Source organism: Drepanopeziza brunnea, assembly GCF_022702325.1.
Source record: "Drepanopeziza brunnea f. sp. 'multigermtubi' strain 214-2 chromosome Unknown ctg17, whole genome shotgun sequence".
NCBI classification, from domain to species: Eukaryota; Fungi; Ascomycota; class Leotiomycetes; order Helotiales; family Drepanopezizaceae; genus Drepanopeziza; species Drepanopeziza brunnea.
Window position 1 is genome coordinate 814,779 of NW_027094080.1, and position 288,358 is coordinate 1,103,136.

Consider the following 288,358-nt stretch of genomic DNA (forward strand, 5'->3'; position numbering starts at 1 on the left):
TGTTTCGAAGCTGAAGCTGAAGCTGCTGGTGGTGGTGGTGGTGGAGTGTCCACCTCGTCTTCATCCCCATCCCAATTTCCATCCCCACCGTCCTCCTCTTCCTCCTTTTCTTCACCTCTCTCCTTCATCTTGCCTTTGCCTTTCATCTCTGGAATAAGCTGCGTAGAAGTGACAGTCTCGGCACGACCAGCTTCAGCTCCAGGTCCAGGTCCAACTTCACTACCACCATAGCCAGGGAAGAGATGATAAGGAAAGTCATCGGCTCCCTTGCTCTCCTCCTTCTTCCAAACGTGCGACGTGCTCGAAAGTGGATAGCCGGGATACATCATCTCGAAGTCCATGCTGCTTTCCTTGTTACCGCTACGGCCCGGCTCATCGACACTAGTCATGCTGCTGCGGCCACCTTGCTGATCCTCCTCCTTCTTGATGCGTGGCTGTGTGGCAGGTTTCGACGAGCTTATAAGCTGATCGATGTCGTCGACGCTGGTCTTCTTATCCGTTGCAAAGCTAGGAGGCATGAAGTTCAGCTTTGAAAGGGGTGAGAAATATCCAGCCGGACCGGCGGGCTCGCTGACGGAATGCATGAATCTCAACTTTGACGAGGAGGGACTGGGACCATGACCATGGCCGGCATTGGGATCGAGACTAGGATCGGGGCTAGCAGTGCTCTTGATACTGCGACGAAGCTGCTCGAGCAGTCCGCTGCCGCCGCTGCTATTGCCTTCGCCTTTGCTGCTGCTGCTGGTGCGTTGAGCAGGTTCTGCCATGCCTGTATTGACATTCGCATGTTTTGGAACTCTCGATGCACTCGGCTCTGATTTCATATCAACATCCGCACCCGGATTTTCATTCTCTCTTAAGCGCTCCAACAAAGCGCTCATCGCATCCCGGATCTTGTCCTTCACCATCTCGGCCACATTCTCGCCGCTGAAATTGGTGGTTTGCGAAGAAAGGGTCGCAAATCCCAGCTCCGAAAAGAGGCTGTCGGGAATGGGGAAGTGGGTAAAGGGCGAGGAGCCGTTGTTTGATTGCTGCTGCTCTTTTTGGAACTCAAACAAGTGCTGCTGGACGCGTGGCGTGAAGAAGAAGTGCGTGATGCGGGAGACTTGAGCGGGCGTCCATTGGATTGGGGTGGTGCGGGTGAAGGTTCCGAGGGGGTGGGAGAAGATGAGCTGAGAGAGGGGAGGAAATGTGTTAGTGTTAAGGTTTGAAATATGCGGATAGGGCATAGGAGGGGAGGGGGGGGGGGGGGGGGGACGACGACGGAGGGATAAGTGTTACCGGATTCTGTGGATTAGAGAAATCCATAATGCCGAACGAAAGTATAAGATGGGGTTAATGATGGATGGGAAATAATGGAGGGAGAAAGAATGGAGAGAAGAAGGAGGAAGAATAGAGGAAGGGGAATGGGCATATATGTATATGTATGTATGTAAGCGGGCTTCGGAAGTAGAAGGCGGTAAAGAGGCTTAACTTGAGCGTGAGCGTGAGCTTGAATGAGTACTTGAGCTTGAACTTGAGTATGAGCTTAAGCTTAATGTAAGCTTGATCAGTGTTGGTATCACATGGAGTGGCGATGCAGTATTGAATACGTATTCTTTAATACAATCCGGTTGGTTTTACATACTTCTATGTAAATGGAAAAGTAACTTTCTCTATGACTGCTGAGGTACGAACAGAAGTGCAAACGGAATGAGAACAGACAGCCGTTTGTACTGTGTAACCATCCGATCGGATATGCTGTTTTTCTGACCGCCACTCTCGCCTAGCTCTATTGGCTATCAAGCGTTTGCAATTCAAGATTACCAAAGTGACTGACGTTTCAGAAAGCTTTAATGGTTAATTACAATATTTAGGTTCAATACTTTAATCATAAGTATACGCATGAACATGGGCATAGGCATAAGTATGAGCACGATGGCGCGAAAGCACGACACAGCATAGTTATTTTCTCGCATGAGAACACAATATAATATAGCGCTAAAGTATAAGCACGATAAAAATGTTAGCATCCTTATTTTCATTCAAGCTCAGGCTCATGCACCCACTTAAGTTCAAGCCGTCAAACCCGCCCAGTTTCCAAGCACCTAGTTTTTTCTAAGCACCCACTTCTTTTTAAGCACTTATTGAGAATTGAGCTCGAGCGCCTACTCAAGTTCAAGCAGTTAAGCCCACTATATCTCTAAGCATTCAGGTACCTCTCTTTATTTACTCAACTCAACTCACCTAAATTCAAGCTCAAAGACCCATTGAAGTTCAAGCAGTAAAATCCATCCTCCTTCCAAGCACCCAACTCTTTCTAAGCACTTATTCAAGCATTCACTCAAGCACTCACCCAAGCTTGAGCTTGTATTCAGACTCAATCTCAATCACTCATCTAAGCTCAAGCTTATATCCAAGCTCCTGCTTATGCTCACGCTCACGCCCATGCCCATGCTCATCCTTATGCTCTGCCTATGCTTACGCTCATGCTTATGCTCGTGCTATATCGTATCTTAAATTATCGCTCCCGTGCATGTATTTTTTATTTTATGCTATATGAAAATAAAAAAAAATCGAAAAACGATGTTGTTGATTTACTTAGATCGCGCTCGCTTAATCTTGGCGAGCAAAACTCAGAGTACATTTTCGCGAATCCGGACTGCGGATCCGGACTGCGAATTCGGGTTGAGGATCGAAGTAGAAGCATCTACGAGATAATATTAATACTCGCTCTCTGTCAAGACTGTTACTTGATGCTTACTAGTTCATTGTATTATATTTCGGAAGTTGGGCGCCACGGGTGGATGGATTGGATAAGAATAATTTTGTCTTTTCCTTTCGTTCCTTCGGCTTTTTTCACTGATGTCATCCTTTTATTCCTTCGAAATTTTTGTTTGACAGGATATACTTCGTATTGTAAATGATGTACAATTTTAGTCTGTGCACACTAGATACTACGTCGCAGGCGTAAGTATTACCCCTCGAGGGTAGGGAAAACAGAGGGTTTAAAGTAGAAACTAAACTTTTAAGGCACCCTCGAGGGGTAATACTTAGGCCTGTACCTTGGTACGTATTCGTCGTGGCCTTAGGCCACAAGGCTACTACAGGTGGCACAGACCACTAGGAGAGGTATATAGCAGCCTCACGCTTGCTCTGAGCTTCAAAGAATAATAACCACCTTGCTCACACCACTATTATCCTTTCCTTATATTGTCTGTAGTAAATCATTAGTAGCACCCCTTGCACAAAAGCCTTGTCAACGGAAACCTTTAGAATCGCGCACAGACGGCGTTTGTACATTATTTCGGGCATGTACTAAGTCGGAAGGGTTAGATCGGATCATAGACCGGTATGTAGTTGTTGTTGTTGTTGTACTTATTTATTTTCGTCGGGCGGGTAGCCCTGGGACCTCCTATAGGGTACGGCGACGTGCTTAGCTAAGGAGTTACATACAAGAAGGCCCAGAACGCAATCCAAGGTGCTGCAGCGAGAGCTACTATCGTGTGCGCCATTCCCGTATAGATAGGATGGATCATAATAAAAGAAAATCTCTCGTCATACTATACTACGTAGATTGATACGTAGTAAATACCTAGGATGCATAGGATGCATGGGACGCATGGGACGCATGGGACGCATGGGACGGTTGGGACGAATGGCACGAATACTTAGAACACTCTGTTCCAGCTTCTGAATTCGACGGGCCGTTAAATAGGTACTATTCATTTACCGGTTGGAAAAAATAAAAAGACTTGAGGGGGAAGAAAACAACGCTCTTGAGATGGCGCCGCTACTCCCCCCCCCCCATGAGTAAATGTCGGACCCAGTTTAGGCCCATAAATCATAGAGCGGTGGTTTCTTAATGGCTCAAAGCCCTGTCAACTCCACTGTATAGACTAAATACAGGCTCAAAGATACTTTCCAAAGCTGAATCCTTATAATCGTCGGCTCGCTTAGGTGGGCCTCCTTTCAGCCTTTCAGTCTTAGTCGGTATAAGCGACTGCGGATCGGAAGCGAGTGCGGATTTTTCGAATGTATTAGAAATTCTTATATATTATAGCAATTACTATTATAATTAACTAAAGAATATTTATATAAATAATTAATTTACGAGCATATCTTTTTCCGAAACATTTAAAATCGTATTATTAATCGATAACAAGCTTGCTATTAAGCAGCAAAGTAAAGAAAATCTTGAATCTACTGCAAAATAACAACGCGTCGATAAGATTTAAAAAGAAGAAAAAGATACTAAATATCGTAAAAGAATCGCATAGTTGAGCGCGAGCGTAAAAGTATTATACGAAAACGCTTTGCTATAAGCTTAATTATTAAAGACGACAATACAATGCTCATTCTAATTCTCGATTCGAAAGAGATTTAATAGATGCAACAACTTCTTAAAGGTCAAATTTTGCGGCCTCGTAAAAAAGGTATTCCTCGACCAACTCTTTCTCAACTCGAACTTTCTTACGATAACGATGATCTGATAATTATAACCGATACTATTAGAGACCTTTTTTTAAAGCAAAATGTTTTTCCTTTTTCTAGTATTAATATCGATAGCGATAGTTTCAATTTTATAATAGTAGAGATTCAAACGATTCGTTGCGTAAAGTAAAAGACGAATCAGACTTTGAAAATAGCAATCGATAGTCAAATGTTTTATCAAATGATACGATTTCGGATGTTTCGAAAGAAGATATAATCGCAGATTAATTATTTATATAAATAATTTTAAGTTGTAGTAGTAATTAATTGCTATAGTATATAAAAATTTCTAACACATTCGAAAAATCCGCACTCGCTTCCGATCCGCAGTCGCTTATACCGACTAAAACTGAAAGGCTGAAAGGAGGCCCACATAAGCGAGCCGACGATTACCACGGTACAGGCCTAAGTATTACCCCTCGAGGGTGCCTTAAAAGTTTAGTTTTCACTTTAAACCCCCTGGTTGCCCTACCCTCGAGGGGTAATACTTGCGCCTGGGACGTAGTATATAGTTAGGCCTGTACCATGGTACCTCTCCCAACTGGTCTGTGCCACCTTGTAGTAGCCTGGTGGCCTAGGACCACGACAGTGGGTTTTTCGTTGTCGGATCTGACCTTGGACTTAGACCTGGATCTTACATGCCGAAAGCGAGTTGACGATAATAGCTTCTTAACGAAAACGTCGCGAACGGAACTCTTCTTTCTTCGTGATTCGGCGCTATTGCAATCGTAATCAGCGACAGGTCTTGCGAGAAGGAGAATGATGGATTATGCGTACATCACTCACCTCTCTGCCTTAAAGTCGCATCGGGAATCGGATTTATTATTATGATTTTTATCAACTTTATCAACGTCGAGCGAGTCGCAATGGAGGCCTGCCGCCCTAGGACCTCTTATAAGATACGGCGTATATAGAACGGCCTTAGAAAGCATTTCAAGGTGTAGCAGCGTGGCTGTTATCAACTGCGGCTTTTCTTTACGGATAAAATGGATCATAAAAGAAGTTACTTAGCAGGATAACAAACCCAAGGAGATAGGGCAGGGTGTGCTAACGCAAGCTTGGAAGCCTAGCAATTATGAGCCACAAAGCGACGAGAGTTGAGGCCGGACCAAGGCCAGCCAGGTATGGGTCTGAGGGCCAAAGGGTCGTCGTGTTCAGCGATGAGAAGGGAGAAATAATATAGTGCTTGCTTTCTTTAACTAAATTAAAAAGCAATTCACGTATAAAAATATTAAGATTCGATCAATTATACGAGATCTTATACTTAAGCTTTTCGATAGCGATCACCCGGAAGCTAAAAGCATCTTCAAAGAGCTATTGCTACTATACTCCTTTATTATCGATAGCATTTTAGCATACAAACGCTTTACCTTTAAGTTCTCGAATAAAAATAAATTTAAGTAAAGCAATAAGTGCTAAAAGCTAAGAAAGCTGCTCAAGTCAAACGAGATTCATTTGAACCGTGCTAGACGGATTAAACGGATTAAACGGATTAAACGGATTAAACGGATTAAACGGATTAAACGGATTAAACGGATCAGACGGATCAAACGGATCAGACGGATCAGACGGATCAGACGGATCAGACGGACTCAAAGGGGCCTAAAAGGCTAGGAAAGGCTAAAAGGGCTAGAAGGGCCGGAGGGGCCAGAAGGGCCAAAGGATCAAAGGACCACAAGGATCAGAGGGACCAGAGGAACCAGAAGGGCCAGAAGAGCCAGAAGAGCCAGAAGGGCCAGAAGAGCCAGAAGGGCTAAAAGAACCAGCAGGATTAAAGGACCAAAAGGATTAGAAGGGCCCGAAGGGCCAAAAAGGCCAAAGGGGCCAGAAGGACCAGAAGAAGCTAGAAGGGCTAGAAGGGCCAGACGGGCCGGAAGGGCCAGACGGATTAGACGGACCAGACAGATCAAACGGATTAAACGGACCAGACGGACCAGACGGGCCAAAAGGTCTAAGAAAGGCTAAAAGGGCTAAAAGGACTAGAGGATTAAGAAGGACCAGAGAAATCAGAACCAAATAGATAAGAAGGGCTAAGCAAGGCTAAAAAGAGCCAGGAAGGGCTAAAAGGGCCAGACGGACCAGACGGACCAGACGGACCAGACGGACCAGACGGACCAGACGGACTAGACGGACCAGACGGATCAGACGGATCGGACGGATCAGACGGATTAGACGGATTAAAAGAACTCGACGGGCCCGACGGATTAAACGGATCAGACGGATTAGACGGATTAAAAGAACTCGACGGGCCCGACGGATTAAACGGATCAGACGGATTAAACGGATCAGACGGATCAGACGGATCAGACAAACTAAAAGGATTAAACGAATAAAACGGATCAAACGGACTAAAAATACTAGAAAGATTAAAAAGACCAAAAGGATTAAAGGGATTGAAAGGACCAAATGGGCTAGAAAGGGCTAAAAGGACCAAAGGACTAAAAGGGACCAGCAGGGCTAGAAGGACAAAAAGGGGCCAAAGGGGCCAGGAAAAGGCTAAAAAGGGCCAAGAAGGGCCAGAAGGGCCAAAGGTGTGACGACCTTGGGCGATTACCTGAAGGAACTTACGGGAGAGCGGGGTTTACTTAAGAGCTCAGAAAGATCTCAAAGTACTAACTTAGAATCAACAACTACCGAGTATAAAGGTAGCTGAAGTCTATATACACGAAGGTAGAAGCGCCAAGGACTCGTGAACCATATTTCATAGGTCAAAGAAGGGAATGAGACATACGAAGAATACGAAAGAAAAGATGCAAGGTAGGAAAAAGGAAAGAGGTAGCTTAGCTTAGCGCATGTGGGGATACGTCTAGGAGACCTGGCGTGTCGTTACAAAAGGGCCCAGGGAGGGCTAGGAAAGGCTAGAAGGGCCAGCAGAAGGCCAGACGGATTGAAAGGATTAGACGGACTTGACGGACCAGACGGACCAGAAGGGCCAAGAAAGGCCAAGAAAGGCTAAAGGGGTCAAAGGGACCAAAGGATTAAGAAAGACCAAAAGGGCCAGATGGACTAAGAAGGACAAGAGGATAAAGAAGGACCAAAAAAATCAGAACCAAATAAACAAAAGGGGCTAGGAGGGGCCAGGAAAGGCTAGAAGGGCCAGGAGGAGGCCAAAAGGGCCAGGGGGGGTCAGGTAGGACAGAAGGAATAGACGTACCAGAAGGGCCAGACGGACTAGAAGGGCCGAAGGGACTAAAAAGGCCAGAAGGGCCAAAGGGGCCAAAGGGACTAGAAGATTGAGAAGGACCAGAACCACATAGACCAAAAAGATTAAAAAGGACCAAGATCAAAGGAATAGAGAAATAAAAACCAGACGGATAAAAAGGGCCAGACGAGCCAAAAGGGCCAGAAGGACCAAAGGGCCTTTAAGGGCCAGAAGAGCTAGGAAGGGCTAGAAAGGCTAAAAGAGCGAGAGGGACCAAAGGGGCCAGAAGGGCCAGGAGAAGGCAAGAAAAGGGCCAGAAAAGCCAAAAGAATCAAAGGGACCAAACGGACCAGACGGACCAGACGGACCAGACGGACCAGACGAACTAAACTAACCAAACGAACCAAACGGACCAAAAGAACAAAAGAAACCGAAGAACTCAAAGAGCTGTATTAAAAAAATAATCAGCATAAAAACAAACAAATAAATCGATCAAGAAATCTTCGCGCGGCTAATAAACACTCGTGCGGCCGGTACATATATTCCCTTATCGCAAATCATCTTAAATACCAAATCAAATTCTAGCGCGGCTAGCTGTATAAAGCGTTGCAGCCTTTTATTTGAATTGAAAAAGATCGGTACTTAAAAAGATACTTACTTATTAGCTGCACGAGTAAATGGATGTAAAGACGTAAAGCATTTGTGCAGCGCATTTACGCAGCGCATCCACGCAAAGCATCTACGCAAAGCTTTTACGCAGCGCATCCACGCAGCATTTACGCAGCGCATCCACGCAGCGCACTTACGCGACGCATACATCTTCCGACACCGATTAGTATATGAAATGAAAAGCTATAATAAAAGAATATAAAATCGATGCATATCATCAAATGTACTGCATCTATACTAGTACATTTTTTCCTTGTTTGAATTATGCTTACATAGCTCAGCTCTTCTTTATTATTACGGTGTCGATTTATTTGCTGTCGGAGCTTGAATTAAATAAAGCAAGGCAGGGCAGAGCAGAGCAGGGCGGGGCAGGGCGGGGCAGGGTAGGGCAGGGCAGGGCAGGGCAAGATAAGGCAAGATGAGGCAAGATGGTGCGGGGCAAAGCAAACCAAGGCAAGGCAAAAGTAATACGATCGATATAATACATAACGAAACAATCAAGTACTACGATCTAAGCTTAAGTATTATCTTTCGAAAGTTGCGCTTAAAACGTAATATAAAAGCTGGCTGGTTAATAATTAATTCGTCTAAAAGTTCCGAAGACATGTTGGGCGATGCAGCTTGTTGCGGAGCGTGCTCGGACTTAACGAATGCATTCGCCGTAAGTCCGAGTCTATTACGTAAGTCGAAGTCTGGTCGCGGTCCAATCCGAGTTCGAGTCTGAGTCCAAGCCCAAGTCCAGGTCCACGCCCACGCCCACGCCCACATCCATATCCACATCCACATCTACTACGTCGCAGGCGTAAATATTACCCCTCGAGGGTAAAGTAACTAGTAGGTTTAAAGTAAAAACTAAACTTTTAAAGCACCCTCGAAAGGTAATACTTAAGCCTATATCGTAGTATATCTACGCCCATGCCCACGCCTATGCCCACGTCCACGTCCAAGTTACATTCACATCCACGTCCACGCCCACGCTTACGTCCAAGTCCACATCCACATCTACTACGTCGCAGGCGTAAGTATTACCCCTCGAGGGTAGGGAAAACAGGGGGCTTAAAGTGGAAACTAAACTTTTAAGGCACCCTCGAGGGGTAATACTTAGGCCTGTACCGTGGTATATCCACGTCTACGCTTATGCCCAGCTCTAGCCCCAGCTCTAGCCCTAATCTAATTCAATCCACCTATCATTTATTACCCATCACCCACTTGCATCTCTCGTCTAATCTTTCTCGCCCGCATACCATATCCTCCTCTCGTCCAAGTGCATTCATTCCCGATTACATACATCTTCAAATCTCAGCCCGCCGGCGATATTAATCAATCATCTTTAACTTTTAAATGCGACCATAACTCATATAAATTCAATACCACGGCCCGCTGCGACCTTAAAATAATTATCCAATTCCGCCTTTATGCAGCGCCCTCGTCCCCGCTTTACTACGAGCAAATAAACAAATAGCTCTCGAGCTTTCGAATGTTTAACAAGCCTCGGCTGATTCCTTCGGCCGCACGACACGCGGCTACCACCGGCAAAATTACAATCGAAAGATCACATGCGAAAGCTGCCAGCCACATTTCTTTCTTCTGCCCGCACAAATCGAGTCGAGTAATATTACCACGAGCTTCTACTTTAAATAATATCCTTTTCGATCCCGTCCCAATTAAAAATGCATAAATACAACCAGCACCTTATCTTACATCTAAGCCCCGCACCACTACCCTTTTCTTAGCCGCACTTATCCCCGCCCAACGTATCAATGCGTTCAAATCCATATCATCCACATCGATCACAGCCGCTCGAGACCCGCTCGCTGATTCGCTGCCGCTATTAATACGTTAATACTAATCCGCACCAAAGAAAAAAAGCGATAAAGCAATCATAATCGCGCAAACTCGTATCCAGCATATTTATCTTCTTACCGAAATCATTATAAATATGAAGTCCAACTTATTAAACATAATCCTAAACGTGCAGCGCATTGCAACCTTCTTTAAAATACGATTAATATATTAATGCAAATATACTAGCCACACGAGTACCAGCCTTGCCCCGACCACGTCCACGCGATCAAGACGGTGCAGCACGAACTAAAACGCTTCTGCTTTTTTCAGACCTTTTCGCTACATTTAATCTTGAAAGCCATAACGAAAAGCGACGCTCTTTTTGCTAAAAGATAAGTATATTCCGTTAATAAATTGTATCAAATACGCTCCTATCAAGCATAAAAAAAAAAGAAAAGCTTTTCTTCTTTTCCGATCTTTTTTTATACATCTTCTTCCATTTTGCCTTGCTTTTCTTATATTTTTTTTTTTATTCTGCTTCTTTTATTCCTAACATATATCTATTCTTTTGTTTATATATTTCTTTATTTTTATTCCTGTTTTTCGATCTTTATATCTCTCGATTTAGTTACTTTATTTTCCTTCCTTTCTTTCTTTCACATCCCCTTTCTCTATCTCTCTTTATTATCCCCTTTCTCTCGTCATCCTCTTTCTCCATCTCCTCTCGGTATCCCTTTTCTTTCTTTCTCTTCTTTTACTGCTATTCTTTTTCTCCTTTCTCCTTCCCCTTTAATCAATCCATAAACATTTCTTTCTTCCTCTTCCTCCGCCTTTTTCTCTTCTACTTCACCCATCCTCTTCCTTCTTATATATAGCTATGCATCCACTCCTACTTTACTTTCCTTCTTTTCTTTTCCCAAGATCGAGCGAGAACCACCAAATCCAAAACCAATCGATCTCTCGACACCCATCCCAACCCATCCAATCCACCATCTCCACCTCTCAACCAACAACCAACAAACAATCCAATCCAAAAGCCAAAAGTAAAAACCAAAAAAAAAAAGCCGCACGACGCAATCAAGTAAAAACATAAAACTCCCATCTTATCCTCTCATCTCACTTCTTGCATCCCTTCCCACCCCCCCGCTCCTCCACCCTCCTACTCCCTTCCCCTTCTACCCTTCCTCTCGCTAACACTCTTCTACAGCCACCTCCAGCAAAGCCTTCTTAGCGTAACAAAGCTCCCCAGCTCAGCAAAACCACTCAAGCCACCCCCCAACTCATAAAACAAGTAATGCAAACCCTTTCGATCAGTCCGTCTATCCCGCATCCATTCCCATTTCCATCTTGATTTTTTTCCGTATCTCGCATCTATATCTTTCTTTTGATATTCTTATATATCCATCTTCATATCCAACTGCATTTTTTACGTTTAAACGATTTTTTAATTTTTTTTGGCGATTGTTTACTTGGCATTTATATCCCCATCTCTCCTTTTTCAATATCCTGCTCTTTAATTTTCTATTCCCCTATTTCTTGCTTCTTATTCGATTTTTTTTTATAAGCAAAAGTACTAATTGCTGTTATCATTTTAGATTCTTCAGACTTGATTTGCAATTTCGAAGACGAAAAAGCGTAGATACATCCACCGACACATCTACCCGTCTACTCGAACACCCCCATCCACCCACCCACCGATCCCCACCCAAAAATGCCCCTCTTACCCTCACCACCCTCATCCCAGCCCGCCTACTCACCTTTATCCAAAACCCCTTTCCAGCTCCAAAAGCCCAACCCCCTAAAACCCCCTACATGCCCGCATTGCAAACCGCCTTTAGCTCCATCTCTTCAAACCCCGAAGCCGCATCTGAAAGACGTACGTATATATCCCTTTCCTTCTCCCCCCTTTCCCTCCTCTTCTTCCCTTTTCCTTTATCTCTTCTATCTTTTCCTCTTTTATTTATCTATTTATCCACCCACTTACTAACCCCCTCCCAGCCTCCGCCTCCCCTCCCCCTCCTCCTCAACACCCACTCCCTCCTAAACCTCACCACCGCCTGCCGCCTGACCTTCCCCCCTTCCCGCCTCGCCCACCTCCGAACCTTCCTCTTTACGCAAAACATTACCTCTGCGTCTTCGTTTAACGAGTTTCTGCGATGCGTCAAGAGGGTCGAGGACGAAGACGAAGACGAAGACGAGGTCGAGGTCGAGGTTTCGGATTCGGATCAAGATCAAAGTTCGAGTCAGAATCAAAGCCGCGATCGAAATCGGAATCGGAATCGGAATCGGAATGGGGTTATACTTGCGGATAAGGATAAAGATGAGGATAAGAATAAGAATGGGGAAGGAAGTAGAGACAAAGACAAAGCCGCCGCCATCCAAACCCTTATGCAATCCATCCTTGAGATCCCCGCTGGAGATCCGAGGTGGGCGTGTACAGCGCGGGTAGCGGGTGCAGCGGGTGCAGCGGGGAAGAAAGATCTGGATGGAGATCTAGATGAAGATGCAGATGCAGATGCAGATGCAGATGCAAACGGATATACGAAGAAGAAAAAGAAAGGCATAATTACTTTGCAGGAGTGGGCTTGGGAGAAGTGCGTTCGAAGGATGAAGAAGGGGGGGTGGATTCGGGAGCAGTGGGAGGGGAGGGGGGGGGAAGGGGAGGAAAAGGAGGAAGGGGAAAAAGAAGAGGAAGAGGAAGAAGGAATCGAATCGCATACGCAACTCGGATATGAAAGCGAAGATGGGCGTGATGAAAGGGATGCCGAGGATGAGGATGGTGTGGATTATGCTGAAGGGGATAGGGATGAGGATGGGCGAAGAAACGACGACGACGACGACGACGACTACTATACTTTCCAATCAGCGCGGATCTTCAATCTTGAGACGGAGACGGAAACGGAGACAGATGTCAATTCGTCGCTGTCTAGGCTTGATCCTGGTCTCGATCTCGATTTACACGCCGACGCCGATACCGCCGCTTTTTCGCGCTCGAGTTCACCTTCACCTTCACCTTCACCTCTACCTTTTCATTCCAGCAACTCTAACGACTTCAATTCCAACCCCCCTTCCCTTCTTAACGATAACAACAACACCGCCCTCTTCACCGCCACCACCCTCCTCACAACCTGCAAAGCGCTTTCCAGCTTCAAACGCCGCCTCAGCGCCGAAACCAACACTCTCGCATCCCGTCTTTCGGAGTTAACATCTCAATCTTCTTCTCTCGCGCGAGAGATTAAAGCGCAAGAAGAGGAGTTGTGGAGTTTGCGAGAGGAGAAAAAGGAGTTATGCGGTTTGCGAAAGGAGAAGGAGGAGGTAATAAAAGAGGTGGAAGGATTAGAAAGGGAACTGGAAGAGGTGGAAAGGGAATTAGAAAGGAAGAGAGAGAAGGGGAGGGTTTTTTGGGGGCTGCTGAGGGCGAGGGCGAGAGAGGTGTATGCTGGTGTGGCGAGGGATGGGAGGGAGGTTTGGGAGGGGGTGGGGGGGGTTTTGAGGGGGGGGGTGGAAAGGGGGGCTGGGGATGAGGGGGGAGGGGGAGGGGGAGGGGGAGGGGATGGGGGTGAAGATGGGGGTGAAGATGAAGATGGAAAAGAAGGGAGGGATGAAAAAACCCGCCTCCTCGCCCTTTTCTCAGCCCGCGAGCTTCGCTTGAGGGAAGCGCTTGAGAGGATGGAAGAGATGGTTGCGGAGCTAGAAAAAGAGGAACAGAAAGAGAAGGAAGCTGAAAAGGAAAAGGCGAAAGCGAGCAAGAAGAGTGGATGGTGGCTTTTTCGTTGAGGGTTTAAGGCGGCCGCTAGTCTCGCTGATTTATCTCGTAACCAATCCTTAAAACTTCGTCCAAGCTTAAGGCCTGCCAGCACCGTATTGTAATAAGATTCGATCTTAAAGAAATCGTGCCCAGGCTTATACCGTTATATTTATTTTTGATATTGATCTTGGAGTATTTATGCAGAAACTTATGCTTATATCATTTTATTCTTTCATATTTGACCCCGAAGCAATCGCGCCGGCAAAGCTATTAAATCCAAGCTTAATATTTATGCTCGTGATATTCGTCTCGGCGAAGTCTATACTTATCGTAATACTTAAGCTTAATGTTTTATCGGCGCGAGCGTTTTGTTTACTTTCGATATTTATGCCGAAACCCATGCTGCCGAAACCCATGCTGCCAAATCCGAGCTCGATATTTACGCCGGCGGAGCCCATGCTTACATAATTCCACCCTTCCATATTCAGATCGGTAACGTTTTTTCCGAAATTTTATTCTTTAATTGTATTGCTCGAAAGTCGATATATCCAAGCTTTATATTCGTGCTCGTAACGTTCGTATTAAAATAATTCATTCCGAAAGTATTGCTAAGTAAAGTAGAAGAGAAGCAAGGTGCCAGTGGCACCAAGGCAATGCACGGACCTTATGCCTTGGCGCTGGATTTAATTTTAAAGCATCCGTGCCGAAGCTGCTATTCCATCCACGCTTCAATTTTATAATCGGTCCTATACTATAGCGTTCGTAACAGCCCTCAAGTCTATACTATTCTATCCGTTTACATTCGTCCGTTTACATTCGATCCCGAAGCATTTATTTACAAATTATTATTATTATTCGTACTAGCGAGGCTTAAACCGTTAAGCTTACGTTCGATTTTCGTGCCGGCGCTGCAATTTCATCTCCGCTTCATTTTTATAATCGAGCTCGCAGCGTTTATTTCGGCGTTACCGTTTTATTTACGCTTTAAATCCGATTCCGAAGCATTCGTACCGGCGGAGCAATTGAACTCAAGCCCGATGTTTATATTCGTAATATTCGAGCTAGCGAAACCTTTGCCGCTAGATTCAGATTTGATATTTATGCTCGTAGCGTTCGTGCTAGCGCTGCCGTTCCATTTACCCTCGATATTCGTGCCGATAATTCCTTTTTTCTTATTTACGCTTCTTAAGATTCGGACTCGTAAAATTCGAGCCAGCGCTGCCGTTCTATTTACCTTCGATATTCGTGCTAGCAAATCTTATACTATTATATCTTTCCTATCTACGCTTCTTAATATTCGATCTTAAAGCATTCGTGTCGGCGAAGCTTATATCGTTATATTACGTCCTAAGCGTAAGTATTGCTTTGCGAAAGTAAAGTAACCAAAGGGTTAAAAATAGAAACCAAACTTTTAAAGCACCTTCGAAAGGTAATACTTATGCTTGTACCGTAGTATTTATATCGGCGCTGTTTATGCTATTAAATCTACGCTTTTCTATATCCGAACGTCGACTTACCTTATAAGAGGTCTTAAAGCGGCAAGCTTCGCCTGCTACCAGCCCGACGTAAATAAATACAACTATAATAACAATAACAATAATAATAACAATTTATATCCGAACCCAAGGAATCAGTGCCAAAGTTTATATCGTTACATTTAAGCTTAATATTTATATCGGCGCTGCTTATGCCGTTAAATCTACGCATTTCTATATCCGAGCCCGAAGAATCCATGCTAAAGCTTATATCGTTGCATCCAGGTCCGATATTCTCGGCTGATTCCGGTCCGGCCTCGACCCCCGTCGCTACGCGATTTGAACAGCTGGCTTCTAGCTAGCTGTAGCAATCTGTACCTGCTTAACTCTCTTTTGTAGTTTTCCTTTGACGAAAGGTTTCTTTTTATGCGATTCATCCTAACTTATAAAGGAAGGGCGCATGCGATAATAGCCCTCGCTACAGCATTATGAATTGCTTTCTAAGGCCTTCTTGTATGTAACTATTAGCTTAGCACGTCGCCGTACCTTATAGGAGGTCCCAGGGCGGCAAGCTTCGCTTGCTATCCGCCCGACGTAAATAAATACAACAACAACAACAACAAAAGGTCCGATATTCGTACCAGCGCTGCTTATGCTTACGCCCTCTTATCCACGCTTCTTAATATTCGGTCTCGAAGTATTCGTGCCGTCGGAACTCATGCCGTTGAATCCAAGCCCTATATTCATGCCCGTAGCGCTCGTATTAGCGCTGCCGTTCCACTCGTCTTATCTACGCCTCGCCTCTCAACATTCGGTCTCGAAGTATTCGTGCCGTCGGAACTCATGCCGTTGAATCCAAGCCCGACATTCATGCCCGTAGCATTCGTATCGACGCTGCCGTTCCACTCTTCTTATCTACGCTTTTTGATATCCGGACTCGTCCGGTTCGTGCCGGCGGGGCTTGTATCGTTAAGTCCACGCTCTGCTACATCCGGTTCGTGCCGGCGGAACTCATATCGTTGGGTCTACGCTTTACCATATCCGAACCCGAGGAATTCGTATCAAGGCTCATATCGTTGCATTCAAGTCCGATATTCGTGCCGAAGCTACCATTCTACCTTTCTTATCCACGCTTCTTAGCATTCAATCCCGAAGCATTCGTGCCGGAGCTGCCGTTCTACTCCTTTTATCTACGCTTTTTAGCATTCAATCCCGAAGCATTCGTGCTAGCGCTGCCGTTCCATTCATCTACACTTCTTAGCATTCTGTCCCGTAGCGTTCGTGCCGGGCGGAGCTCAGTCCATTCCATCCTTTAACACCTTATCCGGAAGCATCCGCACTAGCGAAGCAATCAAATTCAAGCCCGGTATTAATGCTCATAGCGTTTGCGCCAACGCTGCTTATGCTTATACTATCCCACCTTTCAATATCCGATCCCAAAGCATTCGCACCGGCGCTGTCTTCTTATCCACGCTTCTTAGCATTCGGTCCCGTAGCGTTCGTGCCGGCGAAGCTTATGCCGTTAAATCCAAGCTCGATATTCGAAGCAACAACACTTATGCTCGTACTATTCCATCCTTTAACATCCGACCTTAAAGCATTCGTATCAGCGCTGCCGTTCCACCTACGCTATTCAGCATTCGGTCCCGTAGCGTTCGTGCCAGCGAAGCTCATGCCGTCAAATCCAAGCTCGATATTCGAAGCAACAATATTCATGCCCATATCATTCCATCTCTTAACATCCGACCTCGAAGCATTCGTATCAGCGCTGCCGTTCCACCCACGCCATTCAGCATTCGGCCCCGTAAAATTTGTGCCGGCGAAGCTTATGCCGTTAAATCCAAGCTCGATATTCGATCTCGAAGCATTGCCGTTGAATCCAGGCTCGATAATTATACTCGTAGCGTTCGTATCGGCGCTGCCGTTCCACCCCTCCTATTCACGCCATTCATTGTCGGACCCCAAAGCAGCACCGGCGCTGCCCATACCCACGCCGCCCCATCCTTCTATACCCCAGCCCGAAGCATCCGCACCGGCGCTGCCCATACCCACGCCGCCCCATCCTTCTATATCCAAGCCCGAAGCACCAATCTCGAAACCCGCATCCTCAACCTCGTTCTCCACCCCGAAACCCGTCTCCTCAGCTTTATCGTTAACCAGCTCACTACCCCTAGCAAGCCCCATTCCAAACCCGCCTCTTCCTCCCTTATCCTCACTACCACCACCTCCCCAACTCCTTCCATTAAACCCAACATCATCAACATCAAAATAAATCATCTCTTCGATAATATCGTCGCCGTCGTAAATATGCCCCGATCCATATCCAGATCCAAATCCAGATCCAGATCCAGATCCAGATCCAAACCTAGATCCAGATCTAAATCCAGATCCGAAATCCGCATCCACACTCATGCCCACACCCATATATCCTCCACCTCTAAAACCCATATCGTTCCTCGTATTCGTCCCCGTATTCGTATTCGTATTCGTATTTATCTTCGGAGCTCCATTTCGAAAGCCATCTCCACCTCGAAAGCCACTTCCAGCTCGAAAACACCCTATTCACCAACGCCAATTAGCCAAACTTCATCCTTATCTTAATCCTTATCCTTATCCCTATTCTAATCCAATTCTTATTCGAAAAAAAAAAAGAATTTTTTTTTTTTTTCTTACCTGCATCTGCACCTTCACCTGCATCTGCATCTGCACCTCCACCGATACCAGCATAAAATCTTATCTTATCATCCTTATAATCAAATCCAGCAACCTCTCGTCTCCTTCCGCTATCGAAAGCGTAAGCGTAAGGGTATCTTTCGGCTTGGGAATAATTGTTATTGCTATGGCTGTCTTTCGCAAGTTGGGATTGGCGTTGGGTCTGGATTTCGGCGTTGATGTGAGCGCTGGCGCTGGCGCCGGCGCCGATCCCAGCTTCAATTCCAGCTCCAGCTTTACCTCCACCACTTCCACCTCCAGCTTCATTTTCGAATCTCGCTATACAATCAATTATTAGCTGATTTCCTTTCTTTTCTTTCTTCTTTCCTCTTTGCCTTCCTTTTATTTAAGATCGTGTGAAAAAAAAAAAAAAAAATCTCACCTGCATCAACACCTCTACCAGCACCAGTATAAAACCCCATCTTATCATCCTTATGATCAAATCCAGCAACCTCTCGTCTCCTTCCGTTATCGAAAGCGTAAGCGTAAGGGGATATTTCGGCTTGGGAACAATTGTTATTGCTGTTGCTGTCTCTCGCAGGTTGGGATTGGCGTTGGGGTTGGATTTCGGCGTTAATTTCGGCGTTAATGTGAGCGCTGGCGCCGGCGCCGATCCCACCTCCACCATCACCTCCACCTCCACCTCTACTTCCACCTCCAGCTTCGAATCTCGCTATACAATCAATCATTAGCTGACCTTCTTTTCCTTCCTTTCCCTTCCTCTTTGCTCTTTGCTTTCCTTTTTTTTTTTGATCGTGAAAAAAAAAGAAATTCTCACCTGCATCTGCACCTCCACCGATACCAGCATAAAACCCCATCTCATCATCCTTATAATCACACCTGCCAACCTCTCGTCTCCTTCCGCTGTCGAAAGCGTAAGCGTAAGCGTATGTTTCGGCTTGAGGACCATTATTATTATTATTGTTGTCTTTCGCATGTTGAGGTGGGTTGTTGTCTTTCGCAGATTGGATTTGGATGTTGTTCTCGAGGGCGTTGATTTGAGCGCTGGCGCTGGCGCCGGCGCCGGCCCTGATCCCAGCTCCACCTCCAGCTCTACTTCCACTTCCACTTCCACCTCTACCTCCAGCATCATATTCGAATCTCGCTATACAATCAATTATTAGCTGACTTCCTTTCCCTCCTCCCTCCTCCTTGTTCCCATCCCTCCCCCTCTTCTTATCCCCCCCTCCAACCCCCCCCCCCCCCCCCTCCCAAAAAAAAAAAAAAAAAAAAAAAAAAAAAATTATGCAACTCACCTTTCTCCCTCCTCCTCTCCTCCTCCTTCTTCCCCTTCCTCCCCCACCCAGACTTCATCTTCCGCAGTTTATCCAAGAGCTTCGCCCGCGCGATAGCTCTGACGCTCCATGTTTGTGGTTTTTGGTTGGTTTCGCTGCCGAATCCCCTTTCCCCTATCCCTCCTTTATCCATGCCCCAACCTATACCCCAAGCCTCCCCTATCCCCATCCCTCTTATACCCATACCCCCCCCTTCCCCCTCTCCCTCTTCTACACCCCCCTCCCCCCCCGTCCAAACCCCCTTATAAACCCCCCAGCCCAACCTCTCTTCTAGCGCCTCGATATCCAGCATCCGCCACGGGAAGCGGCGTCGTTTAGCGAAGAGCGGGCTCGATACGTACGGGAGGAGGAAGTCGTGTAGGATAGCGAGGTCGAGGGCGGACCAGCGGATGGTGGTGTAAGGGGTGAGGGTTGTGAGGGGGTGGGAGAAGATGTGGGTCTGTATAAAGCGGGGGTTAGAGAGGGGGAGGAAGGAGGGGGAGGGGGGGAAGAAGGGGGGGAGGGGAGAGGAGGAGAGGGGAGGGAAGGGGGAAGGGGAAGGGGAGAAGGGGGGGAGGAGGAAAGGGGAAAGGGAGGGAAGAAGGAAAAGTAAGGAAGGATAAAAGAAGATGGAAAGGATGGAAAAGATAGAAAAGATGGAAAAGATGGAAAAGATGGAAAAGATAAAAGAAGTAAAAGAAATAAAAGAAACAGACGAGACGGACGAGACGGACGAGATGACCGAGACGGACGAGATGATCGAGATAATCGAAATAATCGAGATAATCGAGATGACCGTGATAATCGAGATAATCGTGATGACCGAGATGACCGTGATGACCGTGATGACCGTGATAACCGTGATGACCGAGATGACCGAGATGCACGAGAGGGCCGAAATAACCAAGATGACCAAGACGATCAAGATAAACGGACGAAATAAAAGCATCAAAAACACCAAACAAAAAAAAGGCAAGCTTACAGGTACAGCCATGCTCATCTTCATACCGATACCGATACCGATATCGATATCGCAAAAAGATGAATCCAACGTAAGCCTCTCGCGGCAAAGCGATAGATGAATGAATAAACAAACAAACGAATAAATATTTAAAATGAAATGAAAACTTAAGAAAGGATCTGAGTACCTTTTATAGAATCGTATTTGTATGTGTAGATAGATGCGTTTGCGTTTGCGTTTGCATATATATAAAATAAATAAAAATGAAAATATAGATATATATATAAAAATACATGTCTTACATCGAGACCGAGATCTGTCTAGCAGCAGGGCTACGTGTTCGTCGGGTCTGTTTTGGTATGGGTTTCTTGTTGTCTTGTATTGAGACTGAGGAGGGGGGAGGGGGGGGAGTAGCGAGGGGAAAGGGACGGGAGACGGGGGACGGAGGGGGGAAGATGGAGGGGAGGAGAGGGGAAAAGAGAGGAGGAGGAAGAAGAGGAGGAGGAGAAGGAGGAGTATGCAAGGTGGATACGGATAAGTACCGCGAACTGGTTCATGCTATGCTATGCTAGCTCTGCCATGCTATGGGTTCATGCCATGCTATGCTCTTACCCTATGCTATGCTCTTACCCGATGAACGGTTCGTTGAACTTGGGATGGCATATATAAAGACTAGCGTAGGGCTTAAAAGACTAGGGTAGGTGCGATGCAACGACTAGGATAGAATGCAAACGCTCGTTTGCTAGGAACGAAACGCAGGTACGTGATGCAAAGAGATGCAGAAGGATGCAGATGCCGAATAAGGAAGTGGTTCATGCATGTATGCGAGGCCGTGGATGCCATGCTCTGACTTGACTTGACTTGATCCGACTTGCTTTGGTTTAGCGTGTCTTGCTCTGACTTGACTTGCTCTGCCCTAGCTTGCCTTGCTTTGATTTGACCTGCCTTACCTTGACTTGCCCGAGCCTGACTTGACCTGATCGGATCGGCCTTGCCCTGCCTGCCTGCTTGCTCTGCCCTGCCCGCCTGCCTGCCTGCCTGACTGCTTGCATGCGTGCGTGCGTGCCTCAAGGCCACGAACGGTTCGTAGATCAAATCAAAGAGCAAGCATAAGACAACGGCTTAATCATTCTAGCTTTAGCAAGTAGATAAGTAAAAGAAGGGTCCTGCAAGCGGTTCAAGTGATCGTGAAAGATAGACGCCGGTCTAAAGACCCGATTCCTGCTTTCTCGAGACGACGAGACGAGGACGGGACGAAGACCGACGACGAGCAAGCTCGTGGCTTTAGACCCGCAAACGAACGCAAGTCTTTTTGTCCTATTAAAAAAGCACCGAAGTAGTAAAGACGTAAAATCGAGACACGAAGTCAAGACATCGAGCCATATCGAGCTCGAGAACAAACGAACGAGGATCAAGACCGGTTCATGCTCTTTTGACACGCTGACACGCTCCGTCCGGAAAGGTACATTTGCTTGTTTTTTTTTCTATTTTGAGGTTATAGTCAAGATCAAGCTAGGCTGAAGCTGAATTGAAGCTAGAGCTACGAACCGTTCGCTCCATCGATCGGAGCACCTTGCTGGCTAAGAGAAAGGCGTGCAAACGCTCCAAGGGCACTTGATTGGGCCTAGCTAGTACTCGCATACGTGCATACATGTGCACATGCGTGCATGAACCACTTCTAATTCGGACGACGACGATAGGATTTGTCATCTGGAGTTGGAGGGCGGGCGATAAGTAAGTCATCAACTCGATGTCGATCTTTACGTGACGATAGTGCAGTCTTTCTCTTCCATTTCCTCCGTCGGGTTTACCGCTCTGCCGGCTGTTATGCAGCATCGCGTGGAGGGGTAGAAGGAGGGGGTAAGGAGGAAGGGGAGGAAAAAAGGCTCGCTGGCTTGATAGGTTTTGGCTATAAAAAAAGCTAGACAGACAAACGGCGAGCAGAAACACGAAAGCAAACGGAGATGGATCAGTGTAAGGCTCGCTTGCTTACTTTACTATTGACTTACTCGCTCGAGTAGTAAAGCAGAAGCAGAATGAATGAAGCAAGAAGCTCGAATAATGAAATGATGCGGAATGTAGTATCGAAGATCTATGCATGCGTATATATATATATATATATATATATGCTTGCATATATACATATAATATATAGCTGCAGCAACGCATCGCCCGCCGTCGTGCAAACGAGCGAAACCCGCCGGGCAGACGTGCTGCAGCGGGCTGACGGGCATGATGTGGGGAACGGGCGACGACCCGGGGAGAGATGTGGAGAGCGCGCAGATGTCAAAACCTGCATCGGGGTAAGAGATGGTTGGAGAAAAAAGATGAAAAAGGAAGAGAAGGAGTTGCAAACGGATGTTGAGCGACGGATGTCAAACGGTTATGTGGGGCTTTGGCCGTGACAGCATCGTCGTCATCGTGGTCGGGTATCTTCTAGTGTTATTATTATCACTACCCTTTGCTTTTCGTCGATAAATCCATTTGCGCGAAAATACATTAATCGTGATCGGAATTTAAAGATTTATTGCTTGTATTTAAATAGCGCGAAGTCAAAGTCGGGATGCTGCTGCTGCTGCTGCTGCTGCTGCTGCTGACGGTCGGCGATATTGAAAATCTGGGGATCGTAATTATCTTGGCACGAACTGGTAGGGAAAAAAGGAGAAAGTCAGAGAAACCGGACGAGCATAGTAAAATCGGTTAGGCGGCGAAAGTGAGACGGGTCACGAGATCTTTGGCGTTGAGAGCAATGATTGGCTGCTTGAATGCCGTGCTGTGCCGTGCTTCGCCGGGATTTATATATATAAGTGGATATGCATGTGCATGCATTAATCTTGGCTTTGTTTATGCATATTTAATAGCTGCATATATAGGACCGTATTATTAATACGTATCATAATAGATAGGTGCACGCCGGAATCGACCGAGCTATTAATGCAGATTTAATAGCTGCATGTATACCGATAATACGAAAAATAGGTACAACTTGAAGGTGGGGGGGGAGCCAGGTTGTGTGGAGAGGATGATATTTCTCAGTTCTCCTTGGTGGGAGAAATCTATGTACTCTTTTCGCGTGCACGTGCTCTTAACAGGCCTGGCAGCCTCGAGCTATCACAGTGCACGCCGAACCCGACCGAGCTATTAGTATAGACTTGACAGCTATATGCATAATACGAAAGATAGATGTAAGCCGGGACCGACCGACCGAGCTATTGATACAGATTTAACAGCTGCATATATACTAAGAATAATAAATGCACGCCGAAACCGACCGAGCTGTTAATGCAGACTTGACAGCTATATGCATAGTATAAGAGATAGATGCACGCCGAAACCGACCAAGCTATTAATGCAAACTTGATAGCTGCATATATACTAGGAATAATAAATGCACGCCGAAACCGACCGAGCTGTTAATGCAGACTTGACAGCTATATGCATAGTACGAGAGATACGTAATAGATGTACGCCGGGACCGACCGACCGAGCTATTAATACAGATTTAATAGCTGCATATATACTAAGAATAATAAATGCACGCCGAAACCGACCGAGCTGTCAATGCAGACTTGACAGCTATATGCATAGTACAAGAAATAGATGCACGCCGAGACTAACCGATCGAGCTGTTAATGCAAGTTTGACAGCTGCATATATATTACGAATAATAAATGCACGCCGGAACCGACCGAGCTGTTAATGCAGACTTAATAACTGCATGCATATAATAGTACGAAAGATAAGTGTACGCCGGGACCGACCGAATTATTAATGCAGATTTGATAGCTACATATATAATAATAATGGGCCTTGACGTCGCAACTTTTGGGGCCCTTCTTTAAAGTGGGCGAAAAAATTATGTCCCGAAAAAATTATGTCCCGCTTCAACGCCGGAAACAGCGAGGAACATAAACACTTATATTGCTTATAACATTGCTTAAAACATTGCAATTGTTAGAATAAGAAATTCTTACTTTATGAGGTCTATGCTGTTGCTGCTAAGGAACGCTTGAAAAGATGGATAGTGACTGCTAATTAAAAGAAAGAATAGCTAGCTAGCGTAAAAGGAGAACTATATACAATTCTTTTTCTTTTTATAAGGATTCCTTTTTTTTTAAATAACCGAAATCAATACTTTTAGAACTACCTTTTGCTTCCTTATTATAAAGAAGAATTATCTTTTTATAAGTTATAAGCCTTTGATGCTTAAAAAGTGACGGAACACGCAACTCGCAATACGCAACTCGCAAACTCGTCGATCGGCTTGACTTCCCGCCTTATACGAAGTACTATTTAATAATAATAGAACCCTCCCCCCCTCTTCCCCTTACTTTATTATCAACTATCGACCATCGCTTTACATCAATTATTTATTAATTTATCGATATAGCTATTACCCGAGAAAAATTCGTTAAGATAAGATAATAGAAAAGCGTAAAGACCTTTACCAAATCGAATTCAAACGAATGGTTCGAAACTATCGAGACGATCGCTTAAAGCGAGGATGTCGCTTATCTATTAGATTATTCGGAATCCGAACATTGCTATATAATTATTACTAAAGCACCTTTATAAAGACACGATATCGCTAATAGCATTTAGAAAATCTTAAAAAGGCTTGATAAAAATAAATACGATAAATTGATTTACGAGAATAAAAGTCTTTTAAAAGCGTTTCGAGTCGAGATAGCGAAATTCAAATTCAATCTCTTTCGAAAGCTTAGCGAATTCGATCGCTAAAAGATTAAAAACCTTTTTAATATTAAGTCTATGATTTAAAAGCTAAAAACTATTTATACCGCTATTATATTCCGATCTATATAAATCAAGCTTTAAGCCTTTATTAATTTTCGTATAGACCTTAAAATTTCCTTTAGCAATAACTTAAAACGCGTCTTAATATGCCGCCGAAAAGCTTATAAAAGCTTAAAAAAAAATCAATTCGACGATGATTACTACTAATTGATCTTTTGCATTAATCTTGTTCTTTTAAAAGCATATACACTATTATGCGATAGCTTTATCTCTTTTATAATAATAAATTAAAAGCTAAAACGTTTAAATAAGAAATAAAAGTCCATCACCAATTTAAACCTTTAAGTAAAAGCATTCGCGGCCTATTACTCGAGTAACGAAAGAGCTTATATAGCTAGCCGATAAGCACTTTACAAACGAGCTTTTTTAAATCAATAATCACGCAGTCGTCGCCGATCTCAATCTCTTAACTTTAAAGCTAAATATTTCAAGTGCGGTTTTAGCAAGCATATTAATCTTATATATTAGTTCGCTAAGATTGGTTTTAAAGCCGCTCAAGCTGCTCGTATCTTTTTTTAATAAGTAAAAGGTTTTAAATGTTTTCGTTTTTACGAGTTAAACTATTTTAATAATAGCTTAAACAAAGTAGCAGCTGTTATAATAGCGTATAATATCTCGTAATCTTTATTATTTTCGCGCACGAGTTCGCTATTAGCTTAAAAAATCGATACAAAATCTAAAACGCGCGAATAGCAATTCGAATCGGCGCGAAAGTTGTTTAAGAAAAGCTTATTAACATTTACGTATATTTTCGCGCGTTTTTTAATGCGGCTATTAATAAGTAAGTGCTTTTTATTTAAGTCGGAATTTTGTTTAGAATGCTTATAATTTAATCTCTTATTATTAATGCTCGCTTTAAAAGGGTCTAAAAGCTTTTCTTTGATTATTCGGTTTAAATCTTCGCTAGTTATTAACGTAAAAGCTTCCGTTAGTCGGCTTATAGCTTGGATTTTTAAGCCTCGGCTTTAAATAACAATCTAAAGGTATAATTTGCGCGCTCTTTTATTAAAGCTAAGTTTTTGCCCGCTTACGGTTCTCTTCTTTGCTTTTAACAGTTTTAAAGCACCTTCGCTCTTGCTTTTAGCTAAAGAGCTAGCGAGACTTTTAACGATATAATTCGAATCGTTAAGATTTATTAAATCGTTTCGTAAAGCAATTGCTTTTAATAAAGACGTATTTATAAAGTCTTTAATTAAAGTTAAAGCTTTTTACGCTTATGCATCGCTCGGATTAAATAAAGTCGCATTTTTTAAGTTTTAATTAAATCTTTTTAGTTTAACTTTTATAAGGTTTAACGGCTGCTCACTTTTTATATCAACTGCATTCGTTTCTTCTAAGCGATTCTTTGCAACGTTCTTTATATTAAATAAAGCGTCTTTTATTTAACTAGAGTTTTTAATATCTTTTAGTTTAATAACGATGCTTTTAATCTCGTTAATCGATTAGCCGATCGATTTTTTTTCGTTTTTAAAATAGAATCGAGTCTTATCGAACGTTACGTTGCGTATAATAATCACTTTATAAAGCATAAGAACATAGACTTTATATATATTAAAAGCTATATATCCAATTAAGTAGCTTATATATCTTTTCGGTTTAACTTTAAAAGCTCTTTTATTGCGAAAATAGGCTGCTCCATAGGGCCCCATGGGGCCCCACGGAGTTTTGAGTCCTCCCTACGGGGGAACCCACGGAAGGTATAAAATTCTGCCCTTCTTATAAGGAAACCTTATAGGGTTTATATATATAAAAATATGCATATGCATAATAATTAATCAAGTTTATTAATCACATTTACTAATCATATTTATTAATCACATTTACTAATTATATTTATTAATTAGAGACTTAAAGTATTAGTTAAATTTACTAGTTACAAAGGCCTAAGGGTTAGTAAAGACCCGTTCTTTAGCTTAAGTCTATTAGTTATAAAGAGTTGATAAAGACTCGTCCTTTTGCAGTTACGTAAAATACGTTTAATTCGGTCTCCGCCTTTGGCTTAATTTTTTGTTTGTAAGCATAATTCAAATTGTCGGTATATCCATATCGACCTTAGCTAGCTAATAGTAGTAGTTGGGGAAGCTCACCCGTGAACTATGGTTCACGGGCCACTTAGCATGCTTCGCTTAGCATGTTAGCAGTCAAGGGACCTTTAACTTGACAAGTAGGCTTATTAGTTAGCTAGTGCACGTGATTCCTTCTAACCTTATAGAAGGAATCAGCTCTTTTGAGTCTTAAAGAGCAGATAGAATTCAGATACTTTATCAATCGAGTGTTTTATAATTGCAAGTACTTTGACGACCGTTACGACCTTACGAATATATATTCTTAATCGCTTAGAAGCAATCTAATATTGATTAGTGGTTGATTTACTATTAAATAATCAATCATAAAGAAGCTAGGACTTTATAACGAAGATATCTTTCATTACGATACTTTCTTCTTTTTATAACGGAAAAGCGATTTCGTATTAAGTCGCTTGCTTATATTATCGAGTTCTTTATTCTTACGGAAGAATGATTCCGAATTAAATCACTTTTATACAACTTTCAATGCTATAAGAGCCGCGCTTGCTATATATAGCAACTTAATTAATTTAAATCGATTTATATATAAACAAACAACAATTATAGCCGATCGAATAACTAGACTTTTAAGTAAAAAGTCTAGCCGATAAAAAGCAATAAAGTATTATACTTTTCGAGTCTTATTATCACTTACGGAACTTTTAGCTATTCAATTAAAAGAACTATTATACTTAAGACTTTTAAGCCTTTCGTAAGGACTAAACGACGAGATGTCGAGCATTTTATTTAACTTAAATAAGCTATTATACGCAAAGCTCGATAGTGAAATTACGGTTCGAGCAATAGTAAAAGACTTCTTAAATGCGAAGTGTAAAAGGCTAAAAGATTACGACTTATAAAGCTTATTCCGGCACGCTTTTTTACGTTAAGATTAAACGAGTTTTACGATAATAAAAGATAATACGAAACGAAGCTTTAAGTTTATTACTTTTATTAGCTTTAAAGAACACTTGCTATTTAAAAGCGTATAGTGCTTTTTAAAGTAAAAAGGCTACGCTAATAAGATAGTCAAGCTTTTAAACGACGAGCAGCAGCATTAATAAACTTTCGAGAAAATAAAAAAGCAATAAGCAATACTCTTAAGCTTCGATTCAAAGTAGACCGCCGAAAACTTTACGAACGACGAAGATATTATACTTTAATTACTTTTACTTTCGCGTAGTTTAAAAAGAAAGGAAAAAAAGACTTTAAGCAAGAAAAAAGAAAAGAAAAAGATTCGAAAGTTACGCGAAAAGTTTGCGAAAGAAAAGAAAGATATAAAGCAAAATATAAAAGTGATAGCAAAGCAAATAACGGAATTACGGACTTACGCTATATAATCTAACGAAAGGTTACGACGAAACGCTTTAGCGTACTCGACGTTTTTAATTTATTAATTTTATTAATCGCTACGCGATACGCTAATTATATAAAAAGAATTAAAATCACTTTAGCGGCTTTTAAATCTACTTCTTAAAAGCTATAATCGAGTTTTTTAAAAGCCAAGATCGAGTAACAATAATAACGGCTTCGAAAACATAATCGAGCTTAATAATACGCGAAGCAATAGCAGTTATACGTTAAAAGAAAACTCGCTAAAACTTAAAAGCATTCCGAATAAAATCAGCTTTTATTAAAGATAGCGTGCAGATTTCCGTGCTTAACTTTAACAATTCGAAAAAAAGATCTAGCACTTTCGAACGTACCGATAAGCTATTTACATCTCTTAAAAAGCTACGTATTAGCAAAAGAGAAATTAAAAGTATAAAAATCGTTAAAAGCGCGCTTAAAAGTACGGATATCATTAAGCTAAAGCTTTAGCTAGTGACTCGAATGACCTTAACGATTTTAACGATAACCGACGAAAAAGAAACGAAAAAGATTAGCAAAAAGATCGAAAACACGAATATAAAAAAAGTAAGAACGGTCTTTTTAAATTATTAAAAAGATTCGGAAACGGACTTTTAAAAGACTTCGGATTCGAAAATAAGCTTTTTAAAGATTTTAAAAAAAGACGGACTACTAGCAATTATATCAGTAACTCTTTACCGATCCGATTATTAGCTAAGCACGGCACGCTTGCGTACGGCATTTTAAGCGCTTTTAACGATAATAAAAACGATTTCTTTAAGCTAAAAGCAACGGACCTTTATTTAAAAGCAAAAGAATTAGTTTTGTTTATAAAAAGCTTTCTTAAAAAGCTAAAGTATTCGAAGCTCGACGATAATTTTAAAACTTAATTAAGGATTTTTATTAATTAAGCAAGTCGATACGGTTTAACTTCCGCCGATTACTTAACGGCATTCTTTATTATGCTTACGAAAAAAGCTATTACTTTTTATTATAATTACGTTATCAAAGCTAAGCTTCCGATATTTAAAGCTAATGCTATTGCGATAAAAGACTACTTCGAAACTGACTACTAGCGGCAAGCAAAATACGATCGCTAAAAAGAAATTTCGTTAAATTTAATTAAGAAAAAGAATTTAAAAACCTCGCTTAACGAATGCTTTAAGAAGCTTGTTAAAGAGCTTAAAAGCATTCAAGGCTTATTACGACTAAGTCTAAGAGACGATAAAAGTCTTGCCGACAAGTTGTATTCGGCTTATAAAAACGTATTAAAGATTACTATTATACGAATAAACCTTGCGTTTACTTTTACCGCCGCAATTGCCGATATTCGCAAAGCTATTGCGTTTGCAACTAAAGCCTTTCGACCTTTCGCTAAAGCTAGAGCTTACGCGAGCTTTAACGAGCTATACGATCATACTTGCTCTTAATATAATACTTTAAAAGCTGACTTCGATTTAAATAAAAAATACGAATGCTTTATTCAAGACCGTTAATACTTCGAAAATAAGAAAGCTGCTAAAGCTATTAAAAGTAAGAAAAAGTGTTTTGTTTATAAAAAGCTAAGTTGCTAAAGTACTAATCATACCTTCGACGAAAAGAAAGCATCCGTCGCTAAGTTTTAAAGCTTTAAAAACGCAAAAAAGGTAACGAAAAGCAAATTCTTTTAATACGTAGCATCGATTAAAAGCTTATTATTCGTATTTACGAAAGAATTCGATTAGTTTATCGCAAGCTTACTAGACGAGCCGCTCGAATCGAGCAATTACGCTAATATATCGAAAGGTTTTATGATTACTTACGGCACTTTTAACGCTAACGAAGTATATAAACAATTAGAAATTCAAACGGCATTTTACGCTTTTATTAATTAAGTAAAGATTTAAAAAATACTCGAGCAAGATTCGCGTATGCTCGCGAATAAAGCAGAGACTTATATAACATTTAAGTACTTTAAAAACGTATTTATAAGCTTTATAATTAACAGCGGAACAGCTAATTTTTTTACCGCTAGCTTGCTTTAGTTACGAGCACTTTAAAAGAAGTACTTCGAGATTTAATTAAATACATCTCGAGCAAAAGAAAAGTCCGTTAAATACGGCATCGGCTTTGCTACTTCTATTAAAGCAGTTACTTTAAATACTTTTTTAAGTTAAATGGAATTCTACGTTATAAAAAGCGACGTACCTTTCTTATTCTTATTAGCTGATATAAATAAATATAAGGTGATCTTAAATAACTTACGGAACGTATTAGTTTAAAAGAAAAAAGAAATACTAATAATAAAGATGTTTAAACACGTATAAATGCTATTAAATAAAAAGCACGCTGCTACTTATTATAGCATCGAAAGCGAGACCGTTTATTACTACTTTACGGAAGAGCAATTAAAGACTATCTATAAGCGTTTTGGCCACCTTTTAGCAAGTCGATTTGCTGTTGTTCTTAAAAGGGCCGGGCACGAATTTAAGCGAGATTTGCTTTATAATATTTAAAAGTTTTGCTATTATTGCTAAGTATTCGGACGCTTTTCGAAAAGGTTTAGTATTAGACTTAAGGACGATATTAACTTTAATAATACGGTATACGTAGACGTAATATACTTTAACGGCAAAAACGTATTGCACGTCGTTTGCGACTTTATTAATTTTCAAGCCGCTATCTTTCTTAAAAGCATATCCGCATAGCACTTACTTAAAAGATTTAATCGATATTAAATCAATACTTACGTCGGACTTTTTATAAACGTCGTGCACGATTTCGGAACCAATTTTAATTTAGTAGCGTTTCGAAGCTACTTTAAAAGTATTAGCAGCACTTTAAAGCAGATGCTTATAAAAGCTTATTATAGCGTCGGGCTAATGAAACGCTATTACGTTCTTATGCGACGCGCTTTTAAGATCGTCATAAAAGAGCTTTTAAAAGTCTTAAAGGAAGACCGGCTTCAAATAGCTATTAAAGCTATTAACGATACGGCGAGACTTAATAGCTTAGTCCTTACGCTTTTCGTTTTTAAGACTTTATTAAAGCTAACGGAATAAGATCGACTTGCCGCGTTTACTTAAGAGCGTGCTGCTGTTATTAACAAGGCTATAAAAGAAGTACGAAAATGCTACGCGGCGAAGCAAGTTAAAGACGCGCTTAAAAGAAGGAATAGACCAATTACGAAGCATACCCTAGACCTTTTTATTAGTTTACGAATATTCGTGTGGCGGGAAAACCAAAGGTAGAAAGGCCCTTTTCAGCTGCTTAACAAACAAGAGCACACGTGCATAATAGCATGTCCGAGACCTACGGAATTTAAGTCGACTTTAGTAAAACCTTACTACTTTGAAGTTGAAAAGCTGCTAAAAGAGTTGCAAGTACTTAAAGTAAAAGTAAAAGAAGATTAAAGCGAAAGCGAAAAAGAGCTAGAACCGCGAAATTCGCTTAAACCTTAACATTCGCTTAATTTAAGAAGCTCGCCAAGATTAACAAACAGCCTTCTTAACCTTTAACTTGCTAATCCTTAAAGGTCAATAATACTAATGGTTTAGATACTTTATTAAAAGTACGATTTTAATATCCCGACCGTGCTCGACGAAAAAGAGGACGATTTTTACGCTTTATTTACTAAAGACTCCGAGATGTTTGTTACCGATAAAGAACGCCGAGATTATAAGCTTTTAGCTAAGCTACGAGCCGAAGGAATCATTAAGAGCTTCGAAGCACCGTTTTAAAAGTTTAAAGCAAAAGAATTAATAAGATTAATAGCATAAAGCATCTTTTAAGTGATCTCGAGCACCGATCTACGTGCTAAGAGCGCTAAAATCTTCGAATTTAAGTTTATTAATAAGATTAAAAGCAAAAGAACACTTACGTTATACGAAAAATCTCATATAATAATTTAAGCTTTTTAAGATAAAGGCAAGACGAAAGTACTTATCGAGTTACTTACGGTGTAGCGAGCGGGCTAAAGACTTTATTATGCTCTAGCTCTTTTTCTAATAAAGGATTACGAGTATTAAGTTTATAATAAAGATATTACGCAAGCTTATACTTAATTAAGCACGAAGCTTATTCGAATAATCGTCGTGCGATCACTTAAAAAGATCATTTATCGATTCTTTTTTAACACTTTGTTCTTTATGACTAGCCTTTTATACGGCATCCTCAAAGCAAGGACGCACTAGTATAAGCGTTTTTCTAAGCACTTTACGGATAACTTCGGCATAAAGCAATCGAGCTTTAACTTTTGCTTCTTTGTATTAACTAATAAGAATTAGTTAAGAATAGCTGCCTTACAAACGGAAGATGTTCTTATAGTTATCAATCGAGCTATAAGAGCAAAAGAAAAAAAAGAGTTGATTAAATTTAAGCTAAAGAGCAAAGAAATAAAGACTTTTATATACGCCGAACCGATGATTTTCAATAGATGCAAGCTATCCTTAGATAAAAACGGGTTCGGACTATTAGTCGAGCAGAAAGAACAAGGTGAGAGGCTTGCCGTAATTAAGCTCGATTCAGCTATACAAGCTAAAAAGTACTTAAAGCAACGTGCTCGAAAGGCGTATTTAACTATCATTTGCTACCTAAAAGCATTTTATACTTTATCGATAGCTGCTTAGCACTAAGAACCGAAGGACGAAGATTACAAGGCTTTTAATAAAGTGATTTAATAGCTGATCGATCACTTAACACGAAGGATCTATTACGTGCTTTTAGACTTAAAGATTGCGAAGCTTTTTATATTCGTAGATAAAGCGTTTGCTAATAACGCTGACCTTAGCTTTTAAATCGGTTTCGTAGCTATCTTTAGCAATAAGGCTTACGTAAGTAAAAACGAGTTTATTTTAACGGGTAACATCTTTTATTAAGTGTTATAGAAGTGTAAAAAGGTGATAAAAGCAATACTAGCTTTTAAGCTATACGTTATATCTTTAAGTATCGATATAACTATTGCTATATCGACTACTTTTGCTTAAATCATAACTTAATTAAGAATCCTTAATTTCTTCGTAGTTGTGTGCATTAACTCTTATTCGCTTTACGAATATATAATAAAGCTAGGAACTATTAAAAAGAAGCGCTTTATAATCGATATTATAGCTATTCGGGAGTTATACGAGAGGCGGGAGCTCTTTAAGGTACGCTAGATCGGAGGAAAATCTAACCTTGCTAACGCTATGACTAAAGTCGAAGCTAATACTTTTTTGCAAGAGCTAGTTTTGACCAATACCTTAAAAGTGCAAGTAGACGGGTAAGTAGAAAGGCCGTTATAAGAAAAGGAAAGATAAGATTGTTTTTCTTTTGTTTAATTACTTTCTTTCTTTTTTCGGTCGATATAATAGTTAGCAAAGCACTGCTTGCTAAAAAGAGAGTTGCCGGTATCGGTATATCTATATCGACTTTAGCTAGCTAATAGTAATAGTTAGGGAAGCTCACTCGTAAACTATGGTTTACGGGCCACTTGGCATGCCTCGCTTAGCATGTCAGCAATCAAGAGACCCTCAACTTAACAAGTAAGCTTATTAGTTAGCTAGTGCACGTGATTCCTTCTAACCTTATAAAAGGAATCAGCTCCTTTGAGTCTTAAGGAGCAGACAGAATTTAGATACCTTATCAACCGAGTGTTTTGCAATTGCAAGTACTTTGACGACCGTTACGACCTTACGAATATATATTCTTAATCGCTTAGTGTGACGACCTTAAGCGATTACCTGAAGGAACTCACGGGAGCGCGGGGTTCATATAAGAGCTCAGGAGAATCTTAAAGTAATGACTTAGAATTAATAACTATCGAGTATAAAGATCGAAGGTAGCTAAGGTTTATATATACGAAGGTAGAAGCGCTAAAGACTCGTAAACTATAGTTTATAAATTAAAAGCGAAGAATAAGAGAATACGAAAAATACGAAAGAAAAAAAGAAAGAAGTAGCTTAGCGTATGTAAAGTGCGTCTAAGAGACTTAGCGTGTCGTTATACTACTTTTTCGTCCGAAAAAAGCTCGTCTTCGAACGTTTATCTATTGCTTTATTACTACTTAAGTGATCGTAGTTATTAATACCGTTTGAATAAGCCTTGATTTATTCGAAGAGCTTCGCGAGAAGGCCGGAGAGCTCTTTATGTTTTAAGTAAAAGTCACGTACTTTAAAAAGAGCGTATATGAAGTCGAAAGCGAAGTACTAAATAAAGTTAATATCGCGGCCGAGTTAAGAAGCGCGGTACTTAAAGTGCTTCTTAGTTTAGCGTACGGCTAAGATGTTTTTTATTTCGTATTTAAGTTCGCTAATAATATTAATCGAGTCAAGTTTAAGAATGATTTGCTTAAAAGTAAAGTCATTAAGTGCTTTTTATAGCCGTCTTAGATAAAAGACTAAATGAACTTTTATTAACTCGAAGAGCTTAAGTTTAAAGCTGCTATAAACGTTGTCGATAATTTCGAATAGTCCGTTCGTCGGGTTATCGAGCTTCTTTAACGGTCGAAAGGTAAGGAACGAGCGCATATTTAATTAAACTTTATTATTAACGTCGAAGTCAATCGAGCGCTTTAATTTATTAGCTTATTTAGTTATACGGTCTTAAGCGCGCTAAAAGTGCTTTTTAGCGAAGTTTTAAGCTTTAAAGTAGCGGTTAGCGTAAGCGCGAGCTTCGTTTTAATTAAGCTTGCGAAAAGGGGTTTGGTCGTTAAATCGTTTTAAGCTTTAATTTTAAGTGGTCCGAAAAGCGTAGCCGTAAATTACTTTAAAAAAAAAAAAGATCGCCGAAAGAGTCGTGAAGAAGCGTTAATTAAGCGAAGTCTATTATAAGAAGGAACTTACTTCAATCGTCTTAATAATAGCTTACGAAAGGACGGAAGCGCTTTTGCAAGTATTAGTTATAGATTTCGGTTTGACCGTTAGTCTTAAAGTGTGCGGCGGTGCTAAAGGTCAGTTTAATGCCGAGGATTTTATTAAATTCTTTTTAAAACTCGAACTAATATTAAAGTCTTTTATTAAAAGTTAATATCAAAAGAGCTTTAAAATACTTATAGATATAATAGATATAGAGCTTGGCGAAGCTTTTAGCGTCGATAAACTTATAATAAAAGATCGAGATTGCTTGCTTAAAAAAGCGGTCAATTATTATAAAGACGTTATCGTAGCCGTATTTGTTTTTATTAAAGCTATAAAAATTTATAGTAACGTGCTTTTAAAAGCGCGAAAGGATCGAAAAAGGTTAAAGCAAACTAAGTTTTTTATCGCGAAGTATTAAAGCTCGTTTGCAAGCGTAGCAGTTGCGGTAATACTAGTTAACGAATCTAGTTATACCGTACTAATAGTATTATACTGCAAAGAGCTTGTAGGTTTTGCGAAAGCTAAAGTGTGCCGTAAATATTTAGTCGTAAACTTCTTAAACGAATAACGAGCGCAAGTTTTAAACGTCGAGAATTAATAAGCGGCTGTTATAAAGCAGTAAGTCGCTTTTTATAATAAGTTTAGCTCGTAAACCGTAGTTTACGAGTAAAGACTCAGTTTTAAAAGCTTGAATTCGAAGTGCTATGAAACTAAAAGCGGTTCGATTAGCTTTTAAGACTTAGTTAATAACTCGGAATATTAATAAAAGCTCCGCGATCTTTTCGATAATAACGGCGGTCTTCGAAAGCGTAAGTTAGCGTAGCTTTTCGATTAAGAGTCGTAAGTTAACGTTATTAGCGCGGAGCAGCGTTTGCAAGCGTTAAATGCGCTTAAAGTTGTTTTAAAAAAAGAGCTCTTCGATACGACGTATTAGCGCGTTAGCTAGCGAGTTGTTTTTACTTGGTTTATACGTGATAATAAAGTTGTAATCGGAGAAGAGCTTTGCTTAGCGTGCTTGACGAGCGTTAAAAGTCTTAAAAGTTATAAAGTACTTTAAAGCTTTATAATCGGTGATTACTTGAATCTAGTAAAAAAAGCCGGCGAGTTCGGCGCGAAAGTTATTAAAAAAGCGTATAATAGCTAGCATTTTTTTATCGTAAACGACGTAATTAAGCTTAGCGAAAGCTATGGTTTTAAAGTAGTAAGCGATTAGTAGCTAATCGGAACTATGCTTTTAAGAAAGGATTAAAGCGACTACGCTATTTAAAGCGTTAGTCTTTAGCATATAAAGGAAGTCTTAATTATAATGCTATAAGATTAACGCAATAATTAAAGCGAGCTTTAAAAGGTCGAAGCTTTTTTAATATTAAGAATTAAATAAAAAAAGAACGTTAGCTTTAATCAAGTGTATTAAAAGCTTCGCGATCACGCCGTAGTTTCGAATAAATCGGCGGTAAAAGTTATAAAATCTAAAGAAGCTTTAAACGCTTTTAACGGTTGTAAAAAGCGTTTAATGCTTTATTATCGACGTCTTGTCCGGATCTACTTTTAAGCTTTCGATAAAGATGATAAAGCTTAAATATTTTACTTTAATAATACTGAATTCGCATTTTTTAATATTAGCTTAAAAGCTAGCGTCGTCGAGTCGTTAAAAAACTTAGCGGACGTAGTAAGCGTGCTTTAAAAGGTCGGAGGAGTAGATCAAGATATCGTTTAAATATGCCGTACAAAAGATATTTAAAAAGTCGAAAAAGAAGTCATTTATATAGCGTTAATAAGTAGCGAGTCTATTAGTTAATCCGAATAAAAAGACTTTGCATTTGTAAGCATCGTAACGTATTTTAAATGTAATAAGCTTTTTTAAAGCTAAGTCTATTTGTATTTTATAAAAAGCTTGCCGAATATCGAGTTTCGTAAAGATTTTAGCTCTTAAAAGACGTGCGAAGGTCTTATCGATTAAAAAAAAAAAGTATCGATCTTTACGAGTAAAGTTATTTAGCGCGCGGAAGTCAATATAAAAGCGGAAAGAACCGTTTTGCTTTTTAGCAAATAAGATTAAAGCTGTAAATAGCGCTATTAAAAGTTCGATAAAACCTTTGTTAAGATTATCGATAAAGTAAGCTTTAGTAAGCTTTAGCTTAAAGATCGATATCTTGTATAATAATAAGTATCGAAGCGCTTTTTCTTTTTTTTCGAAAAGCTCGATTTTATAATCGTAAAACTTATATAATGCTAGTACGTTGCTAACGGCTTTAGAAAATACGTATGTATAATCGGAATATTTAAAAGAGATAAGAAAGTCGTTAATAAGCTTTAATAGTTCCGTTGCAAAGTTAATAGCAAAAATGAAGCCGTTAGTAAAGCGTATTAGCGCTGCTTAATAATCAGCTTAAGTAAAAGCAATCGTTTAACGCTCGAAGATCAAGCAATCGAGCTCGTAAAAAGACGTAAAGAATAGTTTTACGTCTTTTTAACGAGCGATCATATAGAAAGCGTGTTCGGAAACGCCGTTAATTTTAAAGTTTCTATTAATTTTATACTTAAATATTTAACGGAAGCGTTTAATGAGTAAAAGAGGTTTTACGAAAGCGATATCGGTTAACATAAGCTTACGATTCATTTAAGACATTAATTTAGCGTAGTCTTTAGAAAAAGTGTTTTTCGTAAAGCGAAGGAATAACGGCTTTACGAAAAAGTAAATAAAAGAAAAAGGTTTAACGATCTTAAAAAAAGAAACGAAAAGAAAACGATTCCGAAGAAAAAGAAGTGATTTAACGATTATCGTTGCTGCTTAATCCGCTCGTGAATTATAATTTACAAGTGAATTAGCGTCGTAAGCTTTTTAAAAGCGGTCTAAAGCTCGATCACGCTTATTAGCGTCGTATTGATAACGAGCGTTTATTTTACGCTAATTAAAGTATATAATTTTAATAGGTTTAGCGTAAATAGCGGTTAAAAAGTTAAAACGAAGCTAATAGAGCTTGCGGCGAGCGCAGTTAAAAAGAATCTAATGCTTAACTAGCTATGTTCGTCCGAAGATCACGCTATGATTTCCAAAGTTAATAATAAGAAAAAAAGTAAAAGATTAAACGCGCTTGTTAACCGTAAGGTTAAGAAGTGCAAAATATAAAATAATAGCTTTACGAGCTTTATTATATGATTTAATAAAGAATAAAGCTAGAAAAAGTTGAATTAAAGGTTTAAAAAAAAAGAAAGTGATTTAAGTAGCGCTAAGTCAATCAGCGCGTACTTATTAGCTTCGGAGTCGAGCAAAGCAGATACTTTATACGAAAAGCTATTTTTAGTAAAGATAACGGGTATAATCATAGCTTTATTATTAAAAAGCTTCGTAAGGTCGAAGTATCGCATATCTCGAAGCTAGCTTAAGAAAGAGGCTTTGCTTAAGCCTCGACGTTTCTTTTATTATCAAGAGCGTCGAAGTTAATAAGAAAAAGCTCTTGATGATCTTTAAAAGCGTCGGAGTAAAGTCTATCGTCCGAATCATTCGAATAAAAGCTGTATTCGAGTTTAACGTTGTATTTTATTTCGTTGATTAAGTAGTAGCGGAAAAGCTTCGGCGTATTCGAGTCTTTGCGAGACGATCTAAAAGTCTTGATCGCTAACTTAAGAGCGTTTCCGAAAAAAGAGAATTTATTAGACCGATTAAATCGATTTGTATTAGCGCTAAAGCTATTAAAGGTTTAGCGTTAAAAAGTAAGGAAAGAGACGAAAGCTAAGCTACTTTAGCGGTTCTCGTAATAAGTGATTTGCTTAACCGCTACTTTTTAAGCCGAGCGGGATTCGTTACGAGCTTTATTATAAAAGCTCTTCGCGAATTAAGTATTATACTTAGCTTATAAAGCATCGTAAAGCTTTGTAAACGCGTATTAGCTAGCAGTTAATTGTTAAACGGCGGTTTGAAAGTCTTTAAAAGTTATAGTTTTAGCAAATTCTAAATAGAGCTGGTCGCGTAGCGTCTTAATGATTTTAAAACGCAAGGCTTTACGTAATCGGTCTTTGTCTTTGATTTTAACGGTAGCGGCAAGCTCCGAAAAAACAAAGTAAAAGTCTTAAAATTGCTAGTTAAGCTTTATATAAAGTTTTTCGAACTTAATTAACGCTTTAGCTTTTTTAACAAAGTCGTTTAAGAACTCGAAAGCGATTTAAACGAGTTTTAAAGCGATTACGAGGTTGCTATAATTTATAACTAAAAAGGTTAAAAACAAATGAGCTGTTCTTTCGGTTTAGTTAAAGACGTAGTTCTTGCGTTAGCGTTTTGTAAAGAAGTATTTTTCAAAAGCTTTTAAATTATCGAAGACGCGGGCTTGTTAATAGCGTGCTCGATAGCTTACACCGTTTAAAAGCTTTTGTTTAAAGTTAAAAATCCGCTCGATACGAGCGCGACCTTAAGAAGCTAAAAAAAAAGCTTTAAAAGTATTAAACTTAACTAAAATGCAAAGGTTAATTAGCTTGTAAAGAAAAGGTAGTTTATCGTCGTCGGCGAAAAGGCGGCGAAAGTTAGCGGTTCTATAAATAAAGAAAGTAGTTTAAAAGACCGAAGGCTTATATAGCTCTTTGCTTTTAGAATTATTTTCGAAAGACACTTAAAAAGGCTTTAACGAGCGTTCCGTAATTAACAAGACCGCTTAAAGCTGGTTTAGTTTTTTTCGAGCTCGACGAGCTTCTTTTTCAGCCTTTTCAGCGAAAGTTTTTTATTCGCTAGCGTTTTTATCGAGCTTTTCGTTACGGGTTTTTATATCTACGAAAAGCTTTTTAAGCTTAGCGGCCTTTCGTTAAGACTAGAAAAGAGCTTAGTATTAAGCTAAGGCTTCTTCGAAGTTAATAAAAGCCGAAAGGTCATTTTCATCGTCTTGCTTACTAATAGCTTTTTCTTAAGTAAAAGGAACTGCTGATTAGGCCGTAAAAGAAAAGGAAGGAGCTGCTAAAGCAGCTTTAAGAGGTGTGCGAAGGATTTTGCTCGCGGAGCGAAAGTTGCTATATTGTATAGATATTATCTTTTAAGTTGTACTTGGAATAAGCTTTTTCGTGACCGTTAAAGTCGTTTAAATGTTTTTTAACGTTTAACTACTAAAGAATTCTAAAAAGAAAGAATATTATTAAAGCCGTTCCCGGCGGAATGAGGTAGTTGTTAATAATGTGACGACTTTAAGCGATTACTTAAAAGAACTTACGAAAGCGCGGAGTTTATATAAAAGCTTAAGAGAATCTTAAAGTAATAACTTAGAATTAACAACTATCGAGTGTAAAAGTCGAAGGTAATTAAGGTCTATATACACGAAGGTAAAAGCGCTAAAGACTCGTAAACTATAGTTCATAAGTTAAAAGCGAGGAATGAAAGAATACGAAAAATACAAAAGAAAAAAGGAGGGAAGTAGCTTGGCGCATGTAAAGTGCGTCCAAAAGACCTGGCGTGTCGTCACACTTAAAAGCAATCCAACACAAATAAATCTCGTTTAACTTAAGCAGCTCTTTTAGCTTTTAGCACTTATTGCTTTACTTAAACTTATTCTTATCCGAGAACTTGAAGGTGAAGCGTTTGTATGCTAAAGTGCTATCGATAATGAAAGGGTACAGCAGCAATAGCTCTTTTAAAATGCTTTTAACTTCGGCATAATCGCTATCGAAAAGCTTAAAAGTAAAATCACTTAAGATTAATCGAACCTTAATATCTTTATAAGTGAATTGCTTTTTAATTTAATTAAGGAAAGCGATAAAGTGGTCGAAGAGATAAAAGACTTAAGCGCTTTTTTTTTAAATAAAAAATCAATTAGTAATTATAGTATATAAATATTATTATTAACTTTGTTAACACCGTAATGCTTAATGCCGAACTCGTCGATAAAACTTTTGCGACTTTTTTATTCGTAATCGAGGCCGATTAGTCTTAGAGACAAAGCCGTATCTTCTTCGTTATAGCAAGTAAACATTGAATTAATAACGTTATTATTAGCATAAACGATTACGAAATCTTTATAACGATCAAGTATCTCGTTGATTGGCTAGTTGCTATCGGTGCTAAAAGAGTTGACTTCGATTATAGCGTTATAAAAGAAGGGAATCGATATTATTAAATAAAGAAAATAATTAGCTTAAAATAAAGAATTAAAAAGCAAAGAATCAAAAAAGTAAAATAATTACTTAAGTTGAATGTAGTTGTAATTAAATGTGGTTATAATTAAGTATTAAGGTTGGATAAGAAGTTGAGTATTAAAGTTAAGAAGTTAGGTGTTAAGGTTAAGAAGTTGAATAGAATGTAATTGTGGTGATAATAAAAAAATGAAAAGGAAAAGGAAAAGGAGCGAATACTTATATGAAAATAAAAATGTAGCTTAATCGTAATCGAAGCATTGCTTCGATTTATTAAAAGTGAATTATAATATTTGAAATAATAAATCGACGCGGAATAAAGAAAATAACGAGTCGCTTAATAATAATCGATATAATGCTTCGATTTAATAAAAGTGAATTATAATATTTGAAATACAAACTCGACGCGGAATAAAGAAAATAACGCGTCGCTTAATGATAATCGATGCAATGCTTCGATTTAATAAAAGTGAATTATAATATTTAAAACACGAACTCGACGCGGAACAAAGAAAATAACGCGTCGCTTAATAATAATCGATATAATGCTTCGATTTAATAAAAGTGAATTATAATATTTAAAACACGAACTAGACGCGGAATAAAGAAAATAACGCGTCGCTTAATAATAATCGATGCAATGCTTCGATTTAATAAAAGTGAATTACAATATTTTAAGCTGCTCCATGGGGTGAGGGCCCCATAGGGTTTTCCTCCTCATTCCTTTTATAAGGTCTTGGCCGATAAAAGACTTTTTTTTTAAACCTTATAGAAAGGATTTTTTTAAGTCAAATTCCTTACGAAGGATAAGGAAACCTTATAGATTTAAAGTAGGATAGCTAAAAATAATATATATAAGGCCGCTAAAAATAAAACAAATTTACGAATATTTATTAATTTTATTTAATTATTATATTTATTTATTATATTTATTAATCATATATGTTGTACTTTATAATTACATTGCATTATATTATAATAAATTAAAATTACTAAACAAAACTTTTAATTATGATTTCCCGCAATTTCTTAATCAACGTTATATCTTTGTTTTAAATCGTTACTCGTTTAACGTAAATAGCATATAAGTTCGTTATTAAAAGTAATTAGTAAATCGATTAATAAATCGATTAATAAATCGATTAATAAATAAATATATAAGTACTTACTTTCAAACTTTCTTACGAAGAATGCTTTTAAAGCTTTTTATAAACATTTTAAAGCACCGCTTTAAAATTTAAAGTCTTATTTAAAATCGTAAGTGATCTTTCGAATAAGACGTTAGAAAAGAGTCTTTTTAATAGGAAGCTCGATGCTTTTTTAATATCGTCGGATCTTTTTTAACGCAATAGTTATATAAATTAATAATTATACTTAAGAATTAATTTATTAATTGATTAAACTTACTTTTTAGCTTATAGTGATAGCGCTTTCGTTAACTTAAACTTTCTTTTTTCGTAATAATTGCAAACTTCTTAAGATACTTGCCCTTTTTAAATTTTTAACGAAAAGAAGTTTTAATTGCCGAAAGTAATTTGCTAGCTAATAAAACGGAGCGAGCAGCTTTAGCCGTCGAAAGTGATTTTTTAGCTCTTTTATATTAAAAAAAAAGAATATTATTTTCACTTAAGTTTTTTTTATTATCGCTTTGCTTTTTTTTATTTGTATTATTATAAAGTATCGTCTTCGTCGCGGTTTTTATAGCTATAATTAAGCCCGGGATAATAAAAGACTTTTTAAAAGCTTTTTACGCGAAAGCTTTTTTAATGCGATTGCTAATAAAAGCAAAAGAAAGTTTAGCAGCTGCAAAAGAATTGTTTTTAATACTTAAGTCGTAAAACGGATCTTCGTTTTAAAGTTAAGCTGATGCACTCGCTTAGCTCGTCGATTGTTATATTGCTTTTAAAACAGTTTTAAAACAATTCACGAACGAAAGAAAAAAGTTTAAAAAAATTAAACTTATTAAAAGCTGTTAGTATTTATGCTAGTATTATTAAAAACGATGCTTTTATTCATTTCGGATTGAATAGTCGAAGTAAATCTAATTGCGTTTGCTAAAGAAAAATTTAATTAATAAATATTTATTAATTATAAATCAAAAACATTACCGGATCGAAGTTTAAGAAATAATAAATGCTAGTTTATATTTGCGCGAAAGTTTATTAGTATTTAAAAAGCGTCACTTAAAATAATAGAAATTAGCAATTATTAATTAATAAAGTAATTAATACTTATTAGCTTAAGCTTAAGAAATTCGGCGAGAAAAGGACGGAGATAAATCGGTTCTTTATTATAAACTTGCAATACTGCGCAAAGTTTTAAGAATTTCTATAAATGCTTATTAGCTATTTACAATTGATTTATTAATTAATTTATTAATTAAATACTAATCGGATAGTTATCGAGTTGTAATAGCGCAGCGCTTAGCAAAAGTAAGGTTAAGAATTTTTGTAAATGCTTATTAGCTATTTGCAATTAATTTACTAATCAATTTATTAATTAAATACTAATCGGATAGCTATCGAATTATAATAGCGCGGCGCTTAGCAAAAGTAAGGTCTAGCGCATTCGTAGCTAATTAAGCTTTATTAAACTAAAGATAAGGATTTGCGTTAAGCAAAGTAATTAAAAAAGTATTAATAATATTCCGATTAATTAAATATAAACTTATTTTGTTTACTTTGCAAATTTAAGTTTTCTTTTTTTACGCTTTCGCCGCGTATTATATCTGCTTCACTTTCTTATGCTTCGTCTTTATCTGCTTGACCTTTAGCCGCTTGACTTTTAGCCGCTTGACTTTTAGCCGCTTGACTTTTAGCCGCTTGACTTTTAATCGCTTAATTCTTAATTGCTTTATTAATTAATTTATTTTAATTTGCGTTATTTCTTTTAGCCGTAATTTTTGATATATCGGTAAAAAGAAGTCGGTCCGAAAGCAAAGGTTCGTTTAATAAAGAAGCTATTTAAAAGTATTAATAAAAGAACTTGATCGCGATAATTTAATTTACGATTAATAAATTAATAATTTTAAATAAGAAAAAGACGACCTTATAAAGCAATGAATAGCGTTATATTTAAAAGCGTAGCAAATAAGAAAGCGATAATTATAATTGATTATTAAGTAATAATAAAAAGAAATCAGACTTTACTTTGTAAAATAAAAATTACGCAAAGCGGCCGCCTTATTTTAGCTGCGGCCGCTTTATTTTAGCTGCGGTTGCTTTATCACTTCGTGAATTTATTAACAGCCGCGTTAAAATGTTTTAAAAATAAAATATACGAATTCACTTTTAATCTTAATACTTTTATTCTATTACTTTTGATTTTACTTTAAACAATTACTCTTAACGTTTAGCTTTTTTATAATACTATTTAATATAGCCGCTTATTAGCTTGATTCGATAAAAGGTATTATTGCAAATACAAATTAGCTTGATTTAATAAAAAAGATTAAAAAATTTATAATAAGAATTATTTTCTTATTTATTAATTTATTTATTAATTAAAAACGTCTTTTTTAAAATTGCGCCGATACGACGGCAATCGTAGCGGCAAGCAATCCGGTGCTAAAAAACCTTAGCAAGCGCAAAGTAAGTATTTTTTTTACGTAATATTTTAACTTTTATTAATTTATTAATTTTTCTTAAAAAAGAAGGCTAAAGAGAAGCTAATTATTAATCAATCTTTATACGATAAAAGTTAATATTCGTATAGCAAAGCTGAAACAAGATCTTTAAGCAAATAAGCTTCGAAAAGTTAAAAGACGAAATTAAGCGGCCGTTAATCAGCTTTTTGCAATTTAAAAACAAACCTTAGAATATTCTTAAGCATTAAAAGCTGAAAAGAAAACTCGATAAGCCGAAATACAAAAAAATCTTATAAATAAACGGTACTTTTTCTTTTCTTTAATTTATTAAGTAATTTATTAATCGATTTTAAAAAGAATCGAAGCATTTACGCAAATAATCTTGCTATGCAAGCCGCTTCTTTTATAGCTAGATTCAATAATAGAAAATACTTAAATAGCGATTAAGTTGATAAAGCATTCAATTTAAACGAAAAAGTTTATAAAGAATTTAATTTACGAAAAGACGAAAAAGAAAATAATAATATACTTCGCGATAAATACGGCTCGATTACTAATAAAAAGATAAAGAAAGTCATTCGGCAATTAGCACGTTAGCACGCATAAGTAAGCTTTTATTTCATTTAAATATTTATATTTTATTAATAATATAAAGTTACGCTATATAATGACCGTTTAACAATTTCGTCGCTATTAGCAAAGTGTAGCGCGGTCTTTGTTAATAAAGTGCCGAGCTGCTAATTTAAAAAATAAAAAAGCTTTCCTTAAATTAATAGCTTAAGACTTAACAAGCACGGTTTTAAAACGAATTAAATAAGAATTTATTTTATTATGCTTTTAATCAATTGAATTAATATTATAACTTTTAATCTTTATTTAATCAAGCCTTTTTACGTCTACTTTTCTTTTAATAAAAAAAAGTATTAACGAGCTAAAATTAAAGCAAATACCGATAAAATTGAATACGAATTGCCGGGTCTAGCCGCTTAATAGAATATAAAAAGATTCGAAAAGAATACTAAATTTAAAAAAGCTAATTACGATCTTATTTTATTTTAACGCGTTATATAATTAATTTAGAAAAAAGACGAGCTAGCTCCGGAGTTGTTTTATAGCGTTAAAGATAGCGATACGGAATTAAGATTATTCTTAAACTTAATGCTTAAGTTTATATAAGATAGAATTCACGATTAATTATAAATTTTATATTTTATAAAAATACTTTTATTTATCTTATTTATTAATTATATTTATTAATAATACTTATTAATTATATTTACTTATTATATTTACTAATTATATTTACTAATTATATTTATTAATTATATTTACTAATTATTGTCACCTACGGTGACCCAAGATAAATTCCAATAGTGGTGGTGATTAGTCATCTAATCACGTGAGACTATTCTATACGGATCTGGCAAGATTTCTGAGCGTGCCAAGACTTTTATTCCATGTCAATCTATTGAACTTTTTCCGGAAGAATTAAAGAAAGAAGGGGGATTAAAGTAATTCCGCCGGCACCGGAATTTTTTTTTTCCGTAATCTGTATCGAAGGATATCGACGCGTAAACGCGTTATATAAATACGCGTGCACGGACCACTTTATTTTATTTTTTTATAATGACGCGTCATTTGTATAGAAGTGCACGGGCCACTTTTTTTTTTTTGAATTGAGCTATTATTAAGGCTAATAAAGCCGTATAAAAAAAAATTACGATATGCAACAAAACCAAAAAAATACGTATCGCGGCGCGTCGACGCGTCGACGCGTTATATAGATACGCGTATATAGGATTTTTTTTTATAAAGACGCGTCATTTGTATAGAAGTGCACGGGCCACTTTTTTTTTTTAATTAAGCTATTATTAAGGCTAATAAAGCCGTATATAAAAAATTGCGATATGCAACAAAACCAAAAAAATACGTATCGCGGCGTGTCGACGCGTTGACGCGTTATATAGATACGCGTATATAAACTATTATTTTTATAAAGACGCGTCATTTTTATATAAGTGCACGGGCCTCTTTTTTTTTCAATTAAGCTATTATTAAGACTTATAAAAGCGCATATCGAATATTGCGATATATAATAAAACTAAGAAAAAATCGACCTTATCGAAAAATTCAAGCTTAATATATATATACTAGTATTATTAGTAAGTCATTCAATAATAAAATAAAAAGAACCTTGGTAGTCTAATGGTTATAGTCTAAGAAGTATAATAGCTATATTCTTGAAATATACGTATACTTTTTTTTCTTCTTAAAACGATTGAAAAAAGTAAATAATTTATAACGATACGCTAGATTATTTGAACTTAATCTTACGTACGCTAAGCTACTTCTTTCCTTTCCTTTTTATATTCTTTTATATTTTCTTACTTTTCTCGTTCTTTTATTTTCACTCGTAACCTTATTTATAAGTCTTGAGCGCTTTTTACTACTACTATTACTAATAATAATAATAATAATAATAATAATAGTAAGAATAATAATAATAATAATAATAATAATAATAATAATAATAATAATAATAATAATAATAATAATAATAATAATAATAATAATAATAATAATAATAATAATAATAATAATAATAATAATAATAATAATAATAATAATAATAATAATAATAATAATAATAATAATAATAATAATAATAATAATAATAATAATTATAATAATAATAATTATTCGATTGCTTCCAAGCGATTAAGGAATATATTCGTAACTTCGTAAAGGTCGTGAAAGTACTTGCAATTGCAAAACACTCGATTGTAAAGGTATCTGAATTATAACTGCTCTTTAAGGTTCAAGGGGGCTGATTCCTTTTATATGATTAAAAGGAATCACGTAAACTAGCTAACTAATAAGTTTTACAATCAAGTTACTAGTTGGAAATCCTTTAACTAGTATAATATGCTAGCAGCTAAGCGAGGCATGCTAAGTGGCCCGTGAACCATGGTTAACTTCACGGGTAAACTCCCCCAATTACTACTAGCTAGCTCAGGTCGATATAAACGTACCGAAAATAATAATAATAATAATAATAATAATAATAATAATAATAATAATAATAATAATAATAATAATAATAATAATAATAATAATAATAACAACAATATCATTCGCGAAGAGGTCCCGAGCCTTTTTGGTTAAAAGGGGGGTTTTAATAGAGTCTCCTCTTTATAATAAATTATTAAATATAAGTAATTCGCGAAAGGGTCTAAGGTTCCCTTAGTAAAAAGGGGGGTTTAAGGGGGTCCCCCCCTTATATTAAATTATTAAGTATAAGTAATTCGCAAAAAGGTCTGAAGTTTGCTTAGTAAAAAGGGGAGGTTAAGGGGGTCCCCCCCTTATATTAAATTATTAAGTATAAGTAATTCGCAAAAAGGTCTGAAATTTCCTTAGTAAAAAGGGGGGTTTAAGGGGGTCCCCCCCTTATATTAAATTATTAAGTATAAGTAATTTGCAAAGGGGTCTGAGATTTCTTTAATAAAGAGGAGGGTTTTGAAGGATACCTCTTTTAAAATAAATTATCGAAATATAAGTAATTCGCAATAAGATCTTAAGTCTTTACGGAAAAAAAAAAAGATTTCAAAAGGCTTCTTTTTATAATAATATATTAAATCATTTCTCGTACAATAATACTTTTATATTTATTTCATTTTTATTATTATTCATTTTATAATTTTGATTTAAATATATTAAGATTCTTATAAATCGAGTAATTAGCTCGTTGGTGACACTACAAAGAACTTGGTCCTTTGCCCTGGTATTTATTAATCACATTTACTAATCACATTTATTAATCGTCGGTTTTTTGTGTAACGATACGCTAAGTCTCTTAAACGCACTTTACATGCGCTAAGCTACTTCTTTCCTTTTTTCTTTCGTATTCTTCGTATTCTTTTATTCTCCGCTTTTAACTTATAAACTATAATTCACGAGTCTTTAGCGCTTTTACTTTCGTATATATAAACCTTAGCTACCTTCGACCTTTATACTCGATAATTATTGATTTTAAATCATTACTTTAAGATTTTCTTAAGCTTTTATATAAACCTTCGCGCTTTCGTAAATTCTTTTAAATAATCGCTTAAAGTCGTCACATCTTAAAGTTTTAAATCAAAAAAATTAACCGACTTACTATATTTAAAATCGATATAAATATATTAATAAATTATTTTAATATTTACATTTATAAATTATATTTATAATTAATTATATATATATTTTATTTAATATAATAACGATTTTAAAATTATCTATATAAACTCATCTATTAATTTATAATAATAAAATTTAAAAAGCCTTCGCAAGCTATCGAATTTATTACTTTCTTTTCTTACGATACCTCTCTTTTATATATAAAAAGTCTTTTGCTCGCTAACAATACTAATTTTATAATATCCGTCGTTATATTCGTTTTTACTAATCTATTTAATAAATAGCTTAATTTTATAACCGTTATTTAAAAATCGCTTAACTCGATATTCGTTTATTCTAATTAACTAGCTACGATTACGCCCTCTTTCGTCTAGCATTTCTATTGCATACCAAGCGTTTCGACCGTTCGTTCGTCTAATAAAAAAGGAATAATAAATTTTATTATCTATTTTAGTAAAGATCGAGTTTAATTGGTTTGCAATCTTTAATAAATTAATAACTTAATTAATATATAAATAATAAAACAGCACTTATAAATAAATCGATAAGCGTCCGTTAAAATATGAATTTCTTTTATTTATTCTTCAGTTATAATAGATATTCGAGCTTATAGATATAATTATAAGCTAATACGATTATAAAGTGTTCTATCGTTTTATATAATAAATTTTTAATTAAATGCTTTTATTTTTAATATTTATCAGATTATATTAATTTTATTTACCGCATAACAGCAGCCGAAAAAAAAGCTGCAAAGATTATATTTAAATTAAGATTTCTATAAGCACCTTATCTTTATATACTAATTAAACCTTAATAAATTTAAGTAAGTACTTGTTATAACGACCTTAAGCGATTATTTAAAGAATTTATAAAAAAGCGAAAGGATTATATAAAGCTTAAGAAGATTATAAAATCATTATTTGAATTTAAAATTAATAATTATCGAAAGTAAAAATTAAAAAAAACTAAGTGTTAAATTCTTTTTAAGCGATTAAAAAATATATTCGTAACTTCGTAACAGTCGTCAAAGTACTTGCAATTGCAAAACACTCGGTTATAAAAGTATTTAAATTCTAATTGCTCCTTAAAATTTAAAAGAGCTGATTCCTTTTATATAATTAAAAGGAATCACGCGCACTAGCTAATTAATAAGTTTATTAATTAAGTTGAAAGTCCTTTGACTAATGTAATATGCTAAGCGAAGCATGTTAAATAGCCCGTAAACTCTTTCAAATACTACTAGCTAGCTAAGGTCGATATAAATATACCGACATTAAAATCTATATATAAAAAGGTTATTCGTAATAATCAACTTAAGTAAAAAGAGCTTAAAAGCGTTAAAAGATATAATTATAATTAAGCTTTAATAAAAAGGAAATAAAAAAAAATGAAAAGATAAAAAAAAAACCGTTAATTAAAACTTAACGCTCGCAAGAATGCTATTTAAAAAAAATTAAGCGTAAGCAAAACCTTTTTTAAAAATAAACTAACTTAATAAAATATATTTGAATCATAAAATAATATTATATAATATTCAAGTATATAAGACGTTGATATATAAGTTTAAATTAACAATTTAATAGCAAATTCGCTAAAATCTAAATATATCTTCTTAAGCTATTGATTCGTTTTCATTTTAAATTACTTTAATCATTTACGAAGATACCGATCTATTTCAAAGTCAAAAGTTGGAAAGCTTTATAATTAGTTTCTTTAGCTTAATACTATTAGCAATTATTAAATGTTCTAATTAATATTATATTTAGAACGTCAAAGAAATTAAGACTTTTAATACTTAATAATCACAGACCTTATAGTATTCTTAATAACAAAAGGCTAATTAAAATCTTTTGCGAATCGATTAAAATAAAAAGAAAACTTCTTTTATATAGATTAGATTCGTTCAAGCAGCTGAAAAATCAATAAGAAAGCTTATAATATATTATAAAAAGTACGACCGAGCTTTAAAGCATCCGAAGCTAAAAGCTTTTAAAACGAAAGCATTAGCCGATCATTAAAAAACGGACGTTTGCAAACGCGTCGTAAATAAGCTAAGACAAAAGCTTCGGCAAACTTAATTAAGATTTAAATCTCTTTAACGCAATTTAATACGTTTGTTTTTATTTATAAATTCGGTTAATAAATCTAATAAATCTGATTAGTAAATCTAATTAATAAATCTGATTAGTAAATCTAATTAATAAATCTAATTAGTAAATTTAATTAATAAATTTAATTAATAAATCTGATTAGTAAATCAGATTAATAAATCTAATTAATAAATAATAAAACTAATATCAAATAAACATATCTATCACGAAGAACGCTTTCGCATTAAAATTTAAAATTAGCATTTCGAAAAAGTGTTTTAAATATTATATTATCTACGCGAAGCTCGTTTCGAATAATTAATAACTTAAATTAAAAATCTTTTTGCGAATTACAAAACCTATATCTTAAGCTTTTTAATGCTTTAACTATTAAGCGAAACTTCGACGATAAGATTTTAAAAATTGATCGCTATTTATTAGACAATTTACTAGCTAATTAAAAACTTAGCATTTTATTAAACTATTAATCTAGCATTAAGCGCTATTCTTTTATATATATAATCGGAACTGCAATTACAAAAGATTAGCATATGATTTAGCTTATACTTAAATTTATATACGTTAAGTTCAATTATATAAAAAAAGAATTAGCAAGAATTATTTACGAACGCTTTATTAAATTAAGCTTAATAAAAAAGATAATCGCGATTACAACGAATAACGCATCTTCGAATAATATAATAATAAAAGAATTGCTTAAATGCGTCGAAAATGCGTTTAAGAAAAAGCTTTTTATAAGCTAAAAGATTCTATACGTTCCGTATATAGCTTACGTCTTGCAATTATCTTTTAAAGCGTTGCTTAAACCGCGATTATCGCTAACGAACGAAAGCTTAAAAAAGCATTAAAAAGAAGATTTTAATATAAACGAGTTAAAAAGAATAAGAAAACGCGATAAACGAAAGATTGCATATACACTTGCGATTATAAGTTTTTTTTTTTTTAAAAAAAATATTTACTAATTATATTTACTAATTATTAATCAACGTACTTAAGTTCGGAAGTTTATTAAGTGTATTACAATTAGCTAACTTCGAAAATCGCGATTTAATAAAACGATAAAAGCTTTTATTAACGATTTAAAGTATCTTTTAATAAAAAGCTTAAAGCTTATTTTAAATATTATTATAAGATAAGATTTTATATTCTATATGCTTAATCGATTTATAATTCTTAAAGATATTATTTAAAAATATTATATAAAGATCGATAAAATAAGTATTTTTAAATTATTTAATACTTAATAAAAGCAAATCTTATAGCTAATCGATATCTTTCGACCGTTTCACTTTTTAATTATGCACTTAAATAAAAAGCTTAGTCTTACTATTTAATACGGATTTTTAATATTCGATAAAATATTTAAACGTTTAAATAAAGCATAAGTACGATTAAAGTCTGAATATATAAAAATTTCGAAAAAAGATCGCAATAATTTTAAATAAATCTTACAATTAAAAGAAAGCGTTATTAATGCTATCGAGAAATTAAATAAGTATTGTAAGAAAACGCAAAAGCCGCTAAAAGATATTTTTGCTTTCGCGATAATCTTATATCTTGCTATTAAGCTAAAGACTTTCGACTTAAATTTTTCTTAGCTTTACGAAGATAAAGATTAGTTTATAATATATCGAGCGAGATTCGAAAAGCTTTTTAACGAATATTATAAGTCTTTAATATTTATAGCTTAACGTATTAATAATATTAAAGCAATCGATCGTTAACCGATAACCGCTTTATTACTCCGCGGCAAATTAATGCTAAGTTCTTTTTTATAAGTTTCTTTCGAAGATATAAATCACGAGTCGTCGAAAGTGTATGATTATCTTTTAGCTCGTAAGTTTGAAATTTTAATTTAAAACTTTAATTTTATTGATTTTTATTAATTGAGTTTAACGGTCAACGGACGAAAGATTTTGACTTCTTAGCGAAACCTTAAGCTTTAATACCTTGATTTCACTCGAATAGCTAAAGATTTTTTATGTATCTTTTTAACTAATGTTTGCGTAAAAAGAGTATTTAATATTGCAAAAGATATTTGCGATTATCGTCGCGATAATTTATCGCTATTAACAATCGCAAAAGAAATAACTGCTTTATATTTTAAAATATATAATATTCGCTTAAATAAAGCTCGGCACTTATTCGAATCGATTTTAATAAATTACAATGATTTAAATAAAGATCAGCTTAAAAAAAAATTCGAATAAAAAGTATAAAAGTTTTAAGAATAGCAAAATCGTTAATTTCAAAGCTTATTTTATTTTAAATATATCTTTGCTTACGATAATCTTACGATCGATCAAGACTTTCGAATAATAAGTTTTAAATAACGAAAGGCTAAGTTAATAATATTAAAAGCTGAAATGCGAGAATTACGTAAGTTTAAATAATATTGATTTTACCAGGGCAAAGGACCAAGTTCTTTGTAGTGTCACCAACGAGCTAATTACTCGATTTATAAAAATCTTCATATATTTAAGTAAATTATAAAATAAATAATAATAAAAACCGAATAAATCTAAACGTAATTGGCGCAAGAAATAATTTATCTAATAATTTATTACAAAAAAGAAACCTTTTTAAATACTTCTTTCTATAAGGGAGACCTTAGACCTTTTTACGAATTACTTATATTTTAATAATTTAATATAAGAGGAGGACCCCCTTAAACCCCCCTTTTTACTAAGAAAACCTCAGACCCTTTTGCGAATTACTTATGTTTAATAATTTAATATAAGGGGGGGACCCTTTTAAACCCCCATTTTTACTAAGGAAACCTTAGACTCTTTTGCAAATTGCTTATATTTAATAATTTAATATAAAGGGGAGACCCCTTTAAACCACCTTTTTTATTAAGGAAGTCCCAGACCCTTTTGCGAATTACTTATGTTTAATAATTTAATATAAGGGGGGGACCCTTTTGAACCCCCCTTTTTACTAAGGAAACCTTAGACTCTTTTGCAAATTGCTTATATTTAATAATTTAATATAAGGGGGAGACCCCCTTAAACCCCCCTTTTTAATAAGGAAACCTCAGACCTTTTTGCGAATTACTTATACTTAATAATTTAATAAAAAAAAGGGACCCCTTTATATCCCCCCTTGAATTAAGGAAACCTCAAAATAATTTGCAAATTACTTATATTTAATAATTTAATATAAGGGGGGGACCCCCTTAAACCCCCCTTTTTATTAAGGAAGTCCCAGACCCTTTCGCGAATTACTTAAATATTATTACCATTATTATTGTTATTATTATTATTATTATTATTATTATTATTATTATTATTATTATTATTATTATTATTATTATTATTATTATTATTATTATTATTATTATTATCATTATTATTATTATAATTATTATTATTATTAGATTGCTTTTAAGCGATTAGGAAATATATTCGTAATTTCGTAAAGGTCGTCAAAGTACTTGCAATTGCAAAACACTTGGTTGTAAAAGGATTTGAATTCTAATTGCTTTCTAAAGCTCAAAGGAGCTGATTTCTTTTTTACGGTTAGAAAGAATTACTTGTACTAGCTAATAACAGGTTTTACAATCAAGTTAAAGGTCCTTTGATTGGTAGCAGCTTAGCTGCCTTACGTATTACGTAAGGCAGCGACGTGCGTTACGTGTGGCAGCCTTACGTAAGTTACGTATGGCAGCCTTACGTAAGTGACGTGTGGCAGCCTTACGTAGGTTACGTGTGGCAGCCTTACGTAAGTTACGTGTGGCAGCCTTACGTAGGTTACGTGTGGCAGCTTTACGTAAGTTACGTGTGGCAGCCTTACGTAGGTTACGTGTGGCAGCCTTACGTAAGTTACGTGTAGCAGCGACGTGCGTTACGTGTGGCATCTTTACGTAGGTTACGTGTGGCAGCCTTACGTAGGTTACGTGTAGCAGCCTTACGTAGGTTACGTGTGGCAGCCTTACGTAAGTTACGTGTGGCAGCCTTACGTAGGTTACGTATGGCAGCTTTACGTAAGTTACGTGTGGCAGCCTTACGTAGGTTACGTGTAGCAGCCTTACGTAAGTTACGTGTGGCAGCGACGTGCGTTACGTGTGGCATCTTTACGTAGGTTACGTGTGGCAGCCTTACGTAGGTTACGTGTAGCAGCCTTACGTAGGTTACGTGTAGCAGCCTTACGTAGTTTACGTATAGCAGCTTTACGTACGTTACGTGTAGCAGCGACGTGCGTTACGTGTGGCAGCCTTACGTAAGTTACGTGTGGCAGCCTTACGTAGGTTACGTATAGCAGCCTTACGTAGGTTACGTGTAGCAGCCTTACGTAGTTTACGTGTAGCAGCCTTACGTAGGTTACGTGTAGCAGCCTTACGTAGTTTACGTGTGGCAGCTTTACGTAAGTTACGTATAGCAGCTTTACGTAAGTTATCTGCGGCAGAATTGATGGCGGTGGCTAAATTAGGCTTAGCTATAGGACATATTTAATTCGGGCCGACCCTTTCCGAAATCTAGAATTATATGCCGACATTTCTCTTAGCATTGCTCAGAAATCTTGCCAGATCCGTATAGAATAGTCTCACGTGATTGAATGACTAATCATCACCACAACCTCTGGAATTTATCTTGGGTCACCGTTAGTGACAATAAATATTTATTAATTATATTAAATAAAAGAAAACTTAAATAGGTTTCAAGATATTGATAAAGATGTTTCGTTTAAAATGCGATAGGACATTTCTCTTGGCATTGCTCAGAAATCTTGCTAGATCGGTATAGAATAGTCTTACGTGATTGGATGACTCATCACTACTACAACTACTAGATGACTCATTATTATTACGACGATTGGATGACTCATCACCACCACAACTACTGGATGACTCATCACCACCACAACTACTGGATAACTCATCACCACCACAACTACTGGAATTTATCTTGGGTCACCGTTGGTGACAATTAATACTTTTTTAAAGTATTTTGATTTATCGCTATTATTCGATTGCTTTTCTTTGCTTTTTAAAACGATCTTATCGACTTGAATTTATATTTAACTTTCTTTCGTAATCTTTTTTTAAAGCGCTTTAAATTTAAGCTTTTAAAGCCTTTTCTTTATAACGACGATATTATCTCGATTCGGCTTTAAAAATCTACTTTCGTTAAAACCGTTAAAGCAATAGCGAAAGACCTTGCACTTAATTGCATCTTAATAATATATTTTCTTTTTAAAGCACAAGCATTTAAAACCTTTAGCAAGTCTTTTAAAGCTATCGAAGCGTTTATCGGACTGCTTAAAAGCAATATCGTTAGCCTTATCATTTCCGAAAGTGCTGCGAATCGTTTGATCTTCGAAAGTAACGAATATATTAAAGAAGTTAAAGTTCGGATTGCTAATCTTTTCGTTAACTTAGCTTTCGTATTAATTAAAGTAATCGTAAAAAGTTCGCTTTTAAAGCTTCGATAACTCGTCGTTTCGAATGACTTTTGCGAGCTTTAACGACGCTTAAATTAATAACTATTTTTCGCTAATAGCTTTTAAAAATACTTTTATCGCGAGTATACTCGTCGTTTCGTAAAGCTCGTTCATCTTCGCTAACTTGTAAATAACTCGGTGTTTTTTAATTTAAACCGCTAAAAAGACGCTTTTTTACTTAGCTATTTGCAAAGATTTGTTATAATCTCGTGCTATCGATAGCTTAAAGCTCGAGTCGGATAAACGGCATTAGCTATTTGCATTGTGCAAAGATTTGTTATAATCTCGTACTATCGATAGCTTAAAGCTCGAGTCGGATAGACGGCATATTTCTTAAAGCTTTTTTATTAAGAATTAAATAAAAGTATTATCCGCTTTCATAACCGCTAAGCTCGCTTTTTCGAAAATAAAGCTCTTAATCGTTTATTTAATCTAGTCTATGATTTAATTGCTTTTGTTATTTAAGATCTTTTAATTGATTATAGCGAAGTTGTATTCTTTTATATTATCGTTATACGCTTTTCGAACGTCTTCGAACTTAGCTTCGCGTAATCGTAAGAATCTATTAAGATCGTTTGCAAAAGCTTTTAAGTGCTGTTTATCTTAAGCCTTTCGTTAGCGGTCTTAATTCTAATAGTATTCGTTATTAAGCTCCGTTACTATCTTTATAACAGATTTCGTTTTTAATTTAATCTGCTCGATAGAAAAAGCAAGTTCTTTTACGTTAATACGAAAAGCTGCGTATTGTTTAATGCTAAAGCGCTTAATAAAGTATTTATAATTCGTAATTTATTTTAAGAAGTCGCTACGACTTATAAAATTCGTTTCATTAATCAAGAGAACCTCTTTTACTTTATCGTTTATTGTTATAGCAATTGATTTTATGATTAAAGCTTTTGAAAAATTAGTTAAAGTTCTTAAAAGTGATAAGTGTTAGTTGTAAAGAATAAATATAATTGAAAAAAGACAGATTACAAAAAATGAAAATTATAACGAAGTAGCGTTAAAGTGACTTGCAGAATCCGCTTTCGATTAATTCGGAGGTTATCAAAGACTAATTGAATAGCTCGTGAATGCGAATATAGCTTTTAGCTATAATGCTTACTAGCATTAAGATTAAGAAGAGATTCTATAGATTAAATAAAGCTTAGTATATTCTATTTAAAAAGCTCGTCAGGATCTATATACATATACTTAAGAGCTTTAGTATGCTAAAGGCGCTATTAGGCGAAGTCATATAATATGTCACATGTAGCTTGGGTAGAACCATGCTTGTTCCGCACAACATATAATTATATCTTTTAACGCCTTTAAGCTCTTTTTACTTAAGTTGACTATTACGAACAACCTTTTTATATATAGACTTTAATATCGGTATATTTATATCGACCTTAGCTAGCTAATAATATTTAAAAGAGTTCACGGGCTATTCAATATGCTTCGCTTAGCATATTATATTAGTCAAAGGACCTTTAACTTAACTAGTAAACTTATTAGTTAACTAATGCGCGTGATTCTTTTTAATTATATAAAAGGAATCAATTCTTTTAAATCTTAAAAAGCAATTAAAATTTAGATACTTTTATAACCGAGTGTTTTGCAATTGTAAATACTTTAACGACCGTTACGAAGTTACGAATATATTTTTTAATCGCTTAAAAGGAATCTAATATTTAATTTTTTTTAACTTTTATTTTCGATAATTATTAATTTTAAATTTAAATAATGATTTTTTAATCTTCTTAAGCTTTATATAATCCTTTCGCTTTTTTATAAATTCTTTAATAATCGCTTAAGGTCGTTATAATAAGTACTTACTTAAATTTATTAAGGTTTAATTAGTATACAAAGATAAAGTGCTTATAGAAATTTTAATTTAAATATAATTTTTGCAGCTTATTTATCGGCTGCTATTATGCGGTAAATAAAATTAATATAATCTAATAAATATTAAAAATGAAAGCATTTAATTGAAAATTTATTATATAAAACGATAAAACACTTTATAATCGTATTAGCTTATAATTACATCTATAAGCTCGAATATCTATTATAGCTAAAGAATAGATAAAAGAAATTTATATTTTAACGGACGCTTGCCGATTTATTTATAAGTGCCGTTTTATTATTTATATATTAATTAAGTTATTAATTTATTAAAGATTATAAATTAATTAAACTCGATCTTTATCGAAGTAAATAATAAAACTTATTATTCTTTTTTTATTAAACGAACGAACGGTCGAAACGCTCAATATGCAATAAAAATGCTAGACGAAAAAGGGCGTAATCGTAGCTAGTTAATTAAAATAAAAGAATATTAAGTTAAGCGATTTTTAAATAACGGCTATAAAATTAAGCTATTTATTAAATGGATTAGTAAAAACGAATATAACGACGGATATTATAGAATTAGTATTATTAGCGGGCAAAAGACTTTCTATATATAAAAGAAAGGTATCGCAAGAAAAGAAAGTAATAAATTCGATAGCTTGCGAAAGCCTCTTAAATTTTATTATTATAAATTAATAGATAAGTTTATATAAATAGTTTTAAAATCGTTATTATATTAAATAAAATATATATATGATTAATTATAAATATAATTAATAAATGTAAATATTAAAACAATTTATTAATATATTTATATCGATTTTAAATATAACAAGTCGATTAATTTTTTTAATTTAAAACTTTAAAATATAACGACCTTAAGCGATTACTTAAAGAAACTTACGAAAGCGCAAAGGTTTATATAAAAGCTTGAAAGAATCTCAAAATAATAACTTAAAATCAACAATTACCGATTGTAAAAGTCGAAGGTAGCTAAGGTCTATATATACGAAGGTAAAAGCGCTAAGGACTCGTAAACTATAATTCATAGGTCAAAAGCGGGGAATAAAAGAATACGAAGAATACGAAAGAAAAAAGGAAGGAAATAGCTTAGCGCATATAAAGTGCGTCTAAAAGACTTGGCGTGTCGTTATACAAGAAACCGACGATTAATAAACATGATTAGTAAATGTAATTAATAAATATGATTAATAAATATAATTAATAAATGTAATTAGTAAATGTGATTAGTAAATGTGATTAGACTTAAGCTAGCTAATAATAATTAAAAGAGTTTACTCGTAAACCGTAATTCATAAGTCACTTAGCATGCTTAGCTTATTATATTATAACTTAAAAGACCTTTAACTTAAGTAGAAAACCTAATAGTTGGTTAATGCACTTGATTTCTATTAATTATATAAAAAAAGTTAGCTTTTTTAAACTTTAAAAAGCAAATAAAGTCTTTTGCAATTGCATATACTTTACGACTTTCCGAAGTTACGAATATAATTTTCGATCGCGAAAAACATTTTAATAATAATTAATAAATATAATTAATAACTATGATTAGTATATATAATTAATAAATATAATTAATAAGTATTATTAATAAATATAATTAATAAATAAAATAAATAAAAGTATTTTTATAAAATACAAAATTTGTAATTAATCGTGAATTCTATTTTATATAAACTTAAGTATTAAATTTAAAAATAATTTTAATTCCGTATAGTTATCTTTAACGCCGTAAAACAACTCCGGAGCTAGCTCGTCTTTTTTCTAAATCAATTGCATAACGCGTTAAAATAAAATAAGATCGCAATTAGCTTTTTTAAATTTAATATTCTTTTCGAATCCTTTTATATTCTATTAAGCGGCTAAACCCGGCAATTCGTATTTAATTTCATCGGTATTTGCTTTAATTTTAGCTCGCTAATACTTCTTTTTATCAAAAGAAAAGTAAACGTAAAGAGGCTTGATTAAATAAAGACTAAAAGTTATAATATTAGTTCAATTGATTAAAAGCATAATAAAATGAATTCTTACTTAGTTCGTTTTAAAACCGTGCTTATTAAGTTCTAAGCTATTAATTTGAAGAAAGCTTTCTCACTTTTTAAATTAGCAGCTCGGCACTTTATTAATAAAGACCGCGCTATACTTTGCTAATAGCGACGAAATTGCTAAACGGTTATTATATAACGTGACTTTATATTATTAATAAAATATAAATATTTAAATAAAATAAAAGCTTATCTATGCGTGCTGACGTGCTAATTGCCGAGTAACCTTTTTTATCTTTTTATCGATAATCGAAACGTATTTATCGCAAAGTATATTATTATTTTCTTCTTCGTCTTTTCGCAAATTAAATTCTTTATAAACCTTTTCGTTTAAATTAAATGCTTTATTAACTCAATCGCTATTTAAGTATTTTCTATTATTAAATCCAGTTATAAAAAAAGCGGCTTGCATAGCAAGATTATCTGCGTAAATGCTTCGATTCTTTTTAAAATCGATTAATAAATTGCTTAACAAATAAAAAAAAAGAAAAAGTACTATTTATTTATAAAATTCTTTCGCATTTCAGCTTATCGAGTTTTTTTTCAACTTTTAATACTTCAAAATATTTTAAGGTTTGTTTTTAAATTGCAAAAAGCTAATTAGCGGCCGCTTAATCTCGTCCTTTAGCTTTTCGAAGCTTATTTGCTTAAGGATTTTGTTTTAGCTTTGCTATACGAGCATTAGCTTTTATCGTATAAAGATTAGTTAATAATTAGCTTTTTTCTAGCCTTCTTTTTTAAGAAAAATTAATAAATTAATAAAAGTTAAAATACTACGTAAAAAAAATACTTACTTTGCGCTTGCCAAGGTTTTTTAGCATCGGATTGCTTGCCGCTACGATTGCCGTCGTATGGGCCGTATTTTAAGAAAAACGTTTTTAATTAATAAATAGATTAGTAAATAAAAAAATGATTTTTATTATAAATTTTTTAAAAGTAATAAAATAAAAGTGTTAAGGTTAAAAGTAAACTCGTATACTTTATTTTTAAAACATCTTAGCGCGGCCGCTAATAAATTCACGAAGTGATAAAGCAGCCGCAGCTAAGATAAAGCGGCCGCAGCTAAAATAAAGCGGCCGCCTCGCGCAATTATTACTTTATAAAATAAAGTCTAATTTCTTTTTACTATTACTTAATAATCAATTATAATTATCGCTTTTTTATTTGCTACGCTTTTAAATACAACGCTATTTATTGCTTTATAAGGTCGTCTTTTTCTTATTTAAAATTATCAATTTACTAATCGTAAATTAAATTATCGCGATCAGGTTTCTTTATTAATAATTTTAAATAGCCTTTTTATTTAAACGAACCTTTGCTTTCGGACCGACTTTTTTTTATCGATATATTAAGCATTACGGCTAAAAGAAATAACGCAAGCTAAAATAAGTTAATTAATAAAGCAATTGAAAATCAAGCGATTAAAAGTTAAGCGGCTAAAAGTCAAGCGGCTAAAGGTTAAGCGGCTAAAAATTAAGCAGATAAAGACGAAGCATAAAAAAGTAAAGCAAATATAATACGCGGCGAAAGCGTAAAAAAAGAAAACTTAAATTTGCAAAATAAATAAAATAAATTTATATTTAATTAATCGAAGTATTATTAATACTTTTTTAATTACTTTGCTTAACGCAAATCTTTATCTTTAATTTAGCAAAGCTCAATTGATTACGGATCCGCTAGACCTTACTTTTGCTAAGCGCTGCGCTATTATAACTCGATAGTTATTCGATTAATATTTAATTAATAAATTGATTAATAAATTAATTGCAAATAACTGATAAGCATTTATAAGAATTTTTAACTTTACTTTTGCTAAACGCCGCGCTATTACAACTCGATAACTATCCGATTAGTATTTAATTAATAAATTAATTAATAAATCAATTATAAATAGCTAATAAGCATTTATAAAAATTCTTAAAACTTTGCGCGATATTGCAAGTTTATAATAAAGAACCGATTTATCTCCGTCCTTTTCTCGCCGAATTTCTTAAGGTTAAGCTAGTAAGTATTAATTACTTTATTAATTAATAATTGCTAATTTCTATTATTTTAAGTAACGCTTTTTAAACATTAATAAACTCTCGCGCAAATACAAACTAGCACTTATTATTTCTTAAACCTCGATCCGATAATGTTTTTGATTTATAATTAATAAATATTTATTAATTAAATTTTTTTTTAGCAAACGCAATTAGATTTACTTCGATTATTCAATCCGAAATAAACAAAAGCATCGTTCTTAATAATATTAGCATAAATACTAATAGCTTTTAATAAGTTTGATTTTTTTAAACTTTTTTCTTTCGTTCGTTAATTATTTTAAAACTGCTTTAAAAGCAATATAATAATCGACGAGCTAAGCGAGTGCATCAGCTTAGCTTTAAAACGAAGATCCGTTTTACGACTTAAGTGCTAAAAACAATTCTTTTGCAGCTGCTAAACTTTCTTTTACTTTTATTAGCAATCGTATTAAAAAAGCTTTCGCGCAAAAAGCTTTTAAAAGGTCTTTCATTATCTCGGGCTTAATCATAATTATAAAAACCGTAACGAAGACGATGCTTTATAATAATACAAATAAAAAAAAGCAAAGCGATAATAAAGAAAACTTAAGTGAAAATAATATTCTTTTTTCTTAATATAAAAGAATTAAAAAATCACTTTCGACGGCTAAAGCTGCTCGCTTCGTTTTATTAGCTAGCAAATCACTTTAAATAATTAAAACTTTTTTTTATTAAAAATTTAAAAAGAGCAAGTATCTTAAAAAGTTTGCAATTGTTACGAAAAAAAAAAGTTTAAGCTAACGAAAGCGCCGTCGCTATAAGCTAAGCTAAAAGATAAGTTTAATTAATTAATAAATTGATTTTTAAAAACAATTATTGATTTATATAGCTATTGCGTTAAAAGAAATCCGACGATATTAAAAAGGCACCGAGCTTTTTATTAAAAAAACTCTTTTTTAGCGTTTTGTTTTAAAGATTACTTACGATTTTAAACAAGACTTTAAATTTTAAAGCAATGCTTTAAAATGTTTATAAAAAGCTTTAAAAGCATTTTTCGTAAAAGAGTTTAAAAGTAAATACTTATATATTTATTTATTAATCGATTTATTAATCGATTTATTAATCGATTTATTAATCACTTTTAATAACGAACTTATATGTTATTTACGTTAAACGAATAACGATTCAAAACAAAGATATAGCGTTAATTAAAAAATTGCGGGAAATCATTAGGCTGCTCCATAGGGCCCCATAGGGCCCCACGGAGTTTTAAGTCCTCCTTACGGGGGAACCCACGGGAGGTATAAAATTCTGCCCCTCCTTATAGGGAAACCCTATAGGGCGTAAGGTTATTTTATAAGGTTTATATATATAAAAATATGCATATGCATAATTATTAATTAAGTTTACTAATCACATTTACTAATCACATTTACTAATCACATTTACTAATTAGAGACTCAAAGTATTAGTTAAATTTATTAGTTACAAAGGCTTAAGGGTTGGTAAAGACCCGTTTTTTAGCTTAAGTCTATTAGTTATAAAGAGTTGATAAAGACTCGTCTTTTTGCAGTTACGTAAAATACGTTCAATTCGGTCTCCGCTTTTAGCTTAAGCTCTTGCTTGTAAGCATAGTTCAGATAAATCTCGTTTGACTTAAGTAGCTCTCTTAGCTTTTAGCACTTATTGCTTTACTTAAATTCATTTTTATTCGAAAACTTAAAGGTAAAGCGTTTATATACTAAAGTACTATCGATAGTGAAGGGGTATAGCATTAATAGCTCTTTTAAGATGCTTTTAGCTTCGGCATAATCGCTATCGAAAAGCTTAAGAGTAAGATCACTTAAGATCAATCGAACCTTGACGTTCTTATAAGTGAATTGCTTTCTAATTGCGTTAAAGAAAGAGATAAAGTGGTCGAGGAGACAAAGGACTTAAGCGCTTTCTTTTTAAATAAAAAATCAATTAGTGATTATAGAATATAGATGTTATTACTAACTTTGTTAGCACCGTAGTGCTTGATGCCGAACTCGTCGATAAAACTTTTGCGACTTTTCCATTCGTAATCGAGGCCGATTAGTCTTAGAAACAAAGCGGTATCTTCTTTGTTATAGCAAGTAAATATTAAATTAATAACGCTACTATTAGTATAAACGATTACGAAATCCTTGTAGCGATTAAGTATCTCGTTGATTAGCTTGTTGCTATTAGTGTTAAAAAAGTTGACCTCGACTATAGCGTTATAAAGGAAGGGAATCGATATTATTAAATAAAGAAAATAATTAGCTTAAAGCAAAGAATCAAAAAGCAAGGAATTAAAAGGAAAATAATTACTTAAGTTGAATATAATTGTAGTTGAGTGTTAAGGTTGGTTGAGAAGTTGAAGTTAGGTATTGAGGTTGAGAAGTTGAAGTTGGGTGTTGAGGTTGAGGTTAAGAAGTTAGATATTAAGGTTGAGGTTAAGAAGTTGAGTGTTGAAGTGATGATGAAAAAAAGAAAAGGAAAAAGAAAGGGAGCGAGTACTTATATAAAAATAAAAGTGTAGCTTAATCGTAATCGAGGCATTGCTTCGATTTATTAAAAGTGAATTATAATATTTAAAATAATGAATCGACGCGGAACAAAGAAAATAACGCGTCGCTTAATGATAATCGATGCAATGCTTCGATTTAATAAAAGTGAATTACAATATTTGAAACACGAACTCGACGCAGAATAAAGAAAGAACGCTTCGCTTAGTAAATCTGATTAGTAAATATAATTAGTAAATTTGATTAGTAAATCTGATTAGTAAATTTGATTAGTAAATTTGATTAGTAAATCTGATTAATAAATACTGCACGGAAAGAAACCTTGCATGCTGCACGTCCCTTTGCTACACGTGCTTAGCTCGGCTATAGCTCGGCTATAGCTCGACTATAGCACGTACTTTACCGTACGTAATCTGATTAGTAAATCTGATTAGTAAATCTGATTAGTAAATGCTGTACAAAAAGAATTAACGTACTTAAAGCTGCTATACGTAACTTACGTAAGGCTGCTACACGTAACTTACGTAAAGCTGCTATACGTAACTTACGTAAGGCTGCCACACGTAACCCACGTAAGGCTGCTACACTTAACGTACCTAAGGCTGCTACACGTAAACTACGTAAGGCTGCTATACGTAACCTACGTAAGGCTGCCACACCTAACGTACTTAAGGCTGCCACACCTAACGTACTTAAGGCTGCTATAGCTCGGCTATAGCTCGGCTATAGCACGTGCTTTACCGTACGTAATCTGATTAGTAAATCTGATTAATAAATCTGATTAGTAAATCTGATTAGTAAATGCTGCACAAAAAGAATTAACGTACTTAAGGCTGCTATACGTAAACTACGTAAGGCTGCCATACGTAACTTACGTAAGGCTGCCACATCTAACGTACTTAAGGCTGCTATAGCTCGGCTATAGCTCGGCTATAGCACGTGCTTTACCGTACGTAATCTAATTAGTAAATCTAATTAGTAAATCTGATTAATAAATGCTGCACAAAAAGAATTAACGTACTTAAGGCTGCTATACGTAAACTACGTAAGGCTGCTATACGTAACCTACGTAAAGCTGCTACACTTAACGTACTTAAGGCTGCTATAGCTCGGCTATAGCTCGGCTATAGCACGTGCTTTACCGTACGTAATCTGATTAATAAATCTGATTAGTAAATGCTGTATAAAAAGAATTAACGTACTTAAAGCTGTTATACGTAACTTACGTAAGGCTGCCATACGTAACCTACGTAAAGCTATTATACGTAATCTACGTAAGGCTGCTACACTTAACGTACTTAAGGCTGCCACACGTAACTTACGTAAGGCTGCCACACTTAACGTACTTAAAGCTGCTATACGTAACTTACGTAAAGCTGCTATACGTAGCGTACGTAAAGCTATTACACGTAACTGACCTATGAACCATGGTTTACGAGTGAACTCTTCTTTTAACTACTACTACCGGTATTCTTAGCTAGCTAACCAAAGTCGATATAAATATATTAATAATAATAAAAAAACTAAAGATATCGATAAAAAAGAATTCAATTAATTATTATAATCAATTGTAAACAAATAAATACAAAAACTTAATAATATAAAAAAAGCAATTCAATAAATAAAATCAAAGTCGCTAATTATAAAACTTAGCAAGAGCGATACTCTTTGCAATTAAACGCTTGATTCTAGAAGAAGCTTCTTTCTTTTTATCTTATACTAATCTCGCTTTATTATCTTCTTTTTCTTCTATTCGTTTGCGCTTTAAAGTTGATAATAGATTTGTAATTCGTTCGCTTATAAAAGTATTAAATTTAAAGTCGTTAAACTTATATATAATAATTAACTTACTTTGATTTTAAATAACGACTAAAAGAGTTTTAAGTTTCGAAATACTAGGTTTCGGGGTTTAAGCGGTATTTAAAGTTTTATAAGATAGCGAAGCCGAGTCCGGTATTCTATCAGCTTCCTTTTTACTTATTATTCTTTTATCACTTTGCTTAAAGCTTGATATTTCTTTTGCGTTAAAATAATTTTGTTAAGAAATATTATTCGAATCGTTTTAATCGCATAAATTTGCTATCGCTAATATTTAAATTAGAATTTATATCTAAATAAAAGCGTATATTATATAATATCGTACTTCGTTGCACTTTATTTTTATAGTTTATATAGCGTTTAAAGCTAGTCGATTCGTTCGTACCGTTCGAATCTGAATTTTCTAAATCGTTTTCGTTTTTTATATTATTAAGAACGTTCTAATCTATATTATTTTGAGTTTGCTTATCGAAAAGTAAATCCGTAGCTACTTTCGATTGATTTACTTTGCTTAGTTTTCTTTATAAAGAATATAATCGATTTGCTACGATTTTGCTTTAAAAAGCGGAAGAATGCGCTTTGTATAATCTTATATGATAGTTAGTAAATCGATTAGTAAATCGATTAGTAAATCGATTAGTAAATCGATAAAAAGTAAAAATATCGCAAGTAAATTAACTTACTTTTTGAATGTCTTTCGTAATTTAAAGACTTTCCGTACCGTAGCTATCGCATTTTAAACGAAACATCTTTATTAATATTTTGAAACCTATTTAAGTTCTCTTTTATTTAATATAATTAATAAATATTTATAAAATCAATATTATTTAAACTTACGTGATTCTCGCACTTCAGCTTTTAATATTATCAACTTAGCTTCTCGTTGCTTAAAACTTATTGTTCGAAAGTCTTAATCGATCGTAAGATTATCGCAAGCAAAGATATATTTAAAATAAGATAAGCTTTAAAATTAACGATTTTGCTATTCTTAAAACTTTTGTACTTTTTATTCGAATTCCTTTTTAAGCTGATCCTTATTTAAATCATTGTAATTTACTAAAATCGATTCGAATAAGTGCAGAACTTTATTTAAGCGAGTATTATATATTTTGAAATATAAAGCAGTTATTTCTTTTGCGATTGTTAATAGCGATAAATTATTGCGACGATAATCGCAAATATCTTTTGCAATATTAAATACCTTTTTTACGCAAATATTAGTTAAAGAAATGCATAGAAAATCTCTAGCTATTCGAGCTAGATCAAGGTACCGAAGCTTAAGGTTTCGTTAAAAAGTTAAAATCTTTCGTCCGTCGACCGCTAAACTTAATTAATAAAAATCAATAAAATTAAGGTTTTAAATTAAAATTTCAAACTTACGAGCTAAAAGATAATTATACACTTCCGACGACTCGTAATTTGTATCTTCGAAAGAAGCTTATAAAAAAGAACTTAGCATTAATTTGCCGCGAAGTAATAAAGCGGCTATCGGTTAACGATCGATTGCTTTAATATTATTAATACGTTAAGTTATAGATATTAAAGACTTATAATATTCGTTAAAAAGCTTTTCGAATCTCGCTCGATATATTGCAAACTAATTTTTACTTTCGTAAAGCTAAGAAAAATTTAAGTCGAAAGTCTTTAGCTTAATAGCAAGATGTAAGATTATCGCGAAAGCAAAAATATCTTTTAACGGCCTTTACGTTTTCTTATAATACTTATTTAATTTTTCAATAGCATTAATAACGCTTTCTTTTAATTGCAAGATCTATTTAAAATTATTGCGATCTTCTTTCGAAATCTTTATATATTTAAACTTTAATCGTGCTTATGCTTTATTTAAACGTTCGAATATTTTATCGAACATTAAAAATCCGTATTAAATAATAAAACTAAGCTTTTTACTTAAATGCATAATTAAAAAGTGAAACGGTCGAAGGATATCGATTAGTTATAAAATTTGCTTTTATTAAGTATCAGATAATTTAAAAATACTTATCTTATCGATCTTTATACAATATCTTTAAATAATATCTTTAAGAGTTATAAATCGATTAAGCATATAAAATATAAAATCTTATTTTATAATAATATTTAAAACAAGCTTTAAGCTTTTCGTTAAAAGATGCTTTGAATCGTCGATAAAAGCTTTTATCGTTTTATTAAATCGCGATTTTCGAGGTTAGCTAACCGTAACACACTTGATAAACTTTCGAACTTAAGTACGTTAATTAATAATTAATAAATATAATTAATAAATATTTTTTTTAAAAAAAAAAAACTTATAATCGCAAGTGTATATACAATTCTTCGTTTATCGCGTCTTTTTGCTTTTTTTAGCTCGTTTATATTAAAATCTTCTTTTTAATGCTTTTTTAAGCTTTCGTTCGTTAACGATAATCGCGGTCCGAGCAACGCTTTAAAAGATAATTGCAAGACGTAAGCTATATACGGAACGTATAGAATCTTTTAGCTTATAAAAAGCTTTTTCTTAAATGCATCTTCGACGCATTTAAGCAACTCTTTTATTATTATATTATTCGAAAATGCGTTATCCGTTGTAATCGCGATTATCTTTTTTATTAAGCTTAATTTAATAAAGCGTTCGTAAATAATTCTTGCTAATTCTTTTTTTATATAATTAAACTTAACGTATATAAATCTAAGCATAAGCTAAATTATATGCTAATCTTTTGTAATTGCAATTCCGATTATGCATATAAAAGAATAGCGCTTAATATTAAATTAATAATCTAATAAAATGCTGAGTTTTTAATTAACTAATAAATTATTTAATAAATAGCGATCAATTTCTAAAATCTTATCGTCGAGGTCTCGCTTAATAGTTAAAGCACTAAAGAGCTTAAGATATAGGTTTTGTAATTCGCAAAAAGATTTCTAATTTAAGTTATTAATTATTCAAAACGAGCTTCGCGTAAATAATATAATATTTAAAACACTTTTTCGAAATGCTGATTTTAAGTCTTAATGCGAAAGCGTTCTTCGTAATAGATATATCTATTAAATATTAGTTTTATTATTTATTAATCAGATTTATTAATTCGATTTACTAATCAGATTTATTAATTAAATTTACTAATTAGATTTATTAATTAGATTTACTAATCCGATTTACTAATCAGATTTATTAATCAAATTTATTAGATTTATTAACCGAATTTATAAATAAAAACAAACGTATTAAATTGCGTTAAAAAGATTTAGATCTTAATTGAGTTTGCCGAAGCTTTTGTTTTAGCTTACTTACGACGCGTTTGCAAACATTCGTTTTTTAATAATCGGCTAATGCTTTCGTTTTAAAAGCTTTTAGCTTCGGATGCTTTAAAGCTCGATCGCACTTTTTATAGCATACTACAAGCTCTTTTATTGATTTCTTAACTGCTTAAACGAATCTAATCTATATAAAAGAAGTTTTCTTTTTATTTTAATCGATTCGCAAAGGATTTTAATTAGCTTTTTATTGTTAAGAATATTATAAAGTCTATAATTATTAAGTATTAAAAGTCTTAATCTCTTTGACGTTTTAAATATAATATTAATTAAAACATTTAATAGTTGCTAATAGTATTAAGCTAAAGAAACTAATTATAAAGCTTTCGAACTCTTGACTTTAAAATAGATCGGTATTTTCGTAAATAGTTAAAGTAATTTAAGATGAAAACGAATCAATAACTTAAGAAAACATATTTAGATTCTAGCGAATTTGCTATTAAACTATTGATTTGAACTTATATATTAACGTCTTATATACTTGAATATTATATAACATCATTTTATAATTTAAATATATTTTATTAAGTTAGTTTATTTTTAAAAAAGGTTTTGCTTACGTTTAATTCTTTTTAAGCAGCATTCTTGCGAGCGTTAAGTTTTAACTAGCGGTTTTTTTTTTTATCTTTTCATTTTTTTTTATTTCCTTTTTATTAAAGCTTAATTATAATTATATCTTTTAACACTTTTAAGCTCTTTTTACTTAAATTGATTATTACGAATAACCTTTTTATATATAAACTTTAATATCGGTATATTTATATCGACCTTAGCTAGCTAATAATATTTGAAAGAGTTCACGGGCTACTTAATATACTTCGCTTAATATATTATACTAGTTAAAAGACTTTTAACTTAACTAGTAAACTTATTAATTAGCTAATGCGCGTGATTCTTTTTAATCATATAAAAAGAATCAGCTCTTTTAAATTTTAAAGAGCAATTAAAATTCAAATACTTTTATAACCGAGTGTTTTACAATTGCAAGTACTTTGACGACCGTTACGAAGTTACGAATATATTCTTTAATCGCTTAAAAAGAATCTAACACTTAGTTTTTTTTAACTTTTACTTTCGATAATTATTAATTTCAAATTTAAATAATGATTTTATAATCTTCTTAAGCTTTATATAATCTTTTCGCTTTTTTATAAATTCTTTAAATAATCGCTTAAAGTCGTTATAACAAATACTTACTTAAATTTATTAAGGTTTAATTAATATACAAAGATAAAGTGCTTATAGAAATCTTAATTTAAATATAATCTTTGCAGCTTTCTTTTCGGCTGCTGCTATACGATAAATAAAATTAATATAATCTAATAAATATTAAAAATAAAAGCATTTAATTAAAAATTTATTATATAAAACGATAGAACACTTTATAATCGTATTAACTTATAATTATATTTATAAGCTCGAATATCTATTATAGCTAAAGAATAAATAAAAAAAATTCATATTTTAATAAACGCTTGCCGATTTATTTGTAAGTGCCGTTTTATTATTTATATATTAATTAAGTTATTAATTTATTAAGGATTGCAAACTAATTAAACTCGATCTTTATCGAAGTAGATAATAAAACTTATTATTCCTTTTTTATTAGACGAACGAACGGTCGAAACGCTCGGTATGCAATAGAAATGTTAAACGAAGAAAAGCGTAATCGTAGCTAATTAATTAAAATAAACGAATATCGAGTTAAGCGGTTTTTAAATAACGGCTATAAAATTAAGCTATCTATTAAATAAATCAATAAAAACGAACATAACGACGGATATTATAAAATTAGTATTGTTAGCGAGCAAAAGACTTTTTATATATAAAAAAAAGGTATCGTAAGAAAAGAAAGTAATAAATTCGATAGCTTGCGAAAGCCTTTTGAATTTTATTATTATAAATTAATAGATGAGTTTATATAGATAATTTTAAAATCGTTATTATATTAAATAAAATATATATATAATTAACTTTAAATATAATTTATAAATTTAAATATTAAAATAATTTATTAATATATTTATATCGATTTTAAATATAGCAAGTCGGTTAATTCTTTTGATTTAAAACTTCAAGATATAACGACTTTAAGCGATTACTTAAAAGAACTTACGAGAGCGCGGAGGTTCATATAAAAGCTTAAAAGAATCTTAAAGTAATAATTTAAAATCAACAATTACCGAGTGTAAAGGTCGAAGGTAGCTAAGGTTTATATACACGAAGGTAAAAGCGCTAAAGACTCGTAAACTATAGTTTATAGGTCAAAAGCGAGGAATAAGAGAATACGAAGAATACGAAAGAAAAAATAAAGGAAATAGCTTAGCGCATATAAGGTGCGTCTAAAAGACTTAGCGTATCGTTACATAAAAAACCGACGATTAGTAAATGTGATTAATAAATATGATTAGTAAATATGATTAGTAAATATAATTAGTAAATATAATTAGTAAATATGATTAGTAAATATAATTAATAAATATAATTAGTAAATATAATAAGTAAATATAATTAATAAGTATTATTAATAAATATAATTAATGAATAAGATAAATAGAAGTATTTTTGTAAAATACAAAATTTATAATTAATCGTGAATTCTATTTTATATAAATTTAAGCATTAAGTTTAAGAATGATTTTAATTCCGTATCGCTATCTTTAACGCTGTAAAACAATTCCGGAGCTAGCTCGTTTTTTTTCTAAATTAATTGCATAACGCGTTAAAATAAAATAAGATCGCAATTAGCTTTTTTAAATTCAATATTCTTTTCGAATCTTTTTATATTCTATTAAGCGGCTAAACTCGGCAATTCGTATTCAATCTTATCGGTATTTGCTTTAATTTTAGCTCGTTAATACTTTTTTTTATCAAAGGAAAAGTAAACGTAAAAAAGCTTGATTAAATAAAGACTAAAAGTTATAATATTAATTTAATTAATTAAAAGCATAATAAAATGAATTCTTACTTAATTCGTTTTAAAACCGTGCTTGCTAAGTCTTAAGCTATTAATTTAAAGAAAGCTTTCTTACTTTTAAAATTAGCAGCTCGGCACTTCTTTATTAAAGATCGCGCTACACTTTATTAATAGCGACGAAATTGCTAAACGGTCATTATATAGCGTGACTTTATATTATTAGCAAAATATAAATATTTAAATAAAATAAATGCTTACTTATGCGTGCTAACGTGTTAATTGCCGAGTAACTTTTTCTATCTTTTTATCGGTAATCGAGACGTATCTATCGCGAGGTATATTATTATTTTCTTTTTCGTTTTTTCGCAAATTAAATTCTTTATAAACCTTTTCGTTTAAATTAAATGCTTTATTAACTTAATCGCTATTTAAGTATTTTCTATTATTAAATCTAATTGTAAAAGAAGCGGCTTGCATAGCAAGATTATCCGCGTAAATGCTTTGATTCTTTTTAAAATCGATTAATAAATTGCTTAGTAAATTAAAAAAAAGAAAAAGTACCGTTCATCTATAAGATTCTTTCGCATTTTAGCTTATCGAGTTTTCTTTTTAGCTTTTAATGCTTAAGAATATTTTAAGGTTTGTTTTTAAATTGCAAAAAGCTGATTAACGGCCGCTTAATCTCGTCTTTTAGCTTTTCGAAGCTTATTTGCTTAAGGATCTTGTTTTAGCTTTGCTGTACGAGCATTGGCTTTTATCGTATAAAGATTAATTGATAATTAGTTTCTTTTTAGCCTTCTTTTTTAAGAAAAATTAATAAATTAATAAAAGTTAAAATATTACGTAAAAAAGATATTTATTTTGCGCTTGCTAAAGTTTTTTAGCACCGGATTGCTTGCCGCTACGATTGCCGTTGTATCAGCCGCATTTTAAAAAAGACGTTTTTAATTAATAAATAGATTAATAAATAAAAAAATATTTCTTATTATAGATTTTTTAATCCTTTTTATTAAATCAAGCTGATCTGTATTTGCAATAATACTTTCTATCGAATCAAGCTGATAAGCGGCTATATTGAATAGTATTATAAAGAAGTTAAACGTTAAGAGTAATTATTTAAAGTAAAATCAAAAGTAATAGAATAAAAGTATTAAGATTAAAAATAAACTCGTACATTTTATTTTTAAAACATCTTAGCGCGGCCGCTAATGAATTTACGAGGTGATAAAGCAGCCGCAGTTAAAATAAAGCGGCCGCAGCTAAAATAAAGCGGCCGCTTCGCGCAATTTTTACTTTATAAAGTAAAGTCTGATTCTTTTTTATTATTACTTAATAATTAATTACAACTATCGCTTTCTTATTTGCTACGCTTTTAAATATAACGCTATTTATTGCTTTATAAAGTCGTTTTTTTCTTGTTTAAAATTATCAACTTATTGATCGTAAACTAAATTATCGCGATTAAGTCTTTTTACTAATACTTTTAAATAACTTTTTTATTAAACGAACCTTTGCTTTCGGACCGACCTCTTTTTACCGATATATTAAGTATTACGGCTAAAAGAGATAACGCAAGCCAAGATAAGTTAATTAATAAAGCAATTAAGAATCAAGCGATTAAGGGTCAAGCGGCTAAAGGTCAAGCGGCTAAGGGTCAAGCGGCTAAAGGTTAAGCGGCTAAAGGTTAAGCAGATAAAGACGAAGCATAAAAAGGTAAAGCAGATATAATATGCGGCGAAAGCGTAAAAGAAAAAAACTTAAATTTGCAAAGTGAATAAAGTAAGTTTATATTTAATTAATCGAAATATTATTAATACTTTTTCAATTACTTTGCTTAACGCAAATCCTTATTTTTAATCTAGCAAAGCTTAATTAGCTACGGATGCGTTAAACTTTACTTTTATTAAGCGCCGCGCTATTATAATTCGATAGCTATCCGGTTAGTATTTGATTAATAAATTAATTAATAAATCAATTGCAAATAGCTAACAAGCATTTATAAAAATTCTTAACCTTACTTTTGCTAAGCGCCGCGCTATTATAACTTGACAGCTATCCGGTTAATATTTAATTAGTAAATTGATTAGTAAATCAATTGCAAATAGCTAATAAGCATTTATAGAAATTCTTAAAACCCCGCGTAATATTGCAAGTTTATAATAAAGAACCGATTTATTTTCGTTTTTTTCTCGCCGAATTTCTTAAGGTCAAGCTAATAAGTATTAATTACTTTATTAATTAATAATTGCTAATTTCTATTATTTTAAGTGACGCTCTTTAAATACTAACAAACTCTCGCGCAAATACAGACTAGCACTTATTATCTCTTAGACTTCGATCCGGTAATGTTTTTAACTTATGATTAATAAATATTTATTAATTAAATTTTTTTTTAATAAACGCAATTAGATTTACTCCGGCTATTTAATCCGAAATGAATAAAAGCATCGTTCTTAATAATATTAGCATAAGTACTAATAGCTTTTAATAAGTTTAATCTTTTTAAACTTTTTTCTTTCGTTCGCTAATTGTTTTAGAATTGCTTTAAAAGCAATATAATAATCGACGAGCTAAGCGAGTGCATCAGCTTAGCTTTAAAACGAAGATCCGTCTTACGACTTAAGTGCTAGAAACAATTCTTTTGCAATTATTAAACTTTTTTTTGCTTCTATTAGCAATCGTATTAAAAAAGCTTTCGCGCAAAAAGCTTTTAAAAGGTCTCTTATTATTTCGAGCTCAATTATAGCTACAAAAACCGCGACAAAGACGATGCTTTATAATAATACAGATAAAGAAGGGCAAAGCGATGATAAGGAAAACTTAAGTGAAAATGATATTCTTTTCTTTTAATATAAAAGAGTTAAAAAATCACTTTCGACGGCTAAAGCTGCTCGCTCCGTTCTATTAACTAGCAAATCATTTTTAGCAATTAAAACTTCTTTTCGTTAAAAATCTAAAAAAAGCAAATATCTTAAGAAGTTTGCAATTGTTACGAAAAAAAGAGGTTTAAGCTAACGAAAGCGTCGTCGCTATAAGCTAAAAAGTAAGTTTAATCAATTAATAAATTGATTCTTAAGTACAATTACTGATTTATATAGCTATTGCGTTAAAAGAGATCCGACGATACTAAAAAAGCATCGAGCTTTTTATTAAAAAGACTCTTTTCTAACGTCTTGTTCGAGAGATCACTTACGATTTTAAACAAGACTTTAAATTTTAAAGCGGTGCTTTAGAATATTTACAAAAAGCTTTAAAAGCATTTTTCGTAAGAGAGTTTGAAAGTAAGTACTTATATATTTATTTACTAATCGATTTATTAATCGATTTACTAATCGATTTATTAATTACTTTTAGTAACGAATTTATATGCTATTCACGCTAAACGAGTAACGATTTAAAACAAAGATATAGCGTTAGTTAGGAAATTGCGGGAAATCATGATTAGAAGTTTTGTTTAATAATTTTAGTTTATTATAATGTAATGCAATGTAATTGTAAAGTATAATATATATGATTAATAAATATAATAAATAAATATAATGATTAAGTAAAATTAATAAATATTCGTAAATTTATTTTATTTTTAGCGGTCTTATATATATTATTTTTAGCTGTCTTATTTTAAACTTATAAGGTTTCCTTATCTTCCGTAAGGAATTTGACTTAAAAAAATCCTCTTTATAAGGTTTAAAAAAAAAAGTCCTTTATCGGCCAAGACCTTATGAAGGGAATAGGGAGGAAAACCCTATGGGGCCCCCACCCCATGGAGCAGCCTAGAAATCATAATTAGAAGTTTTGTTTAATAATTTTAATTTATTATAATATAATGCAATGTAATTGTAAAGTATAATATATATAATTAATAAATATAATAAATAAATATAATGATTAAGTAAAATTAATAAATATTCGTAAATTTGTTTTATTTTTAGCGGCTTTATATATATTATTTTTAGCTGTCTTACTTTAAATCTATAAGGTTTCCTTATCTTTTATAAGGAATTTGACTTAAAAAAATCCTTTTTATAAGGTTTAAAAAAAAAGTCCCTTATCGGCCAAGACCTTATGGAAGGAATAGGGAGGAAAACCCTATGGGGCCCCCACCCTATGGAGCAGCCTATGCGAAAAGCTTTTCGATTTTTAATTATTAAGTACGCACGAGCGTTATACGCAACTAAACCGCTATAATCTAGTTTTAAGTCGATATCGATTCGTATAAAGATCGCCGGATCGTATTACTTAAAATATTACTTGAATTAAAGCTATAGCACTTTATTCGGACTCTTTATAAAGCTCTTTGCTTTCGGTGTTATATTATAAAAGTAGATAGCGGCTAATATAGTTTCAAGCTAAAGCTTTTTTAAAAGCCTTGCTTTTACTTCCATTCTAATAGACCGTTCTATCACCTTTCTTTTAGCCTTTTCAACTCTTTTATTAAGTTCGTAATTAAAAGATAATAAGAGCTTTAACTCGATCTTAACTTTTTTCGCTTATCTTTGATATTCGATAAAGCCGATAACGTTGATTGCGATTATCGAAGAATCGTTATTATAGCGTATAACAGCTATTAAAAGACCGTATTTGCGTTTCGTTTATGCTTTAAATTCTTTTAACACTTTTATGACCGTTAACTGCAATTTGTCTTTTAATATAAAGCCGAATAGCTTTTTATTGTATTTATCTTTAATTATTAATAATTATTTGCTTTCGTTAAAACCGTTAAGAAAGTCAAATAGATCTTAAGCGATCTTGTAAAATAGCTTAGCTATTTTATTATTTAACGTGCGACGAAATATAACTTATTAAGCGTGCGTAAAAGCATATGCTTTATATTCAACTTTAATAATTCCTTTAAGTCTTACTCTTTTAGCGTTATAAGCTAGCGCTTTAAGCGTTTCTTTGCTAAGATAACTTATTCGTAAATGCTAAAATATTAATAAATCTTTTTTTAAAGCTCGGAAGATATTGCTCTTTTAAAATTTATAGCGTGTTTGCAAGCGCTTTTAAATTATAAAGAACATTATTAAGTAAAAAGAGCTACGAATCAATTAAAGTAGAAAATAATTAAATAGCTTATATTTAAAAAACGTAAAGTTGAACTTCTTTTTTAACTTTTTTAATACGACGTTCTTTTTAACTTTTTCGTAGCGAAAAGTTGCGTTATATCTCGAATATTATACGCTAGCTTTGTTTAAAAGAGCTTTCGAAATGATATTAATATTAAATTCTTTAATGATAGCGACGTTTTTTAACTTTAAATCTTTCGTTTTAGTTTTATTTAATTCGTTTAAAGCTTTTTTAAAGACTTTAATCTTTCGCTTAACGATTAAAAGATTATTTGTTTTAACTTCGATAAAGTCGATTAAGCGAAAGCGCTAAATTGACTTTAGTATAAAAAGATTTTCATCGTTAATAAAATAAATAGCGTCGCAATTATCGAAAAAAGTGCTATTAAATAGCTAATACTTATTATTAGCCGTGTTATAAAAACCGTTAAAGACAAGATTATCGAGCGTATTAAAAAGCTTAAGATCGATAATAGCTATTAATACTTTTTTAAAGTATTTTAACTTATTATTATTATTCGATTGCTTTTTTTTGCTTTTTAAAACGATCTTATCGATTTGAATTTTGTGACGAACTGATGAATTCTGACCTTAGAATATAAAGTGAGGAGAGGAAACAGGAAGCTCAAGAGAGCTCAGGAAGGTCTATATACATGGCTACAAGCGCTAGGCCTGGATGGGTGATCAGCTGATGCAAGTAACGAGGCAGGCTGTCATACTACCCCTTTAAAGAGCGGTCTTAGCTCTCTCAAAAGTATCTGATAAAAAAAGGAAAAAAATTCAGTCGTAAACTATGGTTCACGGGTGGAATTGCTAAAAAAAAACCAAAAAATACGCCGAAGCTACCGATCGTAAAGAGCATGCGTCGTAGCTTCTAGAAGCGTTCCAAATCCGCCAAAATATCCTCCTTTTCGTTTGAATCAAACCTTTTTAAACCTTTGTTCTTTCGAAAAGAACTTAAAGCTTAGCTAAAAAGAAGGAGCACTTAGCAATCTAAATTGATTGCACTACAACGGGTAGATTGATAAGCTTGCTGATCGAAGGAGCTGTGAAGAGCATGCTAGAAGGTGGGATTTCGATCTTTTAAAAAGCTGAGTCTTTGTTTGATTGCCGAGAGCGACGAGTTCTATCGCGCCGAAGGAACCGAAAGCGTATTGCAAGTGCTCAAGCTGCTGGGTGACGTGCAAATACTTGAGTACCGAAAGGTCGGTTAAATCGCTGGAAGAGAAGGGGGCCCGTGGCCGTGCGAGGGCGGTTTTGAGAAGGGGCCGAAAGAAGCCGAGGGACGAAGAGAATCCGTAAGACGGGCCGAGAGAAAAACCAAAAGGACCGGAAGAACCGAAGAGCCGAAAAGCCGAAAAACCGAAGGCCGGAAGGAAGGAAAAAGGAACCCGTAAAAACGGACCGAAAAGCTAAGAAGGCCGAGAAAGCCGGAAAAGCGTTCAGGTTGCTAAATAACGTGCGCGTACTCGGTATACGTTAAAGAGCGTCAATTTGGCTGTTTGAGCGAGTCCGTATAGTTGAATGAGGACCGGGAGCCGTATTAAGGTACCGTAAACGTAATTGAGTTGAGTAGTGGGTCCGCCAAGAGCTTTACCGCTGATAAGGAGCTGGGCCGTAAGAGAAGGGAGCTTAGCATCTTATCGCTGAACCGTACCGTAAGCGAAAGCTAGCTGGTCCGAGAATACCGATATTATAGTTGAATTCCGAACTTCCGAAGTTCCGAAATCTTGAGCTGAAGCGTTAAATAAGGACCGTATAATTGAACTTATCGAGATCCGAAAAGAGAACGCATTGCGCTGGCGAAAAGGCATCTGTTGCTGTAAGGAACTCCGATTGAGCGATTCTCGTAAGGGGGGAAGGGCCGTCGTCTTCGTGGGAGGACATGGTGGTGGAATAAGGAAGGGGGGGCGTTTGAGTGTCGGAAACGCCAGGAAAAAGAATGGGGAAGAGAGTTCGTCTTGCAACCGAAGTGCAAAAATTGAGAGGAGCTCTTTTAGGTCGGAAGAGCTAAAGAAGAGGTAAGGTCGTAAAAAAGACAATAATCTATAAGCAATAAAAGAAGACCGTAGAGCACTTAACAAGTAACTCACTCCGTTCTTGACAATAATCAATAAGCCGTAATCTGTAAGCTGTAACAATAATCAATAACAATAAGCTGTAATACGACGACTTAATCGAAGGACTTTGTATAATATGACGAACTAATGAATTCTGACCTTAGAATACAAAGTGAAGAGAGGAAACAGGAAGCTCAAGAGAGCTCAGGAAGGTCTATATACATGGCCACAAGCGCTAGGCCTGGATGGGTGATCAGCTGATGCAGGTAACGAGGCAGGCTGTCACAAATTTATGCTTAACCTTTTTTAATAATCTCTTTTCGAAGCGCTTTAAACTTAAGCTCTTAAAGCCTTTTATTTATAGCGACGATCTCATTTCGTATTAGCTTTAAAAAGCCACCTTTATTAAAACCGTTAAAGCAATAACGAAGGATCTTGCATTTAATTGCATTTTAATAATATGTTTTCCTTTTAAGATACGAGTACTTAAAACTTTTAACAAGTCTTTTAAAGCTATCGAAGCGTTTATCGGATTGCTTAAAAGCAATATCGTTAGCTTTATTACTTTCGAAAGTGCTACAAGTAGTTTGATCTTCGAAAGTAACGAATATATTAAAAAGATTAAAACTCGAATTGCTAGTCTTTTCGTTAACATAGCTTTCGTATTAATTAAAGTAATCGTAAAAGGTTCGCTTTTAAAGCTTTAATAGCTCGTCGTTTCGAATAACTTTTACGAGCTTTAGCGACGCTTAAGTTAATAACTATTTTTTGCTAATAGCTTTTAAAAACGCTTTTATCGCGAGTATGCTCGTCGTCTCGTAAAGCTCGTTTATCTTCGTTAATTTATAAATAGCTCGGTGTTCTTTAATCTAAACCGTTAAAAAGACGCATTTTTGCTTAGCTATTTGCAAAGATTTATTATAATCTCGTGCTATCGATAGCTTAAAGCTCGAGTCGGATAAACGGTATATTTCTTAAAGCTTTTTTATTAAGAATTAAATCAAGGTATTATTCGCTTTTATAGCCGCTAAAATCGCTTCCTCGAGAATAAAGCTTTTAAGCGTTTATCTGATCTAATTTATAATTTGATTGCTTTTATTACTTAAGATCTTTTAATTAACGATAGCGAAGTTGTATTTTTTCATATTATCGTTATACGCTTTTCGAACGTCTTCGAACTCAGCTTCGCGTAATCGTAAAAGTCTATTAAGATCGTTTGCAAAAGCTTTTAAGTATTATTTATCTTAAGTCTTTCGTTAGCGTTTTTAATTCTAATAAAAGTCGTTATTAAGCTTCGTTATTATCTTTATAATAGACTTCGTTTTTAGTTTAATTTATTCGATAAAAAGAGCAAGTTCTTTTACGCTAATACAAAAAGCTGCGTATTATTTTATGCTAAAGCACTTGATAAAGTATTTATAATTCGTAATTCATTTTAAGAAATCGCTACGACTTATAAAGTTCGTTTTGTTAATTATAAGAACCTTTTTTACTTTGTCGTTTATTATTGTAATAGTTGATTTTGTAACTAAAGCTTTTGAAAATTAATTAAAGTTTTTAAGAGTAATAGGTATTAGTTATAAGGAATGAATATAATTGAAAAGGATAGATTGCAAAAAGGAAAAATTATAGCGAGGTAGCGTAAAAGTGACTTGCAGAATCCGCTTCCGATTAATTCGAAGGTTATTAAAGACTAACTAAATAGCTCGTAAATGCGAATATAGCTTTTAATTATAATGCTTATTAGCATTAAGATCAAAAAGAGATTCTATAAATTAAATAAAGCTTGGTATATTTTATTTAAAAAGCTCGTTAAGATTTATATACATGTACTTAAGAGCTTTAGTATGCTAAGGGCGCTATTAAGCGAGGTCATATAACATATCATATATAGCTTGGGTGGAACCTTAGGTATGCCTATTCCGCACAACAACTCTTTCGTTTTCTTTAAATTAAAAAGGTCTTCTTCTTTTGGCAAGTCTAGCCTTAAATAACGACGTGCTAATAGCAGCATCTTTAAAAGTAAAAGAGCGCGTATCGTTTTTGCGCTTATTGCCGGTAGAATCGTGAATAAGTATGAACTTGGCCGACGAAAGGTTAGCAAAGCTAAAATAAAGTCTAAAGCTATTAATTAAGTCGTCTTTGTTTTCGAGCAAGTCATTTAAGGCTTTTATAGCTTTATCGAATACGCGATTTGAAGATTCTAATTAAAAAGATAATGCTTTAAGATCGTCGATTTAGCTCGTAAACCGTAGTTTACGAATGGATTTCGTACTTTCTAAATTAATCTTTATATTTAAATCGAAGTCGTTAAAAGACAACTCAATCGATCGCATGCTCTTTTCGAAATCTTTTAACTTATTAGCGTCTACGAGATCGTTAGCTCGGCGGCTTTTGCTTTTAAAAAAGGACTTAGCTTCGTAAGTCTTAGCTTTAGCGTTTAAAATAATAGCAAATCCTTTTTTAAATGCCGAAAACAACTTCTTTTTATACTGTGGTGGAGTTGGGGCTTTGTATTTGTTTTGTCCATATATATAAAACTGATGCTAGGCACCTTTATTACGTGGGTGCGCTGCATGCTCTGGACTTGCTAAGCACATGGTTAAGTTACGTATAAGCTTTTATATAAACAAGTAGTTGGTTCTTTTTTAAACTAGCACCATATTATTATACAATATAATACACGTACTTATAAAATACATTCGAGTGTCTTTCGATCGTCTTCTTTTTCTTTTCTTATTCATTTACGATTCTAGTATAGCTATATATATATATATCTTTTGATTTGACGTTAAGTATATATCGAAGCTTTTCCTTTTTATATATATTTAATAACTTACGCAAAGAATCGAATCAAAAGTTAATCTTTATACTTTTTTTAAACTTGCTTCTTTTGCGAGAAGCTATATATTCGAAGTTTACGTTATACGCTAAGCTATTGACTATATGCTTTTGCGATGCACCCTTAAAAAGTATTCGATATACGCTAAGCTAATAATCAAATGCTTTTGCATATAAGCTTCGAAGCTATTGCTTTAAAAGCGATCTTTTTTCGATTTATATTTATCAAGCAATAGCTAAATACCGGAGATATTACGCTAAGCTTAAGAAGTTGAAAATTTAATACTTATTTCGCAACGAAGATTACGCATAAAGATTTCGAATTGCTTTCGAATATCTTTCGCTTTAATAAATAAAAAATATAATAAGCGGAAATAAATATTATGCAATTCGAAACCGTTTCGATATCGCATTATATTAAAAGCAAGCTATATGCTTGCACGAAAGCTCGGCTATTATTCGACTTCGTTTTTATTTCGATATACTTAATCTCGGCAATCACTTTTCCGCTTATTACGAATCTTGCGTTATAAAGTTAAACGTATTATTAATATCATTTATTATATCGATTTAGTTTTAATTCTTTAGCTTAAAACGATCGATACTCGATTTTTTAATAAATCACTTTCGGCGCATCGAGATCTTATATTTTTATAATATTTTTTTATATATTTAATATTTATTATAAAATTATACTTATTTCATTTTTATTATTTATTTATATTTATATCATTCTCGTTCTTTTCTCGCATCCGTTTCGAAGCACTTTTATACTTTAATCGATATTTATTAACTTAACTTAATAAGCTTACGTTAAAGCTCTTGAAAAGCAAAAAGAATTATAACTTTTTCGACTTAAAAGGATTTCGGACTTAACGAAAATGCTATTCGCAAGCTAACCGAAGACAAAGTAAAAAGGATTCAAGCTTTCTTACTTTTCGTAAATGCTTCGAATTACATAAGTATTCGTAGACTTTTTCTCGAACTTAAAGCTTTTAAAATGCTTGCTTTCGATAAAGTTAATATTACGAATTATATTCGCTAGCTCGAACGAGCGTTTAAAAATTATAATATCGTTAATAATTTAAAGAAGAAGTAATGCTTTGCTAAATACAATATTTCTAGTTTTTTTAATTATAATATACGTTATAATATCGAAAGCTTCGAAAGCTTTTCGGATTCGAAAGTGACTTAAGACGACTTTAAATCGATAATTAAAAAAAAATATAAAGTATTCGATTTAACTAAATAAAAAGATAGTATTAGCTTTTTAAACGACTTAAGTAATAAGTAAATAGCAAAGGAAAGAGCTTTTAAAGCGGAGCTTTTATAATTTATTCGATAGTTTAACTTTAAGAGCTTTGCTTGCTTAATTAATAAAGATATTACTGATAAACAATTAAAATAAAAGTTTTTTAAATCCTTACCGTTATCGATGCAAAATCGGATTTAAAAGAACGTTAAACTTAAAGAAAATCATTTGCAGTCTTATAATATAATATATATTATAATAAGCGATTTAATTAAGCAAAAATAAATCATTGCGAAACGGATTAAAAAATACGGCTACGCCGAAATCTTTAAAGCTTTTTCTCGCTATAATCTTTATTAAAACGAGAACTTTCGTTTTTAAGTACTATTTATCATTTTTAAAAGCAAGCGAAACTTATACGTTTTACTTTTTTATAGCATTTATTTCGATAATACTTATGCTTTTTCTTTTTATTGCGCAAGTATTACCGTTACGAGTTCGATTACTTTATTTATCGATTTTAATTTAAAAATTAAAGCTTTTATAAAACAATTAGCGAAAATTAATATTTATTTAAGATTTATCGACAGCTTCGCATTCGTATCGAAAAAAGCTTATATAAACTTATTAAAAGCAGCTTAATACGAAGAAATTTAAAAGATCGCTTTGCATCGAGTCTACGAGATTAATACGGCCGATACTTATTCGAGCCGAAGCTACGTTATATCGAAAAAGAAACGGTCGTTAAACGATTTTACGTGCATTTTTTATTAATGCTAGCAAATTATTAATTTATTTAGCTATTAATAAAAGCTTTATAAATATTAAAATCAATACTACTTGTTTATGCTTTAATACAGATTAGCTTTTTACTTTAACGAAGCGGACTTAATATATATCGAACTATATTAAAAAGAAATATTATCGATTTTATTTCAGTTTCGAAACGATACTTTTAAATACGAGCAAGTTTTAAAAAAGGTTCGTAAAACGATAAATAATTTTAATTTAAAGCGACGTTATAAAGCTTTAAAAGCATAACGAAAATCTATTAAAAAAGCTATACGAGAACGCGCTAAAGCGCTTATTCGAATAGCTAACGGCGGCAATGCGAAAGCTTTTCGTATTAATGACTTTAATACTTAAAATATAATTCGCTAGCGATATATTATATTAACGGATTTATATGCTCGTGTATTTAATACAAAAGCTATTATTATATTAATAAAAACTCGAGCGCGCAACGCAGCTTTTCGAATTACGTTATATCCGTTAAAAAACGCTTTTCCGGTAAAAGCAAAAGTCTAATCTACTTATAATCAGCTTAAAATTACTTTCGTTAAGCTAATAAAAATAAATAAACTCGAGCTCGCTTACATCGCGATTTTAAACCGAAACGCTTTACGACCGGAAAACTTACGGAATCTATTTGTTACGCTATTAAAAGCTTTTAAAGTTGCACTTAAATTTAAAGCTAAGCCTTTTAAGATTGCTAAATTATACGAAAGTCTTAATAAAGTAATCTCTTTTTTAAAAATAAATTACGAAGCGATTCGTATTAAGCTTTTAAAAAAGCGCGAATTGCTTAAGAACTTAACTTTTAATAAGACTATTACGTTTTTCGCTGCTCTTTTTACTTTTAAACGATCTTTTTTCGAAAGTATAATCGATAAAATGATTTAATAAACTTTTATTAACGAAAGCGTTATTAATTGCTTTTAAGTTACGATTAGCGTTACGAAAGCTTCGAAAGATTACTTAATTATAAATAGCAAGCTTATATCGAAAGCGACGAATAATATAACAAAAAACGAACTTGCTTTAAAGCTTTAGCGACTTATTTAAAAGAAAAGTAATGTCTTTTTATTTAATAGCGATTTATTTTAAAAAGTTACGAATCGCTTTCTCGATAAAGCGCTTTATCGTAAGAATTTACTTTTTCTTTTTTCTTTTATTATTTTAACTTACGGCCGAATCACCGATAAAGCAAACTTTATATAAGTTTCCGCTCGATTAAAACGGATCTTATATCGAAATGCTATTGCTTAACGGTCTTAGCTTAAACGCTTATTCGAGTTCTTTTAAATAATTAAGCTTTAATTGCAAAAGAATATCTATAGCAGCTAAATTAAGCATCGTCGACGTATTACGCTTTTAATACTTGAAGTTTTTTCGATTTAAAAACGGTTTTATTTTATTTTTATTATCGGCTTTATTTCGATTCTTTTTATAGCCGTGTTTTACGATATTTTTTAATTCTAATACTTCTTTTTCGATTAATTTACTCGTAAAGATCGGCGTACTTTACGGACCGCAATCGAAAGTGATACGAAACCTTTTTCGACGGAAATCGGCCTTGCTTCGATGTATAATTAACTATTTTTTAAATACTTTTATTATTATTCGCTAACTTTTAAAGTTATCGTTAATATATTCGAATAGTCTTTAATTATTAATACGCGAGCTATATTCGATATAAATGCGAAAGTCAACGTTATTATTTATAACGCCGCGATTAAATTCAAAGTTCTTATAATTTACGATTAAAAAATAAGCTTTCGAATAATCACCGATTCTTTATTACGCTTTATCGGATACGTCGATAATATGTTTATTAATATTAAAAGTGCTACGATCCGTATTCGATTTTACGTTATAGATTCGTTAAAGTTTCGATTTATACTCGATTACCTTTTTATACGCAAAGCGAAAATCGGTTTTCGATACCTTTCGGATTATAAAAGTAGCTTTATTATTATTATAATAATTGATTCGTTTACGAGCTAAATTATTTAAGCTAAAGTAAGCGATAAAACGAATTAATACGACAAAACCGTCGATCGCTTAAAAAAGCAAAGTATAAGCTTTATTTATTACGATAAATCTTCGAGTAGTAACGATTGTTGTTGTTATTATTGTTGTATTTATTTACGTCGAGCGAGTAACAAGCGAAGCCTGCCGCCTTAGGACCTCTTATAAAGTACGGCGACGTGCTAAGCTAAAGAGTTATATACAAGAAGACTTTAGAAAGCAATTCAAAGTGTTATAGCGAAGGCTATTATCGCATGCGCTTTTCTTTTATAAATAAGATAAATCATATAGAAAAAAACCTTTTATTAAAGGAAAACTATAAAAAAGAGAGTCAAGCATATACAAATTGTTATAGCCAGCTAAAAGCGAGCTGTTTACGTCGCATAGCGATAAGAATTAAGGCCGGACCAAAGTTAATCGAGTATAAAAAAAAAAGTGAATACGAAAGCTTAAACTTTAAAAGAAAACCTAATATAATACATTAATGCTAAAGAGAATTCCTTCGAAAGCGCATTACGCTATTTTAAAGTCTTAGTTTCGTAACGCGGTTGATTTAACGAGCTTTTATAACTTAAGTAAAGCGGAGCGTACTTCGTTCTCTTTATCGAAGTAGTATTAGTTAGCTAAAATAGCATTTTTATCAAGTGCAATGCTTAAAGTAAAACTTCGTAATAGTTAAGAAAGCTTAAAAATCGGCCGGATTATTAAAAAGACTTTTAAAAAAATCGTAAGCTTTCGAGATCGTGCTCGAAAAGGTCCGCGGTCGAGTCTTATAAAGCTAAAAGAAAAAGCGTCGTTGCGTAAATCGGCAAAAAGCTAAGTGTAAAAAGGACTTGCGTTTGCTATAAGTATATTTTAAGTTAACGTCGTAATATTAAAACTTAATATAATACTAAGTAAAGTCTTCGTGCGTAGTTTTAATCGCAAGTAATCGATATAAGATATATCGTAAAAGTTTTAGCTTTAAGAAAAGCTTGATTAAGTATAAAAAGTTTTATTTCCGATACGAGCGTAAAAGCTTAAAAGAGCTTGCGCTTTATTAAGCTTTTCGTGCTTTATTTTATAAATCGTAAAAAAGTGTGCGGATGCCGTTAATCGTAAGTTGCGATGCTAAATTAATATCTTAATTCGGTTTCTTTGCTTTTAAGTTTGCAAGCTTATCTGTTCGTTCGTTTTTTTTAATGCTTATATGCTTCGAAGATTATCGTATTCGTACGTCTCGAGTCTTTATTACTTTTTAAACGTTTAAAAACGTTTATTACGATAATAAAAAAGCATTTTCGCGAAGATATTAAATGATTAATATATTATCGATATAAAGCTAGATCCGTTTCGCTATTAAATAAGCGTGCATTATTCGTTCGAAGCTTTTTTATGCTTTTATCGCTTTCGCGTTAAAAATATAAAAACAATCGTTAATAAAGCCGTATTCGTAGCTTATCTTTTAACGTTTTTAATAAACTACGTATTCGTAATTTATTAATCGGTTACTTTAATCGTATTATTTTAATTTATTCGAAAAGATCGTAATATCTTTTAATAAAAGTTATTATTATTATGCTTCGAATGCGGCCGCAGCTTCTTTCTTCGTTTTGCCGTCCGCCGAGTCTCGTTTGCTTTTCGATATAAAGTACGAAAAGACGAAGCGAAAGCGAAAAACATTTAAAAAAAGAGTTTTTAATTTTTAAATCTTAATTTTAAAAATCTTAATAATCTTTGCGCCGCGACCGCGTTATCGGATCCGTAAAAGTATCCGGCTGATTAATAAGTGCTTATCGTTTATCGTCTTTAATTTTATTGCAAACTTAGCTTTAGCTTTTTTTAAAGCTATAGCGCCGAAAAGAAGCTCGGCATTTCGAAAGAGCGTTGCCGTTAATATTATTTTTTAAACCGAAAGTACTTTGCGCGCCGCGAAAGTTATCGTTTTATTAATAAAGTTAATTATCTTTTCGATTCGAGCGTTAATAACTTTTAGTCTTTCGGACTTGTAGATTAAGCGATAGCGTTTTGCGTATTACGCTTCTATGCCGTAAAGCATCGAAAGCAGCACGCAAATAATAATTGCTTTACGTAATAAAACCGTAAAAAGATCGTAAATTGTTTTAACGAAATTATAAATATGCTAAGCGATTTTTTTAATTTTAGCCGTTTGTTTTCGAATATATTAACGAAACTTTAGCTTGCGATCAAACTAAACTTTAAATTATCGTATCGCAAGTGTGTTTTCGTTTTTCGGACTCGTAATAATGCACGGAATAATTATAATATTAATTACGAGAAAAAAAGCATACGTATTTTTCTTGCGAAAAAAGTATATTATTTCGATTTTTTTTAAAGCGAAAGCGATTTTATAAGTATTACTTTACTTAATAATAAAATTAATATCGTTTTAAAGCATAGCGATATTCCGATTAAAAGTGCGATTAACGCGATATAAGCAAATATCGTTAGCGTATTTAAAGCGCAATATCCGGTCTTAATTAAGTAGCTTAACTAAGTAAAGCATATAAAGCATTAATGATAGCGAAAATCTTTACGAAGTACCGTACTTTACGTCGTAAGTATTGTGGAAGGGAAGAGCTCCGACATATACCCAACGTCAAATCAAGAGATATATATAAATATAGCTATAGTAGAATCGTAAGTGAATAAGAAAGGAAAAGGAAGACGATCGAAAGACACTCGAATGTGTGCTATAAATACGTGTGTTGTATTGTATATGATATAATAATAGTTCAAAGAGGAACCAACTACTCGTCTATATAAAAGCTTGCACGTGACCTAATTATATAACTTAACTACGTGACCTAACCACGTGCTTAGCAAAGCCAAGGCATGCAGCGCACCTACGTAACAAAAGTGCTTAGCATTAGTACTATATATATAAACAAAACAAATACAAAGCCTTAACTCTATTATATACGTCCCTTCTTCGAATCAAACTCGCTTTCGAGTCACTTTTTATCAAAGTAATAAAGTTAGGTTTGCAAGACGAGCATATAGCCGAATTGCATAGTCGCAATACGGTCTTAAAGTACTACTTAATAATGCATCGCCGGATCGGTGTTAGTACAAAGCGTATATAATATAATAAAGAAGATAAGAATAGCAACGAGAATGCAAGATAATCTTTCGGGTCCAACTCTTTTTTATATCTTTTATAACTCTTTTATTCAATTACAAGAATAATATCAACTCGAGCGTTGGTATTGTTATCAAGACAAGCGTGCGCCGGTTTAAGCGATCAAGTAATAACGCATTGCCGAATCGGCAGTAGCGCGAAGCTTAAAGCGGTAACGTAATAAAGAAAACAAAGGCGGCAGTATATACTCGAGGTTTTACTATAAACAATTAACCCTTTTTTTATATTAATCTTATACTTTTCTACTTTTCCTTTAGCACTTATCATTTACTAACCTTTCTTAATTATTATGTTCTCGATTTGCTCTCGATGCGTAAGCTACGCAAGCAGAACTATCGATAATACTGCGAGTCGGTGCATTTTTTCTTCCGATACTTTTATTAAATGCGAGCGTTGCCGTGCTATCAAGTCAACTTGCATTTTCGTAAGTTATCTTACTTTTTATCTCGCATTCGTTTTAACTCCGATTCGATAGCTTTTCGCAAAAGTCGTTAGTGCCGGCATAGTCTTAATAAATGCGATAACGGCTATAAACAATGGAATTAAAACGGCCGACGACGTTTTTCGTAAAGGCATAGTTGCAAATAACCTTTTTATAAAGACCCGCCGTACTCTTGCCTTTCGAGTTAATAATGCTTTTTCCTTTTTTCGAGCTCGTATCGCCGCTGCTTCTTTTACCGCCGCTAATGCTAAAAGTCTTTTGACTAGCTTAAGTCTCGTCTCGGCGTTACGCTTACTTGCTGCCGCTATCACCGCCGATCTAGCTTCGCTAGACTTGTTGCGTCAAATCTTAATTGCAATAGATCGAAACAATACTTTGCTAAGTAACTTCTTTAGCCGCGTGAGTGTATATTACGAACCCTTCGTGATTCTTTTTCGATTTGACTACGATAGATTGCCGAAAAGTCCTTGTCCTTTTCATCTTTATTTTTATCTTCGGAATCGCTAGCACCTCTTGCTCTTTTTACGCCTCTTGCGAAGAAGCTCCGTCGAAGTGCCCGCTAAGCTTTTATTCGCGGCAATACCGGTAGTTCTTTTTCGCGAAGTTCTAGCCGTAATAATACTCGTAGTTCTTCGAAAGGTTCGAATCGTAGCAATATCAGTAAGACTTCGAAAGGTGAAAGCAGTACTTAAGGTGCTGCGAAAGGCTTTCGCACCATTTTACCTAGCCTTAAGTTATAAGGTCGAAAGGGTTTTTATCGCGTGTCGGCAGCTTGCTAAGTAGTTAATGCAATAGATTTTTTCGTATGCTTTTTTTAATCAGCTTCCGAATAAAGTCCGCTTTATATATGTGATATGCTCGTATATAATAGATCGAAAGCATATAAGTGTGATAACGTAAAGCTCTTTAATATAAAAAAGGAAATAAAAAGAGTATAAAAAAAAAGAAAACAAAGAAAATTAAACTTAAACAAAGAAAAAATCAAAAATCAAATCTAAACTCGTCTTTTCTTTACGTATAATCATACTTTTATAACGTAATCACTTTTTGTTGCTTCTTTATCACTGCTCATAAAGACTCTTGCGTATTAGCTCCGTTGCTCTTTCGTAAAGCTAAGTAATCGAATAACAAATCCATTTAAGCGCTTGATCTAAAGGCCGGATTCGGTTATTTCATTTAGTGAAAGCTGTTTTAAAGATCTCTTTATGTGAAGCTTAAAGTAAAGTAATAACGCTTTAAGAGTGTATCGCACGTAAAACTTCTTTAATCGATTGCTAGCAAATGTTTTATCTAGCAAAGCCTCGTCTTCTTTTAGCTCTTTCAACTTATAGTATCTTTTTATATTTACCGACGAAATTTAATAAAAGCTAAGCCATCGAAAATCTAGCTTCTTAACGTTAGACATATCCACTTTACGTACCGAGTCGTGTTTAAAGACCAAGTCACTTACTTCTAAGGGTTTAATTCGAAAGTTCTTTTTATTATTAAAAGCATCTTTTCCCTTTTAGCGGCAGCGGATTTTCTTAAGTATAATCTTCGTAACATCTTCGTCTCGCATCCGGAACTAGCGTACCTTTAACTCGATAAGCTTGATACGATTAGTTACTAGCTCTTAAAATAACGTAGCTTAAGATTAGATTCGAGTCTTAATCAAAAGCATTGCTTCTTTGCTATATACTATATAAAAAAGAGTGAATCCGATAAGAGTATACATCGAAGTGCGGTCGGCGAATAAAACGGCTAGCAATTGCGCAATCTAATCGGTGCTTTTAAGCTTACTTAATGCGTCTTTAATTAGTCCGTAGCCGCGTTCTATTATTCTATTCGCTTAAAAGTGGTATGCTAAAACTACGACTCGATTGATTTTTTAATTATTAAATAAATCGATTACTTTTTTTTTAAACTCCGAACCTCCGTCGATTATTAGTTAAAAGAAAATCTTATAGCGGCAGATAATGTCTTTTTAAATAAACTTAACTATCGAGAGTGAGTCTCGAGTCCGAATCGCTTTCGCTTCGACTTATTTACTTATATTATTTTTAATAATAATTAAGTAGCTTTTGCTATTGCGTGCAAGTAGATGAGTAATATCGATAGCTTAACGTTTTATTAAGCTATTAAATCGGGTAAGATGCAATAGCTTTTTAAGCTTATTAGTTGCTCGGTGCTAGTATTTTTTATAAGTCTTAACGAATCGTTTGACGTCCGTGTAGTATTTATTTTAAAAGTAGCGCTAAAAAACACGATAATAAGTTGATTTACGGCTTTTATGACCACTCTTATCGTGATAAGCCGTGATAATATCCGTTTTAATTAAAGGTTTATCGACTATTAATCGGAAAAGAAGACTTTTCGTCGAAAGTCTTTAAAGCTTCTTATCGTTTATTCCGTATTTAATAGCTTTCCTTTTAAATTTACGGCATTTCGCTTTGTTTAAGTCCTTAAGTCTTCGCAAGGTCGTTAAGAAAGTAGTTATTCGAATTGATTTCGAAAAGTATTCGATTAAGTTCAAAAGACTTTCGTAATCGTAATCGTCGTTAGACTCGTCTAAGTTTGCATTCTCCGCTTCTTTCGAACGTTAAAATATATCTTTAAGAATAGATTAACGAATATCTATTAAAAAGTCCGTCGAAAGTTCTTTAAAGCCGTTTCGAGCTTTAATAAGTCTTAAGTCGGCTAGCAAGCTGTTATCGAACTCATTCTCATCTTTTTCGCTTGAATCATCGAAGTGCCGTAGCCGTCTCGATAATGCATCGGCGGCGGTGTGATCTTTATCGAGGACATATCGGACCTTAAAATCGAAAAGATTAATCTAAGCTAGCTAGCGTATAACTAAAGCCGAAAGTATATCGATGGCTTTTCGACGAAGCTAAGCAACGAGTACTTTAGCGTTAGTCTCGAAGATAAAGTGCACTTCGATAATCTATAGTTTAAGCTTTTTAAAGACTTTAAGTACTCCGCGGCATTCCCGTTTAATAGCGTCGTAGTTCCGTTTTGCCTCCGTCTAAGCCTCGGACTCGTACCGAGCCGGCTGCACCTTGCCAGAAGTAGTCTCGCGTTAACCGATATATCTTCTTTATCTTTTTAAGTTAGCGTCCGTTTTTATTACTATTTCCTTATTCTAGTCTTCGTAATCGATCTTAATCAAAACCGGAACCGTCGTTAAAGCATCTTATAGCATTCGCATAGCTTTCGAATGCGCTTCAATCTATTGCTAATCTACATCTTTTTTTATAAAGTTGTAAAAAAGGTCAGCAATATGTGCGAATCCTTTAACTTAAATGCGAAAGTAAAAGCAAAAGCTTAAAAATCCTTTAACTTTAATAACGTTTTTAAAGGTTTTTTAATTATTAATCTTAATAATCTTATCCGCAGCGGGTTCTCGACCTTTCGAATTGCATACGAATCTTATTACATTCATCTTATCTCGGCAGAACTATAACTTTTCCTCGATTATAGCACTAGCGCGCTTAATTCGTTTTAAAGTCTTATCGATGTTTTAAATGTATTCGAGCACGAATCGGCGTATACTCGAAAGTGCTTTTTCGTCGGAATAATCTATTTGTAATCCTTTTATTTCGATATCGTCGACAAATAGCATAAAGACCTTAAGTTGCAAAGGCTTTAAAATAAGATTAACTGTTCGGACGAATTAAGCTACCGAGTTTATAGCATTTTGCGAGAAAGTAATATATCGGAAGAGACCTAACGGTGTAAAAAAGGCGGTAAAGTCTTTACTCGACTGATAAAGTGTTTGTTGATTATAGCTCGAATAAAGGTCGACTAAGCTAGCTATCTAACAATTAAAAAACTCTTTAACAAACTTATCCATAATTAAAAGTAGATTAGCGTCTTTTTTTATAACTGCATTAAGTAAAGTTGCTAAGTTGATAAGTCGGTATTAGCCCGGCTGCTTTTTAGCTACTAAGAACTATTAATTCCGGTACGGTCCTTCGCAGTACTTTAAAACTCTTTTATCAAGCTTGTTTTAAAGCATTTTGATAACAATAAGCTATAAGGCTTTCGGACACGAATAGTTAAGAGCCTGCTAAGCCGTGTGTAAGATAGTTTTAAGCTTAATCGATAATAATACGTCGTCGTAAAACTTACCGCACTCTTGCTAAGCGAATACGATTGATTTTTCTTTGCTTAGCATTATCTTTTTAAACAAATCCTTTTCTTTAAGCCGTAGTATATTATCGACATCCAAGTTCGTTATGCGTTCGAGTATGATTCGAAAGCTTTTCGATATATTAGCAATGCGCGGAAAAAAGTATTGCTTGTATTCCTTTACTTACTTTTATAGCGTATCTTTAGCCTTCGATAACTTGTACTAATTAACTTTGCTATTTAATGCTGCTTTTATGCCGTCTGCTTCGTCAATTAACTTGATCTTTTTATCTTTAGTCTTATATATATTAAATACTTTAGCCGAGTTCGAAGAGATCTTTTTTTAAGTTCGATAAAGTGTCGAATTCTAATAATCGATATGATCGTAGTAACGAGTCATAAAAGTGTCGGTGCTAACGGCATTTATTTAACAAGTTGTTAAAGAATCGTATTTCGTAAAAGCAAGAACATCGATAAACTGCTTTTAAGTAATAAAGTCGTTTTCTTTTCGATATTGCAACGTTTCGCTTTCGAAACTAAACGAAAAGCAAAAAGCTTTTAATATATCGACTTCGACGCTTTTAATAAAGCCGATCATTAGTTTTCCGAGTCGCTTCCGCTATTACTCGAAGATTCATCGTAATAGATAAGACTTATACTCTGCTCTTTTAAGCGATCGACGGCTTCGTCGTATTAATTCGTTTTATCGCTTACTTTAGCTTAAGTAACTTAGCTCGTAAAAGGATCAGTAATCATTGCAATAATAAAGCTACCTTTATAGTTTAAAAAGTATCGAAGACCGATTCTTGCTTTGCGTATAAAAAGGTAACCGAATATAAGTCGAAACCTTAGCGAATCTATAACGTAGAACCGAGTACGGATCGTAGCACCTCCGATGTTAATAGATACGTTATCGGCGTATCCGATAAAGCGCGATAGTAAACCGATAATTGTTCGAAAGCTTATCTCTTAATCGTAAGCTATAAAGACTTCGAATTTAATCGCGGCGTCGTAAGTAATAACGCTAACCTCCGCATTTATATCGAGTGTAACTCGCGTATTAATAATTAAAGACTGTCCGAGTATACTAATAATAACCTTAAAAGTTAGCGAATAATAATAAGAGTATCTAAAGAATAGCTAGCTAAACGTCGAAGCTAGACTGATTTCCGTTAAAAAAGGCTCCGTATCGTTCTCGATTGCGGTTCGCAAAGTACGCCGATCTTTACGAGTAAACTAGTCGAAAAGGAAATGTTAGAACTAGAAAACACCGTAGAATATAGCTATAAAAAGAGTCGGAATAAAGCCGATAATAAGAATAAAGCAAAACCGTCTTTAAATCGAAAGAGATTCGAGCGCGGGAAGCGTATTGCGTCGGCGGTGCTTAATCTAGCTGCTACGGATGTTCCTTTGTAATTAAAGCTTAGTCATTTAAAAGAATTCGAATAAGCGTTTAAGCTAAGACCGTTGAGCAATAGCATCTCTATGTAAGATCCGTTTTAGCCGAGCAAAAACTTATATAAAGTCTGCCTTACTAGTGATTCGGCCGTAAGTCGAAGTAGCAAAAGAAAAAAGAAAAAGTAAATTCTTGCGATAAAGCGCTTTATCGATAAAGCGACTCGTAACTCTGCAAAATAAATCACTACTCGATAAAGAAATATTACCTTCTTTTTAAATAAGTCGCTAAGGCCTTAAAGCAAGTCCGTCTTTTACCAGATCATTCGTCGCTCTCGGTATAAGCTTGCTACTTATGATCAAGCAATCTTCCGAAGCTTTCGCAACGCTAATCGTAACTTAAAAGCAGTTAATAGCGCTCTCGCTAATAAAGGTTTGCTGAATCATCTTATCGATCATACTTTCGGAAGAAGATCGTTTAAAAGTAAAAAAAGCAGCGAAAAACGCAATAGTCTTATTAAGAGTTAAGTTCCTTAGCAAATCGCGCTTTTTTAAAAGCTTAATACGAGTCGCTTCGTAATCTATCCTTAAGAAAGAGATCACTTTGCTAAGCCTTTCGTATAATTTAATAGTCTTAAAAGGCTTGGCCCTAAGCTTAAGTGCAGCCTTAAAAGCTTTTAACAGTATGACGAGCAGATTCCGTAAGTCTTTCGGTCGTAAAGCGTTTCGATTAAGAATCGCGGTATAAGCGAGCTCGAGTTTATTTATTTCTATTAATTTAACGAAAGTAACTTTAAGCTAATTATAAGTAGATTAAACTTTTGCTTTTGCTAAAAGAGCGTCTCTTAACGGGTATAGCGTAACTCGAAAGGCCGCGTTGCGCGCTCGAGTCTTTATCGGTGTAATAATAGCTTCCGTATTAAACACGCGAGCATATAAATCCGCCGATATGATGCATCGTTAGCGAATCATATCCGAAGTATTAAAATCGTTAATACGAAAAGCTTCCGCACTACCGCCGTTAGCTGCTCGAATAAGTGCTTTAACGCGTTTCTGTGCAGCTTCTTTAATAGATTCTCGTTGTACTTCTAAAGCTTTATAACGACGCTTAAGATTAAGATCATTTATTATCTTACGAACCTTTTCTAAAACTTGCTCGTACTTAAAAGTATCGTTTCGAAATTAAAACGAAATCGAAAGTATTTCTTTTTAATATAATCTTACATATATTAAGTCCGCTTCGTTAAAGTGAAAGGCTAGTCCGTACTAAAGCATAAATAAGTAGCATTAATTCTAGTATTTATAAGGCTTTTGCTAATAGCTAAGTAGATTAGAAGTCTGCTAGCATTAATAGAAAATGTAATTAGAATCGTTTAAAGACCGTTTCCTTTCCGATATAGCGTAGCTTCGGTTCGAATAAGTGTCGGCCGCATTGATTTCGTAGACCCGGTGCAATGCGATCTCTTAAGTCTCTTTATATTAAGCAGCTTTTAATAAGTTCATATAAGCCTCTTTCGGTACGAAAGCGAAGCTGTCGGTAAATCTTAAATGAATACTAACTTTCGCTAGCTGCTTCGTAAAGGCTTCGATCTTTAAGTCAAAGTCGATGAACGAAGTAATCGAACTCGCAGCGGTAATACTTACGCGGTAAAAAAGAAAAGCATAAGTACTATCGGAGTAAGTGCTATAAAAGAGCGAAACGTATAAGTTTCGCTTGCTCTCGAGAATGATAAACGGTACTTAAAAACGAAAGTTTTCGTTTCAATAAAAGTCATAACGAAAAAAAACTTTAAAGATCTCGGCGTAGCCGTATTCTTTAATCCGTTCCGTAATGATTTGTTCTTACTTAATTAAATCGTTAACTATAGTATATATTATATTATACGTTTACAAGTGATTTTTTTTAAATTTAACGTTCTTTTAAGTCCGATTCTGCATCGATAGTAGTAAGCAACCGAAGAACTTCTACTTTAGCTGCTTATCGGTAATATCTTTATTAGCGAAGCAAGCAAAGCCCGTAAAGTTGAATTAGCAAGTGAACTGTAAAAGCTTTGCTTTAAAAGCTTCTTCTCTTGCTATCCATTTATTGCTTAAGTCGTTTAAGAAGCTAATACTATTTTTCTATTTAGCTAAGTCGAAAGCTTTGTACTCTTTTTTAACTATCGATTTGAAGTCGTCCTAAGTCACTTTCGGATTCGAAAAGCCGCTGAAGCTTTCGATATTATAACGGATGTTATAATCGAAAGGGCTAAAGATATTGTACTCAACAAAGCATTGCTTCTTCTCCGAATTAATAACGATACCGTAGTCTTTAAACGCTCGTTCGAGCTAGCGAATGTGATCCGTGATATTAGCTTTATCAAAAGCAAGCATTTTAAAAGCTTTAAGTCTAAAAAAAAGTCTACGGATACTTACGTAATTTAAAGCATTTACGAAAGGTAAGAAGGCTTGAATCCTCTTTATTTCGTCCTCGATTAGCTTGCGAATAGTATCTTCGCTAAATCCGAAATCCTTTTGAATCGAAGAAGTCATAGCTCCTTTTGATTTCTTAAAGCTTTAACGTAAGCCCGCTAAGTTGAGTTAATAGATATCGATTAAGGTGTGAAAGTGTTTCGAAACAAATGCGAAAAAAAAACGAGAATAATGTAAATGTAAATATAAATGAATAACAGAAATGAAATAAGTACAATTTGCAATGAATGTTAGATACATAAAGAAATATTATAAAGATATAAGATCTTGATGCGTCGAAAGTGATTTAATAAAGAATCGAGTGCCGATCGCTCCGAGCTAGATAGTCGAAATTAAACCGATACGATAGATAATATTAGTAATACGTTTAACTCTTAAACGTAAGATCCGAATAAGCGAAAAAGTAATTGCCGAGATTAAATGTATCGTGTATCGAAATAAAAACGAAGTCGAGTAATAGCCGAGCTTCCGTGCAAGCATATAGCTTGCCTTTAGTATAATGCGACACCGAAACGATTCCGAATTGCAAACACTTATTTCCGCTCGTCGTATCTTTCATTTGCCGAAGCGAAAGATAATCGAAAGCAATTCGAAGTCCTTATACGTAATCTCCGTTGCGAAATAAGTATTGAATTTTCAACCTTTCAAGCTTAGCGTAATATTTTCGATACTTAGCTATTGCTTACTCTTTTAAAGAAGAAAAAGCAATAGACTCGTATTAAAATCGATGTTAAATCGAAAAAGTAAAGTATATTAAACGAATAGTACCTCGAGCGTATCGCCGTGCAAAGTAATCTAAGTAAATAATACTTTATAAATACCGAATTGAACTCTAGCTAGCTCGATCTTCGAACTAGAATAACGACTTCTTAAGTAGTACTTATCGAGTATACCGAGTAGCATGCTCGACGGACATAAATCGAAAGAAAGTCGCTTTTAAAGCAATAGCCTCGAAGCTTATATGCAAAAGCACTTGACTTTTAACCTAGCGTGTATCGAATACTCTTCGAAAGAGTACCGTAAAAGCACATGGTCAATAGCTTAGCGTATGACGTAAACTCTGAATATATAGCTTTTCGCAAGAGAAGCAAGTCTAAAAAAGGTATGAAGACCAACCTTTGGTTCGATTCCTTGCGTAAGTCATTAAATATATATAAAAAAAAAGAGCTCCGACATATACCCAACGTCAAATCAAGAGATATATATGAATATAGTTATAATAGAATCGTAAGTGAATAAAAAAAGAAAAAGAAAACGATCGAAAGACACTCGAATATATGCTATAAGTACGTGTGTTGTATTATATATGATGTGATGATAGTTCAAAGAGGAACCAATTACTCGTTTATATAAAAGCTTGCACGTGACCTAACCATGTGACTTAACCACGTAACCTAACCACGTGCCTAGCAAAGCCAGGGCATGCAGCGCACCCACGTGACAAAGGTGCTTGGCATCAGTACTATATACATAGACAAAACAAATACAAAGCCCCAACTCCACCACAGTATTCGTAATTTTTTTTTTTAATCGGATTTTAATTTTACGATTTAAAAGAAAAGATTTTATTAGCTTAAGCAATAAATACGATTAACTTTGCTTCGTTATGCGTTTAAAAAAGCGACGAATTAAAACCGTATCGAAAGCTTTTTAAACGTTTATAATAATTATAATAACTTAATATTTAATTATAAGTGCGGATTCGATATCGTATATTAAGCACGAAGCGAAGTTTAATATAAAGCGCCGTAAAAAAGCTTTTGCGTATTATAAGCTAAAGACGTCGTTAATAAAAGCAATTTACGCAATTCTTTTCGCAACGATACGCTTTAATCTTTTAAAAATATACGAAAGCAAAGCAATCGGTCGTTAAAAGCGGATAAAAGTTTTATTTTTTTTTTTTATTTTAAAGATTATCGAAATCTTAACGAGCTTTTATGCATTTAAGAAATAATAAAAAGCTAAACACTTATTAAAAAAGCTATAAAAGAAGTAATAAACGTATTGCTAGCATGCTTTAAGTAATCGTACGATAATCTTATCCGTTTCGAATAAAGTGCTTATTACTTTAATTACGTAAAACTTTACTTTTTTTAATAATATCGTAATATCTTAAAAAAGCCGGCTAATGCTTTTTTAATTAACGAGTAGATCGTAATCAAGATCGTCGGCGGCGTTAAACCGTTTAAAGATGCTTTTTCGTAACGCGTCCGCTTTTTTTTTAATATCTTCGATAGCTTCGTCGTTAATTATTAAAAAAAGCGATTTCAAGTTCGAAATAAGCTTATGCTAACTTATAATTTTATATAAGTCTTAATCCGATTTCATTCCGTCGATTACGTAAGTTTAATAAGCTTTTTTAGCTTTTTTAATTATAGTAAGCTAATCTCGCGTTTCTTAAGTCGATTTTTTATTGTATATTATAAAGCGCGCTATTAAGTGTTTTTTATACGTTATTTAACAGTCTACCGTTTATTATAATATAGCCGTTAGCTTTTCTTAAGCAAGCTATCTCGTAACTTTTAAAGCAAAACTAAAAGTAATAATTAAGCTAATCGCAAGCTAATCGAATTCTTTAATAAAGTATATCGTTTACGAGTCGAAGAGTTAATTTACGCTTAGCGTTATAAGCGAAGCGAATTTCTCGAAGTCTTAATCCGATACTTAATATTAAAAGCGCTTTAAAAAAACGATTCTTTAATTAAAGATAATCGTAATTTAAGTCTCGTAATTTAAGCTTAAATAAAGATCGAAGCGAATTATCGTTTAAGCAAACGAGATATTTAAAAAAGTCAAGTTTAAAACGTAATTAGCTTTATAAGTAAAGTCGTTCGAGAGTTTAATATAATTTATTTTACTAGCATTAAACTAAGCCGTAAAGTCTTTTTTTCGGCTTTTAAGCTTAACTTTTAATTCGAATATATCGTGCTATATATTAAAGTCTTTTTTAATTAAGCATTTAAAAAAAAAGACGAAGTAAATGATATAATTTATAATCGAGTCTATTAAAAGTTGCCGATAAACGTTTAAAGTAGCGAAGCCGTTTATATCGATTTATAAAAGATCTTTATTATAAATAAAACGGCGTTGTTAAATGCAAAGACTTACGCTTTTGCGTACGTAAGTTATTATTCGTAATCGTTCGGCGAAGTATTAAGTATCGTTTTAATTATCTTACGATTTTATCGAAGCATAATATTCGTAAGACAAATAGTTTTAAGTTTTAATGCTCGAGTGCGTATACGGCTTTTAAATATAAATAACGTTAATATTTATCGAATAGCAAAAGTAAAATAAAGCAATATAATATAACTGCTTTTTGCTTACGTTCGCTTAACAGACTTAAATTTCTTTAAAAAGCTATCGATTGCGGCGAATGCCGCGATGCCGTATTAACGTATTTAATATATAAAGTTGTTTTAAGTATTTTAATTAATAATAATGCTTAAGCTTTTTATAAACGAAAAAAATAAGTTAATAATATTATTTACGTAATAGTCCGATATCGTTATTAACGTATCTTTTTTTTCGTTTATAGCAAAGAAAGCGCTATTTATTAAAGTCTTTTCGTTAAGGTTTTTGCGCGTAGCCGTATTACGCAAAGGTCTCGTAGCTTACGTAAAAGCTTAAGAAAAAGATTATAAAAAGACGGCTTAAGAAAAAATCGCTCGCTTATGCTTTTATATTATAAAAGCGCGTCTTTTCCGAAAAGGAGCCGCGTTAATACTAATAGCAAAAGTCTTTAATTAAAAAGCCGAAGTCGGTTCGTTTTCTTTCGTTATAAAAGCAATAGTAATAGCGTAAGCTTAAGCTTTTAATCGTCGAACGGCGCTTAACTCTTTTTTAATAAAAGTGATTACTTTATCGTTAATTCGCTTAAAAGCCGCAAAGCAATTTTTATAACTAGCTTTGTACGAGCCGTAATAGTTCGTATAACGAAAAAGCGCCGTGCAGTTTTTACCGTCGAGCTCGTCGTATTAATTTCGTCGCTCGCTGTAATAAAAATAGCGTGCGTGCCGAATGCACTTGGCCGAGTTATACTAGCTAAAGCAATCAAAGTCGTGCTTTTTAATAAATTGCTTTTTATCGATTAATCGAAAATAATTGCTATAATCGAATAACTTAAAGCTGCGGACTTCTTTTAAAAAAAAGACTATTTAGCAAGTTAAGCCGGTCGCCGAATCGGCTTCGTATTAAAAGATACGAACGCTTACCGAAGCTCTTTCGATTTAAGCTAAGATCTTTTCGTCGATATGCTTCGCCGTTTTGAAAATCTCGCCGAAAAAGCTTTTGATTTTAATAAAGACTTTTTAAATAACGTACGTATATTATTTAACCGGGATAATCGCTTCCGTAGCTTTAAAAACCTTTTAATATACTTTTTTAGCTTTATTTATAATAAAAAGGTCTTTCGCTTTAAGGTTGATCGAAATAAGTGCTTAATTAATGCAAGTAGCTTTAAAACGAAAGATAATAATTATATCGACGCCGTTTAATTTATTAGTAATAGCTTTACGAGCGGCGTAGCTATCGAGACGAGTTAAAAGTACGGCAAAAAGTACTTAAATTAAAACTCGCTTGTCTTAGCGTATCTTAAGTTATTCGTTAAAAGACTTACGAATAGCTTAAAAGCTCGTAAGTTTACGAGTCTTTATAAGTCTTATTCTTATAACGGAAAAGGATCGAGACAGCTTAACGATTGCCGATTAAGCAATAGCTTTTAAGTTTTTCAAAGTCTTCGAAAGCCTCGCGGAATCTGCTTATAAAACAAACTTAAAAAGGGCCGTTTGCTCGTTATTATAAAGAAAAGTCGAAAAAAAAAAAAGAGTAGCTGCTCTAGTAATTGCGTATAAATAAAAACGCATAAACGTAAAAAGAGTTTTAAAGAACTTTTACGTATAATATCGAGATTCGAAATTAAGTTAATCGTTTATAATTTAATCCGAAACGAAAGCGTATTGCTATTAAACTCGTCGTTTAATAGCAGCCGCGCGATCGATATCGTCGAAATAGCTTTCGATAGCTTTCGTCGCCGTGTTAATAATCGATGCTTTTCGTTTTAATACGAAAAGAAAAAGCTGCAAATTAATAGCAGCGTTCTTTCTTCTTTTCTTAAAGTGTTAAATAAAGTTAAACGGCGATGCAGCGTCTTAAGGCCGTATATAATCGGCGTTATTAGTATTATTATTATCCGCGGAAAACCGTAATAAAATAACGAAAACTATTTCTCGAGCTATACGGCGAGCGCAACGAGCTATTGATTTAGTTTTAGCGGATTCTTAAAGAAACCGTATCTTAAGAATCGAATGCAATAAAAATCAAGTCGTTGTAAGCAAGTTGAAAATTTCGTATTAAATAATTAAAATGCGAGTAATAACGATAACGACTCGGAAAACTAATAATCGGCCTTGTTAAAAGCGCCGAAATCGATATATTAAAAGCTTTTTGCTTTTCGCTTAGTTTCAAAAGCGAAACGTTGCAATATTAAAAAAAAGACGATTTTATTACTTAAAAGCAATTTATCGATATTCTTGCTTTTACGAAATGCGATCTTTTAATAACTTATTAAATAAATGCCGTTAGCATTAATAACTTTATAACCCGCTATTACGATTATATCGATTATTAAAATTCGATACTTTATCGGATTCGAAAAAAGATCTCTTCGGACTCGATTAAAGTATTCGATATATATAAAACTAAAGATAAAAAGATCAAGTTAATTAACGAAGCAAACGGCGTAAAAGCAATATTAAATAGCAAAGTTAATTAATATAAGCTATCGAAAGCTAAAGATACGTTATAAAAGCAAATAAAAAAATATAAGCAATACCTTTTTCCGCGTATTATTAATATATCGAAAAGCTTTCGAATTACATTCGAACGCATAGCGAACTTAAATGTCGATAATACTTTACGGCTTAAAGAAAAGGATTTGTTTAAAAAGATAATATTAAGCAAAAAAAAATCAATCGCATTCGCTTAGCAAAAGTGCGATAAGTTTTACGACGACGTTTTACTTTCGATTAAGCTTAAAACCATTTTATATTGTAGAAGGGAAGAGCTCCGACATATACCTAACGTCAAATCAAAAGATATATGTGAATATAGCTATGGTAGAATCGTAAGTAAATAAAAGGAGAAAAGGAAGACGATCGAAGAACACTCGAATGTGTGCTATGAGTACGTGTATTGTATTGTATAGTAATATGGTGCTGATTTAAAGAAGAACCAATTATTCGTTTATATAAGAGCTTGCACGTGATTTAATTACGTGCTTAGCAAGGCTAGAGCATGCAGCGCACTTACGTGATAAAAATGCTTAGCATTAGTATTATATATATAAATAAAACAAATACAAAGCTTTAACTTTATTATATACGTCTCTTTTTCGAATTAGACTCGCTTTCGAATCATCTTTTATTAAAGTGATAAGATTGGGTTTACAAGACGAGCATATAGCCGAATTGCACGGTCGTAATATGGTTTTAAAGTACTACTTAATAATGCATCGCTAGATCGGTATTAGTACGAAGCGTATATAATATAACAAAAAAGATAAGAATAATAACGAAAATGCAAGATAATCTTTCGAATTTAACTTTTTTTTATATTTTTTATAATACTTTTATTTAATTATAAAAACAATATTAATTCGAGCGTTAATATTATCGTTAAGATAAGCGTGCGCCGGTTTAAGCGGTCAAGTGGTGACGCAATGCCGAATCGGTAGTAGCGCGAGGCTTAAAGCGGTAACGTAATAAAAAAAACAAAAGCGGTAATATATATTTAAGGTCTTGCTATAAATAATCAACTTTTTTCTTATATTAACTTTACACTTTTTTATTTTTCTTTTAACATTATTATTTAATAATTTTATCTTTTATTATTATGTTTTCGATTTGTTCTCGATGCGTAAGCTACGCAAGCAAAACTATCGATAATGCCGCGAGTCGGTGTATCTTTTTTTTCGATACTTTTATTAAATACGAGCGTTGTTATGCTATTAAGTCAACTTGCATCTTTATAAGTTATTTTACTTTCTGTTTTATATTCGTTTTGATTTCGATTCGATAGCTTTTCGTAAAAGTCGTCGATGCCGATATAACTTTGATAGATGCGATAACGGTTATAAATAATAAAATTAAAACGGCCGACGACGTTTTTCGTAAGAGCATAGTTGCAAATAACTTTTTTATAAAGACCCGTCGCGCTTTTGCTTTTCGAGTTAATAATGCTTTTTCTTTTCTTCAAGCTCGTATCGCCGCTGCTTCTTTTACCGCCGTTAATATTAAAAGTCTTTTAGCTAGCTTAAGTCTCGTCTCGACGTTACGCTTATTTGCCGCCGCTGCTATCGTTAATTTAGCTTCGCTAGACTTGCTGCGTTAAATCTTAGCTATAATAAATCGAAACAATACTTTATTAAATAACTTCTTTAACCGCGTAAATGTATATTGCGAACCTTTTATAATTCTTTTTCGATTTAATTACGATAGATTGCTAAAAAGTTTTCGATCCGCTTATTTTCATTTTCGTAATCGCTAGCACTTCTTTAAGCGAAGAGGCTTCGTTAAAATGCCCGCTAAGCTTTTAATCGCGGTAATACCGGTAGTTCTTTTTCGCGAGGTTTTAATCGTAATAATACTCGTAATTCTACAAAAGGTTCGAGTCGTAGCAATATCGATAAGACTTTAAAAGATGAAAGCAGTGCTTAAAATGCTGCGAAAGGCTTTCGTATTATTTTATTTAGCTTTGAGTTATAAAGTCGGAAGGGTTTTTATCGCATATCGGCAGCTTGTTAAGTAGTTAATATAATAGATTTTTCGTATACTTTTTTTAATTAGCTTCCGAGTAAAGTCCGCTTTGTATATATAATATGCTCGTATATAATAAATCGGAAGCATATAAGTGTGATGACGTAAAGCTTTTCGATATAAAAAAAGAAATAAAAAGAATATAAGAAGAAAGAAAATAAAGAAAACTAAACTTAAACAAAGAAAAAATCAAAAAATCAAATTTAAATTCGTCTTTTTCTTACGTATAATTATGCTTTTATAACTTAATCACTTTTTATTGCTTTTTCATTACTGCTTATAAAGACTCTTGCGTATTAGCTCCGTTGCTTTTCCGTAAAGCTAAGTAATCGAATGATAAATCTATTTAAGCGCTTGATTTAAAAGCCGGATTCGGCTACTTTATTTAGTAAAAGCTATTTTAAAGATCTTTTTATTTAAAGCATAAAGCGAAGTAGTAACGCTTCGAAAGTGTATCGCACGTAAAACTTCTTTAATCGATTGCCGGTAAATGTTTTATTTAATAAAGCTCCGTCTTTTTTTAACTTTTTTAATTTATAATATCTTTTTGTATTTACCGACGAAATTTAATAAAGGTTAAGCTATTAAAAATTGTAGTGCTTACTAGCACTAAGATCAAGAGGAGATTCTGTAGATTGAATAAAGCTTGGTATATTTTATCTAAAAAGCTCGTTAGGATTTATATACATGTACTTAAAAGCTCTAGTGTGCTAAAAGCGCCATTAAGCGAGGTCATATAACATGTTATATGTAGCTTAAGTAGAACTATGCTTGTTCCGCATAATACACCTTTTAAGTTAGCAGCGTAGCTGCTAAGCTGCAAGCAAATAGAAAAGAAAAAAAAATAAGTGATTAAGCTTTTTAAACTCGATATAAACAAAAGAGATTGTTATCGTAGTTTAAACAAACAAATAGCGGTTGTTATTATTGATTGAGTATTAATCAAGAATGCAATTCTTTTTTAAGTCGGTCTTATCACGTGGCGGAAGTCTTTAGCGCCGTCTTTATCGCGTTGCTATATAAGTAAGAGCGCGTTCTTTTTTATTATAATAAACACTTAACTTTTATTTATTTATATAATGCTTTTTAAGCAAGTAACTTAGTCTAGTAGAATCGTTAAGCGCGGCCAAGGCCGTTTAAAAGTAAATAATGCTTTTAATAGATTAATATTTCTATGCTAACTATTAAGAGAATCCTTTGTTTGCTTTAGTTATTGCTGCTGCTGCAGCTGCGGCGGCTGCGGCGGCTATACTTCGCACTTTTATTCTCGAACCTTCGCTCTTTTTTCTAGACCCTTTTATTAAGCGCTTGCTTATGCCGACGACCGTTAAGGCTTTGAAGTGCATTAAATGCATTAATAATAAGATTATATCGAAGTTTAATAAAGACTATTATAATTGCGATACGAGCGTTATACGCTGTCTTCAGTGTGCTAAAGGTAGCTATAGCAACTGCATCGCTGCTTTTGCTATTATTAACACCGCTTTCGATAACTTCGTAAGCGTTAAAAATAATAATGCTATATAAAAAGTTCGCCGAAGTCTTCGAGATGCTATACGATAATAGCTCGCTTTAAATGCTGCTTTTTCAAGAGGTGCTGCTAATAGTCCGGGCGGTCTAGCGAGTAAAAGTAAAGGTTTTAGAAGTAGTCTCGATAGCTTTGCAAGTTTTGCTTTTGCTTTTAAGACCTTTAATTTAAATGTAACCTTTATTAAATTGAATAGTCTTATAATAGCGAACCGTAGTCCGGTGACGCGGAGCGTTTCGAGCATATCACCTCTTCGTAAGTCAAGCTCCTTGACTTACGAAATGATCTAATTTAAGCAGCTTTTTTTAATTAGAATTTCTTTTCGGACTTTATGTAAAAGCTTTAATCTGTTGCTATAATAGCCTTTGCGCTTGCGCTAACCTAGGCTGCTCCATGGGGCCCTATGGGGCCCTACGGAGTTTTGGGTCCTCCCTACGGGGGAACCTACGGGGGGTACAAAATTCTGCCCTTCCCCATAGGGAAACCTCATAGGGCGTAGGGTTACTCCATAGGGTTTATATATATAAAAATATGCATATGCATAATTATTAATCAGGTTTATTAATCACATTTACTAATTACATTTATTAATTACATTTACTAATCACATTTACTAATCACATTTACTAATCACATTTACTAATCACATTTACTAATCAGAGACTTAAAGTATTAATTAAATTTACTAGTTATAAAGGCCCAAGGGTTAGTAAAGACCCGTTCTTTAGCTTAAGTCTATTAGTTATAAAAAGTTGATAAAGACCCGTCCTTTTGCAGTTACGTAGAATACGTTCAACTCGGTCTCCGCTTTTAGCCTAAGCTTTTGCTTGTAAGCATGGTTCAGATAAATCTCGTTTAACTTAAGTAGCTCTCTTAGCTTTTAGCACTTATTGCTTTACTTAAACTCATTTTCATTCGAGAACTTAAGAGTGAAGCGTTTATATGCTAAAGTGCTATCGATAATAAAAAGGTATAGCATCAATAGCTCTTTTAAGATGCTTTTAGCTTCGGCATGATCGCTATCGAAAAGCTTAAGAGTAAGATCACTTAAGATCAATCGAACTTTGATATCTTTATAAGTGAATTGCTTTTTAATTAAGTTAAAGAAAAAGACAAAGTAGTCGAGGAGATAAAAGACTTAAGCGCTCTTTTTTTAAATAAAAAATCAATTAGTGATCATAGAATATAAATGTTATTATTAACCTTGTTAGCACCGTAGTGCTTGATGCCGAACTCGTCGATAAAACCTTTGCGACCTTTTTATTCGTAATCAAAGCCGATTAGTTTTAAAAACAAAGCGGTATCTTCTTCGTTATAGCAAGTAAACATTAAATTACTAACGTTACTATTAATATAAACGACTACGAAATCCTTATAACGATTAGGTATCTCGTTGATTAGCTTGTTGCTACCGGTGTTAAAAAGGTTGACCTCGACCATAGCGTTATAAAAGAAAGGAATCGATATTGCTAAATAAAGAAAATAATTAGCTTAAAGCAAGGAATCAAAAAGCAAGGAATCAAAAAGAAAATAATTACCTAAGTTGAATGTGGTTGTAATTAAGTGTTGAAGTTAGTTAAGAAGTTAAGTGTTAAGGTTGAGAAGTTAAGTGTTGAAGTTAAAGTTGAGAAGTTGGGTGTTGAAGTTGAGGTTGAGAAGTTGAATAGAAAGTAGTTGTAATGATGATGAAAAAAAGAAAAGGAAAAGAAAGAGGAGCGAGTACTTATATAAAAATAAAAGTGTAGCCTAATTGTAATCGGGGCATTGCTTCGATTCATCAAAAGTGAATTATAATATTTGAAACAATGAATCGACGCGGAACAAAGAAAATAACGCGTTTTGAAACAATAAATCGACGCAGAACAAAGAAAATAACGCGTCGCTTAATAATAATCGATGCAATGCTTCGATTCAATAAAGGTGAATTATAATATTTAAAACACGAACTCGACGCGGAACAAAAAAAGAACGCTTCGCTCAGTAAATTTGATTAGTAAATCTGATTAATAAATTTAATTAGTAAATCTGATTAGTAAATCTGATTAATAAATCTAATTAGTAAATCTGATCAGTAAATCTAATTAGTAAATGCTGCACGGAAAGAAACTTTGCATGCTGTACGTCTTTTTGCTATACGTGCTTAGCTCGGCTATAGCTCGGCTATAGCTCAGCTATAGCACGTGCTTTACCGTACGTAATCTAATTAGTAAATCTGATTAGTAAATTTGATTAGTAAATGCTGCACAAAAAGAATTAACGTACTTAAGGCTGCTATACGTAACTTACGTAAAGCTGCTATACGTAACTTACGTAAAGCTGCTATACGTAACCTACGTAAGGCTGCTATACGTAACCTACGTAAGGCTGCTATACGTAACCTACGTAAAGCTGCTACACTTAACGTACTTAAGGCTGCCATACGTAAACTACGTAAGGCTGCTATACGTAACTTACGTAAGGCTGCCATACGTAACCTACGTAAAGCTGCTATACGTAACTTACGTAAGGCTGCTATACGTAACCTACGTAAGGCTGCCATACGTAACCCACGTAAGGCTGCTATACGTAACCTACGTAAAGCTGTTACACTTAACGTACTTAAAGCTGCCACACGTAAACTACGTAAAGCTGCCATACGTAACTTACGTAAGGCTGCCACACTTAACGTACTTAAGGCTATCATAGCTCGGCTATAGCTCGGCTATAACACGTGCTTTACCGTACGTAATCTGATTAGTAAATCTAATTAGTAAATTTAATTAGTAAATCTGATTAGTAAATGCTGCACAAAAAGAATTAACGTACTTAAGGCTGCCATACGTAACTTACGTAAGGCTGCCACACGTAACCTACGTAAAGCTGCCACACCTAACGTACTTAAGGCTGCCACACGTAACCCACGTAAGGCTGCCATACGTAACCTACGTAAAGCTGCCATACCTAACGTACCTAAGGCTGCCATAGCTCGGCTATAGCTCGGCTATAGCACGTGCTTTACCGTACGTAATCTGATTAGTAAATCTAATTAATAAATCTGATTAGTAAATCTGATTAGTAAATGCTGCACAAAAAGAATTAACGTACTTAAAGCTGCCATACGTAACTTACGTAAGGCTGCCACACGTAACCTACGTAAAGCTGCCACACCTAACGTACTTAAAGCTGCCACACGTAACCCACGTAAAGCTGCCATACGTAACCTACGTAAGGCTGCTACACTTAACGTACTTAAAGCTGCCATACGTAACTTACGTAAAGCTGCTACACTTAACGTACTTAAAGCTGCCATACGTAACCTACGTAAGGCTGCCATACTTAACGTGCTTAAAGCTGCTACACGTAACCTACGTAAGGCTGCCATACGTAGCGTACGTAAAGCTATTACACGTAACTGACCTATAAACCATAGTTTACGAATGAACTTTTCTTTTAACTACTATTACCGGTATTCTTAGCTAGCTAGCTAAAGTCGATATAAATATATTAATAATAATAAAAAAACTAAAGATATCGATAAAAAAGAATTCAATTAATCAATGCAATTAATTGTAAACAAATAAATACAAAAACTTAATAATACAAAAAAAGCAATTTAGTAAATAAAATCAAAGTCGCTAATTATAAAACTTAGCAAAAGCGATACTCTTTGCAATTAAACGCTTGATTCTAAAAGAAGCTTTTTTCTTTTTATCTTATACTAATCCCGCTTTATTATCTTCTTTTTCTTTTATTCGTTTGCGCTTTAAAGTTAATAATAGATTTGTAATTCGTTCGCTTATAAAAGTATTAGATTTAAAATCGTTAAACTTATATATAATAATTGACTTACTTTAACTTTGAATAACGATTAAAAGAGTTTTAAGTTTCGAAATACTAGGTTTCGAAGTTTAAGCGGCATTTAAAGTTCTATAAGATAGCGAAGCCGAGTTCGGTATTTTATCAGCTTTTTTTTTATCTATTATCCTTTTATCACTTTGCTTAAAGCTTAATATTTCTTTTGCGTTAAAATAATTTTATTAAGAAATATTATTCGAATCGTTTTGATCGCATAAATTTGCTATCGCTAATATTTAAGTTAGAATTTATATTTAAATAAAAGCGTATATTATATAATATCGTACCTCGTTGCACTTTATTTTTATAGTTTATATAGCGTTTAAAGCTAGTCGATTCGTTCGTACCGTTCGAATTTAAATTTTCTAAATCGTTTTCGTTTTTTATATTATTAAGAACGTTTTAATTTATATTATCTTAAGTTTGCTTATCGAAAGGTAAATCCGTAGCTACTTTCGATTGATTTACTTTGCTTAGTTTTCTTTGTAAAAAATATAATCGATTTGCTACGACTTTGCTTTGAAAAGCGAAAGAATGCGCTTTATATAATCTTATATGATAGTTAGTAAATCGATTAGTAAATCGATTAGTAAATCGATTAATAAATCGATAAAAAGTAAAAATATCGCAAGTAAATTAACTTACTTTTTAAATGCCTTTCGTAATTTAAAGACTTTCCGTACCGTAGCTGTCGCATTTTAAACGAAACATCTTTATTAATATCTTGAAACCTATTTAAGTTCTTTTTTATTTAATATAATTAATAAATATTTATAAAATCAATATTATTTAAACTTACGTGATTCTCGCATTTTAGCTTTTAATATTATCAACCTAGCTTTTCGTTGCTTAAAACTTATTGTTCGAAAGTCTTAATCGATCGCAAGATTATCGTAAGCAAAGATATATTTAAAATAAGATAAGCTTTAAAATTAACGATTTTGCTATTCTTAAAACTTTTATACTTCTTATTCGAATTCCTTTTTAAGCTGATCTTTATTTAAATCATTATAATTTACTAAAATCGATTCGAATAAGTGCCGAGCTTTATTCAAGCGAGTATTATATATCTTAAAATATAAAGCAGTTATTTCTTTTGCGATTATTAATAACGATAAATTATTGCGACGATAATCGCAAATATCTTTTACAATATTAAATACTTTTTTTACGCAAACACTAATTAAAAAGATGCATAGAAAATCTTTAGCTATTCGAGCTAGATCAAAGTACTAAAGCTTAAGGTTTCGCCAAGAAGTCAAAATCTCTCGTCCGTCGACCGTTAAACTTAATTAATGAAAATTAATAAAATTAAGGTTTTAAATTAAAATTTTAAACTTACGAGTTAAAAAATAATTATGCACTTCCGACGATTCGTGATTTGTATCTTCGAAAGAAGCTTATAAAAAAGAACTTAGCATTAATTTACCGCGGAGTAATAAAGCGGCTATCGGTTGACGATCGATTGCTTTAATATTATTAATACGTTAAGCTATAAATATTAAAGACTTATAATGTTCGTTAAAAAGCCTTTCGAATCTCGCTTAATATATTATAAATCAATTTTTACTTTCGTAAAGCTAAGAAAAATTTAAGTCGAAAGTCCTTAGCTTAATAGCAAGATGTAAGATTATCGCGAAAGCAAAAATATCTTTTAACGGCTTTTGCGTTTTCTTATAATACTTATTTAATTTCTCGATAGTATTGATAACGCTTTTTTTTAATTGCAAGATCTATTTAAAATCATTACGATCTTCTTTCGAAATTTTTATATATTTAGATTTTAATCGTGCTTATGCTTTATTTAAACGTTCGAATATTTTATTAAATATTAAAAATCCGTATTGAATAATAAGATTAAGCTCTTTACTTAAGTGCATAATTAAAAAGTGAAACGGTTAAAAGATATCGATTAGCTATAAGATTTGCTTTTATTAAGTATTAAATAATTTAAAAATACTTATCTTATCGATTTTTATATAATGTCTTTAAATAATATCTTTAAGAATTATAAATCGATTAAGTATATAGAATATAGAATCTTATTTTATAATAACATTTAAAACAAGCTTTAAGCTTTTCGTTAAAAGATGCTTTAAATCGTCGATAAAAGCTTTTATCGTTTTATTAAATCGCGATTTTCGAAGTTGGCTAGCCGTAATACATTTAATAAACTTCCGAACTTAAGTACGTTAATTAATAATTAATAAATATAATTAGTAAATATTTTTTTAAAAAAAAAAAAAACTTATAATCGCAAGTGTATATGCAATCTTTCGTTTATTGCGTCTTCTTGCTCCTTTTAGCTCGTTTATATTAAAATCTTCTTTTTAATGCTTTTTTAAGCTTTCGTTCGTTAGCGATAATCGCGGTCCGAGTAACGCTTTAAAAGATAATTGCAAAACGTAAGCTATATACGGAACGTATAGAATCTTTTAGCTTATAAAAAGCTTTTTTTTAAATGCATCTTCGACGCATTTAAGCAATTCTTTTATTATTATATTATTCGAAGATGCGTTATCCGTTATAATCGCGATTATCTTTTTTATTAAGCTTAATTTAATAAAGCGTTCGTAAATAATTCTTGCTAATTCTTTTCTTATATAATTGAACTTAACGTATATAAATCTAAGCATAAGCTAAATCATATGCTAATCTTTTATAATTGCAATTCCGATTATGCATATAAAAGAATAGCGCTTAATGCTAGATTAATAGTCTAATGAAATGCTGAGTTTTTGATTAGTTAGTAAATTATCTAATAAACAGCGATTAATTTTTAAAATCCTATCGTCGAGGTTTCGCTTAATAGTTAAAACACTAAAGAGCTTAAGATATAAGTTTTGTAATTCGCAAAAAGATTTTTAATTCGAGTTATTAATTATTCGAAACGAGCTTCGCGTAAATAATATAATATTTAAAACACTTTTTCGAAATGTTGATTTTAAGTCTTAATGCGAAAGCGTTCTTCGTGATAGATATATCTATTTGATATTAGTTTTATTATTTATTAATCAGATTTACTAATCCGATTTATTAATTAAATTTACTAATCAGATTTACTAATCAGATTTATTAATCAGATTTATTAATCAGATTTATTAATTAGATTTACTAGATTTATTAACCGAATTTATAAATAAAAACAAACGTATTAAATTGCGTTAAAGAGATTTAAATCTTAATTAAGTTTGCCGAAGCTTTTGTTTTAGCTTATTTACGACGCGTTTGCAAACGTCCGTTTTCTAATGATCGGCTAATGCTTTCGTTTTAAAAGCTTTTAACTTCGAATGCTTTAAAGCTCGGTCGCACTTTTTATAGCATACTATAAGCTCTTTTATTGATTTCTTAGCTGCTTAAACGAATCCAATTTATATAAAAGAAGTTTTCTTTTTATTTTAATCGATTCGCAAAGGATTTTGATTAGTTTCTTGTTGTTAAGAATACTATAAGGTTTATGACTACTAAGTATTAAAAGTCTCAATCTCTTTAACGTTCTAAATATAATATTAATTAGAACATTTAATAATTGCTAATAGTATTAGGCTAAAGAAACTAATTATAAAGCTTTCGAACTTTTAATTTTAAAATAAATCGGTATCTTCGTAAGTAGTTGAAGTAATTTAAAATGAAAACGAATTAGTAGCTTGAAAAGATATGTTTAGATTCTAGCGAATTTGCTATTAAACTGTTGATTTGAACTTATATATCAATGTCTTATATACTTAAATATTATATAATATCATTTTATGATTTAAATATATTTTATTAAGTTAATTTATTTTTAAAAAAGGTTTTGCTTACGCTTAATTCTTTTTAAGCAGCATTTTTGCGAGCGTTAAGTTTTAATTAGCGGTTTTTTTTTTTATCTTTTCATTTCTTTTTATTTCCTTTTTATTAAAGCTTAATTATAATTATATCTTTTAACGCTTTTAAGCTCTTTTTACTTAAGTTGACTATTACGAACAGCCTTTTTATATATAGACTTCAATGTCGGTATATCTATATCGACCTTAGTTAGCTAATAGTATTTAAAGGTGTTTACGGGCTACTTAATATGCTTCGCTCAGCATATCACACTAATCAAAGGACCCTTAACTTAACTAGTAAACTTATTAGTTAGCTAGTGCGCGTGATTCCTTTTAATTATATAAAAGGAATCAGCTCTATTGAATCTTAAAGAGCAATTAAAATTTAGATACTTTTACAATCGAGTGTTTTGCAATTGCAAGTACTTTGACGACCGTTACGAAGTTACGAATATATTTTTTAATCGCTTAAAAAGAATTTAATACTTAGTTTTTTTCAACTTTTACTTTCGATAATTATTAATTTCAAATTCAAATAATGATTTTATAATCTTTTTAAGCTTTATATAATCCTTTCGCTTTTTTATGAATTCTTTAAATAATCGCTTAAAGTCGTTATAATAAGTACTTACTTAAATTTATTAAAGTTTAATTAGTATACCAAGATAAAGTGCTTATAGAAATCTTAATTTAAATATAATCTTTGCAGCTTTCTTTTCGGCTGCTACTATGCGGTAAATAAAATTAATATAATCTGATAAATATTAAAAATAAAAACATTTAATTAAAAATTTATTATATAAAACGATAGAACACTTTATAATCGTATTAGCTTATAATTATATCTATAAGCTCGAATATCTATTATAGCTAAAGAATAAATAAAAGAAATTTATATTTTAACGGACGCTTGCCGATTTATTTGTAAATGCCGTTTTATTATCTATATATTAATCAAGTTATTAATTTATTAAAGATTATAAACCAATCAAACTCGATCTTTACCAAAGTAGATAATGAAATTTATTATTCCTTTTTTATTAAACGAACGAACGGTCGAAACGCTCGGTATGCAATAAAAATGCTAAACGAAGAAGGGCGTAATCGTAGCTAGTTAATTAGAATAAACGAATATCGAGTTAAGCGATTTTTAAATAACAGTTATAAAATTAAGCTATCTATTAAATAAATTAATAAAAACGAATATAACGACGGATATTATAGAATTAGTATTATTAGCGGGCAAAAGACTTTTTATATATAAAAAAAAAGTATCGCAAAAAAGGAAAGTAATAAATTCGATAGCTTGCGAAAGCCTCTTGAATTTCATTATTATAAATTAATAAATAAGTTTATATAAATAGTTTTAAAATCGTTATTATATTAAATAAAATATATATATAATTAACTTTAAATATAATTTATAAATATAAATATTAAAATAATTTATTAATATATTTATATCGATTTTAAATACAGCAAGTCGGTTAATTCTTTTAATTCAAAACTTCAAGATATGACGACCTTAAGCGATTACTTAAAGGAACTTACGAGAGCGCGAAGGTTTATATAAAAGCTTAAAAGAATCTTAAAGTAATGATTTAAAATCAATAATTACCGAGTGTAAAAGTCGAAGGTAGCTAAGGTCTATATATACGAAGGTAAAAGCGCTAAGGATTCGTAAACTATAGTTTATAAGTTAAAAGCGAAGAATAAGAAAATACGAAGAATACGAAAGAAAAAAAAAAGAAGTAATTTAGCGCATATAAAGTGCGTCTAAAAGACTTAGCGTATCGTTATACAAAAAACCGACGATTAGTAAATATGATTAGTAAATATGATTAGTAAATATGATTAATAAATATAATTAGTAAATATAATAAGTAAATATAATTAATAAGTATTATTAATAAATATAATTAATAAATAAGATAAATAGAAGTATTTTTATAAAATACAAAATTTGTAATTAATCGTAAATTCTATTCTACATAAACTTAAGCATTGAATTTAAGAATGATCTTAATTCCGTATCGCTATTCTTAACGCCGTAAAATAACTTCGGAGCTAGCTCGTCTTTTTTTTAAATCAATTGCATAACGCGTTAAAATAAAATAAGATCGCAATCAGCTTTTTTAAATTTAATATTCTTTTCGAATCTTTTTATATTTTACTAAGCGGCTAGACTCGGCAATTCGTATTTAATCTTATCGGTATTTGTTTTAATTTTAGCTCGCTAATACTTCTTTTTATTAAAGGAAAAGTAGACGTAAAGAAGCTTGATTAAATAAAAACTAAAAGTTATAATATTAGTTTAATTGATTAAAAGCATAATAAAATGAATTCTTACTTAGTTCGTTTTGAAACCGTGCTTATTAAGTCTTAAGCTATTAATTTAAAGAAAACTTCTTTACTCTTTAAATTAGCAGCTCGGCACTTTATTAACAAAGACCGCGCTACATTTTGCTAATAGCGACGAAATTGCTAAACGATTATTATATAACGTGACTTTATATTATTAGCAAAATATAAATATTTAAATGAAATAAAAGCTTATTTATGCGTGCTAACGTGCTAATTGCCGAGTGACTTTCTTTATCTTTTTATCGATAATCGAAACGTATCTATCGCGAAGTATATTATTATTTTCTTTTTCGTCTTTTCGCAAATTAAATTCTTTATAAACCTTTTCGTTTAAATTGAATGCTTTATCAATTTAATCGCTATTTAAGTATTTTCTATTATTGAATCTAGTTGTAAAAGAAGCGGCTTGCATAGCAAGATTATCTGCGTAAATGCTTCGATTTTTTTTAAAATCGATTAGTAAATTGCTTAGTAAATCAAAAAAAAGAAAAAGTACTGTTTATTTATAAGATTCTTTCGCATTTCGGCTTATCGAGTTTTCCTTTTAGCTTTTAATGCTTAAGAATATTTTAGAATTTATTTTTAAATTGCAAAAAGCTGATTAGCGGCCGCTTGATCTCGTCCTTTAGCTTTTCGAAGCTTATCTGCTTAAAGATCTTGTTTCAGCTTTGCTATACGAGCATTAGCTTTTATCGTATAAAGATTAGTTAATAATTAGCCTTTCTTTAGCTTTCCTTTTTAAGAAAAATTAATAAATTAATAAAAGTTAAAATATTACGTAAAAAGATATTTACTTTACGCTTGCCAAAGTTTCTTAGCACCGGATTGCTTACCGCTACGATTACCGTCGTATCGGCCGCATTTTAAAAAAGACGTTTTTAATTAGTAAATAAATTAATAAATAAGAAAATGATTCTTATTATAGATTTTTCAATCTTTTCTATTAAATTAAGCTTATTTATATTTGCAATAATACCTTTTATCGAATCAAGCTAATAAGCGGCTATATTAAATAATATTATAAAAAAGCTAAACGTTAAGATTAATTATTTAAAGTAAAATTAAAGGTAATAGAATAAAAGTGTTAAAGTTAAAAGTAAACTCGTACATTTTATTTTTAAAATATCTTAGCGCGGCCGCTAGTGAATTTACGAAGTGATAAAGCAGCCGCAGCTAAGATAAAGCGGCCGCAACTAAGATAAAGCGGCCGCTTCGCGCAATTTTTACTTTATAAAGTAAAGTCTGATTTCTTTTTATTATTATTTAATAATTAATTATAACTATCGCTTTCTTATTTGCTACGCTTTTGAATACAACGCTATTTATTGCTTTATAAAGTCGTCCTTTTCTTGTTTAAAATTATTAACTTATTAATCGTAAATTAGATTATCGCGATCAAGTCTTTTTATTAATACTTTCAAATAGCTTTTTTATTAAACGAACTTTTGCTTTCGGACCGACCTCTTTTTATCGATATACTAAGCATTACGATTAAAAAAGATAACGCAAGTTAAAATAAGTTAATTAATAAAGCAATTAAGAATCAAGCGATTAAAGGTCAAGCGGCTGAAAGTCAAGCGGCTAAGGGTCAAGCGGCTAAAGGTTAAGCGGCTAAGAGTCAAGCAAATAAGGACGAAGCATAAAAAGGTGAAGCAGATATAATACGCGGCGAAAGCGTAAAAAAAGAAAACTTAAATTTGCAAAGTAAATAAAGTAAGTTTATATTTAATTAATCGAAGTATTATTAATACTTTTTCAGTTACTTTGCTTAGCGCAAATCCTTATCTTTAATCTAGCAAAGCTCAATTAGCTACGGATGCGCTAGACTTTACTTTTGTTAAGCGCTGCGCTATTATAATTCGATAGCTATCCGATTAATATTTAATTAATAAATTGATTAATAAATCAATTGCAAATAGCTAATAAGCATTTACAGAAATTCTTAACTTTACTTTTGCTAAGCGCCGCGCTATTATAATTCGATAGCTATTCGATTAGTATTTGATTAGTAAATTAATTAATAAATCAATTGCAAATAATTAATAAGCATTTATAAAAATTCTTAAAACCTCGCGCGGTATTGCAAGTTTATAATAAAGAACCGATTTATCTTCGTCCTTTTCTCGCCGAATTTCTTAAGGTTAAGCTAATAAGTATTAATTACTTTATTAATTAATAATTGCTAATTTTTATCATTTTAAGTAACGCTTTTTAAATACTAATAAACTCTCGCGCAAATATAAACTAGCACTTATTATCTCTTAAACCTCGATCCGGTAATGTTTTTAACTTATAATTAATAAATATTTATTAATTAAATTTTTCTTTAGCAAACGCAATTAGATTTACTTCGGCTATTCAATCCGAAATAAACAAAAGCATCGTTTTTGATAATACTAGTATAAGTACTAATAGCTTTTAATAAGTTTAATCTTTTTAAATCTTTTTCTTTCGTTCGCTAATTGTTTTAAAACTACTTTAAAAGCAATATAATAATCGACGAGCTAAGCGAGTGCATTAGCTCAGCTTTAAAACGAAGATCCGTCTTACGACTTAAGTATTAGAAATAATTTTTTTGCAGCTGCTAAACCTTTTTTTGCTTTTATTAACAATCGCATTAAAAAAGCTTTCGCGTAAAAAGCTCTTAAAAGGTCTTTTATTGTCTCGAGCCCAATTATAGTTATAAAAACCGCGACGAAGACGATGCTTTATAATAATATAAATGAAAAAAAGCAAAGCGATAATAAAGAAAACTTAAATGAAAATGATATTCTTTTCTTTTAATATAAAAAAGCTAAAAAATCATTCTCGACGGCTAAAGCTGCTCGCTCCGTTCTATCAGCTAGCAAATCACTTTCGGCAGTTAAAACTTTTTTTCGTTAAAAATTTAAAAAAGGCAAGTATCTTAAGAAGTCTGCAATTATTACGAAAAAAAAAAGTTTAAGCTAACGAAAGCGCCGTCGCTATAAGCTAAAAAGTAAGTTTAATCAATTAATAAATTAATTCTTAAGTATAATTATTAATTTATATAGCTATTGCGTTAAAAGAGATCCGACGATACTAAAAAAGCATCGAGCTTTTTATTAAAAAGACTCCTTTCTAGCGTCTTGTTTAAGAGATCACTTACGATTTTAAACAAAACTTTAAATTTTAAAGCGGTGTTTTAAAATGTTTACAAAAAGCTTTAAAAGCATTCTTCGTAAGAGAGTTTAAAAGTAAGTACTTATATATTTATTTATTAATCGATTTACTAATCACTTTTAATAACGAACTTATATATTATTTACGCTAAACGAATAACGATTTAAAACAAAGATATAGCGTTAGTTAAGAAATTGCGGGAAATCATAACTAGAAGTTTTGTTTAGTAATTTTAGTTTATTATAATATAATGCAATGTAATTGTAAAGTATAACATATATGATTAATAAATATAATAAATAAATATAATAATTAAGTAAAATTAATAAATATTCGTAAATTTATTTTATTTTTAACGGCCCTATATATATTATTTTTAGCTGTCCCACTTTAAACCTATAAGGTTTCCCCATCCTTCGTAAGGAATTTGACTTAAAAAAATCCTCTTTATAAAGTTTAAAAAAAAAAGTCCCTTATCGGCCAAGACCTTATAGGAGGAATGGGGAGGAAAACCCTATAGGGCCCCCACCCCATGGAGCAGCCTACGCTAACCGCTTTTGTTGCTTTTGTCGCTTTCGTTGCTCTCGTCGCCTCCGCAGCTCCCGTCGCTTCCGTCGTACTTATTATCGTCGCTTTCTTTACGCTAATCGTTGCGCTTGCCGCTCTCGCGGCGGCGCCCGCCGTTGCTATAACTCTTGCGGAGCGCCGGGCTAAGGTGAAGAAATTGCTAAGAGCTTTAGTCGATCTTTTATTATAAAAGGCGAAAGGTAAAAGCGTATAAGATAAGATAGAATAACGATTAAAATTATTAAATAAATATTTTCTTTTGAATTACGTACAAAAAAAAAATAAAATAAAATGTAATAAATAAATAGTATATGCGTGCTATTAAAGCTTTTCGATTGACGCGCGAGCGTCTTATAAATTTAAGAGCTTAATAAAGCTCTTAAACTTCTATCGAATCAAGTTCTTTATAAGACCGTTAGCGTGCATCTTTTTAATAAAAAGATATTGAACTTGAAAGCTCCTTTTGAAGTGCTTTTAACGCAGCTATATATTATAAATATCGACGTAGCGAAGCTTAATAGAGATACGCTCTTTCTTATTAGCTATAAGCTTGATTATTTATTGATTATTATAATAGATTACTCAAAGCGCCGCAAAACAAAGGTGCAGCTCTTTGAAAAACCGTTAAAGCGCTATAATCTTTTTTATTATAAAAGCTATGCTAAAAAGCTTCGCTTTAATAGATGATATAATAATTGTATCTTGCTTTAAAGCTTTTTAAAAAATCGCACTTTCGAATAAAAATATAATATACTTTTGAAAAGATCGCTTTATCTCTTCGTTATCGGCGTAAGAAGCGTTAAAGGCTATTACTAACTCCGACTTGCTAAATTAATTATATTAAATACTTTTGAAGCGCGAGTTAAATAAATATCGCAAATACTAGTTTATAGCTCGGAAGTGCTTTACGCTTAAATTAATACTAAAATAAAAGAGTTGAGAGGCTGCAAAAGCTATATCTAAGCGTAGCATAATCGCTATATATAGCACGGATTTAACCTTCTTTTAATACTCTTTTACTTGCTTTCGCGAAGCTATCTTTTCATTCTTGATTAAATTATAAAACGGTAATAAAGTTGCTAAGCAGCGTCCGTCCGTGAGTTCGAATTTCTTAGCTATTTTTTTAATATAAGCGTCGTGCATAAGCGTTAGCGTTCTTCGCTAACGGTTTCGAGCGATTTTTATATTAAAAAACTATTTAATATTTCTTATCGCTTCGATTTTATACGCTTTATTAAGACCGTTAATAATCTCTTGCGCTTTAAAAAGATTAAAGTAATAGTATATAACTTGAATATCGTTTACGTAAAACGTTATAAAGACCGTTTTATTTAAATTCGTGAAAATACACGGTTCTTTATCGAGTAATATAAACTTTAATTTATCGAATGTGCTTATAAAATCGAAATACTATAAAGCTGGCGAGTCTTTGAGTTTATATAAGGCTTTATCGACTTTTACGAGTATACTTTTTTGCTTAAAACCGTTAAAGAAATAATACGTAATTAAAACGCTGTCCGTATGTTTTATAACGTTAATAAAAGCGTTAACGATATCGAATTGTTTTACTTTTAAGTTAAATTCGGCTGCTATAGCTATTATGATCTTAAAAGATCTAGCTATTAGCGTAGCCGCGTAAATTAAATAGATAGTAGATTCGTTTTAAAAGTCACTTTTAATAACAATCTTCGATCTGAACTTTACGATCTTTTCGGACGAGCTAGTTTTATATATGAACACTTATTTAAAAAGTATAAGTTTTGACTTAGCTTCGCTTTCGAGAATCACTTTCTAGCAGTTCTTTTTTTCTAAATTATTCAGCTTTATAAGAGCTCTGTCCTTGAACTCTTTACCGTATAAGTATCGTTATAGCTCTTTTTAATAAGTAAAAGGTTTTAAATGTTTTCGTTCTTACGAGTTGAGCTGTTTTAATAACAGCTTAAACGAGGTAGCAGCTGCTATAACAGCGTATAATATCTCGTAATCTTTATTATCTTCGCGCACGAGTTCGTTATTAACTTAGAAAGTCGATACAAAATCTAAGACGCGCGAATAGCAATTCGAATCGGCGCGAGAATTATTTAAAAAAAGCTTATTAATACTTGCGTATATCTTCGCGCGTTTTCTAATACGGCTATTAATAAGTGAATGCTCTTTATTAAAGTCGGAATTTTATTTAAAGTGTTTATAATTCAATTTCTTATTATTAATACTCGCTTTAAAAAAGTTTAAAAGCTCTTTTTTGATTATTCGATTTGAATTTCCGCCGGTTATTAACGTAAAAGCTTCTGTTAGTCGGCTTATAGCTTAGCTCTCCGGGCTTCAGCTTTAAATAACAACTTAAAAGTATGATTTGCGCGCTTCTTTATTAAAGCTAAGTTTTTGCTCGTTTACGGTGCTCTTCTTTGCTTTTAGCAGTCTTAAAGCACTTTCGCTTTTGCTTTTAATTAAAAAGCTGGCGAGACGTTTAGCGGTGTAGTTCGAATCGTTAAAATCTATTAAATCGTCTCGTAAAGCAATTGCTTTTAATATAAACGTATTTATAAAGTTTTTAATTAAAGTTAAAGCTCTTAACGTTTATGCATCGCTCGGATTAAATAAAGTCGCATTCCTTAAGCTTTAACTAGATCCTTTTAAGTCAACTTTTATAAGGTCTAACGGTTGCTCACTTTTTATATCAGTTGTATTCGTCTCTTTTAAGCGATCCTTTGCAACGTTCTTTATATTAAATAAAGCGTCTTTTGTTTAATTAAAGTCTTTAATATTTTTTAGTTTAATAACGATGCTTTTGATTTCGTTAATCAATTAGCCGACCGATTTTTTTTCGTCTTTAAGATAAAATTAAGTTTTATCGAACGTTACGTTGCGTATAACAATCACTTTATAAAGCATAAGAACATAGACTTTATATATATTGAAAGCTATATATTTAATTAAATAGCTTATATGTCCTTTCGATTTAACTTTAAAAGCTTTTTTATTGCGAAAAGCTTTTCGGTCTTTAATTATTAAGTACGCACGAGCGCTATACGCAACTAAATCGCTATAATCTGGTCTTAAGTCGGTGTCGATCCGTATAAAGATCGCCGGATCGTATTACTTAAAATATTGCTTGAATTAAAGCTGTAGCACTTTATTCGGACTCTTTATAAAGCTTTTCGCTTTCGGTATTATATTATAAAAGTAGATAGCGGTTAATATAGTCTTAAGCTAAAGCTTTTCTAAGAGCCTTGCTTTTATTCTCATTTTGATAGACCGTTTTATTACTTTTCTTTTAGCTTTTTCGGCTCTTTTATTAAGTTCGTAATTAAAAGATAATAAAAGCTTTAATTCGATTTCGACTTCTTTCGCTTATTTTTGATATTCGATAAAGCCGATAACGTTGATTGCGATTACCGAAGAATCGTTATTATAGCGTATAATAGCTATTAAAAGATTATATTTGCGTTTCGTTTATGCTTCGAATTCTTTTAATACTTTTATAGCCGTCAATTGCAATTTGTCTTTTAATATAAAGCCGAATAGCTTTTTATTATATTTATCTTTAATTATTAATAACTATTTGCTTTCGTCGAAACTATTAAAGAAATCGAATAGATTTTAAGCGATCTTGTAAAATAGCTTAGTTGCTTTATTGTTTAACGTGCGGCGAGATATGACTTGTTAAGCGTGCGTAATAGCATATGCTTTATATTTAACTTTAATAATTCTTTTAAGTCTTATCTTTTTAACGTTATAAGCTAGCGCTTCGAGCGCTTTTTTGCTTAGATGACTTATTCGTAAATGCTAGAATATCGATGAATTTTTTTTTAAAGTTCGGAATATATTGCTCTTTTAGAATTTATAGCGTGTTTACAAGCGCTTTTAAGTTATAAGGAATATTATTAAGTAAAAAGAGCTACGAATCAATTAAAGTAAAGAATAGTTGAATAGCTTGTATTTAAAGAACGTAAAGTTAAACTTCTTTTTTAACTTTTTTAATACGACGCTTTTTTTAACTTTTTTATAACGAAGAGTTGCGTCATATCTCGAGTATTATACGCTAGCTTTGCTTAAAAAAGCTTTCGAGATGATATTAATATTAAACTTTATAACGACAGCGACGTTTTTTAACTTTAAATCTTCCGTTTTAATTTTATTTAGTCCGTTTAAAACTCTTTTAAAGACTCTAATACTTCGCTCGACGATTAAGAAACTACTCGTTTTAGCTTCGATAAAGTCGGTTAAGCGAAAGCGTTGAATTGACTTTAATACTAAAAGATTTTTATCGTTAATAAAGTAAGTAGCGCCGCAATTATCGAAAAAAGTGCTATTAAATAGCTGATGCTTATTATCAGCCGTGCTATAAAGACCGTTAAAAACAAGATTATCGAGCGTGTTAAAGAGCTTAAGATCGATAATAACTATTAATACTTTTTTAAAGTATTTTAACTTATCGTTATCGTTCGATTGCTTTTCTTTGCTTTTTAAAACGATCTTATCGACTTGAATTTATACTTAACCTTTTTTCGTAATCTTTTTTTAAAGCGCTTTAAACTTAAGCTTTTAAAGCTTCTTTTTTATAACGACGATATCATCTCGGTTCGGCTTTGCGAATCTACTTTCGTTAAGACCGTTAAAGCAATAGCGAAGGATCTTGTACTTAATTGCATTTTAATAGTGTATTCTTTTTCTAAAGCACGAGCATTTAAAACTTTTAGCAAGTCTTTTAAAGCTATCGAAGCGTTTACCGGACTGCTTAAAAGCAATATCGTTAGCTTTATTACTTCCGAAAATGCTGCGAATCGTTTAATCTCCGAAAGTAGCGAATATATTAAGAAGGTTAAAGTTCAGATTGCTAGTCTTTTCGTTAATTTAGCTTTCGTATTAATTAAAATAGTCGTAAAAGGTGCGCTTTTAAAGCAATAACAGCTCGTCGTTTCGAATGACTTTTACGAGCTTTAACGACGCTTAAATTAATAATTATTTTTCGTTAATACCTTTTAAAAATGCTCTTATCGCGAATATATTCGTCGTCTCGTAAAAGTTGTTTATTTTCGCTAACTTATAAATAACTCGGTGTTTTTTGATTTATACCGTTAAAAAGACGCTCTTTTGCTTAGCTATTTATAAAGATTTATTATAATCTCGTGCTATCGATAGCTTAAAGCTTGAGTCAAATAAACGGCATATTTCTTAAAGCTTTTTTATTAAAAATTAAATAAAAGTATTGTTTTCTTTTAAAACCGCTAAAATCGCTTCTTCGAGAATAAAGCTTTTAACCGTCTCTTTGATTTAGTTTATAATTTAATTGCTTTTATTACTTAAGACCTTTTAATTGTTTATAACGAAGTTGTATTCTTTTATATTATCGTTATACGCTTTTCGGACGTCTTCGAACTTAGCGTCTTTTAACTTTAAAGGTTTATTAAAATCGTTTGCAAGAGCTTTTAAGTGCAGTTCTTCTTAAGCTTTTCGTTAGCGGTCTTACTTTTAGAATCATTCGTTATTAAGCTTCGTTATTATTTTTATAATAGACTTCGTTTTTAGTTTGATTTGCTCGATAAAAAGAGCAGGCTCTTTTACGCTAATACGAAGAGCTGCGTATTATTTTATGTTAAAGCGCTTAATAAAGTATTTGTAATTCGTAATTTATTTTAAAAAGTCGCTACGACTTATAAAGTTCGTTTTGTTAATCAAAAAGACCTCTTTTACTTTGTCGTCTATTGTTGTAGCAGTTGACTTTGTAATTAAAGCTTTTGAAAATTGATTAGAGTTCTTGAAGGTGATAAGTGTTAGTTATAAAGAATAAATATAATTGAAAAAGACAGATTGCAAAATGAAAGTTATAGCAAAGTAGCGTTGAAGTGACTTGCAGAATCCGCTTTTAATTAATTCGAAGGTTATTAAAGATTAATTAAATAGCTCGTGAGTGCGAATGTAGCTTTTAATTATAATGCTTATTAGCATTAAGATCAAAAAGAGATTCTATAAATTGAATGAAGCTTAGTATATTCTATTTAAAAAGCTCGTCAAGATTTATGTACATGTACTTAAGAGCTTTAGTATGCTAAGAGCGCTATTAAGCGAAGTTATATAACATGTTATATATAGCTTGGGTAGAACCATGCTTGTTCCGCACAACAAAAATCTAGCTTTTTAACGTTAAATATATTTACTTTACGTATCGAATCGTGCTTAAAAACTAAGTTATTTACTTTTAAAAGTTTGATTCGGAACTTCTTTTTATTATTAAAAGCATCTTTTCCTTTTTAACGGCAACAAGTTTTCTTAAGTATAGCTTTCGTAGCGTCTTCGTCTCGCATCCGAAACTAGCGTGCTTTTAACTCGATAAGCTTAGCACGATTAGTTATTAGCTTTTAAAATAACGTAGCTTAAGATTGAATTCGGGTCTTAATCGAAAGCATTGCTTCTTTATTATATATTATATAAAAAAAAGTGAATCCGGTAAAAATATATATTAAAGTGCGGTCGGCGAATAAGACGGCTAGCAATTGCGCAATTTAATCGATGCTTTTAAGCTTACTTAATGCGTTTTTAATTAATCCGTAGCCGCGTTCTATTATTTTATTCGCTTAAAAGTAATATACTAAAACTACGACTCGATTAATTCTTTAATTGTTAAATAAATCGATTACTTTTTTTTTAAACTCCGAACTTCCGTCGATTATTAATTAAAAGAAAATTTTATAACGATAAATGATATCTTTTTAAATAAACTTAACTATCGAGAGCGAGTTTCGGGTCCGAATCGCTTTCGCTTCGATTTATTTATTTATATTATTTTTAATAATAATTAAATAGCTTTTGCTATTGCGTACAAGTAAATGAATAATATCGATAGCTTAGCGTTTTATTAAGCTATTAGATCGGGTAAAGTGCAATAGTTTTTCGAGCTTATTAGCTATTCGGTGCTAGCATTTTTTATAAGTTTTAACGAATCGTTTAACGTTCGTATAGCATTTATTTTAAAAGTAACGTTAAAAAACACGGTAATAAATTGATTTACGGCTTTTATAATTATTCTTATCGTAATAAGCCGTAATAATATCCGTCTTAATCGAAAGCTTATCGATTATTAATCGAAAAAAAAGACTTTTCGTCGAGAATTTTTAAAGTTTCTTATTGTTTATTTTATATTTAATAACTTTTTTTTTAAACTTATAGCATTTTACTTTATTTAAGTCTTTAAGTCTTCGCAAAGTCGTTAAGAAAGTAGCTATTTGAATTAATTCCGAAGAGTATTCGATTAAGTTTAAAAGACTTTTATAATCGTAATCGTCGTTAGATTCGTTTAAGTTTGCATTCTTTGTTTTTTTCGAGCGTTAAAATATATTTTTAAAAATAAATTAACGAATATTTATTAAAAGGTTTATCGGAGATTCTTTAAAGCCGTCTCGAGCTTTAATAAGTCTTAAGTCGGCTAGCAAGCTATTATCGAATTTATTTTTATCTTTTTCGCTTGAATTATCGAAGTGCTATAGCCGTCTCGATAATGCATCGATAACGGTATAATTTTTATCGAAAATATATCGGACTTTAAAATCGAAAAGATTGATTTAAATTAGCTAGCGTATAATTAAAACCGAAAGTATATCGATAGCTTTTCGTCGAAGCTAAGCAACGAGCACTTTAGCGTTAATTTCGAAGATAAAGTGTACTTTAATAATTTATAGCTTAAGTTTTTTAAAAACTTTAAATACTTTGCGGCACTTTCGTTTAATAGCGTTATAGTTTCGTTTTGCTTTCGTTTAAGCTTCGGATTCGTATCGAGCCGGTTGCATTTTGCTAAAAGTAGTCTTGCGTTAGCCGATATATCTTTTTTATTTTTTTAAGCTAGCGTTTATTTTTATTATTATTTTTTTGTTTTAATTTTCGTAATCGATTTTAATTAAAACCGGAGCCGTCGTTAAAGCGTTTTATAATATTCGCATGACTTTCGAATGCGCTTCGGTATATTATTAATTTATATCTTTTTTCGTAAAGTTGTAAAAAAGGTCAGCAATATATGCGAATCTTTTAACTTAAATGTAAAAGTAAAAGCAAAAGCTTAAAAATCTTTTAATTTTAATAACGTTTTCGAAAGTTTTTTAATTATTAATTTTAATAATCTTATTTATAGCGAATTCTCGACTTTTCGAATTGTATACGAATCTTATTATATTCATTTTATTTCGGCAGAATTATACTTTTTTTTCGATTATAGCATTAGCGCGCTTAATTCGTTTTAAAATCTTATCGATATTTTAAATATATTCGAGCACGAATCGGCGTATACTTGAAAGTGCTTTTTCGTCGAAATAGTCCGTTTATAATCTTTTTACTTTAATATCGTCGATAAATAGCATAGAAACTTTAAGTTATAAAAGCTTTAAAATAAAATTAATTGTTCGGACGAATTAAGCTATCGAGTTTATAGCACTTTGCAGAAAAGTAATACATCGAAAGAAATTTAACGGTGTGAAAAAAGCGGTAAGGTTTTTATTCGATTAATAAAGTGTTTGCTAATTATAGCTCGAATAAAAGTCGATTAAGCTCGTTATCTAGCAATTAAAAAACTCTTTAATAAACTTATTTATAATTAAAAGTAGATTAGCGTCCTTTTGTATAATTACATTAAGTAAAATTGCTAAGTTGATAAGTCTGTATTAGCTCGGCTGCTTTTGAGCTATTAAAAACTATTAATTCCGGTACGGTCTTTCGCAATATTTTAAAACTCTTTTATTAAGCTTATTTTAAAGCATTTTAATAATAATAAGTTGTAAAGCTTTCGGATACGATTAGTTAAAAGCTTGCTAAGCCGTGTATAAGATGGTTTTGAGCTTAATCGATAATAAAACGTCGTCGTAAAACTTACCGCACTTTTATTAAGCGAATGCGATTGATTTTTTTTTATTTAATATTATCTTTTTAAACAAATCCTTTTCTTTAAGCCGTAATATATTATCGATATTTAGTTTCGCTATGCGTTCGAGTATGATTCGAAAGCTTTTCGGTATATTAGCAATACGCGGAAAAAAGTATTGCTTATATTCTTTTACTTACTTTTATAGCGTATCCTTAGCTTTCGATAGCTTATATTAATCAACTTTGCTATTTAGTGCTGCTTTTACGCCGTTTCCTTTATTAACTAGCTTAATCTTTTTATTTTTAATTTTATATATATCGAATACTTTAATCGAGTTCGAAAAGATCTTTTTTCGAATCCGATAAAATATCGAATTCTAATAATCGATATAATCGTAGCAGCGGATTATAAAGTTATCGGTGCTAACGGTATTTATTTAGCAAGTTATTAAAAGATCGCATTTTATAAAAGCAAAAATATCGATAAACTGCTTTTAAGTAATAAAGTCGTCTTTTCTTTAATATTATAACGTTTTGCTTTCGAAATTAAGCGAAAAGCAAAAAGCTTTTAATGTACCGACTTCGGCGTTTTTAACGAGGCCGATTATTAATTTTCCGAGTCGCTGCCGTTGCTATTCGAAGACTTATCGTAATAAATAAAGTTTATACTTTATTCTTTTAAGCGATCGACGGCTTCGTCGTATTGATTCGTTTTATCGCTTACTTTAGCTTAAGTAATTTAGCTCGTAAATAAATTAGTAATTATAGCAATAATAAAGCTACTTTTATAATCCGAAAAGTATCGGAGACCGATTTTCGCTTTGCGTATAAAAAAGTAATCGAGTATAAGTCGAAACTTTAGCGAATTTATAACGTAGAATCGGGTACGGATCGTAGCACTTTCGATATTAATAAATACGTTATCGGCGTATTCGATAAAGCGCGATAATAAACTAATAATTGTTCGAAAGCTTATTTTTTAATCGTAAGTTATAAAGACTTCGAATTTAATCGTAGCGTTATAAGTAATAACGCTAACCTTTACACTTATATCGAATATAACTTTTGCATTAGTGATTAAAGATTATCTAAGTATATTAACGATAACTTTGAAAATTAGCGAATAATAATAAAAGTATTTAAAAAATAATTAGTTAAACGTTAAAGCAAGGCCGATTTTCGTTAAAAGAAGTTCCGTATTACTCTCGATTACGGTCCGCAAAGTACGTTGATCTTTACGAGTAAACTAATCGAGAAAGAAGTGTTAGAATTAAAAAACACCGTAAAATATAATTGTAAAAAAAGTCGGAATAAAGCCGATAATAAAAATAAAGCAGAACCGCTTTTAAATCGAAAGAGTTTTAAATGCGAAAAGCGTATTGCGTCGGCGGTGCTTAGTTTAGCTGCTACGGATATTCTTTTGCAATTAAAGCTTAGTTATTTAAAAGAATTCGAATAAGCGTTTAAGCTAAGATCGCTAAGCAATAGCATCTTTATATAAGATTCGTTTTGATCGAGTAAAGACTTATATAAAGTCCGCTTTATTAATGATTCGGCCGTAAGTCGAAATAGCAAAAGAAAGAGGAAAGAGTAAATTCTTGCGATAAAGCGCTTTACCGATAAAGCGACTCGTAACTTTATAAAATAGATCTTTATTAAATAAAAAGATATTACTTTTTTTTTAAATAAACCGTTAAAGCTTCGAAGCAAGTCCGTTTCTCGCTATATTATCCGTCGCTTTCGGTATAAGCTTGCTACTTATAATCAAGTAATCTTCTGATGCTTTCGTAACGCTAACCGTAGCTTAAAAGCAATTAATAACGCTTTCGCTAATAAAAGTTTATTAAATCATTTTATCGATTATACTTTCGAAAGAAGATCGTTTAAAAGTAAAAAGAGTAGCGAAAAACGCAATAGTTTTATTAAAAATTAAGTTCTTAAGCAAATCGCGCCTTTTTAAGAGCTTAATACGAGTCGCTTCGTAGTTTATTTTTAAAGAAGAGATCACTTTGCTAAGCTTTTCGTATGATTTAGCAGTTTTAAAAAGCTTAGCTTTAAGCTTAAGTGCAACTTTAAAAGCTTTTAGCAACGTAACGAGCAAATTCCGTAAGTCTTTCGATCGTAAAGCGTTTCGGTTTAGAATCGCGGTGTAAGCGAGCTCGAGTTTATTTATTTCTATTAATTTAGCGAAAGTAACTTTAAGCTAGTTATAAATAGATTAAACTTTTGCTTTTGCCGAAAAAGCGTCTTTTAGCGAGTATAGCGTAACTCGAAAGGCCGCGTTGCGGGCTCGAGTCTTTATTAATGCAATAATAGCTTTCGTATTAAATACGTAAGTATATGAATTCGCTAATATAATGCACCGCTAACGAATTATATTCGAAATATTAAAGTCGTTAATACGAAAGGCTTTTGTATTGCCGCCGTTAACTGCTCGAATAAGCGCTTTAACGCGTTTTCGTGCAGCTTCTTTAATAGATTTTCGTTATGCTTTTAAAGCTTTATAACGACGCTTAAGATTAAGATCATTTATTATCTTACGAACTTTTTTTAAAACTTGCTCGTACTTAAAAGTATCGTTTCGGAATTGAAACGAGATCGATAGTATTTCTTTTTAATACGGTTTTATATATATTAAGTCCGCTTTATTAAAGTGAAAAGATAACTCGTATTAAAGCATAAACAAATAGTATTGATTTTAATATTTATAAAGCTTTTATTAATAGCTAAGTAAATTAAAAGTCTATTAGCATTAATAGAAAATGCAAGTAGAATCGTTTAACGACCGTTTCTTTTTCGATATAGCGTAGCTTCGATTCGAATAAATGTCGGCCGCATTAATCTCGTAAACTCGGTGCAAAGCGATCTTTTAAATCTTTTTATATTAAACAACTTTTAATAGGTTTATATAAGCTTTTTTCGGTACGAAAGCGAAGCTATCGGTGAGTTTTAAATGAATACCAGGGCAAAGGACCAAGTTCTTTGTAATTGTCACCAACGGGCTAATTACTCGATTATAAAAATCTTTATATATTTAAGTAAATTATAAAATAAATAATAATAGAATCTAAATAAATATAAAGGTAGTTAATATAAGAAATAAGTTAATTTAATAATTTATTATAAGGAAGAAACCTTAAAAAAAAATTACCGGGAAGACCTTATACCCTTCTTTAAATTACTTATATTTGATAATTTAATATAAGGGGGAGACCCCCTTAAACCCCCCTTTTTACTAAGGAAATCTTATACCCTTTTGCGAATTACTTATATTTAATAATTTATTATAAGGGGGAGACCCCCTTAAACCCCCCTTTTTACTAAGGAAATATTATACCCTTTTGCGAATTACTTATATTTAATAATTTATTATAAGGGGGAGACCCCCTTAAACCCCTATTTTACTAAGGAAATCTTATACCTTTTTACAAATTACTTGTATTTAATAATTCAATATAAGGGGGAGACCCCCTTAAACCCCCCTTTTTATTAAGGAAATCCTATACTCTTTTGCGAATTACTTATATTTAAGGCAACGACGTGCTTTACGTATAGCAGCCTTACGTAGGTTACGTATGGCAGCCTTACGTACGTAATAGGTTACGTGTGGCAGCCTTACGTAGGTTACGGGTGGCAGCCTAGCTGCCTTACGTGCGTTACGTATGGCAGAATTAATGGCGGTGGCTGAATTAGGCTTAGCTGTTGTACATGAATTAAACGGGCCGACTCGTTCCGAAAAAAGTTCAATGGATTGACATGGAATAAAAGTCTTGGCACGCTCAGAAATCTTGCCAGATCCGTATAGAATAGTCTTACGTTAGGCTGCTCCATGGGGCCCCATGGGGCCCCACGGAGTTTTGGGTCCTCCTCACGGGGGAACCCACGGAGGGTACAAAATTCTGCCCCTCCTTATAAGGAAACCTTATAGGGCGTAGAGTTACTCTATAAGGTTTATATATATAAAAATATGCATATGCATAATTACTAATCAGGTTTATTAATTACATTTACTAATCACATTTACTAATTACATTTACTAATCACATTTATTAATCACATTTACTAATCACATTTACTAATTAGAGACTCAAAGTATTAGTTAAATTTATTAGTTATAAAGGCTTAAGGGTTGGTAAAGACCCGTTCTTTAGCTTAAGTCTACTAGTTACAAAGAGTTGATAAAGACTCGTCCTTTTGCAATTACGTAAAATACGTTCAACTCGGTCTCCGCTTTTGGCCTAAGCTCTTGCTTATAAGCATAGTTTAAATAAATCTTGTTTAACTTAAGTAGCTCTCTTAGCTTTTAGCACTTATTGCTTTACTTAAACTCATTTTCATTCGAGAACTTAAAGGTAAGGCGTTTGTATGCTAAGGTGCTATCGATAATGAAAGGGTATAGCATTAATAGCTCCTTCAAGATGCTTTAAGCTTCGGCATGATCGCTATCGAAAAGCTTAAAAGTAAGATCACTTAAGATCAATCGAACCTTGATATCCTTATGAGTGAATTGCTTTTTAATTAAGTTAAGGAAAGAGACAAAGTGGTCGAAGAGATAAAAGACCTAAGCGCTCTCTTTTTAAATAAAAAATCAATCAGTGATCATAGAATATAGATGTTATTACTAACCTTGTTAGCACCGTAATGCTTGATATCGAATTCGTCGACAAAACTTTTGCGACCTTTCTATTCGTAATCGAGGCCGATTGGTCTTGGAAACAAAGCGGTATCCTCTTCGTTATAGCAAGTAAACATTGAATTAACAACGTTATTATTAGCATAAACGACTACGAAATCCTTATAGCGATCAGGTATCTCGTTGATTGGCTTATTGCTATCGGTGCTAAAAAGGTTGACTTCGACCATAGCGTTATAAAGGAAGGGAATCGACATTGCTAAATAAAGAAAATAATTAGCTTAAAGCAAGGAATCAAAAAGCAAAGAATTAAAAGGAAAATAATTACTTAAGTTAAGTGTAGTTGTAGTTGAGTATTAAGGTTGGTTGAGAAGTTAAGTGTTGAAGTTAAGGTTGAGAAGTTGGGTATTGAAGTTGAAGTTAAGTGTTGAGGTTGAGGTTAAGAAGTTAAGTGTTAAGGTTGAGGTTAAGAAGTTAAGTGTTAAAGTTGAAGTTGAGAAGTTAAATGGAAAGTAGTTGTAGTGATAATGAAAAAAAGAAAAGGAAAAAGAGAGGGAGCGAGTACTTATATAAAAATAAAAGTGTAGCTTAATCGTAATCGAGGCATTGCCTCGATTTATTAAAAGTGAATTATAATATTTGAAACAATGAATCGACGCGGAATAAAGAAAATAACGCGTTTTGAAATAATAAATCGACGCGGAACAAAGAAAATAACGCGTCGCTTAATAATAATCGATGCAATGCCTCGATTCAATAAAAGTGAATTACAATATTTAAAACACGAACTCGACGCGAAACAAAAAAGGAACGCTTCGCTTAATAAATCTGATTAGTAAATCTGATTAGTAAATCTAATTAGTAAATCTAATTAGTAAATCTAATTAGTAAATCTAATTAGTAAATGCTGCACGGAAAGAAACCTTGCATGCTGTACGTCCTTTTGCTATACGTGCTTAGCTCGGCTATAGCTCGGCTATAGCTCGGCTATAGCTCGGCTATAGCTCGGCTATAGCACGTGCTTTACCGTACGTAATCTGATTAGTAAATCTAATTAGTAAATCTAATTAATAAATCTAATTAATAAATGCTGCACAGAAAGAATTAACGTACTTAAGGCTGCTATACGTAACTTACGTAAGGCTGCCACACGTAACCTACGTAAAGCTGCTATACGTAACCTACGTAAGGCTGCCACACGTAACCTACGTAAGGCTGCCATACGTAACCTACGTAAGGCTGCTACATTTAACGTATCTAAGGCTGCTACACGTAAACTACGTAAGGCTGCTATACGTAACCTACGTAAAGCTGCCACACCTAACGTACCTAAAGCTGCTATAGCTCGGCTATAGCTCGGCTATAACACGTGCTTTACCGTACGTAATCTGATTAGTAAATCTGATTAGTAAATCTGATTAGTAAATGCTATACAAAAAGAATTAACGTACTTAAAGCTGCCACACGTAAACTACGTAAAGCTATTATACGTAACCTACGTAAGGCTGCTACACGTAACCCACGTAAAGCTGCCATACGTAACCTACGTAAGGCTGCTACACTTAACGTACCTAAAGCTGCCACACGTAAACTACGTAAGGCTGCTATACGTAACCTACGTAAGGCTGCTATACCTAACGTACTTAAGGCTGCCACACCTAACGTACTTAAGGCTACCACACGTAACCCACGTAAGGCTGCCATACGTAACCTACGTAAGGCTGCTACACTTAACGTACCTAAAGCTGCCACACGTAACCTACGTAAGGCTGCCACACCTAACGTACTTAAGGCTGCTACACGTAACCCACGTAAAGCTGCTATACGTAGCGTACGTAAAGCTATTATACGTAACTGACCCATAAACCATAGTTCACGAGTGAACTCTTCTTTTAACTACTACTACCGGTATTCTTAGCTAGCTAGCTAAGGTCGATATAAATATATTAATAATAATAAAAAAACTAAAGATATCGATAAAAAAGAATTCAATTAATCATTGCAATCAATTGTAAACAAATAAATACAAAAACTTAATAATACAAAAAAAGCAATTTAGTAAATAAAATCAAAGTCGCTAATTATAAAACCCAGCAAGAGCGATACTCTTTGCAATTAAACGCTTGATTCCAGAAGAAGCTTTTTTCTTTTTATCTTATACTAATCTCGCTTTATCATCTTCTTTTTCTTTTATTCGTTTGCGCTTTAAAGTTGATAATAGATTTGTAATTCGTTCGCTTATAAAAGTATTAGATTTAAAGTCGTTAAACTTATATATAATAATTGATTTACTTTAACTTTAAATAACGACTAAAAGAGTTTTAAGTTTCGAAATACTAGGTTTCGAGGTTTAAGCGGCATTTAAGGTTCTATAAGATAGCGAAGCCGAGTCCGGTATTCTATTAGCTTCCTTTCTACTTATTATCCCTTTATCACTTTGCTTAAAGCTTAATATTTCTTTCGCGTCAAAATAATTTTATTAAGAAATATCATTCGAATCGTTTTGATCGCATAAATTTGTTATCGCTAATATTTAAGTTAGAATTTATATTTAAATAAAAGCGTATATTATATAATATCGTACCTCGTTGCACTTTATTTTTGTGGTTTATATAGCGTTCAAAGCTAGTCGATTCGTTCGTACCGTTCGAATCTGAATTTTCTAAATCGTTTTCGTTTTCTATATTACTAAGAACGTTCCAATTTGTATTATCTTAAGTTTGCTTATCGAAAAGTAAATCCGTAGCTACTTTCGATTGATTTACTTTGCTTGGTTTTCTTTGTAAAGAATATAATCGATTTGCTACGACTTTGCTTTAAGAAGCGGAAGAATGCGCTTTATATAATCTTATATAATAGTTAATAAATCGATTAATAAATCGATTAGTAAATCGATAAAAAGTAAAAATATCGCAAGTAAATTAATTTACTTTTTGAATGCCCTTCGTAATTTAAAGACTTTCCGTACCGTAGCTATCGCATTTTAAACGAAACATCTTTATTAATATCTTGAAACCCATTTAAGTTCTCTTTTATTTAATATAATTAATAAATATTTATAAAATCAACATTATTTAAACTTACGTGATTCTCGCACTTCAGCTTTTAATATTATCAACCTAGCCTCTCGTTGCTTAAAACTCATTGTTCGAAGATCTTGATCGATCGCAAGATTATCGCAGGTAAGGATATATTTAAAACAAGATAAGCCTTAAAATTGACGATTTTGCTATTCTTAAAACTTTTGTACTTCTTATTCGAATTCCTTTTCAAGCTAATCCTTATTTAAATCATTGTAATTTACTAAAATCGATTCGAATAAGTGCCGAGCTTTATTTAAGCGAGTATTATATATCTTGAAATATAAAGCAGTTATTTCTTTTGCGATTGTTAATAGCGATAAATTACCGCGACGATAATCGCAAATATCTTTTGCAATATTAAATACCTTTTCTACGCAAACACTAGTTAAAGAGATGCATAGAAAATCTTTAGCCATTCGAGCTAGATTAAGGTATCGAGGCTCAAGGTTTCGCCAAGAAGTTAAAATCTCTCGTCCGTCGACCGTTAAACTCAATTAATAAAAATCAATAAAATTAAGGTTTTGAATTAAAATTTCAAACTTACAAGCTAAAAGATAATCATGCACTTCCGACGACTCGTGATCTGTATTTTCGAAAGAAGCTTATAGAAAAGAACTTAACATTAATCTGCCGCGGAGTAATAAAGCGGCTATCGATTAACGATCGATTGCTTTAATATTATTAATACGTTGAGCTGTAGATATTAAAGACTTATAATGTTCGTTAAAAAGCCTTTCGAATCTCGCTCGATATATTGCAAACTAATCTTTACTTTCGTGAAGCTAAGAAAAATTTAAGTCGAAAGTCTTTAGCTTAGTAGCAGAATATAAGATTGTCGCGAAAGCAAAAATATCCTTTAGCGGCCCTTGCGTTTTCTTATAATACTTATTTAATTTCTCGATAGCATTGATAACGCCTTTTTTTAATTGCAAGATCCATTCAAAATCATTGCGATCTTCTTTCGAAATCTTTATATATTTAGATTTTAATCGTGCTTGTGCTTTATTTAAACGTTCGAATATTTTATCGAACATTAAAAATCCGTATTAAATAATAAGACTAAGCTTTTCACTTAAGTGCATAGTTAAAAGGTGAAACGGTCGAAAGATATCGATTAGCTATAAGATTTGCTTCTATTAAGTATTAGATAATTTAAAAATACTCATCTCATCGATCTTTGTATAATATCTTTAAATAACATCTTTAAGAGTTATAAATCGATTAAGCATATAAAATGTAAAATCTTATCTTATAATAACATCTAAAACAAGCTTTAAGCTTTTCGTTAAAAGATGCTTTGAATCGTCGATAAAAGCTTTTATCGTTTTATTAAATCGCGATTTTCGAGGTTAGCTAGCCGTAACACACTTGACAAACTTCCGAACTTAAGTACGTTGATCAATGATTAGTAAATATAATTAATAAATATTTTTTAAAAAAAAAAAAAACTTATAATCGCAAGTGTATATGCAATCCTTCGTTTATCGCGTCTTCTTGCTCCTTTTAGCTCGTTTATATCAGAATCTTCTTCCTAATGCTTTTCTAAGCTTTCGTTCGTTAGCGATAATCGCGGTCCGAGCAACGCTTTAAAAGATAATTGCAAGACGTGAGTTATATACGAAACGTATAGAATCTCTTAGCTTATAAAAAGCTTTTTCTTAAATGCATCTTCGACGCATTTAAGCAACTCTTTTATTATTATGTTATTCGAAGATGCGTTATTCGTTATAATCGCGATTATCTTTTTTATTAAGCTTAATTTAATAAAGCGTTCGTGAATAATTCTTGCTAATTCTTTTCTTATATAATTGAACTTAACGTATATAAATCCAAGCATAAGCTGAATCATATACTAATCTTTTGTAATTGCAGTTCCGATTATGCATATGAAAGAATAGCGCTTAGTGCTAAACTAATAGTCTAGTGAAATGCTGAGTTTTTGATTAGCTAGTAAATTATCTAATAGATAGCGATCAATTTCCAAAATCTTATCGTCGAGGTCTCGCTTAATAGTTGAAGCACTAAAGAGCTTAAGATATGAGTTTTGTAATTCGCAAAGAGATTTCTAATCCGGGTTATTAACTATTCGAAACGAACTTCGCGTAGATAATATAACATCTAAAACACTTTTTCGAAATGCTGATTTTAAGTTTTAATACGAAAGCGTTCCTCGTAATAAATGTGTCTATTAGATATTAGTTTTATTATTTATTAATTAGATTTACTAATCCGATTTACTAATCAGATTTACTAATCAAATTTACTAATCAGATTTACTAATTAGATTTACTAATCCAATTTATTAATTAGATTTATTAATTAGATTTACTAGATTTATTAACCGAATTTATAAATAAAAACAAACGTATTAAATTGCGTTAAAGAGATTTAGATCTTAATTGAGTTTGCCGAAGCTTTTGTTTTGGCCTACTTACGACGCGTTTGCAAACATCCGTTTTCTAATAATCGGCTAATGCTTTCGTTCTAAAAGCCTTTAGCTTCGGATGCTTTAAAGCTCGGTCGCACTTTTTATAGCATACTATAAGCTCTCTTATTGATTTCTCAGCTGCTTAAACGAATCTAGTTTATATAAAAAAAGTTTTTTTTCTATTCTAATCGATTCGCAAAGGATTTTGATTAGCCTTTTATTATTAAGAATACTATAAGGTCTATGACCACCAAGTATTAAAAGTCTTAATCTCTTTAACGTTCTAAATATAATATTGATTAAAACATTTAATAGTTGCTAATAGTATTGGGCTAAAGAAACTAATTATAGAGCTTTCGAACTCTTGACTTTGAAATAGATCGGTATCTTCGTAAGTAGTTAAAGTAATTTAAGATAAAAACGAATCAATAGCTTAAGAAGACATATTTAGATTCTAGCGAATTTGCTATTAAACTATTGATTTAAACTTATATATCAACGTCTTATATATTTGAATATTGTATAATATCATTTTATAATTTAAATATATTTTATTAAGTTAATTTATTTTTAAAAAGGGTTTTGCTTACGCTTAATTCTTTTTAAGCAGCATTCTTGCGAGCGTTAAGTTTTAATTAGCGGTTTTTTTTTATCTTTTCATTTATTTTTATTTCCTTTTTATTAAAGCTTAATTATAATTATATCTTTTAACACTTTTAAGCTCTTTTTACTTAAGTTGACTATTACGAATAACTTTCTTATATATAGACCTTAATATCGGTATATCTATATCGACCTTAGCTAGCTAATAGTATTTGAAGGAGTTCACGGGCCACTTAACATGCCTCGCTCAGCATATCACACCAATCAAAAGACCCTTAACTTAACTAATAAACTTATTAGTTAGCTAATGCGCGTGATTCCTTTTAATCATATAAAAGGAATCAGCTCCTTTGAATTTTAAAGAGCAATTAGAATTCAGATACTTTTACAACCGAGTGTTTTGCAATTGCAAGTACTTTAACGACCGTTACGAAGTTACGAATATATTCTTTAATCGCTTAAAAGGAATCTAACACTTAGTTTTTTTCAACTTTTACTTTCGATAATTATTAATTTCAAATTCAAATAATGATTTTATAATCTTCTTAAGCTTTATATGATCCTTTCGCTTTTTTATAAATTCTTTAAATAATCGCTCAAGGTCGTTATAACAAGTACCTACTTAAATTTATTAAGGTTTAATTAGTATATAAAGATAAAGTGCCCATAGAAATCTTAATTTAAATATAATCTTTGCAGCTTTCTTTTCGGCTGCTGCTATGCGGTAAATAAAATTAATATAATCTGATAAATATTAAAAATAAAAGCATTTAATTAAAAATTTATTATATAAAACGATAGAACACTTTATAATCGTATTAGCTCATAATTATATTTACAAGCTCGAATATCTATTATAACTGAAGAATAGATAAAAGAAATTCATATTTTAACGGACGCTTGCCGATTTATTTGTAAGTGCCGTTTTATTATCTATATATTAATCAAGTTATTAATTTATTAAGGATTGCAAACCAATTAAACTCGATCTTTACCGAAGTAGATAATAAAACTTATTATTCTCTTTCTATTAGACGAACGAACGGTCGAAACGCTCGGTGTGCAATAGAAATGCTAGACGAAGAAAGGCGTAATCGTGGCTAGTTAATTAGAATAAACGAATATCGAGTTAAGCGGTTTTTAAATAACAGCTATAAAATTAAGCTATCTGTTAAATAGATTAATAAAAACGAACATAACGACGGATATTATAGAATTAGTATTATTAGCGAGCAAAAGACTTTTTATATATAAAAAAGAAGTATCGCAAGAAAGGAAAGTAATAAATTCGATAGCTTGCGAGGGCCTCTTGAATTTCATTATTATAAATTAATAGATAAGTTTATATAAATAGTTTTAAAATCGTTATTATATTAAATAAAATATATATATAATTAACTTTAAATATAATTTATAAATCTAAATATTAAAATAATTTATTAATATATTTATATCGATTTTAAATACAGCAAGTCGGTCAATTCTTTTTATTTAAAACTTCAAGATGTGACGACTTTAAGCGATTACTTAAAAGAACTTACGAAAGCGCGAGGGTTTATATAAAAGCTTAAAAGAATCTTAAAGTAATGATTTAAAATTAATAATTACCGAGTGTAAAGGTCGAAGGTAGCTAAGGTCTATATACACGAAAGTAAAAGCGCTAAAGACTCGTGAACCATGGTTTATAAGTTAAAAGCGAAGAATAAAAGAATACGAAAAATACGAAAGAAAAAATAAGAGAAGTAGCTTAGCGCATGTAAAGTGCGTTTAAGAGACTTGTAACGACTTTAAGCGATTACTTGAAAGAACTCACGGGAGCGCAGGGTTTACATAAGAGCTTAAGAGAATCTTAAAGTAATAACTTAGAATCAACAACTATTAAGTGTAAAAGTCGAAAGTAGCTAAGGTTTATATATACGAAAGTAAAAGCGCTAAGGACTCGTGAACCATAGTTTATAAGTTAAAAGCGAAGAATGAAAGAATACGAAGAATGCGAAAGAAAAAAGAAGAGAAGTAGCTTAGCGCATATGAAATGCGTCCAAGAGACTTGGCGTGTCGTTATAAGACTTAGCGTATCGTTATACAAGAACCCGACGATTAGTAAATGTAATTAGTAAATATGATTAGTAAATATAATTAGTAAATATAATTAGTAAATATAATTAATAAATATAATTAGTAAATATAATAAGTAAATATAATTAATAAGTATTATTAATAAATATAATTAATAAATAAGATAAATAAAAGTATTTTTGTAAAATATAAAATTTGTAATTAATCGTGAATTCTATTTTATATAAACTTAAGCATTGAGTTTGGGAATGATCTCAATTCCGTATCGCTATCTTTAACGCCGTAAAACAACTCCGGAGCTAGCTCGTCTTTTTTCTAAATCAATTGCATAACGCGTTAAAATAAAATAAAATCGCAATCAGCTTTTTTAAATTCAGTATTCTTTTCGAATCCTTTTATATTCTACCAAGCGGCTAGACCCGGCAATTCGTATTTAATCTCATCGGTATTTGCTTTAATTTTAACTCGCTAATACTTTTTTTCATTAAAGGAAAAGTAAACGTAAAAAAGCTTGATTGGATAAAGATTAAAAGTTATAATATTAGTTCAATTGATTAAAAGCATAATAAAATGAATTCTTACTTAATTCGTTTTAAAATCGTGCTTGCCAAGTCTTAAGCTATTAATTCAAAGAAAGCTTCTTTACTTTTTAAATTAGCAGCTCGGCACTTCTTTATTAAAGACCGCGCTACACTTTGCTAATAGCGACGAAATTGCTAAACGGTTATTATATAGCGTGACTTTATATTATTAGCAAAATATAAATATTTAAATAAAATAAATGCTTATTTATGCGTGCTAACGTGCTAATTGCCGAGTGACCTTCTTTATCTCTTCATCGGTAATCGAGACGTATCTATCGCGAAGTATATTACTATTTTCTTCTTCGTTTTTTCGCAAATTAAATTCTTTATAAACCTTTTCGTTTGAATTAAATGCTTTATCAACTTAATCGCTATTTAAGTATTTTCTATTATTGAATCTAGTTATAAAAGAAGCGGCTTGCATAGCAAGATTATCCGCGTAGATGCTTCGATTCTTTTTAAAATCGATTAGTAAATTGCTTAATAAATCAAAGAAAAGAAAAAGTACCGTTCATTTATAAAATTCTTTCGCATTTCGGCTTATCGAGTTTTCTTTTTAGCTTTTGATGCTTAAGAATATTCTAAAGTTTGTTTTTAAATTGCAGAAAGCTGATTAGCGGCCGCTTAATCTCGTCCTTTAGCTTTTCGAAGCTTATCTGCTTAAGGATCTTGTTTCAGCTTTGCTATACGAGCATTAGCTTTTATCGTATAAGGATTAGTTGATAATTAGCTTCTCTTTAGCCTTCCTTTCTAAAAAAAATTAATAAATTAATAAAGGTTAAAATACTATATAAAAAAGATACTTACTTTACGCTTGCTAAGGTTTCTTAGCACCGGATTGCTTGCCGCCACGATTGCCGTCGTATCGGCCGCATTCTAAGAAAGACGTTTTTAATTAGTAAATAAATTAATAAATAAGAAAATGATTCTTATTATAGATTTTTTAATCCTTTTTATTAAATCAAGCTAATTTGTATTTGCAATAATACTTTTTATCGAATCAAACTGATAAGCGGCTATATTAAATAATATTATAAGGAAGCTAAACGTTAAGAGTAATTGTTTAAAGTAAAATCAAAAGTAGTAAAATAAAAGTGTTAAGATTAAAAGTGAACTCGTATATTTTATTTTTAAAACATCTTAGCGCGGCCGCTAGTGAATTCACGAGGTGATAAAGCAGCCGCAACTAAGATAAAGCGGCCGCAGCTAAGATAAGGCGGCCGCTCCGCGCAATTTTTACCTTATAAAGTAAAGTCTAATTCCTTTTTATTATTACTTAATAATCAATTACAACTATCGCTTTCTTATTTGCTACGCCTTTAAATATAACGCTATTTATTGCTTTGTAAGGTCGTCCTTTTCTTATTTAAAATTATCAACTTATTAATCGTAAACTAGATTATCGCGATCAGGTCTCTTTATTAATACTTTCAAATAGCCTTTTTATTAAACGAACCTTTGCTTTCGGACCGACCTCCCTTTACCGATATACCAAGCACTACGGCTAAAAGAGATAACGCAAGCTAAGATAAGTTAATTGATAAAGCAATTGAGAATCAAGCGATTAAAAGTCAAGCGGCTAAAGGTCAGGCGGCTAAAGGTCAAGCGGCTAAGGGTCAAGCGGCTAAGGGTCAAGCAGATAAGGACGAAGCACAAAAAGGTAAAGCAGATATAATACGCGGCGAAAGCGTAGAAAAAGAAAACTTAAATTTGCAAAGTAAATAAAGTAAGTTTATATTTAATTAATCGGAGTACTACTAATACTTTTTCAGTTACTTTGCTTAGCGCAAATCCTTATCTTTAGTCTAGCAAAGCTCAATTGGTTACGAATGCGCCAGACCTTACTTTTGCTAAGCGCCGCGCTATTATAACTCGATAGCTATCCGGTTAGTATTTAATTAGTAAATTAATTAATAAATCAATTGCAAATAACTGATAAGCATTTACAGAAATTCTTAACTTTACTTTTGCTAAGCGCCGCGCTATTACAACTCGACAGCTATCCGGTTAGTATTTGATTAATAAATTGATTAGTAAATCAATTGCAAATAGTTAACAAGCATTTATAGAAATTCTTAAAACCTCGCACGGTATTGCAAGTCTATAATAAAGAATCGATTTATCTCCGTCCTTTTTTCGCCGAATTTCTTAAGGTCAAGCTAGTAAGTATTAATTACTTTATTAATTAATAATTGCTAATTTCTATTATTTTAAGTGACGCTCTTTAAATACTAACAAACTCTCGCGCAAATATAGACTAGCACTTATCATCTCTTAGACCTCGATCCGGTAATGTTTTTGACTTATGATTAGTAAATATTTACTAATCAAATTTTTCTTTAGCAAACGCAATCAGATTTACTCCGGCTATTCAATCCGAAATAAACAAAAGCATCGTTCTTAATAATACTAGCATAAGTACTAATAGCTTTTAATAAGTTTAATCTTTTTAAACCTTTTTTTTTCGTTCGCTAATTGTTTTAGAACTGCTTTAAAAGCAATACAACAATCGACGAGCTAAGCGAATGCATTAGCTCAGCTTTAAAACGAGGATCCGTCTTACGACTTAAATGCTAGAAACAATTCTTCTGTAGCTGCTGAACTTTTTTCTACTTTTATTAGCAATCGCATTAAAAAAGCTTTCGCGCAAAAAGCTCTTAAAAGGTCTCTTATTATCCCGGGCCTAACTATAGCTACAAAAACCGCGACGAAGACGATGCTTTATAGTGATACAAATAAAGAAAAGCAAAGCGATGATAAGGAAAACTCAAGTGAAAATAATATTTCTCTTTCTTAATACAAAAGAGCTAAAAAATCACTCTCGACGGCTAGAGCTGCTCGCTCCGTTCTATCAGCTAGCAAATCACCTTCGGCAGCTAAAACTTCTTTTCGTCAAAAATCTAAAAAAAGCAAGTATTTTAAAAAGTCTGCAATTGTTGCGAAAAAAAGAAGTTTAAGCTAACGAAAGCGCCGTCGCTATAAGCTAAGAAGTAAGTTTAATCAATTAATAAATTGATTCTTAAGTACAATTACTGATTTATATAGCTATTGCGTTAAGAGAGATCCGACGATACTAAAAAGGCACCGAGCTTCTTATTAAAAAGATTCTTTTCTAGCGTCTTGTTCGAGAGATCACTTACGATTTTAAACAAGACTTTAAATTTCAAAGCGGTGCTTTAAAATGTTTACAAAAAGCTTTAAAAGCATTCCTCGTAAAAGAGTTTAAAAGTAAGTACTTATATATTTATTTACTAATCGATTTACTAATCGATTTACTAATCGATTTACTAATCACTTTTAATGACGAACTTATATGCTATTTACGCTAAACGAGTGACGATTCAAAACAAGGATATAGCGTTGATTAAGAAATTGCGGGAAATCATAACTAGAAGTTTTGTTTAGTAATTTTAGTTTATTATAATATAATGTAATGTAATTGTAAAGTATAACATATGTGATTAATAAATATAATAAATAAATATAATGATTAAGTAAAATTAATAAATATTCGTAAATTTGTTTTATTTTTAGCGGCCTTACATATATTATTTTTAGCTGTCTTACTTTAAACCTATAAGGTTTCCCTATCCCCCGTAAGGGATTTGACTTAAAAAAATCCTCCTTATAAGGTTTAAAAAAAAAAGTCCCTTATCGGCCAAGACCTTATGAAGGGAATGGAGAGGAAAACCCTATGGGGCCCCCACCCCATGGAGCAGCCTATCTTACGTGACTGGATGACTAACCACTACCACAACTACTGGAATTTATCTTGGGTCACCGTAGGTGACAATTAACTTTCGCTAGCTGTTTTGTAAGAGCTTCGATTTTTAAGTTAAAATCGATAAACAAAGTAATCGAACTCGCAGCGATAATACTTGCGCGGTAAGAAAGAAAAGCATAAGTATTATCGGAATAAGTGTTATAAAAAAGTAAAACGTATAAGTTTCGCTTGCTTTCGAGAATGATAAACGGTATTTAAAAACGAGAGTTTTCGTTTTAATAAAGATTATAACGAGAAAAAGCTTTAAAGATCTTTGCGTAACCGTATTCTTTAATCCGTTCCGTAATGATTTGTTTTTGCTTAATTTAATCGCTTATTATAGTATATATTATATTATAAGTCTGCAAGTGATCTTTTTTAAGTTTAACGTTTTTTTAAGTCCGATTTTGCATCGATAGTAATAAGCAATCGAAGAACTTTTATTTTAGTTGCTTATCGGTAATATTTTTATTAGCTAAGCAAGCAAAGCTCGTAAAATTGAATTATCGAGTGAATTATAAAAGCTCCGCTTTAAAAGCTTTTTCTTTTACTATCTACTTATTGCTTAAGTCGTTTAGAAAGCTAATATTATCTTTTTATTTAGTTAAGTCGAAAGCTTTGTACTCTTTTTTAATTATCGATTTAAAGTCGTTTTAAATCATTTTCGGATTCGAAAAGCTATCGAAGCTTTCGATATTACAACGTATGTTATAATCGAGAAAGCTAAAAATATTATATTTAATAAAGCATTGCTTTTTTTTCGAATCGCTAACGATATCGTAGTTTTTAAACGCTCGTTCGAACTAGCGAATATAGTTCGTAATATTAGCTTTATCGAAAGCAAGTATTTTAAAAGCTTTAAGTTTAAAAAAAAGTCTACGGATATTTACGTAATTCGAAGTATTTACGAAAAGTAAAAGGGCTTGAATCTTTTTTATTTCGTCTTCGGTTAGCTTGCGAGTAGCATCTTCGTTAAGTTCGAAATCTTTTTAAGTCGAAGAAGTCATAGCTCTTTTTGGTTTTCGAAAGCTTTAACGTAAGCTCGTTAAGTTGAGTTAATGTTGTTGTTGTTGTTGTTGTTGTATTTATTTACGTCGGGCGGGTAGCAGGCGAAGCCTGCCGCCCTAGGACCTCTTATAAGGTACGGCGACGTGCTAAGCTAAGGAGTTACATATAAGAAGGCTTTAGAAAGCAATTCAAAGTGCTATAGCAAAAGCTACTATCGCATACGCCTTTCTTTTATAAATAAGATAGATCACATAAAAAGAAGACCTTTTATTAAAGTAAAATTACAAAAAAGAAGGTCAAGCAAGTACAAACTGCTATAGCTAGCTAAAAGCGAGCTGTTCACGTCGCGTAGCGACAAGAATCAAGGCCGGACCGAAGTCAGCCGAATATAAAAGAAAAAGTAAATACAAAAGCTTAAACTCTAAAAGAAAACCTAATATAATACACTCGTGCTAAAGAGAATTCCTTCGAGAGCGCATTACGCTATCTTAAAGTCTTATTTCCGTAACGCGGTTGATTTAACGAGCTTTTATAGCTTAAGTAAAGTAAAGCGTACTTCGTTTTCTTTATCGAAGCAGTATCAGTTAGCTAAAGTAGCACTTTTATCGAGTGTAATGCTTAAAGTAAAACTCCGTAATAGTTAAAAAGGCTTGAAAATCGGCCGGATTATTAAAAAGACTTTTAAAAAAGTCGTAAGCTTCCGAGATCGTGTTCGAAAAGGTCCGCGATCGAGTCTTATAAAGCTAAGAAAAAAAGCGTCGTTGCGTAAATCGGCAAAAAGCTAAATGCAAAAAGGACTTGCGTTTGCCGCAAGCATACTTTAAGTTAACGTCGTAATGTTAAAACTTAATATAATATTAAGTAAAGTTTTTATACGTAATTCGGATCGTAAATAATTTATATAAAACATATCGTAAAAGTTTTAACTTCGAAAGAAGCTTAACTAAGTATAAAAAGCTTTATTTTCGATACGAGCGTAAAAGCTTAAAAGAGTTTACGCTTTATTAAGCTTTTCGTACTTTATTTCGTATATCGTAAAAAAGTGTTTAAATGCTATTAATCGTAAGTTACGATATTAAACTAATATTTTAATCCGGTTTCTTTGCTTTTAAGTTTATAAGCTTATCCGCTCGTTCGTTCTTTTTAATACTTATATACTTCGAAAATTATCGTATTCGCACGTCTCGAGTTTTTATTACTTTTTAAACGTTTAAAAACGCTTATTGCAATAATAAAAAAGCATTTTCGCAAAGATATTAAATAATTAATATATTATCGATATAAAGCTAAATCCGTTTCGCCGTTAAATAAGCGTGCACTACTCGTTCGAAGCCTTTTTATACCTTTATCGCTTCTGCGTTAAAAACGTAAAAGCAATCGTTAATAAAGCCGTATTCGTAGCTTGTCTTTTAACGTCTTTAATAAATTACGTACTCGTAGCTTATTAATCGATTGCTTTAATCGTATTATTTTAACTCGTTCGAAAAGATCGTAATATCTTTTAGCAAAAGCTATTACTATTATGCTTCGAATACAGCAGCAGCTTCTTTTTTCGTTTTATCGTCCGCCGGGTTTCGTTTGTTTCTCGATGTAAAGTGCGAAAAGACAAAGCGAAAGCGAAAAACGTTTAAAAAAAAAGTTTTTAATTTTTAAATCTTAATCTCGAAGATTTTAATAATCTTTGCGCCGCGACCGCGTTATCGGATCCGCAAAAGTATCCGGCTAATTAATAAGTGCTTATCGTTTATCGTTTTTAATTTTATTACAAACTTAACCTTAGCTTCTTTTAAAGCCGTAGCGCCGAAAAGAAGCTCGGCATTTCGAAAGAGCGTTGCTGTTAATATCGTTTTTTAAATCGAAAGTACTTCGCGCGCCGCGAAAGTTATCGTCTTATTAATAAAGTCAATTATTTTTCCGACTCGAGCGCTAATAACTTTTAATTTTTTAAACTTATAAATTAAGCGATAACGCTTTGCGTATTACGCTTTCGTGCCGTAAAGCATCGAAAGCAATACGCAAGTAATAACTGCTTTACGCAATAAAGCCGCAAATAAACCGTAAATTATTCGAGCGAGATTGCGGATATATTAAACGACTTTTTTAGCTTTAACCGCTCGTTTTCGAACGTATCGGCGGAACTTTAGCTTGCGATTAAACTAGACTTTAAACTATTGTATCGTAAGTATATCTTCGTCTTTTAGATTCGTAATAATGCACGGAATAATTATAATATCGATTACGAAAAGAAAAGCATACGTACTTTTTTTACGAAAAAAGTATATTATCTCGATCTTTTTTAATACGAAAGCGATTTTATAAATGTTACTTTATTTAATAATAAAATTGATATCGTTTCGAAGCATAGCGATATTTCGATTAAAAGTACGATTAACGCGATACAAGCAAATATCGTTAGCGTACTTAAAGCGCAATATCCGATTTTAATTAAATAGCTTAATTAAGTAAAGCATATAAAGCATCGGTAATAATAAAGATCTTTGCGGAATGCCGCACTTTACGTCGTAAATGTCCGTGATTTTTTTTTTTAATCGAATTTTAATTTTGCGGTTTAAAAAAAAAGATTTTATTAGCTTAAATAATAAATACGGCTAGCTTTGCTCCGTTATGCGTTTAAGAAAGCGACGAGTTAAGATCGCATCGAAAGCTTTTTAAACGTTTATAATAATTATAATAACTTAATATTTAACTGCAAATGCGGACTCGATATCGTATATTAAGCACGAAGCGAAATTTAATATAAAGCGCCGTAAAAAAGCTTTCGCGTGCTATAAGCTAAAAACGTCGTTAATAAAAGCAATTTACGTAATTCTTTTCGCAACGATACGCTTTAGTTTTTTAAAAATATACGAAAGCAAAGCAATCGATCGTTAAAAGCGAATAAAAGTTTTATTTTTTTATTTTATTTTAAAGATTATTAAGACTTCGACGAGCTTTTACGCATCCGAAAAATAATAAAAAGCTAAGCACTTATTAAAAAAGCTATAAAAAAAGTGATAAACGTATTGCTAATATGCTTTAAGCAATCGTACGATAATCTTGTTTGTTTCGAGTAAAGTGCTTATTATTTCGATTACGTAAAACTTTATTTCTTTTAATAATACCGTAATATTTTAAAAGAGCCGGCTAATGCTTTTTCAATTAACGAATAAATCGTAATCGAGATCGTCGATAGCGTTAAACCGTTTAAAAATGCTTTTTCGCAGCGCGTCCGCTTTTTTTTTAATATCTTCGATAACTTCGTCGTTAACTATTAAAAAAAGCGATTTCAAGTTCGGCGTAAGCTTATACTAGCTTATGACCTTATACAAGTCTTAATTCGATTTTATTCCGTCGATCACGTAAGTCTAATAAGCCTTTTTAGCTTTTTTAATTATAGCGAGCTAGTCTCGCGTTTCTTAAGTCGGTTCTTCGTCGTATATTATAAAGCGCGCTGCTAAGTGTTTTTTATACGTTATTTAGCAGTTTGCCGTTTATTATAATGCAATCGTCAGCTTTTTTCGAGCAAGCTGCTTCGCAACTTTTAAAGCAAAATTAAAAGCAATAGCTAAGTTAATCGCAAGCTGATCGAGTTTTTTAATAAAGTATATCGTTTATAAGTCGAAGAATTAGTTTACGCTTAACGTTATAAGCGAAGCGAATTTCTCGAAGTCTTAGTCCGGTACCCGGTATTAAAAGCGCTTTAAAAGAACGACTCTTTAATTAAAGATAATCGTGACTTAAGTCTCGTAGTTTAAGCTCGAATAAAGATCGAAGCGAATTATCGTTTAAGCAAACGAGATATTTAAAAAAGTTAAGTCTAAAACGTAATTAGCTTTGTAAATAAGATCGCTCGAGAGTTTAATATAATTTATTTTATTAGCATTAAACTAAGCCGCAAGGTCTTTTCTTCGGCCTTTAAGCTTAACTTTTAGTTCGAATATATCGTATTATATATTAAAGTCCTTTTTAATCAAGCATTTAAAAAGAAAGACGAAATAAATAATATAGTTTATAATCGAATCTATTAAAAGTTGTCGATAAACGTTTAAAATAGCGAAGCCGTTTATATCGACTTATAAAAGATCTTTATTATAAATAAAACGGCGTTGCTAAGTGCGAAGACTTACGCTTTTGCGCACGTAAGTTATTATTCGTAATCGCTTAACGAAGTATTAAGCGTCGTTTTAATTATCTTACGATTTTATTAAAGTATAACATTCGTAAAACAAATAGTTTTAAGTTTTAATACTCGAGTGCGTATACGGCTCTTAAATATAAATAACGTTAATGTTTATCGAATAGCAAAAGTAAAGTAAAGCAATATAATATAACTGCTTTTTGCTTACGTTCGCTTAATAGACTTAGATTTTTTTAAAAGGCTATCGATTGCGGCGAGTGCCGCGGTATTATATCGGCATGCTTAATATATAAAATTGTTTTAAGCATCTTAGCTAATAATAATGCTCGAGCCTTTTATAAACGAAAAAGATAAGCTAATAATATTGTTTACGTAATAATCCGATATCGCTATTAGCGTATCTTTTCTTTCGTTTATAATAAAAAAAGCGTTGTTTATTAAAGTCTTTTCGTTAAAGTTTTTACGCGTAACCGTATTGCGTAAAGGTCTCGTAGCTTGCGTAAAAGCTTAAAAAGAAGATTATAAAAAAACGGCTTAAAAAGAGATCGCTCGCTTATGCTTTTACATCGTAAAAGCGCGTTTTTTTCGAAAAAAAGCCGCGTTAATACCGATAACAAAAGTCTTTAATTAAAAAGCCGAGGTCGATTCGTTTTTTTTCGTTATAAAAGCATTAGCAATAGCGTAAGCTTAAGCTTTTAGTCGTCGAACGGCGCTTAGCTCCTTTTTAATAAAAGTGATCACTTTATCGTTAACTCGCTTAAAAACCGCAAAGCAGTTTTTATAATTAGCTTCGTACGAGCCGTAGCAATTTACATAGCGAAAAAGTGCCGTGCAATCTTTGCCGTCGAGCCCGTCGTATTAATCTCGTCGCTCGCCGTAATAAAAGCAGCGTGCGTACCGAATGCACTTAATCGAGTTGTATTAACCGAAGCAATTAAAGTCGTGCTTTTTAATAAATTGCTTTTTATCGATTAATCGAAAGTAGCTATTGCAATTGAACAATTTAAAATTGCGTACTTTTTTTAAAAAAGAAACTATCTAGCAAATCAAGCCGATCGTTAAATCGGCTTCGTATTAAAAGATACGGACGCTTATTAAAGCTCTTTCGGTTTAAGCTAAGATCTTTTCGTTAATATGCTCCGCCGTCTTAAAAATCTCGCTAAAAAAGCTTTTGATTTCGACAAGAATCTTTTAAATAGCGTACGTATATTATTTAATCGAGATAATCGCTTTCGTAGCTTTAAAAACCTCTTAATATACTTTTTTAACTTTATTTATAATAAAAAGATCTTTCGTTTTAAAGTTGATCGAAATGAATGCTTAACTAATGCGAATAGCTTTAAGATAAAAGATAATAATTATATCGACGCCGTTTAATTTGTCGGCAATAGCTTTGCGAGCGGCGTAGCTATCAAAACGAGCTAAAAGTGCGGCGAAAAGTACTTGAATTAAGATTCGCTTATTTTAGCGTGTTTTAAGTTGTTCGCTAAAAGACTTACAAATAGCTTAAGAACTCGTAAGCTTGCGAGTCTTTGCAAGTCTTATTTTTATAACGGAAAAAGATCGAGACAGCTTAGCGATTACCGATTAAACGGCAGCTTTTAAGTTTTTTAAAGTTTTTAAAAGCCTTACGGAATCTGCTTATAAAACAAACTTAAAAAAGGCCGTTTATTCGTTGCTATAAAAAGCGATCGAAGAAAAGAAAAGAATAACTGCTTCGGTAATTGCGTATAAATAAGTACGTATAAACGTAAAAAGACTTTTAAAAAACTCTTACGCATAATATCGAGATTCGAAATTAAATCAATCGTTTATAATCTAATCTAAAGCGGAAACGTATTACTATTAAACTCGTCGTTTAATAGTAGCCGCGCGGTCGATATCGTCGAAGTAGCTCTCGATAGCTTTCGTCGCCGTATTAATAATTAATGCTTTTCGTTTTAATATAAAAAGAAAAAGCTGCAAATTAATAATAGCGTTCCTTCTTTTCTTTTTAAAGTACTAAGTAAAGTTAAACGGCGATGCAGCGTTTTAAAGCCGTATATAATCAGCGTTATTAATATTATTATTATCCGCGAAAAACCAAGATAAAATAACAAGAACTATTTCTCGAGCTATGCGGCGAGCGCAACGAGCTATTAATTTAGTTCTAGCGGATTCTTAAAAAAACCGTATCTTAAGAATCGAATGCAATGAAAATCAAATCGTTGTAAGCAAGTTGAAAATTTCGTATTGAATAATTAAGATGATCGACGCTTACGAAGCTGTTAAGTTGAGTTAATAAATGTCGATTGAAGTATAAAAGTATTTCGAAACGAATGCTAAAAAAAAACGAGAATAATATAAATATAAATAAATAATAAAAATGAAATAAATATAATTTGTAATAAATATTAGATATATAAAGAAATGTTCGTAAAGATATAAGATTTCGATGCGTCGAAAGTAATTTATTAAAGAGTCGAGTATCGATCGCTTCGAGCTAGATAATCGAAATTAAATCGATATAATAGATATTAGTAATACGTTTAACTTTATAACGCAAGATCCGTAATAAGCGGAAAAGTAATTATTGAAATTAAGTATATTAAAATGAAAACGAAGTCGAGTAATAATCGAGCTTCCGTGCAAGTATATAGCTTGCTTTTAGTATAATGCGATACCGAAACGGTTTCGAATTGCATAATACTTATTTCCGCTTGTCGTATTTTTTATTTATTAAAGCGAAAGGTATTCGAAAGCAATTCGAAGTTTTTATGCGTAATCTCCGTTGCGAAGTAAGTACTGAATTTTCAACTTTTTAAGCTTAGCGTAATATTTCCGGTACTTAATTATTGCTTATTTTTTTTAAAAAGAAAAAGTAGTAGACTCGTATTAAAAACGATATTAAATCGAAAAGGTGAAGTATACTAAACGAATAGTATTTCGAGCGTATCGCCGTGTAAAGTAGTTTAAGTGAATAATACTTTATAAATATCGAATTGAACTTTAGCTAATTCGATTTTCGAATTAAAGTAACGACTTTTTAAGTAATACTGATCGAGTATATCGAATAGTATATTCGACGGATATAAATCGAAGAAAGATCGCTTTTAAAATAATAGCCTTGAAGCTTATATGCAAAAGCACTTGATTGTTAACTTAGCGTGTATCGAGTACTTTTCGAAAGAGCACCGCAAAAGCATATAGCTAATAGCTTAGCGTATGACGTGAACTTCGAATATATAGCTTTTCGTAAAGGAAGCAAGTTTGAAAAAGGTATAAAGACTAACTTTTAATTCGATTCTTTGCGTAAGTTATTAAATATATATAGAAGGGAAGAGCTTCGATATATATTTAACGTTAAATCAAAAGATATATGTGAATATAGCTATAGTAGAATCGTAAGTAAATAAAAAAGGAGAAGGAAGACGATCGAAGAACACTCGAATATATGCTATAAGTACGTGTATTATATTGTGTGGTAATATGGTGCTAGTTTAAAGAGGAACTAACTACTCGTTTATATAAGAGCTTGCACGTAACTTAATTACGTGCTTAGAAGGGCTAGAGCATGCAGCGCACCCACGTGATAAAGGTGCTTAGCATCAGTATTATATACATGGACAAAATAAATACAAGGCCCCAACTCCACCACAATATACAGCTTAGCAAGCTCTTAATTATTCGTATCCGAAGGCTTTATAGCTTATTATTATTAAAATGCTTTAAGACAAGCTTAATAAATATTGCGAAAGACCGTATCGGAATCAATAGTTCTTAATAGCTAAAAAGCAGCCGGGCCAATACAAATTTATTAACTTAATAACTCTACTTAATGCAATTATACGAAAAAACGTTAATCTACCTTTAATTATAAATAAGTTTGCCGAAAAGTTTTTTAATTGCTAAATAGCTAGCTTAATCGACCTTTATTCGAATTATAATTAGCAAATATTCTATTAATCGAGTAAAGATCTTACCGCCTTCTTTATACCGTTAAGTCTCTTTCGATATATTACCTTTTCGCAAAGTATTATAAACTTAATAGCTTAATTCGTTTAAATAATTAATCTTATTTTAAAGCTTTTACAACTTAAGATCTTTATGCTATTTATCGATAATATTAAAGTAAAAGGATTATAAACGGATTATTTTAACGAAAAAGCACTTTTAGATATACGCCGATTCGTGCTCGAACATATTTAAAACATCGATAAGATTTTAAAACGAATTAAGCGCGCTAGTATTACGATCGAAGAAAAATTATAATTCTATTAAGATAAAATAAATATAATAAGATTCGTATATAATTCGAAAAGTCGCGAATTCGCTGCGAATAAAGTTATTAAAATTAATAATTAAAAAACTTTCGAAAACGTTATTAAAATTAAAAGATTTTTAAGCTTTTGCTTTATATTTTCGCATTTAAATCAAAAGATTCGTATATATTATTAACCTTTTTTATAACTTTATAAAAAAAGATATAAATTAGCAATAAATCGAAGCGCATTCGAAAGCTATACGAATATTATAAAACGCTTTAACGACGGCTTTGGTTTTAATTAAAATTAATTACGAAGACTAAAATAAAAAAATAATAATAAAAACGGACGTTAATTTAAAAAAATAAAAAAGATATATCAGCTAACGCAAGACTACTTTTAATAAAATGCAATCGGCTCGATACGAGTTCGAAGCTTAAACGAAAGCAAAACGGAATTACGACGTTATTAAACGAAAGTGCCGCGGAATACTTGAAGTCTTTAAGAAACTTAAATTATAAATTATCGAAATGCACTTTATCTTCGAAATTAATATTAAAATGCTCGTTGCTTAGCTTTGTTAAAAAGCTATCGATATACTTTCGGCTTTAATTACGCGCTAGCTAGCTTAAATCAATCTTTTCGATTTTAAAGTCCGATATATATTTAATAAAAATTATATCGCTTCCGATGCATTATCGAAACGGCTATAGCATTTCGATAATTTAAGCGACGAAAATAAAAATAAATTCGATAATAACTTATTAGCCGACTTAAAACTTATTAAAGCTTAAAACGATTTCTAAAAACTTCCGGCGGACCTTTTAATAAATATTCGTTAATCTATCTTTAAAAACATATTTTAACGATTAAAAAAAGCAAAAAATACAAACTTAAACGAGTTTAATAACGATTACGATTACGAAAGCTTTTTAAACTTAATCGAATACTTTTTAAAATCAATTCGAATAGCTATTTTCTTAATGATTTTACAAAAACTTAAAGATTTAAATAAAATGAAATACCGTAAGTTTAAAAAGAAAGCTATTAAATATAAAGTAAACGATAAAAAACTTTAAAGACTTTCGACGAAAAGCTTTTTTTTTAATTAATAATCGATAAAGTTTCGATTAAAACGGATATTATTACGGCTTATTATAATAAAAGTAATTATAAAAGCCGTGAATTAATTTATTATCGTATTTCTTAACGCTACTTTTAAAATAAATGTTATATAAACGTTAAACGATTCGTTAAAACTTATAAAAAATACTAGCACCGAGCAGCTAATAAGCTTAAAAAATTATTACACTTTACCCGATCTAATAGCTTAATAAAACGCTAAGCTATCGATATTACTTATTTATTTGCACGCAATAGCAAAAGCTATTTAATTATTATTGAAAATAATATAAATAAATAAGTCGAAGCAAAAGCGATTTAGATCCGAAACTCGTTCTCGATATCTAAGTTTATTTAAAAAGATATTATCTATCGTTATAAGATTTTCTTTTAATTAATAATCGACGAAAGTTTAAAGTTTAAGAAAAAAATAATCGATTTGCTTAATAATTAAAAAATCAATCGAGTCGTAATCTTAATATATTATTTTTAAGCGAATAGAATAATAGAACGCGGCTATAGACTAATTAAAAACGTATTAAATAAGCTTAAAAGTACCGATTAAATTGCGCAATTGCTAGCCGTTTTATTCGCCGATCGCACTTCGATGCATACTTTTATCGAATTCACTTTTTTTTATATAGTATACGATAAAAAAGCAATGCTTTCGATTAAGATTCGAATTTAATTTTAAGTTACGTTATTTTAAAAGCTAATAATCAATCGTATTAAGCTTATCAAGTTGAAAGCACGCTAGTTTCGAATGCAAAACGAAGACGTTATAAAAGCTATACTTAAGAAAACCCGTTGCTGTTAAAAGAGAAAAGATACTTTTAATAATAAAAAGAACTTTCGAACTAAGCTTTTAAAAGTAAGTGATTTAATTTTTAAATACGATTCGATCCGTAAAATAAATATATTTAACGTTAAAAAGCTAGATTTTCGATAGCTTAGCTTTTATTAAATTTCGTCGGTAAATATAAAAAGATATTATAAGTTAAAAAAGCTAAAAAAAAACGAAGCCTTGCTAAATAAAACATTTGCTAGCAATCGATTAAAAAAGTTTTACGTGCGATATACTTTCGAAGCGTTATTACTTCGCTTTAAGCTTTAAACAAAAAGATCTTTAAAATAGCTTTTACCGGATAAAGTGCTCGAGTCCGGCCTTTAGATCAAGCGTTTAAATAAATTTATCATTCGATTACTTAGCCTTACGAAAAAGCAACGGAGCTAATACGCAAGAGTCTTTATAAGCAATAATAAAGAAGCAATAAAAAGTAATTAAGTTATAAAGGCATGATTATACGTAAAAAAAAGACGAGTTTAAATTTAATTTTTGATTTTTCTTTATTTGAGTTTAGTTTTTTTTGTTTTCCTTTTTCTTATACTTTTTCAATTTCCTTTTTTATATTAAAAAGCTTTACGTTATTACACTTATATGCTTCCGATCTATCATATACGAGCATATCATATATATAAAGCAGGCCTTACTCGAAAGCTAATTAAAAAGAATATACGAAAAATCTATTATATTAACTACTTAGCAAGTTGTTAATACGCGATAAAAACCTTTTCGACTTTATAATTTAAAGCTAAATGGAATAATGCAAAAGCTTTTCGCAGCACCTTAAACATTGCTTTTACCTTTCGAAGACCTACCGATATTGCTACGATTCGAACCTTTTAAAAAACCACGAGTATTGCTACGATTAAAACTTCGCGAAAAAGAACTATTAATATTGCCGCGATTAAAAGCTTAACGAGCATTTCGGCGGAGCCTTTTTGCAAAAGAAGTAAAAAAAGCAAAAGGTGATAGCGATAACGAAAATGAAAATAAGCGAAACAAAAACTTATCGGCAACTTATCGTAATTAAATCGAAAGAAAATCATAAAAAGCTCGCAATATATATCTACGCGACTAAAAAAGTTATTTAATAAAGTATTATTTCGATTTATTGCAATTAAGATTTAACGTAATGAATTTAACGAAGCTGGATCGGCGGTAATAACGGCGGCAAGTAAGCGCAACGCCGAAACGAAACTTAAGCTAACTAAAAGACCTTTAATATTAACGGCGGCAAAAAGAAGCAGCGGCGATACGAGCTCGAAAAAAAAAAGCATTATCAATTCGAAAAGCAAAAGCGCGGCGGGTCTCAATAAAAAAGTTATTTGCAATTATACTTAAACGAAAAACCTTATCGGCCGATTTAGTTTTATTATTTATAGCCGTTATTGCATCTATTAAAGCTATACCGGCATCGACGACTTTTGCGAAAAGCTATCGAATCGAAGTCAAAACGAGTATAAGACGGAAAGTAAAATAACTTACGAAGATATAAATTGATTTAATAGCACGGCAGCGCTTGTATTTAATAAAAATATCGAAAGAGAAAATGCATCGGTTCGTAGCATTATCGATAGTTTTGCTTGCGTAACTTACGCATCGAAAACAAATTAAAAATATAATAATTAATAATAAAGTTGATAAATAATAGTATTAAAGAAAAGATAGAAAAGTATAAAGTTAATATAAAAAAAAGTTTGACTATTTATAGCAAGACTTCGAATATATACTACCGCTTTTATTTTCTTTATTACGTTACCGCTTTAAGCTTTGCGTTATTACCGATTCGGCAATGCGTTATTACTTAACCGCTTAAGCCGGCGCACGCTTATCTTAACGATAATATTAACGTTTAAGCTGATATTGTTTTTATAATTGAATAAAAGTGTTATAAAAGATATAAAAAAGAGTTAGATTCGAAAGATTATCTTGCATTTTCGTTAATATTTTTATCTTTTTTATTATATTATATACGCTTTATATTAACATCGATCTAGCGATGCATTATTAAATAGCACTTTAAAACCGTATTGCGATTATGCAATTCGGCTATATGCTCGTCTTGCAAACCTAATCTTATTACTTTAATAAAAAGTGATTCGAAAGCGAGTTTGATTCGAAAGAAAGACGTATATAATAAAGTTAAAGCTTTATATTTGTTTTGTTTATATATATAATATTAATGCTAAGCACTTTTATTACGTAAATGCGCTGCATACTTTAGCTTTGTTAAGCACGTAATTAAATCACGTATAAGCTCTTATATAGATAAGTAGTTGATTCCTTTTTAAACTAGCACTATATCATTATATAATACAATATACGTACTTATAAAACACATTCGAGTGTCTTTCGATCGTCCTCCTTTTCTCCTTTTATTTACTTACGATTCTATTATAGCTATATACATATATATTTCTTGATTTGACGTTGGGTATATGTCGGAGCTCTTCCCCTTCACAATACTTAATAAAGTGTTCTTAAAATTAAGTCCGAGGTATAACAAAAATAGCGATTAATTTTTCTATTATTCGAAGTTTATTTTAATTTATTCTTCCGATCAAGGCTTTCGATACGTAATTAACGTAATTTAACTAGATTATAACAATAAAAAGTTGGCTTGATTTATTAATAACTCTTTATCGAAGAGTTAGCGGTATGCGTCTTAAGACGATCGTATAAGTGTGCTTTATAAAGCTGACTTTATTTTTTAAAGTGCTATCGTTTAGCAAAGCGGTATAATTATTAAAAAAGATTGCTTATTCGTAAAGAGAATTTTAAAAAGCGTTTATATTTAAGAAAACACTTTATTTCGTAATAATTAATATAAAGGTAGCAAGATCATTAACTATAGCGAAAAGCTAACGTAGCGTAATGTTTTTAAAAGCATTTAAAGTTTTCGACTTAAGTTTAAAAGCTTCTTATTTAGCGGTCTTTTCAAAAATAGTATCGTAAGTATAGCTTATAAGCTAAACTACTAAGCTTTCGATCTAGCTTTTTACGCCGTAAAGCATTAAATAATAATTTAAAACTTTATCTTTTATTCGTAAACCACGATTTACGAGTCGTTTAATATTAGCGTCGTGCTTGGTCGCAACCATTCGAGTATTATTATTGCATTTAAAGAGCTAAAAGGGTTCCGGATAAGCGATAAGCTTATAGTTTTCGTTTTTACGATTAAGTAAAGCAGTAAGGTATAGCTTATAATAGCTTCGAAAGACTTGCTAGATTAAAGAATGCATTATATTAGAAAGTGCATTAATCGAGGTTCCTTTTAAATCATTAGTCCGAAAGTAATGCAAGTATATCTGGATCTCTTTATTTATAATAATAAAGAAGGTTTAATTGCCGTGCTTATCGTTTAAGAAAAAAGCTTTTAATATAAGCTAAACTTTCGTATAGCTATTCGCATCCAAGTTATTAAAAAAGCTATTCTTTTAAGCGGTGCTTATCGAGCTAATGCTTTAGTTCAGCTTTTTAAAGGCTATTAGCTTGGCTTTAAACTTAAAAGAGCTTAAGCTAAACATTTTCTTAATTAAAATACTGCTTTTAATCTTGATAGCGAATATCGATTAGTTGCTTAAGTAAAGCATAAAGTTATTAAAAGCGTTAGTTCGATAAGCTTCGATAAATCGATATAAGTTAAAACGGATTATTAATATTATTAAGCTTTTCGTAGCTAGCATAAAGTATTTAATGTATTCGAAAGTAATAACTTCGCAAAAGACTTTATTTAATTAATCGGCGGCGGACGATAAGATTCTACGGTTAAATCGGAGCTTCGTTTAAACGTTTAAATTAATAAGTTTTTTAAACTTATCTTTAAATTTTAATACGTTTTTTACTTCTTGCGAAATAGACTTTATGCAATTGCAATCGTGGTCGTTAAAGCTTAAGTTAAAGATCTCGGATAGCAAAAAGTAGTTTATTACTTTGCTTTTTTTTTTATTTATCTTTATTTAGCTACGACGGTCGAAAAGTCGTAAAATCGCGTTATTAAAAAATTCGTCGTTTAAAAGCTTACGGATCTAATTGATAGCTTTTTTAGTTAATTCCGCGGCAACTTAAAAAGCATTATCGATATTCTCGTTTAGGTTCAAGCGGTCGAAAGCTAATTAATAAAAGTCTTAATAAAAGTTGATAAAAGCTACGTCTATACTTATAAGGTTTTTAATCTCGACGAGTCCGAAGCAGCGGTTTGATACGACCTTAGCTAATTCGAATTCGAAGTTTTTTCCTTTTTTAATAGCTAAAGCTAATAGCGATTAAGTCTCGAGAAGGTCGCGTTGCACTTTAAGTGCAAAGGTTAAAAAAGAGCTTACGTCGATAGACTTGCGTAAAGTAGATATGATCGAAGCAATCAAGCTAACGTTCGAAAGCTTATTAATAAAAAATAATATCGATCCTTAAAATAAAATTAATAATAATAAAGGGCGCGCAATAAGTGATTTAAGCAAAAGGGTCTTAAGAGCGAAAGGTTGATTTAATTCCGCTTTAATTGCTAAGTCATTTAGCACTCGTAAACTACGATTTACGAGTAGATTTTTTAATTCGAGCTTCTTTTGCAAAACGAAATTCCAAGTCTGATTCTCGTCGGCAAATTCTATACGTTCCTTAAGCTCGTTGTATTCGCTTTTAATATTATCGAAAGCTAAAACTAACAAGCTATATAATAAAACCTTTAATCTTAGCTTCTTTAAAAGTCTTTCGTCCGGAATAACAATCTTATTTTTTTACTTGATATTAATCTTATCTTTTACGATTTAATAAGTAAGGTTAATTATCGTAATATTAAGCTTAATGAATTTGCGTCCTCGAGCTATATTAGCTATAATCTTTTAAAAAGCGACGTAAGTAATGTGGAGGGGAAGAGCTCCGACATATACCTAACTTCAAATTAAGAGATATATGTATATATAATTATAATAGAATCGTAGGTGAATAAAAAAGGAAAAGAAGGACGATCGAAAGACACTCGAATGTGTTTTATAAGTACGTACTACGTGTATTATATTATATAATAATATAGTATTGGTTTAAAGAAGAACTAATTATTCGTTTATATAAAAGCTTGCACGTGATTTAATTACGTGCTTAGCAAGGCTAAAGCATGCAGCGCACTTATATAATAAAAGTGCTTAGCATTAGTATTATATATATAAACAAAACAAATATAAAGCTTTAACTTTATTATATACGTTTTCTTTTCGAATTAGACTCGCTTTCGAATTACTTTTTATTAAAATAATAAAGTTGGGTTTGCAAAACGAGCATATAGCCGAATTGCATAATCGCAATATAGTTTTAAAGTATTATTTAATAATATATCGCCGGATCGGTGTTAGTACGAAAGCGTATATAATATAATAAAGAAGATAAGAATAATAATGAAAATGCAAGATAATCTTTTAAGTTTAACTTTTTTTTATATCTTTTATAATATTTTTATTTAATTATAAGAATAATATTAACTCGAGCGTTAGTATTATCGTTAAAATAAGCGTGCGCCGGCTTAAGCGGTTAAGTAATAACGTATTACCGAATCGATAATAGCGCGAAGCTTAAAGCGGTAACGTAATAAAAAAAACAAAAGCAGTAGTATATATTCGAAATCTTGCAATAAACAATTAACTTTTTTCTTATATTAACTTTATACTTTTTTATTTTTTTTTTTAGCATTATTATTTATTAACTTTATTATTAATTATTATGTTTTCAATTTATTTTCGATGCGTAAGTTACGCAAGCAAAATTATCGATAATGCTACGAATCGGTGTATTTTCTTTTTCGATACTTTTATTAAATGCAAGCGTTGCCGTGATATTAAGTTAACTTGCATCTTTAAAAGTTATTTTACTTTTCGTTTTATATTTATTTTAATTTCGATTCGATAGCTTTTTGCAAAAGTCGTCGATGCCGATATAGCTTTAATAAATGCAATAACGATTATAAATAATAAAATTAAGTCGGCCGATAAGGTTTTTCGTTTAAGTATAATTACAAATAACCTTTTTATTAAGATTCGCCGCGCTTTTGCTTCTCGAATTAATAATGCTTTTTTTCTTTTTCGAGCTCGTATCGCCGCTGCTTCTTTTATCGCCGTTAATATTAAAGGTCTTTTAACTAGCTTAAATTTCGTTTCGGCGTTGCGCTTACTTGCCGCCGCTATTACCGCCGATCTAGTTTCGTTAAACTTGTTACGTTAAATTTTAATCGCTATAAATCGAAATAATACTTTATTAAATAATTTTTTTAGCCGCGTAAGTGTATATTACGAGCTTTTTGTATTTCTTTTTCGATTTGATTACGATAAGTTATTAATAAGTCTTCGTTTCGCTTATTTTCATTTTCGTTATCGCAATTACTTTTTGCTTTTTTTACTTTTTTTGCTTTTTTTGCGAAAAAGCTTCGCCGAAATGCTCGCTAAGCTTTTAATCGCAGCAATATTAATAGTTTCTCGCGAAGTTTTAACTATAATAATACTCGTAGTTTTTCGAAAGGTTCGAGTCGTAATAATATCGGTAAGTCTTTAAAGGATAAAAGCAATGCTTAAGGTGCTGCGAAAGGCTTTCGCACCATTCCACTTAGCTTTAAGTTATAAAGTCGAAGAGGTTTTTTATCGCATATCGGCAGCTTATTAAATAATTAATTCAATAGATTTTTCGTATGCTTTTCTTAATTAGCTTTCGAGTAAAGTCCGTTTTATATATATAATATAATCGTATATAATAGATCGAAAGTATATAAGTATAATAACGTAAAGCTTTTAAATATAAAAAAAGAAATAAAAAGAGTATAAGAAAAAAGCAAATAAAGAAACTTAAACTTAAATAAAGAAAAAATCAAAAATCAAATTCAAACTCGTCTTTTTTTTACGTATAATTATGCTTTTATAATTTAATTACTTTTTATTGCCTTTTTATTACTGCTTATAAAAACTTTTGCGTATTAGTTCCGTTGCTTTTTCGTAAAGCTAAGTAATCGAATGATAAATCTATTTAAGCGCTTAATTTAAAGGCCGGATTCGGCTATTTTATTTAATAAAAGCTGTTTTAAAGATCTTTTTATTTAAGGCTTAAAGCGAAGTGGTAACGCTTCGAAGGTGTATTATACGTAGAACTTCTTTAATCGATTGCCGGCAAATATTTTATTTAATAAAGCCTCGTCATTTTTTAGCTTTTTTAACTTATAATATCTTTTTATATTTACCGACGAAATTTAATAAAAGTTAAGCTATCGAAAATCTAGCTTTTTGATATTAAATATATTTATTTTACGGATCGAATCGTGCTTAAAAACCAAGTTATTTACTTTTAAAAGTTTAATTCGAAGGTTTTTTTTATTATTAAAAGCATCTTTTCCTTTTTAACGGTAGCGAGTTTTCTTAAGTATAGCTTTCGTAGCGTTTTCGTTTTGCATTCGAAATTAGCGTGCTTTTAACTCGATAAGCTTAATACGATTAATTATTAGCTTTTAAAATAACGTAGCTTAAAATTAGATTCGAGTTTTAATCGAAAGCATTGCTTTGTTATTATATATTATATAAAAAAAGATAAATCTAATAAGAGTATGCATCGAAATACGATCGGCGAATAAAACGGCTAGCAATTGCGCAATTTAATCGATACTTTTAAGCTTATTTAATGCGTTTTGAATTGACTCGTAGCCGCGTTTTATTATTTTATTTGCTTAAAAGTAATACGCTAAAATTACGATTCGATTGATTTTTTAATTATTAAGCAAATCAATTACTTTTTTTTTAAACTTCGAACCTTCGTCGATTATTAATTAAAAGAAAATCTTATAACAGCAAATAATATTTTTTTAAATAACTTTAGCTATCGAAAACGAATCTCGAGTCCGAATCGCTTTCGCTTCGACTTATTTACTTATATTATTTTTAATAATAATTAAATAGCTTTTGCTATTGCGTGCAAGTAAATAAGTAATATCGATAGCTTAGCGTTTTATTAAGCTATTAAATCGAGTAAAGTGTAATAATTTTTTAAGCTTATTAGCTGCTCGGTGCTAGTATTTTTTATAAGTTTTAACGAATCGTTTAACGTTCGTATAGCATTTATTTTAAAAATAGCGTTAAGAAATACGGTAGTAAGTTGATTTACGGCCTTTATAATTACTTTTATCGTAATAAGCCGTAATAATATTCGTTTTAATCGAAGGTTTATCGATTATTAATTAGAAAAAAAAGCTTTTTATTAAAAATCTTTAAAGTTTCTTATCGTTTATTTCGTATTTAATAGCTTTTTTTTTAAATTTACGATATTTTATTTTATTTAAGTCTTTAAGTCTTTATAAAGTCGTTAAAAAGATAGCTATTCGAATTGATTTCGAAAAGTATTCGATTAAGTTTAAAAGGCTTTCGTAATCGTAATCGTTATCGGACTCGTTTAAGTTTGCATTTTCCGCTTCTTTCGAATATTAAAATATGTTTTTAAAAATAAATTAACGAATATTTATTAAAAGATTCGACGAAGGTTCTTCGAAGTCGTTTCGAGCTTTAATAAGTCTTAAGTCGGCTAGCAAGTTATTATCGAATTTATTTTCGTTTTCGTCGCTTAAATTATCGGAATGCCGTAGCCGTTTCGATAATATATTAATAACGGTATAATTTTTATCAAGAATATATCGGACTTTAAAATCGAAAAGATTGATTTAAGCTAGCTAGCGTATAATTAAAGTTAAAAGTATATCGATAGCTTTTCGTCGAAGCTAAGTAACGAGCACTTTAACGTTAATTTCGAAAATAAAATGCATTTTAATAATCTATAGCTTAAGTTTCTTAAAGACTTTAAGTACTTTGCGGCATTTTCGTTTAATAACGTCGTAGTTTCGTTTTGCTTTTATTTAAGCTTCGGATTCGTATCGAGCTAGCTGTATTTTATTAAAAGCGGTTTCGCGTTAATTAATATATCTTTTTTATCTTTTTAAATTAACGTCCGTTTTTATTATTATTTTTTTATTTTAGTTTTCGTAATCGATTTTAATTAAAACCGAAGCCGTCGTTAAGACGTTTTATAATATTCGCATAACTTTCGAATGCGCTTTAGTTTATTGTTAATTTATATATTTTTTTATAAGGTTATAAAAAAGGTCGGCAATATAAACGAATTCTTTAATTTAAATGCGAAAGTAAAAGCAAAAGCTTAAAAATCTTTTAATTTTAATAAAGTTTTTAAAAGTTTTTTAATTATTAATTTTAATAATTTTATCCGCAACGGGTTCGCGACTCTTCGAATAGCATACGAATCTTATTATATTTATTTTATCTTAACAAAACTATAATTTTTTTTTAATCGTAATATTAGCGCGCTTAATCCGTTTTAAAGTCTTATCGATGTTTTAAATATATTCGAGCACGAATCGGCGTATACTCGAGAGTGCTTTTTTATCGGAATAAGCCTTTTATAGTTTTTTTATTTTAATATCGTTAATAAATAATATAAAGACTTTAAATTGCAAAAGCTTTAAAATAAAATTAATTATTCGAATGAATTAAGCTATCGAGTTTATAGCATTTTGCGAAAAGGTAATGTATCGGAAAAGACTTAGCGGTATAAAAAAAAGCGGTAAAATCTTTACTCGATTAATATAATATCTGCTAATCGTAGCTCGAATAAATGTCGATTAAGCTAGCTATTTAATAATTAAAAAACTCTTCGGCAAACTTATTTATAATTAAAAGTAGATTAACGTCTTTTCGTATAATTGCATTAAATAGAATTGCTAAATTAATAAGTTTATATTAGCTCGGCTGTTTTTTAACTATTAAAAATTATTAATTTCGGTACGATCTTTCGTAATATTTTAAAACTCTTTTATTAAGCTTATTTTAAAGCATTTTAATAATAATAAGCTATAAAGCTTTCGAATACGAGTAATTAAAAGCTTATTAAGCCGTATATAAGATAGTTTTAAGCTTAATCGAAGATAAAACGTCGTCGTAAAACTTGCTGCACTTTTGCTAAGCGAATGCGATTGATTTTTTTTTGCTTAACATTATCTTTTTAAATAAATCTTTTTTTTTAAGCCGTAAAGTATAATCAATCTTTAAGTTCGCTATGCGTTCGAATATAATTCGAAAGCTTTTCGGTATATCGGCAATGCGCGGAAAAAAGTATTGCTTATATTTTTTTATTTGCTTTTATAGCGTATCTTTAACTTTCGATAGCTTATATTAATTAATTTTATTACTTAATGCTGCTTTTACGCCGTTTGCTTCGTTAATTAGCTTGATCTTTTTATTTTTAATTTTATATATATTAAATATTTTAGCTGAGTTCGAAAAGATTTTTTTTCGAATCCGATAAAGTATCGAATTTTAATAATCGATATAATCGTAATAGCGGGTTATAAAGTTATCGATGCTAACGGCATTTATTTAATAAGTTATTAAAAGATCGCATTTCGTAAAAGCAAAAACATCGATAAATTGCTTTTAAATGATAAAGTCGTTTTTTTTTAATGCTATAACGTTTCGCTTTCGAAATTAAGCGAAAAGCAAAAAGCTTTTAATATATCGACTTCGGCGCTTTTAACGAGGCCGGTTATTAGTTTTTTAAATCGCTGTTATTATTATTCAAAGACTTATCGTAATAAATAAAGCTTATACTTTGCTTTTTTAAGCGATCGACGGCTTCGTCGTATTAATTCGTTTTATCGCTTATTTTAATTTAAGTAACTTAGCTTATAAACGGATTAATAATTATAATAATAATAAAGTTACTTTTATAATTCGAAAGGTATTAAAAATCGATTTTCGCTTTGCGTATAAAAAAGTAATCGAATATAAATCGAAACTTTAACGAATTTATAACGTAAAATCGAATACGGATCGTAATACTTTCGATATTAATAAATATATTATTAACGTATTCGATAAAGCGCGATAAAGAATCGGTGATTATTCGAAAGCTTATTTTTTAATCGTAAGTTATAAAAACTTCGAATTTAATTGCGGCGTTATAAATAATAACGTTAATTTCCGTATTTATATCGAATATAGCTCGCGTATTAATAATTAAAGATTATTCGAATATATTAACGATAATCTTAAAAGTTAATAAATAATAATAAAAGTATTTAAAAAATAATTAGTTAAACGTTAAAGCAAAGCCGATTTCCGTTAAAAGAGGTTTCGTATTACTTTCGATTATAGTCCGCAAAGTACGCCGATCTTTATAAGTAAATTAATCGAAAAAAAAGTATTAAAACTAAAAAACACCGTAAAATATAATTATAAAAAAAATCGAAATAAAGCCGATAATAAAAATAAAGCAAAATCGTTTTTAAATCGAAAGAGCTTTAAATATTAAAAGCGTAATACGTCGACGATGCTTAATTTAATTGCTACGAATATTCTTTTGCAATTAAAGCTTAATTATTTAAAAAAATTCAAATAAGCGTTCGAGCTAAAACCGTTAAGCAATAGCATTTCGATATAAAATTCGTTTTAATCGAATAAAAATTTATATAAAGTCTGCTTTATTAATAATTCGGCTATAAATCGAAGTAGCAAAAAAAGAAAAAGAAAGCAAATTCTTACGATAAAGCGCTTTATTAATAAAGCGACTCGTAACTTTGCAAAATAAATCGCTATTAAATAAAAAAGTATTACTTTTTTTTTAAATAAATCGTTAAAGCTTTAAAGCAAGTCCGTTTTTTATTATATTATTCGCCGCTTTCGATATAAGCTTGCTATTTATAATTAAGTAATCTTTCGAAGCTTTCGCAACGCTAATCGTAGCTTAAAAGCAATTAATAGCGCTTTTGTTAATAAAAGTTTATTAAATCATTTTATCGATTATACTTTCGAAAAAAAATCGTTTAAAAATGAAAAAAGCAACGAAAAACGTAATAATCTTATTAAAAGTTAAGTTTTTAAGCAAATCGCGCTTTTTTAAAAGCTTAATACGAGTCGCTTCGTAATTTATTCTTAAAAAAGAAATCACTTCGCTAAGACTTTCGTATAATTTAATAGTCTTAAAAAGCTTAGCTTTTAGTTTAAGTGCAGTTTTAAAAGCTTTTAATAGCGTAACGAGCAGATTGCGTAAGTCTTTCGATCGTAAAGCGTTTCGATTTAAAATCGCGATATAAGCGAGCTCGAGTTTATTTATTTCTATTAGCTTAACGAAAGTAACTTTAAGCTAGCTATAAATAAATTAGACTTTTGCTTTTGTTAAAAGAACGTCTTTTAACGAGTATAAAGTAATTCGAAAAGCTGTGTTACGCGCTCGAGTTTTTATTAATATAATAATAGCTTTTGTATTAAAAACGTAAGCATATAAATTCGTTAATATAATGCATCGCTAGCGAATTATATTTAAAATATTAAAATCGTTAATACGAAAAGCTTTCGCATTGCCGCCGTTAGCTGCTCGAATAAGCGCTTTAGCGCGTTTTCGTGCAACTTTTTTAATAGATTTTTATTATGCTTTTAAAGCTTTATAACGTCGCTTTAAATTAAGATCGTTTATTATTTTACGAATCTTTTTTAAAACTTGCTTGTATTTAAAAGTATCGTTTCTAAATTAAAACGAAATCGATAATATTTTTTTTCGATATAATTCGATATATATTAAATCCGCTTCGTTAAAGTAAAAAGCTAATCCGTATTAAAGCATAAATAAATAACAATGATTTTAATATTTATAAAGCTTTTATTAATAGCTAAATACATCAGTAGTTTGCTAGTATTAATAAAAAATGCACGTAAAGTCGTTTAACGACCGTTTTTTTTTTAATATAACGTAGCTTCGGCTTAAATAAGTATCGGCCGTATTAATTTCGTAAATTCGATATAAAGCGATCTCTTAAGCATTTTCGTATTAAATTGCTTTTAATAAGTTTATATAAGCTTTTTTTAATACGAGTGCGAAGCTATCGATAAGTTTTAAATAAATATTAATTTTCGTTAATTATTTTATAAAAGCTTCGATTTTTAAATTAAGATCGACGAATAAAGTAATCAAATTCGTAACGATAATGCTTGCGCGATAAAAAAGAAAAGCATAAGTATTGTCGAAATAAGTGCTATAAAAAAGTGAAACGTATAAGTTTCGCTTGCTTTCGAGAATAATAAACGTTATTTAAAAACGAAAGTTTTCGTTTTAATAAAAATTATAACGAGAAAAAGCTTTAAGAATTTTAACGTAATTATATTTTTTAATCCGTTTCGCAATAATTTTTTTTTGCTTAATTAAATTGCTTATTATAATATATATTATATTATAAGATTATAAGTAATCTTTTTTAAGTTTAACGTTCTTTTAAATCCGATTTTGCATCGATAACGGTAAGCATTTAAAAAACTTTTACTTTAGCTGCTTATTAATAATATTTTTATTAGCTAAGTAAGCAAAGCTCGTAAAGTTGAATTATCGAGTGAATTATAAAAGCTCCGCTTTAAAAGCTTTTTCTTTTGCTCTTTATTTATTGCTTAAATCGTTTAAGAATCTAATATTATTTTTTTATTTAATTAAATCGAATGCTTTATATTTTTTTTCAATTATCGATTTAAATTCGTTTTAAATTACTTTCGAATCCGAAATGCTTTCGAGGCTTTTAATATTATAACGTATATTATATTCGAAAGAGCTAAAAATATTATATTTAGCAAAGCATTGCTTTTTTTTTGAATCGCTAACGATATCGTAATTTTTAAACGCTCGTTCGAACTAGCGAGTATAATTCGTAATATTAGCTTTATCGAAAGCAAGCATTTTAAAAGCTTTAAGTCTAAGAAAAGGTTTACGAATACTTACGTAATTCGAAGCATTTACGAAAAATAAAAAGGCTTAAACTCTTTTTACTTCGTCTTCGATTAGCTTGCGAATAGCATTTTCGCTAAGTCCGAAATTTTTTTAAATCGAAAAAGTTATAACTCTTTTTGATTTTTAAAAGCTTTAACGTAAGCTCGTTAAGTTAAGTTAATAGATATCGATTAAAGTATAAAAGTATTTCGAAAGAAATGCGAAAAAAAAACGAAAATAATATAAATATAAATAAATAATAAAAATAAAATAAATATAATGTTTATTAAATATTAAATATATAAAGAAATTTTATATAAATATAAAATTTCGATGCGTCGAAAGTAATTTATTAAAGAGTCGGGTATCGATCGCTTCGAGTTAAATAATCGAAATTAAATCGATATAATAAATGATTTTAATAATACGTTTAACTTTATAATATAAGATTTATAATAAGCGGAAAAATAATTGCCGAAATTAAGTATATCGAGATAAAAACGAAGTCAAATAATAGCCGAGCTTTTATGCAAGCATATAGCTTGCTTTTAATATAATGCGATATCGAAACGGTTTCGAATTGCATAATATTTATTTCCGCTCGTCGTATTTTTTATTTATTAAAGCGAAAGATATTCGAAAGCAATTGGAAGTTTTTATTTATAATTTCCGTTGCAAGATAAGTATTAAATCTTAACTTTTTAAGCTTAGCGTAGTATTTCCGGTACTTAATTATTGCTTACTTTTTTTAAAAAAGAAAGAGCAATAAGCTCGTATTAAAAACGATATTAAATCGAAGAAGTAAAGTATATTAAACGAATAGTCCTTCGAACGTATCGCCGTGCAAAATGGCTTAAATAAATAAAGCTTTATAAATATCGAATTAAATTTTAATTAGTTCGATCTTCGAATTAAAGTAACGTTTTTTTAAATAATACTTATCAAGTATACTGAATAATATACTCGATAGATATAAATCGAAAAAAGATCGCTTTTAAAGCAATAGCTTCGAAGCTTATATGCAAAAGCATTTAATTATTAACTTAGCGTATATCAGATACTTTTTAAAAGTGCATCGCAAAAGCATATAGTTAATAGCTTAGCGTATAACGTAAACTCCGAATATATAGCTTTTCGTAAAGAAAGCAAGTTTAAAAGGGATATGAAAACCAACTTTTAATTCGATTTTTTACGTAAGTTATTAAATATATATAAAAAAGAAGAGCTTCGATATATACTTAACGTTAAATCAAAAGATATATATATATATAGCTATGATAGAATCGTAAGTAAATAAGAAAGGAAAAAGAAGACGATCGAAAGACATTCGAATATGTTTTATAAATACGTATATTATATTATATAATAATATGATGCTGGTTTAAAGAAGAATTAATTACTCGTTTATATAAGAGCTTGCACGTGACTTAATTACGTGCTTAGCAAGGCTAAAGCATGCAGCGCACTTATGTGACAAAAGTGCTTAGCATTAGTATTATATATATGGACAAAATAAATACAGAGCCCTAACTCCACCATAATAATAATATAATAATCAATAACCTGGATAGCGTAAGCGTTAAAGGTGCAAGTCTTCAAAATGACGCTTGATTAACGGGCGCTGCGGACTAAAGTGCATATAGCTTTAAGATAATCGTTATATAGCAATTAGCTTTTAGCGCCGTCGAAAGCTTTTTTAATTCGTTTATATCTTTTAGCATTCTTGTTACGGAAAGAATAGATAGCGGTAACTTTAATAATAAACTAATCGTAAACCGAAAAAAGATTTTCGGCATTTATATTCTTTCTTGCGCATTCGACCCGTAAAAACTAATCGTATTGCAAGATCAGGTCGTCTTCTTTACCTAATCTATTATTAAGGTCGGAAGTTGTTATCTTAAGTATAACTAATTGATTAAAGTTGCTTATTTAGCGGTAAATCTAAAAGAACTTATCGAAAGTCTTAATAACTCGTCTTTCGAACTTTAATTCGAAGCTCGATTATCGGACTAAGGCAGCTTGCTTTTCGCTTATTAATAAGCTAAAGGGTGCATCTCGGATAAGAGCTTTTCCTTTAACGGCGGTTGACTTAAAAAGCATATCTAACTTGTAAACCACGGTTTACGAGTTAAATATAAGATAGCGGAATAAGGCTAATAATAGTAGTGATTGATTGAGTGATAATTAAGGTCGTTAGTATAAGCGTAGCGTTATATAGTTAAGAAGAAAGGGAGGTATAATAGTAGTATTATTATTATTATTATTATTATTATATAAAGAAAGAAAATATTAAGAAAAAGAAGGAAAGGGCTTTCTTATATGAGTACATTTGTGAAGAAGACCCACTCTTTCTAATAGTAGTTCACTTTCGAATATACGTAGTTAAGCACGCTTAAAACAAAAGAACAATCTCGATTAAGAAATAATAAATAGCTGTATAAGCTTAAAACAAATGAAAAACAATCAAATAATAATGTGACGACACGCCAGGTCTCTTGGACGCACCTCACATGCGCCAAGCTACTTCCCTCCTTTTTTCCTTCGTATTCTCTTATTCCTCGCTTTTAACCTATGAACTATAGTTCACGAGTCCTTAGCGCTCTTACCTTCGTATATATAAACCTTAGCTACTTTCGACCTTTACACTCGGTAGTTATTGATTTTAAGTTATTACTTTAAAATTCTCTTAAGCTTTTATATAAACCTCCGCGCTTTCGTAAGTTCTTTTAAATAATCGCTTAAGGTCGTTACATTATTAATAACTACTTCATTCCGCCGAGAACGGCTTTAATAATATTCCTTTTTTTCAGAATTCTTTAGTAATTAAACGTCAAAAACACTTAAACGACTTTAACGGTCACGAGAAAGCTTATTTTAAGTATAACTTAAAGGATAGCACCTACGCAACATAGCAACCTTCGCCCCGCGAGCAAAATCCTTCGCACACCTCTTAAAGCTGCTCTAGCAGCTCTTTCCTCCTCTTTTACGGCCTAACCAATAGTTCCTTCTATTCAAGAAAAAGCTATTAATAAGCAAAACGATAAAGATGATCCTTCGGCCTTTATCAATTTCGAAGAAGCCTTGGCCTAATATCAAGCTTTCCTTTAGTTTTAACGAAAGGCCGCTAAGCTTAAAAAGCTTTTCGCAAATATAAAAACTCGCAACGAAGAGCTCGATAAAAGCGCTAGCGAGCAGAAAACCTTCGCTGATAAAGCTGAAAAAAAGGCCCGTCGAGCTCGAAAAGAACTAAACTAGCTTTAAGCGGTCTTGCTAATTACGGAACGCTCGTTAAAGCTTCTTTAAGTTTCTTTTGAAGATAATTCTAAAAGCAAAGAGCTATATAAGCCTTCGGTCCTTTAGATTACTTCTTCTATTTATAAAACCGCCAACCCTCGTCGCCTTTTCGCCGACGACGATGAACTACCTTTTTTTTATAAGCTAACCAACCTTCGTATTTTAGCTAAGTTCAATACTTTTAAAGCCTCTTTTTTAGCTTTTTAAGGTCGCGCTCGTATCGAGCGGATCTTTAACTTTAAATAAAAGCTTTCAAACGGCGTAAGCTATCGAGCACGTTACTAGCAAGCTCGCGTCTTCGACAACTTAAAAGCTTGCGAAAAATACTTTTTTATAAAACGCTAGCGCAAGAACTACGTTTTTAACTAAACCGAAAAGATAGCCTACTTATTTTTAGCCCTTTTAATTATAAATCGTAGCAATCTCGTAACCGCTTCGGAACTCGTTTAAATCGCTTTCGAGTTTTTAAACGACTTCGCTAAAAAGGCTAAAGCGTTAATTAAGTTCGAAAAACTCTATATAAAGCTTAACTAGCAATTCTAAGACTTTTACTTTATTTTCTTAAAGCTTACCGCTACCGCCGAAATCAAAGACAAAGACCGATTACGTAAGGCTTTGCGTTCTAAGATCATTAAGACGTTGCGCGACTAGCTTTATTTAGAATTTACTAAGATTATAACTTTTAAGGCTTTTTAAACCGCCGTTTAGCAGTTAGCTGCTAGCCAATACGCGTCTGCAAAGCTTTACGATGCTCTATAAGCTAAGTATAATATTTAATTCGCGAAGAGCTTTTATAATAAAGCTCGTAACGAATCTCGCTCGACTTAAAGAGCAACGGTTAAGCAAATCATTTATTATAAGAACCGTTAAAGTAGCTTAGCCTTCGTCTCTTTCCTTACCTTTTAACGCTAAACCTTTAATAGCTTTAGCGCTAATGCAAATCGATTTAATCGATTTAATAAATTCTTTTTTTTCGGAAACGCTTTTAAGTTAGCGATCAAAACCTTTAAATCGTTTCGCAAAGATTCGAATACGCCGAAGCTCTTTCGCTATTACTTAATCAACGAGATAAAATACGGCGCTAGACTTAAATACGGCTTTTATTCGGATGACTCGGACGATAAGCTTTATTCCGATGCTCTTAAAGATTATTAAAAGCTCTTTTTTATTAACTTTAACGCTTTCGATAATAAAAGAAACGTCGAAGCTTAAGCAAAGCTTCTTTTTTAAGCTAGCTTCGAAATATACGATACTTCGACCTTACGAAGCTTTTTAATAGTAAAGCTATAATTATACCCGTCACTTTTATTAAGAATAGCCTTTCGTATAAAGTATCCGCTTTGCTCGACTTAAAAGCTAATAAATACGCGCTAATTGATTTAACGCTACTCGAATCACTTTTTTTTTTTTCAAACTTTTAATTTAACCTTTCTCGGCCTTATTTCTTATCAAATCATACAATAGAACTCGTAAAGCTATTATTTTATATTTTGCACTTCTTAACCTTGCGGTTAATAAGCGCGTTTAATCTTTTATTTCTTTTTTTGTTATTAACTTTAAAAATCATAGCGTGATCTTTAAACGAGTATAGCTAGCTAAGCATCAGATTCTTTTTAATTGCGTTCGCCGCAAGCTCTATTAGCTTCGTTCTAACCTTTCGACCGCTATTTACGCTAAACTTATTAAAATTATATACCTTAATCAGCGTAAAGTAAACGCTCGTTATTAATACGACGCTAACAAGCGTGATCGAGCCTTAAACCGCTTTTTAAAAGCTTACGACGTTAATTCACTTATAAACTATAGTTTACGAGTAGATTAAGCAATAACGATAATCGCAAAATCACTTCTTTTTCTTTAAAATCGTCCTCTTTCTTTTTAAAATCGTCTTCCTTTCGCTTCTTTTTTTAAGATCGTTAAACCTTTTTCTTTTATTTACCCTCTCGTAAAGCCGTCATTTTTTCGCTTTACGAAAAACACCTTTTTTAAGGATTACGTTAAATCAATATCTTAAATAAACCGTAAGCTTATATCAATCGACATCGCTTCCGTAAAACCTTTTTTACTCGTCAAACGCTCTCGCTAAACATTTAAATATAAAATCAATAGAAACTTTAAAATCAACGGCGTCTTTAAATACGCTTTTTATATAATCGCTCGTTAAAAAGACGTAAAACTATTTTTTACGTCTTTTTATAAGCTCGATTACTTGATCTCCGAGCGTTAAACGATTGCTTTTACTTAAGCTAACTATTAAGTAGCGCTAATACGCTTTATTAACGGCTCTATCTTTGCTATTAACTTTGCAGCGGAACTATTAAAGCTTATTAACGACCTTCTTATCCTTTTCGAATACTTCGATTACGCATACGTGTTTTTTAAAGCCGCTAGCAACGTGCTAGCATTATATAAGCTTTACGATTATAAAATCGAGTTTCTCGAAAGAAAAGAGAAAGCGCTTCGGTACTTATTATTATATAAGATATCGATCTTTAAGCTAAAGCTTATTAAAGCTTACTTTATCGACAATCTTAACAAAAGTTTTATCGAACCTTTAATAGCGCTATTTGCAGCTTGAATCCTTTTTGCTAAGAAGCAAAATAGTTCTTTCCGCTTTTATATTAACTTCCGCGCGTTAAATAACTTTACTCGTAAAGATCGATATCTTTTCTTTTTAATCGACGAGACCTTCGCACGTCTTTTAAAAGCTAAAATCTTTACGAAACTCGATATTCGATAAGCTTTTTATAAAATACGGATAAACCTAGCTTCCGAAAAGCTTATAATATTTAAAATACGCTACGATGCTTATAAGTGCAAAGTTCTTTTATTCGGATTAACTAATAGACCCGCTACTTATTAACGCTATATAAATGATCTTCTTTTCGACTTTTTAAATATCTTTTGCACGGCATATTTAAACGATATCTTAATCTACTTTTCCGACTTTTTAAAGCACGCTTATTACGTCCGCTAAGTTCTTTAACGATTCGACGACGCTAGTCTTTAAGTTAATATTAAAAAGTACGAATTCAGCATTATTAAAATAAAATACTTAAGCTTTATTATTTTTATCGAAAGCTTAAAAGTAAATCAAAATAAGATCTCGATAATAAAGTATTAAGCGTCTTTTATAATCGTTAAAAGCGTTTAAAGCTTCTTCGGATTTTATAATTTTTACCGCCGATTTATTCGAGATTACGGCGTGATCGCAAAGCTTTTAATACACTTAATTAAAGCTAACGTTCTTTTTTCATTTAATTCTTAATATCAAAGAAGCTTCGACTTTTTAAAGCTTGCTTTGATTATTGCGCTAATCTTATAGCATTATAATTAAAACTTCTTTTATATATTAAAAACTAACGTTTCCGACGGCGTAATCGCTTTAATCTTTTTTTAAAAGCATAGTTTCGATTAATTATTAATCGCTTATTATTTTAAAATTATAGCTTCCGCTAAGCTTAATTACGTCGTTTACGATAAAGAGATGCTAGCTATTATACGCTCTTTTAATAACTTCCGCGCTGAACTCGCCGGCTTTTTTTATTAAGTTTAAGTAATCACCGATTATAAAGCTTTAAAGTACTTTATAACCTTTAAGACTTTTAACGCTCGTTAAGCACGCTAAGTAAAGCTCTTTTTCGATTACAATTTTATTATTACGTATAAACTAAGTAAAGACAATCTTTTAATTAACGCGTTAATACGTCGCATTAAAAAGCTTTTTTCTTAAAACAGCTTTAAGCGTACTTAGCGCTTGCAAACGCTGCTTCGCGCCGATAACATTGACTTACGACTTTTGATCGAAGAGCTACGCTAACTTACGCTTTCGAAGACCGCCGTTACTATCGAAAAAATCGCAAAGCTTTTACCGACATTCCGAGTTATTAATTAAGTCTTAAAAGCTAATCGAACCGCTTTTAGTTTCATAGCATTTCGAATTCAAGCTTTTAAAGCCAAGTCTTTATTTATAAACCACGGTTTACGAGCTAAACTTATTATAAAAAGCGACTTGCTATTTTATAACGGCCGCTTATTAGTTTTCGACGTTTAAAACTTACGCTCGTTATTCGTTCGAAAAGTCTACGATTAAGTATTTACAATATACTTTAGCTCTCGCAAAACTTATAAGCTTTTTGCAGCATAATATTATTAGCACGGTATAGCTAGATTCGTCAATTAGTATTGCCGCAATTGCTACGCTTGTAAACGAGCTTTAATGCTTTGCGATAAAAAACTTAGTTTGCTTTAATTTCTCTCGATCCTTTCGCGCTTTTAAAAGCACGTTATTATAGATTTTTATAGCTTTAATAAAGATAAACACGGCTACGATAACGTCTTTATAATAATCGACCGCTTTTTTAAATAAGCAATTTCGATCTTTTATTATAAGTCCATCGATGCTAAAGGCTTCGCCAAGGTTTATATTTACTACATTTACAAGTATTTTAAAGCTCTTTTAATGTTGACTTTTAATAAAAGACTTTAATACTAGTCCGAGTTTTAAAAAGAATTTAATAAAATCCTCGGCATTAAATTGACTTTTAACACCGCCGCATACTTTAAAACTAACGGTTAAACTGAAATTTATAATTAATACTTGCAAAAGCGCTTTCGTCTTTTCGTAAGCTATTATTAAAACGATTAAAGCGAGTTCTTTTTTATAATAGACTTCGCTTAATTGACGCTCTTTTACGACTCTTTCGGCGGTCTTTCCTTTTTTAAAGTAATTTACGGCTACGCTTTTCGGACTACTTGGAATTAAAGCTTAAAACGACTTAACGACTAAACTTCTTTTCGCAAGCTTAATTAAAACGAAGCTCGCGCTTACGCTAACCGCTACTTCGAAGCTTAAAACCTCGCTAAAGAGCACTTTTAGCGCGCTTAAGACCGCATAGCTAAACAAGCTAATAAATTAAAGCGCTCGGTTAACTTCGACGTTAATAATAAAGTTTAATTAAATATACGCTCGTTCTTTACCTTTCGACCGTTAAAGAAGCTCGATAACTTTACGAACGGACCGTTCGAAGTTACCGATAACGTTTATAATAGCTTTAAACTTAAGTTCTTCGAGTTAATAAAAGTTCATTTAATTTTTTATTTCGAACGGCTACGTAAAGCTTTTAATAACTTTACCTTCGAGCAAATTATTTTTAAACTTAACCTAATTAATATCATTAGCGAACTTAAGTACGAAGTAAAGAATATCTTAATCGTACGTTAAACTAAAAAGCATCTTAAATACCGCGCTTCTTAACTCGGCCGCGATATTAACCTTACTTAATACTTCGCTTTCGACTTTATATACGCTTCTTTTAAAGTACGTAACTTTCATTTAGAATACAAAAAGCTTTTCGGCTTTTCCGCGAAGCTCTTCGAATAGATTAAGGCTTATTCGAACGGTATTAATAACTACGATCACTTAAGCAATAATAAAGCAATAGATAAACGCTCGAAGACGAGCTTTTTTCGGACGGAGAAGTAGTATGACGATACGCCAGGTCTTTTAAACGCACTTTATATGCGCTAAGCTACTTCTTTCTTTTTTTCTTTCGTATTCTTCGTATTCTTTTATTCTCCGCTTTTAACTTATAAACTATAGTTCACGAGTCTTTAGCGCTTTTACTTTCGTATATATAAACCTTAGCTACTTTCGACCTTTATATTCGATAGTTGTTGATTTTAAGTCATTACTTTAAGATTCTCTTAAGCTCTTATATAAACCTCCGCGCTCCCGTAAGTTCCTTCAAGTAATCGCTTAAGGTCGTCACAAATAAGAACAATCTATATAAAACAAATGAATAGCTAATAAAGTGAAAGGAATAAAAAAAGAACAAAGAATACAATGAAAAGCAAGTCTAAAGGTAAAAGAACAAATATAAAAAATACTCTTTTTTATTAAAACAAAAAGAGTAATTATTAAGAGCACGTCCTCTTATAGAATAAGTATAAAATAAAGAGAGGATAGGAAAGTAAGAAAACAAAAGTAAAGGAATAGACTAAAAAACAATTCTGTAAGCTAATTTTTATTTTTTTAAAAGTATTAAAAGAATGATTTAGAAGTTAATAGACTTAAGTCTAAAAATTACCCTTAAGTTAAATGGTTTACTTTTGCCGTCGTCGGAGGGCTCGTATTTATTAAAGTCTAAGTTTTCCGAAGAGCCCGAATCTTTTTCTTTTTTTTCTTCGTCGTTTTTATTAAAAAAAAAAAAGGGTTTGATCGCGGCGATAGAATCGTTTAAAGCGGTTAGCTATAAAAGTGCTTTTAAGCTCAATCTTATCGGTTTCTAGGCTGCTCCATGGGGCCCCATGGTGCCCTACGGAGTTTTGAGTCCTCCTGACGGGGGAACCCACGGAAGGTATAAAATTCTGCCTTCTTCATGAGGAAACCCTATAAGGCGTGAGGTTACTTTATAGGGTTTATATACATAAAAATATGCATATGTATAATTATTAATTAGGTTTACTAATCACATTTATTAATCACATTTACTAATTACATTTATTAATCATATTTATTAATTAAAAACTTAGAGTATTAATTAAATTTACTAGTTATAAAGGCTTAAGGGTTAGTAAAGACCCGTTTTTTAGCTTAAGTCTATTAATTATAAAGAGTTAATAAAGACCCGTCCTTTTGCAGTTACATAGAATACGTTTAACTCGGTCTCCGCTTTTAGCTTAAGTTCTTGCTTATAAGTATAATTTAAATAAATCTCGTTTGACTTAAGTAGCTCTTTTAGCTTTTAGCACTTATTGCTTTACTTAAACTCATTCTTATTCGAGAACTTAAAGGTAAAGCGTTTGTATATTAAGGTGCTATCGATAGTAAAAAGGTATAGTATTAATAGCTCTTTTAAGATGCTTTTAGCTTTAGCATGATCGCTATCGAAAAGCTTAAGAGTAAGATCACTTAAGATCAATCGAACCTTAATATCTTTATAAGTGAATCGCTTTCTAATTTAGTTAAAGAAAGAGATAAAGTGGTCGAAAAGATAAAAGACTTAAGCGCTTTCTTTTTAAATAAAAAATCAATTAGTAATTATAATATATAAATGTTATTATTAACCTTATTAGCACCGTAATGCTTAATGCCGAACTCGTCGATAAAACCTTTGCGACTTTTTTATTCGTAATCGAAGCCGATTAGTTTTAGAAACAAAGCGGTATCCTCTCCGTTATAGCAAGTAAATATCAAATTAATAACGTTATTATTAGCATAAACGATTACGAAATCCTTATAGCGATTAAGTATCTCGTTGATTAGCCGGTTGCTATCGGTGCTAAAAAGGTTGACCTCGATTATAGCGTTATAAAAAGGAGGAATCGATATTGCTAAATAAAGAAAATAATTAGCTTAAAGCAAGGAATTAAAAGCAAGGAATTAAAAAAGTAAAATAATTACTTAAGTTGAATATAGTTGTAGTTGAGTGTTGAAGTTGGTTGAGAAGTTAAGTATTAAGGTTAAGAAGTTAAGTATTGAGGTTAAGAAGTTGAATAGAATGTAGTTGTAGTAATAATAAAAAAAAGAAAAAGAAAAAGAAAAAGAGCGAGTATTTATATAAAAATAAAAGTATAGCTTAATCGTAGTCGAGGCATTGCTTCGATTTAATAAAAGTGAATTATAATATTTAAAACACGAACTCGACGCGGAACAAAGAAAATAACGCGTCGCTTAATGATAATCGATGCAATGCCTCGATTCAATAAAAGTGAATTATAAGATTTAAAATACGAACTCGACGCGAAACAAAGAAAATAACGCGTCGCTTAATAATAATCGATGCAATGCTTCGATTTAATAAAAGTGAATTACAATATTTGAAACACGAATTCGACGCGGAACAAAGAAAATAACGCGTCGCTTAATGATAGTCGATGCAATGCTTCGATTTAATAAAAGCGAATTACAATATTAATATTTAAAACACGAACTCGACGCGGAATAAAAAAAGAACCCTTCGCTTAGTAAATCTGATTAGTAAATTTGATTAGTAAATCTAATTAGTAAATCTGATTAGTAAATCTGATTAGTAAATCTGATTAGTAAATCTGATTAATAAATGCTGCACGAAAAGAAACCTTGCTTGCTGCACGTCCTTTTGCTACACGTGCTTAGCTCGGCTATAGCACGTGCTTTACCGTACGTAATCTGATTAGTAAATCTGATTAGTAAATGCTGCACGGAAAGAAACCTTGCTTGCTGCACGTCTCTTTGCTATACGTGCTTAGCTCGGCTATAGCACGTGCTTTACCGTATGTAATCTGATTAATAAATCTGATTAGTAAATCTGATTAGTAAATCTGATTAGTAAATCTGATTAGTAAATGCTGCACGAAAAGAAACCTTGCTTGCTGCACGTCCTTTTGCTACACGTACTTAGCTCGGCTATAGCACGTGCTTTACCGTACGTAATTTGATTAGTAAATCTGATTAGTAAATGCTGCACGGAAAGAAACCTTGCTTGCTGCACGTCTCTTTATTATACGTGCTTGGCTCGGCTATAGCACGTGCTTTACCGTACGTAATCTGATTAATAATCTGATTAGTAAATTTAATTAGTAAATCTGATTAATAAATGCTGCACGAAAAGAATTCTTGCTTGCTGCACGTCCTTTTGCTATACGTGCTTAGCTCGGCTATAGCACGTGCTTTGCTATACGTATTTTATTATATATATCGGTGCGCTATACGTAACTTACGTAAAGCTGTTATACGTAACTTACGTAAAGCTGCTATACTTAACGTATTTAAAGCTGCTATACGTAACTTACGTAAGGCTGCTATACGTAACTTACGTAAGGCTGCTATACGTAACTCACGTAAGGCTGCTATACGTAACTTACGTAAGGCTGCTACACCTAACGTACTTAAAGCTGCTATACGTAACTTACGTAAAGCTGCTATACGTAACTTACGTAAGGCTATTACACTTAACGTACTTAAAGCTGCTACACGTAACTTACGTAAAGCTGCTATACGTAACTTACGTAAGGTTGCTATACGTAACTTACGCAAAGCTGCTATACGTAATCTACGTAAAGCTGTTATACGTAACTTACGTAAAGCTGCTATACTTAACGTACTTAAAGCTATCATACGTAACTCACGTAAGGCTGCTATACGTAACTTACGTAAGGCTGCTACACTTAACGTACTTAAAGCTGCTTTACGTAACGCACGTCGCTACTTTACGTAGCGTACGTAAAGCTGCTATACGTAACTTACTCGTAAACTATAGTTTACGAGCTATATAGCTTTACGAATAACTTAACTTTACTAAAAAACTTAATAGTTATAAAAAGAATTAGCTCTTTTAAAGTTTAATAAAAGTAATACTTATAATTAAAAGAATTACGTGCATTAACTAACTAAAAGGTTTTATAATCAAGTTAAAAGTCCTTTAATTAATATTACATTTTAAGCGAAGCATGCTAACTGATCCGTAAACCATAGTTTACGGGTAAACTCTTATTTTAACTACTATTATCGGTATTCTTAACTAGCTAACTAAAGTCGATATAAATATATTGATAATAATAAAAAAACTAAAGATATCGATAAAAAAGAATTTAATTAATCATTGCAATCGATTGTAAACAAGTTAATATAAAAACTTGATAATACAAAAAAAGCAATTTAACAAATAAAATCAAAGTCGCTAATTATAAAACCTAGTAAAAGCGATACTCTTTGCAATTAAACGCTTGATTTTAGAAAAAGCTTTTTTCCTTTTATCTTATACCGATCCCGCTTTATCAATTTCTTTTTCTTTTATTCGTTTGCGCTTTAAAGTTAATAATAGATTTGTAATTCGTTCGCTTATAAAAGTATTAGATTTAATATCGTTAGATTTATACATAATAATTAAATTAACTTACTTTGACTTTAAATAACGATTAAAAGAATTTTAAGTTTCGAAATACTAAGTTTCGAGGTTTAAGCGGCATTTAAAGTTCTATAAGATAGCGAAGCCGAATCCGGTATTCTATCAGCTTTCTTTTTATTTATTATCTTTTTATCACTTTGCTTAAAGCTTGATATTTCTTTCGTATTAAAATAATTTTATTAAGAAATATTATTCGAATCGTTTTAATCGTATAAATTTGCTATCGCTAATATTTAAGTAAGAATTTATATTTAAATAAAAGCGTATATTATATAATATCGTACTTCGTTGCACTTTATTTTTATAGTTTGTATAGCGTTTAAAGCTAATCGATTCGTTCGTACCGTTCGAATCTAAATTTTCTAAATCGTTTTCGTTTTCTATATTATTAAAAACCTTTTAATCTATATTATCTTAAGTTTGCTTATCGAAAGGTAAATCCGTAACTACTTTCGATTGATTTACTTTATTTAGTTTTTTTTATAAAGAATATAATCGATTTGCTACGACTTTGCTTTAAGAAGCGAAAGAATGCGCTTTATATAATCTTATATAATAGTTAGTAAATCGATTAGTAAATCGATAAAAGGTAAAAATATCGCAAGTAAATTAACTTACTTTTTAAATGCCTTTCGTAATTTAAAAACTTTCCGTATCGTAGCTATCGCATTTTAAACGAAACATCTTTATTAATATCTTAAAACTTATTTAAGTTCTTTTTTATTTAATATAATTAATAAATATTTATAAAATCAATATTATTTAAACTTAAGTGATTTTCGCACTTTAGCTTTCAATATTATTAACTTAGCTTTTCGTTGCTTAAAACTTATTATTCGAAAGTCTTAATCGATCGCAAGATTATCGCAAGCGAAGATATATTTAAAACAAAATAAGCTTTGAAATTAACGATTTTGCTATTCTTAAAACTTTTATACTTTTTATTCGAATTCTTTTTCAAGCTAATCTTTATTTAAATCATTATAATTTACTAAAATCGATTCGAATAAATGCCGAGCTTTATTTAAGCGAATATTATATATCTTAAAATATAAAGCAATTATTTCTTTTGCGATTATTAATAGCGATAAATTACCGCGACGATAATCGCAAATATCTTTTGCAATATTAAATACTTTTTTTACGCAAACACTAATTAAAGAGATGCATAGAAAATCTTCAGCTATTCGAGCTAAATCAAGGTACTAAAGCTTAAAGTTTCGTTAAAAAGTTAAAATCTTTCGTCCGTCGACCGCTAAACTCAATTAATAAAAATTAATAAAATTAAAGTTTTAAATTAAAATTTTAAACTTACGAGCTAAAAGATAATCATACACTTCCGACGACTCGTGATCTGTATCTTCGAAAAAAGCTTATAAAAAAGAATTTAGCATTAATTTACTACGAAGTAATAAAGCGGTTATCGATTAACGATCGATTGCTTTAATATTATTAATACGTTAAGCTATAAATATTAAAGACTTATAATATTCGTTAAAAAGCTTTTCGAATCTCGTTCGATATATTGCAAATTAATTTTTACTTTCGTAAAGCTAAGAAAAATTTAAATCGAAAGTCTTTAACTTAATAGCAAGATATAAGATTATCGCGAAAGCAAAAATATCTTTTAATAGCCTTTGCGTTTTTTTATAATACTTATTTAATTTTTCGATAGCATTAATAACGCTTTTTTTTAATTGCAAGATTTATTTAAAATCATTACGATCTTTTTCCGAAATCTTTATATATTTAAACTTTAATCGTGCTTATGCTTTATTTAAACGTTCGAATATTTTATCGAATATTAAAAATTCGTATTAAATAATATGACTAAGCTTTTTACTTAAATGCATAATTAAAAAGTAAAACGGTCGAAAGATATCGATTAGCTATAAGATTTGCTTTTATTAAATATTAAATAATTTAAAAATACTTATCTTATCGATCTTTATATAATATCTTTAAATAATATTTTTAAGAGTTATAAATCGATTAAGCATATAAAATATAAAATCCTATTTTATAATAATATTTAAAACAAGCTTTAAGCTTTTCGTTAAAAGATGCTTTAAATCGTCGATAAAAGCTTTTATCGTTTTGTTAAATCGCGATTTTCGAAGTTAGCTAGCCGTGATATACTTAACAAACTTCCGAACTTAAATAAGTTGATTAATAAATATAATTAATAAATATTTAAAAAAAAAAAAAAAAAAAAAAACTTATAATCGTAAGTATATATATAATCTTTCGTTTATCGCGTCTTTTTGCTCTTTTTAATTCGTTTATATTAAAATCTTTTTTTTAATGCTTTTTTAAGCTTTCGTTCGTTAGCGATAATCGCAGTCCGAATAACGCTTTAAAAGATAATTATAAAACATAAGCTATATACGGAACGTATAAAATCTTTTAGCTTATAAAAAGCTTTTTCTTAAACGCATTTTCGACGTATTTAAACAACTCTTTTATTATTATATGATTCGAAGATGCGTTATCCGTTATAATCGCGATTATCTTTTCTATTAAGCTTAATTTAATAAAGCGTTCGTAAATAATTCTTATTAATTCTTTTTTTATATAATTAAACTTAATATATATAAATCTAAATATAAGCTAAATCATATGCTAATCTTTTATAATTGCAATTCCGATTATGCATATAAAAGAATAGCGTTTAATGCTAAATTAATAATTTAATAAAATGCTGAGTTTTTAATTAGCCGGTAAATTGTTTAATAAATAGCGATTAATTTTTAAAATTCTATCGTCGAAGTCTCGCTTAATAATTAAAGCACTAAAGAGCTTAAGATATAGGTTTTGCAATTCGCAAAGAGATTTCTAATTCGGGTTATTAATTATTCGAAACGAGCTTCGCGTAAATAATATAATATTTAAAACACTTTTTCGAAATGCTAATTTTAAGTTCTAATACGAAAGCGTTCTTCGTAATAGATATATTTATTTAATATTAGTTTTATTATTTATTAATCAGATTTACTAATTAGATTTACTAATCAGATTTATTAATTAAATTTACTAATCAGATTTACTAATCAGATTTACTAATCAGATTTATTAATTGAATTTATTAATTAGATTTATTATTTAGATTTATTAATTAGATTTATTAGATTTATTAACTAAATTTATAAATCAAAACAAACGTATTAAATTGCGTTAAAAAGATTTAAATCTTAATTTAGTTTGCCGAAGCTTTTGTTTTAGCTTACTTACGACGCGTTTACAAACGTTCGTTTTTTAATAATCGGCTAATGCTTTCGTTCTAAAAGCCTTTAGCTTCGAGTGCTTTAAAGCTCGGTCGCATTTTTTATAATATATTATAAGTTTTCTTGTTAATTTCTTAGCTGCTTAAACGAATTTAATTTATATAAAAGAAGTTTTCTTTTTATTTTAATCGATTTGCAAAGGATTTTAATTAGCCTTTTGTTATTAAGAATATTATAAAGTCTATAACTACTAAGTATTAAAAGTCTTAATCTCTTTAACGTTCTAAATATAATATTAATTAAAAATTTAATAGTTGCTAATAATACTAGGCTAAAGAAACTAATTATAAAGCTTTCGAACTCTTAACTTTAAAATAGATCGATATCTTCGTAAGTAGTTAAAGTAATTTAAAATGAAAACGAATCAATAGCTTAAGAAGACATGTTTAGATTTTAGCGAATTTGCTGTTAAACTATTGATTTGAACTTATATATCAACGTCTTATATACTTTAATTTTGTATAAGATCATTTTATAATTTAAATATATTTTATTAAATTAGTTTATTTTTAAAAAGGGTTTTGCTTACGCTTAATTCTTTTTAAGCAGCATTTTTGCGAGCGTTAAGTTTTAACTAGCGGTTTTTTTTTTTATCTTTTCATTTCTTTTTATTTCCTTTTTATTAAAGCTTAATTATAATTATATTTTTTAACGCTTTTAAGCTCTTTTTACTTAAGTTGATTATTACGAATAACCTTTTTATATATAAACTTTAATATCGGTATATCTATATCGACTTTAGCTAGTTAATAATATTTAAAAGAGTTTACGGGCCATTTGATATGCTTCGCTTAATATATTACACTAATTAAAAGACCTTTAACTTAACTAGTAAACTTATTAATTAACTAGTGCGCGTAATTCCTTTTAATTATATAAAAGAAATCAGCTCTTTTAAATTTTAAAAAGCAATTAAAATTCAAATACTTTTACAATCGAATGTTCTGCAATTGCAAGTACTTTAACGACTATTACGAAGTTACGAATATATTCTTTAATCGCTTAAAAGAAATTTAACACTTAGTTTTTTTCAACTTTTACTTTCGATAATTATTAATTTCAAATTCAAATAATGATTTTATAATCTTTTTAAGCTTTATATAATTCTTTCGCTTTTTTATAAATTCTTTAAATAATCGCTTAAGGTCGTTATAACAAGTACTTATTTAAATTTATTAAGGTTTAATTATTATATAAAGATAAAGTGCTTATAAAAATCTTAATTTAAATATAATTTTTACAGCTTTCTTTTCGGCTGCTATTATGCGGTAAATAAAATTAATATAATCTAATAAATATTAAAAATAAAAGCATTTAATTAAAAATTTATTATATAAAACGATAAAACACTTTATAATCGTATTAACTTATAATTATATCTATAAGCTCGAATATCTATTATAATTAAAGAATAGATAAAAGAAATTTATATTTTAACGGACGCTTGCCGATTTATTTATAAGTACCGTTTTATTATTTATATATTAATTAAATTATTAATTTATTAAAGATTGCAAACTAATCAAACTCGATCCTTACTAAAGTAAATAATAAAACTTATTATTCCTTTTTTATTAAACGAACGAACGGTCGAAACGCTCGGTGTATAATAAAAATGCTAGACGAAGAAGGGCGTAATCGTAATTAATTAATTAAAATAAACGAATATCGAGTTAAGCGATTTTTCAATAACGGCTATAAAATTAAGCTATTTATTAAATAGATTAGTAAAAACGAATATAACGACGGATATTATAGAATTAATATTGTTAACGAGCAAAAGACTTTTTATATATAAAAAAGAAGTATCGCAAGAAAGGAAAGTAATAAATTCGATAGCTTGCGAAGGCCTTTTGAATTTTATTATTATAAATTAATAAATAAGTTTATATAAATAGTTTTGAAATCGTTATTATATTAAATAAAATATATATATAATTAACTATAAATATAATTAATAAATATAAATATTAAAATAATTTATTAATATATTTATATCGACTTTAAATATAGCAAGTCGGTTAATTCTTTTGATTTAAAACTTTAAGATGTGACGACTTTAAGAGATTACTTAAAGGAACTTACGAAAGCGCGGAAGTTCATATAAAACCTTAAGAAAATCTTAAAATAATAACTTAAAATCAACAACTATCGAATATAAAAGTCGAAAGTAGTTAAAGTCTATATATACGAAAGTAAAAGCGCTAAAGACTCGTAAACTATAGTTTATAAGTTAAAAGCGAAAAAAAAAAGAATACGAAAAATACGAAAAAAAAAAGAAAGAAGTAGCTTAACGCATATAAAATGCGTCTAAAAGACTTAGCGTATCTTTATACAAAAAACCGACGATTAATAAATGTAATTAATAAATGTGATTAATAAATATAATTAATAAATATAATTAATAAATATGATTAATAAATATTATTAGTAAATGTAATTAGTAAATGTGATTAATAAATGTAATTAAACTTAAGCTAGCTAATAATAATTAAAAGAGTTTACTCGTGAACCGTAGTTTATAAGTCACTTAGTATGCTTAACTTATTATATTATAGCTTAAAAGACTTTTAACTTAAGTAGAAAACCTAATAGTTAGCTAATGCACTTGATTTTTATTAATTGTATAAAAAAAGTCAGCTGTTTTAAACTTTAAAAAGCAGATAAAGTTTTTTGCAATTGCATATACTTTACGACTTTTCGAAGTTACGAATATATTTTTCGATCGCGAAAAGCATTTTAATAGTAATTAGTAAATGTAATTAATAAATATAATTAATATATATAATAAATAAATATAATTAATAAGTATTATTAATAAATATAATTAATAAATAAGATAAATAAAAGTATTTTTATAAAATACAAAATTTATAATTAATCGTAAATTCTATTTTATATAAACTTAAGTATTGAATTTAAGAATAATCTTAATTCCGTATCGCTATCTTTAACGCCGTAAAACAATTCCGGAGCTAGCTCGTTTTTTTCCAAATCAATTGTATAACGCGTTAAAATAAAATAAGATCGCAATCAACTTTTTTAAATTTAGCATTCTTTTCGAATCCTTTTATATTTTATTAAGCGCTTAAACCCGGCAATTCGTATTTAATCTTATCGGTATTTGCTTTAATTTTAACTCGCTAATACTTCTTTTTATTAAAGGAAAAGTAAACGTAAAAAAGCTTAATTAAATAAAGATTAAAAGTTATAATATTAGTTCAATTAATTAAAAGCATAATAAAATGAATTCTTATTTAGTTCGTTTTAAAACCGTGCTTGCTAAGTCTTAAATTATCAATTCAAAGAAAGCTTTTTTACTTTTTAAATCAATAGCTCGGCACTTTATTAATAAAGACCGCGCTATACTTTGCTAATAGCGACGAAATTGCTAAACGGTTATTATATAGCGTGACTTTATATTATTAGCAAAATATAAATATTTAAATAAAATAAAAGCTTACTTATACGTGCTAACGTATTAATTGCCGAGTAACCTTTTCTATCTTTTTATCGGTAATCGAAACGTATCTATCGCGAAGTATATTATTATTTTCTTTTTCGTCTTTTCGCAAATTAAATTCTTTATAAACCTTTTCGTTTAAATTGAATCTTTTATTAACTTAATCGCTATTCAAGTATTTTTTATTATTAAATCCAATTGCAAAAGAAGCGGCTTGCATAATAAGATTATCCGCGTAAATGCTTCGATTCTTTTTAAAATCGATTAATAAATTACTTAATAAATTAAAAAAAAAAGTATTGTTTATTTACAAAATTCTTTCGCATTTCGGTTTATCGAGTTTTCTTTTTAGCTTTTAATACTTAAGAATATTTTAAGGTTTGTTTTCAAATTGCAAAAAGCTGATTAGCGGCCGCTTAATTTCGTTCTTTAGTTTTTTAAAGCTCATTTGCTTAAGGATTTTATTTCAACTTTGTTATACGAGCATTAGCTTTTATCGTATAAAGATTAGTTAATAATTAGCTTTTCTTTAGCCTTTCTTTTTAAGAAAAATTAATAAATTAATAAAAGTTAAAATATTACGTAAAAAAAAATTTATTTTGCGCTTATTAAAGTTTCTTAGCATCGGATTGCTTGCCGCTACGATTGCCGTCGTATCGGCCGCATTTTACGAAAAACGATTTTAATTAATAAATAAATTAATAAATAAAAAAATAATTCTTATTATAGATTTTTTAATCCTTTTTATTAAATCAAGCTGATTTATATTTGCAATAATACTTTCTATCGAATCAAGCTGATAAGCGGCTATATTAAATAGTATTATAAAGAAGCTAAAAGTTAAAAGTAATTGTTTAAAATAAAATTAAAAGTAATAAAATAAAAATGTTAAAATTAAAAGTAAACTCGTACATTTTATTTTTAAAATATCTTAGCGCGGCCGCTAATGAATTTACGAAGTGATAAAGCAGCCGCAATTAAAATAAAGCGGCCGTAACTAAAATAAAGCGGCCGCTCCGCGCAATTTTTACTTTATAAAGTAAAGTCTGATTTCTTTTTATTATAACTTAATAATCAATTACAACTATCGCTTTTTTATACGTTACGCTTTTAAATATAACGCTATTTATTGCTTTGTAAAGTCGTCTTTTTCTTATTTAAAATTATCAACTTATTAATCGTAAATTAAATTATCGCGATCAAGTTTTTTTATTAATACTTTCAAATAGCCTTTTTATTAAACGAACCTTTGCTTTCGGACCGACTTCTTTTTATCGATATATTAAGCATTACGGTTAAAAGAGATAACGCAAGCTAAAATAAATTAATTAATAAAGCAATTAAAAATCAAGCGATTAAAAGTCAAACGATTAAAAGTCAAGCGGCTAAAGGTTAAGCGGCTGAAAGTTAAGCGGCTAAAGGTTAAGCAGATAAAGACGAAGCATAAGAAAGTAAAGCAAATACAATACGCAACGAAAGCGTAAAAAAAAAACTTAAATTTGCAAAATAAATAAAGTAAATTTATATTTAATTAATCGGAGTATTATTAATACTTTTTCAATTACTTTGCTTAGCGCAAATCTTTATCTTCAGTTTAGTAAAGCTTAATTAGCTACGGATGCGTTAAAACTTACTTTTGCTAAGCGCCGCGCTATTATAACTCGATAGTTATCCGATTAATATTTAATTAATAAATTGATTAATAAATCAATTGCAAATAGCTAATAAGCATTTATAAAAATTCTTAACTTTACTTTTGTTAAGCGCCGCGCTATTACAACTCGATAGCTATCCGGTTAATATTTGATTAGTAAATTAATTAATAAATCAATTATAAATAGCTAATAAGTATTTATAAAAATTCTTAAAATCTCGCGCGGTATTGCAAGTTTATAATAAAAAACCGATTTATTTTCGTCTTTTTTTCGTTGAATTTCTTAAAGTTAAGCTAATAAGTATCAATTATTTTATTAATTAATAATTGCTAATTTCTATTATTTTAAGTAACGCTTTTTAAATACTAATAAACTCTCGCGCAAATACAAACTAGCATTTATCATCTTTTAGATTTCGATCCGGTAATGTTTTTAATTTATAATTAATAAATTTTTATTAATTAAATTTTTTTTTCATAAACGCAATTAGATTTACTTTAGCTATTTAATCCGAAATAAACGAAAGCATTGTTCTTAATAATACTAGCATAAGTATTAATAGCTTTTAATAAGTTTAATTTTTTTAAACCTTTTTCTTTCGTTCGCTAATTGTTTTAAAACTGTTTTAAAAGCAATATAATAATCGACGAGCTAAGCGAATGCATTAGCTTAGCTTTAAAACGAAGATCCGTTTTACGATTTAAATATTAAAAATAATTCTTTTGCAGCTGCTAAATTTTCTTTTGCTTTTATTAATAATCGTATTAAAAAAGCTTTCGCGCAAAAGGCTTTTAAAAGGTCTCTTATTATCCCGGGCCTAACTATAGCTATAAAAACCGCGACGAAAACGATGCTTTATAATAATATAAATAAAAAAGAGCAAAACGATAATAAGGAAAACTTAAGTGAAAATGATATTCTTTTCTTTTAATACAAAAGAGTTAAAAAATCACTTTCGACGGCTAGAGCTGCTCGCTCCGTTTTATTAGCTAGCAAATTACTTTTAGCAATTAAAACTTCTTTTCGTTAAAAATCTAAAAAAGGCAAGTATTTTAAGAAGTTTATAATTATTGCGAAAAAAAGATGTTTGAGCTAACGAAAGCGCCGTCGCTATAAGCCAAAAAGTAAGTTAAATCAATTAATAAATTGATTTTTAAGTACAATTATTAATTTATATAGCTATTGCGTTAAAAAAGATCCGACGATATTAAAAAAGCACCGAGCTTCTTATTAAAAAAACTTCTTTCTAGCGTTTTATTCGAAAGATCACTTACGATTTTAAACAAAACTTTAAATTTCAAAGCGGTGCTTTAAAATGTTTATAAAAAGCTTTAAAAGCATTCTTCGTAAAAGAGTTTAAAAGTAAGTACTTACATATTTATTTACTAATCGATTTACTAATCGATTTACTAATCGATTTATTAATCATTTTTAAAAACGAACTTATATACTATTTACGTTAAACGAGTAACGATTTAAAACAAAGATATAGCGTTAATTAAGAAATTGCGAGAAATTATAACTAGAAGTTTTATTTAGTAATTTTAGTTTATTATAATATAATGCAATGTAATTGTAAAGTATAATATATATAATTAATAAATATAATAAAGAAATATAATAATTAAGTAAAATTAGTAAATATTCGTAAATTTGTTTTATTTTTAGCGGCCTCATATATATTATTTTTAGCTATCTCACTTTAAACCTATAAGGTTTCCTTATCTTTCGTAAGGAATTTGACTTAAAAAAATCCTTTTTATAAAGTTTGAAAAAAAAAAAGTCCCTTATCGGCCAAGACCTTATAGGGGGAATAGGGAGGAAAACCCTATAGGGCCCCCACCCTATGGAGCAGCCTATCGGTTTCTTAAAGTTTGTAATAGCCTTTATCGTAAGCTTTAAAGACGATATAAAGTCTTAGCTATTTATAGTTTAGCTTGATATTTGCGGATATATCGATGCTTCGTTTAACGTCGTAAAGCAGTACTAAGTCTTTTTTTTTTAATAAGTTCCGACTTTAAAACTTTAACTCGTTCTTAAATAGTTTTAGCGGCAAATCGATAGCGTTTTTTTTTTAAAATGATTTCGTCGATATCTTCGTTTCGAAGTTTTAATTGTTTAAACTTCATAGCAAGTAAATCAGCGCGGAATCGAACCTTTTGCTATAGCAATAGCTTTCAAATCGGCTATCGTAATTCTAAAAGTAGCTCGGCTTTTCGTTCGTAATTTAAAAAAAAAAAAGTAATTTTAATAAATGCGTGTATCGATATCCGAATTGCAAAAAGCATTTTATTAAACTTGCGAACTTAATCTTTAAATCCTTTACTTATAACTTTCGATAAGCTATCTAAAATGTTTTTGTATTTTATTTGAATCATTTTATTTGCTTTTAAATTGTAGCTTAAGATTTAAACCTTTTTGATCTTATATTTAATAGCGAAAGCTTTAGCAATTGCTTTGTTTTCGGGTCTTTTATTAATAATCAGCTTTTCGAACAATCCGTAGCGGCAAACGATATCTTTTTAAAAGAATTTAGCAATAAATTCGGCGTTAGCTGATCGAGGTAATCGCTTTTCTAGCTATTCGGATAGATCTTTTTTAGCTAGTACGAAGTAAGTTATCCTTTTATCGATAATAGATATTCGTAATACGTTTAAGCTGACTTTTGATTATATTTAAATAAGCTAAGTCGAGTATAAAAGGTTTTTTATTCGTTTAGCTTTGCGTTTCTAATAAAGCTTATAGCTTTAAACGAAAGATTTATAATCTTCGTAGCATTTATTTTAAAAAAAGAGTTTTAATATGCGATAGTAAGTTGATTCGGCTCTTTTATATCCGGATTTTCGATAAGCGTCGAAAATAATAATATAGCGTTTTTAAGTTCCGTTAATAATTAATTTAATCGAATAAGAATTATTTGTTCGCTTATAAAAGTAATTATCTTTAATTAAGTAGTTGAGTGCCTTATTCTTAAACTTTTAAAAGTCGTAAGTCTTGATCGAGAAAAGGCGTTTAAAAGTAATAAAGAATTAAGCAATTAGCTTAAATTCGGGCGAATAATCGTGCTTTAAAACTCTTTTTTTAACTCGTGAATTATAGTTTACGAGTCGTCTAACCGAGAATATTAAAATAATACTTAATTCGTTAATAACTTAATCGTTAATATCTTTTTTTTTTCTTTAATGTTTAAAAGATGCTTCTTTTTCCGCTTAAAAAGACCGTCCGCTATTGTGTTTTTAATCTTAAGTGTCGGTATCTCTATATCGACCTTAGCTAGCTAGTAGTAGTAGTTGAGGGAGCTCACCCGTGAACCATGGTTCACGGGCCACTTGGCATGCTTCGCTTAGCATGTCAGCAGTCAAGGGACCCTTAATTTGACAAGTAAGCTTATTAGTTAGCTAGTGCACGTGATTCCTTCTAATTATATAAAAGGAATCAGCTCTCTTGAGCATTAAAGAGTAGACAGAATTCAGATACTTTATCAATCGAGTGTTTTGTAATTGCAAGTACTTTAACGACCGTTACGAAGTTACGAATATATTCTTAATCGCTTAAAAGCAATTTAACACTGATTAATAGTTGATTTACTAATTAAGTGATCAATCACAAAGAAGCTAGGACTTTATAGCGAGGATACCTTTTATTACGATACCTTTCTTTTATAACGAAAGAGCGATTCCGTACCAAGTCGCTTCTTATATTATCGAGTTCTTTATTTTTACGAAAGAATAATTCCGAACCAAGTCACTTTTAAAACAACAACTTCAACGCTATAAGAGCCGCGCTTGCTACATATAGCAACTCAATTAAATTTAGATCGACCTATACATAAAAAGACAACAATTATAGCCGATCGAGCAATTGGACTTCCGGGTAAAGAGTCTAGCCGACAAAGAGCAAAGTATTATACCTTTCGAATTTTATCATTACTTACGGAACCTTTAGCTATTCAGCTAAAAGAAATACTATACTTAAGGCTCTTAAGCTTTTCGGAAGGACCAGACGATAAGATGTCGAGCATCTTATTTAACTTAAACGAGCTTTTATACGCAAGGCTCGATAGTAAGATTACGGCTCGAGTAATAGTAAAGGACTTCTTAAATGCGAAGTGTAAAAGGCTAAAGGATTACGACTTGTAAAGCTTATTCCGGCACGCTTTTTTACGCTAAGATTAAACGAGTTTTACGATGACGAAAGATAATACGAGACGAGGCTTTAAGTTTGCTACTTTTATTAGCTTTAAAGAACACTTGTTATTTAAAAGCGTATAGTGCTTTTTAAAGCAAAAGGGCTACGCTAATAAGATAGTCAAGCTTTTAAACGACGAGCAGCAGTACTAGTAGACTCTTAAGGAGGTAAAAGAGCAATAAGCAACACTTTTAAGTCTCGATTTAAGGTGGACCGCCGAAAACCTTACGGACGACGAAGATATTACTTTTTAATTACTTCTACTTTTACTTCCGCGAAGCTTAAAAGGGAAGGAAAAGAAGACTTCAAGCAAAAGGGAAGAAAGAGAGGAGATTCGGAGGTTACGCGAAGAGTTTGCGAAAGAGAGAAGGAATATAAAGTAAAATATAAAGGCTATAGCAAGGCAAATAGCGGAATTACGGACTTACGCTATACAATTTAACGAAGGGCTACGACGAAGCACTTTAGCGTATTCGACGTCCTTAATTCATTAATCGCTACGCAATACGCTAATTATATAACAAGAGCTAAAATCGCCTTAGCGCCTTTTAAACCCTTTTCTTAAGAGCTACACCCAGTTTTCTGAAAAACCTGGGCCTAGTAACAATAATAATAAAGGTCTTAAGATCATTAGCGGACTAGATAATACTCGAAGCTACGGGAGCTATACGTTAAAAGAGGACCCGCTAAAACTTAAGAGCATTCCGAATAAAATCAGCTTTTACTAAAGACAGCGTGCAGATTTCCGTGCTTAACTTTAGCAACTCGAAAGAAGGATCTAACACTTTCGAACGTACCGATAAGCTCTTTAAATCTCTTAATAAGCTACGTTTCGATAAAAAGGATACTAAAGGTATAAGAATCGCTAAGAGCGCGCTTAAAAGTACGGATATTATTAAGCTAAAGCTTTAACCGATAACCCGAATGACTTTAGCGATCTTAACGATAACTGACGAAAAGGAAACGGAAAAGATTAGCAAAAAGATCGAGGATACGGATACGAAAAGGGTAGGAACGAGCTTCTTAAACTATTAAAAGGATTCGGAAACGGACTTTTAAAAGACTTCGGATTCGGAAATAAGCTTTTTAAAGACTTTAGAAAAAGACGGACTACCGGCAATTATATCGGTAACCCTTTATCGATCAGACTATTAGCTAAGCATAGCACGCTTGCGTACGGCACTTTAAGCGCTTTTGACGATAATAAAAACGATTTCCTTAAGTTAAAAGCAACGGACCTTCATTTAAAAGCAAAGGAATTAGCTTTGTTTGCAAAAAGCTTTCTTAAAGAACTAAAGTATTCGAAACCCGACGATAACTTCAAGACTCAATTAAGTATTTTCGTTAATTAAGCAAATCGGTACGGTTTAATATCCGACGATTATTTAGCAGCGTTCTTAATTATGCTTACGAAAAAGGCTATAACCTTTTATTATAATTATATGATCAAAGCTAAGCTTTCGACGTTTAAAGCAAACGCTATTGTTATAAAAGATTATTTTAAGACTGACCATCGGCAGCAAGCAAAATACGATCGTTAAAAAGAAATTTCGTTAGATTTAATCAAAAAAGAGAATCTAAGGACTTCGCTTAGCAAATGCTTTAAGAAGCTCGTTAAAAAGCTTAAAAGCATTTAAGGCTTTTTACGACCAAGTTTAAAAGATAATCGAAGTCTTATTAACAAAGCTGTATTTAGCTTGTAAAAACGTGTTAAAGATTACGATTACACGAATGAATCTTGCTTTTACCTTTACCGTTATAATTGCTGATATCCGCCGAGCAATTGCATTTGCAATTGAGTCCTTTCGACCCGCTAAGGCTAGAGCTTACGCGAGCTTTAGCGAGCTACACGATTACACCTGTTCTTAGCACAACACCTTAGAAGCTGACTCCGATTTAGACGAGGAATACGAATACTTTATTTAAGACCGCTAATACTTTAGAGGTAAGAAAGCTGCCAAGGCTACTACTGAGGGTGAGAAAAGGTGTTTTGTTTGCAAGAAGCCAAGTTGCTAAAGCATTAACTATACTTCCGACGAGCGTAAAGCATCCGTAGCTAAGTTTTAAAGCTTTAAGGACGCAAAAAAGGTAACGAAAAGCAAATTCTTTTAGTATATAACGTCGATCGAAGGTTTGCTACTTATATCTACGGAAGAATTCGATTAGTTTATCGCAAGCTTATTAGACGAGCCGCTCGAATCGAGCAGCTACGCTAACATGTCGAAAGGTTTTATGATTACTTACGGCACTTTTAACGCTAACGAAGTATATAAACAACTAAAGATTCAAACGGCATTTTACGCTTTTACTAGCTAAGTAGAGACTTAAAAGATGCTCGAACAAGATCCGCGTATGCTCGCGGGCAAAGCAAAGACTTATATAGCCTTTAAGTATTCGGAAAACGTATTTATAAGCCTTATGATTAATAGCGGAGCAGCTAATTTCTTTACCGCTAGCTTGCTTTAATTACGAGCATTTTAAAAAAAGTACTTCGAGGTTTAATTAAATATATCTCGAGCAAAAGAAAAGTCCGTTAAGTACGAGATTAGCTTTGCTACTTTTATTAGAATAGTTATTTTGGAAACGCTTTTAGATTAAGTAGAATTCTACGTTATAAAGAGCGACGTACTCTTCTTGTTCTTATTAACTAATATAAATAAACATAAAGTGATCTTAAATAACTTGCGAAACGTATTAGTTTAAAAAAAGAAAGAAATACTAATAATAAAGATATTTAAGCACGTGTAGATGCTATTAAGTAAAGAGCACGCTGCTACTTACTATAGCATCGAAGGCGAGACCGTCTATTGCTACTTTACGAAAGAGTAATTAAAGACTATTTACAAGCGTTTTGGTCACTTTTTAGCAAGTCGATTTGCTGCTATTCTTAAAAGGGCCGAGCACGAATTTAAACGAGATTTGCTTTACAACATCTAAAAGTTTTGCTATTACTATTAAGTTTTTAAGCGTTTTTCGAAGAGATTTAATATTAAACTTAAAGATAATATTGACTTTAATAACACGGTATACGTAAACGTAATGCACTTTAACGGCAAGAATATATTGCACGTCGTTTACGATTCTATTAATTTTTAAGCCGCTACCTTCTTTAAAAGCATATCCGCATAGTATTTACTTAAAAGATTCAGTCGATGTTAAGTTAATACTTACGTCGGACTTTTTATAAACGTCGTATACGATCTCGGAATTAATTTTAATTCGGCAACGTTCCGAAGCTACTTTAAAAGTATTAATAGCATCTTAAAGTAGATGCTTATAAAAGCCTATCATAGCGTCGGGCTAATGGAACGTTATTACGTCCTTGTGCGACGCGCTTTTAAGATCGTTATAAAAGAGCTTCCGAAGGCTTTAAAAGAAAATCGGCTTTAAATGGCTATTAAAGCTATTAACGATACGGCAAGACTTAATAGCTTGGTCTTTACGCTTTTCGTTTTTAGCACTTTACCGAAGCTAACGGAGTAAAATCGACTTGCTGCGTTTACTTAAAAGCGTGCTGCTATTATTAATAAAACTATGAAAAAAATACGAAAATGCTACGCCGCAAAGCAGGTTAAGGACGCGCTTAAGAAGAGGAATAAACCAATTACGAAGCATACCTTAGACCTTTTTATTAGTTTACGAGTACTCGTGTAGCGAGAAAACTAAAGGTAGAAAAGCCTTTTTTAGCTGCTTAGCAAGCAAAGGCATACGTGCACAATGGCATATCCGAGGCTTACGAAATTCAAGTCAACCTTAATAAAACCTTACTACTTTGAAGTTGAAAAGCTGCTAGAAGAGTTGCAAGTACCTGAAGTAAAAGCGGAAAAAGAAAAGGATAGAAGCGAAAGCGAAAAAGAACTAGAACCGCGAAATTCGCTTAAACTTCAACATTCGCTTAATCCACCGAGGTCGCCTGATCTAAAAAGCTCGCTAAGATCAGCCCTTAACCCTCAACTTGTTAATCCTTAAAAGTCAATAATACTAATAGTCTAGATACTTTATTAGAAGTACGATCTTAGTATCTCGACCGTGCTCGATAAAAAGGAGGACGATTCTTACGTTTTATTTATTAAAGACTTCGAAGCGTTGATTACCGATAAAAAACGCTAGGACTATAAGCTCTTAGCTAAGCTACGAGCTAAAGGAATCATTAAGAGCTTCGAAGTATTATTTTAAAAGTTTAAAGCAAAAAAATTGGCTGGATTGATAGCTTAAAGCATCTTTTAAGTGATCTCGAGCACCGACTTACGCGCTAAAAGCGTTAAGATCTTCGGGTCTAAGTTTATTAATAAGATCAAAAGCAAAAGAACACCTACGCTATACGAAAAGTCTCGTATAATAGTTTAAGCTTTTTAAAACAAAAGCAAAACGAAAGTATTCACCGAATCACTTACGGTGCAGCGAGCGAGCTAAAAACTTTATTATGCTTTAGTTTTTTCGCTAATAAAAGATTACGAGTGTTAAGTCTATAATAAAGATATTACGCAAGCTTACACTTAATCAAGCACGAAGCTCATTCGAATAATCGTCGTACGACCACTTAAAGAGATCACTTATCGATTCTTTCTCGGCACTTTATTTTTTATGACTGGCCTTTTATACGGCATCTTCGAAGCAAAAACGCATTAGTATAAGCGTTTTTCCAAGCATTTTATAAACAACCTCGGCATAAAGCAATCGAGCTTTGATTTTTGCTTTTTTGTATTAATTAATAAAGATCAGTTAAGAATAGCTGTTTTATAAACGGATAATATTCTTATAGTTATCAATCTAACTATAAAAGCAAAAAAAGAGAAAGAGCTAGTTAAATCTAAGCTAAAGAGCAAGGAAATAAAGATCTTTATACACGCCGAACCGATGATTTTCAATAGATGCAAGCTATCTTTAAATAAAGATAAGTTCGAAGTGTTAGTTGGTCAGAAAGAGCAAAGTGAAAGGCTTGCCGTGATCAAGCTCGATTTAACTATACAAGCTAAAAAGTACTTAAAGCAACGTGCTCGAAAAGCGTATTTAGCTATTATTTGCTACTTAAAGGCATCGTATGCTTTATCGATAGTTGCTTAGCATCAAGAACCGAAAGACGAAGACTATAAGGCTTTTAATAAAGTGATCTAATAATTAATTAATCACTTAACCCGAAAGATCTATTACGTGCTTTTAAACTTGAAAACAGCGAAGCTTTTTGTGTTCGTAAACGGAGCGTTTATTAACAACGCTAACCTTAGCTCTTAGATCGGTTTCGTAGCTATTTTTAACAATGAAGCTCACGTAAGTAAAAACGAGTTTACTTTAACGAGTAACATCTTTTATTAAGTATTATAAAAGTGCAAGAGGGTTATAAAAGCAGTATTAGCCTTTGAGCTATACGCTATATCTTTAAGTATCGATATAGCTATTGCTATATCGACTATCTTTGCTTAAATCACAGCTCAATTAAAGATCTTTAATTTCTTCGTAATTATATGCATTGACTCTTACTCGCTTTACGAATGTATAGTAAAGCTAAGGACTATTAAGGAGAAGCGCTTTATGATCGATATTATAGCTATTCGAGAGTCATACGAGAGGCGGGAGCTCTTTAAAGTACGCTAGATCGGAGGAAAATCTAACCTTGCTGACGCTATGACTAAAGTCGAGGCTAATACCTTTTTGCAAGAGCTAGTTTTGACTAATACTTTAAAGGTGCAAGTGGACGGATAGGTGGAAAGGCCGTTGTAAGAGAAAGAGAGATAAGATTTTTTCTTTTGTTTGATTACCTTTTTTCTTTTTCGATCGATATAATAGTTAGCAAGGCATTGCTTGTTAAAGAAAGAGTTGCCGGTGTCGGTATCTTTATATCGACCTTAGCTAGCTAGTAGTAGTAGTTGAAGGAGCTCACCCGTGAACTATGGTTCACGGGCCACTTGGCATGCTTCGCTTAGCATGTTAGCAATCAAGGGACTCTTAACTTGACAAGTAAGCTTATTAGTTAGCTAGTGCACGTGATTCCTTTTAATTATATAGAAGGAATCAGCTCCTTTGAGCATTGGAGAGCAGACAGAATTCAGATACCTTATCAACCGAGTGTTTTGCAATTGCAAGTACTTTGACGACCGTTACGAAGTTACGAATATATTCCTAATCGCTTGGAAGCAATCCAACATTAAGAGTATGCTTAACTTCGAAATCTATTAATCTTTTTTACGTAATTTAGTTCGTAACGAAAGCTTTAAGCAAATCACTCGCTAATCCGTTAAGTTGATTAATTAATATTTTAGCATCGGTTTTTAAGATAAAGTAAACCTCGTATAATTCGCTCTTTATTTTTTTTATAGCTTTTAAAGCACCGCGGCATTTTCGCTTAATCGCGTCGTACTTGCTTTTAATAAGGTTTTAAAAATCATTTTCGAACTTAATAAGATATCGCTTTTTATCGAAGTCCTTTTATTATAGCACTGCTCTTTATCCTTTAAAAATAGCGTTTATTATTAGATAGATTTTCCTTCGTTCTTTATTATAATCGATCTTAATAAAAGCGGAGGTAAAGAGCAAGGCTTTTTTAAGCAGCTTTATCGCTTTTTGCTAAAGTTCTAACTACTCGAGTTCGACTTTTTTCTTTATCGTCGCGTAAATTAAAGCAATAATCGTAAAGAAGTTTTTAATCTAGATTTAATAATAGATTACGATCTTAATAAAAGCTTAAGCTTTAAAGACATCTTCGCACTTAATTTATTTTAATATCTTTTTAATTTTAGCGGTTTAAAAGTAGCGTTTTTCGTTATCCGTAACGAATTTAACGATATTAAAGCCGAGCATATAATATTAAGACTTCGTTTCGACGGTCGTCTTAGCTTTTTTAAACCTTACGAGCACTTTATCGATATTTTAAATATATTTTAAAACGAATCGTCGTATCTCGAATAAAACTTTTTCGTAATTATAAAAAGATCGAGATCTTTTAACTCTTACGTTATTTATATAAAGCAAGTAGACGTTAAGAATGCAGTTTATAAGGATCTTATAAATAACTTTAACGAATTGAGCAATCGAATTAATAGCTTTTATAAGTATCCGAGTTATTTAAAGCAGTCCGATAAGCGTTTAAATAGCTATTATATCTTTAGACTTAACGTCGAAAAAGAATTGATTATATTTAAAAAAAAATCCAAGAGTATAGCTATCGTAAGACTAGCAAATTCGTTCGAAAACTAGTTTATGTTCGAAGTAATATTAACGTTTTTAATCGTAGTACGATTCATTTTAATTACGATAATAATCAATTTGTATTTTCTTTTTTCTTTTTTTATTATAATAAACCATTTATTCCGATAAAAGCTTTAGCATAGTTCGAAAACCTTTTGCTTTAATCGCTTTTTTAACATAATAATAACTATCTTTTGCAAACTTTCGATATCGTAAACGTTCTTTTTTCATCAAGCTTCGTAAAACACCGTTTTGATTTTTTAAAGTAATATGATTTCCTTTCGAACTTAGCTAAGATAAATAAAATCTTAAGCTATCGCTTCCTTTCGATTTAAAAAGCATTAATAAAGCAATTTGTAAGAAGATAATTCTTCTTTGTGATGGGGAAGCAGAAGGTGGTTCTAAAAGGTATTGATTTCGGTTATCTAAGGAGGAGAGAATCTTTGTAAAGAGAAAGAGAACTGTATATAGTTCTTTTTTTACGCTAGCTAGCTATTCTTTCTTTCAACTAGCAGTCATTACCCGTATCTTCGAGAGTTGTTTAGCAGCAATAGCATAGATTTCGTAGTATAAGAATTTTTTACTTTAACACTTTTACTTTAGTGCTGCTAATAGCTCTTATTGCTTTTACTGCTCTTATTGCTTCTTTGTTTTGTCGAGAGAACCAATCTCTTTTCTCGATATATAAAAAAGCTAAGCGAAGTCTTTCGTGTATTTAAAAGTTGAATATTAGCTTCGATCGATTAATTATACTTATCATCTTAACAAATCTTTGAAATAAAACTTTCGGTAAAGGTTTAGAAAAACCATCGGCGGCTATTTCTGTTATAAGTATATAAGATACGAAATACTTCTTTTAGTCTATTAAGTCGCGAATATAATAATAAGCGATATCGATATGTTTCGATCGTTTTATAAAATAAAGGTTTTTAACGAATGCAATAGCGCTTTAGTTGTCTTTTTTCATTTATACAGTTTGATGATTCTTAATTATATAGCTATCGAATTTTATATTACGAAGGATTTAAGCAACTTATTAGCTTTGCTTCGCGGTATAGCATATAGCTACGTATTCGGCTTTTATAATAGCCGTAGCTATAAAAGTTTATTTGCGACTTCCGAAGAATACTAGCCTTCTTTTTATAAGGCTTATTACAGCGGAGATGCTTTTCTTGCTATTTTTATCGCTATCGTAATTTGCATCCGAGTAAACTATTAAGTCTTTTAAAAGACCGAAAGAAATAGCGAAAGAGATAATAAATCGTAAGTAGCGCATTAAGCGCTTTAGCGCTAAAGCGTGATGTTCTGCTAAGTCTTGCATATACTAGTTTAAGCGATCGAATGCGAAAGCGACGTTTAAGCGTATATATACTATCGCATATATTAAAAAACTAATTACTTTACGGTATTAAATAGCATCAACTTTCTTATCTTAGTCCGAAGCTAAGCGGAGATCGTTATAACTATCTATAAGTATAAATACATTCTTTATATTAAAAACGAAGTTCGAGATCTTAAACTTATTTAAGACTTTATTTAAGTATATCTCTTAATCAAGCTTAATAATCTTCTTTGCTTTGTTTTTAATAACTTTAATTCCGAAGATCATTGATATTTCGCTTATTAGCTTAATAACAAATCGTGATTATAAGCGATCTTTAAACTAATCGAGCTCTTTAACGTTTAAGATAGCTATAGCTAAATCGTTTACGTATATTAAAAGCTTGATTTCCTTTTCGAAGTATATAAACAAGCAAAGATCCGCTTTGCTTTATACGAATCTTTAATTAAAAAGCTCTTTTTTTATCAAAAGGTTTTAATCGCGTACAAACTGCTTAAGGCCGTATAAAGATTATAATAATCGAAGCGCGGACTTTCGCTTCGTGCGCTTTAAGCTTTTCGGCACCTTTATTTATAGCTCTTCTTTAAAAGTAAACTCGGTAAAAGCGTTCTTAATATCGAATTAGCGTGTTTTTATATTTTTATAAGCAATTATTATAAAGAATGCCTTAAAGGTCGCTATTCTAATTATAAATGCAAATGTCTCGTTATAATCAACGCCGTATATTTAAAAGAAACTTTTCGCTACGAGCTTAGCTTTAAACCGTTTAAAAGTCTTATTTGCTTTAAACTTAAACGTAAATACTTATTTATAGCTAATAAGATTAGCTTTAAGCGGAAAGATGCGTTTTTTTTATATATAATTAGTAATAAGCGCAGCAAACTCGGCATTAATAGCTTCTTTTTATCTTTTGCTATATATAAGATGTTCTATAGCTTCTTTATAAGTAATAAGAATAAAGATGTTATATTTAATTGCGTGCGCTATTATCGCTATCTCTTTAGCACTCGATATATTATTAGCTTTATTAAATTAATCGAAGATAGCTATTATAGCTTTTTCGTTTTTTATTAATAATAAGCTTTTCTTCTTTTTTATAACAAGCGATGTTTAAAACGTAAAAGTCTTAATATATCGTTTATCGAGGTTAAAGGTATCACTTGCACGCTTATTTAGCTTAATACCGAGCAAGTTTTAGCTTTGCTAAAGCTAAACTGATATTTTAAAAGCATTAAGAAGCTCTTTATCAGCCTTCCGTTTTATACCGGTAATCTTTTTAAAAGTAACTTGTGTAAGTTAATAATCTTGTTTAAACGGAGTCGAGCCTTTCGGTTCATTATTAAAGTCTTCGCTTAATTTCGTTTCGATAATAAGCGATATTGACTTTAAAAGCGAAATGGCTTCGGCTCTTTTCGATTCTTTATTTCGAAAAGCAGCATTCTTCGTTTAAGATCGTATAACGCGAAAGAGTATTGCTATTAATACAAAAAGCGTTCCGAAGTTATAATTAATCGTTTTATCGAGTAAATGATTTTTAATTTTAAAAGCTAATCTTTCTTTTACTTTTATAACGGAGTTTAAAAAGTGTTTAATTTGCTTATTACGGACCGAGTTTATTATAAGTAAGTTAGCGAATCTTAGCCGTCTTTTACGCGCACGAATGACATATTAATTATACGTGCTATTTGATTCTTTAAATATACTATCGGACAATTTAATTTAAAGTTTAAAATCGTCGATCGCTTTGCTAAAAATATCTTTAAAAAACTTGACGTTAAACGAAATAGTAGTATTATACATCTTTAAAATGTACACTTTATAATAAGAGGTAGTGTTCTCGTCGTAGCTTATAAAGATCTTTTTTTTATTCGAAAGCATAAGCTTATCTTTTTTAGTTTTAATTAAAAAGGATTTTCGAAAAACGTAAGCAATGACTTTATAGCTTTACGTCTTGATATAGTCTTTAACTTTTAGCACTTTCTTCGTTTAAGCCTTTTAAAAAGATATCTTATACTTTATACGAAAAGGTTGCTTCGTTATTTCGTTTATAATATCTTTTATTATTTTAAGACTTCGACGTAACTTAGCACGAGTATATGCTTGCGCTTTAGCAACCTTATATTAAAACTCGACGAGCAGCTCGGCATTATTAAGTGCCGTTTTAATATAATGCTCGGTAGTTTTGATAAAGCGCTCCGCAAAGCTATTTTAATATAACGAATAAAGCTCCGTATTATAAATAAATATTCTTTTTGCTTTAGCTTAAGCGGTGATAGTTTTAAGGATTTCCGGCGCATTATCGGTACTTATTGCTAATAAAAGCTGGCTCGATTATCGCTCGAGCTTTCTTTTTTTTTTAATTAACATCTTATTAACTTTTTTTTAATCTCGGAACAAGAAAGTCTAAGTTTTGCGAGTCTAGCTATTTATAAGCTCGTTAAAATATCGGTAGCTTCTTATAAATAATAAAAATGGACCAGCTACGTTAAAATTGAGTTTCTTAAGTATAGTAGTATTATGCTTAGCGAGCTTTTTAAGCTTTTTCTTAAATATCTTTTATTAAGCGTACGACTTATACAAAAAGATAATTAAAAAGATTATAATCTTCTTGATATTTATTATTATATATAATAATAAAAGTGTTTCGGTGCTATAATAATTAAAGCGCTTATAATAAGCAACAAACCGAAAGAGTTCTCGTTGTAAGCGACGTTCTTTTAATATAAAAGGTGCGGCTTTAAAGCGAATCTCGTTTTATTAAATAGCGACTTTTCTAATCTTGCGTGCTATTTTGTTCTTTTCTCTTTTCGATATATTGTTTTTAAAGCCGTTGAACTTTAAAGCGAATAGCAAACGCTTTACTTCGCTAAGCTTTTGGTTGTCTATCGAAAAGACTTCGCTATTATTACTTAAGGCTTCGTAAAAGTTAGCGGTAGCAAATTAAAAGTCTTTTACTGCTTCGAAAGCAGTATACTTAGCTAGGTATCGAGTGCGCTTCGAAAGGCATAGTCTTAATAGTTTTAATAACGTTTAGCTATTAATTAAGTTTATTTAAAGTAAAAGATTAATATGATTTACGTGTATAAGCATAACGCTAGTATCAGCATCGTCGTAGTTAGCGTAATGCGTGCTCTTAATAGCGAAAAACATTTTATTAGCTTCTTTAAAGAACTTCGAAAGGATATATAATTTATTCCGCACTTTAGCTTTAATTAAAAGCATATTATTAGACTTGCGTATAAAGATCATCTTTTGATTATCGAATTGTTTTATAATACTAAAGCTAGCAAGCTTCTTTGCTAATACTAATATATATCTTAAACTAAGAATATATAATATATCTTTTAAGTAAATAGTTTATTCGCTTTGCAACGATATCTAAGCAGTCTTAACGCTATCCGAATAAAGCTTTCCTTTTCCGACTTAGATCTTCTTTTAACATAAAGTCAATAGCTTGCTAAACAAAAACAAAGAATCAGTTATATAGCTAATACAATTAGTGTCGGCGGCTATTAATATAAGTAAGAGCTTATTACGCTTTTCTTAAGATAAGTTAGCGAATTCTTTAATATCGGAAGTCTCGCTTTAAGAATCAGATCTTATATCGGCGGCAAATCCTTTTTTATCTTTGCGTATGCTATTAAATTTGCTTTTAGCACGCTAATTAGACTTTGTTTTATAAAATAATAAAGAGTTGTTTTTATATAAAAAGCTAAAAGATGTCGGTCTTCTTTTAAGTAACGGTAGCTAATATATCCGTAACGCTTTATTAAATTCCTTTCTTTCTTTAAAGATTCGAGCAGCTTTAGCGGCTTTAAAACTAATCTTAGCGAACTGATATATAAGATTAATATGCTTGCTAGAACCGTATTTAAAACATTCAGCTTTAAAAGTAAGAAATCGAGATCGTCGACGATTGCGCGATTATCGACTCGAAAGAGCTCTTTTATAAAACGTTTATCGGCTAGCCGTATAAGCTCTTTCGTTACTCGAGTAATAAAATGCGAATGCTTTTTCTTAAAGTTTCAAGTTAATAATAAACTCTTATTTCTTATTTAAACGTTTTAACTTTTAATCTATTATTATAAAAGAAGTGAAGCTATCGTACAACGGTGTATATATTTTTAAAAGCATAAGTTTAATGCAGAAGATTAACTAGTAATAATCATCGTCGAATTGATCCTTTCTTAAGCTTTTATATGCTTTACGGCGGCATATTAAGACGCGTTCTTAATTATTATTAAAGGAAATTCTAAAATTTATACGGAAATTAATAAGAGCTTAAAGCTTGATTTATATAAATTAGAATATAATAGCGGTATAAATAGTCTTTAGCTTTTAGATTATAGATTTGATATCGAAAAGGTCTTTAATCTTTTAACGATCGAACTCGCTAAGCTTTTAAAAGAGATTAAGTTTAAACTTCGTTATTTCGATCCGAAACTTTTTTAAAAAACCTTTATTTTCGTATATTAATTTATCATATTCATCTTTATTAAGCCTTTTTAAGATCTTCTAAGTGCCGTTAACAATATCGTATCTTTGCAAAAGTGCTTTAATAATAATCGTGTAATAGTGTTCGGATTCCGAATGATCTAATAGATAAGCGACGTCTTCGCTTTAAGCGACCGTCTCGATTGTTTCGAATTATTCGTTTAAATTCGATTTAATAAAAGTTTCAACGCTTTTTTATTATTTTATTCCGGCGAATTTTTCTCGGACGGTAATCATACTGATAAGTCGATAGATAATTGATATAAAGCGTAATTGATAGCTAGATAATTAAAAGGGTAAGGAGAAGGAAGAAAGAGGTTAAAAGTTCTTATTACTTTTAAGTAGTACTTCGCATAAAGCGAGAACTTAAGTCGATTAACGAGTCTACGGGTTGCGTATTGCGGGTTACGTGTTCCGTCACTTTTTAAGCATCAAAAGCTTATAACTTATAAGAAGATAATTCTTCTTTATGATAAAGAAGTAGAAAGTAGTTCTAAAAGGTATTGATTTCGGTTATTTAAAAAAGAGAGAATCTTTATAAAGAAAAAAAAAATTATATACAATTCTCTTTTTACGCTAGCTAGCTATTCTTTCTTTCAACTAGCAGTCACTACCCGTATCTTCGAGAATTGCTTAGCAGCAATAGCACAGACCTCGTAGTGTAAGAATTTCTTATTCTAACACAATTCTTTTTTTTTTAAAGTGATTTAAAAGCTAATCGTAAGTGCTTCGAATCGCTTTTTCGTTAATCTTAATTTAATTTTTAAGTTTAAAAACTTATCGGTAAAGTATTTCGAAAAAGGTCTTTTAAGCTTAAAAGGTCTCGCTTTTTTATCTTGCTTAAACTAATCGTCGATTTTTTTAAATATCTTTTTATTCGATATTCTTAAATCCATCGGTTTAACTTTTTCCGCTTTCTTTTTATATATCGTATTAACTTTTATTACATTTCTTTTTAAAAGGTCTTTATCGTTATCGATAAGAAATATAAAATTTTCCGAATTATCGAGTTTACTTACAAATGTTTTTAATATTTTTAAATTTAATAAGCTTTGCTTAATATTAAATTGAATTTTTTTTTTATGATTTTATTGTTTTTATGCTAATCTACTCGTAAATTATAATTTACGAGCGGAATCTCTTTTTAAGCTTCCTTTTAGCTTAGCATCTATCTTAGCTTGCATGCTAGCTATTAGTTTCCCGAGTCTTCGATTAAATCCGACTTGTCCTTTGTAATAATAATCTATTTTTAAATGAATCGATCGTAGTTTTAAAAAAAGGCTTTTATCGTATTATTATCTAAATAAGAAAAAAAGAATTAAGATTCTAAAAAGAAAAGCATATTTAAAATGACTTCGTAACTATTATTATTAATAATAAAAAATTCAGCGTAATTAATAATCCCGCTAATAATAACCTTAACGTCGTTTATCTATTTATCGAAGTTGTAAAAATCTTTGAATATAATAGTATAGATTAAAGCTCGATCCGTTATAATAAGTAGTGTGGTGGAGTTGGGGCTCTGTATTTGTTTTGTCCATGTATATAGTACTGATGCTAGGCACTTTTGTCACGTAGGTGCGCTGCATGCCCTAGCCTTGCTAAGCACGTGGTTAAGTCACGTGCAAGCTCTTATATAGACGAGTAGTTGGTTCTTCCTTGAACTAGCATTACATTATTACATAATATAATACACGTATTTATAGCATATATTCGAATATCTTTCGATCGTCTTTTTTTTCTCTTTTTATTTACTTACGATTTTATTATAGCTATATTTATATATATCTTTTGATTTAACGTTAAATATATATCGGAGCTCTTTCTTTTTATATATATTTAATAACTTACGTAAAGAAACGAACTAAAGGTTAGTCTTCATACCCTTTTTAAACTTGCTTTTTTTGCGAGAAGTTATATATTCGGAATTCACGTCATACGTTAAGCTATTAATTATATGCTTTTGCGATGCTCTTTTAAAGAGTATTCGATATACGCTAAGCTAACAGTTAAGTGCTTTTGCATATAAGCTTCGAAGCTATAGCTTTAAAAGCGATCTTTTTTCGATTTATGTCCGTCGAGCGTGCTATTCGATATACTCGATAAGTATTACTTAAAAAGTCGTTACTTTAGTTCGAAGATCGAGCTAGCTAAAGTTCAATTCGATATTTATAAAGTTTTATTTACTTAAGCTACTTTGCACGGCGATACGCTCGAAGTACTATTCGTTTAATATACTTTACTTTTTCGATTTAATATCGATTTTAATACGAGTCTACTGCTCTTTCTTCTTTAAAAAGATAAGCAATAGCTAAGTATCGGAAATACTACGCTAAGCTTAAAAGGTTGAAAATTCAACATTTACTTCGCAACGGAGATTACGTATAAAGATTTCGATTTGCTTTCGAATATCTTTCGCTTTAGCAAATAAAAGATACGACGAACGGAAATAAGTATTATATAATTTGGAACCGTTTCGGTGTCGTATTATATTAAAAGCAAGCTATATGCTTGCACGGAAGCTCGGTTATTACTCGACCTTGTTTTTATTTCGATATACTTTTATTTCGATACACTTAATCTCGGCAATTACTTTTCCGCTTATTTAGATTTTACGTTTAAAAGTTAAACGTATTACCGATATCATTTATTATATCGATTTGATTTCGATTATCTAGCTCGAAGCGATCGGTACTCGATTCTTTATTAAATTACTTTCGACGCATCGGGATTTTATATTTTTACAACATTTCTTTATGTATTTAGCATTTATTATAAATTATACTTATTTTATTTTTGTTATTTATTTACATTTATATTATTTTCGTTTTTTTTTCGCATCCGTTTCGAGACACCTTTACACTTTAATCGATATTTATCAACTTAACTTAACGGGCTTACGTTAAAGCTCTCGGAAATCAAAAAGAGCTATGACTTCTTCGATGTAAAAAGATTTCGAACTTAGCGAAAATGCTATTCGCAAGTTAATCGAAGACGAAATAAAAAAGATTTAAGCTTTTTTACTTTTTGTAAATGCTTCGAATTACGTAAGTATCCGTAGACTTCTTTTTAAACTTAAAGCTTTTAAAATGCTTGCTTTCGATAAAGTTAATATTACGGATTATATTCGCTAGCTCGAACGAGCGTTTAAAGACTACGGTATCGTTACCGATTCGAAGAAAAAGCAATGCTTTATTAAATATAATATTTCTAGCTTTTTCGATTATAATATACGTTGTAATATCGAAAGCTTCGGCGGCTTTTCGGATCCGAAAGTAACTTAAGACGACTTTAAATCGATAGTTAAAAAGGAGTATAAAGCCTTCGACCTAATTAAATAAAAAAATAATATTAGCTTTTTAAACGACTTAAGCAATAAATAGATAGCAAGAAAAAAAGCTTTTAAAGCGGAGCTTTTACAATTCATTCGATAGTTTAATCTTACGAGCTTTGCTTACTTAGCTAATAAAGATATTACCGATAAGCAATTAAAATAAAAGTTCTTCGATTGCTTATTATTATCGATGTAGAATCGGATTTAAAAGAACGTTAAACTTAAAAAAGATTACTTGCAAACGTATAATATAATGTATATTATAATTAGCGACTTAATTAAATAAAAACAGATTATTACGAAACGGATTAAAAAATACGGCTACGTCGAGATTTTTAAAGCTTTTTCTCGCTATGACCTTTATTAAAACGAAAACTCTCGTTTTTAAATACCGTCTATCATTCTTAAAAGTAAGCGAAACTTATACGTTTCGCTCTTTTATAGCACTTACTCCGATAATACTTATTCACTTCTTTTTTACCGCGCAAGCATCACCTCTACGAGTTCGATTATTTCGTTTATCGATTTTAACTTAAAGATCGAAGCTTTTATAAAGCAGTTAGCGAAAGTTAATATTCATTTAAGACTTATCGACAGCTTCGCTTCCGTACCGAAAAAAGCTTATATAAACCTATTAAAAGCTGCTTAATATAAAAAGACTTAAGAAATCGCTTTGCATCGAGTCTACGAAATCAATGCGGCCGACACTTATTCGAACCGAAGCTACGCTATATCGAAAGAAAAACGGTTTTTAAACGATTTTAATTGCATTTTTTATTAATACTAGCAAACTTTTGACTTACTTAGCTATTAACAAAAACCTTATAAATACTAGAATCAGTACTACTTGTTTATGCTTTAATACGGACTAGCCTTTCACTTTAACGAAGCGGACTTAATATATATAAGATCGTATTAAAAAAAAATACTATCGATTCCGTTTCAGTTTTGAAACGATACTTTTAAGTACGAGTAAGTTTTAAAAAGAGTTTATAAGATAATAAATGATTTTAATCTTAAACGTCGTTATAAAGCTTTAAAAGCACAACGAAAGTTTATTAAAAAGACTGCGCGAGAACGCGTTAAAGCGCTTATTCGAGCAGCTAACGGCGGCAATACGAAAGCTTTTCGTATTAACGACTTTAATACTTTAAATATAATTCGCTAGCGATGCATTATATCGGCGGATTCATATGCTCGCGTGTTTAATACGAAAGCTATTATTATATCGGTAAAGACTCGAACGCGCAACGCGGCCTTTCGAATTACGCTATATTCGTTAAAAAACGCTTTTTCGGCAAAAGCAAAAATTTAATCTACTTATAGCTAACTTAAAATTACTTTCGCTAAGCTAATAGAAATAAATAAACCCGAGCTCGCTTACACCGCGATTCTTAACCGAAACGCTTTACGACCGAAAGACTTACGGAATCTGCTCGTTATACTATTAAAAGCTCTTAAAGCTGCACTTAAGCTTAAAGCCAAGCTTTTTAAGATTGCTAAATCATACGAAAAGCTTAGCAAAGTGATCTTTTTTTTAAAAATAAACTACGAAGCGATTCGTATTAAGCTTTTAAAAAGGCGCGATTTACTAAAGAACTTAACTTTTAATAAGATTATTGCATTTTTCGCTGCTCTTTTTACTTTTAAACGATCTTTTTCCGAAAGTATAATCGATAAGATGATTTAGCAAACTTTTATTAGCGAAAGCGCTATTAACTGCTTTTAAGCTACGGTTAACGTTGCGAAAGCTTCGAAGGATTGCTTAATTATAAGTAGCAAGCTTATAATAAAAGCGACGAATGATACGACGAAAAACGGACTTGCTTTAAAGCTTTAGCGATTTATTCAAAGAGAAAATAATATCTTTTTATTTAATAGCGATTTATTTTGCAAAGTTACGAGTCGCTTTATCGATAAAGCGCTTTATCGTAAGAATTTACTCTTTTTTTTTTCTTTTGCTACTTCGATTCACGGCCGAATCATTAGTAAAGCGGACTTTACATAAATCTTTACTTAATCAAAACGGATCTTATATAAAAATGCTATTGCTTAACGGTCTTAGCTTAAACGCTTATTCGAATTCTTTTAAATAACTAAGCTTTAATTGCAAAAGAACATTCGTAACAACTAGATTAAGCACCGCCGACGCAATACGCTTTTCGCATTCGAATCTCTTTCGATTAAAAAGCGGTTTTGCTTTATTCTTATCATCAGCTTTATTTCGACTCTTTTTATAGCCGTATTTTACGGTGTTTTTTAATTTTAACATCTCTTTTTCGATTAATTTACTCGTAAAGATCGGCGTACTTTACGGACCGCAATCGAAAGTGATACAAAACCTTTTTTAACGGAAATTAGCTTTGCTTCGACGTTTAGCTAGCTATTCTTTAAATACTTTTATTATCATTCGCTAACTTTTAAAGTTATTATTAATATATTCGAATAATCTTTAATTATTAATGCGCGAGTTACATTCGATATAGATGCGAAAGTTAGCGTTATCACTTACGACGTCGCGATTAAATTCGAAGTCTTTATAATTTACGATTAAAAGATAAGCTTCCGAATAATTACCGGTTTATTATCGCGCTTTATCGAATACGCCGATAACGTATTTATCAATATCAAAAGTACTACGATCCGTACTCGATTTTACGTTATAAATTCGCTAAAGTTTCGACTTATACTCGGTTACTTTTTTATACGCAAAACAAAGATCGGTCTTCGATACTTTTCGAATTATAAAGATAGCTTTATTATTATAATGATTATTAATCCGTTTACGAGCTAAGTTACTTAAGCTAAAGTAAACGATAAAACGAATTAATACGACGAAGCCGTCGATCGCTTAAAAGAATAAAGTATAAGCTTTATTTATTACGATGAATCTTCGAGTAGCAGCAGTAGCGACTCGGAAAACTAATGACCGGCCTTATTAAAAGCGCCGAAATCGATATATTAAAAGCTTTTTGCTTTTCGCTTAATTTCGAAAGCGAAACGTTATAGCATCGAAAAAAAAACGATTTTATTATTTAAAAGCAGTTTATCGACGTTCTTGCTTTTACGGAATGCGATCTTTTAACAACTTATTAAATAAATGCCGTTAGCATCGATACTTTTATAACTCGCTGCTACGATCATATCGATTATTAAAATTCGATACTTTATCGAACTCGAAAAAAGATCTTTTCGAACTCGGCTAAAGTATTCGGTATATATAAAACTAAAGATAAAAAGATTAAGCTAATTAACGAAGCAAACGGCGTAAGAGCAGCATTAAATAGCAAGATTAATTAGTATAAGCTATCGAAAGCTAAAGATATATTATAAAAGCAAGTAAGAGAATACAAGCAATACTTCTTTTCGCGCATTGCCGATATACCGAAAGGCTTTCGAATCACATTTAAACGTATAGCAAACTTAAATGTCGATAATATTCTACGACTTAAAGAAAAGGATTTATTTAAAAAGATAATATTAAGCAAAGAAAAATCAATCGCATTCGCTTAGCAAGAGTGCAGTAAGTTTTACGACGACGTATTATTATTAACTAAGCTTAAAACTATTTTATATACGGCTTAGCAAGCTCTTAACTACTCGTGTCCGAAGGCCTTACAGCTTATTATTATTAAAATGCTTTAAAATAAGCTTAATAAAAGAGTTTTAAAATACTGCGAAAAACCGTACCGGAATTAATAGTTCTTAATAGCTAAAAAGCAGCCGGGCCAATATCGACTTATCAACTTAGCAACTTTACTTAATGCAGTTATACGAAAAGACGCTAATTTACTTTTAATTATAAATGAGTTTGCTAAAAAGTTTTTTAATTATTAAATAGCTAGCTTAATCGACTTTTATTCGAGCTATAATTAATAAATATTTTATCAGTCGAATAAAGACTTTACCGCTTTCTTTATACCGTTAAGTCTTTTCCGATGCATTATCTTTTCGCAAAGTATTATAAACTCGATAGCTTAATTCGTTCGAATAATTAATCTTATTTTAAAGCCTTTGCAATTTAAAGTCTTTATGCTATTTATCGACGATATTAAAATAAAAAGATTATAAACGAACTATTCCGACGAAAAAGCACTTTCGAGTATACGCCGATTCGTGCTTAAATATATTTAAAACATCGATAAGACTTTAAAACGGATTAAGCGCGCTAGTATTATAATCGAAGAAAAATCATAATTTTATCGAAATAAGATAAATATAATAAAATTCGTATGCAATTCGAAAGGTCGAGAACCCGCTACGGATAAAGTTATTAAGATTAATAATTAAAAAACTTTCGAAAACGTTATTAAAGTTAAAAGATTTTTAAGCTTTTATTTTTACTTTCGCATTTAAATTAAAAGATTCGTATATATTGCTAACCTTTTTTATAACTTTATAAAAAAAAATATAAATTAATAATAGATCGAAGCGCATTCGAAAGCTATGCGAATATTATAAAATGCTTTAACGACGGCTTCGGTTTTAATTAAGATCGATTACAAAGATTAAAATAAAAAAATAATAATAAAAACGGACGCTAGCTTAAAAAGATAAAAAAGATATATCGGCTAACGCAAAACTATTTTTAGCAAAGTGCAGCCGGCTCGATACGATTCCGAAGCTTAAACGAAAGCAAAACGGAATTACGACGTTATTAAACAAAAGTATCGCGAAGTACTTAAAGTCTTTAAGAAACTTAAGCTATAAATTATCAAAGTGCACTTTATCTTCGAAACTAATGCTAAAGTGCTCGTTGCTTAGCTTCGATAAAAAGCTATCGATATACTTTCGGCTTTAATTATACGCTAGCTAGCTTAGATTAATCTTTTCGACTTTAAGATCCGATATATCTTCGATAAAGATCACACCGCTATTAATGCATTATCGAAACGGCTACGGCACTTTAATAATTTAAGCGAAAAAAATAAAAATAAGTTCGATAATAGCTTATTAGCCGACTTAAGACTTATTAAAGCTCGAGACGGCTTTAAAAAACTTTCGACGGACTTTTTAATAGATATTCGCTAATTTATTCTTAAAGATATGTTTTAACGCTTAAAAAAAGCGGAAAATGCAAATTTAAACGAGTTTAACGACGATTACGATTATAAAAGTCTTTTAAACTTAATCGAATACTTTTCGAAATTAATTCGAATAATTACTTTTTTAACGACTTTACGAAGACTTAAAGATTTAAATAAAGCGGAATGCCGTAAATTTAAAAAAGAAGCTATTAAGTACGAAGTAAACGATAAAAAGCTTTAAAGACTTTCGACAAAAGGTTTTCTTTTTCGATTAATAATTAATAAACTTTCGATTAAAACGGATATTATTATAGCTTATTACGATAAAAGTAATTATAAAAGCCGTGAATCAACTTACTACCGTATATCTTAGCGCTACTTTTAAAATAAATGCTATATAAACGTTAAACGATTAGTTAAGACTTATAAAAAATACTAGCATCGAGCAGCTAATAAGCTCGAAGAGCTATTATATCTTACTCGATCTAATAGCTTAATAAAACGTTAAGCTATCGATATTACTTATCTATTTGCACGTAATAGCAAAAGCTATTTAATTATTATTAAAAACGATATAAATAAATAAGTCGAAGCGAAAGCGATTCGGACCCGAGACTCGCTTTCGATAATTAAGTTTATTTAAAAAGATATTATCTGCCGCTATAAGATTTTCTTTTAACTAATAATCGACGGAGGTTCGGAGTTTAAAAAAAAGGTAATCGATTTACTTAACAATTAAAAAATTAATCGAATCGTAGTCTTAATATACTACTTTTAAGCGAATAAAATAATAAAACGCGGCTACGAACTAATTAAAAACGTATTAAATAAGCTTAAAAGCACCGACTAGATTGCGCAATTGCTAATCGTTTTATTCGCCGACCGCACTTCGGTGCATACTTTTATCGGATTTACTTTTTTTTATATAATATACGGCAAAAAAGCAATGCTTTCGATTAAAACTCGAATTTAATCTTAAGTTACGTTATTTCAAAAGCTAATAATGAATCGTATTAAGCTTATCGAATTAAAAGTACGCTAGTTCCGAATGCGAAACGAAGATGCTACGAAAGCTATACTTAAGAAAACCCGTTGCCGCTAAAAAGGAAAAGATGCTTTTAATAATAAAAAAAACCTTCGAATCAAACTTTTAAAAATAAATAACTTAGTCTTTAAGTACGACTCGATACGTAAGATAAATATATCTAACGTTAAGAAGCTAGATTTTCGATAGCTTAGCTTTTATTAAATTTCGTCGGTAAATATAAAAGGATATTATAAGTTAAAAGAGCTAAGAAAGGACGAAGCTTTATTAAATAAAACATTTGCCGATAATCGATTAAAAAAGTTTTACGTGCGATATACTTTCGAAGTATTACTACTTCGCTTTAAACTTTAAACAAAAAGATCTTTAAAACAGCTTTTATTAAATAAAGTGGCCGAGTCCGGCTTTTAAATTAAGCGCTTAAATAGATTTGTTATTCGATTACTTAGCTTTACGGAAAAGCAACGGAGCTAATACGCAAGAGTTTTTATAAGCAATAATAAAAAAGCAACAGAAAGTGATTAAGTTATAAAAGCATAATTATACGTAAAAAAAAGACGAGTTTAGATTTGATTTTTCATTTTTTTTTTATTTGAGTTTAGTTTTCTTTATTTTCTTTCTTTTTATACTTTTTTTATTTCTTTTTTTATATTAAAAGACTTTACGTTATTATACTTATATGCTTTCGATCTATTATATACGAGTATGTTATACACATAAAGCGGACTTTATTCGAAAGCTGATTAAAAAAAGCATACGAAAAATCTATTGCATTAACTACTTAGCAAGCTGCCGATACGCGATAAAAACCTTTCCGATCTTATAACTTAAAGCTAAGTGGAATAATGCGAAAGCTTTTCGCAGCACTTTAAGCACTGCTCTTACTTTTCGAAGTCTTACCGATATTGCTACGACTCGAACCTTTCGAAGAACTACGAGTATTGCTACGGCTAGAACCTCGCGAAAAAGAACTACCGGTATTGCCGCGAATAGAAGCTTGACGAGCACTTCGGCGAAGCTTTTTCGCAAAAGAAGCAAAAGGCGTAAAAGGTGTTAGCGATTCCGAAGATAAAAATAAAAAAGACGAAGACTTTTCAATAATCTATCGTAATCAAATCGGAAAGAAATTATAAAAGGTTCGTAATATACACTTACGCGGCTAAAGAAGTTACTTAACAAAGTATTGTTTCGATTTATTATAGCTAAGATCTAACGTAATAAATCTAGCGAAGCTAAATCGGCGATAATAGCGGCGGCAAGTAAGCGCAACGCTGAGACGAGACTTAAGCTAGCTAAAGGACCTTTAGCATTAGCGGCGGCAAGAGCAGCAGCAGCGATACGAGCTCGAAAAAAAGAAGAAGCATTATTAACTCGAAAGGCAAAAGCACGGCGGGTTTTTATAAAAAAGTTATTTGCAATTATGCTTTTACGAAAAACGTCGTCGGCCGTTTTAGTTCTATTATCTATAGCCGTTATCGTATCTATTAAAACTATACCGGCACTAACGACTTTTGCGAAAAGCTATCGAATCGAAGTTAAAACAAATATAAAACGAAAAATAAAATAACTTACGGAGATATAAGTTGACTTAATAGCACGGCAACGCTTGCATTTAATAAAAGTATCGAAAGAAAAGATGTATTAACTCGCAGCATTATCGATGATTTTGTTTGCGTAGCTTACGCACCGAAAGCAAATCGAAAACATAATAATTAAAAGAGGTTAGTAAATGATAAGTGTTAAAAGAAAAGTAAAAAGGTGTAAGGTTGATATAAAAAAAAGGTTGATTATTTATAGCAAGACCTCGAGTATATACTACCGCTTTTGTTTTCTTTATTACGTTACCGCTTTAAGCTCCGCGCTATTATTAATTCGGCAGTGCGTTATTACTTGACCGCTTAAACCGGCGCACGCTTATTTTAACGATAATACTAACGCTCGAATTAATATTATTCTTATAATTGAATAAATGAGTTATAAAAGATATAAAAAAGAATTAAACTTAAAAGATTATCTTGCATTTTCGTTGCTATTCTTATCTTTTTTATTATATTATATACGCTTTATACTATCACCGATCCGGCGATGCATTATTAAGTAGTACTTTAAGACCGTATTGCGATTATGCAATTCGGCTATATGCTAGTCTTGCAAACCTAACCTTATCACTTTGATAAAAAGTGACTCGAAAGCGAGTCTGATTCGAAAGAAAGACGTATATAATAGAGTTAAGGCTTTGTATTTGTTTTGTTTATGTATATAGTATTGATGCTAAGCACTTTTGTCACGTGGGTGCGCTACATGCCTTAGCCTTGCTAGGCACGTGGTTAGGTCACGTGCAGGCTCTTATATAAACGAGTAGTTAGTTCTTCTTTAAACTAGCATCATATTACTATACAATACAATACACGTACTTATAGCACACATTCGAATATCTTTCGATCGTCCTCCTTTTCCCTTCTTATTTACTTACGATTCTACTATAGCTATATTCATATATATCTTTTGATTTAACATTAGGTATATGTCGGAGCTCTTTCCTTCCACAATAGTATGGTGGAGTTGGGGCTTTGTATTTGTTTTGTCCATATATATAATACTGATGCTAAGCACCTTTGTCACGTGCGTGCGCTGCATGCTCTAGCCTTGTTAGGCACGTGGTTAGGTCACGTGTAGGCTTTTATATAAACGAATAGTTGGTTCTTCTTTAAACTAGCATTATATTATTATATAATATAATATACGTACTTATAAAACACATTCGAGTGTGTTTCGATCGTTCTCTTTTTCCTTTCTTATTTACTTACGATTTTATTATAGTTATATTTATATATATTTTTTAATTTAACGTTAAGTATATATCGGAGCTTTTCCTTTTTATATATATTTAATAATTTACGCAAGGAATCGAATTAAAGGTTGGTCTTTATACCTTTTTTAGATTTGCTTCTTTTGCGAAAAGCTATATATTCGGAGTTTACGTTATACGCTAAGCTATTAACTATATGCTTTTGCGATATACCTTCGAGAAGTATTCGATATTTATTAAGCTAATAATTAAATGCTTTTGCATATAAGCTTCGAGGCTATTACTTTAAAAGCGATCTTTCTTTGATTTATATCCGTCGAGCATGCTATTCGATATACTTAATAAATATTACTTAAAAAGTCGTTACTTTAGTTCGGAAATCGAGCTAATTAAAGTTCAATTCGATATTTATAAAGTATTATTTATTTAAGCTATTTTGCACGGCGATACGTTCGAGGTATTATTCGTTTAATATACTTTATTTTCTCGATTTAATATCGCTTTTAATACAAATTTATTATTTTTTTTTCTTTAAAAAAGTAAGCAATAATTAAGTACCAGAAATACTACGCTAAGCTGTGAAATTTGAATAAGGAATTGGGGTAAGGAAAAGACGAGTCCAAATTGCTTTGCTTGCTTGCTTGCTTGCTTGCTTGCTTGCTTAAAGTAAATACAGGAGACCTTTCAAGGTCTTATATAGACTATTAAGTAGTTCTAGAGCCTTCTATATGACTCATAGAATACGTAATAGTATTACAAATCAAAATCAAGTAAAATGTTCCTAAAAGTTCTGGTAAGTCACTTAACTTCGCTTAGAAAGTTCTAGAAGTGCTGATTACAAATCAACACCTTAGAATATTCTAAGCAAAGTAATGATTATAAATCAACACGCCCCTTTAATCATTACTTTAATAAGCTAGATTTAAATCAGAGCTTATATATAAAAGAACTATATAACTGCGCCTCTTAACCCTTATAAAAGCTAGTTTTAAAACAGAGCTTTTATACCTGCAATCTATTTATTTCTTAATATAATTAAGAAAGTTGCAATTGTTTAACAAATTCGTTAAACTTAAGCTTATCGAGAGCTTTAGTAAACCCGTCTGCCTTTTGATTCAAAGTTCTTATATAAACAAGGTCTATAATACCTTTGTTTATAAGATCTCTTATATAATGATATTTAACAGCTATATGCTTTGTTCTCTCGTGAAAAACAAGGTTTTTAGCGAGTAATAAAGCGCCGTTATTATCAGTATATAAAGAGAATTTATCTTGCATATAATAGCCTAATTCGGTAAGAAGTTGCTTTATATAAACAGCTTCTTTAGCGGCCGAATTAATCGCCATATATTCAGCTTCAGTAGTGCTTTGAGCTATTATACTCTGTAATTTTGATTTCCAACTAAATAAGCTAGAGCTTATATAAAAGTTGAAACCGCTAGTCGATTTTGCTGTACCAATATCTCCAGCGTAATCAGCATCGCAATAGCCACTAACGAATTTATTAAGGCTTCTTTGATAAATTAGCCCTAGTTTTATAGAGCCTTTTAAATATCGTAAGATATTTTTAAGACCTATAATATGGCTTTCGCTAGGATTGCTTGCAAATCGAGCTAGCTTAATTACAGCGTAGCAAATATCGGGTCTAGTTGCTAGCGTCAACAATAAAAGGCAGCCTATTACTTGCTGAAACCACGTGATCTCTGACGCGCTAGCCTTATTAGGATTAAGCTCTAATTTAGCCTTTGAATCCATTGGTATTGGTTTAAGCTTGCAATCTAGCATATCGAAACGATTCAAAATCTTAGTAATATAAGATTCTTGGCTTAATTTCATATAGCCTCGCTTAATATCGTATTCGATATCGATACCCAAATAATCTTTTATTAGCCCTAAATCCTTTAATTTAAAGTATTTTTGAAGTTCTTTAATAAAGGATTTTATTGTATCGATATTCGGACTAATAAGTGCTAAATCATCAACGTAAACGCTAATAATTAATTTTAGCTCTTTATTATACAAAATACAGCTATCAGCTAGTAAAGGCGTAAAGCTGAATTTTTGTATAAGCACTTCTTTTAACGTGATAAACCATAAGCGAGCTGATTGTTTCAGTCCGTATAATGCTTTATTAAGCATTAATAGCTTATTCGCGTATTTAGAGCTATTGATTCCTATTAGAGGAATTATATATAGCTCTAAGTCAATATCGCTTTGAGTAAAAGCTGATATCATGTCGATTTTATATATAAACCAGCCATATAAAACAGCTAGCGCAAAAATTAAGCGCCAAGCCATTTGTTTAACAACGCTAGCAAAAGTATCTATATAGTTTAAGCCATATAATTGCTCAAACCCCTTAGCCACGAACCTTGATTTAAATTCGTAGGTATCGGTACGTACCTTGCTTGATTTTATAAACCCATCGAGTTTTTAAGGGTTTAATATTATTGCTAGCGCTTTTATTGACTACTTTCCAAGTATTTTGGCTTTCTAATGAATCTATTTCATTTTGCATAGATTTAAGCCAGTAGTCCTTATATAAGGCTGAGTTTATAGCTTCCTCATAGCTTTTAGGCTCTAATGGCGGAGTGCTAATAGAGAATTTTTTAATAGTTACTTTAGAACTATTTTTATCGCTTAATTTAATTAGCCCTTGATCGAGATTTCGATCAGTTTTAAAGCTAATTAAAGCCATTGAAGCTAGAAGAGTTACGTTCTTGTAAACCGACATAGCTTGTATTTGCTCTTCGATTAATCGATTATTTAGCTCTGTAATAGCTAAATTAAAAGAGTTATTTTTACTCGATCTAATAGTTACGTTTGGTCTTTGATCGGAGTAATCTTTCGCCGGGCCCCGAGTTTTAGGAGCCTTAAGCGCTTCTGCCTTATTAGGATCATCTGTATTTAGATCACTAAGAGCATCGCTAGCGCGAGATTCAGTGTCGTCAAAATAAGGTTGATCTTCGGCTTCTTCTATTTCAACGACTCTCGGCTGGCTAATATTCGGCTGATTATTACTAGTATTATCGATTGATTTAATACTAGTAGTAAAATCATCATCGCCTTTAGTAGAAGGTAACTCTTCTTCGATTATATCGAAATAATCGCTCTTTTCGTTAATTAGTTCGTCCTTAAATTTAAGGTCTTCTTTAATAAGAACGTTTTTTAAACTAATTACGACTCTTTTACTCGGGAAGTAGATCAAGTAATTATTAGCTGATTCGAAACCAACTAATAGCCTCTTTTCATCTTTATCGGCCAATTTATTGTCTCGCTTATTTTTTAATATATAAGCTAGAGAACCTAGTATTTTAAAGTAGCCTATATAAGGCTTTTGGCCGTAAAGAGCTTCGTAAGGGGTCTTTTTAATAACCGAGTTATAAGACCGATTTTTTATATGAGCTATTGCTTGTAATAATTGAGGCCATAAAAATAGAGGTATATCTCTATCCTTACATACGCTTATTAAGCGTTCAATTAAGTAACGATTTAATCGTTCGGCTATGCCGTTTTAAGAAGGTGAATAAGGACTAGTATATTCGCAAATTATACCTTTGCTTTTGCAAAACGTAGTCTATTTATTCGAAGTGAATTCTCTTGCGTTATCTAATTTGAATACTTTTATATTAAAGCTAGGTTTTCGATCGAATTAAGTTGTAATCATATTATAAAATTCAACTAATCGATCGAATACGTCAGCTTTAAATTTTAAAGCGTATAGCCAAATGGCTCTAGAACCTCTGCACGTGAAAGTAACGAAAAATCGTTCCTTTAATAAGCTTTTAATTTTAAAAGGCCTTGCTATATCTATATCGAAAGCGGTTAAAAGGGGTGAGTCTGACATAGGCTTTTTACTATTCATTTGAGTAATTTTGCTACTTACGCAAGACTCACAATTTTCAAGATTTTGTTCAATAGCTTTAGAAAGACCTTCGCTATTATCGATTGTTTTTAAAACAAAATCTTTATTTACGTGCAATAAGCGCTTATAATAAAGGCCTAATTTGGTAGTCACAAAAGGATCTACCTTGAATAATAGAGGTTCTAAGTATTTATTATTAATTTCGACCTCTATAAAATAAGCGTTATTAGCCCATTTTACGTTAATATAAGGTTTGAAAGAAGCATAAAAGATTTTAGCTCCATTTCGATCGAAATTAATAGCCCAGTCCTTATTTGTAAGCTCTTTTGAACTTATTAAGGTCGTTTTTAGCTTAGGAATATAATTGACGTTTTTAATTATAATCTCTAAGCCTGTTTTCGACTTAATAAAGATATCACCTATGCTTAGAATAAGCATAATATCGCTATTAGCGATAATTATAGACTTCTTAGCTATTGGCTTATAATTTATAAACCAAGCTTTATTAGGCGAATAATGCTTTAAGGCTCCTGAATCTAATACGAATTTATTATTATTCGTAATAGAATAAGCTATGCCAAAGTGATTTAATTCACTATTAAAGCTAGAATTAGTAAAAGCACTCATTAGTGCTTTACTAGAGCCATTCTTGAAGTCTTTATCCCTAGCCGATATAGCCTTATTATTAGGCTTTTTATTAAAGTTCGGCTTTAGTTCGGGGTGCAATTTAAAACAAGTTGAATTTAAGTGCCCCTTTTGCTTACAATGCGAGCAATATTTAGCGTTATTTTTAAACGCTTTATTTGCTTTTAAATCCGCGCTAGTACCCATTCGGGCCTCTTCTAATAATAAATCAGATATAAGCGAATCGATATCTACCTCTTTAAGGTTACTAGATATTTCCTTAAATTTTCTAGAGGCGAAGCTATCAAAAAAGCTAGGTAAACCCTTGAATATAAGGCTAGCTAATACTGGCTTAGGAATCTCACAATTCATCTCTTTAAGATAAATTGCATTAGATTGAATAATACTAGTATATTCATCTATATTTTTACAAGAGCTATAAGTTGTTTCGACCATTTTATATACGTATCGATTTACTTCTTCTAGCCCTGTATCGCTATAAGTCTCATTTATAGCCTCATATAGATCCTCAGCGCTAGTTTTATCTTTAAATCGCTTTTGATTTTCAAGCGATATAATAGATTTTAGCGCTCCCAAAGCTTTTTTATTAGCTTCTTCGAATTCGCTCAATTTATCAAGATATTTTACGGCTAGCTCAAGTGAATAAAAGGACCAAGTAATAGCTCCCTCACCATTCTTAGCTTTAGCGTAATAAAGCTCTTTATTAGGCTTTTCTTTAGAGCCATCAATATAAAGCATATAGCTATTAATCTTTAAATAGAAATCTGCGGGAGTAATCCATTCTTGGTAATTTGATTTACCAATTAATTTATCTCCCTTAAAAGAGCTAGCCATCTTGATTGCGGATTTTTAATAGAAATATATTCTATTAATATATATATTTATATATATATATATATATATTTATATATATATATATATATATATATATATATTCTTCTATTAACTAGCCTGCAAACTAGTCTTATAATAGAGAATAGAACCTTTGGCCTAGTGCAGTAATAAAACTCCTCGCCGGAAGTTATTATTATTACCGAAGTTTTCGCTCAATTAAATTTATAAAAAAGGTTTTCAGTTTTCTTAGAAAACTCGTTTATAAATCAATCAAACTATTAATTTCAGCTCGCCTAGTATTATTGATTTTCGGACTAATCGTTATTCCCTCTCCGAAGATGGCTTCTTAATAGCGATATAGCCGAAAATCAATAAGCTAGTATGAATTAAGATCAGTCTAATAGCTACTCCCTACCGCTAGCCACAATAAGAGGTTCAATACTTATATTGCCGCGTAGGTTTAGGCACCCTGGTATAAGAAACTAGGTAATAGTGCTTAAACCGTAGTTTAAGGCCGCAATTTGCTCTCTTATTACTTCTAGAAGTACTAGCTTATGCTTTCGCTAATACTTAGTCTCAAGGACTCGAGCCTCAATGATTGGGTACAAATCTTAATTGGTTAATAAGGCCCAAAGGAGTATAGCTTACTTTTAAGCAAAATACTAGCTTTTCTCTCGCGAAAGCTAGAACAAAAAAGGCGGAAGCTTATAGCTTATAAGGCTCGCTTTTATAATCGACCGGAAAGACGTTATTCCGCCCCGAGCTTAGCAGAATCAAAGGTTTTGACGTAAAGTTGCTTAAAGTTTAAACAATTTCGTCGAAGATTCTCGAAGAGTTAGCGAAAAGGTTTTGTGCTAAGCGAGAATTTGATGCCTAAGGTTAAGAGATTTGTGCTAAGCGAGAATTTGATGCCTAAGGTGTCGAAATTAAATTGCTACCATATGAAATTTAAATAAGAAATTAAGGTAAGAAAAAGACGAGTCCAAATTGCCTTGCTTGCTTGCTTGCTTGCTTGCTTAAAGTAAATACAAAAGACCTTTCAAGGTCTTATATAGACTATTAAGTAGTTCTAAAGCCTTCTATATGACTCATAAAATACGTAATAGTATTACAAATCAAAATCAAGTAGAATGTTCCTGAAGGTTCTGGTAAGTCACTTGACTTCGCTTAAAAAGTTCTAGAAGTGCTGATTACAAATCAACACCTTAGAATATTCTAGGCAAAGTAATGATTATAAATCAACATAAGCTTAAGAAGTTAAGATTTAATACTTACTTTATAATAAAGATTACGCATAAAGACTTCGAATTGCTTTCGAATATCTTTCGCTTTAATAAATAAAAAATACGACGAGCGGAAATAAGTATTATATAATTCGAAACCGTTTCGGTATCGCATTATATTAAAAGCAAGCTATATGCTTGCACGAAAACTCGGCTATTACCGACCTCGTTTTCATTTCGATATATTTAATCTCGGCAATTACTTTTCCGCTTATTACGGATCTTACGTTACAAAGTTAAATGTATTATTAATATCATTTATTATATCGATTTGATTTCGGCTATTTAGCTCGAAGCGATCGATACTCGACTCTTTAATAAATTATCTTCGATGCATCGGGATTTTATATTTTTATAATATTCTTTTATGTATTTAATATTTATTATAAATTATATTTATTTTATTTTTATTATTTATTTATATTTATATTATTCTCGTTCCTTTTTCGCATTTATTTCGAAACACTTTTATATTTTAATTAATATTTATTAACTTAATTTAACGGGCTTACGTTAAAGCTTTTAGAAATTAAAAAGAGCTATAACTTTTTCGATTTAAAAAGATTTCGAATTTAACGAAAGTGCTATTCGCAAGCTAATCGAAAACGAAATAAAAAGGGTTTAAGTCTTTTTACTTTTCGTAAACGCTTCGAACTACGTAAGTATTCGTAGACTTCTTTTTAAACTTAAAGCTTTTAAAATGCTTGCTTTCGATAAAGCTAATATTACGGATTATATTCGCTAGCTCGAACGAGCGTTTAAAGATTACGATATCGTTAACGATTAAAAAAAAAGCAATGTTTTTTTAAATATAATATTTTTAATCCTTTCGGTTATAATATACGTTGCAATATCGAAAGCTTCGAAAGCTTTTCGAATTCGAAAGTAATTTAAAACGATTTTAAATCGATAATTAAAAAAAAATATAAAGTATTCGACTTAATTAAATAAAAAGATAGTATTAGATTCTTAAACGATTTAAGCAATAAGTAGATAGCAAAGGAAAAAGCTTTTAAAGCGGAGCTTTTATAATTTACTTAATAATTTAATCTTACGAGCTTTGCTTGCTTAATTAATAAAGATATTATCGATAAGCAATTAAAATGGAAGTTCTTCGAGTGCTTATCGCTATCGATGCAAAATCGAACTTAAAAGAACGTTAAACTTTAAAAAAATCACTTATAATCTTATAATATAATATATATTATAATAAGCGATTTAATTAAGCAAAAATAAATTATTACGAAACAAATTAAAAAATACGGTTACGTTAAGATCTTTAAAGCTTTTTTTCGTTATAATCTTTATTAAAACGAAAACTTTCGTTTTTAAATATCGTTTATTATTTTCGAAAATAAGCGAAACTTATACGTTTTATTCTTTTATAGCATTCACTTCGATAATACTTATGCTTTTCTTTTTTACTGCGCAAGCATTACCGTTGCGAATTCGATTATTTTATTTATCGATTTTAATTTAAAAATTAAAGCTTTTATAAAATAATTAGCGAAAATTAATATTTATTTAAAATTTATTAATAGCTTCGCACTCGTATCGAAAAAGGCTTATATAAACTTATTAAAAGCAGCTTAATACGAAAAGACTTAAAAGATCGCTTTATATCGGGTCTACGAAATCAATGCGGCCGATATTTATTCGAGCCGAAGCTACGTAATATCGAAAAAGTGTGACGACACGCCAGGTCTTTTAGACGCACCTCACATGCGCCAAGCTACTTCCCTCCTTTTTTCCTTCGTATTCTTCGTATTTTCTTATTCCCCGCTTTTGACTTATGAACCATAGTTTACGAGTCCTTAGCGCTTTTACTTTCGTATATATAGACCTTAGCTACTTTCGACTTTTACACTCGGTAGTTGTTGATTCTAAGTCATTACTTTAAGATTCTCTTAAGCTTTTATGTGAACCTTGCGCTCTCGTGAGTTCCTTTAGGTAATCGCTTAAGATCGTTATATTATTAACAACTACTTTATTCCGCCGAGAACGGCTTTAATAATATTCTTTTTTTTTAGAATTCCTTAATGATTGGACGTTAAAAAACATTCAAACGATTCTAACGGTCACGAAAAGGCTTATTTTAAGTACAACTTAAAGGATAGCACTTACACAACATAGCAACCCTCGCCCCGCGGGCAAAATCTTTCGTACACTTTTTAAAGCTGCTCTAGCAGCTCTTTCCTCTTCTTTTACGGCCTAACCAGCAGTTCCTTTTACTTAAGAAGAAGCTATTAGTGAGCAAGACGATAAAGATGATCCTTCGGCCTTTATTAACTCCGAGGAAGCTTTAGCTTAATACCAAGCTCTTTTTTAATCTTAACGAAAGGCCGTTAAGCTCAGGAAGCTCTTCGCAGACATGAAAACCCGCAACGAGGAGCTCGATAAGAGCGCTAGTGAGCAAAAAACCTTCGTTAAAAGGGCTGAAAAAAAGGCCCGTCGAGCTCGAAAGGAACTGGACTAGCTTTAAGCGGTTCTGCCAACTACGGAACGCTCGTCAGAGCCTTCTTAAGTTTCTTTCGAAGATAATTCTAAAGGCAAGGAGCTATACAGGCTTTCGGTCTCCCAGGCTATTCCTTTTACTTATGGAACCGCTAACTTTCGCCGCTTCTTCGCCGACGACGATGAACCACCTTCTCTTTATAAGCTAACCAACTTCCGCACTCTAGCTAGGTTCAATACCCTTAGAGCCTTCTCTTTAGCTTCTTAAGGTCGCGCTCGTATCGAGCGGATCCTTAACCTTAAATAAAAGCTTTCAAACGGTGTAAGCTATCGAGCACGTTACTGGCAAGCCCGCGTCCTCGACAACTTAAAAGCTTTCGATGAATACTTTTTTATAAAACGCTAGCGTAAGAATTACGTCTTTGACCAAACTAAAGGAACAGCTTACTTGTTCTTGGCCTCTTTAGTTATAGATCGTAGCAACTTTATAACCGCCTCGGAACTCGTCTAGATCGCCTTCGAGTTCTTGAACGACCTTGCTAAAAAAGCTAAAACGTCAATTGAGTTCGAAAAACTTTATATAAGGCTTAATTAGCAATTTTAAGACTTCTACTTTGTTTTCTCGGAGCTTGCCGCTATCGCCGAAATCAAGGACGAGGATCGATTACGTGAGGCCTTGCGTTCTAAGATCACTAAGACGCTGCGCGACCAGCTTTATTTGGAATTTGTTAAGACCACAACTTTTAAGGATTTTCAAACCGCCGTCTAACAATTGGCTGCTGGCCAATACGCGTTTGCAAGGCTTTACGACGCTTTACAAGCCAAGTACAATACTTAATTCGCGAAGAGCTTTCATAATAGAGCTCGTAACGAATCCCGCTCGGCTTAAGGAGCAGCGGTCAAGCAAATCACTTATTACGAGAACCGCTAAAGTAGCTTAGCCTTCGTCTCTTTCTTTACCCTTTAGCGTTAAACCTTTAACAGCCCCGGCGCTAGTGCAGATCGATCCAATCGATTTAATAAATTTTCTTTTTTCGAAAACGCCTTTAAGTTAGCAATCAAAACCTTTGGATCGTCCCGCAAGGACTCGAATACGCCGAAGCTCCTTCGCTATCACTTAGTCAACGAGATAAAATACGGCGCTAGACTCGAATACGGCCTTTATTCGAATGATTCGGACGATGGGCCTTACTCCGACGCTCTTGAGGATCACCAAGAGCTTTCTCTTGCTAACTCCGACGCTCTCGATAATAAGGGAAACGTCGAGGCTTAAGCAAAGCCTCTTTTTTAAGTCAGCTTCGAGATATGCGATACTTCGACTTTACGAAGCTCTTTAATAGTAAAGCCATGACTATACCCGTCACTTTCACTAAGAATGGCCTTTCGTATAAAGTATCTGCTTTGCTCGACTTAAGAGCTAATAGGTACGCGCTGATTAACTTAGCGCTATTCAAATTATTTTCTTTCTTTCTTAAACTTTTGATTCAACCCTTTCCGGCCTTATTTTTTATCAAATCATACAATAGAGCTCGTGGAGCTATTATTTCTTATTTTGCACTTCTCAACCTTACGGTTAATAAGCGCGTTTAATCCTTTACTCCTTTTCTTATTATTAACCTTGGAAATCATAGCGTGATCTTCAGACGAGCATGGCTAGCTGAGCATTAGATTCTTTTCGACTGCGCTCGCCGTAAGCTTTATTAGCTTCGTTCTAACCTTCCGACCGCCACTTACGCTAAACCTATTGAGATTACATACCTTAATTAGCGTAAGGTAAACGCTCGTTATTAACACGACGCTAACAAGCGTGATCGAGCCTTAGACCGCCTTTAGAAAGCTTACGACGCTAATTCACTCGTGAACTATGGTTTACGGGCGGATCAAGCAGCAATAATAGTCGCTGAATCACTTTTTTTTGCTCAGATTCGTCCTTTTTCTCTTCGGAATCGTCTTCTTTCCGCTTCCTTTTCTAAGATCGTTGAACCTTTTTCTTTTATTTACCTTTTCGTAGAGCCGTCACTCTTTCGCTTTACGAAAAACACTTTTTCTAAAGACTACGTTAAATCAATGTTTTAAATGAACCGTAAGCTTATGTTAACCGATATCGCTTTCGTAAAACCTCTTTTACCCGTTAAACGCTTTCGCTAAACATTTAAGTATAAAATCAATAGAAACTTTAAAATTAACGGCGTCTCCGGATACGCTTTTTATATGATCGCTCGTTAAAAAGACGTAGAACTGTTTTTTACGTTTTTTTACGAGCTCGATTGCTTGATCTTCGAGCGTTAAACGATTGCTTTTACTTAAGCTGATTATTAAGCAGCGCTAATACGCTTTATTAACGGATCTATCTCTGCTATTGACTTTGCAGCGGAATTGTCAAAGCTTATTAACGACCTTTTTATTCTTCTCGAATACTTCGATTATATATACGTGTTTTTTAAGGCCGCTAGCAACGTGCTAGCATCATATAAGCCTTACGATTACAAAATCGAGCTTCTCGAAAGGGGGGAAAAGGCGCTTCGGTATTTATTATTGTATAAGATGTCGATCCTTAAGCTAGAGCTTATTAAAGCCTACTTTATCGACAATCTTAACAAAGGTTTTATCGAACCTTTAACAGCGCTATTTGCAGCTCTAGTCTTGTTTGCTAAGAAGCAAAACGGTTCTTTCCGCTTTTGTATTGACTTCCGCGCGCTAAACAACCTTACTCGTAAAGATCGATACTCTTTCTTTTTGATCGATGAAACCTTCGCACGTCTCTCAAGAGCTAAAATCTTTACGAAACTCGACATTCGGCAAGCCTTTTATAGAATACGGATGGACTTAACTTTAAAGGAGCTTATAATATTCAAAACACGCTACGGTGCTTACAAGTGCAAGGTTCTTTTATTCGGACTGATCAATAGACTCGCCACTTATTAACGCTATATGAATGACTTCTTCTTCGACTTTTTAGATATCTTTTGCACGGCATATTTAAACGATATCTTAATCTACTCCTCCGACCTTTTAAAGCACGTTTATTACGTCCGCTAGGTTCTTTAACGATTCGACGACGCTAGCCTTTAAGCTGACATTAAAAAATGCGAATTCAATATCATTAAAGTAAAATACTTAAGCTTTATTATTTTTATCGAAGGCTTAGAAGTAGATCCGGACAAGACGTCGATAATAAAGCATTGGGCGCCTTTTACGACCGTTAAAGGCGTCTAAAGCTTCTTTAGATTTTGTAATTTTTACCGCCGATTTATTCGAGATTACGGCGTGATCGCAAAGCCTTTAATGCACTTGATTAAAGCTAACGTTCTTTTTTCATTCAATTCTTAGTATTAAAAAAGCTTCGACCTTTTAAAGCTCGCTTTGATCACTGCGCTAATCTTATAGCATTACAACCAAGACCTTTTTTATATGCTAGAGATTGACGCTTTAGACGGCGTAGTCGCTTTAGTCCTTTCTTAAAAGCATAGTTCCGATTAGCTACTAGTCGCTTACTATTCTAAGACTATGGCTTTCGTTGAGCTTAACTACGTCGTTTACGATAAAGAGATGCTAGCTATTATACGCTCTTTTAGTAACTTTCGCGCCGAACTCGCCGGCTCTTTTTATTAGGTTCAAGTAATTACCGATTATAAGGCCTTGGAGTACTTTATGACTTTCAAGACCTTTAACGCTCGTCAAGCACGTTAGGCAGAGCTCTTTTTCGACTACAACTTTATTATTACGTATAGACTAAGTAAAGACAACTCGCTAGCTGACGCGCTAATACGTCGCACCGAAGAGCTCTTTTCTTAGAATAGCTTTAAGCGCACTTAACGCTTGCAAACGCTGCTCCGCGCCGATAACGTTGACTTACGACTCTTGACCGAAGAGCTACGCTAACTTACGCTTTCGGAGACCGCCGTTATTATCGAAGAGATCGCGGAGCTCTTATCGACATTCCGAGTTATTAACTAAGTCTTGGAAGCTAATCGGACCGCTTTTAGTTTTATAGCACTTCGAATTCAAGCTTTTAGAGCTGAGTTTTTACTCGTGAACTACGGTTTACGGACCAAACTCATTATAGAAAGCGACTTGCTGCTTTATGACGGCCGCTTATTGGTTCTCGACGTTTAAAACTTGCGCTCGTTATTCGTCCGAGAAGTCTACGACCAGGTATTTACGGCACACCTTAGCTTTCGTAAAACCTATAAGCTCTTTGCAGTATAATACTACTAGCACGGTATAGCTAGATTCGTTAATTAATACTGCCGCAACTGCTACGCTTGCAGACGAGCTTTAGTGCTTCGCGATAAAAAACCTAGTTTGCTTTAACTTTTCTCGATCTTTTCGCGCTTTTAAAAGCACGTTATTATAGATTTTTGTAGCTTTAATAAAGACAAACACGGCTACGATAACGTCTTTGTAATAATCGACCGCTTCTTTAAGCAAGCAATCTCGATCCTTTGTTATAAGTCTATCGACGCTAGAGGCTTCGCCAAGCTTTATATCTATTATATCTATAAGTATTTTAAAGCTCTTTTGATACTGACTTCCGATAAAAGACTTTAATACTGGTCCGAGTTCTGGAAGGAATTCAATAAGATCTTCGGCATTAAACTGACCTTTAGCACCGCCGTATACTTTAAGACTGACGGTTAGATCGAAATCTATAACTAATACTTGCAAAAGCGCTTCCGTCTATTCGTAAGCTACTATTAAGACGATTGGAGTGAGTTCTTTCTTATAATGGATTTCGCTTAATTGACGCTCCTTTACGACTCTTTCGACGACCTTTCCCTTTTTAAGGTAATTCACGGTTACGCTTTTCGGACCACTTGGAATTGGAGCTTAGAACGACTTGACGACTAAACCCCTTTTCGTAAGCTTAATCAAGACGAAGCTCGCGCTTACGCCAACCGCTACCTCGAAGCTTGGAACTTCGCTAGAAAGCACTTTTAGCGCGCTTAAGACCGCATAGCTAAATAAGTTAATAAATCAAAGCGCTCGGTTGACTTCGACGTTAATGATAAGGTTTAGTTAGATATGCGCTCGTTCTTTACTTCTCGACCGTTAAAGAAGCTCGATAACTCGACGAACGGACCGTTCGAAGTTACCGACAACGTTTATAGCAGCTTTAAACTCAAGCTCTTTAAGTTAATAAAGGTTTACTTAATCTTTTATTTCGGACGATTACGAAAAGCTCTTAATGACTTTATTTCCGAGCAAATCATTCTTAAACCTGACTCGATTAATATCATTAGCGAACTTGAGTACGAAGTAAAAAACATTTTAACCGTACGCTAAACTAAAAAGCATTTTAAGTACCGCGCTTCTTAGCTCGGCCGCGATATTGACTTTACTTGGTACTCCGCTTTCGACTTTATATACGTTCTTTTCAAGGTACGTGACTTCTACTTAGAATATAAGAAGCTCTTCGGCCTTTTCGCGAAGCTCTTCGAATGGATCAAGGCTTATTCGGACGGTATTGATGATTACGATCACTTAAGTAATGATAAAGCAATAAATGGACGCTCGAGGACGAGCTTTTTTCGGACGGGGAGGTAGTGTGACGATACGCCAAGTCTCTTGGACGCACTTTATATGCGCCAAGCTATTTCCTTCTTTTTTTCTTTCGTATTCTTCGTATTTTCTTATTCTTCGCTTTTAACCTATGAACTATAGTTCACGAGTCTTTAGCGCTTCTACTTTCGTATATATAGACTCTAGCTACCTTCGACCTTTATATTCGATAGTTGTTGATTTTAAGTTATTACTTTGAGATTCTCCTGAGCTCTTATATAAACCCCGCGCTTCCGTGAGTTCCTTCAGGTAATCGCTTAAGGTCGTCACAAAAAGAAACGATCGTTAAACGACTTTACGTGCATTTTTTATTAGTATTAATAAACTGCTAATTCATTTAATTATTAATAAAAGCTTTATAAATATTAAAATTAATGCTATTTTTTTATACTTTAATACGGATTAGCTTTTTATTTTAATAAAGCGGACTTAATATATATCGAATTATATCGAAAAGAAATATTATCGATTTCGTTTTAATTTCGAAACGATACTTTTAAATATAAGCAAGTTTTAAAAAAAGTTCGTAAAATAATAAATGATTTTAATTTAAAGCGATATTATAAAGCTTTAAAAGCATAACGAAAATCTATTAAAAAGGCTATACGGGAACGCGTTAAAGCGCTTATTCGAACAATTAACGGCGGCAATGCAAAAGCTTTTCGTATTAACGATTTTAATACTTCGAATATAATTCGTTAGCGATGTATTATATCGGCGGATTTATATGCTCGCGTATTTAATACGAAAGCTATTATTATACTAGTAAAGACTCGAGCGCGCAACGCGGTTTTTTAAGTTACGCTATATCCGTTAAAAAACGCTTTTTTAATAAAAGCAAAAGTTTAATCTATTTATAGCTAGCTTAAAGTTACTTTTCTTAAGCTAATAAAAATAAATAAACTCGAGCCCGCTTATATCGCGATTTTAAATCGAAACGCTTTACGATCGAAAGACTTACGCAATTTGCTCGTTACGCTATTAAAAGCTTTTAAAATTGCATTTAAATTAAAAGCTAAGCCTTTTAAGATTATTAAATTATACGAAAGTCTTAGCAAAGTAATCTTTTTTTTAAGAATAGATTACGAAGCGATTCGTATTAAGCTTTTAAAAGAGCGCGATTTGCTTAAGAACTTAACTTTTAATAAGATTATTACGTTTTTCGCTGCTTTTTTTATTTTTAAACGATCTTTTTTGAAAGTATAATCGATAAAATGATTGAATAAACTCTTATTAACGAAAGCGTTATTAATTGCTTTTAAGCTACGGTTAGCGTTGCGAAAGCTTCGAAAGATTATTTAATTATAAGTAATAAGCTTATATCGAAAGCGACGGATAATACGATAAAAAACGGATTTACTTTAAAGCTTTAACGACTTATTTAAAAAAAAAGTAATTTTTTTTTATTTGATAGCGATTTATTTTATAAAGTTATAAGTCGCTTTATTAATAAAGCGCTTTATCGTAAAAATTTACTTTTTTTTTTTTCTTTTGCTACTTCGATTTATAATCGAATTACCGATAAAATAGACTTTATATAAGTTTTTGCTCGATTAAAACGGATTTTATATCGAGATGCTATTGCTTAACGGTTTTAGCTCGAACGCTTATTCGAATTTTTTTAAATAATTAAGCTTTAATTATAAAAAAATATCCGTAGCAATTAAATTAAGCACCGTCGACGCATTACGCTTTTAATATTCGAAGCGCTTTTGATTTAAAAACGGTTTTGCTTTATTTTTATTATCGGCTTTATTTCGATTCTTTTTATAATTATATTTTACGATGTTTTTTTATTTTAATACTTTTTTTTCGATTAGTTTGCTCGTGAAGATCGGCGTACTTTACGGATTATAATTAAAAGTAATGCGAAACTTTTTTTAACGGAAATCGGCTTTGCTTTAACGTTTAGCTAATTATTTTTTAAATACTTTTATTATTATTCGTTAACTTTTAAAATCATTATTAATATACTCGAATAATTTTTAATTATTAATATGCGAGTTATATTCGATATAAATGCGAAAGTTAGCGTTATTATTTATAACGCCGCGATTAAATTCGAAGTTCTTATAACTTACGATTAAAAAATAAGCTTTTAAATAATTACCGGTTTTTTATCGCGCTTTATCGGATACGTTAATAATATATTTATTAATATCGAAAGTATTACGATCCGTACTCAATTTTACGTTATAAATTTATTAAAGTTTCGATTTATATTCGATTACTTTTTTATACGCAAAGCGAAAATCGGTCTTCGATACTTTTCGAATTATAAAAATAGCTTTATTATTATTATAATTATTAATCCGTTTACGAGCTAAGTTACTTAAGCTAAAGTAAATGATAAAACGAATTAATATAATAAAGCCGTCGATCGCTTAAAAAAACAAAGTATAAGCTTTATTTATTACGATAAGTTTTCGAATAATAACGGCAACGATTCGGAAAACTAATAATCGGCTTCGTTAAAAGCGCCGAAGTCGGTATATTAAAAGCTTTTTGCTTTTCGCTTAATTTCGAAAGCAAAACGTTGCAATATTAAAAAAGAAACGACTTTATTATTTAAAAGCAGTTTATCGATATTTTTGCTTTTACGAAATACGATTTTTTAACAACTTGCTTAATAAATACCGTTAGCATCGATAACTTTATAACCCGCTGCTACGATTATATCGATTATTAAAATTTAATATTTTATTAAACTCGAAAAAAGATCTTTTCGAATTCGATTAAAATATTCGATATATATAAAATTAAAAATAAAAAGATTAAGCTAATAAACGAAGCAAACGGAGTAAAAGCAGTATTGAATAGCAAAATTAATTAATATAAGCTATTAAAAGCAAAAGATACTTTATAAAAACAAATAAAAGAATATAAGCAATACTTTTTTCCGCGTATTGCCGATATATCGAAAAGCTTTCGAATTATATTCGAACGCATAACGAACTTAAATATCGATAATACTTTACGGCTTAAAAAAAAAGATTTATTTAAAAAAAAAAAATTAAATAAAGAAAAATCAATCGTATTCGCTTAGCAAAAGTGCAATAAGTTTTACGACGACGTTTCATTTTCGATTAAGCTTAAAACCATTTTATATACGGCTTAATAAGCTTTAATTATTCGTATTCGAGAGCTTTATAACTTATTATTATTAAAATGCTTTAAAACAAGCTTAATAAAAGAATTTTAAAATATTGCGAAAGACCGTACCGGAATCAATAGTTTTTAATAATTAAAAAGCAGCCGAGTTAATATAAACTTATTATCTTAATAACTTTACTTAATATAATTATACGAAAAGACGTTAATTTACTTTTAATTATAAGTAAGTTTGCTAAAGAGTTTTTTAATTATTAAATAGCTAGCTTAATCGACTTTTATTCGAGCTATTATTAGCAATCATTTTATTAATCGAATAAAGACTTTAGCGCTTTTTTTATACCGTTAAATCTTTTCCGATACATTATCCTTTCGTAAAATATTATAAATTCGATAGCTTAATTCGTTCGAATAATTAATTTTATTTAAAGCTTTTGCAACTTAAAATCTTTATATTATTTATCGACGATATTAAAATAAAAAGATTATAAACGAATTATTTTAACGAAAAAGCACTTTCGAATATACGCTAATTCGTATTCGAATATATTTAAAATATCGATAAGACTTTAAAACGGATTAAGCGCGCTAATACTACGATCGAAGAAAAATTATAATTCTGTTAAGATAAAATAAATATAATAAAATTCGTATGTAATTCGAAAAGTCGCGAACCCGCTGCGGATAAGATTATTAAAATTAATAATTAAAAAACCTTCGAAAACGTTATTAAAATTAAAAGATTTTTAAGCTTTTGCTTTTACTTTTGCATTTAAATTAAAAGATTCGTATATATTATTAACCTTTTTTATAACTTTATAAAAAAAGATATAAATTAATAATAAATCGAAGCGCATTTAAAAGCTATGCGAATGTTATAAAACGCTTTAACGACGGCTTTAGTTTTAATTAAAATCGATTACAAAGATTAAAATAAAAGAATAATAATAAAAACGGACGCTAACTTAAAAAAATAAAATATATCGATTAACGCGAAACTACTTTTAGCAAAGTGCAATCGGCTCGATACGAATCCGAAGCTTAAACGAAAGTAAAACGGAACTATAACGCTATTAAACGAAAGTGCCGCGAAATACTTAAAGTTTTTAAAAAACTTAAGCTATAAATTATTCAAATGTATTTAGGCTGCTCCATGGGGTGGGGGCCCCATAGGGTTTTCCTCCCCATTCCCCCTATAAGGTCTTGGCCGATAAGGGACTTTTTTTTTTAAACCTTATAAAGAGGATTTTTTTAAGTCAAATCCTTTACGAGAGATAAGGAAACCCTATAGGTTTAAAGTGGGACAGCTAAAAATAATATATGTGAGGCCGCTAAAAATAAAACAAATTTACGAATATTTATTAATTTTACTTAATCATTATATTTATTTATTATATTTATTAATTACATATGTTATACTTTACAATTACATTGCATTATATTATAATAAATTAAAATTACTAAACAAAACTTCTAGTTATGATTTCTCGTAATTTCTTAACTAACGCTATATCTTTATTTTGAATCGTTATTCGTTTAGCGTAAATAGCATATAAGTTCGTCATTAAAAGTGATTAGTAAATCGATTAGTAAATCGATTAGTAAATCGATTAGTAAATAAATATATAAGTACTTACTTTTAAACTCTTTTACAAAGAATGCTTTTAAAGCTTCTTATAAACATTTTAAAGCACCGCTTTGAAATTTAAAGTCTTGTTTAAAATCGTGAGTGATCTTTCGAACAAGACGCTAGAAAAGAGTCTTTTTAATAAGAAGCTCGGTGCTTTTTTAGTATCGTCGGATCTCTTTTAACGCAGTAGCTATATAAATCAGTAATTATACTTGAGAATCAATTTATTAATTAATTGAACTTACTTCTTAGCTTATAGCGACGGCGCTTTCGTTAGCTTAGACTTCTTTTTTTCGCAACAATTGCAGACTTCTTAAGATACTTGCTTTTTTTAGATTTTTAACGAGAAGAAGTTTTAACTGCCGAAAGTGATTTGCTAGCTAATAAAACGGAGCGAGCAGCTTTAGCCGTCGAAAATGATTTTTTAGCTCTTTTGTGTTAAGAGAAAGGAATATTATTTTCACTTAAGTTTTCTTTATTATCGCTTTGCTCTTCTTTATCTATATTACTATAAAGCATCGTCTTCGTCGCGGTTTTTATAGCTATAGTTAGGCCCGAGATAATAAGAGACCTTTTAAGAGCTTTTTGCGCGAAAGCTTTTTTAGTGCGATTGCTAGTAGAAGCAGAAGAAGGTTTAGCAGCTGCAAAAGAATTGTTTTTAGCACTTAGGTCGTAAGACGGATCTTCGTTTTAAAGCTAAGCTAATGCATTCGCTTGGCTCGTCGATTATTATGTTGCTTTTAAAGCAGTTCTAAAATAATTAGCGAACGAAAGAAAAAGGTTTAAAAAGATTAAACTTATTGAAAGCTGTTAGTACTTATGCTAGTATTGTTAAAAACGATGCTTTTGTTTATTTCGAATTGAATAGCCGAAGTAAATCTAATTGCGTTTGCTAAAGAAAAATTTGATTAGTAAATATTTATTAATCATAAGTCAAAAACATTACCGGATCGAGGTCTAAGAAATGATAAGTACTAGTCTGTATTTGCGCGAGAGTTTATTAGTGTTTAAAGAGCGTCATTTAAAATAATAGAAATTAGCAATTATTAATTAATAAAGTAATTAATACTTATTAGCTTGACTTTAAGAAATTCGGCGAAAAAGGGACGAAGATAAATCGGTTCTTTGTTATAGACTTGCAATACCGCGCGGAGTTTCAGGAATTTCTATAAATGCTTATCAGCTATTTGCAATTGATTTACTAATCAATTTACTAATCAAATACTAACCGGATAGCTATCGAGTTGTAATAGCGCGGCGCTTAGCAAAAGTAAGGTCAAGAATTTCTATAAATGCTTATCAGCTATTTGCAATTGATTTATTAATTAATTTACTAATCAAATATTAACCGGATAACTATCGAGTTGTAGTAGCGCGGCGCTTAGCAAAAGTAAGGTCTAGCGCATCCGTAGCTAATTGAGCTTTGCTAGACTAAAAATAAGGATTTGCGCTAAGTAAAGTAACTGAAAAAGTATTAGTAATACTCCGATTAATTAAATATAAACTTACTTTGTTTACTTTGCAAATTTAAGTTTTCTTCTTTTACGCTTTCGCCGCGTATTATATCTGCTTTACTTTTTTGTGCTTCGTCCTTATCTGCTTGACCTTCAGCCGCTTAACCCTCAGCCGCTTAACCCTTAGCCGCCTGACCTTTAGCCGCTTGACTCTTAATCGCTTGATTTTTAATTGCTTTATCAATTAACTTATCTTGGCTTGCGTCATCTTCTTTAGCCGTAGTGCTTAGTATATCGGTAAAAAGAGGTCGGTCCGAAAGCAAAGGTTCGTTTAATAGAGAGGCCATTTGAAAGTATTAATAGAGAGACTTAATCGCGATAATCTAGTTTACGATTAATAAGTTGATAATTTTAAACAAGAAAAGGACGACCTTACAAAGCAATGAATAGCGTTGTATTCAAAGGCGTAGCAAATAAGAAAGCGATAATTATAATTGATTACTAAGTAATAATAGAAAGGAATCAGACTTTACTTTGTAAAGTAAAAATTGCGCGAAGCGGCCGCCTTATCTTAGCTGCGGCCGCCTTATCTTAGCTACGGCTGCCTTATCACTTCGTGAATTCACTAGCGGCCGCGCTAAGATATTTTAAAAATAAAATGTACGAGTTTACTTTTAATCCTAACACTTTTATTCTATTACCTTTGATTTTACTTCAAACAATTACTCTTAACGTTTGGCTTCTTTATAATACTATTTAATATGGCCGCCTATCAGCTTGATTCGATGGAAGGTATTATTGCAAATATAAATCAGCTTGATTTGATGAAAAGGATTGAAAAATCTATAGTAAGAATCATTTTCTTATTTACTAATCTATTTATTAATTAAAAACGTCTTTCTTAGAATGCGGCCGATACGACGGCAATCGTGGCGGCAAGCAATCCGGTGCTAAGAAACCTTGGCAAGCGCAAAGTAAATATCTTTTTTACGTAGTATTTTAACCTTTATTAATTTATTAATTTTTCTTAAAAAGGAAGGCCAGAGAGAGGCTAATTATCAACTAATCTTTATACGATAAGGGCTAATGCTCGTACAGCAAAGCTGAAACAAGATCCTTAAGCAGATAAGCTTCGAAAAGCTAAAAGACGAGATCAAGCGGCCGCTAATCAGCTTTCTGCAATTTAGAAATAAACCCTAGAATATTCTTAAGCATTAGAAGCTAAAAGGAAAACTCGATGGGCCGAAATGCGAAAGAATCTTATAGATGAACAATACTTTTTCTTTTCTTTGATTTATTAAGCAATTTACTAATCGATTTTAGAAAGAATCGAAGCATTTACGCGGATAATCTTACTATGCAAGCCGCTTTTTTTACAACTAGATTCAATGATAGAAAATACTTAAATAGCGATTAGGTTAATAAAGCATTTAATTTAAACGAAAAGGTTTATAAAGAATTTAATTTGCGAAAAGACGAAAAAGAAAATAGTGATATACCTCGCGATAGATACGTCTCGATTACCGATAAAAAGATAAAGAAGGTCATTCGGCAATTAGCACGTTAGCACGCATGGGTAAGCATTTATTTTATTTAAATATTTATATTTTGCTAATAATATAAAGTTACGCTATATGATAACCGTTTAGCAATTTCGTCGCTATTAGCAAAGTGTAGCGCGGTCTTTAACAAAGAAGTGCCGAGTTATTAATTTAAAGAGTGGGAAAGCTTTCTTTGAATTGATAGCTTAAGACTTAGCAAGCACGGTTTCAAAACGAACTAAGTAAGAATTCATTTTATTATACTTTTAATCAATTGAACTAATATTATAACTTTTAGTCTTTATCTAATCAAGCCTCTTTACGTCTACTTTTCTTTTGATAAAAAGAAGTATTGGCGAGCTAAAATTAAAGCAAATACCGATAAGATTGAATACGAATTGCCGGGTCTAGCCGCTTAATAGAATATAAAAGGATTCGAAAAGAATGCTGAATTTAAAAAAGCTGATTGCGATCCTATTTTATTTTAACGCGTTATGCAATTGATTTAGAAAAAGGACGAGCTAGCTCCGGAGTTGTTTTACGGCGTTAAAGATAGCGATACGGAATTGAGATCATTCTTAAACTCAATGCTTAAGTTTATGTAAAATAGAATTCACGATTAATTACAAATTTTGTATTTTATAAAAATACTTCTATTTATTTTATTTATTAATTATATTTATTAATAATACTTATTAATTATATTTACTTATCATATTTACTAATTATATTTATTAATCATATTTATTAATTATATTTACTAATTATATTTACTAATTATATTTATTAATTATATTTATTAATCGTCGGGTTTTTGTATAACGATACGCTAGGTCTTGTGACGACACGCCAGGTCTCTTGGACGCACCTTACATGCGCTAAGCTACTTCCTTTTTTTTTTCCTTCGCATTCTTCGTATTCTTTTATTCTTCGCTTTTGATTTATAAACTATGGTTCACGAGTCTTTAGCGCTTCTACTTTCGTGTATATAGACTTCAGCTACTTTCGACCTCTATACTTAATAGTTATTGATTCTAAGTTATTACTTTAAGATTCTCTTGAGCTCTTATATGAACCCCGCGCTCTCGTGAGTTCCTTTAAGTAATCGCTTAAGGTCGTCACAAGTCTCTTAGACGCACCTTACATGCGCTAAGCTACTTCCTTTATTTTTTCTTTCGTATTTTTCGTATTTTCTTATTCTTCGCTTTTAACCTATGAACTATAGTTCACGAATCCTTAGCGCTTCTACCTTCGTATATATAGACCTTAGCTACTTTCGACTTTTACACTCGGTAATTGTTGATTTTAAATTATTACTTTAAGATTCTCTTAAGCTTTTATATAAACCCCCGCGCTCTCGTGAGTTCTTTTAAGTAATCGCTTAAGGTCGTCATATCTTAAAGTTTTGAATAAAAAGAATTGACCGACTTGCTGTATTTAAAATCGATATAAATATATTAATAAATTATTTTAATATTTAGATTTATGAATTATATTTAAAGTTAATTATATATATATTTTATTTAATATAATAACGATTTTAAAACTATCTATATAAACTCATCTATTAATTTATAATAATGAAATTCAAGAGGCCTTCGCAAGCTATCGAATTTATTACTTTCTTTTCTTGCGATACCTCTCTTTTGTATATAAAAAGTCTTTTGCCCGCTAATAATACCAATTCTATGATATCCGTCGTTATGTTCGTTTTTACTGATTTATTTAATAGATAGCTTAATTTTATAACCGTTATTTAAAAACCGCTTAACTCGATATTCGTCCATTCTAACTAACCAACCACGATTACGCTTTTCTTCGTTTAGCATTTCTATTACACACCGAGCGTTTCGACCGTTCGTTCGTCTAATAAAAAGAGAATAATAAGTTTTATTATCTACTTCGATAAGGATCGAGTTTAGTTGGTTTGCAATCCTTAATAAATTAATAACTTGATTAATATATAAATAATAAAACGGCACTTATAAATAAATCGGCAAGCGTCCGTTAAAATATGAATTTCTTTTATCCATTCTTTAGCTATAATAGATATTCGAGCTTATAAATATAATTATAAGCTAATACGATTATAAAGTGTTCTATCGTTTTATATAATAAATTTTTAATTAAATGCTTTTATTTTTAATATTTATCAGATTATATTAATTTTATTTACCGCATAGCAGCAGCCGAAAAGAAAGCTGCAAAGATTATATTTAAATTAAGATTTCTATAGGCACCTTATCCTTATATATTAATTAAACCTTAATAAATTTAAATAAGTACTTGTTATAACGACTTTAAGCGATTATTTAAAGAATTTATAAAAAAGCGAAAAGATCATATAAAGCTTAAGAAGATTATAAAATTATTATTTAAATTTGAAATTAATAATTATCGAAAGTAAAAGTTGAAAAAAACTAAGTGTTGAATTCTTTTTAAGCAATTAAAGAATATATTCGTAATTTCGTAACGGTCGTTAAAGTACTTGCAATTGCAAAACACTCGGTTGTAAAAGTATTTAAATTCTAATTGCTTTTTAAAATTCAAAAGAGCTGATTCCTTTTATATGATTAGAAAGAATTACGCGCACTAGCTAATTAATAAGTTTACTAGTTAAGTTAAAGGTCCTTTGACTAGTGTGATATGCTGAGCGAAGCATGTTAAGTGGCCCGTGAACTCCCTTAAATACTACTAACTAGCTAAAGTCGATATAGATATACCGACATTAAGGTCTATATATAAGAAGGTTGTTCGTAATAGTCAACCTAAGTAAAAAGAGCTTAAAAGTGTTAAAAGATATAATTATAATTAAGCTTTAATAAAAAGGAAATAAAAATAAATGAAAAGATAAAAAAAAAACCGCTAGTTAAAACTTAACGCTCGCAAGAATGCTGCTTAAAAAGAATTAAGCGTAAGCAAAACCCTTTTTAAAAATAAACTAACTTAATAAAATATATTTAAATCATAAAATGATGTTATACAATATTCAAGTATATAAGACGTTGATATATAAGTTTAAATCAACAGTTTAATAGCAAATTCGCTAGAATCTAAACATGTTTTCTTAAGCTACTGATTCGTTTTTATCTTAAATTACTTCAACTACTTACGAAGATACCGATCCATTTTAAAGTTAAGAGTTCGAAAGCTTTATAATTAGTTTCTTTAGCTTAGTATTATTAGCAATTATTAGATGTTTTAATTAATATTATATTTGGAACGTTAAAGAGATTGAGACTTTTAATACTTGGTGGTCACAGACCTTATAGTATTCTTAACAACAAAAAGCTAATCAAAATCCTTTGCGAATCGATTAGAATAGAAAGAAAACTTCTTTTGTATAGACTAGATTCGTTTAAGTAGCTGAGAAATCAATAAAAGAGCTTATAATATGCTATAAAAAGTGCGACCGAGCTTTAAAGCATCCGAAGCTAAAGGCTTCTAGAACGAAAGCATTAGCCGATCATCAGAAAACGGATGTTTGCAAACGCGTCGTAAGTGGGCTAAAACAAAAGCTTCGGCAAACTCAATTAGGATTTAAATCTTTTTAACGCAATTTAGTACGTTTGTTTTTATTTATAAATTCGATTAATAAATCTAGTAAATCTGATTAGTAAATCTGATTAGTAAATCGGATTAGTAAATCTGATTAGTAAATCTAATTAATAAATCTAATTAATAAATCTGATTAGTAAATCGGATTAATAAATCTGATCAATAAATAATAAAACTAATATCTAATAGACACATCTATCACGAGGAACGCTTTCGCATTAAGACTTAAAATCAGCATTTCGAAAAAGTGTTTTAAATGTTATATTATTTACGCGAAGCTCGTTTCGAATAATTAATAACCCGAATTGAAAATCTCTTTGCGAATTACAAAACCTACATCTTAAACTCTTTAGTGCTTCAATTATTAAGCGAGACCTCGACGATAGGATTTTAGAAATTGATCGCTATTTATTAAACAATTTACTAGCTAATTAAAAACTTAGCATTTCATTAGACTATTGGTCTAGCATTAAGCGCTATTCTTTCATATGCATAATCGGAACTGCAATTACAAAAGATTAGCATATGATTCAGCTTATGCTTGGATTTATATACGTTAAGTTTAATTATACAAAAGAAGAATTAGCAAGAATTATTTACGAACGCTTTATTAAATTAAGCTTAACAAAAAGGATAATCGCGATTACAACGGATAACGCATCTTCGAATAATACAATAATAAAAGAGTTGCTTAAATGCGTCGAAGATGCATTTGAGAAAAAGCTTTTTATAAGCTAAGAGATTCTATACGTTCCGTATATAGCTTACGTCTTGCAATTATCTTTTAAAGCGTTGCTCGGACCGCGATTATCGCTAACGAACGAAAGCTTAAAAAAGCATTAAAAAGAAGATTCTAATATAAACGAGCTAAAAAGAGCAAAAAGACGCGATAAACGAAGGATTGCATATACATTTGCGATTATAAGTTTTTTTTTTTTTTAAAAAATATTTACTAATCATATTTACTAATCATTAATCAACGTACTTAAGTTCGGAAGTTTGTTAAGTGTGTTACGGCTAGCTAATTTCGAAAATCGCGATTTAATAAAACGATGAAAGCTTTTATCGACGATTTAAAGCATCTTTTAACGAAAAGCTTAAAGCTTATTTTAGATATTATTATAAAATAGGATTCTACATTCTATATGCTTAATCGATTTATAACTTTTAAAGATGTTATTCAAAGATATTATACAAAGATCGATAAGATGAGTATTTTCAAATTATTTAATACTTAATAAAAGCAAATCTTATAGCTAATCGATATCTTTCGACCGTTTCACCTTTTAATTATGCATTTAAATGAAAAGCTTAATCTTATTATTTAATACGGATTTTTAATATTCGATGAAATATTCGAACGTTTAAATGAAGCACAAGCACGATTAAAGTCTGAATATATAAAGATTTCGGAAGAAGATCGCAATGATTTTAAATAGATCTTGCAATTAGAAGAAGGCGTCATCAATGCTATCGAGAAATTAAATAAGTATTATAAGAAAACGCAAAGGCCGCTAAAGGATATTTTTGCTTTCGCGACAATCTTATATCTTGCTACTAAGCTAAGGACTTTCGACCTAAATTTTTCTTAGCTTTACGAAGGTAAAGATTGGTTTGCAATATATCGAGCGAGATTCGAAAGGCTTTTTAACGAATATTATAAGTCTTTAATATTTATAGCTCAACGTATTGATAATATTAAAGCAATCGATCGTTAATCGATAGCCGCTTTATTACTCCGCGGCAGATTAATGCTAAGTTCTTTTTTACAAGCTTCTTTCGAAGATACAGATCACGAGTCGTCGGAAGTGCATGATTATCTTTCAGCTCGTAAGTTTAAAATTTTAATTTAAAACCTTAATTTTATTAATTTTTATTAATTGAGTTTAACGGTCGACGGACGAGAGATTTTGACTTCTTAGCGAAACCTTGAGCCTCGGTACCTTGATCTAGCTCGAATAGCTAGAGATTTTTTATGCATCTCTTTAACTAGTGTTTGCGTAAAAAAGGTATTTAATATTACAAGAGATATTTGCGATTATCGTCGCGGTAATTTATCGCTATTAATAATCGCAAAAGAAATAACTGCTTTATATTTCAAGATGTGTAATACTCGCTTAGATAAAGCTCGGCACTTATTCGAATCGATTTTAGTAAATTATAATGATTTAGATAAGGATCAGCTTAAAGAGGAATTCGAATAAGAAGTATAAAAGTTTCAAGAATAGCAAAATCGTTAATTTCAAGGCTTATCTTGTTTTAAATATATCTTTGCTTGCGATAATTTTGCGATCGATCAAGATCTTCGAACAATGAGTTTTAAGCAACGAGAGGCTAAGTTAATAATATTAAAAGCTGAAGTGCGAGAATCACGTAAGTTTAAATAATATTGATTTTATAAATATTTATTAATTATATTGAATAAGAGAGAACTTAAATAGGTTTCAAGATATTGATAAAAATGTTTCGTTTAAAATGCGACAGCTACGGTACGGAAAGTCTTTAAATTACGAAGGGCATTTAAAAAGTAAATTAATTTACTTGCGATATTTTTACCTTTTATCGATTTATTAATCGATTTACTAATCGATTTATTAACTATCATATAAGATTATACAAAGCGCATTCTTCCGCTTTTTAAAGCAAAGTCGTAGCAAATCGATTATATTCTTTATAAAGAAAACTAAGCAAAGTAAATCAATCGAAAGTAGCTACGGATTTACTTTTCGATAAGCAAACTCAAGATGATACAAATTAGAACGTTCTTAATAATATAGAAAACGAAAACGATTTAGAAAATTCAGATTCGAACAGTACGAACGAATCGACTAGCTTTAAACGCTATATAAACCACAAAAATAAAGTGCAACGAAGTACGATATTATATAATATACGCTTTTATTTAAATATAAATTCTAACTTAAATATTAACGATAGCAAATTTATACGATTAAAACGATTCGAATGATATTTCTTAACAAAATTATTTTAACGCGAAAGAAATATCAAGCCTTAAGCAAAGTGATAAAAGGATAATAAGTAAAAAGAAAGCTGATAGAATACCGGACTCGGCTTCGCTATCTTATAGAACCTTAAATGCCGCTTAAACCTCGAAACTTAGTATTTCGAAACTTAAAACTCTTTCAATCGTTATTCAAAGTCAAAGTAAGTCAATTATTATATATAAGTTTAACGACTTTAAATCTAATACTTTTATAAGCGAACGAATTACAAATCTATTATTAACTTTAAAGCGCAAACGAATAAAAGAAAAAGAAGATGATAAAGCGGAATTAGTACAAGATAAAAAAAAAGAAGCTTCTTTTAAAATCAAGCGTTTAATTGCAAAGAGTATCGCTCCTGCTAGGTTTTATAATTAGCGACTTTGATTTTATTTACTAAATTGCTTTTTTTGTATCATTAAGTTTTTGTATTTATTTATTTATAATTGATTGTAATGATTAATTAAATTCTTTTTTATCGATATCTTTAGTTTTTTTATTATTATTAATATATTTATATCGACCTTAGCTAGCTAGCTAAAAATACCGGTAGTAATAGTTAAAAGAAGAGTTCACCCGTGAACCATAATTCATGGGTCAGTTACGTGTAATAGCTTTACGTACGCTACGTATAGCAGCCTTACGTAGGTTACGTATAGCAGCCTTAAGTACGTTAGGTGTAGCAGCCTTACGTAGATTACGTATGGCAGCCTTAGGTACGTTAAGTGTAGCAGCCTTACGTAAGTTACGTATAGCAGCCTTACGTAGGTTACGTATAGCAGCCTTAAGTACGTTAGGTGTGGCAGCCTTAAGTACGTTAAGTGTAGCAGCCTTACGTAGGTTACGTATAGCAGCCTTACGTAGTTTACGTGTAGCAGCCTTAAGTACGTTAAGTGTAGCAGCCTTACGTAGGTTACGTATGGCAGCTTTACGTGGGTTACGTATGGCAGCCTTACGTAAGTTACGTATAGCAGCCTTACGTAGTTTACGTATAGCAGCCTTAAGTACGTTAATTCTTTCTATGCAGCATTTACTAATTAGATTTACTAATCAGATTTACTAATCAAATTACGTACGGTAAAGCACGTGCTATAGCCGAGCTATAGCCGAGCTATAGCAGCCTTAAGTACGTTAAGTATGGCAGCCTTACGTAAGTTACGTATAGCAGCTTTACGTAGTTTACGTATAGCAGCCTTAAGTACGTTAAGTGTAGCAGCTTTACGTAAGTTACGTATAGCAGCCTTACGTAGGTTACGTGTGGCAGCCTTACGTAAGTTACGTATAGCAGCTTTACGTAAGTTACGTGTGGCAGCCTTACGTAAATTACGTATAGCAGCCTTAAGTACGTTAATTCTTTTTGTGCAGCATTTATTAATTAGATTTACTAATCAGATTTACTAATCAGATTTACTAATTAAATTACGTACGGTAAAGCACGTGCTATAGCCGAGCTATAGCCGAGCTATAGCCGAGCTATAGCCGAGCTATAGCCGAGCTAAGCACGTGTAGCAAAAGGACGTACAGCATGCAAGGTTTCTTTCCGTGCAGCATTTATTAATCAAATTTACTAATCAGATTTACTAATCAGATTTACTAATTAGATTTACTAATCAGATTTATTAATCAGATTTATTAAGCGAAGCGTTCTTTCTTTGTTCCGCGTCGAGTTCGTGTTTTAAATATTGTAATTCACTTTTATTGAATCGAGGCATTGCATCGATTATTATTAAGCGACGCGTTATTTTCTTTGTTCCGCGTCGATTCATTGTTTCAAAACGCGTTATTTTTTTTATTCCGCGTCGATTTATTGTTTTAAATATTATAATTCACTTTTGATAAATCGAGGCAATGCCCCGATTACGATTAGGCTATACTTTTATTTTTATATAAGTACTCGCTTTCCTTCCTTTTCCTTTTCTTTTTTTTATTATTATTACAATTACTTTCCATTCAACTTCTCAACCTCAACTTCAACACTCAACTTCTTAACCTTAACCTTAATACTTAACTTCTCAACCTTAACCTTAATACTTAACTTCAACTTTAACACTCAACTTCTCAACTTCAACTTTAATACTTAACTTCTTAATTAACTTTAATACTTAATTATAATCATACTTAACTTAGGTAATTATTTTCCTTTTGATTCTTTGCTTTTTGATTCTTTGCTTTAAGCTAATTATTTTCTTTATTTAGCAATGTCGATTCCTTTTCTTTATAACGCTATGGTCGAGGTTAACCTTTTTAGCACCGGTGGCAACAAGCTAATCAACGAGATACTTAGTCGCTATAAAGATTTCGTAGTCGTTTATGCTAATAGTAACGTTATTAATTCAATGTTTACTTGTTATGACGAGGAAGATACCGCTTTGTTTTTAAGATCAATCGGCCTCGATTACGAATGGAAAGGTCGCAAAGGTTTTGTCGACGAGTTCGGCATTAAGCACTACGGTGCTAATAAGGTTAATAATAACATTTATATTTTATAATCATTAATTGATTTTTTATTTAAAAGAAGAGCGCTCAAGTCCTTTGTCTCCTCGACCACTTTGTCTCTTTCCTTAACTTAATTGAAAAGCAATTCACTTATAAGGATATTAAAGTTCGATTAATCTTAAGTGATCTTACTCTTAAGCTTTTCGATAGCGATCATACCGAAGCTCAAAGCATCTTGAAAGAGCTATTGATGCTATACCCTTTTACTATCGATAGCACTTTAGTATACAAACGCTTTACCCTTAAGTTTTCGGATGAAAATGAGTTTAAGTAGAGCAATAAGTGCTAAAAGCTAGGAGAGCTACTTGAGTCAAACGAGATTTATTTAAATCATGCTTATAAGCAAGAGCTTAGGCCAAAGGCGGAGACCGAGTTGAACGTATTTTACGTAACTGCAAAAGGACGGGTCTTTATCAACTCTTTATAACTAGTAGACTTAAGCTAAAGAACGGGTCTTTACCAACCCTTAGGCCTTTATAACTAGTAAATTTGATTAATACTCTAAGTCTTTAATTAGTAAATGTGATTAGTAAATGTAATTAGTAAATGTGATTAGTAAATGTGATTAGTAAATGTGATTAGTAAATGTGATTAGTAAACTTGATTAGTAATTATGCATATGCATATTTTTATGTATATAAACCTTATAAAGTAACCCTACGCCTCATAGGGTTTCCCCATAAGGAGGGGCAGAATTTTGTACCCCCCGTGGGTTCCCCCGTGGGGAGGACCCAAAACTCCGTGGGGCCCCATGGGGCCCCATGGAGCAGCCTAAATGTATTTTATTTTCGAGATTAATATTAAAATATTTATTACGCAATTTCTAAAAAAAGTTATTAATATACTTTCGGCTTTAATTATACGCTAGCTAGCTTAAATTAATTTTTTCGATTTTCAAGTTTAATATATCTTCGATAAAGATTATATTACTGCCGATGTATTATCGAAATAGTTACGATATTTTAATAATTTAAGCGATAAAAACAAAAATAAATTCGACGATAGCTTATTAATCGATTTAAAATTTATTAAAGCTTAAAACGACTTCGAAGAACTTTCGGCGGACCTTTTAATAAATATTCGTTAGTTTATCTTTAAAAATATATTTTAACGATTAAAAAAAGCGGAAAATGCAAATTTAAACGAGTTCGACGACGATTACGATTACGAAAGCTTTTTAAATTTAATTGAATACTTTTCGAAATCAATTCGGATAGCTACTTTCTTAACGATTTTGCGAAAACTTAAAGATTTTAATAAAGTAAAATGCCGTAAATTTAAAAGAAAAGCTATTAAATACGAAGTGAACGATAAAAAACTTTAAAGACTTTCGACGAAAAGCTTTCTTTTTCGATTAATAATTGATAAACCTTCGATTAAAACGGATATTATTACGGCTTATCACGATAAAAGTAGTTATAAAAGCCGTAAATTAATTTATTATTATGTTTTTTAACGCTACTTTTAAAATAAATATTATACGAATATCAAACGATTCGTTAAGACTTATAAAAAATGCTAGCATCGAACAGTTAATAAGCTCGAAAAACTATTGCATTTTATTCGATCTAATAGCTTAATAAAACGCTAAGCTATCGATATTACTTATTTACTTGCACGCAATAGCAAGAGCTACTTAATTATTATTAAAAATAATATAAGTAAATAAGTCGAAGCGAAAGCGATTCGAATTCGAAACTCGTTTTCGATAGCTAAGTTTATTTAAAAAGATATTATCTATCGTTATAAGATTTTCTTTTAATTAATAATCGACGTAAGTTCGAAATTTAAAAAAAAAGTAATCGATTTGCTTAATAATTAAAAAATCAATCGAATCGTAGTTTTAATATATTACTTTTAAGCGAATAAAATAATAAAACGCGTCTACGAATTAATTAAAAATGCATTAAGTAAGCTTAAAAGTACCGATTAGATTGCGCAATTGCTAGCCGTTTTATTCGTCGACCGCATTTCGATGCATACTTTTATTAGAATTATCTTGTTTTATATAATATATAATAAAAAAGTAATGCTTTCGATTAAAATTCGAATTTAATCTTAAGCTACGTTATTTTAAAAGCTAATAACTAATCGTATTAAGCTTATCGAATTGAAAGCACGCTAGTTTCGGATGCGAAACGAAAACGCTACGAAAGCTATACTTAAGAAAACCCGTTGCCGTTAAAAAAGAAAAAATGCTTTTAATAATAAAAAAAACCTTCGAATTAAGCTTTTAAAAATAAATAACTTAGTTTTTAAGCACGACTCGATACGTAAAGTAAATATATTTAACGTTAGAAAGTTGGATTTTCGATAGCTTAGCTTTTATTAAACTTCGTCGATAAATATAAAGAAATATTATAAATTGAAAAAGCTAAAAAAAGACGAGGCTTTGTTAAATAAAACATTTGCCGATAATCGATTAAAAAAGTTTTACGTGCGATATACTTTCGAAGCGTTATTATTTCGCTTTAAGCTTTAAATAAAAAGATCTTTAGAACAACGCTTATTAAATAAAGTAATTAAATCCGGCTTTTAAATCAAGCGCTTAAATAGATTTATTATTCGATTACTTAGCTTTACGAAAAAGCAACGAAGCTAATACGCAAAAGTCTTTATAAGCAATGATAAAAAAGCAATAAAAAGTGATTAAGTTATAAAGGCATGATTATACGTAAAAAAAGGACGAGTTTAAATTTGATTTTTAATTTTTTCTTTATTTAAGTTTAGTTTTTTTTATTTTCTTTTTTCTTATACTTTTTTTATTTCCTTTTTTGTATTAAAGAGCTTTACGTTATCATACTTATATGCTCCCGATCTATTATATACGAGCATATCATATATATAAAGCGGACTTTATTCGGAGGCTGATTAAAAAGAGTATACGAAAAAAAAAATCTATTGCATTAATTACTTAGCAAGCTGTCGATACGCAATAAAAACCCTTTCGACTTCACAACTTAAAGTTAAGTGGAATAATGCAAGAGTTCTTCGCAGCACCTTAGTTATTGCTTTTACTTCTCGAAGACTTACCGATATTATTACGGCTCGAACCTTTCGAAGAACTACGAGTATTGCTACGGCTAAAACCTTTCGAAGAACCGCCGGTATTACCGCGATTAAAAGCTTAGCGAGCACTTCGGCGAAGCTTTTTCGTAAGAAAAGCAAGAAAAGCAAAAGGAGCGAAAAGTGATAGCGATAGCGAAGATGAAAATAAGCGAAACGAAGACTTATCGGTAACTTATCGTAATTAAATCGAAAAGAAATTATAAAAGGCTCGCAATATATATTTACGCGATTAAAAAAATTATTTAATAAAGTATTATTTCGATTTATAGCGGCTAAGATTTAAGGTAGTAAATCTAACGAAGCTAGATCGGCGGTAATAGCGGCGGCAAGTAAGCGCAACGCTAAAACGGGACTTAAGCTAACTAAAAGACTTTTAGCATTAGCGGCGGCAAAAGACGCAGCGGCGATACGGGCTCGAAAAAAAGAGAAAGCATTATTAATTCGAAAGATAAAAGCGCGGCGGGTCTTAATAAAAAAGTTATTTGCAATTATGCTTAAACGAAAAACTTTATCGGCCGACTTAATTCTATTATTTATAGCTATTATTGCATTTATCAAAGCTATGTTAGCATCGACGACTTTTACGAAAAGCTATCGAATTAAAGTTAAAACGAGTATAAAACGAAAAGTAAGATAATTTATAAAAATATAAATTGACTTGATATCACGGTAGCGCTCGCATTTAATAAAAGTATCGAAAAAAAAGATGCACCGATTCGTAATATTATCGATAGTTCTGCTTGCGTAGCTTACGCATCGAAAATAGATTAAAAACATAATGATTAATAATAAAGTTAATAAATAATAGTACTAAAGAAAATATGAAAAGATATAAAGTTAATATGAAAAAAGGGTTGATTATTTATAGCAAGACTTTAAGTATATACTGCCGCTTTTGTTTTTTTTTATTATATTACCGCTTTAAGCCTCGCGCTATTATCGATTCGGCAGTGCGTTACCACTTAACCGCTTAAGCTGGCGCACGCTTATTCTAACGATAATACTAACGCTCGAGTTAATATTGTTTTTATAATTAAATAAAAGTGTTATAAAAGATATAAAAAAGAATTAAACTTAAAGGATTATCTTGCATTTTCGTTGCTATTCTTATCTTTTTTATTATATTATATACGCTTTCGTATTAACACCGATCTAGCGATGCATTATTAAGTAATACTTTAAGACCGTATTGCGATTATGCAATTCGATTATATGCTCGTTTTGCAAACCCAACTTTACCACCTTAATAAAAGGTGATTCGAAAGCGAGTTTAATTCGAAAGAGAGACGTATATAATAGAATTGAAGCTTTGTATTTGTTTTGTTTATATATATAATATTAATATTAAGCACTTTTATTGCGTAAGTGCGCTATATGCTTTAGCCTTATTAAGCACGTAATTAAGTCACGTACAAGCTCTTATATAAACGAGTAGTTAGTTTCTCTTTGAACTAGCATTATATTATTATATAATATAATACACGTACTTACAAAACACATTCGAGTGTTTTTCGATCGTCCTCCTTTTCCCTTTTCATTCACCTACGATTCTACTATAGCTATATTCATATATATCTCTTGATTTGACGTTGGGTATATGTCGGAGCTCTTCCCCTCTACAATAGTTTGATTATCTTAATCATTTCTTTATTTATTATATTAATCTTAGATCCATTATCGAGAAAGGATCTGCTTTTAATTATACCGTCGATATTAATAAAAACTTTTAAAGTCTTTATCGTTACTTCGAAGCAATTGCGAGCGATAAGTTATTTGCGAATTTGCGTCGCTAAGAAGTCTAGCTTGCTTTTTTAATTCCGACCTAAACGTTCGATAGTTGAGGCGTTTATTAAAATAAGCTTACTTTAAAAGACTTCTACGTTTTCTTTAGCATCGGGAACTATTAAAATATAGTAGTCTAATAGCTTATCGAAGCGAAAGCTAAGTCCGAATAAGTCTTTAATTTAAACTTCGATTCTCGATTTTATAATCGCCGCTATTGCTTTTTCTTAAGCTTTAATAATAACGTAAAAGTCAATGAACTTCTTTCGTTTATAAGTCCTCTTTTTCCTTTTTCTTAATACTCGCTCAGTAATCTTAACCTTTCTTTTTATATTTTTTATAACTTCGTCGGCTTTAATTAGTTTAAAAGACTTTTTTTTAATTACATTATCGAATAACCTATCTTTTAAGTCTATCTTAATAATAATGCTCGATTCTTAAAAAGCCCGAGCTTTAAAAGTGCCGTAATTCTTTTCCTTTTGTTATCGGATATTCTTTTTGATTTTAATAAGCTTAGATCTTTTCGAAGATAAGAAAAGCTTTTTAGCTTTATCTTTTGCAGCAGCGTTAATCTCGACCAAAGCAATCTTTATGCTAGATAAATAGCTAAGCGTATTAATTCATTTTATAATATTAATATTTTTAATGTCGATTAGTCTTTTAAAGATAGTGGTAAGCTCACTTAGCTAATTAGCTAGTCGTTAAGCATTTTGATCTGGCTGATATTACGCTAGCTATTGGATTGGTTATTAATAAGAGAGCAAGTGTTTATAAGTCTTAGGTCTATTAGTAAATCGATTTTTTAAGATATTATCGTATTCCGTTTTACGAACGTTTAATACGATAGATTTAAACTAAGTCTTTCTTTGCTTTTTTTAAATAATAAAAGCATTGATCCTTTTAAGTTTTAAGCAAAAGCGTTCGTAATTATTAATATAAATATATTTTTTATTAATTATATCTTTAAAAGCTTTATATTTATCTCGGTATTAATAAAAAGCTTAACTTATATCTTCGGAGTTCTCGTAAAAGCTATAATTTTGCATTTAATTCTTATATCTTTTACTGTCGGTATCTCCATATCGACCTTAGCTAGCTAGTAGTAGTAGTTGAGGGAGCTCACCCGTGAACCATGGTTCACGGGCCACTTGGCATGCCTCGCTTAGCATGTCAGCAGTCAAAGGACCTTTAACTTAACAAGTAGGCTTATTAATTAGCTAATACACGTAATTCCTTTTAATCTTATAGAAAGAATCAGCTCCTTTGAATCTTGGGGAGCAGACAGAATTCAGATACTTTATCAACCGAGTGTTTTGCAATTGCAAGTACTTTGACGACCGTTACGACTTTACGAATATATATTCTTAATCGCTTAGAAGTAATCTAATACTAATTAGTAGTTGATTTACTATTAAATGATCAATCATAAAAAAGCTAAGAATACTTTATAGCGAAGATACTTTTTATTACGATACTTCTTTTCTTTTATAACGGAAGAGCGATTCCGTATTAAGTCGCTTGCTTATACTATCGATTTTTCTTTATTCTTACGGAAGAGTGATTCCGAACCAAGTCACTTTTATACAACCTTTAATATTGTAAGAGCCGCGCTTGCTATATATAGCAACTTAATTAAATTTAGATCGATTTATATATAAACAGACAATAACTATAGCCGATCGAGCAACTAAACCTTCGGGTAAAGAGTCTAGCCGACAAAGAGTAAGGTATTATATCTTTCGAGTCTTATCATTACTTACGGAACTCTTAACTATTCAGTTAAAAGAACCATTATACTCAAGGCTCTTAGAGCTATCGGAAGGGCTAGATGACGAGATGTCGGGCATCTTATTTGACTTAAACGAGCTATTATACGCAAAGCTCGATAGTGAGATTACGGCTCGAGCAATAATAAAAGACTTCTTAGATGCGAAGTGTAAAGGGCTAAAGGATTACGACTTATGAAGCTTATTCCGGCACGCCTTTTTACGCTAGGACTAAACGAGCTTTACGATAACGAAGGATAATATAAGACGAGGCTTTAAGTTTGCTATTTTTATTAGCTTTAAAGAATACTTGCTGTCTAAAAGCGTGTAGTGCTTTTTAAAGCAAAAGGGCTACGTTAATAAGATAGTCAAGCTCTTGAACGACGAGCAATAGCATTAATAGACCTTCGAAGAAATAAAAGAGCAATAAGCAATATTTTTAAGCTTCGATTTAAAGTGGACCGCCGAAAGCCTTACGAACGACGAAGATATTATACTTTAACTACTTTTATTTCTACTTCCGCGAAGCTTAAAAAGGAAAGAAAAAGAGACTTTAAGCAAAAAAGAAAAAAGGGAAGAAATCTAAAAGTTACGAGAAAAGTTTTTAAAAAAGAAGAAAGATATAAAACGAAATATAAAAGCTATAGCAAAGCAAATAGCGGAATTACAGACTTACGTTATATAATCTAACGAAAGGCTACGACGAAGCGCTTTAACGTACTCGACGTTTTTAATTTATCAATCGTTACGCAATACGTTAATTATATAAAAAGAGCCAAAATCGCTTTAGCGGCTTTTAAACCCTTTTTTTAAGAGCTACACCTAGTTTTCTAAAAAGCCTGGGCTTAATAGCAATAATAATAAAAGTCTTGAAATTATTATCGGACTAAACAACACTCGAAGCTACGGGAGCTATACGTTAAAAGAAGACCCGTTAAAACTTAAAAGCATTCCGGACAAAATCAGCTTTTATTAAAGATAGCGTATAGATTTCCGTGCTTAACTTTAGCAATCCGAAAAAAGGATCTAGCACTTTTAAACGTACCGACAAGCTCTTTAAATCTTTTAATAAGCTATATATCGATAAGAAAGATATTAAAAGTATAAGAATCGCTAAGAGCGCACTTAAAGGTACGGATATTATTAAGCTAAAGCTTTAATCGATAACTCGAATAATCTTAACGATTTTAATAATGACCGACGAAAAGGAAACAAAAGAGATTAGTAAAAAGATCGAAGACACGGATACAAAAGAAGTAGAAACGGGCTTTTTAATCTATTAAAGGGATTCGGAAACGGACTTTTAAAAGACTTCGGATCCGGAAATAAGCCTTTTAAAAACCTTAAAAGAAGACGGACTATTAACAATTATATCGGTAACCTTTTACCGATCAAACTATTAGCTAAGCATAGCATACTTGCGTATAGCACTTTAAGCGCTTTTAACGATGATAAAAACGATTTCTTTAAGCTAAAAACAACGGATTCTTATCCGAAAGCGAAAGAATTAGCTTTGTTCGCGCAAAGCTTTCTTAAAAAACTAAAGTATTTAAGACTTAACGATAACTTTAAAACTTAATTAAGTATTTTTGCTAATTAAGCAAGTCGATACGGCTTAACCTTTAACGATTACTTAGCGGCGTTCTTTATTATGCTTATAAGAAAAGCTATTACCTTTTATTATAATCACGTAATCAAAGCCCGGCTTCTTACGTTTAAGGCGAACGCTAATGCAATAAAGGACCACTTCGAAATTAATTACCGGCGGCAAGTAAAATACGACCGATAAAAAGAAATTTCGCTAGATTTAATTAAAAAAGAGAATCTAGAAACCTCGCTTAGCGAGTGCTTTAAGAAGCTCGCTAAAGAGCTTAAAGGTATTCAAAGCTCTTTACGACCAAGTTTAAAAGATGATCGGAATCTTACTAACAAGTTGTATTCAGCTTATAAAAACGTGCTAAAGATTACGATTGCACGAATGAACCTTGCTTTTACTTTTATCGCAGCAGTTGCTAATATTCGTCGAGCAATTGCGTTTGCAACTAAGAGCTCTTAGCCTTTCCGACCTCTCGCTAAGGCGAATAGAGCTTACGCGAGCTTTAGCGAGCTATACGATCATACCTGCTTTTAGCACGCCTTAGAAGCTGACTCCGATTTGGATAAGGAATACGAATGCTTTATTTAAGACCGTTAATACTTCGAAAGTAAGAAAGCTGCTAAAGCTATTAAAGATAAGAAAAGGTGCTTTGTTTGCAAAAAGCTAAGTTGCTAAAGCACTAACCACACCTTCGACGAGCGCAAAGCTTCCGTAGCTAAGTTCTAAAGCTTTAAAGACGCAAAAAAGGTAACGAAAAGCAAATTCTTTTAATACGTAGCGTCGATCGAAAGCTTGCTATTTGTATTTACAAAAGAATTCGATCAGTTTATCGCAAGCTTATTAAACGAGCCGCTCGAATCGAGCAGCTACGTTAATATATCGAAAGGTTTTGTGATTATTTACGGCACTTTTAACGCTAACGAAGTATACAAACAATTAAAGATTCAAACGGCATTCTACGCTTTTACTAGCTAAATCGAGATTTAAAACGTGCCCGCGAGCAAAGCAAAGACTTACATAGCTTTTAAGTACTTTGAAAACGTGTTTATAAGCTTTATAATTGATAGCGGAGCAACCAATTTCTTTACCGCTAGCTTGCTTTAATTACGAGCACTTTAAAAGAAGTACTTCGAGGTTTAATTAGATACATCTCGAGCAAAAGAAAAGTCCGTTAAGTACGGGATCGGATCTGCTACTCTTATTAAAGCAATTACTTTAGATACTCTTTTAAGTTAAATAGAGTTTTACGTTATAAAAAGCGACGTACTTTTCTTATTCTTATTAGCTAACATAGATAAGCATAAAATGATCTTAAATAATTTACGGAACGTGCTAATCTAAAGGAAAAAAGAAATACTAATAGTAAAGATGTTTAAGCACGTATAAATACTATTAAGTAAAAAGCACGCTGCTACTTATTATAGCATCGAGAGCGAAACCGTTTATTATTACTTTACGGAAGAGCAATTGAAAACTATTTATAAGCGTTTTAGCCACTTTTTAGCAAGTCGATTTGCCGCTATTCTTAAGAAAGTCGAGCACGAATTCAAGCGAGATTTGCTTTATAATATCTAAAAGTTTTGCTATTATTATTAAGTATTCGGACGCTCTTCGAAAAAGTTTAATATTAAATTTAAAAATAATACTAACTTTAATAATACGATATACGTCGATATAATGCACTTTAACAGCAAAAACGTATTGCACGTCGTTTGCGACTTTATTAATTTTCAAGCCGCTACTTTTTTTAAAAGCATATTCGTATAGCACTTACTTAAAAGATTCAATCGATATTAAGTTAATACTTACGTCGGACTTTTTATAAACGTCGTGCACGATCTCGAGACTAACTTTAATTCGGCAACGTTTCGAAGCTACTTTAAAAGTATTAGCAGCACTTTAAAGCAAATGCTTATAAAAGCTTATTATAGCGTCGGGCTAGTAAAACGCTATTACGTCTTTGTGCGACGCGCTTTTAAGATCGTTATAAAAGAGCTCTTTAAAGCCTTAAAGGAAAATCGGCTTTAAATAGTTATTAAAGCTATTAACGATACGGCGGGACTTAATAGCTTAGTCTTTACGCTTTTCGTTTTTAGCATCTTATCGAAGCTAACGGAGCAAGATCGACTTGCCGCATTTACTTAAGAGCGTGCTGCTGCTATTAATAAAGTTATAAAAGAAGTACGAAAATATTACGATGCGAGGCAAGTAAAGGACGCGCTTAAGAAAAGGAATAAATTAATTACGAAGTATACCTTAGACTTTTTTATTAGTTTACGGGTACTCGTATAGCGGGAAAACCAAAAGTAAAAGAGCCTTTTTCAGCTGCTTAGCAAGCAAGGGCACACGTGCATAATAGCATGTCCGAGGCTTACGGAATTCAAGTCAACTTTAATAAAACCTTATTATTCTAAAGTTGAAAAGCTATTAGAAGAGTTGCAAATACTTAAAGTAAAAGTGAAAGAAAATCAAAGCGAAAACGAAAAAGAACTGGAACCGAGAAATTCGCTTAAACCTTAATATTCGCTTAATCTTTTACTAAAGTCGCGTAATCCGACAAGTCCGCTAAGACTAGCAAATAGCCTTCCTTCTAACCTTTAACTTATTAATTTCTATAGATCAACAATATTAATGGTCTAGATACTTTATTAAAAGTACGATCTTAATATCCCGACCGTGCTCGACGAAAAAAAAAGCGATTTTTACGTTTTATTTATTAAGAATTCCGAAGTGTTGATTACCGATAAAGAACGCCGGGACTATAAGCTCTTAATTAAGCTACGAGCCGAAGGCATTATTAAGAGCCTCGAGGCATTATTTTAAGAGTTTAAAATAAAAGAATTAATTAAATTAATAGCTTAAAGCATCTTTTAAGTGATCTCGAGCATCGACTTACGCGTTAAAAGCGTTAAGATCTTCGAATCTAAGTTTATTAATAAGATCAAAAGCAAAGGAACACTTACGCTATACGAGAAGTCTCGTATAATAGTCTAAGGCTTTTAAAATAAAAGCAAAACGAAAGTACTTACCGAGTCGCTTATAATACAGCGAGCGGGCTAAAGACTTTATTATACTTTAGCTCTTTTATTAATAAAAGACTACGAGTGTTAAGTTTATAAAAGAGATATCACTTAAGCTTATACTCAGTTAAGTACGAAGCTTATACGAATAATCGTCGTGCGATTATTTAAAGAGATCACTTATCGATTCTTTTTCGGCACTTTGTTTTTTATAACTAGCTTTTTATACGGCATCTTTAAAGCAAGAACGCATTAATATAAGCGTTTTTCCGAGCTCTTTATAAATAACCTCGGCATAAAGTAATCGAGCTTTGACTTTTGCTTTTTTGTATTAATTAATAAAGATCAACTAAGAATAGCTGCTTTATAAACGGACGATGTTCTTATAATTGTCAATCGAGCTATAAGAGCAAAGGAAAAGAAAGAGTTAGTTAAATCTAAGCTAAAAAGCAAAGAGATAAAGACTTTTATATACGTTAAACCGATGATTTTTAATAGATGCAAGCTATTTTTGGATAAAGACGGGTTCGAATTGTTAATCGAGCAAAAGGGACAGGGTAAAAGGCTTGCCGTGATTAAGCTCGATTTAGCTATACGAGCTAAAGAGTACTTAAAGCAACGTATTCGAAAGGCGTATTTGGCTATTATTTGCTACTTAAAAGCATCTTGTGCTTTATCGATGGCTGCTTAATATTAAGAACCGAAGGACGAAGACTATAAGGCTTTTAATAAAGTGATTTAATAGCTGATCGATCACTTAATACGAAGGATCTATTACGTGCTTTTAGACTTAAAGATAACGAAGCTTTTTATATTCGTAAACGAAGCGTTTGCTAATAACGTTAACTTTAGCTTTTAAATCGGTTTCGTAGCTATCTTTAATAATAAAGCTTACGTAAGTAAGAACGAGTTCACTTTAACGAGTAACATCTTTTATTAAGTGTTATAAAAGTGCAAGAAAGTGATAAAAGCAGTATTAGCTTTTAAGTTATACGTTATATCTTTAAGTATCGATATAGCTATTGCTATGTCGATTACTTTTACTTAAATCATAGCTTAAATAAGAATCTTTAATTTCTTCGTAGTTGTGTGTATTGACTTTTATTCGCTTTACGAGTATATAATAAAGTTAAGAACTATTAAGGAGAAGCGCTTCATGATCGATATTATAGCTATTCGAGAGTTATACGAAAAGCGGGAGCTTTTTAAGATACGCTAGATCGGAGGAAAATCTAACCTTGCTAACGCTATAACTAAAATCGAGGCTAATACTTTTTTGCAAAAGCTAGTTTTGACTAATACTTTAAAGGTGCAGATAGACGGATGGGTGGAAAGGCCGCTGTAAGAGAAGGGAGAGTAAGGTTTAGTAAAGTGAGATTGTTTTTCTTTTGTTTATCACTTTCCTTTCTTTTTCGGTTGATATAGTAGTTAGCAAAGCACTGCTTGCCAAAGAGAGAGTTGCCGGTGTCGGTATCTTTATATCGACCTTAGCTAGCTAATAGTAGTAGTTAAGGGAGCTTACTCGTGAACTATAGTTCACGGGCCACTTGGCATGCTTCGCTTAGCATGTCAGTAGTCAAGGGACCCTCAACTTGACAAGTAGGCTTATTAGTTAGTTAGTGCACGTAATTCCTTTTAATCTTATAAAAGGAATCAGCTCCTTTGAATCTTAAGGAGCAGACAGAATTTAGATACTTTATTAACCGAGTGTTTTGCAATTGCAAGTACTTTGACGACCGTTACGACCTTACGAATATATATTCCCAATCGCTTAAAAGCAATCTAACATTTACCTTTTCTTTTTCTTCGTCTTTATAATCCGTAGCCGATAGCAGTAATATAAACTCTACTTCCGAAGCTGACCTTACTTTTAGCATTTTAAGCGGTATACTTAATAAAAGCTTCGTCGTAATTTTCGAATCGAACTTAAAGCTAAAACTAAATAAAGCGTTAAGCAGCTAAGTTAGCGACTTAGTTTTCGAAATAATCAATTCGATTATAAATCGCATCGATCTGCAGCTTAAAAAACTTTTTAATTATAAAACCTATTTTATTAATTTTCTTTTTTTTATTCGTAAACCGTAGTTTACGAGTAAATAATATTATTATTAAAGCTTTCTTAATAGACTTAAGAACGCTAGCTAGCTCGGTGTGCTCTTTAATTAAAGTCCGAATATCTTTAATAAAGTTAATTAAAAAAAACTTTTCTTAATTTATAACTTCGATAATTTTAATACTTTAATCGGTCTTAAAAGCGAATGCAACGAAATCATCGAAAGCGGTATAAAAGTTTAAGTTAAGTTCGTCGATTTTATAATGCTTAATCGTTTTATTTCGAATTCCGACGAGCAATCTAAAAAGAAACAAGCGGCTTTATTCGGTCTTGCTTAAGAGGTGCATTAAAGTAAGCTTCTTAAAAACTTAAGAGAAAGTGCGATAATAGTTTTTTAAGTTATTAATATCTCGTTTTTATATAGCAAATTCTCGCAAGAAAGCGATCGAGTCTTTAATTTGCTAAATATCGTTCTTACGAAACTTAGCTTTTAAAGCTTTAACGAAAGCAGCTTAGTCTTTCCTAGCTTTTTATTTAAGCAAGCTTTTAATAACTTTTTTACGAGGATTATTATAATAACGAAGAAGCTTGACGAACTTATCGTTAATAAAGATATTAAAATCATCGCAAGTTTCCTTGTACTTTTTGATAAAATCGATAATATTAGCATTATTAAAGCAAAGAGCTTTTAAAGCACTTAGCAATAGCATGCGAGCCGTTATAAAAGCGTGCAAGATAGCAGGGTCGATTATGATTAGCATAAGGCTTAATAGAAAAGAAAGAGGAAGAAGAGTGGTATTAATCTTAAGAAGCATTTTTAAGGTTGTTTTTAAAAGTGTTTTAACTAAAGGTAAAAGTTCCGATTGAAGGTCGAAGTAAGATAAAGATAATCCGAAGCTTAAAAGAATACGAATAAAGGATTTAATAAATTTAAAAAATTCCGACGAAAAAGAAGATGATTCGGCGCTAACTTTAGTATTAAAAATCTTAAGAAGGTTTTCGATATTTTAAAGATTAGATATATATATGTATTAAGAATGATCGGATTGATAATATGTTTTTAAATTATTTGATTTTGATTCGTAAACTGGGTTCACGAGCTAAATAAGCGATTTTTGCAAAGTATTTTCGATCCGAGATTAAAAAGAATAGACCTTTTGCAAAAGTAAACTAATAGTTAAGATTAAAATTATAAAAAACTTAAGAATCAATTGATTAGCATCGCTAAATACTCCGGACTATATTAATTGCTTTAATTCAAGACGAAAGCTGAAGTATAAAAAGGTATTTTTATTAATAAGTGAAAATTCTTTTTTATTAATAATAAAAGAGAGTTTTTGCCGAGGAGCCGAAATATTGCACTTCGGCCATTGCGGCGTTTCGGTGTCCGAACTTATCGAGAATAAGGTTTTGATTGTTTTGAAGTTGTAATTAAGTATAAAGGGCTGAATGATGAACGAAGATCAACTTGATTGCGAATCAAGAGATTGCAAGTTCGATCCTTGCGTAGGTCACTAATGTAGAAGCACTTAAAAAGATGTGTCGTATAAAAGCCTGGCTCTAAGGCTGGACCTTATAGTCTTTACAAGAAAATGTAAAAAAGATAGGTGGAAAGCTCGTTGATTGTTTTAGCTAAAAGATGTGTGCCTTCTTATAGAAGATGGGTCCGTCTAGTGTGGCCTTAGTGCCCATGGCAGGTACCCCATCAGGCAGAATGTTTATAATATTATCTATTAAAGCGGAGCTTCTTAGTATAGCCTTTATAATAAAAAAGATTATAGCGCTTTAACGATTTTTCAAAGAGCTGAACCTTCGTTTTGCGGCGCTTTAAGTAGTGTATTATAATAATCAATAAACTATTAAGCTTATAATTAATAAAAAAGAGCGTATTTTTATTAAGCTTCGTTATATCGATATTTATAATATATAGCTGCGCTAAAAGCATTTCAAAAAGAGCTTTTAAGTTTAATATCTTTTTATTAATAAGATGCGCGCTAATAGTTGTAATGCTTACTCGCACTAAGATCAGGAGGAGATTTTGTGGATTGAATAAAGCTTGGTATATTCTATCTAAGAAGCTCGTTAATATCTATGTATATGTACTTAAGAGCTCTAATGTGCTAAAAGCGTTATTAAGCGAAGTCATATGACTTATCATATATAGCTTAAGTAAAAATATGCTTGTTCCGCATAATATACTTTTTAAGTCAGCAGAGTAGCTGCTAAGCTGCAAGCAAACAGAAAAAAAAAAAAAAAAAATAAGTGACTAAGCTCTTTAAACTCGATATAAATAAAAGAAATTGTTATCGCAGTTTAAAACAAACAAATAGCGGTTATCATTATTGATTAAGTGTTAGTTAAGAATGCAATTCCTTTTTAACTCGGTTTTATTACGTGACGGAGGTCTTTAGCGCCGTCTTTATCGCGTTGCTATATAAGTAGAAGCGCGTTTTTTTTTATTATAATAAACACTTAACCTTTATCCATTTACATAATGCTTTTTAAGCAAGTAACTTAGTTTAGTTAAATCGTTAAGCGCGTCCGAGGCCGTTTAAAAGTAAGTAATGCTTTTAATAAATTAATATTTTTATAATAATTATTAAGAAAATCTTTTCTTTGCTTTAGCTATTGTTGCTGCTGCAGCTGCGGCAGCGGCGGCGGCTATACCTCGCACTTTTACTTTCGAACTTTCGCCCTCTTTTCTAGACCTTTTTATTAAGCGCTTGCTTATGCTAACGACCGTTAAAGCTTTAAGATATATCAAGTGTATTAATAATAGAATCATATCGGAGTCTAATAAAGACTATTATAATTGCGATACGAGCGTTATTCGCTATCTCCGGTATGCTAAAGGTAGCTATAGCAATTGTTACGGTATAAGCTATATAAGGGTCATATAACGACACGCGTAAAGGTTATACGTTACCCCGTGACCTTAAGCTTCCGTCTTAGCAAGACAGCTTATAAGACTTTTTCTTTCCGCACTTGCTTTTTCTCTTTCTTCTTTTCTTTTTTATCTTTCTTTTTTATTATAAAGCGCACTCTTAAGTAGCAATACAATCATATTGCTTTCGATAGCCGTAACATAAGGAAAGATCTATTTCAATTCGCTAAGAAGCATTATATCGATCGTTGCTACGCGCGATAAACGGCCAACACTCTTTTTCTTCGAGTGTTAATACTTTAATTAAACCTCTTTGCTAATTACAATCTCAAAGAAAGCTGAACTCTTTGCTATTCGATTTGCTTTTATTATTCGAATACTTTTTAAAAACCGCTCTTTCCTTTCTTCAAAACGATAAGCACGCGCACGGACAATATATAAACGGACTTACGAACGCATAAAATTTTCTTTTTTTGTTTTCTTTATAATACGTTGCAAAAAAGACTCCGACGCTCTTTCACTTTACGATACGATTTAATACTTTAATATATACTCTACTTAAAAGCTTTAAAAACGTATACGCTCCGCTTGTACTAATCTTTCTTTTTCTTGCTAAGTCACTATTTAATATTAAGTTCTTTACTTCGCAAGAAATTGATAGCTAGCTTTTTCGTTGCAATATTACCCCCGGCCACTTTCTTTTATATAACAACGTATACAAGATAGCAGCTTATTACCGCGAAAGAGCTTTATACCTTCTTTTAACAATTAAGATTAAAACAGCGGTTATTAAAGCTAAAAGAAAAAAAGAAAATATATTAAACGCTAAAAAGCTTATAGACCTTATAATTAAATTCGATTTTACTCGATCTTTCTTATGATTTCTTAATTAAGTAAGCGGACACACTTAAGATATTTTAAACCAGCTTATTAAAGTAGCTAATCGAAATTGCTTCGTTAATTACGAATAATAAAAGACAATTAAGCTAAAGAAAGAAAGCATCTACGTCAACTAAAGCTAGATTACATACGTTCGCAAGCTTTATATTAACCTCGTCTTCGATAAAAATTTTAGCATTAGCGGTTATAAAAGCATTTTCTTTTTTCGAAAAATTCTTTTTTTTCGCAAGCGCTTAACTAGCTATACTAAGAGCATACAACCGATCACAAGAAATCGACGTTAAATATAAAAAAGGCAAAGAAAAGAAAGCCTTTTTACTTATCTTTATACTTCTCGCTAAGTCAACTTTATTATTATTAAGTTAAATTGCCGATATATCGGCTACGTTTACTCGAAAGCAGCAGCGTGCTATTAACGCAATTATTATAATAGCAATTGCAACGGCGCTTAGTTAAGTTTCTTAAGCGCCGGCACTATTTTTAACGGCGAACCTTTAGCTAACCTTTACGTATTACTTGCTAATCATTAATACTATTATACTAGCTGCGGATTATAATAAGCTAAAGTGATCTTATATATTATTTATAAATAATTTAAGAGATATAAAGTACGACGCTTAGAAAATAAATATAAAACTATTTATTAAAGCTAATTTAAGCAACTTTCGCAAAAGAGCCTTTTAAATAAAAGCATACTTTACGTGCACGGCTAGTAAAGCCAAGTCTTTAATTCTAGCTTATATAAACCTCGATACAAATAATATTTAAGATATAGCCGAAGTCTTAAAAGCTTTAAACGAACGATTTTTTAATTATAATTATATTTAAGAAGCACGACAAAGCTATTATAAGCTATCGATAATTAAGAATATATCTTATAACGAATTCCGTATCTTCTTTATACGCTATACGATAGCGAGCAAGATTTCGAAAGACCGCTAATTCGAAGATATATGCGACAAAGTATCTTTAGCTTTGAAAACTGACTTTCGAATCGAAAAATACAAAATGAATAGCAATTACAAGGCTTTCGACGAATACTTAATTATAATAGATCGAGAATTGCGTAATATTCGAGCAGAAAAGCTAGCGCTTTTACGCCGTACTTCGACCGTGATATTTATTCAACTATTTAATTTAACGCTAAAAAGAGTGCTCCGAAACGCTAACTAGCAATTTGCTACGCTAAAGCTAATATAACGAAGCTATTCCTTCGGCTTTACACTTTTTCGCTAATCTTTATCAGTTTCGAAAAACCGTCGGGAACGCTTTAAAAGCTTTCGTATTGCGAGCTTAGATTCGATGTGTTTTAATTGCGGTAAAAAAAGTCACTTTAAAGTAAATTGCCTTAGCTTAAAGCTAGAATAAAAGATAACCGAAATAGACGTTAAAAAGGTAAAAGAAGACGATATATCGAAAAACTATTAAGCCGTAGTAAAGACTCTTACTATAGCGTAAGTCACAATTTGTAATAAGATTTAAAGTCTAACTTTAGCCTTTTTATAAAAAGAAAGCAGTTTTTAATACCGATAAAACTAGCTCGAAATAAATTATTTATTAAAACAATTGCACATCTTAATAGCGAAGCAAACATCTTTAACGCTTTTCGGACAATATTAGCTTATAAATTAAACAAGACTTTTAATACCTTTTTCTTTAAGCTATTTAAACCGATCGTCTTTATTAGTTATAACGATACTAAAAGGGACTTAATTCGTTAAGTAATCTTATTAACGCTTATAATCGACAAACGTCGAATCAACTTTTTATTTTTACTTATTAAATTAAGTTTTACGGACGTTTTATTAAGTCGAAAGTTCCTCGAACATTACGACTTATATTAAAAGTTCGGAAAGCGTAAGCAATTATTTTAGCTTTCGGATATGCTAATCATTCCTTACTTCGATTCTCGTATTTATATTAATCTATTACTTCTTAATAAAAACATCTACCAACTAAACGCTTTTAAAAGAGACGCTTTAATAAAAAAAGATAACTAAAGCAAATTAAATTGCTTAAACTTTATTACGAACAAAGTAAAATATATTGCATCGAGCACTTTAAAATAAAAAGAATCAAGGTTTTATAAAGATATAAAAAAACGGCCAGCCGAAATAGAAAAGCTATTAAAAGAAAAAAGAATTATCGAATAAAACGACTTTATCGAGATCGATACCTTTTTTATAAACATTACGAAGCTAATTATAAAAGCAATCGATATTAACTTTATCTTCGCTAGCGCGTTTTTAATTTTACACGATAAGTATAAAAGAAACGTACGAAAAGCTAAATAAAAAAGAACACTTACGCTAAACGAATTTACATTCGTCACTTCGATATATATTATCGATACGGAATAAGCACGCCGTAATATCGAGTCTCGAGACTTTTAAACGATTGAACTAATAAGACTTTATAATAAAAGCGTAGCAAAAGCTTTAGCAGATAAATACGAAATAAATAAAAAGCTCGTGCAAGCTCGACTTTTATAAAAGTATAGCGAGTTTAAAAAACTATTTTTAAAAGAAGCTTTTGACGTCTTTGCACGCCGCCGTTTAAAAGTTAACCACAAGATCGAGCTTATATAAGAAAACATTTTATTTATAAAGCCTTTGCGTAAATTTACAAACGACCAGCTTTCCGAAGTCAAACGATATATTTAAAAGAACCTTTATAAAAGCTTTATAAAACCTTTTAATACTCCGTACGCGGCATTAATCCTTTTTATTAAAAAGGCCGATAGATTAATAAAGCTTTGCATCGATTATCGAAAGCTTAACGCATCAATTAAAAAAGACGGATACCCGCTTCTTTTAATTAATGAAATAATGTCTCGAATATCTTAAGCTAAAGTTTTTATAAAAATCGATATTTAGCAAGCTTTTTATCGCATACGGATCAACTAAAAAGACGAAAATAAGACGACTTAGCGCTGCAAATTTAGTATATATAAATATAAAGTGCTGCTTTTCGGCTTTACGAACGGCTTAGCCACCTTTTAACGTTTTATTAACGATATACTAATCGATCACTTAAATAAGTTCTGCTCGGCTTATTTAAACGACATTTTAATATACTTAGCTAATAAAACCGAATATACAGATTATATTAAAAAGGTTATAAAAATCTTATCCGACCACGGATTATAAGCAGATATTAAAAAATGCGAATTTAGCGTTATAAAAACTAAATCTTTAAGATTTATTATTAGCATTAACGGAATGAAAATCGACTTTATTAAAATTATTATAATTATTAATTAGCAATACGTTATAAACGTTCGAAGTATATAAGCTTACTTAAGTTTTTGCAATTTTTATCGACGATTTATTAAAGATTATAGCCGAATTTGCCGCTTTTTAATTGTTCTTATAAAAAAAGATATGCTTTTTAAGTTCATACTTGAATGCAAAGATGCGTAAAAGCAATTGCGAAAAGCTTTATAAAACGCATTAATTTTATGCTATTACGACTTAATAAGATAGACACGTCTCGAAATAGATTCGTCCGACGGCGTGGTCGCTAAAGTGCTTTCTTAGCTATAAAAAGACAACTTTTACTACTCGATAAGATTCTTTTTTAAAGCTATAATAAACGCAAAGCTTAATTACCTTATACACAACAAAGAGCTATTAGCAATATTCCGCTCTTTTTAAAATTACAAGTTAAAACTTATAAAAGCATAAAAGCAAGTATACGTTTACATAAACTATAAAGCTTTAAAATACTTTATAACTACGAAAGACTTAACCGTACGCTAAGCCCGATAAGCTAAGTTTTTTTTAGAGTTTTATTTCTTTGTTATATTCCGTAATAGCTTTACAAATACTTTCGCTGATACACTTTTACGCCGCGAACAAGACATCTCCTTACTCGAAGCCCGCTAGCGAGCGTCGAGAAAACAGCAGCTGATCTCGAATAATAAGATCGACTTTCGCATTTTAAAAGAAATAAAAAGTATTAGTATCGAGCTCGCTTTATTATACTCAATTTCGAGTAAAAAAGATAAACTCGTAAAAGAGCCTCTTGATCTTATATTATAAGTAGCATACGATATCGAAGGTTACGATATTATCGATAAAGTATTATAAGCAAACGCGAGCGCGAAAGAGCTTTAATAAACTAAAGAAGATATAAAAATAGATTTAAATAACACTTTAATTAACGAGAAGCTTTACTTTTATAGAAAACTAATAGTGCTACTTAACTTATTCGAATTACGGACCTTTTTTATTCGGCATATTATGGTGGAGTTGGAGCTCTGTATTTGTTTTGTCCATGTATATAGTACTAATGCTAAGCACCTTTGTCACGTGGGTGCGCTGCATACTTTAGCTTTGCTAGGCACGTGGTTAGGTCACGTGGTTAGGTCACGTGCAGGCTCTTATATAAACGAGTAGTTGGTTCTTCTTTGAACTAGCATCATATTATTACACAATACAATACACGTACTCACAGCACACATTCGAGTGTCCTTCGATCGTCCTCCTTTTCCCCTTTTATTTACTTACGATTCTATTATAGCTATATTTATATATATCTCTTAATTTAACGTTAAGTATATATCGGAGCTCTTCTCTTTTATATATATTTAATAACTTACGCAAAGAATCGAACTAAAGGTTGGTCTTTATACCCTTTTTAAACTTGCTTTTTTTGCGAAAAGCTATATATTCGAAGTTCATGTTATACGCTAAGCTATTAACCATATGCTTTTGCGGTGCTCTTTCGAAGAGTATTCGATATACGCTAAGCTAATAATCAAGTGCTTTTGCATATAAGCTTTAAAGCTATAGCTTTAAAAGCGATCTTCTTTCGATTTATATCCGTCGAGCATGCTATTCGGTATACTCGATAAGTACTACTCAAGAAGTCGTTATTCTAGTTCGAAGATCGAGCTAGCTAAAGTTCAATTCGGTATTTATAAAGTACTATTCACTTAAACCACTTTGCACGGCGATATACTCGAGGTATTATTCGTTTAATATACTTTATCCTTTCGATTTAATATCGTTTTTAATACGAATCTATTACTCTTTCTTTTTTAAAAGAATAAGCAATAGCTAAGTACCGGAAATACTACGCTAAGCTTAAAAAGTTAAAAATTCAATACTTACTTCGCAACGGAGATTACGCATAAAGACTTCGAATTGCTTTCGGACATCTTTCGTTTTAGCAAATAAAAGATACGATAAGCGGAAATAAGTATTATACAATTCGGAACCGTTTCGATATCGCATTATATTAAAAGCAGGTTATATGCTTGCACGGATGCTCGGCTATTACTCGACTTTGTTTCTATTTCGATACACTTTCATTTCGATACACTTAATCTCGGCAATTACTTTTCCGCTTATTCGGATCTTACGTTTAAAAGTTAAACGTATTAATAATACTATTTATTATATCGATTTAGTTTCGATTATCTAGCTCGACGCGATCGATACTCGACTCTTTAATAAATCACTTTCGACGTATCGAGATCTTATATCTTTGTAACATTTCTTTATATATTTAATATTTATTATAAATTGTATTTATTTTATTTTTGCTATTTATTTATATTTATATCATTTTATCATTTTCGTTTTTTTTTCGCATCCGTTTCGAAATACTTTTATACTTTAATCGGCATCTATCATCTTAACTTAGCGGGCTTACGTTAAAGCTTTCGGAAATCAAAAAAAGCTATGACTTTTTCGATTTAAAAGGATTTCGGACTTAACGAAAATGCTATTCGCAAGCTAATCGAAAACGAAATGAAAAAGATTTAAGCCTTTTTACTTTTCGTAAATGCTTCGAATTACGTAAATATCCGTAGACCTCTTTTTAGACTTAAAGCTTTTAAAATGCTTGCTTTCGATAAAGCTAATATCACGGATTATATTCGCTAGCTCGAACGAGTGTTTAAAAACTATAGTATCGTTATCGATTCGGAAAAAAAGCAATGCTTTACTAGATATAATATTTTTAGCCTTTTCGATTATAATATACGTTGCAATATCGAGAGCTTTAGCGGCTTTTCGGATCCGAAAGTGACTTAAGACGACTTTAAATCGATAATTAAAGAAAAGTATAAAGCTTTCGACTTAATTAAGTAAAAAGATAATATTAGCTTTTTAAACGACTTAAGCAATAAGTAAATAGCAAAGAAAAGAGCTTTTAAAGCGGAGCTTTTATAGTTCACTTGATAATTCAACCTTACGAGCTTTGCTTGCTTAATTAATAAAGATATTACTAATAAGCAACTAAAGTAAAAGTTCTTCGATTGCTTATTATTATCGATATAAAATCGAACTTAAAAAAACGTTAAACTTAAAGAAGATCACTTGCAAACGTATAATATAATATATATTATAATTAACGACTTAATTAAGCAAGAACAAATCATTACGAAACGGATTAAAAAATACAATTACGCTAAAATCCTTAAAGCTTTTTCTCGCTATAACTTTTATTAAAACGAAAACTCTCGTTCTTAAGTACCGTTTATTATTTTCGAAAGCAAGCGAAACTTATACGTTTCGCTCTTATATAATACTTATTTCGATAATACTTATCTTTCTTTTTTTTATCGCGCAAGCATTACCGCTGCGAGTTCGATTACTTCGTTTATCGATCTTGACTTAAAAATCGAAGCTTTTATAAAACAATTAACGAAAGTTAATATTCACTTAAAGCTTACCGACAGCTTCGCTTTCGTATCGAAAAAAGCTTATATGAACTTATTAAAAGCTGCTTAATATAAAGAGACTTAAGAGATCGCATTGCACCGGGTTTACGAGATTAATGCGGCCGATACTTATTCGAATCGAAGCTACGCTATATTAAAAAAGAAACGGTCTTTAAACGATTTTAATTGCATCTTTTATTAATGCTAGTAAACTTTTAACTTACTTGGCTATTAATAAAAGCTTTATAAATATCAGAATCAATGCTATTTATTTATACTTTAATACGAGCTAGCTTTTTATTTTAACGAAGCGGACTTAATATATATAAGACCGTATTAAAGAAAGATACTATCGATTTCGTTTCAATTCCGAAACGATACTTTTAAGTACGAGCAAGTTTTAAAAAGGGTTTGTAAAACGATAAATGATTTTAATTTAAAGCGACGTTATAAAGCTTTAAAAGCATAACGAAAATCTATTAAAAAAGCTGCACGAGAACGCGTTAAAGCGCTTATTCGAGCAGTTAACGGCGGCAATGCGAAAGCTTTTCGTATTAACGACTTTAATACTTCGGATATAATTCGCTAGCGATGCATTATATCGGCGGATTTATATGCTCGCGTATTTAATACGAAAGCTATTATTGCATTAGTAAAGACTCGAGCGCGCAACGCGGCTTTTCGAATTACGTTATACTCGTTAAAAAACGCTCTTTTAGCAAAAGCAAAAGTTTAATCTACTTATAATTAGCTTAAAGTTACTTTCGTTAAGCTAATAAAAATAAATAAACCCGAGCCCGCTTACATCGCGATTCTTAATCGAAACGCTTTACGATCGGAAGACTTACGGAATCTGCTCGTCATATTATTAAAAGCTTTTAAAGCTGTACTTAAACTTAAAGCTAAGCTTTTTAAGACTGCTAAATTATACGAAAGGCTTAGCAAAGTGATTTCTTTTTTAAAAATAAACTACGAAGCGACTCGTATTAAGCTTTTAAAAAAGCGCGATTTGCTTAAGAACCTAACTTTTAATAAGACTATTGCTTTCTTCGCTGCTCTTTTTACTTTTAAACGATCTTCTTTCGAAGGTATGATCGATAAGATAATTTAATAAACTTTTATTAGTAAAAGCGCTATTAACTGCTTTTAAGCTACGGTTAGCGTTACGGAAGCTTCGGAAGATTGCTTAATTATAAGTAATAAGCTTATACCGAAAGCGACGGATGATCCGGTAAGAAACGGACTTGTTTTAAAGCTTTAGCGGCTTATTTAAAAAGAAAGTAATATCTTTTCATTTAATAGCGATCCATTTTGCAAAGTAACAAGTCGCTTTATCGGTAAAGCGCTTTATCGCAAGAATTTACTTTTTCTTTTTTCTTTTGCTACTTCGACTTACGGCCGAATTATTAATAAAGCAAACCTTATACAAATCTCTGCTCGATTAAGACGGATCTTATATAAAGATGCTATTGCTTAGCGGTCTTAACTTAAACGCTTATTCGAATTCTTTTAAATAACTAAGCTTTAATTGTAAAAGAATATCCGTAGCAATTAAATTAAGCACCGCCGACGCAATACGCTTTTCGTATTTAAAGCTCTTTCGATTTAAAAACGATTTTACTTTATTTTTATTATCGGCTTTATTCCGACTTTTTTTATAATTATATTCTACGGTGTTTTTTAATTTCAACATCTTTTTCTCGACTAGTTTACTCGTAAAGATCGGCGTACTTTGCGGACCGTAATCGAAAGTGATACGAAACCTCTTTTAACGGAAATCGGCTTTACTTCGACGTTTAGCTAGCTATTTTCTAAATACTTTTATTATTATTCGCTAACTCTTAAGATTATTATTAATATATTCGGATAGTTTTTAATCACTAATGCGCGAGCTATATTCGATATAAGTGCGGAGGTTAGCGTTATTACTTACGACGCCGCAATTAAATTCGAAGTCTTTATAGCTTACGATTAAAAGATAAGCTTTCGAACAATCACCGATTTACTATCGCGCTTTATCGGATACGCTAATAACGTATTTATTAATATCGAAAGTATTACGATCCGTATTCGGTTTTACGTTATAAATTCGCTAAAGTTTCGACTTTTATTCGATTACCTTTTTATATATAAAACGAAAATAAGTCTTCGATACTTTTCGGACTATAAAAGTAGCTTTATTATTATAATAATTACTAATCCGTTTACAAGCCAAATCACTTAAGCTAAAGTAAGCGATAAAACGAATCAATATAACGAAGCAATCGATCGCTTAAAAAAGCAAAGTATAAGCTTTATTTACCACGATAAGTCTTCGAGTAATAGCGGTAGCGATTCGGAAAACTAATAATCGGCCTCGTTAAAAGCGCTGAAGTCGATATATTAAAAGCTTTTTGCTTTTCGCTTAATTTCGAAAGCGAAACGTTATAGCATCGAAAAAGAGACGACTCTATTACTTAAAAGCAGTTTATCGATATTCTTGCTTTTACGGAATGCGATCTATGCGATCTTTTAATAACTTGCTAGATAGATGCCGTTAGCACCGATAACTTTATAATCCGCTACTACGATTATATCGATTATTAGAATTCGATACTTTATCGGATTTAAAAAAAGATCTTTTTAAACTCGGTTAAAGTATTCGGCATATATAAAACTAAAGATAAAAAAATCAAGCTAATTAACGAAGCAAACGGCGTAAAAGCAGTATTAAATAGCAAGGTTGATTAGTACGAGCTATCGAAAGCTAAGAATACGCTATAAAAGCAAATAAGAAAATACAAGCAATACTTCTTTCCGCGCATTGCCGATATACCGAAAAGCTTTCGAATTACACTCGAACGCATAGCGAACCTAAATATCGGTAATACATTACGACTTAAAGAAAAGGATTTATTTAAAAAAATAATGCTAAGTAAAGAAAAATCAATCGCATTCGCTTAGCAAAAGTGCGGTAAGTTCTACGACGACGTATTATTACCGACTAAATTCAAAACCATCTTATATACGGCTTAGCAAGCTCTTAACTATTCGTGTTCGAAGGCCTTACAGCTTATTATTATTAAAATGCTTTAAGACAAGCTTAATAAAAGAATTTTAAAGTACTACGAAAGACCGTACCGAAATCAATAGTTTTTAATAGCTAAAAAGCAGCCGGGCCAATACCGACTCATCAATTCAGCAATTCTACTTAATGCAGTTATACGAAAGGACGTTAATTTACCTTTAATTATAAATGAATTTGCTAAAGAGTTTTTTAATTGCTAAATAGCTAGCTTAATCGACCTTTATTCGAGCTATAATTAATAAACACTTTATTAATCGAGTAAAGACCTTACCGCTTTTTTTACACCGTTAAGTCTTTTTCGATGCATTACTCTTTCGTAAAGTGCTATAAACTTAATAGCTTAATTCGTTCGAATAATTAATCTTATTTTAAGTCCTTTGCAATCTAAAGTCTTTATGCTATTTATCGACGATATTAAAGTAAAAAGATTATAAACGGATTATTTCGACGAAAAAGCACTTTCGAGTATACGCCGATTCGTGCTCGAATATATTTAAAACATCGATAAGACTTTAAAACGAATTGAGCGCGCTAGTATTATAATCGAAAAAAAATTATAGTTCTATCGAAATAAAATAAATATAATAAGATTCGTATGCAATTCGAAAAGTCGAGAACCCGCTACGGATAAAGTTATTAAAATTAATAATTAAAAAACCTTCGAAAACGTTATTAAAGTTAAAAGATTTCTAAGCTTTTGCTTTTACTTTCGCATTTAAGTTAAAAGATTCGTATATATTGCTAACCCTTTTTATAACCTTATAAAAAAGAATATAGATTAGTAATAGACCGAAGCGCATTCGAAAGCTATGCGAATGCTATAAAACGCTTTAACGACGGCTCCGGTTTTAATCAAGATCGATTACGAAAATTAAAATAAAAAAATAATAATAAAAACGAACGCTAGCTTAAAAAAATAAAAAAGATATATCGGCTAACGCGAGATTATTTTTAGCAAAGTGCAGCCGACTCGGTACGAATTTAAAGCTTAAACGGAAGCAAAACGGAATTATAACGCTATTAAACGAAAGTGCTACGAAATACTTAAAGTCTTTAAAAAACTTAAGCTATAAATTATTAAAATGCACTTTATCTTTAAAACTAACGTTAAAGTGCTCGTTGCTTAGCTTCGACGAAGAGCTATCGATATACTTTTAGCTTTAATTATATGCTAGCTAGCTTAAATCAATCTTTTCGACTTTAAAGTCTAATATATCTTCGATAAAAATCATACCGCTGCCGATATACTATTAAAACGGCTACGGCACTTCGATGATTCAAACGAAGAAAATAAAAATAAGTTCGATAATAGCTTGCTAGCCGACTTAAGACTTATTAAAACTCGAGACGGCTCCGAAGAACTTTCGACGAACCTTTTAATAAATATTCGCTAATCTATTTTTAAAAATATATTTTAACGCTCGAAAAAAACGGAAAATGCAAACCTAAACGAATTTAACGATAATTACGATTACGAAAGTCTTTTAAACTTAATCGAATACTCTTCGAAATCAATTTGAATAGTTACTTTTTTAACGACTTTGCGAAGACTTAAAGACCTAAACAAAATAAAATATCGTAAGTTTAAGAAAGAAGCTATTAAGTACGAAATAAACGATAAAAAGCTTTAAAGACTTTCGACGAAAAGCTTTCTTTTCTAATTAATAATCAATAAACCTTCGATTAAAACGAATATTATTACGGCTTATTACGATAAAAGTAATTATAAAAGCCGTGAATCAACTTACTATCGTGTTTCTTAGCGCTACTTTTAAAATAAATGCTATACGAACGTTAAACGATTCGTTAAGACTTATAAAAAATGCTAGCATCGAGCAGCTAATAAGCTCGAAGAGCTATTACATCTTACCCGATCTAATAGCTTAATAAAACGCTAAGCTATCGATATCACTTATTTATTTGCACGCAATAGCAAAAGCTATTTAGTTGTTATTAAAAACGATATAAGTAAATAAGTCGAAGCGAAAGCGATTCGAACCCGAGATTCGCTTTCGATAGTTAAGTTTATTTAAAAAGATATTATTTGCCGTTATAAGATTTTCTTTTAATTAACAATCGACGAAAGTTCAGAATTTAAAAAAAAAGTAATCGATTTACTTAATAATTAAAAAATCAATCGAGTCGTAATCTTAGCATACTACTTTTAAGCGAACGGAATAATAAAACGCGATTACGGACTAATTAAAAACGCATTAAATAAGCTTAAAAGCACCGATTAGATTACGCAATTGCTAGCCGTTTTATTCGCCGACCGCACTTCGATGCATACTTTTACCGGATTCACCTTTTTTTATATAATATACAATAAAAAAGCAATGCTTTCGATTAAAACTCGAATCTAATTTTAAATTACGTTATTTCAAAAGCTAATAATTAATCGTGCTAAGCTTATCGAGTTAAAAGTACGCTAGTTCCGGATGCAAGACGAAAATGCTACGAAAGCTATACTTAAGAAAACCCGTTGCCGTTAAAAAGGAAAAGATACTTTTAATAATAAAAAGAACTTCCGAATCAAACTTTTAAAAATAAGTGACTTAGTCTTTAAATACGATTCGATACGTAAAGTAAATATGTCTAACGTCAAGAAGCTAGATTTTCGATAGCTTAGCTTTTATTAAATTTCGTCGGTAAATATAAAAAGATATTATAAGTTGAAAAAGCTAAAAGAAGACGAAGCTTTATTAAATAAAACATTTGCCGGCAATCGATTAAAAAAGTTCTACGTACGATATACCTTCGAAGCGTTATTACTTCGCTTTAAGCTTTAAATAAAAAGATTTTTAAAACAGCTTTTACTAAATAAAATGGCCGAGTTCGGCCTTTAAATCAAGCGCTTAAATAGATTTATTATTCGATTACTTAGCCTTACGAAAGAGCAACGGAGCTAATACGCAAAAGTCTTTATAAGCAATAATAAAAAGGCAACAAAGAGTAATTAAATTATGAAAGCATAATTATACGTAAAAGAAAGACGAATTTAAATTTGATTTTTTGATTTTTTCTTTATTTGAGTTTAGTTTTCTTTGTTTTCTTTCTTCTTACACTCTTTTTATTTCTTTTTTTATATTGAAAAGCTTTACGTTATCACACTTATATGCTTTCGATTTATTATATACGAGTATATTATATATACAAAGCGGACTTTATTCGAAAGCTAATTAAAAAAAGCATACGAAAAATCCATTGCATTAACTACTTAACAAGCTGCTAATACGCGATAAAAACCTTTCCGACTTCATAACTCAAAGCTAAGTAGAATAATACGAAAGCCTTTCGCAATACCTTAAGTACTGCTCTCACTTTTCGAAGTCTTATCGATATTATTACGATTCGAACCTTTCGTAAAACCACGAGTATTGCTACGGCTAAAACCGCGCGAAAAGGAACTATCGGTATTGCCGCGATTAAAAGCTTAGCGAGCACTTCGGCGGAGCTTTTTCGTAATAAAAAGTGCTAGCGATTCCGAAAATAAAAATAAAAAAAACGAAGACTTTTCGGCAATCTATTATAATCAAATCGAAAAGGAATTACAAAAGGTTTGCAATATACACTTACGCGGCTAAGGAAATTACTTAACAAAGTATTATTTCGATCTATTGCAATCAAAATTTAACGTAGCAAGTTTAACGAAGCTAGATCGGCGGTAATAGCGGCGGCAAGTAAACGTAACGCCGGGACGGGACTTAAGCTAGCTAAAGGACCTTTAGCATTAGCGGCGGCAAAAAAAGCAGCGGCGATACGGGCTCGAAAAGAAGAAAAAGCATTATTAATATAAAAGGCAAGAGCACGGCGAGTCTTTATAAAAAGGTTATTTGCAATTATACTTTTACGAAAAACGTCGTCGGCCGTCTTAATTCTATTATCTATAGCCGTTATCGTATCTATTAAGATTATACCGGCATTAACAACTTTTATAAAGAGCTATCGAATCGGAATCAAAACGAATATGAAACGAAAAGTAAAATAACTTACGAAAATGCAAATTGATTTAATAGCATAGCAACGCTCGCATTTAATAAATTTGTCGGCGGAAAAGATGCACCGACTCGCAGCATTATCAATAGTTCTGCTTGCGTAGCTTACGCACTTAAAGCAGATCGATAATATAATAGTAAAAGATAAAATTAATAAATAATAATATTAAAAAGAAAATAAAAAAGTGTAAGGTTAATATAAAAAAAAGGTTAATTATTTATAGCAAGACCTCGAGTATATACTGCCGCCTTTGTTTTCTTTATTACGTTACCGCTTTAAGCTCTGCGCTACTACCGATTCGGCAATGCGTTACTACTTGACCGCCTAAACCGGCGCACGCTTATCTTAATAATAATACTAACGCTCGGATTGATATTGTTTTTATAATTGAATAAAAGAGTTATAAAAGATATAAAAAAAAGTTAAACTCGAAAGATTATCTTGCATTTTCGTTACTATTCTTATATTCTTTATTATATTATATACGCCTCGTATTAACACCGATCCGGCGATGCATCATTAAGTAGTACTTTAAGACCGTTTTGCGATTATGCAATTCGGCTATATGCTCGTCTTGCAAACCTAACTTTATTACCTTGATAAAAAGTGACTCGAAAGCGAGTCTGATTCGAAAAGAGGACGTATATAATAGAATTAAGGCTTTGTATTTGTTTTGTTTATATATATAATACTAAAGCTAAGCACTTTTATTACGTAAGTGCGCTGCATGCTTTAGCTTTGCTAAGCACGTGGTTAAGTTACGTAATTAAGTCACGTGCAAGCTCTTATATAAACGAGTAATTAGTTCCTCTTTAAACCAGCATCACATCACCATATAATACAATATACGTACTTATAGCACACATTCGAATGTCCTTCGATCGTCCTCCTTTTCCCCCCTTATTCACTTACGATTCTACCATAGCTATATTCATATATATCTCTTGATTTAACGTTGAGTATATGTCGGAGCTCTTCCCTTCCACAATATACACGAGCAGCCTTGCGTAGCACATGCGAGCGTAATAAAAATAACCGAGCTAGCGAAACGCAAATTCTATTAAAAAAGCTTAAATACGGATATTAAACGCTATATAGCTAATTGCAAATGCGCACGAATAAAGGTTAAGCGTAATAAAAGACTAAGATTATTGCATTTATTATTAATCTTAGCCCGCTTTTATTAGCACTTAAGAATAAATTTTACGAAATGCCTTTTAAATAAGCAAAGTTACGATTTAATTTTAATTATAATTAATAGGCTCTTAAAAAAGCTTATATTTATTTCGTATCATAAAACCATTACTTTAAAAGACTTAGCACAGCTCTTCTTAGCTAATTAAGTCCGCTACTTTAGTATGCTAAACTTTATAGTGTTAAACAAAGGCTTTTAATTCGTATTAACTTTTTAAATAAAAATCTGCTATATACTAAAAATAAAAGTGAAACTTACTATTACATACAACCTTTAAGCGGACAGATAAACGGAAATAATAAATTAATATATTAAGCAACGGCCCCGATTATTTTGCATTTATTATTAAGACAATTAAAGTTAACTCTTCCTTTTTATAAACATCGCTCAATTAACGCTCTTTTACGAGTCGCTAAGTAAGATATCACTTTTTAAAGTAAGCAACGGATATTAAGCACGATACTTATAAAATATAATCAATCTAAAACACTTCTTAATAGCTACGAAACGATTAAACCGGCAAAAAGCTACTTAAGTAGCTTTTAAAGCGAGAAAAGCAATCGAATTCGCTTAATCTTTAATTACAGATTAGCATGTTAAGATGAAACGAATAACAGACGCTAAGCGCCGTCCGGTTAACTAAAAAGTAAGCGACGAAGCTATAATCGATATAAAAAACTAAAAACTTAATAAGCTATTTAAAAAGCTTTCCGATAAGTAATACGAACTAATGAAAGTACTTAATAAAGTTGGCGAAAGTTAAGAGGTTAAGTTGCCGTTAACTTAAAAGGTCTACTTAGTCTTTTACTTTCACTCTTTACGGAAGCATACTTTAAACTTATTGCTAAAGCAAATCAAACTAAAACCAGCACTTATTTAAATGCTGCCGAATCAAGACGAATAAAAAGTCTAACAAATCTTAGCGTTAAGATTATATAAAAGGACGCTCT

General features: G+C 31.6%; 2 protein-coding genes across 2 annotated transcripts in view; both read right to left on the reverse strand.

The window, feature by feature from the left end:
• Positions 1-1,308, reverse strand: part of L3040_008791 (uncharacterized protein) — a gene marked incomplete at both ends in the record, with an annotated part of 1,681 nt that extends 373 nt beyond the window's left edge. The window contains 2 exons of the mRNA XM_007295308.2: positions 1-1,172; positions 1,282-1,308. The exon at positions 1-1,172 is cut by the window's left edge and continues 373 nt beyond it. Of these exons, the coding sequence (XP_007295370.2) occupies positions 1-1,172; positions 1,282-1,308 (1,199 nt within the window). The remainder of the gene's footprint in view (positions 1,173-1,281) is intronic.
• A 15,613-nt stretch (positions 1,309-16,921) lies between these two features.
• On the reverse strand, positions 16,922-17,569 carry L3040_008792 (uncharacterized protein; the record flags this gene model as incomplete). The annotated part of the gene is made up of 2 exons (XM_007295311.2): positions 16,922-17,227; positions 17,285-17,569. 2 exons carry the CDS (start codon positions 17,567-17,569, stop codon positions 16,922-16,924), a joined length of 591 nt encoding a protein of 196 aa, XP_007295373.2.
• Between the last annotated feature and the right edge of the window lie 270,789 nt (positions 17,570-288,358).